The 243,793-nt window shown below is 48.6% G+C and overlaps 4 protein-coding genes, 1 long non-coding RNA gene and 1 other non-coding gene across 18 annotated transcripts; 4 read left to right on the forward strand and 2 right to left on the reverse strand.

Moving 5' to 3' along the window:
* Positions 1-9,779: 9,779 nt before the first annotated feature.
* SHISA4 (shisa family member 4) lies at positions 9,780-56,773 on the reverse strand. The gene is made up of 5 exons (XM_048826681.2): positions 55,881-56,773; positions 30,421-30,592; positions 25,522-25,655; positions 16,657-16,836; positions 9,780-14,125 (listed from the first exon to the last, which is right to left on the reverse strand). The coding sequence occupies exons 1-5, from the start codon at positions 55,951-55,953 to the stop codon at positions 14,079-14,081; spliced, it is 606 nt and encodes a 201-aa protein (XP_048682638.1). The 5' UTR covers positions 55,954-56,773; the 3' UTR covers positions 9,780-14,078.
* A 9,377-nt stretch (positions 56,774-66,150) lies between these two features.
* KLHL12 (kelch like family member 12) lies at positions 66,151-211,337 on the forward strand. Of its 11 annotated transcripts, none has more exons than XR_007353453.2 (14): positions 66,365-66,485; positions 69,421-70,210; positions 78,332-78,485; positions 79,056-79,273; positions 111,044-111,193; positions 112,372-112,486; positions 118,240-118,346; positions 140,358-140,553; positions 141,364-141,522; positions 142,898-142,996; positions 155,622-155,808; positions 156,365-157,249; positions 208,351-208,440; positions 208,812-211,337. XR_007353453.2 is itself a non-coding variant. In XM_075121898.1 (12 exons), exons 2-12 carry the CDS (start codon positions 69,578-69,580, stop codon positions 186,128-186,130), a joined length of 2,106 nt encoding a protein of 701 aa, XP_074977999.1. In that variant the 5' UTR covers positions 66,365-66,485; positions 69,421-69,577; the 3' UTR covers positions 186,131-186,229. The 11 variants fall into 11 exon arrangements, 6 of the variants coding, with proteins under 6 accessions (XP_048682595.1, XP_074977999.1, XP_048682592.2 ...); XR_012665674.1 differs by having other exon boundaries at positions 208,815-211,337; XR_007353452.2 differs by lacking the exons at positions 155,622-155,808; positions 156,365-157,249 and adding exons at positions 174,220-174,395; positions 177,756-178,008.
* LOC142069772 (U4 spliceosomal RNA) lies at positions 131,919-132,066 on the forward strand. The gene has a single exon (XR_012665729.1). It is a non-coding gene; the product is annotated as a U4 spliceosomal RNA (small nuclear RNA).
* Positions 173,972-188,823, reverse strand: LOC142069730 (uncharacterized). Its single transcript, XR_012665676.1, has 3 exons — positions 188,403-188,823; positions 180,376-180,525; positions 173,972-176,186 (listed from the first exon to the last, which is right to left on the reverse strand). It is a non-coding gene; the product is annotated as an uncharacterized LOC142069730 (long non-coding RNA).
* Positions 187,738-189,877, forward strand: RABIF (RAB interacting factor). Its single transcript, XM_048826686.2, has 2 exons — positions 187,738-187,898; positions 188,823-189,877. The coding sequence occupies exons 1-2, from the start codon at positions 187,758-187,760 to the stop codon at positions 189,066-189,068; spliced, it is 387 nt and encodes a 128-aa protein (XP_048682643.1). The 5' UTR covers positions 187,738-187,757; the 3' UTR covers positions 189,069-189,877.
* Positions 211,338-217,113: 5,776 nt separating the features above from the next.
* Positions 217,114-233,483, forward strand: LOC125625068 (tubulin alpha-1C chain). 3 transcript variants are annotated; one of them, XM_048826656.2, is made up of 5 exons: positions 217,114-217,182; positions 222,847-223,069; positions 229,236-229,384; positions 232,079-232,759; positions 233,038-233,483. In XM_048826656.2, exons 1-5 carry the CDS (start codon positions 217,147-217,149, stop codon positions 233,329-233,331), a joined length of 1,383 nt encoding a protein of 460 aa, XP_048682613.1. In that variant the 5' UTR covers positions 217,114-217,146; the 3' UTR covers positions 233,332-233,483. The 3 variants fall into 3 exon arrangements, with proteins under 3 accessions (XP_048682613.1, XP_048682614.1, XP_048682611.1); XM_048826657.1 differs by lacking the exon at positions 217,114-217,182 and adding an exon at positions 217,189-217,279; XM_048826654.2 differs by lacking the exon at positions 217,114-217,182 and adding an exon at positions 217,507-217,724.
* The last annotated feature ends 10,310 nt before the right edge of the window (positions 233,484-243,793 follow it).

Consider the following 243,793-nt stretch of genomic DNA (forward strand, 5'->3'; position numbering starts at 1 on the left):
TGCCTGTCGCACTGGCAGCTGGGGCGGGGGGTCACCCAAACTCTGCAATTCCTGCATTTGCAACACTGGGTTTGTGGGAATGAAACTCCTGTTGCGGGTGGCCAGTGAGCACTCTGGCTGCTGCACCATGCGCCTGGGGCGGCACCGTTCTCTGCATGTCAGGGCTAGGGCTAGGGCTGGAGTACTGGCCAGGGACCAGTCCCCTCCCACGTGCAATAGGGCAGCCTGCCCCGTTAGTGCTCACCGGCCATTCCCATTTCTACAGCGAGTCATAAGAGGACAAAGACTGAGGCAAGGGCCTTGTCATTGGAACAAATTGTATCTTGATCCTGTGTTCAGCCCTGTGTGTGAGCAAGAATCCACCCCTGTGTCTGCAACCCTTGCCCCTTGTTCACCTGCTGGGAGCGGAGAATCCCGGGCACCACTGCCCTCTCGGGGCACAAAGCCCCTCTCTTTGATGCCACCCCTTCTTCCCATCCTTTAGCACCGCCAGGGAGCCTGTAACGTACGGCCGTGCTGCCATCAGGTGGACACACGGAGCAGCAAGTAGTGGAGAGAGCACAAAGCCCTAGCGTGTGGGACACTTGCCCTGCTCTGATGCCCTGGGACCAAGCTTCTGCTCCACTGCCCCTGCGGTGTCTTTGGGTGCAAAGGAGAGCAGAGGCCCCAGCCTCCCCCTGCCTCCTCCCCTGGGAGACTCCAAGGCTGGGCTGCCCAACACAGTGGACAGAGCATGGCTGCAATGAACATAAAGGGGCTTCTTGTGCAAGGTCACAGACAGGCCCCAGGACTCACTCTAGCTCGCAGCCTGATACTACAGCCCCAGCTGCCTACCATCACCAGGCAGGTTCCCTTGACATTCTGGCCTGGACCCTGCTGTCATGGAAGAGACTGCAGGCTACCCAAGAAAAGTAAGGCACGCACAGGCCTGCCTGACACAATCCATAGGCCTGGCCAAGCCTCTTCCTCCTGCTCTCCCCTTTCCTTGTGCCTGCAGAAACTGCCCTGCTGGGGGCTTGCAGATACTGAACCTGCTGCACAAGCTCCAAGCATCCCAGAAGCCACTGCTACTCTGAAACCCCACTAACTCAGTGGCCTAATTCCTAGATTCCAAGGCTAGAAGGGAACACTGTGATCATCTAGTCTGACCTCCCGCATAGCACAGACCAGCAAACTTGATAGACTCAAGGAGCTCAATCTGTTTAGCTTAACAACGAGGGTAAGGGGTGACTTGATTACAGTTGCGAAATACATAGTTATTTACGAATGGGCTCTTTGATCTAGCAGAGGAAGGTCTAACACAATCCAATGTCTGGAAGTTTAAGCTAGACAAATTCAGTGTGGAAATAGGTCTACATTTGTAACAACATAATTAACCAGTGCAACAATTTGCTGCAGGGGTGTGGTGGCTTCTCCATCACTGACAATGTTTAAATCAAAAAGGGATGTTTTTCTAACAGCTCTTCTCTAGGAATTGTTTGGGGCTGTTCTCTGGCCTGTGTTACAGGGATGGGCAGACTAGATCACAATGATCCCTTCCGGTCTTGGAATCCATGAATCTAAACTTCCCTAAAATTGTGGCTCTTGGTGATTTACAGCTTGGATGGCACAGCTGAAAGGCTCTAGAAACCCTCAAATCTGCATTGCACATAGGGTGACCAGACAGCAAGTGTGAAAAATCGGGACAGGGGGTGGGGGGTAATAGAAGCCTATATAAGAAAAAGACCCAAAAATCGGGACTGTCCCTATAAAATCAGGATATCTGGTCACCCTAATTGCACAAGGCATGGTAAGCCTCCCCCTCCTTATCTGGGGGTTCAGTCTGCACAGCAACATTACTCCTCACCTGCTGAGGCTGCCAGCAAGGGGGCCTGTGCCAACTGGGACTGATTTTGCACCAGACCTGTGAGCTCCAATAGCTTTTTGCTGCGGCCAGCTGTTCCCCGAACACTGAACTGAGGCTCACCTAACAGCAGCCTGTGAGCAGCCATCCACAGGGAACACCTGGTCACAGCAGGAGTGAAGCCATGGGAGCTCCTTCATAGCCCATCAAGTTAACTCCTAAGCTTCTCTCAAGTCCAGTGAATAGACTGTCTGCTCTTCTGACAGAACAAGAAGTTGCAGTGGGGGAAGTCTAAGTTGGATATTAGGAAAAACTATTTCACTAGGAGGGTGGTGAAGCACTGGAATGGGTTACCTAGGGAGGTGGTGGAATCTCCTTTCTTTGAGGTTTTTAAGGTCAGGTTTGACAAAGGGATGATTTAGTTGGGGATTGGTCCTGCTTTGAGCAGGGGGTTGGACTAGATGACCTCCTGAGGTTCCTTCCAACCCTGATATTCTATGATTCTATGATTCTCTCACAGTAAGGCAAGTTTTCTGACCTTAAATCACTCTTGTAGCTCTACTCTGAACTCGCTCCAATTTGTCAACATCCCTTTAGAAATGTGGACATAGTATCCAGTCCTGCTCTCACCAATGTCAAATTCCATTCCCTGCTCCTACTCCACATTCCTCTGCTTATCCAGCCAAGACTCATGTGACCCCTCTTAGCCACAGCGTGGGCCTGAGAGCTCATGGTCAGTTGGGCCCAGGATCCCAAGGTCTTTCCAGAATCACTGCATTCCAGCATACCGTTTCCCATCCTGTTTCTAGATTTACGGCCTTGCATTTGGCTGTATGAAATCACATGTTGTTCAAATGAGCCCAGCTGACCACGTGATCCACCTCGCTCTGTAGAACTGATCTGCCCCCATCGCTATTCACCTCTCCATTAATTTGTGTCTTCTGCAAAATTTATCTGCAATGATTTCGTATATTCTTTCAGATCATAGATACAAATATTGACTAGCATTGGGCTGAGACCCAAACCCTGTCGGACCTCACTAACTGCTGATTCCCCATTAACAATCACTGGACTGTGAGATTTCTCAGTAGCCACTTTTTTAATCTATTAACTATGGGCCATATTGATTTTGAATACTGCTGATTGTGGTGTGGTACTAAGACATACTCCTTACAGAGCTATAAGTATAGGCCATCCAATTACCTTAGCCACCAGACTAACTTGTCAAACAATGATATCAAATTCATTTGACAAGACCTATTTTCTATGGAACTATATGGCTCCAATATTTCTATCCTTCATCTCTTTATTGATGGAGTCCCATATCAATTATTTTACCCAGGATCAATCTCAGACTAATAGGTTCCTAATAACACAGGTCATTTTGTTCACCCTTTTTAAGGTCTAGAAAACATGCCTCACAGTGAGACTCCAGGAGTTCACTCTATTTAACTTAGCCAAGAGAAAGTGAAGAGGGCCCAGATCCACAAAGGTATTTGATTTCAATGGACGTTTGGAGCCTAAATACCTTTCTGTTTTTGGGCCCTAAACCCCAGATTTAGATGCCACTGTGATCTACAAACCCCCCACTCAGCTGCTATCTAACTCTACAGATACCTAAACTAACTCAGCACCTACATTTGCAGGGTAAATGTTCCGTGGGCACCTATGTTTTTGCCTGTGGGCATGTGCACTGCTACCTCAGGGCATGTTTACACTACAAACTTAAATTGACCTATGTAATTACTGGTTTCAGAGTGGTAGTCTGTATCAGCAAAGACAGCGAGGAGTCCTTGTGGCACGTTAGAGACTAACATTTGTATTTGGAGTCCTTGTGGCACGTTAGAGACTAACATTTGTATTTGGGCATATGCTTTCGTGGGCTAAAACCCACTTCATCAGATGCATGGAGTGGAACATACAGTAGGGAGGTATAAATACACAACATATGAAAAGATGGGAGTTGCCTTACCCCGTGGGGGTCAGTGCTAACGAGCCAATTCAATTTAAGTTGGAAGTAGGCAATTCTCAACAGTTGACAAGAAGGAGTGGAAATCACTTTTGTAGTGTTAATGAGGCCAGTGTAAACAAGGTGGCCCATTTCAAACAGTTGACAAGAAGATGTGAGTATTTAGCAAGGGGAAGTTAGTTTTTGTAAAAACAATGAGGAGTACTTGTGGCACCTTAGAGTCTAACAAATGGATTTAGTTTCTGTAGTGACCCATCCACTCCCAGTCTCGAGAACTGCAGAACTGGAATTAATTTTCAAACTGGACACCATCAAATTAGGCCTGAATAGACACTGGGAGTGGATGGGTCACTACAGAAACTAAATCCATTTGTTAGACTCTAAGGTGCCACAAGTACTCCTCATTGTTTTTACAAAAACTAACTTCCCCTTGCTAAATACTCACACCTTCTTGTCAACTGTTTGAAATGGGCCACCTTGTTTACACTGGCCTCATTAACACTACAAAAGTGATTTCCACTCCTTCTTGTCAACTGTTGAGAATTGCCTACTTCCAACTTAAATTGAATTGGCTCTTTAGCACTGACTCCCCCCCACTTGGTAAGGTAACTCCCATCTTTTCATATGCTGTGTATTTATACCTCCCTACTGTATTTTCCACTCCATGCATCTGATGAAGTGAGTTTTAGCCCACAAAAGCTTATGCCCAAATAAATTTGTTAGTCTCTAAAGTGCCAGAAGGACTCCTCGCTGTTTTTTTGTAATTACGGCAGTGGCTGATGTCCACACTACCCTCCTTCTGTCAGTGGTGCGCATGCTCACCAGAAGTGCTTCCACTGACTGAAGAGGAGCAGTGTGGGGGGGCTGAGAGCCAAAACTCTCAGCTCCACACAACTCCCCACCAGGGGTTCATCGGGAGCAGGGGGCAGCCACCTGGGCTTCTCACCTATTCACTGGGAGCAGGGAGCTGCCATCCAGGTTTCTCGGCTCCCTGAGCAAGGAGCCAGGGCACTAGACAGCAGCCCGGCTGGGAGCTCAGGGGCAGCCAGCTCCCAGCAGAGAGCACAGGCAGCAGCCTGGCTGGGATGGGGGGGAGCTGAGAGGGGGGCGAGCTGGGCTGTAGCTGGAGCCCACCACTGGCCTGAGCTTTCTTGTCAATTTCACAGCTCCAGCATAGAGTCATGAAATTGGCAGACAGCAAACAGCTGATGTAAGGCATTGTGTACATGGACACTGTGTCACCCTGACTACAGCAACATAAGCTATACACCTCTCGTAGAAGTGGTGCTATTATGTCAGTGTAGTAAGGCACTTAAATTGGCGGGAGCAAGGCTGTAGTGTGTACGCTGCCATAATCAGGTTGACATGAAGCTGCCTTATGTCAACCTAACTGTAGTGTAGACCAGGCCTAAGGCTAAGCATTTGGATGTCTGTCTCCCGTCTAAGGCCCGGTGCTATCCATGACCCACAGGAAGACAGGTGCTTCTCCACCTAACTCTTCTGTGGGGCCTGATCAGGGAGGCGTGCTCAGAGACCACCTAATGGATTGGGCCCCATTCAAAAGCTGGCAGCAAGAGGTGATGCTGATCACTGTTAGTCCAGTGATCAGAGCACTCATCTGGGATGTGGGAAACCCAAGGTCAGTTGCCTCCCTCCCCCCACCTAAGGGGAAGAAAGGATTTGAACAGGGGTTCCCACACCTCTCAGATGACTGCTGCAGCCATTGGTCTCAAAGTTCTAAGATGGCCGCCTCCTCTTCCGGCGTGCATCTTCGCGAGCAGGCTGGCTAACCTAGTGAGGAGGGCTTTAAACTAGATTCACCGGGGGAAGGAGAACAAAGCCCTGAGGTAAGTGGGGAAGCGGGATACCGGGAGGAAGCATGAGCAGGAGCATGTGAGAGGGGAGGGCTCCTGCCTCATACTGAGAATGAGGGGAGATCAGCGGGTTATCTCAAGTGCCTATATACAAATGCACAAAGCCTGGGAAACAAGCAGGGAGAACTGGAGGTCCTGGCAAAGTCAGGGAATTATGATGTGATTGGAACAACAGAGACTTGGTGGGATAACTCGCATGACTGGAGTACAGTCATGGATGGGTATAAACTGTTCAGGAAGGACAGGGAGGCCAGAAAAGGTGGGTGAGTTGCACTGTATGTAAGGGAGCAGTATGACTGCTCAGAGCTCAAGTATGAAACTGCAGAAAAACCTGAGAGTCTCTGGATTAAGTTTAGAAGCGTGAGCAACAAGGGTGATGTCATGGTGGGAGTCTGCTATAGACCACCGGACCAGGGGGATGAGGTGGACGAGGCTTTCTTCCGGCAAGTCGCAGAAGCTACTAGATCACACACCCTGGTTCTCATGGGTGACTTCAGTCATCCTGATATCTGCTGGGAGAGCAATATAGCGGTGCACAGACAATCCAGGAAGTTTTTGGAAAGGACAGGGGACAATTTCCTGGCGCAAGTGCTGGAGGAACCAACTAGGGGCAGAGCTCTTCTTGACCTGCTGCTCACAAACCGGGAAGAATTAGTAGGGGAAGCAAAAGTGGATGGGAACCTGGGAGGCAGTGACCATGAGATGGTCGGGTTCAGGATCCTGACACAAGGAAGAAAGGAAAGCAGCAGAATACGGACCCTGGACTTCAGAAAAGCAGATTTTGACTCCCTCCGGGAACTGATGGGCAGGATCCCCTGGGAGAATAACATGAGGGGGAAAGGAGTCCAGGAGAGCTGGCTGTATTTTAAAGAATCCTTATTGTGGTTACAGGGACAAACCATCCCGATGAGTCGAAAGAATAGTAAATATGGCAGGCGACCAGCTTGGCTTAACAGTGAAATCCTTGCTGATCTTAAACACAAAAAAGAGGCTTACAAAAAGTGGAAGATTGGACAAATGACCAGGGATGAGTATATAAATATTGCTCAGGCATGTAGGAATGAAATCAGGAAGGCTAAATCACACCTGGAGTTGCAGCTAGCGAGGGATGTTAAGAGTAACAAGAAGGGTTTCTTCAGGTATGTTGGCAACAAGAAGAAAGCCAAGGAAAGTGTGGGTCCCTTACTGAATGAGGGAGGCAACCTAGTGACAGAGGATGTGGAAAAAGCTAATGTACTCAATGCTTTTTTTGTCTCTGTCTTCACGAACAAGGTCAGCTCCCAGATTACTGCACTGGGCAGCACATCATGGGGAGGAGGTGACCTGCCCTCTGTGAAGAAAGAAGTGGTTCGGGACTATTTAGAAAAACTGGACGTGCACAAGTCCATGGGGCCGGATGCGTTGCATCCGAGAGTGCTAAAGGAATTGGCGGATGTGATTGCAGAGCCATTGGCCATTATCTTTGAAAACTCATGGCGATCGGGGGAAGTCCCGGAAGACTGGAAAAAGGCTAATGTAGTGCCAATCTTTAAAAAAGGAAGAAAGAGGATCCTGTGAACTACAGGCCGGTCAGCCTCACCTCAGTCCCCGGAAAAATCATGGAGCATGTCCTCAAGGAATCAATTCTGAAGCACTTAGACGAGAGGAAAGTGATCAGGAACAGTCAGCATGGATTCACCAGGGGAAAGTCATGCCTGACTAACCTAATTGCCTTCTATGATGAGATAACTGCTTCTGTGGATGAAGGGAAAGCAGTGGGCATGTTATTCCTCGACTTTAGCAAAGCTTTTGACACGGTCTCCCACAGTATTCTTGCCAGCAAGTTAAAGAAGTATGGGCTGGATGAATGGACTATAAGGTGGATAGAAAGTTGGCTAGATTGTCGGGCTCAATGGGTAGTGATCAATGGATCCATTTCTAGTTGGCAGCCGGTATCTAGCGGAGTGTCCAAAGGGTCGGTCCTAGGGCCAGTTTTGTTCAATATCTTCATTAATGACTGGAGGATGGTGTGGATTGCACCCTCAGCAAGTTTGCGGATGACACTAAACTGGGAGGAGTGGTAGATATGCTGGAGGGTAGGGATAGGATACAGAGGGACCTAGACAAATTGGAGGATTGGGCCAAAAGAAATCTGATGAGGTTCAACAAGGACAAGTGCAGAGTCCTGCACTTAGGACGGAAGAATCCAATGCACCGCTACAGACGAGGGACCGAATGGCTAGGCAGCAGTTCTGCAGAGAAGGACCTAGGGGTGACAGTGGACAAGAAGCTGGATATGAGTCAACAGTGTGCCCTTGTTGCCAAGAAGGCCAATGGCATTTTGGGGTGTATATGTAGGGGCATTGCCAGCAGATCGAGGGATGTGATCGTTCCCCTCTATTCGACATTGGTGAGGCCTCATCTGGTGTACTGTGTCCAGTTTTGGGCCCCACACTACAAGAAGGATGTGGAGAAATTGAAGAGAGTCCAGCAAAGGGCAACAAAAACGATTAGGGGTCTGGAACACATGACTTATGAGGAGAGGCTGAGGGAACTGGGATTGTTTAGTCTACGGAAGAGAAGAATGAGGGGGGATTTGATAGCTGCTTTTAACTACCTGAAAAGTGGATCCAAAGAGGATGGATCTAGACTATTCTCAGTGATAGCAGATGACAGGACAAAGAGTAAAGGTCTCAAGTTGCAGTGGGGGAGATTTAGGTTGGATATTAGGAAAAGCTTTTTTACTAGGAGGGTGTTGAAACACTGGAATGCGTTACCTAGGGAGGTGGTGGAATCCCCTTCCTTAGAAGTTTTTAAGGTCAGGCTTGACAAAGCCCTGGCTGGGATGATTTAGTTCGGATTGGTCCTGCTCTGGGCAGGGGGTTGGACCTCCAGAGGTCCCTTCCAACTCTGATATTCTATGATTCTATGTGAGGCAGGCACTTGGCACATTCCCATGATAAACGCCTGGCTTCAGCAGAGGGTTCCTGGCAGGAGCACTGGAAGCTCCCTAGAAGTGGGGGGCCACTGGCAGCTGGACCGTGGCCCTGCACCCATGGTCCACTCATGCTCTGCCCTGAGGCCCCGCTCCCGCTTGGCCTCCGCCTTTTCCCGCACATACTCTGGCTCTCCCCGCCAAGACTCCCCCCACACTCTGCCTCTTCCTGCCATCATTCCGCCTCTTCCCCCCGAAGGCCCTGCCCACCACTCGCTCTTCTCCGCCCCGTCCCCCCAGTTGCTTGCCCTGGCCCCCCCGTTCTGGCATCCTTGGTTCCTGGCCGAGAATCACTGGCACAGCTACATGCCTCCCTGCAGCCTGGACTCAGGTGCCAAACTCCCAGAAGGGGCAGTGCTTAGCACACCCCTTATCCTCAGATCGCCTGGGGGCTAGCGTAGGCGGCCAGTGTGCTGGCTTGTGTGCATGGCATTCTAAGGGTATGTCTACACTACAGTTAGACACTCGTGACTGGCCCCTGCCAGCTGCCTCAGGCAAAGGGGCTCTTTCATTGTGATGTAGGCATTCAGGCTTGGGCTGGGGCCCGGGTTCCAGGACCCTGAGAGGTGGGGGTCCCAGAACATCTGCTCTGCAATTACACAGCCCCTTAGCTCAGCCCGGCAAGCCTGAGGTAGCTGGTAGGGGCCAGCCATGGATGTCTAACTGCAGTGTAGATATACCCTAAGGCACCTAGCTCTCCCCATTGATTGCATAGGGAGCCTAGACACCTACCTATGGCTTTGTTGATCCCAGTCCAACGTGGGCCATAGAATTCTGATGATAGAGGGCTCTTTAATATAGAGGGCAAAAGCAGTACAAGCTTAAGTGGCTGGAAGCTGAAGTTAGACAAATTCAAAGGGCTTAAGGGTCACGGTGGAAACCAGCAGACTATGAGCACCCAGACCCGCCAGAGCAATGCTGTGGCTAAAAGGAATCACATGACTTGGGGCTTTCGTCCATGGGCATACCGAGCAGGAGTGGGAAGGTGTGTCTCAGTACCGTGATGGGGAGACCTTACTGCATTCACCCTTCAAAAAGGATGTTGACAAATTGGAAAGGGATCAGCAAAGAGCTCCAAAGACAATTCCAGGTCTGGAAAACATGCATCACAATTAGAGCTCGATCTATTTAGTTTATTGAAGAGAAGTTTAAGAGGTGACTTGATTGCTTTCTGTAAGTGCCAGCATGGGGAGATTTCTGACACTGGAGCGCTGGTCAACCCAGCACACAAAGCCCCAAGAGCCAGTGGCTGGAAGGTGAAGCTGGAAAGGCGGCACACGTATTAACAGTGAGAGCAATTAGTCTTTGGAACAACTCACCTAGTGCTGTAGTGGATTCTCCTCACCTGGGTGTGGGTGTCTTTCTAACACAGGGATTCTCAAACTGGGGGTTGGGACCCCTCCGGGGGTTGCAAGGTTATTACATGGGGGGTTGTGAGCTGTCAGCCTCTACCCCAAACCCCGCTTTGCCTCCAGCATTTATAATGGTGCTAAATATATTTTAAAAGTATATTTAATTTATAAGGGGGGTCGCACTCGGAGGCTTGTACGTGAAAGGGGTCACCAGCAGAAAAGTTGGAGAAGCACTGGTCTAACAGAACTGCTCTAGCTCAGTGACTCCCTAACTGGGATGTGAACTCCATGTGGCATCCATTCACTTCACAACAATCTTTAAGAATCAGTGCAGTTGAGGAACCGCTGCTAGCTCTTCCACAAGACAGAGTCTCACTGCAGGAGTTCCTGGGTGAAATTCGGTGGTCCACATTATGCAGGAGGTCAGAAAACATGCCATCACTGCTGGCCTACATTTCATCCAACTGTAGGGGGTCAGCTTGTGGCGATGCATGTTGAGCAAGTCGGTCCTGTCCCAGCAGGGGGCAGCGATGCAGATGTGAGCCCATTCCCCAGAGGGTAGTTGCCCAGACACACGCACCCAGCCAGCTCGATGCTGCTGCCTCTGGCGCCTGGGAGTGTGTGAGACATGGGGGGCACATGGCAGACAGGTATCAGCCCCACACACATCTGCCAAATTCAGCACAAAGTGGTTTTTTTGCTTTCACAGAAGTGGCTACTAGGTTATGTCAGTAGCCCCTGGAGCCCTGGAGAGTGCCAGGTGCTGCACAGACACATGGTTCACAGTTCCTGGAGGATCGGTCCATCGATGGCTATGAGCCAGGCTGGGCAGGGATGGTGTCTCTAGCCTCAGTTTGCCAGAAGCTGGGAATGGGCGATGGGATGGCTCACTTGATGATTGCCTGTTCTGTTCATTTCCTCTGGGGCACCTGGCATTGGCCACTGTTGGAAGACAGGATACTGGACTAGATGGACCTTTGGTCTGACCCAGTATGGCCTTTCTTATGTTCTTATAGTGAGAGGCAGGGCCTGCCCCAAAGAGCTTACAATCTCAACAGACAAGACAAACGGGGATGGGGAAACAGAGGCATAGAGATTTGCTCAAGGTCATACAACAAGGCAATGGCAGAGCTGGAAATAGAACCCTAGTGTGCTGTGGTGTCCTGTCCACACCATGTTGTCTCCCATCAGTGGGGTCCTGCTGTGCCCCCAAGGTAACTGTGTTAACAAGACAATGGGCTCCCTGAGACGACTAACCTCAAATGTTTGAATCAACCCCATTGCTACGGGAGGAGGAAAGAGGGCTTTCCTGCCCAGCTTGGAGGCCCAGAGACAGCAGGACAGGAGCTTGGCTGACTCTGCCAGAACCTGATGGCACTCCCACACACTCACACCACAGGGGAGCCAAGGAGAGGTGACTCCCTGATGTACCATGCCTAGCCCCGCTGAGGTGACGCCCTGGGCTGGGGTGCACAGGGAGGCAGGTGTAGGAGCATTCTGCCTGCTTGGGATGCTCACACTGGGATTTGCCTCCTGAGCAGCTGAGGGAAGAGACACCGACTGTGTCCCCCTGGGGGCTTGTTGTCAGGGACTATGTAAAGGAAACTCACACTTCCAGCTAAGCTGTGGTCACACCCCATAGTGCAGCCTCTTCCCCTCAGCCAGAGGGCCCTGAAGGCCAAGGGTCTGTCCCTGCTCCTTGCTCAGTGCCTGGGATGTTTGATGGCACCCAAAGCCAGGCTGAATATGGTCCCTGCCCCGGCCAGGCCTCACTCTGCACCCTTTAAGTCCCAGAACACAGAAGGCGTTTACCTACGCACAGGTTTAATCAGGATTTTCGTGCACACACTTGTCATTCCAGCTATGACAGCGCAGCAGGAGGGGGTGCAGGCCTGGAGCTGGGGGCCACCACACATAGGGTGATGAGGCAGCTCACCTCGTGCCTCCAAGCCTTACTCCTGCTTCTTGGGGAAAAGCAAAATCAGGGGTCAGGGAGGGGAAATCCCCAGGGCAGCACCGCACAATTGGCTAGGGGGCTTTCCTCTGACGCACCAAGTATCAGCTGTTGACAGAGGTGAGCCAGCAGCCTAGATAGGCTGGGTCTGAGGTGGCAGGGCACAGGCCAGAGGGGCCAGCAGGTCTGACTTAGCAGAGCAGGAGCTAATGCAGGACAGGCCGGACCAGTGATCAAATCCTGCGCACCTAGCTTCCCAGTGACCTAGCCATGGCCCCAGGCTGCCCAACTGTCCTAGGGCCCCTCATGTCTCCCCCAGGGAAAGGGCAGTAAAAAGCCTCAAATACTGTACTGAAGTGAACTGGGAGGACCAATGACCCCCAATGACCCTGGCCAGCTGGGCAGGGACCCCAGAGTCAGTGCCCTAGGACTACAGACAAGGTGAGAACTGATCTCTGTTACCCATTTCCAGGGACCCCAATGCGCCTGGGGAAGGGTCAGTCACAGGTTTAGCCACTTGTAGAGGAGCAGGGAAAGCAGGAGAGGAAGAGACAGGCTGGGAAGCCAACCCGGCCTCCTGGGGAGGAGGCGGAGAGTTTCCCTCTGCCCTGCTGTGTGCATGGGGGTGGGGGGCATCTCTAGTCTGAGGGTCAGGAAGGGCACCGCTGATCAGCGGTGGGGAGATGGTGTTTCTCCGGGGAAATTCCCACTTCAGCTCTGGGGGACTCCTGTGAAGCTTGAGTGTAAGCTCCCCAGCCACCTGGACTCACTGAGCTCCTAACCTTGCCACTGCTCCCTGTGGGAAGCATGCTGCTAGGGGTGGCCCCCTTGGCCAATGAACAGAGGATGCGATAGCATGGGGGCTGCAGCTCACCTGTGAGAGCAATAGTTGCACTTGCTTTGTGGGGCTGAGCTGCGTGATTCTGGCCAGAGGCCGGATGGAAACAGGAGCCTCCTGCCATCCAGGGGCCATGAGAGGAGCCCTACTGGGCTTGGCAACTTGTCCTGGATACCCAAGTGCAGTGCGGGGCCATCCGCTGTTAGTGTGCTATGCCCAGCCCTATGCAGGCTGCAATGGCAGCTCCTAATGTGAGGTTTCTCCTTGGGGAGGGAGCCCACTGGGAGCAAAGAGCTGTACCAGGCACCATTGAGCAACAGGACTGTGGGTGCCTGCCAAGTGGCACCCTGCCCTGCCCCTGTGCCTGCGGCTCACACCTGTCCTGCTGCAGCTGCAAATGGACAGGGCCCTCATGCTAGATTTGGAGAAATTGCGCCATGCCACAGGAGGTGCTGCCCAGGAGCCCCCCAGACCTTGGTTCCATGGCAATCATTTGCAGGCTAACCTGCTCCTTGGGAAGGGCTGGCCTCTGCCAGGCGGACAAAGGGCCCATGGTCACACTAGGATCACAGCAACAGTGCTCTGCTCCCCCTCACAATTGGGCTATTGAGATCCTGGTGCCTGTGAGCGCCGAGCTCAGGTGGAGCCTTCGCAAAGGCGGCTTCAGCAGAGGGAACTCGCCCCACAAAGGAGCCAGTGTCTGGCTGCACAAGAGCTTCCTTTGTGCTCATGCCGTGTATTCTGGTCCCTCAGAACGCAGCCTCCCTCACTAAGGCGAGACAGAGCTGTGACCCTCAGAAATGGCCCAGGGACTGCAGGGGGACCCCACTTGGCACATCCTGGGGTACCCCACTTGGAACATCCTGGGGTAGCCCACTTGGCATGCCCAGGGGACTGCAGGGGGACTCACTTGGCATGCCCTGGTGACTGTGGGGATACCCCATTTAGTACACCCTGGAAAGACCCACTTATCATGCCCAGGGGATTGCAGGGGGACCCCATTTAGCACACCCTGGGGGGACCCATTTGGCATGCCCAGGAGACCACAGGGGGACCCTAATCGGCATACTCCCTCAGTGAAGCAGGCAGGAGAGGGCAGGGATGTGCTGCACTGCTTTCCTGAGGGAGAAGATGGCAATGGCTAGTCTGAGACTAGGCACGGGGTGTCCTAGGTTCACAGGAGTCACAATGCAGCAGATAAGCCCACAGCAGGGGCTCATAAGCTCACAGTCCAGGGCACAAGGCGCTGACTCTGCAGTCTCTCTGGGGTCTCCTCAGGCTCCAGGGTAGGTGGGCTGTGGGGGGAGATAGGGTAGAGGTGCTGTGGAGGAAAGAGATGCAGAGTGTCATTCAGCAGAACCAAGTGCAGCAAGTGCCGGGGTGAGAAGGCTCCCACATGCCCCAGCCCCGGGGGTTTGGGGATAATGTGAGTGGGGAGGCTGCAGCACACCCAGCCAATACACTGCTGCTGCTAAGGCCAGCTGAGGGCAAGCTCCGGCATTCTGGGGCTTAAGGCAGGGGCTCTAGCCCAGCTCCCCTCGGTATGCAAGGGCCATCAATTCTGGGTCTGTTGCAGGGATTCATGAGCGATTGGCATCCCATGCCCATTGAACACACAGGCTGTCACTGTTCTACAAGCCAGCCCACAGTGCACTCTCCCTCTGCCAAAATCTGAAGAACCGGTTCCTTCACTCGCTCCGGGTCTTCGGCGGCACTGAGGGACCTGTCGCCAAAGTGCCGCCGAAGACCCGGAGCGCCGCTGGGTGAGTAAAAAGGGATTCTCAGCCAGGGGAGCCTCCCCAGCCGGGAGCTCAGGCAGGCTGGACAGGACGGTCCTGCAGGCCAGATGTGGCCTGTGGGCCAGAGTTTGCCCAGCCCTTTAACAACCGGTTCTGAACCAGCTTCAAAATTTAACAACCGGTTCGCGTGAACCAGTGCGAACCAGCTCCAGCTCACCACTGGATGGACCTGGTGCCATCAGATACCCACAGACAAGCCCCCTGGGGCTGCTGCCTCCACACAAGGGCAAGCAGATGAGCTCTGAAGAGTGGGCTCCAGCTCAGCCCTGGGTGAGTAGAGCTCACAGGCTGAGGGGTGAATTCAGGCCCCAGGGAGCAGGAATGGGGAAGAGCATGCAAGTGACAGCACTGCCAGAGAGCCCCTGGTGAGAGCATGGGCACATGGGGCAAGGCTTGCCACAGCACGCAAGCGCCATGGGGAATGACACAGAGCCCCCCCTCCGCACGTGGAGAAAGACGCAGACCCATCCTCCCACATCGGGAACCACACAGACTCCCTCCCCTGCCCTCCCAAAATGGGGAACAATGGAGACCCCCCCCCCCCGTTGCGATAACTGGGCCTACACATTTACCCTAATTGTAAACTCAGCTGTAAAACATGAGTGAAGGCTCATAAACTGTCCCAAGAACTGATAACAACATATGCAGATGGGAAAAGGTACAGAGGCGAGACCGAAGACAGAATTAATCCAAACAAAAGGGGCTTCCAATATAAAAAGGACTGTGTTAAGAACATGCCTGGTAAACACGAGAAGGGTGGGACTGGAAATCAATTAACCACAATCGGTATGTTGGACACCAGGCCGAATTCATAAATAAAATACTGAGGGGCTGTGCTATTCCACCCATCACCCCTTTTGGGGTCCTCAAAAAGGGATTTTCAGGGGAAGCTGCCTTCTGCAACACTTGTGGACTGAAAAACAGGAGATGGGGAAGGGTCACAGCTGCCACCCCCACCATCTCCAGGGACCCCGGATCTTCTTCTGCCTAACCTTGAGAGATGTCCTGACCAGACCAGGCCAGAGAGGGGGGCCCAGATGAAGCCAGTACTGGCTCAGGCTCAAGGAGCTCAGGCTGAGGGGTTGTAACTGCAGTACAGACGTTCGGGCTCAGGCTGGAACCCAGACTCTAGGACCCTGTGAGATGGGAGGGTCCCAGGGCTCGGGCTGCAGCCTAAGCCTGAATGTCTATGCCACAATTAAACAGCCCCTTAACCGCGAGCCCAGTCAGCTGCACAGGCCAGCCATAGGTGTGTAATTGCAGTGTTTGTGTAGAGGTAGCCAGAGTGGCTGATCAGACCATGTGCTGGGCCTGGGTTTTCCAGCACTGTCGTAGCAAATGAGAGTCAACCCCAGAGACAGAAGCTGCGTTTCCTCTCCTGGCTGTTCTGTTCTTTCCCCACTTCTCTGTGTTTGTCTTGGTTCATCCGCTAGGGACGCGGGATCAGACTAACAGCCGCAGCAGCGACTGCTCCAGCCCAGTAACTTCTCTTTGATCCAAACAGAGGGTTACTACCCACTCTGATACCATCTAAAAGACTGTCAGAGTCAGACAAGGGGTTTTTTCCTTTCAAGACTCTCCAGCTAAAGGGACAGGGAATGAGAGAGGTTGTTACAACACAACCCTTTCACTGGTTTCCCTTCTGTTCTGTCTCTTTACTAAAGGGTTAAGAAATGTGTTATGGTGGGACTGAGCAGGCCGAGGTCTCTACCTACCAAGCCCTGGGCCTCGGTAAGCACTGGGTAAAGTTGGATGGTGACAGGATCATGTTAACGCCTTTGACACTTTGGGGCCCTTTATTCCATCTCAATGTATACAAACACCCCCTTCCCTCCCAACCCAGAGAACAATGAACCCCCACTCCCTATGGAACCTGTTGGGTGCTGAGCCCTTCTGAGAATGTGATTGTGAATACTGGATCTCAGGGCAGAGGATAAAGATTGTCCCCTAAGCAACTGGTGTTGGAGGAGACCCCAGGGCTCCTAGTTTCGGAGGGACACAGCTCCGTAAAGAAGAGAGCTTCAAGCAGTGTTCTGGTTCCTGCTGCTCTTACCTGTTGGGTTGTACAGTGGGAGGCCTGCTGGGTACATCGGATACTGTGCAGCTGGGGCAGTAGGCGGATACATGGCCATGGGGGCATAGCCTGGCTGGGGGGGTGCAGCTCCAGCTTTGGGATCCACAGGGTAGGTGCATGGCGGCTGAGCTGGGTAGCTGGACAATGGGATCTCCTGGCCTGTGCAACAAAGACAAGGTTTGTGCTTCAAGCCCCAGAGTTGCAGCTCCACTCTGCAGTGAATACCCCCTCCCCATCCCCTTTTGAGACACCTCCAGCAGGCTTTCTCCAAGCCAGACCCCAAAGCACCTCAGAGCCTCCGAAAAACCCAGCCCTCTGACCAACTTCCAGACTCCCCCACAGAGAGATCCCACCAGGCCACCCCAGACACTACCATTGCAAGAGACTCTGCATCAAACAGCTCCCTGAGACACTCAAGCTCCCTTGCAAACACCAAAGACTCACGCTTCACCACCAGATCGGCCAGGCATCCAGAGAAGGAGGTGACTGCTCCAAACCCCCTGTGGGACTTTCAAAAGTACGTGTTCTCCCCTGAGCAGTGGGGCCCTCTCCTTGTGACATCCCAAGCTCTGCTGGGCTGGACACCCACATCCTGAGTGAACCTCTCTGCTGAGAGCCCCAGGAACCTGCTTCTGATGCTACAGGGACCATGTACACCCCCCAAAACTCACTATCTGCAAAGAGCAAAGATAGTTCGTCCTTCCAGCCCAACATTGTACAGTGACCACAGTGCAGGGAGTAGTGCTAGGCTGGCAGCCCCAGAGATAGAGTCACAGAACAAGTACAGAAGGAGCACAGTAGGCGCCCCCACTCCCTGCGAATGTCCCTCCATCGAGTTGTGGGGGTAGGAGAGGGACTCGCAGTCTCTAGGGCCCACTCATGGGCAGAGGGTATTTACTCCTGAGGGAATTCTGTGCCACTGCACATGCACAGAATTTATGTCCCCTGCAGATTCCTTTGCTTCCCTGTAGAAAAATGACTTTCTGATGGGGAAGCAGAGGGAAGCCACAAAAGCGGTCATGCAACCCTCCCCAGCAGTATGTTTTGGGTGCCCAGGGCAGCCAGCAGAGAAGTAAATCACAGTAGGGCAGGAGGCAGGACTGGGGAAGACCTGGCTGGTGGCTCCTTCCCTGCGCCAGGCTCAGCTGCTAGTCCCGGCTAGGATGGGACTTCCTCTTCCCCTGCATGGCATCTGGGGCTGGGTCAGACCCACCCCCAGATTTCTTCCCTGGCTGCAGGAAACTCTGTAAACTCCACACACACCCCACCCACTTCCTGCACCCATCACTCCTGAGCTGCACGAGGAGGGATCCCTATACAGGGAGCTGCACCCGCATCTGCCCAACCCCTGTGCATCTAGCCCCCCTCATGTCCACACCCTCCCACCAAGCCTCACCCCCAGACACTCGGAATCCCCCCGATGAGCCCCACTCCCCCTGCACCTGAACCACCCCAATGAGCCACCCTCACCCGGATCCCCACCCCACCAAGCCCCAACCAGCTGCACCTGGATCCCCATCTACTTCCCCAGCATCTGGACCCCTCACTGAGCTCCCTACACCCAGAACCACGTGCCAAGCTCTATCCCCTCGATTTCCAGACCTCCCCGCTGAACTCCAACCACCTTCACCCCCCTGCAGAGTCCCATTACCATTACATCCAGAACCACCACCCCCAACAAGCCCCTGTGTATCCAAATCCCCTCTGCAGCCGGATCCCCAACACAGAATTCTTTCACCCCACACCTGGATCCCCCCACACTAAGCCCCTCCATACTTGGATTATGCCTTGCTGAGCCTGCCTGCCCACACGGAGGAGCAGGGCCCTGGGGTGTTTCTGGGCCAGGCCCGGCCCTTGCACTGTGTCAGGGTTGGGTGCAGCCTCACTGCTGAGTTCAGCACAGAGCTGCACAGTGATCTTCCACCTCTGTGCGGCCAGTGGCCTGTGCTCCCCAATGCCATGCTGGAGCCTCTACATTTATTTGACAAATAAAATTTGCAGAATTTTAAAATATTGTGTGAAGAATTTTTTTTTGGCACAGAATGCCCTCAGGAGTAGGTTTTGAAGGGCGGGGAAGGCTAAGCCTCCCCAGACAGTCTTGCATGGCCCTGCCCACGCTCTGCCCCAAGGCCCCTTCCTGCTTCCCAGTGCTGTGTTGTGGGGGGCTCTGCTGCAGGGGGGCATTCCGGGGCTGCGGAGGGGCCATGCCACCCGCCCTCCTGCCCAGTGCTCCGGGGCTGGAGGAGGAGCGCCCTGCCACCTACCCAGCATGCTGGGGGTGGGGGGCCGCACCGCCCGCCCAACCACCTGGCACTCCAGGTCTGTGGGCAGCCCGGGACTGTGGGAGGGAGCTGGCAACCGTGAGGGTGGTAGGGGGGCTCTGTCCTCCAGCAGGAAGGGTGGGCCCTTGGGCAGAAGGGGTAGGGTGGGCTGGACTGGGGGCTAGCCTCCCTGAGCCTGGGGTTCACCTGCCGCCCATGGGCCCATTCATCCCTTGGTCTCTGCTGAGATGTAATTCGCAAAATCATGAGGAATATGGCTGAGAACTTTAAAACTGGATGGTAAGAGACTGCGAATCTGGTGATATTCTCAACAAAAAAAAGGCCTCAACCAGGCCTGGAGCTGTTTCCATTGCTTCACACATACTCAGCAGACACTCTAGATGTCAGAGTGACAATCCTGGAATCTTATTATATAGATGAGTGGAGAATGGGACCAGGACTGTGATGCTCGAAAGCCAGGTGCCAGCTCATGCCAGGCCCCTAGCATTGACAAATGCATAGCTAGAAACCAGTCTGGCTCCCCTGTCTGTTAGTATTTGTAAAGTAAGAATTAGGGTTATGAAAATGTGTTTAGTGTTTAGACTTTATGGAATGCTTGTAAATTGCTGCCGGCATTAATCTCACTTATAATACCTGTGTCCCATGTTTAAGGTTAAGATTCTGTCACGGGTATAAGTCAGGGACAGGTCGCAGGCAATAAACAGTTCATGGAAGCCTGCAACCTGTTCCTGACTTTTACTAAAAATACCCTGGGGCGTGGTGGTGAACAAACAGAGCACTGTTGGGGCTTGAATCTGCTCCAGCCACTGATCGCTGCTGCTCCATTCCCAGGGGGGCTGACCCAACCCCAGCTGCTGCACCAGCAGGCCAGAGGCTGGCTGCTGGCCAGCTGTTTGGCAGCCTTGGGGTTGACTGCTGGTCAGCTATCCCGGCAGCCCCCCCGGCCCTTATGCTCTGGTGGACCCCCAGCTAGCCACTGGCCAGTGGTTCCGGGGGCTACTGACCCAGCCTGATCGCTGCTCCAGCAGTCCCGGGCTGACTGCAGCCACCATTCCGGCAGTGATTGCTCCATGTCCATGGGGCTGGCTGCCGGTCAGCTGTTTGCCAGCCCCCCACAGCCATTGTTCTGGTGGCCCCAGAGCTGGATGTAGTGGTCATTGCTCTGGCAGCCCCAGGGCTGACTGCCAGTCTGCTGCTCCAGTGCCATGCCACCCCGTGCCCCACCTCACACCCCGCCCCCCCGCTCCAGCAGCCCCGGGGCTGGCCACTGGCCAGCTGTTCTGCGGGCCTCTGCTCCAGTCCTGCCCCAAAAGAAGTCCTGGAGGTCCCAGAAAGTCACAGAATATGTGACCTCCATGACAAAATCGTGTCCTTACCCATATTACAAGGTAATATTTAAGTGTTTGCTCTGAACCTATAAAAGTACCAGACAGGAGAGAAGCATTATCAAGTGTGAAATACTAGTTTATCACAGGAGGTGTTATCTCCTGCCTAACAAAAGAACATAGGAACATAAGAATGGCCATACTGGTTCAGACCAAAGATCAATCTAGCCCAGTATCCTGTCTTCTGACAGTGGCCAATGCCAGAGGGAATGAACAGAACAGGTAATCAAAGAATCATAGAATCATAGAATCATAGAATATAAGGGTTGGAAGGGACCCCAGAAGGTCATCTAGTCCAATCCCCTGCTCGAAGCAGGACCAAATCCCAGTTAAATCATCCCAGCCAGGGCTTTGTCAAGCCTGACCTTAAAAACCTCTAAGGAAGGAGATTCTACCACCTCCCTAGGTAACGCATTCCAGTGTTTCACCACCCTCTTAGTGAAAAAGTTTTTCCTAATATCCAATCTAAACCTCCCCCACTGCAACTTGAGACCATTACTCCTCGTTCTGTCATCTGCTACCATTGAGAACAGTCTAGAGCCATCCTCTTTGGAAGATCATCAAGTGATCTTTGGAAGATCATCAAGTGATCCAGCCCCTGTTGCCCATTTCCAGCTTCTGGCAATCAGAGGCTAGGGACACCATCGCTGCCCATCCTGGCTAATAGCCATTGATGGACCTTTCCTCTATGAATTTATCTAGTTCTTTTTTGAACCCTGTTATAGTCTTGGCCTTCACAACATCCTCTGGCAAAGAGTTCCAAAGGTTGACTGTGCCTTGTGTGAAGAAATACTTCCTTTTCTTTGTTTTAAATCTGCTGCCTATTAATTTCATTTGGTGACCCCTCGTTCTTGTGTTATGAGAAGGAGTAAAATGAAAAGGAGTACTTGTGGCACCTTAGAGACTAACCAATTTATTTGAGCATAAGCTTTCGTGAGCTACAGCTCACTTGTAGCTCATGAAAGCTTATGCTCAGATAAATTGGTTAGTCTCTAAGGTGCCACAAGTATTCCTTTTCTTTTTGCGAATACAGACTAACATGGCTGTTACTCTGAAACCTGAGGAGGAGTAAATAACATTTCCTTATTTACTTTCTCCACACCAGTCATGATTTTATAGACCTCAATCATATCTCCCCTTAGTCGTCTCTTTTCCAAACTGAAAAGTCACTTTCTTATCAATCTCTCCTCATACGGAAGCCATTCCACACCCCTGATAATTTTTGTTATCCTTTTCTGAACCTTTTCCAATTCCTTTTCAGAGATGGGGTGACCACATCTGCACGCAGTATTCAAGATGTGGGCGTACCATGGATTTATATAGAGGCAACATGACATTTTCAGTCTTATTCTCTATCCCTTTCTTAATGATTCCCAACATTCTGTTCGCTTTTTTGACTGCCGCTGCAGATTGGGTGCATGTTTTCAGAGAACTCTCCACGACGCCAAGATCTCTTTCTTGAATTATAACAGCTAATTTAGACCCCATCATTTTATATATATAGCTGGGAATTTAGACACCAGACGAATTGTTGTGGAACATCAGAGAACAAAATACTTTGTTGTTTGCTCCCCCGATACCAGTAAAGAGGAGCCATGCACGAGGACTAGTTCATCAGCTTGAGCTCTGGGGGAAGGGAATAAAAATTCCGGACAGGAAGAAACTGGATCTCTTTGCTCCTTGGACTTTGTGAGGGCAAGATTTCTAAGCACAAGCAAGGGATCCCCAGCTGCTTAGCCTGGGTTAGCCCTAGAGGACATATAGGGCTTGCATATTACGGCAGCCTCTGTTACCTTTTGGAACCTAAGACTGTAACTCATTTGTGTGTGTATGTTTACCTGCTTTAAACTTGTAAATAACTCATTTCTTTTTCTTAGTTATTAACTCTTTTTAGAAAAGCTGGACGTGCACAAGTCCATGGGGCCGGACGAGTTGCATCCGAGAGTGCTGAAGGAACTGGCGGCTGTGATTGCAGAGCCATTGGCCATTATCTTTGAAAACTCGTGGCGAACCGGGGAAGTCCCGGATGACTGGAAAAAGGCTAATGTAGTGCCAATCTTTAAAAAAGGGAAGAAGGAGGATCCTGGGAACTACAGGCCAGTCAGCCTCACTTCAGTCCCTGGAAAAATCATGGAGCAGGTCCTCAAAGAATCAATCCTGAAGCACTTGCATGAGAGGAAAGTGATCAGGAACAGCCAGCATGGATTCACCAAGGGAAGGTCATGCCTGACTAATCTAATCGCCTTCTATGATGAGATTACTGGTTCTGTGGATGAAGGAAAAGCAGTGGATGTATTGTTTCTTGACTTTAGCAAAGCTTTTGACACGGTCTCCCACAGTATTCTTGTCAGCAAGTTAAGGAAGTATGGGCTGGATGAATGCACTATAAGGTGGGTAGAAAGCTGGCTAGATTGTCGGGCTCAACGGGTAGTGATCAATGGCTCCATGTCTAGTTGGCAGCCGGTATCAAGTGGTGTGCCCCAAGGGTCGGTCCTCGGGCCGGTTTTGTTCAATATCTTCATAAATGATCTGGAGGATGGTGTGGATTGCACTCTCAGCAAATTTGCGGATGATACTAAACTGGGAGGAGTGGTAGATACGCTGGAGGGGAGGGATAGGATACAGAAGGACCTAGACAAATTGGAGGATTGGGCCAAAAGAAATCTGATGAGGTTCAATAAGGATAAGTGCAGGGTCCTGCACTTAGGACGGAAGAACCCAATGCACAGCTACAGACTAGGGACCGAATGGCTAGGCAGCAGTTCTGCGGAAAAGGACCTAGGGGTGACAGTGGACGAGAAGCTGGATATGAGTCAGCAGTGTGCCCTTGTTGCCAAGAAGGCCAATGGCATTTTGGGATGTATAAGTAGGGGCATAGCGAGCAGATCGAGGGACGTGATCGTTCCCCTCTATTCGACATTGGTGAGGCCTCATCTGGAGTACTGTGTCCAGTTTTGGGCCCCACACTTCAAGAAGGATGTGGATAAATTGGAGAGAGTCCAGCGAAGGGCAACAAAAATTATTAGGGGTCTGGAACATATGAGTTATGAGGAGAGGCTGAGGGAGCTGGGATTGTTTAGCCTGCAGAAGAGAAGAATGAGGGGGGATTTGATAGCTGTTTTCAACTACCTGAAAGGGGGTTCCAAAGAGGATGGCTCTAGACTGTTCTCAATGGTATCAGATGACAGAACGAGGAGTAATGGTCTCAAGTTACAGTGGGGGAGGTTTAGATTGGATATTAGGAAAAACTTTTTCACTATGAGGGTGGTGAAACACTGGAATGCGTTACCTAGGGAGGTGGTAGAATCTCCTTCCTTAGAGGTTTTTAAGGTCAGGCTTGACAAAGCCCTGGCTGGGATGATTTAACTGGGAATTGGTCCTGCTTTGAGCAGGGGGTTGGACTAGATGACCTTCTGGGGTCCCTTCCAACCCTTATATTCTATGATTCTATGATTCTATGATTCTTTAGTTAATGTATTATAGTATTGGCTACGAGTGTTGTCTTTGGTGTAAGATCTGAAGTGCAAGTGACCTGCGGTAAATCCTCTGGGACTGGGAGTAACCTGAATATTACTGTGATTTTGAGTGTAAGGGACCATCAACCACAAAGGCAAGTTTCTCTGGGTGGCAAGATCATAGAATCATAGGGATAGAAGGGACCATAAGGTTCATCTACTGTAACCCCCAGAGATGGATAGGAGTACCCAAGGGGACTGTCTGTGGTTCCATGTTGAGGCTGTTGTAGTGTCTGAGGAGTTCACACTTGATTGGTTGGTGAAATATAAATATAGAACTCAAAACCAATTTGGGGTGTGTGTCCTGTTTCTTGACAGTCTGCCCTGAGGGTGGTACTCATGCTCCTGAGCTACTGCAGACAGCTTAACAGGGACCAGGAGCTGAAGTTGGGGAAAAGACAGGATGGGTTAGGGACAGGTTGAAAGAGACAGGGCAGAAGGGGTGAAATATGTGTGTGTATGGCGGGGGGGAGGAACAGGTAGAAGGGCAACAAAAATGATTAGGGGTCTAGAACACATGACTTATGAGGAGAGGCTGAGGGAACTGGGATTGTTTAGTCTGCAGAAGAGAAGAATGAGGGGGGATTTGATAGCTGCTTTCAACTACCTGAAAGGGGGTTCCAGAGAGGATGGTTCTAGGCTATTCTCAGTGGTAGAAGAGGACAGGACAAGGAGTAATGGTCTCACGTTGCAGTGGGGGAGGTTTAGGTTGGATATTAGGAAAAACTTTTTCACTAGGAGGGTGGTGAAACACTGGAATGCGTTACCTAGGGAGGTGGTAGAATCTCCTTCCTTAGAAGTTTTTAAGGTCAGGCTTGACAAAGCCCTGGCTGGGATGATTTAATTGGGGATTGGTCCTGCTTTGAGCAGGGGGTTGGACTAGATGACCTCCTGAGGTCCCTTCCAACCCTGATATTCTATGATTCTATGTCTGTGACCACTAGAGAATACTCTCCTGCAGAGCTTGGAATAGAACCCACAAATCCTGGGTCTCACCATTCCTCTGCTGTCAGCAAATATCTGTGAAACCCATTAGCAAAATGTCTCTCTAGTGCTGATCCATATAGAGGATGACAACCTACTGCTGTGATCAATTACTTCCTTAGCTCAAGTGATAGAGATCTGTGCAGTGGATCAAAAGGTTCCAAACCTGACGATGACCCATGTGGGTGTCAATATGAGGCACATTATGCAATTTGTGATTTTTCAGTTTGCTATTTTAAAAACCTAGAAAATTACACACAAAAAACTATGGTAAGGTTGCAAAGTCAAAAACACAGAAGTTAGGAAATACCAGAAATAAGGTTGCCTGTGCAAGCTTAATTCAGCCCCCGCCCCTTGTGCATATGCATGATGATACATGGCCATGTTGTATTTTTCCCCATGCCGCATTCAGTGCACAGGATGGACAGGGCTCAGTTAATGAGCAGCTAGTCAATATTTTCCTCCCCTCCCTCCTGGGGACACACACTACAGTCACCCTAATCGCATCCCTCCCCTCTCTGCCCAGCCTAGAGCCAAAGAGAACGAAACCAACCAACCTTTACCGAGTACTTGCTGTGCCTGAGCCCCCTCTGGGGCCCCTCTGCCCCTCCTCCTGGGCCCACCCTGCTCTCCCCAGGCCGTGGCAGCACAGAGGGTAGCTGTGCTGCCAGCCCCTACCTTGGAGGGGTGTCCGCACGTGCTGCCGTCTCCGGTACAGGTAGCAGCAGAAGCACAGGAAGCAGCAGAGGACGGTGGCAACGATGGCCACAAAGAGGACGACAGCTGAGGCAATGCCAGCGACGGTCTTTGGGCTGTGGGGCACAAGCAGACGTGGTTACAGGGCAGTCTCAAGTACTGTCCCGAGTGCCCAATGCGGCCTTTCCCTAGGTCAAGTGGATCCTTCACAGACTCAGGCTGGCTACATGCTACACAAAGAGAGACGTGCAGGTCACAGGCAGTGCCTGATCCCTGCGCATTGCAAGGAATGAACCCTGGGACCCTGCCCTCCCTCCCCAGGGCTGTGGAGATGACAGGATTAATGGGTGGGCTTGGGGTTTGTGCATGGCTGGGACTTGGAACCCCTTCCCCAACCCTGGGAATGCCCCACGTGACATTCTGGGCAGTGCTTTGATCGAGTAGAGGCTGTGGAGTTATGTGTATGTCATAACCATACAGCTAAGGGTAGCATAAAAATCCCTCCTTTACCTGTAAAGGGTTAAGAAGCTCAGATAACCTGGTTGGCACCTGACCAAAAGGACCAATAAGGGGAGAAGATACCGTCACATCTGTGGGGGAAGGTTTTTGTTTTGTGTTTCTGTGTGTTCTCCCCAGGTCAGTGAGGAACCAGGGCAGGGACAATACATCTCCTAAAGCCATATCTGAGCTAAACATCTAAGATTACCAATTGTAAGTAATAGGAAGGAAATGCATTAGATTATCTTTTGTTTTAGCTTCTGAATTTTCCCTGTGCTAAGAAGGAGGTTTATCCCTGTTTTTTGTAACTTTGAAGTTTTGCCTAGAGGGGAATCCTCTCTGTTTTAAATCTTATTACCCTGTAAAATTACCTTTCATCCTGATTTTACAGAGGTGTTTCTTTTACTTTTTTTTTCTTTATAATAAAGTTCTGTGTTTTAAGAATCTGATTTAAGAATCCAACCAAGGGTCTGGTCTGTGCTCACCTTGTTTACCTATTTGGTTGGTAGATTATTCTCAAGCCTCCCCAGGAAAGGGGGTGAAAGGGCTTGAGGGGATATTTTAGGGAAACAGGAACTCCAAGTGGCCCTTTTCCTGAATCTTTGTCTAACTCATTTGGTGGTGGCAGCAGTACTCATCCAAGGACAGGGAAGGATTTGTGCCTTGGGGAGGTTTTTAACCTAAGCTGGTAGAAATAAGCTTAGGGGGTCTTTCATGTGGGTCCCCACATCTGTACCCCGGAGTTCACAGTGGGGAGGGAGGGAACCCTGACAGGCTGCCTGTGCCATGAGTCATTGGAGACCTAGATCATAGCAGCAGTCAAAATCCTCCCAAGAGATTACAATGGAGAAGAGAAAGGCAGGCTTTGTAGAGCTCCCCTAATCTCTCTGCCCTGCACCTCAGCCATGCTACAGCCACAGCTCCGTGGGAACAGTGGTCTTCATTCCACTCAGGGCTCCACTGCAGGGATGAGAGACACGCTGCCCCTGGAGTTTGGAACCCACATGGGAATGAGCCGGGCACTGGAGCACACTGCATGCCACACACCGCCAGCCCCTTCACGCACGGCCATGCACCACTGCCTCCTCCCACATTCGTGGCCATGCACGACCATCCCCCACCCATGTACATGGCCACACACCACTGCCCCCACTCACATACACAGCCCTGCTCCCCCCACCCGCATGTACACGGCCATGCACCACCGCATGCCCCATATACAGGGCCATGCACTGCCGCCCCCCACACATACATAGCTCCCCGCCCCCCAGCATAAATGGCCAGGCACTGCTGCCCCCTCCACATACCTGTGGCCATGCACCGCCAGTGGCCCCCCCGTGCAGAGCCCTGCCCCTAAATGGGCACGTGCTGCTGCCCCCTCCCCCTGCACTACAGCCACTGACCAAGACGCCTCCCCAAACAGAGCCCTACCCTCTATATGGCCATACACAGCTACCAGCCCCCGTACATAGCCACACACACACCTGCACTGGCTACACACACATACCAAGCAGACTGCAGGGGATCTTCAGTGCTGGGTGCTATCAGGTGCCAAGTCCCCTCCCTTTCCCTCCAGCTCCTACCCTCCTACCTCAGCCCCTCCTTCAGCTCCTTCCCACCCTCCATCTCCAACGTGAATCCTTCAGTCATCCCTCCCCATTCGCTCTGCCTTTATTATGTGGCCCTCTCCCCTCGCACAAATCCTCCCCTTGAGTCTCCCACCCCAACCCCCCAAAATGGGCAGCCTCCTCCCACTGCTCTCACTTCTCCCTCTAGCCTGTCCACTGTGGCAACTCACACACGCTTGCTTGCCTTAGGGACCTTCTGGGCTTGTCACCATGGCTGGATAGCCAGCCAGTGAGGGCTGCAAACCATGCCCTCTTCCAGCTGTGGCTGGTGAGCAACCTGAGCCCCAGCCTGAGCCCCAGGGCTGTGGCTATCCCCCCACTCTTGGCCACCAGGCCGCAGGGCAATGCACCCAGCAGGAGTGATGAAGACACAGCAGCCAAGCTACTTGACAGCACAGGTGTGCACAGCACAACACACCTGTGCTCCGCTCTGCACAGGCTCCTGGCTAAACACTGGGGCCAAACACAAGGCTCACTCCTTATCTCCAAAGCCCTGCACTGAACTGGCCCAAGAGCCCCCTCCCACTGCCAGAACCTACCCACTCACCACAGCACGCGTCATGGGAGCAACCGAAATGCCAAGCTCATAAGAGCAGGGTTGGGGTGGGGGGCTTGGCTACAGGTCTGGCTGCTGGGAGAGATCAGAACAAGCACCAATCTCAGCCACTTCTTCCCACAATCAAACCCAAGGAGCCTGGCACTTGTGGGGGGCTGGGGAGGAAGCCTGTGGGGGGATTTAGCTGTTGTGAGCACAGTGCTAAGGAGGAGACAGTACTGAGCCAGACACAAGCCCTGTGGCCTCTTCTCCAGCCTCACCCTCCAGCTGGTCGACTCAACACTACTGATCACACCAACCTTCTCACCCCCATCAGCTTATCGTGTGCGCTTGTGCCCTCACCCCATGCCTACAGCCATCTCTCCCCCTTACTCTGTCTCACTCTGGGTAGAGCCCAAAGCATCAGGGATGGGCAGGTGACGCTCCAGTTGTGCCCTGGCCACAAGCCACAAACGTTCAGTAATCATACCCATTAGAGACCCGCTGCAATAGCAGCTCATGTTACAAACTCACCACTAGATATTCATCTCTCTCTTGCACATGGAGGAACTCAAGGCAACGGCACTCCGCAGAGGCCCTGACTCAGCACTGCACTGAGACCCATCTATCCCAGCTTCAGCAGCACAGCAAACCAGGCACAGGGGAATTCCCCTGGCATGGGGGGAAGCCCTGTAGAAGGCAAGGCCTGTGTAATGGCTCTGCACCTCCCCTCACAGCTCTAAGGGACCATGGCCAGAGCATTGCTGTGCTCTGCTTCCTCATGTCAGGCACCAGGGCAGGGACAGAGACCACCCTGCACTCTGGCAGGAAGAGGCCATCCACCAGAGTCGGAGGAAGGAACAGCTACCTTTGGCAGCACTGGCTACCCTGATCAGTAAGCGTGGTCCTGCCTCCATAAGGCCCTGGGGTGAACTGTTATGCCAGGAAGTGGCTCAGATCCCTCCCTTCTCTATCCACTCACAGGGTCATTATGGGCAACAGTTCTCCCATTCCCAGGGCCCTCACCTTTGCAGTGTCCTGGGGCTCAATCTTCCCCCACATTACTCAGCATCTGTGTGGAGCCACAGAGAGAGCTGGGGACACAGGATGGTCTGAAGGGCAGCAGTCCCGGACATGGCCAGACCCACCCGTCCACATCAGAGACAGCCAGCTGGGCGCCCGGCTGAGTCCAGCACTGTCTGAGGAGCAGACGCCAGCCCATGCAGAGCTGATGCTCGTGGAACGCACTTTGAACAACTCACCTCCTCTGACTCCCGGCTATTGAAGGCATCTGCCTGCAGGTTGTTACATCAGTCAGCGGCCTGGGCTCCTTCTGGGCTCCTCAAAGCCACTGGGTGCCCGAAGAGTCACAGCAGCAAATGCACCCACCTGCACCCCACTCCCCACATCCTTTTGGCAAAGCTGGCCAAGGTGATGCCCAGGCCTGATTATCACAACTTGCTGCACCTGGGAATGAAAACGCAGGGCCTGGAAAAGCTCCAAAACGCAGCAAACCCAGCGGTTCAGCAGCACAGACCACCATAAGCACGGTGCCCTGGTTCCACTCTCTGTGCGGCCTCCCCACCCAACACAAAGCCCAGGGCAAGGTCTTTGTCCCAAGAGACAAAGCCGCATAGTACCAGCCCTCACCACTTAAGAGACACTTCCCCAGTGCAACCACCACCTCACGACAGCTACGCCCCTGGAGCCGTAACACCATCAACAAACTGTGGGGATTCATCAGTGCAGGAGACAGAGCGACCATGGCAGCCTGACCCAGCCTGTGCAGCTACTTCCCAGAACGACCCACCCAGAGCTACCTGCAGCGCTTGTCCTTCTCTCAGAGCTCCTCACACACACACGCACCAACACCCGGCCAGGCACCTGCTCCTACTCGGAGGAAGGGAGATAAAGAGACCTTGCTGCTGTTTGCTATTTCTAACCTGTGGGAGGGAGGCGTCCACATCCTGGGCGGGGGCCAGCAGCCAAGCAGCTAGACAGAGAGTTGGTCACAGTGAGAGGAGAGATGTCAAAAGCCACAATACCCGAACTCTAGGCGGGGATGGGCATGTGTCTTCAGCTCCTGGCATTGAAGGCAGGATTCTCAGGCTCAGATCGCCTGTCCTATCAACACTCCCTCCCTGTGCTAGGACACAGTCGTTCCCAGGGGGACCAGCGTGCCCAAGCAGGAGCTCTGGCCAGGCTCCGTGCCCCTCTCACCTGAAAGCAAGGCAGTGCTTCTGCTGCGACTCTGTGATGAGCTTCAGGGGCTCGGTGCAGCAGTAGCGCTGGTAACAGTGGCCGCAGCAAAAGGTGAAGAAGTTGCAGTCAAAGCCAGGGTGCCACGAACCGTTCTTGTCCCGGTACCACAAGCAGTCTTCATCCGCCAAGCCTGTGGAGAGAGAAGCCAGATATCAGACCCCCCCGGCCCTTCCAAGCCCCCAGCTGGGGAGGGTCCCCACCTCTCCAACCCAGGAATTAGAATGCAGGCAGGGTCTGGGGAGCTCTACACCAGGTCCAGTGTTCCTGCTGCCCCTTTCCCAGTTCAGTGATGGCTGCAAAGAGGTGTCCAGAGCAACACTGGCTGCTGCAGCAGACTGCCATGGCCGCTGCTCCGGTTCTTCTGTGTTCCCAACTGGGGAAGCGTTCAGCCATGCTTTCCAAGGACAAGTCCCTCAAGCTGGACCTGTGCATGCAGAGTCCCTGCCCACTCATGGGCAGCCATGAGATGTGGATGGCATGCAGTCCTTCTGCACCGTCTGCTGCCAACCAAAGATGTAAAGGATCAAAACAAGAAATAGACCAGATTTGTTTTGTATTCGTTTGCTTCCCCCCCTCCCCTGTCTAGGGGACTCATTCCTCTAGGTCACACTGTAGTCACTCACAGAGAAGGTGCAGCGAGGTAAATCTAGCCATGTATCAATCAGAGGCCAGACTAACCTCCTTGTTCCAATAAGAACAATAACTTAGGTGCACCATTTCTTATTGGAACCCTCCGTGAAGTCGTGCCTGAAATACTCCTTGATGTAAAGCCACCCCCTTTGTTGATTTTAGCTCCCTGTAGCCAACCCTGTAAGCTGTGTCGTCAGTCGCCCCTCCCTCCGTCAGAGCAACGGCAGACAATCGTTCCGTGCCTTTTTCTGTGCGGACGCCATACCAAGGCAAACATGGAGGCCGCTCAGCTCACTTTGGCAATTAGGAGCACATTCAACACCACACGCATTATCCAGCAGTATATGCAGCACCAGAACCTGGCAAAGCGATACCGCGCGAGGAGGCGACGTCAGCACGGTCACGTGAGTGATCAGGACATGGACACAGATTTCTCTGAAAGCATGGGCCCTGCCAATGCATGCATCATGGTGCTAATGGGGCAGGTCCATGCTGTGGAACGCCGATTCTGGGCTCGGGAAACAAGCACAGACTGGTGGGACCGCATAGTGTTGCAGGTCTGGGACGATTCCCAGTGGCTGCGAAACTTTCACATGCGTAAGGGCACTTTCATGGAACTTTGTGACTTGCTTTCCCCTGCCCTAAGGCGCATGAATACCAAGATGAGAGAAGCCCTCACAGTTGAGAAGCGAGTGGCAATAGCCCTGTGGAAGCTTGCAACGCCAGACAGCTACTGGTCAGTTAGGAATCAATTTGGAGTGGGCAAATGTACTGTTGGGGCTGCTGTGATGCAAGTAGCCCACGCAATCAAAGATCTGCTGATATCAAGGGTAGTGACCCTGGGAAATGTGCAGGTCATAGTGGATGGCTTTGCTGCAATGGGATTCCCTAACTGTGGTGGCGCCATAGACGGAACCCATATCCCTATCTTGGCACCGGAGCACCAAGCCGCCGAGTACATAAACCGCAAGGGGTACTTTTCAATAGTGCTGCAAGCTCTGGTGGATCACAAGGGACGTTTCACCAACATCAACGTGGGATGGCCGGGAAAGGTACATGATGCTCGCATCTTCAGGAACTCTGGTCTGTTTCAAAAGCTGCAGGAAGGGACTTTCTTCCCAGACCAGAAAATAACTGTTGGGGATGTTGAAATGCCTATAGTTCTCCTTGGGGACCCAGCCTACCCCTTAATGCCATGGCTCATGAAGCCGTACACAGGCAGCCTGGACAGTAGTCAGGAGCTGTTCAACTACAGGCTGAGCAAGTGCAGAATGGTGGTAGAATGTGCATTTGGACGTTTAAAGGCGCGCTGGCGCAGTTTACTGACTCGCTTAGACCTCAGCGAAACCAATATTCCCATTGTTATTACTGCTTGCTGTGTGCTCCACAATATCTGTGAGAGTAAGGGGGAGACGTTTATGGCGGGGTGGGAGGTTGAGGCAAATCGCCTGGCTGCTGGTTACGTGCAGCCAGACACCAGGGCGGTTAGAAGAGCACAGGAGGGCGCGGTACGCATCAGAGAAGCTTTGAAAACCAGTTTCATGACTGTCCAGGCTATGGTGTGAAAGTTCTGTTTGTTTCTCCTTGATGAAACCCCCCGCCCCTTGGTTCACTCTGCTTCCCTGTAAGCTAACCACACTCCCCTCCTCCCTTCGATCACCACTTGCAGAGGCAATAAAGTCATTGTTGCTTCACATTCATGCATTCTTTATTCATTCATCACACAAATAGGGGGATGACTACCAAGGTAGCCCAGGAGGGGTGGTGGAGGAGGGAAGGAAAATGCCACACAGCACTTTAAAAGTTTACAACTTTAAAATTTATTGAATGCCAGCCTTCTTTTTTGGGGGCATCCTCTGTGGCGGAGTGGCTGGTTGGCCGGTGGCCTCCCCACCGCGTTCTTGACCATCTGGGTGTGGAGGCTATGGAACTAGGGGAGGAGGGCGGTTGGTTACACAGGGACTGCAGTGGCAGTCTGTGCTCCAGCTGCCTTTGCTGCAGCTCAACCATACACTGGAGCATACTGGTTTGGTCCTCCAGCAGCCTCAGCATTGAATCCTGCCTCCTCTCATCACGCTGCCGCCACATTTGAGCTTCAGCCCTCTCTTCAGCCCGCCAACTCTCCTCCCAGTCATTTTGTGCTTTCCTGCACTCTGACATTATTTGCCTCCACGCATTCGTCTGTGCTCTGTCAGTGCGGGAGGACAGCATGAGCTCGGAGAACATTTCAGCTCAAGTGCGTTTTTTTTTCTTTCTAATCTTCACTAGCCTCTGGGAAGGAGAAGATCCTGTGATCATTGAAACACATGCAGCTGGTGGAGAAAAAAAAAGGGACAGCGGTATTTAAAAAGGCACATTTTATAAAACAGTGGCTACACTCTTTCAGGGTATACCTTGCTGTTAACATTACATACATAGCACATGTGCTTTCGTTTCAAGGTCGCATTTTGCCTCCCCCCACCGCGTGGCTACCCCCTCAACCCTCCCACCTCCCTGTGGCTAACAGCGGGGAACATTTCTGTTTAGCCACAGGCAAACAGCCCAGCAGGAACAGGCTCCTCTGAGTGTCCCCTGAAGAAAAGCACTCTATTTCAACCAGGTGACCATGAATTATATCTCACTCTCCTGAGGATAACACAGAGAGATAAAGAACGGATGTTGTTTGAACGCCAGCAAACATACACTGCAATGCTTTGTTGTACAATGATTCCCGAGTACGTGTTACTGGCCTGGAGTGGTAAAGTGTCCTACCATGAAGGATGCAATAAGGCTGCCCTCCCCAGAAACCTTTTGCAAAGGCTTTGGGAGTACATCCAGGAGAGCCGCGAATGCCAGGGCAAAGTAATCCTTTCACATGCTTGCTTTTAAACCATAGTATTTTAAAAGGTACACTCACCGGAGGTCCCTTCTCCGCCTGCCGGGTCCAGGAAGCAGCCTTGGGTGGGTTCAGGGGGTACTGGCTCCAGGTCCAGGGTGAGAAACAGTTCCTGGCTGTTGGGAAAACCGGTTTCTCCGCTTGCTTGCAGTGAGCTATCTACAACCTCATCATCATCATCATCTTCTTCGTCCCCAAAACCTGCTTCCGTGTTGCCTCCATCTCCATTGAAGGAGTCAAATAACACGGCTGGGGTAGTGGTGGCTGAACCCCCTAAAATGGCATGCAGCTCATCATAGAAGCGGCATGTTTGGGGCTCTGACCCGGAGCAGCCGTTCGCCTCTCTGGTTTTCTGGTAGGCTTGCCTCAGCTCCTTCAGTTTCATGCGGCACTGCTTCGGGTCCCTATTATGGCTTCTGTCCTTCATGCCCTGGGAGATTTTGACAAAGGTTTTGGCATTTCGAAAACTGGAACGGAGTTCTGATAGCATGGATTCCTCTCTCCAAACAGCGATCAGATCCCGTACCTCCCGTTCGGTCCATGCGGGAGCTCTTTTGCGATTCTGGGACTCCATCATGGTCACCTCTGCTGATGAGCTCTGCATGGTCACCTGCAGCTTGCCACGCTGGTCAAACAGGAAATGAGATTCCAAAGTTCATGGTTCTTTTCCTGTCTACCTGGCCAGTGCATCTGAGTTGAGAGTCCTGTCCAGAGCAGTCACAATGGAGCACTCTGGGATAGCTCCCGGAGGCCAATACCGTCGAATTGTGTCCACAGTACCCCAAATTCGAGCCGGCAAGGCCGATTTAAGCGCTAATCCACTTGTCAGAGGTGGAGTAAGGAAATCGATTTTAAGAGCCCTTTAAGTCGAAATAAAGGGCTTCATCGTGTGGACGGGTGCAGGTTTACATTGATTTAACACTGCTAAATTTGACCTAAAGTCCTAGTGTAGACCAGGGCTTAGAGGCGCCATGGGGTGGTGTTTAGTTTTCCCAGATTACTGGGTGAGGACTGGAGTTGATTCTGATTTGTAATGTTAAGACAACCCCTAGATATTGAACCCAGCCCTTGAGAAAAGAAGACTAATGGGGTGGGGGCATTAATATGCTAAGGGCTGTTCTAAAGAGGATGGTGTTCAGTTGTTCTCCATGATCACTGGAGATAGGACAAGAAGTAATGGGCTTAACCTGCAGCCAGGGAGATTTAGGTTAGGTATTAGAAAAAAAATTCTATCTGTACAGATAGCATAAGAACATAAGAACGGCATTACTGGGTCAGACCAAAGGTCCATCAAGCCCAGTATCCTGTCCTCTGACAGTGGCCAATGGCAGGTCCCCCAAAGGGAATGAAGAGACAGGTTATCATCAAGTGATCCATGCCCTGTCACCCAATCCCAGCTTCTGGCAAACAGAGGCTAGGGACACCATCCCTGCCCATCCTGGCTAGTAGCCATTGATGGACCTATCCTCCATGAATCTATCTAGCTCCTTTTTGAACCCCCTTATAGTACTGGCCTTCACAACACCCTCTGGCAAGGAGTTCCAGAGGTTGACAGTGTGTTGCGTGAAAAAATACTTTCTTGTGTTTGTTTTAAACCTGCTACCTATTAATTTCATTTGGTGGCCCCTTGTTCTTGTATTATGAGAAGGAGTAAATAACACTTCCTTATTTACTTTCTTTATACCGCTCATAATTTTATAGATCTCTATCATATCCCCCCTTAGTCGCCTCTTTTCCAAGCTGAAAAGTCCCAGTTTTATTAATCTCTCCTCATACAGAAGCCGTTCTATACCCCTAATCATTTTTGTTGCCCTTTTCTGAACCTTTTCCAATTCTGATATATATTTTCTGAGATGGGGTGAACACATTTGCACGCAGTGGGCATAGCAGCACTGGAACAGGCTCCCGTGACCTCCCTTGGGATCCCCTCATGGGAGGTTTTTAAGAACAGGTTATACACACACCTGTTGGGGTGGTCTAGGTTTACTTGGTCCTGCCCCAGCGCAGGGGACAGGACTTGACTTCTCAAGGTCCAATGTCCCTTACAGTCCTACATTTCTATGACTCTATGGGGGCTGGGGGTTATGGCTCTGGGTGCCACACACTGGGTGTGGAGTAGGGGTGGGGCTGTGACTGCACTTCAAGCCCTTGAATGAGTTACTGAATGAGCCCTTTTCTGGCCAGAGGCAGCAAGATACTCAGTGCAGCTCCTGTTAAAAAGCCCACGCAACATTGCCAACCCGGGGGATTTTATCCCAACCCTAAAGTCTTACAATCTCCCAAGTGTGCTTCTAGCCCCCTAGTTGCAGGGGCCTGAAGATGGCAACCCTAAATGCTCAGGAACCAAAGGTAAAGAACCCCAGCATCTAGGATGCTCTGAAATCTGATGATTTGGGGGCTTGCCTGCTGACAACTGAACACTTGGGGCTGGCGATTCTGCGGCCCTTGGCCTTCCCAGAGCTCCTGGAGGTGCCCTTTAGCCTGCATTGTGCTGAGGCTGCAGCGTGTCCAGTGACACTTGCAGAGCCAGAAGCAGCTCCTCTTTCAGGAACACCACCGCTGCTGCTGAGCCTGCTCTATTTATGGCCTGCAGCTGGCACAGCTGACCAGTGCTTTCTGAAGCCATCTGGGAGCAGAGGTTGTAAATAGTCCCTGGGAAATGGAGCCAGGAAGGTTGCTGCTATGCTAGACAGGTGCTGGGCTTTATAGCATGAGGCTACGTCCCAGCCCAGTGCTGTGCTGCAGGAAGCCACATGGATGACTTCCCTCCCTGACGCCTCTTTGCCCTGCCATGGCCATGAGCCTTGCTGAGAGCAAGAGTCTGGGAAGGGAGCTTGGAGGAGAATCTCCGAACGAGCTGGCAGCAGCGGCAGATTACCACACAGGCCAATGGGACCCATGCCCAAGGGCCCTGACCAATTTGGCGGCCCCAGCACAATTGCTGGAAATCCCGCCCTCCCCCCTGCTCCTTCTCTCCCCTCAGCCTCCTGGGGCCCCGCTGCCCCGCTTCTCCTCTCCCCTCCTGGTCAGGCCAGAAGCCAGAGCCCGGCTGCAGTAGGGTGAGTATATTTGCCACACATGGAGCTGGCTGAGCTGCTCATCCAAACCCTTTCCCCAGACCCCCTGCCCCCCACGCACAGACCTAGTCCGAGCCCCTCTTCCTGATTCCCCCCACACGGATGTGGCCCGAGCCCCTCTCCCCCCCCGCCCGGTCCCAAGCCACTCTCCTCCATCCCCTTGGTTCTGAGCCCCTCTCCCCCTCCCAGGGCTGGCCTTCAAGAAAACAGCTCTCCTAGCCCCTGTGGGCAGGGCACCCCCCCACATTGTCCCTGGCCCCTGTGGGCTCCCCAGACTCCCCATCCCCCCTGCACCCCGCCCCCTTCTGTGCCCCTAATCCCTGCACTGTTTCCCCTTTGCCCCTAACCCCTGCACCACCCTCCTGCACCCACGTGGGGAAACTGACCTGTATGCATGGAGCAGCTGGCATTGCTGCTTGCTCCCCCCTCAAATGCTGCTCCTCCTCATGCACCCCTGGGAGATGTGAGTGACGGGGGAGCGAGGAGCAACATCAGGGCTCCCTTCATCCAGGTCACTTGCCCCACCTGGGCTGCGTAAGGGGAGAGAAGAGAGCAGCAGGCCCTGATGCTCGCCTCCCAGCACAGCCCAGGTGGGGGAAAGTGACCTGAATGAACGGAATTGGTGTTGCTCTTCACTCCCCCCCAGCCCCCTAGGGCGGCACAAGGGAACGTTGGGGGTGAACAGTATGTGCGTGTCACCACTCACTCCCCCCATATTCCTCCTCTGGGAGGAAGCCCAGAGAAATCTGGGCACCACCCGATGTGGCACTCTCCTGCCAGCTGGGAGCAGTTTCTGACTCTACGCCAGCCATGCACACCTCCGCACTGCCACATGGCACCTGCTTGATTATGGCACCCCGGGAGGTCGCCGGGGTGGCCCACCCTTAAGGCCGGTCCTGCCCCCACGCCCACCCTGCATGGACCTGGCTCGAGTCCCTCTCCTGAGCCCCTGCCCTGCACAGACCTGGCCCGAACCCTCCCCCCACTGCTCACCCCCCTGAACCCCACCACTCACGCCCCTAGCCCAACCACTTACCCCCCAACCCCTTTTTCACAAAACTGGACATTTGTCCCATTTGCTCTTGCCAACTGATGATCAGCTGGTAAGAGCACACAGCACAAATGCCCAGTTTTGCCAAAAAAGTTGGGACATCTGTGGCAGGGTTAAAAAGGGGACTGTCCCAGGCAAAATGGGATGTATGGTCACCCTAGGCTGCAGTAAGAGCTACCCAGGTAGCCCGGGCAGCTGTGGGGAACCCCAGACCCTCCGCCTGCCCTGGGTGAGGTGCTGGGATGCCAGTGTCCCTGTCCCCCAGGGTGCGCCACCCAGGGCAGGTGGAGGGTCCAAGGCTCCCCACAGTGGTTCAGACTCCCTGGGCAGCTCTTACCGCCAACCAGCTTTTGGCCAGGCCAGGAGGCAGAGCCATGGGGGAAGGTGAGGAGCAGGTGGCAGGGCCCCATGGCAGGGAGTGTGGGGGGGTGGGCACAAATGTTCTTTGTGCCATCTGCCTCTGGCTGGCAGGAAGTCAGACTATATCGGGGTGGACAAACTTTTGGGCCCGAATGCTACTTTGGGGTTGCCAAACTGTATGGAGGGCCGGGTAGGGAAGGCTGTGCCTCCCCAAACAGACTGCCCCCCATCTGCCCCCTCCCACTTCCTGTCCCCTAACTGCCCCCCTCAGAACCCCCGACCCATCCAACCCCCCCTGCTCCTTGTCCCCTGGCCGCCCCCTCTCGGGACACCCCCACCCCAACCACCTCCTCAGGACCCCACTCCCTATCCAACCCCCCTGCTCCCTGTCCCCTGACAGCCACCCCCCAGAACCTCTGCCCCATCCAACCACCCCCTGTTCCCTGTCCCCTGACTGCCCCCCCGGGACCCTCTGCCCCTTATCCAACCCCCCACCCCACCCCGCTACTGGCCAGAGCCAGCCACGCTGCCCGGCAGGAGCTCACAGCCGTGCCACCCAGAGCATTGCGCCGGAGGCGCAGTGAACTGAGGCTGCGGGTGAGGGAGGACAGCAGGGGAGGGACCGGGGGCTAGCCTCCAGGGCCAGGAGCTCCAGGGCCAGGAGCTCAGGAGGGTCCTGCGGGCCGAATATGGCCTGCGGGCCGTAGTTTGCCCACCTCTGGACTATATGATCATAATGGTCCCTTGTGGGCTTAACTTCTATGACAGCCAGCTCAGCAACCACAGGAGCTGGACAGGCTATTCAACTGAGAACCAACTGCAAACCAACCTGGGCAGGAGGCAGAGCAGAACACCACTGAACAGGTGTGCACTGTACTGCCTTGGGTTGAGATTGGTTGATCCACCCTCATGCTGCAACAGAGACAAACCCAGCGGTGTTTCTGAGGCAGCTAGACCTTGGAATCTGAAGGAGCACCACAGGGCGATAGAACACCAAGCAGTCACATGCTGCCTAACACAATGGACAGTGAAGCCCATTCTGAATAGTCACTGGAGGGCCTACTAGCTTTCCGGAGCACTGCAATAGGAGGCTGCAGAACAGTGTGGGGAAGACAGTAGAATCCTCACAAGGACCGTGCTGCTGTACACACAGATGCCTCCTGCATTTCAGCATGTCATCATCCCCCTGCAGAAAACCTTATTCCTGTGCAGCTGGGGGTTACCATAAAGGCTCGGAAGTTCTCAGCTAAGGAGCCTACACCCAGCTTTATAGACTAAGTGTAACACTGACCAACCCTGGTCATCAGCAGGGGGGACTGAACCTGGGACCTCTGGAGCTTAGTGCATGAGCTTCTACTGCATCAGATAAAAGCCATATGGCTGTTAGCTAAGGCTGTAGAACAGGCATATTAATCTCTCTCTAAATGGTCTCGGTGCCACTAGATGGGACAGAACACCACACCCAGGAGGTGTGTGGGTTACATAAGCACAATATATCTAATATGTATTCAGCCAGGAAAAAGCACCTACATTTGAACACAATAAGCAGTGGAATTTGTTTGAGGTTTTTCTCAGAACTTTCCAAACAACTACCCTCACATGTGGCTCACACAGCACATTGTGGAGAGGAGAGCTAGCCCGAGACAATACAGCCCCAGAAGCACTTGCGTGGGAGACTATAAACCATTGCATACAGAATGTTGGAACTGAAATATCTGCTCAGTCATAATGATAAGAATAACTGCACTCTAGCAAGCGAACAACAAATAATTGCAAAGCCTGACGAGCTGCAAAGGAGCCAGCACTGACTGATTGTCCTTGTTTTGGTACACAACTCAGGGCAGCAAGTTATTGAACCAGAGCATCTAAAACAGCAACATCTGAAAAGTAGCAGGGGCTACCCAGAAGGCTAAAGGAGAGTCTGATTTTCCTGTCTACTGATGACCTACAATGGAAAGATAAGATTGTTTGTGCCCATTCTTTTTTGTTGTTTTGCTTCATTCTGCAACAGAAAGATAACCTAGAAGGAAGACATTTCCGTTTTCACTTTTTTCTGCTTGGAATTTTATTATTAATTTTAGGTTACAGATATCATTGGTATCAAGTCTGGACTTCTCTGGTTATGCTGAAGATTTATGGGAGGTGTCAGAATCATGGGTGTGAGCTTTCTCAGCAAGGCCAGAGAGGCTGAATCTTAACAGCCATTTTTTAGTCATGGCTTTCTTGGGCATTGACACTAAATAGGAGTTTTAAGCAGGCTGACCACCTCACTGTCACAGAGATGTCACTTTCTCAGTGCAGTGATGTAATAATCTGACCGGCTCTCTTTTCACACAAGAGACTGCCCACGTACCAGACTAGAATTTCAGAAGTAAAAAAACAACGAAAAGTACATAAACTCTTTGGTGAAGAATCTTTCCAGGCTTTCTTCAGATTTGTGAAGAAGCAAACAAGAGCCCAGGGCCTAGCTTTTCCCCTGTCCAGGTCATTTTAAGGGCTGTGTAATAAAGGGCTGAGTGTTGATAAGAGACTGATAAGAGATAAGGTTATTCCTGCGAATAGAGTAGTTACTATTAGAGACTGCTGCAAACAAAAAATGCCACTCATCTGTGCTGGATACCCCCAGCTGTCAATCCCTGCCAGCCCCTGTCACCATCAGTCAGGAGGCTCTGGGATGCAGGTAAGGTTCCTGCTCCCTTCCAGGAGCCAAAGGGTTGCGGGAAGTTACAGTTTATTAGACAATGTGGCACTAGAGGCAGATGTGGAAGTTGGAGTCCCAAGCAGCACCGACAGGCAGCACCTGGTAAGGATCCCAGCCTCTGAGGGTAGGTGGGCTTCCCCTCCAGACATGCCAAATCACGTGGCATGGTTCTTGTGCATTTGGAAGAGTCATCACACCTACCCACGTAACTTGTAAATAAACTTGGAAGGCTTAGATGTTTATTGGTAAATGTCAATTTCACCATACAAACACAAACCTATGAACAAATATTTCTACGATAATAAAATAAATGTACAGAAAGTCAGAGTATGTGAAAATGCAACCTGAGATCTTAGCCCTGGTCTACACTAGGACTTTAGGTCGAATTTAGCAGCATTAAATCGATGTAAACCTACACCCCGTCCACACGATGAAGCCCTTTATTTCGACTTAAAGGGCTCTTAAAATCGATTTCCTTACTCCACCCCTGATAAGTGGATTAGCGCTTAAATCGGCCTTGCCAGCTCGAATTTGGGGTACTGTGGACACAATTCGACGGTATTGGCCTCCGGGAGCTATCCCAAAGTGCTCCATTGTGACTGCTCTGGACAGCACTCTCAACTCAGATGCACTGGCCAGGTAGACAGGAAAAGAACCATGAACTTTTGAATCTCATTTCCTGTTTGGCCAGCGTGGCAAGCTGCAGGTGACCATGCAGAGCTCATCAGCAGAGGTGACCATGATGGAGTCCCAGAATCGCAAAAGAGCTCCCGCATGGACCGAACGGGAGGTACGGGATCTGATCGCTGTTTGGGGAGAGGAATCCGTGCTATCAGAACTCCGTTCCAGTTTTCGAAATGCCAAAACCTTTGTCAAAATCTCCCAGGGCATGAAGGACAGAAGCCATAACAGGGACCCGAAGCAGTGCCACGTGAAACTTAAGGAGCGGAGGCAAGCCTACCAGAAAACCAGAGAGGCAAACGGCCGCTCCGGGTCAGAGCCCCAAACATGCCGCTTCTATGATGAGCTGCATGCCATTTTAGGGGGTTCAGCCACCACTACCCCAGCCGTGTTGTTTGACTCCTTCAATGGAGATGGAGGCAACACGGAAGCAGGTTTTGGGGACGAAGAAGATGATGATGATGAGGAGGAGGAGGAGGAGGTTGTAGATAGCTCACTGCAAGCAAGCGGAGAAACCGGTTTTCCCGACAGCCAGGAACTGTTTCTCACCCTGGACCTGGAGCCAGTACCCCCCGAACCCACCCAAGGCTGCCTCCTGGACTCAGCAGGCGGAGAAGGGACCTCCGGTGAGTGTACCTTTTAAAATACTATACATGGTTTAAAAGCAAGCATGTGAAAGGATTACTTTGCCCTGGCATTCGCGGCTCTCCTGGATGTACTCCCAAAGCCTTTGCAAAAGGTTTCTGGGGAGGGCAGCCTTATTGCATCCTTCATGGTAGGACACTTTACCACTCCAGGCCAGTAACACGTACTCGGGAATCATTGTACAACAAAGCATTGCAGTGTATGTCTGCTGGCGTTCAAACAACATCCGTTCTTTATCTCTCTGTGTTATCCTCAGGAGAGTGAGATATAATTCATGGTCACCTGGTTGAAATAGAGTGCTTTTCTTCAGGGGACACTCAGAGGAGCCTGTTCCTGCTGGGCTGTTTGCCTGTGGCTAAACAGAAATGTTCCCCGCTGTTAGCCACAGGGAGGGGGGAAGGTCGAGGGGGTAGCCACGCGGTGGGGGGAGGCAAAATGCGACCTTGTAATGAAAGCACATGTGCTATGTATGTAATGTTAACAGCAAGGTATACCCTGAAAGAGTGTAGCCACTGTTTTATAAAATGTGCCTTTTTAAATACCGCTGTCCCTTTTTTTTTCTCCACCAGCTGCATGTGTTTCAATGATCACAGGATCTTCTCCTTCCCAGAGGCTAGTGAAGATTAGAAAGAAAAAAAAACGCACTTGAGCTGAAATGTTCTCCGAGCTCATGCTGTCCTCCCGCACTGACAGAGCACAGACGAATGCGTGGAGGCAAATAATGTCAGAGTGCAGGAAAGCACAAAATGACCAGGAGGAGAGGTGGCGGGCTGAAGAGAGTAAGTGGCGGGCTGAAGAGAGGGCTGAAGCTCAAATGTGGCGGCAGCGTGATGAGAGGAGGCAGGATTCAATGCTGAGGCTGCTGGAGGACCAAACCAGTATGCTCCAGTGTATGGTTGAGCTGCAGCAAAGGCAGCTGGAGCACAGACTGCCACTGCAGCCCCTCTGTAACCAACCGCCCTCCTCCCCTAGTTCCATAGCCTCCACACCCAGATGGCCAAGAACGCGGTGGGGAGGCCACCGGCCAACCAGCCACTCCGCCACAGAGGATGCCCCCAAAAAAGAAGGCTGGCATTCAATAAATTTTAAAGTTGTAAACTTTTAAAGTGCTGTGTGGCATTTTCCTTCCCTCCTCCACCATCCCTCCTGGGCTACCTTGGTAGTCATCCCCCTATTTGTGTGATGAATGAATAAAGAATGCATGAATGTGAAGCAACAATGACTTTATTGCCTCTGCAAGTGGTGATCGAAGGGAGGAGGGGAGTGTGGTTAGCTTACAGGGAAGTAGAGTGAACCAAGGGGCGGGGGGTTTCATCAAGGAGAAACAAACAGAACTTTCACACCATAGCCTGGACAGTCATGAAACTGGTTTTCAAAGCTTCTCTGATGTGTACCACGCCCTCCTGTGCTCTTCTAACTGCCCTGGTGTCTGGCTGCGCGTAACCAGCAGCCAGGCGATTTGCCTCAACCTCCCACCCCACCATAAACGTCTCCCCCTTACTCTCACAGATATTGTGGAGCACACAGCAAGCAGTAATAACAGTGGGAATATTGGTTTCGCTGAGGTCTAAGCGAGTCAGTAAACTGCGCCAGCGCGCCTTTAAACGTCCAAATGCACATTCTGCACTTGCTCAGCCTGTAGTTGAACAGCTCCTGACTACTGTCCAGGCTGCCTGTGTACGGCTTCATGAGCCATGGCATTAAGGGGTAGGCTGGGTCCCCAAGGAGAACTATAGGCATTTCAACATCCCCAACAGTTATTTTCTGGTCTGGGAAGAAAGTCCCTTCCTGCAGCTTTTGAAACAGACCAGAGTTCCTGAAGATGCGACCGTCATGTACCTTTCCCGGCCATCCCACGTTGATGTTGGTGAAACGTCCCTCGTGATCCACCAGAGCTTGCAGCACTATTGAAAAGTACCCCTTTGCGGTTTATGTACTCGGCGGCTTGGTGCTCCGGTGCCAAGATAGGGATATGGGTTCCGTCTATGGCCCCACCACAGTTAGGGAATCCCATTGCAGCAAAGCCATCCACTATGACCTGCACATTTCCCAGGGTCACTACCCTTGATATCAGCAGATCTTTGATTGCGTGGGCTACTTGCATCACAGCAGCCCCAACAGTAGATTTGCCCACTCCAAATTGATTACCAACTGACCAGTAGCTGTCTGGCGTTGCAAGCTTCCACAGGGCTATTGCCACTCGCTTCTCAACTGTGAGGGCTGCTCTCATCTTGGTATTCATGCGCCTTCAGGGCAGGGGAAAGCAAGTCACAAAGTTCCATGAAAGTGCCCTTACGCATGTGAAAGTTTCGCAGCCACTGGGAATCGTCCCAGACCTGCAACACTATGCGGTCCCACCAGTCTGTGCTTGTTTCCCGAGCCCAGAATCGGCGTTCCACAGCATGACCTGCCCCATTAGCACCATGATGCATGCATTGGCAGGGCCCATGCTTTCAGAGAAATCTGTGTCCATGTCCTGATCACTCACGTGACCGTGCTGACGTCGCCTCCTCGCACGGTATCGCTGTGCCAGGTTCTGGTGCTGCATATACTGCTGGATAATGCGTGTGGTGTTGAATGTGCTCCTAATTGCCAAAGTGAGCTGAGCGGCCTCCATGCTTGCCTTGGTATGGCGTCCGCACAGAAAAAAGGCACGGAACGATTGTCTGCCATTGCTCTGACGGAGGGAGGGGCGACTGACGACACAGGCTTACAGGGTTGGCTACAGGGAGCTAAAATCAACAAAGGGGTTGGCTTTACATCAAGGAGTATTTCAGGCACGACTTCACGGAGGGTTCCAATAAGAAATGGTGCACCTAAGTTATTGTTCTTATTGGAACAGGAGGTTAGCCTGGCCTCTGATTGATACATGGCTAGATTTACCTCGCTGCACCTTCTCTGTGAGTGACTGCAGTGTGACCTAGAGGAATGAGTCCCCTAGACAGGGGAGGGGGAGCAAATGAGTACAAAACAAATCTGGTCTATTTCTTGTTTTGATCCTCCATCTATCTTACATCTTTGGCTGGCAGCAGACGGTGCAGAAGGACTGCATGCCATCCACATCTCATGGCTGCTCGGCAGAAGATGGTACAGTACGACTGCTAGCCATCCTCATCTCTTGCCTGCCCGGCAGAAGATGGTACAGTACGACTGCTAGCAATCCGTATCGCCTGCCTGCTCACCATAAGACGGTTCAATAGGACTGACTGCAGGACTAAAGAGAATGACCTGGTCAAGTCACTCCAAATTTAGTCCCTGCACCCATGTCTGCCCAGGCGCTCCCAGCCGACGTGGCCAGGAGCACCTCGGACACGACGAGGACGGCTATCAGTCGTACTGCACCGTCTGCTGCCAGAAGGCAATGGGTTGCTGCTACTGTGTAGCAATGCCGTACCGCGTCTGCCAGCACCCAGGAGACATACGGAAACGGTTACCTGAGCGGGCTCCATGCTTGCCGTGGTATGGCGTCTGCACAGGTAACTCAGGAAAAAAGGCGCGAAACGATTGTCTGCCCTTGCTTTCACGGAGGGAGGGAGGGAGGGAGGGAAGGGGGGCCTGACAATATGTACCCAGAACTACCCACGACAATGTTTTAGCCCCATCAGGCATTAGGATCTCAACCCAGAATTCCAATGGGCAGCAGAGACTGCGGGAACTGTGGGATAGCTATCCACAGTGCAACGCTCCAGAAGTCGACTTTAGCCTCGGTACTGTGGAAGCACTCCGCCGAGTTAATGCACTTAATGCACTTAGAGCATTTTCTGTGGGGACACACACACTCGAATATATAAAACCAATTTCTAAAAAAATGACTTCTATAAATTTGACCTTATTCCGTAGTGTAGACATACCCTTAGTAGTCAAAATCCAGTGATTTAGACTGTGAATTAAGATTGTTACAAATGGACTAATGAATGAATCGTAAAAACAGGTATAATTTGTTGGTTTAAGGATATACTTTGTATATTTTGACATATAATGTTGACAATTTGTGTTTTAATAGTTATAAAACTTTAACTTTTTTCAATATCAACATCTATCATCATTAAACATCGGCTGTCATTAATTATCTGACCTATAATTTCCCCCAACTGTGCAAATTTAAATCTATGCAGAAAAAAAATGCTTAAAACAGATATTATCCATCAAAATTATTTAAAAAATCAAATTCTGCCAAGCCTACTTTAAAACATCATTGTTTTGGTAAGAGTGCTCAGAGGTGCCCTGTAGCGTACAGAAAAGTGCACAGAGTTGCAAGCAGGCAGACCATGAATCCTAGCCCTAGGTCTCCCACTGACTGGTGGTAACATTCCTGTGCACTTCACAATCCTTTTTACTAGGGTCTTGTACACCTACTTAGGGCAAGTCACCCTTTCCCCCAAACAAGCATCATTCCTGAAGGTGTTACACTTGCACTGATGGGGACAGGGAGTGGATTGAACTACAGAGCCTTGGCTGAGAAGTTGCTAGCATGAATCCAGCCCAATTCAGTAGAGATGATTAGGGGGGTATCAGTTCCAGGTCCTACTTCACAACCACCCCATCTTACTCTGCACTAAGGGCTTGTCCACACTTGACAAATGTGTTTGTTGGAGACCATGATAGCTAACACATTTTCAATCCTACTGCAGACAGGGCAAACAGTCATTTTAAGGTATTAGCTAGTTTGAAACTACAAGGGGCCAAGCCTACGCTTGGATTTCGAAACATGCCAGTTATCACCTTTTGAAAACACGCTTTTTCCTCATGACAACAAGCCCTTATTGGCAAACTCACTCAAGGCCAAGAACTCATGGTTCATAAAGACTGAACTGCCTGCCCCTCGCAGAAGAAGCCCCCGCAGAGCAGAGCTGAGCCTGCTGGCAGGGCGGTGTGTATTCATTTAAATGTATGTGTAATTGTGTAATAATAGAGTTATTGCTCTGGTTTTGGTGTCCTTGATGATGTTTTTTAAAATACACTAAAATAAACAGACCCGTCTTTCCTTCCCAGATAAGTTCAGACACACAGTGGCAACAGAAATGTGACTGCAGTGAATTGACCCCCAGAATCCCACCCCAATCCTACCCAGTCCCCATTTTTTCACGAGCCTGAAGATAATGTGGGCTTTCCAGAGCACCACAAAGGCTGACAAACTTGGGCTGTGAAGATGGGCTTCTGGGGGAAGAAGGGAGCAAGTCACAAAGGCCCAGGGCCCATTGCCCCCTCTTTCTTACACTGAAGAGCCTTCATACCAGGCTAGGGTTGCCAGGTGTCCGGTTTTCACCTGCTGAGCGGGCCGTCAAAAGTCCAGTCGGCAGCACAGCGGGGCTAAGGCAGGCTCCCTGCCTGATGTGGCTCTGCGCAGCTCCCGGAACCAACGGCATGTCTTCCCTCCAGCTCCTAGGCATAGGGTCAGTCAGGGGGTGCCACATGCTGCCCCTGCCCCAAGCACCAGCTCTGCAGCTCCTGCAGACGGGGCACCACACAGAGCCGCCTGGCTGCATCTCCGCATAGTAGCCATAGGGGCGACATGCCGCTGCTTCTGGGAGCCGCCTGAGGTAATGCCACCCGGAACCTGCACCGCTGACCACCCCCACCCCCACGCCCCAACCCTGATCCCTCTCCTGCACTCCAAATCCCTCGGTCCCAGCCCAGAGCACCCTCGTGCACCCCAAACCCCTCATCCCCAGCCCCATCCCAGAGCCCATACCCCCAGCCAGAGCCCGCCCCTCTGCATCCTGCCCCGATCCCCCTCCCACCCTCTGAACCCCTCAGTTGCAGCCCAGAGCACCCTCCTGCATCCCAAATCCCTCATCCCCGGACTCACCCCAGAGCCCGTGCCCCCAGCCAGAGCCCTAACCCCCTCCCACATACCAACTCACTGCCTCAGCCTGGAGCCCCCTCCCACAACCTGAACTCATTTCTGGCCCCACCCCAGAGCCCACACCCTCAGCCAGAGCCCACACCCCCTCCTGTACCCCAATCCGCTGAGCCAGCTCTAAAACTGAGCGAGTGAGCGAGAGATTCCACCACCTCCCTAGGTAACCCATTCCAGTGCTTCACCACCCTCTTAGTGAAATAGTTTTTCCTAATATCCAATCTAGACCTCCCCCACTGCAACTTGAGACCATTACTCCTTGTTCTGTCATCTGCCACCACTGAGAACAGCCTAGCTCCATCCTCTTTGGAACCCCCCCTTCAGGTAGTTGAAGGCTGCTATCAAATCCCCCCTCACCCTTCTCTTCTGCAGACTAAACAAGCCCAGTTCCCTCAGCCTCTCGTAAGTCATGTGCCCCAGCCCCCTGTTCATTTTCGTTGCCCTCCGCTGGACTCTCTCCTATTTGTCCACATCCTTTCTGTAGTGGGGGGGCCTCAAAACCAGATGCAATACTCCAGGTGTGGCCTCACCAGTGCCAAATAGAGGGGAATAATCACTTCCCTCGATCTGCTGGCAATGCTCCTACTAATGCAGCCCAATATGCCGTTGGCCTTCTTGGCAACAAGGGCCCACTGCTGACTCAGATCCAGCTTCTCGTCCACTGTAATCCCCAGGTCCTTTTCCGCAGAACTGCCGCTTAGCCAGTCGGTCCTTTTGATTATCAAAATCATGCCATAACTAAGGTTTTCAATTGCAAAAGGGAAGAATTTGATAAATTAAGGGAACTAGTTAGTGAAATCAACTGGATTGAAGAGCTCAGGGACCTCAATGTGGAGGAGACTTACTTATTTCTCTCTCTCCTGAACAACACAACACTTGTCTTCCAGCTATTAGTGCTAGTCCGCTGTGTTTCTGTTTTCCCTCTAACGTCCTGCACCAAGAGTCGTAGTTCCTCCATTTTGTTGCTGAGGCTCCTTTTGCATGAGCACAAAAACATCTCCGTTGTCTTCTCTCTGACCTCACTCAATTTCTTAGCCGGATTTGGCGTAGTCCTTTTGCTGTCCGTATGTCTATCTTCTGGAGTTCCTTTATCCATTACTATATTCTCACTGACCTGATTTTCCTACTCCTGTATATTAAAACCATGTGTGGAGACTAAACAACTCTTTCCTGACTTCTAGCAATGGAACCAATGGAAGAGGAAGAGACTCACTTTCTCTACCTTTGACTTAAAGAAATTCCATCTGGAATTTGCATCCCAAGCAAGGGCATAAAATTTGTAGGGAAGGGCTTCAGATCTAACTGAATGAATAAACACAACAAAAATGATTAGGGGTCTGGAACACATGACTTATGAGGAGAGGCTGAGGGAGCTGGGATTGTTTAGCCTGCAGAAGAGAAGAATGAGGGGGGATTTGATAGCTGCTTTCAACTACCTGAAAGGGGGTTCCAAAGAGGATGGCTCTAGACTGTTCTCAATGGTAGCAGATGACAGAACGAGGAGTAATGGTCTCAAGCTGCAGTGGGGGAGGTTTAGATTGGATATTAGGAAAAACTTTTTCACTAAGAGGGTGGTGAAACACTGGAATGCGTTACCTAGGGAGGTGGTAGAATCTCCTTCCTTAGAGGTTTTTAAGGTCAGGCTTGACAAAGCCCTGGCTGGGATGATTTAACTGGGAATTGGTCCTGCTTCGAGCAGGGGGTTGGACTAGATGACCTTCTGGGGTCCCTTCCAACCCTTATATTCTATGATTCTATGATTCTAACACTTCAGAAAGGACATCAGGAGTAAGCAGAGGGCCTACAAAGAATGGAAAAAGGGATTGATCAGCAAAGAAAGCTCTGTTTTGGATGTCAGAGAGTGTAGGGACAAGGAGAGTTGCTGGAAGTGAAGCTGAATTAGAAGGAAAATAAAATAAATAGTAAAAGGTTCTTTAACTATATAAAATAAATAAAATAGGAAAAGAAGTGGGGCCGCTATGCAGCGAGGATGGGGTAGAAAGTAAGGATAATAGAGGTACAAAATTAAATGAATAATTTTCCTCAGTTGTCAACAGTAATGGTGATGTAGAACATGAGTAGAGCCCTGTGCGGTTTCACAGCTGACATTCATGGATATAACGCGGATTACGCGGACGTGCAGGGCTCTAGTGACAACGAGCGAGACCAGCAGGGCCATGCCCAGCAACCAGGCCAGGAACTGCGGCGGCGAAAGCAGCAGCATGTTGGGCCGACGCTCACAGGAGCCCAGCCTGGGCAGGTCCTCCGACGTGGCTGTACTGCCCCAAGCCTGCCCACTGGGGGGGCACCAGCTCCCCAGCAGCTGTCCCTGCTCACACTCGTGTGTGCAAGCAGCTTGCACACTCTTGGACAGGAGCATGTATCTGCGCAGGGCTCTAAACATAGGGGCAAAGGCAGGATGGCTGATGGGAATGAGTATATAGAAATGGAAACTACCAAGTCCATGGTGGAAGGAAAACATAGAGTTTAATGCAGGGGTTCTCAAACTGGGGGTTGGGACCCCTCAGGGGGTCACGAGGTATTTACATGGGGGGTTGCAAGCTGTCAGCCTCCACCCCAAACCCTGCTTCGCCTCCAGCATTCATAATGGTGTTAAATACATTAAAAAGTGTTTCTAATTTATAAGAGGAGGAGCACTCAGAGGCTTTCTGTGTGAAAGGGGTCATCAGTACAAAAGTTTGAGAACCACCAGTTTCATGCATTCAAGTTGGGGGGGATCTCCAGACCAGAATACAGAAAGAACTGACACATGAAAGTGCAAGTCCAGTGGCAAGGATTTGTAATAAATGATTAAATCAGGGGTAGTACCATATGAATGCAGAATAGCAAATGTTGTACACCTATATTTAAGAAAGAGGAGAAAAAAGTAATCCAGAAAACTACAGGCCCATTAGTCTGACCTAAATAGCATGCAAGGCTTCAGAACAAATTCTGAAGGAAAAAAACATTAGACACGGAAGTAATGGAAAATGGAATAAAATACAACATGGGTTTACGAAAGGTAGATCATGCCAGACTAACTTGCTGTCTTTCTTTGATATGATACCTGATTTCTTAGCCAAGGGAAATGCAGTGAATCTGATCTATCGAGACTTCAGTAAAACATTTGATATAGTACAATATGGGAAATTATTAATTAAGATGGAGAATATGGGGCTTAGTACAAGCATTGTAAGGTGGGTAAGGAACTGGCTAAAGGGAAGAACTATCAAGGTACAGCAAAATTACTAATGGAGGTCCTCAGGGAGTTAGGACAGATCTTATTGGTCCTGCTTTGAGCAGGGGGTTGGGCTAGATGGCCTCCTGAGGTCCCTTCCAACCCCGATATTCTATGATTCTATTATTATTTAATCGTTTAATTAATGACCTTGGCACAAAAAGAGGACGTGAGCTAATGAAATTTGCTGGTGACACAAAGTTGGGACGCATCATCAGTACAGAGGAGGATCAAAATATTGTACAGGAAGAATTGGATGAATTAAAGGACTGGAGCAATAGAAATGGGATGAAATTCAATAGTACAAAGTGCAAGGTTATGCACCTAGGGACTAATAACAAGAATTTCTGCTGTAAGCTGTGGCCTCATTATTTGGATATGACAGAGGAGGAGAGAGACCTGGGTGTATTAGTTGATCCCAGGATGACTATGAGCCATAAATGTGATGCGGCCATGAAAAAGGCAAATGCTATCCTAGGATGTATCAGCAAAAAGAAAAGGAGAACTTGTGGCACCTTAGAGACCAACCAATTTATTTGAGCATAAGCTTTCGTGAGCTACAGCTCACTTCATCGGATGTAGCTCACGAAAGCTTATGCTCAAATAAATTGGTTAGTCTCTAAGGTGCCACAAGTTCTCCTTTTCTTTTTGCAAATATAGACTAACACGGCTGCTACTCTGAAACCTAGGATGTATCAGGTGAGGCATTTCCAGTAGACACAGAGAAGTATTAATGGCATTGTAGAAAGCCCTGGTAAGACCTCATTTGGAATACTAAGTGCAATTCTGATCACCCATGTTCAAGGAAGATGAATTTAAAGTGGAACAGGTGCAGAGAAGAGCTACGAGGACGATCAGGAGAATGGAAGGCCTATTTTATGAGAGAAGACTGGATGAGCTTGGCTTGTTTAGTCTAGCAGAGGGTTCTCAAACTGGGGGTCGGGACCCCTCAGGGGGTTGCAGTTTGAAAACCACTGCTCTAGTGGAATCGAGACTACTTAGAGATGAATGAGTCGGCTTTTAGCTCATGCAGTAGAGGCTCATGCATTTAGGTTCAGAGGTCCCAGGTTCAATCCCACCCGCAGGTTGTCCTCATTAGGAAAGAGAGACAGATCACCATGGAGGGACTAAAGCTTGTACCAGGCTAAAGGTTTACTCTCTCTGATGGAGGGAATAAGGAGCAAGAATGACAGGCTTACTGAGGGCAGTTCCTGGTTTGCAATAGCACATACAGGTACAAAGAATACTGTAGGAATCAGATTATTCCAAGTTTCTGAACATGGAATACACAATGCTCTGGGCTCAACCATACAATCAGGGGCATGGGCCCCCGGATCAGTGGGAGCACAGAACTCCTCCGGGGCCAGGGCAGGGAGAGCAAGCTGCCCTAGGCCACAGTGAGAGATGACAGCTCCTACAGCCCTGGGGCTGGGGTGGGGGGGAGATCCAGCTAGGGTGACCAGACAGCAAGTATGAAAAATCGGGATGGGGGTGGGCGGTAATAGGCACAGGCACCAACTTTTGTCAGCACCAGTGGGTGCTCGCGTGCCCCCACCCCAACTCCATCCCTCCCTGCCCTATTGGATCCCTCCCCAAATCCCAGCCCCAGCCCCACCTCCTTCCCCAAGCGCGCTGCGTTCCCCCTCCTGCCCCTTCCCTCCCATGCTTGCCGCACAAAACAGCTGTTTTGCAGCACAAGCGCTGGGAGGGAGGGGGGAGAAGCAGGACCTGCACGCTTAGAGGAGGAGGCGGAGCGGAGCAAAGGCGGAGGTGAGCTAGGGCGGGGGGGGAGCTGCTGGTGGGTGCAGAGCACCCAGCAATTTTTCCTCATGGGTGCTCAAGCCCCGGAGCACCCTTGGAGTCGGCGCCTATGGTAACAGGAGCCTATATAAGAAAAAGACCCAAAAATCAGGACTGTCCCTATAAAATCGGGACATCTGGTCACCCTAGATCCAGCTCCTCCAGCTGCCGGGGGAGAATGAGCTCCACTGGCTGCTGGGGGAGGGCAGGAGAGCCAGCTCCACCAGTCCCACTGCTGCGGTGGGGAGAACCAGGTCCTCTGGGGACATGATGGGAAGAGCCAGCTCCTCCGGCTGCGGGGAGGGAAGAGCCAGCTCCTCCAGCTGTGCGGGACACAGAAAGTCCCCCTCCAAAAGGGCCAAATTTTTATTCCTGTGCACACCCCTGTATGTAACTGTTTTCTTACTGTAAGTCATACCGGCTGTTTACAGAAGTCGAGGCAGAATCCAGCGCTAAACTGAAGATTTATTTTATACTGAAATTGGGGTACAAGACCTTCCCTATATGGGAGGATTAGTCATTGCTCCCACCTCCCCTCCTGTGATTAATGGGACAGTCTGTTCCCTGTGCTGTGCCTCAGTGGGCAGCATGGCTGGGCTGGGTCCACAACACCCAGACTGGGGTGGCTGGTGTCTACAGGATCTCTGAATCCACAGATAAATACACAGCCTCATGGTGATGCTAGGGACAGTTCCCCTTAGGAAGCACCACTTCTGGCACCTTTGGGAGCTCCACACCCAGTCCCATGCTCCCTGTTATCTCAGCACCCCACACATGCTCCCCCCCGCACCCATCCCCATATTCCCGTTATCGCAGCACCCAACACACTCCCCCCTGCACCAGGCCCACATTCCCCCCCACACACCCCCAGCCCCACGTTACCTCAGCACCACCCTCGCTCCCCACACACCCAGCCCCATGTTCCCCCGTTACCTGAGCACCCCACACATGCTTCCCCCCACACCCAGCCCCATGCTCCCCCGTTACCACAGCACCCCCCACACCACAGGGTGATTACAGTTTTTTGAGGCCCTGGGCCAGAGCAAGTGGGGGCCCTCCCCACCCCTTCCACCTGCAGTCCCCCCCCCCGCACTCCTGCCAGGGAAATGGAGTCGAGGCATTCCCCGTCCCACCCAGCGCTCCTGCCAGGGAGCTGGTTCAGGGCGTGGGGGCACCCATTTTGCCAGGGCCCCCCAATTGGCCAGGGCCCCTGGGCATAGACCCTGTTAGCCCACTGGCTAATCCACCACTGCTACTCACTCCTCCCCACACCCAGCCCCATGATCCCCCGTTACCTCAGCGCTCCCCACCCCCGCACCCAATTTACCTCAGCACCCCCCAGAGGCTCCCCCTGCACTCAGCCCCACACCCACCTCTGTTACTGCAGCATCCCCCACATGCTCTCTCCCCTGAACCCTGCTTCATGCCCCCCCGTTACCTCAGCACTCCCCACGCTCCCCCCATACCAAGCCCCATGATCCCCCGCTACCTCAGCGCCCCCCACGCTCCCCCCATACCCAGCCCCATGATCTCCCGCTACCTCAGCGCCCCCCACGCTCCCCCCATACCCAGCCCCATGATCCCCCGCTACCTCAGCGCCCCCCACGCTCCCCCCATACCCAGCCCCATGATCTCCCGCTACCTCAGCGCCCCCCACGCTCCCCCCATACCCAGCCCCATGAACCCCCGCTACCTCAGCGCCCCCCACGCTGCCCCCATACCCAGCCCCATGATCCCCCGCTACCTCAGCGCCCCCCACGCTCCTCCCATACCAAGCCCCATGATCCCCCTCTACCTCAGCGCCCCCCACGCTCCCCCCATACCCAGCCCCATGATCCCCCTCTACCTCAGCGCCCCCCACGCTGCCCCCATACGCAGCCCCATGATCCCCCGCTACCTCAGCGCCCCCCACGCTCCCCCCATACCCAGCCCCATGATCCCCCGCTACCTCAGCGCCCCCCACGCTCCCCCCATACTCAGCCCCATGATCCCCCGCTACCTCAGCGCCCCCCACGCTCCCCCCATACCCAGCCCCATGATCTCCCGCTACCTCAGCGCCCCCCACGCTCCCCCCATACCCAGCCCCATGATCCCCCGCTACCTCAGCGCCCCCCACGCTCCCCCCATACCCAGCCCCATGATCCCCCGCTACCTCAGCGCCCCCCACGCTGCCCCCATACCCAGCCCCATGATCCCCCGCTACCTCAGCCCCCCCCACGCTCCCCCCATACCCAGCCCCATGATCCCCCGCTACCTCAGCGCCCCCCACGCTCCCCCCATACTCAGCCCCATGATCCCCCGCTACCTCAGCGCCCCCCACGCTCCCCCCATACCCAGCCCCATGATCCCCCGCTACCTCAGCGCCCCCCACACTCAGCCCCATGATCCCCCGCTACCTCAGCGCCCCCCACGCTCCCTGCACACAGCCCAGAACTCTCCCTCCTGCTGTCTCCCGCACCCCACGCTCTGAGTTCGCCCCACGCCCAGCCCAGGCTCTTACCCAGAGAGGCGGTCAGGCTGAGGAGCACCATGGCCAGCAGGGGCCCGGCGGTTCGGGGGACCCCACTCCCCATCCTCCTGCCGCCCCGCTGGAAGCCCCAGGAGGCCGGTGGTGCCCAGGGCCTCGGCGGCCAGGCGGAGCGATCCGCCCCGGGCCCGGCAGCTCCCTCCTCCCGGGGCTGCTTAACCCAGCCCCTGCTGCAGGGCTGCGGGAGCCGGGTCCAGTCCGGAGTCAGACCCCGAACAAAGCGAGCTGTCGCTGTCAGTGCGTGTGTGCCCGTGCCCAGTGTGTCTCCCCTATTGTGTGCTTGCGTGCCGAGCGTGTCCCCCCCGGTGTGTGTGCCCCTAATGTGTGTGTGCCCAGTGTGTCTCCCCCCCGTGTGTGTGCGTGCCTAGCGTGTGTCCCCCCAGTGTGTGTGTACCCCTAATGTGTGTGTGTGTGTGCCCAGTGTGTCTCCCACAGTGTGTGTGTGTGTCCCGTGTGTCTCCCCCCATGTGTGTGTGCATGCCTAGCGTGTGTCCCCGCAGTGTGTGTGTGTGTGCCCCTAATGTGTGTGTGTGTGTGAGCCCCTAGTGTGTGCATGCATGCCTAGCGTGTGTCCCCCCAATGTATGTGTGTGTGTGCCCCTAATGTGTGTGTGTGTCCAGTGTGTCTCCCCCAGTGTGTGCGTGTGAGCCCCTAATGTGCGCGTGCATGCCTAGCGTGTGTCCCCCCAGTGTGTGTGTGCGCGCATCCCTGTGTGTTTGTGCGCCCAGTGTATCTCCCCCAGTGTGTCTCTGTGTGTGCCCAGTGTGTCTCCCCTAGTGTGTGTGAGCCCCTAGTGTGTGCATGCGTGCCTAGCGTGTGTCTCCCCCAGTGTGTGTGTGTGAGCCCCTAGTGTGTGTGTGTATGTGCCCAGTGTGTCTCCCCCAGTGTGTGTGAGCCCCTAGTGTGTGCATGCGTGCCTAGCGTGTGTCTCCCCCAGTGTGTGTGTGTGAGCCCCTAGTGTGTGTGTGTGTGTGCCCAGTGTGTCTCCCCTAGTGTGTGTGTGCCTAGTGTGTGTCCCCCAGTGTCTGTGTGTGTGCCCAGTGTGTCTCCCCAGTGTGTGTGTGTGAGCCCCTAGTGTGTGTGTGTGTGCCTAGCGAGTGTCCCCCCAGTGTGTTTGTGTGAGCCCCTAGTGTGTGTGTGAGTGTGTGTGTGTGTCCAGTGTCTCCCCAGTGTGTGTGAGCCCCAGTGTGTGTGCCCAGTGTGTCTCCCCAGTGTGTCTCCCTCAGTGTGTGTGTGAGCCCCTAATGTGTGTGTGTGCCCAGTGTGTCTCTCCCAGTGTGTGTGTGAGCCCCTAGTATGTGCGCGTGCTCAGTGTGTGTCTCCCCCAGTGTGTGTGTGAGCCCCCAGTATGTCTCTCCCAGTGTGTGTGTCCCCCCAGTCTGTGTGTGATCCCCTAGGGTATGTCCGTGTGTCCAGTGTGTCTCCCCAGTATGTGTGCATGTCCCCAGTATGTCTCCCCTAGTGTGTGTGCCCAGTGTGTCTCCCTTAGTGTGTGTATCCCCCCACTGTCTGTGTGTGTTAGCCCAGTGGGTGAGTGCACCCCCACTGTGTGTGTGTGTGTGTGTGTGCCCAGTGTGTCTCCCCCAGTGTATGTGTGTGTGCCTAATGTGTGCGTGTCTGCCTCCAGTGTGTGTAGCCTGTAGCGGTGCATGGGATTCTTCCATCCTAAATGCAGGACTCTGCACTTGTCCTTGTTGAACATCATCAGATTTCTTTTGGCCCAATCCTTCAATTTGTCTAGGTCACTCTGGACCCCTATCCCTACACTCCAGAATATCTACCTGTGACGGGTTGGATCACAGAAACCCCCTTGGGGCTGCCAACTGATGTGCCAAGACTACTTCTGCCCCTACCTTCCCTGCCAGCTTGGGACTCCAGAACCCTGCCTGGTTGTGCCAGACACGCTTGCTGGCTACAAACACAGACCCAGGTCTGAACCACGTCCCACAAACTGCAGGCTTAACGGAAAGCTGGTTAAGAAGTGTTCCTGTCTCTCTCACTCATATGCCCAGCTCCCAATGGGGTCCAAGCCCTAAATAAATCTGTTTTACCCTGTATAAAGCTTATACAGGGTAAACTCATAAATTGTTCGCCCTCTATAACACTGAAAGAGAGATATGCACAGCTGTTTGCCCCCCCCCGCCCCCTGAGGCATTAATACATACTCTGGGTTAATTAATAAGGAAAAATTTTATTTTATTAAATACAGAAAGTAGGATTTAAGTGGTTCCAGGTGATAACAGACAACAAAGTGAATTACCAGTTATGTCATATATACATTCATGAGCATATTCCCATAAAGCATTATGGGATGCAATGTCACACTACCTCTCCCCCCACCTTACTGTCATCCATTAACTTGCTGAGGGTGCAATTCATCCCATCATCCAGGTCATTAATGAGATGTTGAACAAAACCAGCCCCAGGATAGACCCCTGTGGCACTCCGCTTGATACCGGCTGCCAACTAGACATTGAGCCGTTGATCACTGCCCGTTGAACCTGATGATCTAGCCAGCTTTCTATCCGCCTGATAGTCCATTCATCCAGCCCATACTTTTTTAACTTGCTGGCAAGAATACTGTGGGAGACTGTATCATAAGCTTTTCTGAAGTCAAGGTATATCTCATCCACTGCTTTCCCCATATCCACAGAGCCAGTTATCTCATCACAGAAGGCAATCAGGTTGGTCAGGCATGACTTGCCCTTGGTGAATCCATGTTGACTGTTCCTGATCGCCTTCATCTCCTCCAAGTGCTTCAAAATGGATTCCTTGAGGACCTGCTCCATGATTTTCCCAGGGACTGAGGCAAGGCTGGATTCTCCTTCTTACCTGAGTTCCCCGGATTCTCCTTCTTCCCTCTTCTAAGATGGGCACTATATTTGTCTTTTTCCAAACTTATGGGACCTCCCCTAATTGCCAACAGTTTTCAAAGATAATGGCCAATGGCTCTGCAATCACATCAGCCAACTCCCTCAGCACCCTCAGATGGATTAGATCCAGACTCATGGACGTGTGCATGTCCAGCTTTTCTAAATAGTCCTAAACCTGTTCTTTCACCACTGAGGGCCGCTCACTTCCTCCCCATACTGTGCAGCCCAGCCGTCTGTGAAGACCGAGGCAAAAAAAGCGTTGAGTACCTCAGCTTTTTCCACATCATCTGTTACTAGGTTGCCTCCCCCATTCATTAAGGGCCCCACACTTTCCCTGACCTTCTTGTTGCTAACATACCTATAGAAACCCTTCTTGGTACCCTTCACATCCCTTGCTAGCTGCAACTCCAAGTGTGATTTGGCCTTCCTGATTACACCCCTGCATACTCGAGCAATATTTTTATACTTCTCCTGAGTCATCTGTCCAAATTTCCACTTCTTGTAAGCTTCCTTTTTGAGATTAAGCTCACTGAAGATTTCTCTGTTTAGCCAAGCTGGTTGCCTGCCATATTTGCTATTCTTTCTGCACATCGGGATGGTTTGTTCCTGCACCCTCAATAAGACTTTAAAATACAGCCAACTCTCCTGGACTCCTTTCCCCCTCATATTAGTGCCCCAGGGAACCCTGCCTATCAGTTCCATGAGGGAGTCAAAGTCTGCTTTTCTGAAGTCCGGGGTCTGTATTCTGCTGCTCTCCTTTCTTCCTTATGTCAGGATCCTGAACTTGACCATCTCATGGCCACTGCTGCCCAGGTTGCCACCCACTTCTACTTCCCCACCAATTCTTCCCTGTTAACACATGCACAGATGCTGCTGCTGCAGGAAGGGTGGGGGTGGGGAGAATGGGAATGGTAGCAGAGTAACACCTGCAGAACCCACTGTTGGGGAGGGATGGTAGCAGAGTGACATTCATACAGAGCCTTCTGCTGTGCAGGTAGTAGACGGGGCCCACACAGGGCCACTTACAGAGGAGAGGCATCAGCGGCTGGGATATTCCTTTTCCTCTGCCCCTCCAGCTGCCTGAAAGAATGTGCACCAGACCCCCAGGGTCTCCTGCTCCCCCTGGTTTGCTGTAGTGCCAGGAACAATCAGTTGCACACATACAAAATGGGAAATGGCTGCTTAGCAAGGAGTGCTGTGGAAAAAGATCTGGGGGTCATAGTGGATTACAAACTAAATATGAGTCAACAGTGTAATGCTGTTACAAAATGAGCAAATATCATTCTGGGCTGTATTAGCAGGAGTATTGTAAGCAAGACACGAGAAGTAATTCTTCCGCTCTACTCCACGCTGATTAGGCCTCATCTGGAGTATTGTGTCCAGTTCCGGCCACCACATTTCAGGAAAGATGTGGGCAAATTGGAGAAAGTCCAGAGAAGAGCAACAAAAATGATTAAAGGTTTAGAAAACATGACTTGTGAGGGAAGATTGAAAAAATTGGGTTTGTTTAGTCTGGAAAAGAGAAGACTTAGAGGGGACATGAGAACAGTTTTCAAGTATATAAAAGGTTGTTACAAGGAGGAGGGGGAAAATTGTTCTTCTTAACCTGAGGATAGGACAAGGAGCAATGGGCTTAAATTGCAGCAAGGGCGGTTTAGGCTGGACATTAGGAAAAACTTCCTAACTGTCAGGGTGGTTAAGCACTGGAATAAATTGCCTAGGGAGGCTGTGGAATCTCTATTATTGGGGATTTTTAAGAGCAGGTTGGACAAACACCTGTCAGGGATGGGTTAGATAATACTTAGCCCTGCCTTGAGTGCGGGGACTGGACTAGATGACCTCTCGACATCCCTTCCAGTTCTATGATTCTATGAATATGTGGCTGACACACCGTTCTCCCTTCCTTCACTGCATACGACCACACCACTACCACCAACATGAGCCAGTGTTTGGATGAGATCAGCTCATGGATGTAGGGTTGCCAGGTGTCCAGTTTTTGACCGGAACATCCAGTCAAAAAGGGAAACCGGCAGAGTCCAGTCAGCTACACTAAAAGTCCAGTTACATGCAGTAACTGGCCGCCACTACCGGCGCCGGCCAGGGAGGGGACCCTGTCTGTCCCCACCCCGCTGTGCCCTGATTCCCCCACCTCTCGCTCCAGGGACAGACCCCCGCCCCTCACCGTGCCTCGATTTCCCGACCTCTCGCCCCGGGGACAGACCCCCACCCCTCGCCGTGCCTCGATTTCCCCACCTCTCGCACGGGGGACGGACCCCCGCTCCTCGCCGTGCCCCGATTCCCCTGCCTCGCGCCCCAGGGATGGACCCCCGCCCCTCACTGTGCCCCGATTTCCCCACCCCACCCCTCGCTTCGGGGACTGACCCCTGCTGTGCCCTGCTGTGCCCCAGCAGGTGGGCAGGCTCCGCATCAACTCCTCCCAGCCTGGCTCTGCAGGGGACAGGTGAGTCCCATGGGACAATGGGATTGAGAAACCTGCCTCATGTGACACTGGACCTGCCCCATGAGGCATTGCAAACCCTTTGCAAAGCACCCTGCAATAGTCTCCCGCAGTGCAATGCTCTCTGTCTTGATGCAAGAGCTACTAGTGTGGACAGGCTCTGCCGAGACAAGGAGCATTGTGTGGACATGCAACAGAGGTTTAATTGAAGCCGTTGCTGTATGTCTGCATAACTTTTGTCAACAAAACTCTGTAGTGTAGAGGCCTATATTATGGCAAACTCCTCACAGGTGCCTATGCTGGGTGCTGTGAAAGGGAGCAGTGTTGGGCTGTTTATACAGACCCAGCACTGTTCCTGCACAGTGGGGATTCCTCCAGGGGACACTGCAGCCCCTGTACATCGCTGGAGAAGAGAAGAAGAGCTGCAGCTAGGGCTGGACTCTGGCCCAGAAAGCTGAAGGACTGTGGACAGTAACACTGTGAATTGATGGATAAGACTGGAGATCTATGTTTTCTTCCTGGTTCTGTGGGCAAGCCACTTTACCCCTCTGAGCTTCAGTTACCTCTTTGTAAAATGAGGGATTATAGTTCCCTGCCTCATAAGGGTGCTGTGATGCCTCCCTAAATAAGGTTTGGGAAGTGCACAGTACTGCTAGACCAGTCAGTGGTGGTGATGCAATGGTGAGAAGTGCCATGGAAATGTCAAGAAGTCAGAGGTGAGTTCCGGTTCAGCCCCCCAACTCCTGTTATACTTATAAGCAGAACACGGGATCTTTATGGGGGAGAAGGCAGCACGCCACATTTATTGAGAATACAACAGTTAGCATATGCTTTTCAATCATACAGACACACACCATGCACACAGTCCTGCCAGTCGATGTTTATAGTTACCAGTCCAGAGTCTGGATCAATCTAGTGGCCAGCCAGATTGGTCACAGAGGGGAGCAGGGCTCTGTCGGTCGCAATGCGATGCTCCTGGAGTGTGGCAAGATGAACCCAAAGTTCCATGGCCAAGCACCCTCTTCTTATAGTCTTTTTTCTCTGTTGAAGTCTATGGATTTTGCTGTGTCAGTTTGTGACCGGTTACTTCTTAATTGGTGTATCTTTTGATGTAAACATTCCAATACACCTCCCAGAGGGTCATCCTGTCCTGGTTCCAATTTAATCAATTGTCCTGTCTTTAGGGGTGCCAGCCTTCACCTCAGGGTCGTCAATCTGCCCTTCCTTCATTATGAATGCACGTTGATGGTTCTCTGGTGTCGTTAAGTCTCTTCACTCCTTCTTCCTTGACCATCTGGCTATAACAACGGCCTTTACACCTTATCTTTTCCTGACACATACATTCCTCATTCACACAAACAGTCTTTCATGAGACCTTTGAGAATACAAACAGTGTCAGTTTATTTTGAGCAAAAGACATTGTAAATTAAGCCTTCCTCTAATCTCCTTAACTAGACACAATACAAGATCCTGTCTCTTACTTACTAAATCTTAAAACAAAGAAATGTATATTTAACTTGAATGCCTAATTTGTAATACATATAGGAAACCATAGTAGACATTATAACTTATCCTAAAACAAAAGGGTAAAGCATAATCAGTCGTAAGGATTGTTCTGGTCTGTCCCTGCCTTAACATCAGTACAAGCACTGGCAGTCTGTCAGATGCATTTCTACCAGTGTCCCAGAGGGTCATTCCTTTCTGCTATTCAAAAAGGGTGGCTGGCAGGATGAAATCAAATCATACATTAATTCTCATAGTACAATTATAAAATCCTGCTCCTACACTCCCAGCCCAGGGCCCCATCTCCCATGCAAATGAGCCATGCTTTCTTGAAGGAACAATAGGTCAGGACTCTCTCTACAGTTACAGAACTTTTCACCACGCGGAATAACTCTGCAGGTTACAGTACAACAGTGTTTGCACCATGTGGAGTACAGTGCAGTTTGTAGTGTAATGGGGAGGTTGCACCATGCTAACACTGTATCTTAAAGTTTAGCAGGGGTTGCACAATGTGGAGTAACACCGCAACTTAGGTATAATGGGATTTGCACCATGCAGGGTAACACAGCAACTTACAGTGTAATGGGGTTTGCATCACACAGGGTACCATTGCAGCCTACAGGAGCGGCGAGTTGTATGGGCCCGTGGTGCCTGGGCTTCAGCAATATTCAGGGCCCGGGGGCCCGGCTCCACCAACATTTGGGGCCAGGTCTCTCCCCCGGTCCCACCTGCCGCCCCCACGCATCTCCTCCAAGTGTCCCCTGGCCCCCACTTGCTGCCCTCATGCACCTTCCCCGGGTCCCAGAGCATTCCTGCCTCTCTCCTGCAGCTCCATGCTGACTCAGCTCTTCTGGCTCCCTGCATCAACTGTGCCCCCCCTCACTGGTGGCAGGGCAGGCTGCCCTTACCCTGCCCTTCCGCCTCAGACCCTTCCCTTTCCCGGCAGGATCCTCCACCAGCACAGGGGGCCCCCTCACCCGCAGTCACCGCTCCTGCCCTACGGTGGGCAAGGGGCAGCCCTATCCCTCACCCCCATGGAGGCTACAGTGAGGGGCAGCAGCAGGGGAGGAGAGGCATATGTGATGGCAGTCCCCCCCGGCACCCACCACAGGGGAGGCAAGAGGGCTTCCTGGACCTGAGAGGGGCCCTAGAGGCAAGTGTAGTGACAGTCGTGTGAGGTGAGTGTGCTGCCGGGGAGAGAAAGGGGGGTCCCTCCCCCAGAGCTCACTGCTGCCAGCGGGGAGAGGGCTGGGGGAAGTCCTCCTCTCTGGCCTCAGCCCTGGGGGCAGCCTGCCTGCACCTCAAACTCCTCAGCCCCGCCCCACTCCAGAGCCCGCACCCCCAGCCAGAGCCCTCACCCCCCCGGCACCCCAACCCTCTGCCCTAGTCCTGAGCCTCTCCCACACCCCAAACTCCTCATCCCTGGCCCCAGCCACAGCCCTCATCCCCCCGCACCCTAACCCTCTGCCCCAGCCCTGAGCCCCCTCCTGCATCATGAACCCCCCAGCCCTCACTGCAACCCTCTGCCCCAGCCCTGAACCCCCTCCCACACCCCAACCTCTCATCCCTGCACTCCCTCCCAGAGCTTGCACCCTCTCCCATCCCCAAACTTCCTCTGAGAGCCTGCACTCCTCACCCCCTCCTACATCCCCAGCCCAGAGCCTGCACCCCCACCTCCTGCCCCAGCTTGGAGCCTGCACCCAGCACGCAAACTCCATCACTAAGCCTGCACTGCAGACCCCCTTCCCCACCCAAACTCCCTCCCAGAGCCCAGCCTCTCACCCCTTTTGCACCCAAACTCCTTCCCAGAGCCTGCACCCCAGACCTCCCCCCACCCAAACTCCCTCCCAGAGCCTGCACCCCTATCCCCAGCCCAGGGCCTGCACCCCAGACCTCCCCCCCACCCAAACTCCCTCCCAGAGCCTTAGGCAGGTGGGGGTCAGAGTTTGGGGGGGGCTTCTGGGCACCACCAAAATTTCTACAAACCTGCCACCCCTAACAGCTTACAGTTTAATAGTGTTTGGAACACATTTTGAGGGGGAGAGTAACATTGCATCTTACACTCTAAACGCATTTGCACCAGGCACAGGTAACACTGGTGCTTCCAATGTAACAGGGTTTGCACCACATGAGAGAGGGGTAACAGAGGACAGAAGAATCCCAGGCACCGCTACAGGCTGGGGACCGACTGGCTAAGCAACAGTTCTGCAGAAAAGGACCTGGGGATTACAGTGGATGAGAAGCTGGATATGAGTCTGCAGTGTACCCTTGTTGCCAAGAAGGCCAATGGCATATTGGGCTGCATTCGTTGGAGCATTGCCAGCAGATTATTCCCCTCTATTCGGCACTGGTGAGGCCACACCAGGAGTACTGAGTCCAGTTTTGGTCCCCCCACTGCAGAAGGGATGTGGACAAATTGGAGAGAGTCCAGCGGAGGGCAATGAAAATGATCAGGGGGCTGGGACACATGGCTTACAAGGAGAGGCTGAGGGAACTGGGCTTATTTAGTCTGCAGAAGGGAAGACTGAGGGGGGATTTGATAGCAGCCTTCAGCTACCTGAAAGGGGGTTCCAAAGAGGATGGAGCTCGGCTGTTCTCAGTGGTGGCAGATGACAGAATGAGGAGTAATGGTCTCAAGTTGCAGTGGGGGAGGTCTAGGTTGGATACTAGGAAACACTGTTTCACTAGGAGGGTGGTGAAGCACTGGAATGCGTTACCTAGGGAGGTGGTGGAATCTCCTTCCTTAGAGGTTTTTAAGGTCAGGCTTGAGAAAGCCCTGGCTGGGATGATTTAGTTGGGGATTGGTCCTGCTTTGAGCAGGGGGTTGGACTAGATGACCTTCTGGGGTCCCTTCCCACCCTGATATTCTACGATTCTTTGATTCAGTTGACAGCGTTTGCAGCACATGGCGGGAAACACTTCAGCTTACACTGTACGACTGGCCGGGGCCGGGGCCGGGGCGGGATGGGACGAAACGGCCCGCACGGTGCGAGGGCCCACGGCGGTTTACGGCGGGACGGGACAAGCGCGTTGCACAGGATGACGCTGCACCTGCGGCGTAACCGCACCACGCCGCGGTCAGCGCAGCACACGGCCCGCGAGGCTTCGCCTCCCACGGGGCACCGCGGCAGCTGACTGCGTCGCGGGGCCCAACGCCCCCGTTTCCCGCTGCCCACGGGCTCCCTCCCGCGGACGGCCAGTGTGCAGGGCGGGGGCACGTACCGCAGCCCCGCGGCGCTGGCAAGGCTCCCGCTCCGCGCCCGAGCGACCCCCGCACCGGAAACCCCGCGCGGCGGCAGCCTGCCGCGCGGCCAGAGCGCAGGGCTCCGTTGCTGGGTGACGAAGGGCGGGGTCTACGCGGGGTGACGTCACCGGCGTGCGCCGGCGCCCAGAGCTGGCGGTTGGCGCGGCGGAGGCGGCCGGGCCCTGCCGCGCAGCCTCGGGTGCGCCGCTGCCCCCCCGTTCCGTCTAGCGGGAGCGGGCCCGCTCCGGCCTCCGCGCACGGCTCCCCTCAGCCGAGCCCGGCCCAGGGCCGCCGGGACCCGCCCGGCCCGCGCCGCCATGGCCCCCAAGGACGTCATGACCAACTGCCACGCCAAGTCCATCCTGAACGCCATGAACGCGCTGCGGCGGAGCGGCACGCTGTGCGACGTGACCCTGCGCGTGCAGCGCCAGGCCTTCGCCGCGCACCGCATCGTGCTGGCGGCCTGCAGCGACTACTTCTGCGCCATGTTCACGAGCGAGGTAGGGCGCGCGCCGCCCCGCTCCCGGCCTGGCTGCGCGGGGCCGGCGCTGAGCGCGTCCCCCGCGCGGCGCCAGGGAGCGCGCAGGCGCCCGTCCCGCCTGCAGCCGGGGCGGCTCTTGCCCCAAGAGCCAACAGCCTGGGGACCGCGCAGAGCGGGTTGGCTCAGGGTCATACAGCAGGTCCCCGGCAGAACCACGAGCAGCAGACCATAGCGCTGAGCTCCAGGCCCGGCTCCCCTATTTGATAATGATTCACACTAACTGCACATTCTTCCTTTGCACAGTGCTGAAAGGAGATCACGTTTGGCTGCTGTTTGGCTCAGATTGTTGAAAAGCAGGAGCTGTCTGTGGCTTTGGTTCAAGCTTAATGCTGTAGCAAACGGAAAAAACATGGAGGGGGCAGTGAGGGATTGTGGAACTGGGTTTGTAAAAGATACGTTTGTGTTGTCTCTTACCAGAGAAGATAATTTCCTTTTTCTAGTAGCCTTTGAGTTGGTATGGAGAGAGCGGGCTGAAGCAAACTGAGATTCTGTCTCCCTACAATGCCAGTAGCCCTTTCTGGGGATACCATTTTCCCCAGATCTTCGCAAAAGATGTGAATAGATGCATGCCTTTACCTTATGTTTCCTTATTTTTGCAATTTTTAATTTTGCATTATTGTCCTTCAGCAACCTTGGCTGCCTTTTATCAAGTGTCTGTGTAGGTGAATATGTGATTTAAAAAAAATTGTGAACTTATTGCTGGTAAATGTGCAGGATTCACTTTGCTGGAGATTGAAGCTTTTTATCCACCAACAGTCACAACATGGGCATCAAGCAATGCAAACTTCCCTGTCCACCGCCCCTAACTCCCTGTCAGTCCAATTTAGCCCTTATCAGAGGGACCACATCTAGCAGTAGCACAGTCAGTCCTTGGGACCTTTGCTGAGGTTGCCAATAAGGGCCAATGGCAGCAGTGATTAGTGTGCATTAGGAACTAGGCTGAGACCATTTCTCCTTGACCCCCACAACACACCTTTCAAGATCCATGTGTCCTATACGTGCCTATCACAACATGTGGTGTACCTCACCCAGCATACTAAGGGTATGTCTACACTGCAATTAAAAACCCGTGGCTGGCCTGTGCCAGCTGATTTGAGCTCATGGGCCTTGGGCTAAGGGGCTGTTTAATTGCAGTGTAAATGTTTAGGCTGGAGCCCAGCCCCTAGGACCTTGTGAGGTGGGAGGGTCCCAGAGCTTGGGCTGAAACCCATGCTGGACCATCTACACTGCAGTTAAACAGCACCTTAGCCTGAGGCCCATGAGCCAAAGTCAGCTGGTACGGGTCAGCTGCAAGTGTCTAATTACAGTGTAGACATATCCTAAATACCCCAAAAACTATGTGGGTGAAACAAAACAAACTCTCAAATGAACTCTCACAGGGCAGGTCTGTACTTAAAATGCTGCATCAGTGCAGCTGCACCGCTGTAGTAGTTAAGTGAAGACCTTTCTATGCTAACAGGAGAGCTGCTCCCAGCAGTGTAGTTAATCCACTTCTGTTAGGCGGTAGCTATGTTGATGGGAGAAGCTCTCCTGCTGACATAGCGCTGTCTACATAAGGGGTTAAGTCAGTATAACTACGTTGCTCAGGGGTGTGGATTTTTTGTAGTTATACCAATATAAGTCTGTAGTGTAGACCTGGCCACAGAAATACGAAAATACAAAAACACCATATTACTCGTGTGTGGACACTCATAAAATGATCATTCCATACCTGACCTCTCAGAAGAAACCTGCACAACATCTTCAAAAGATGAGCCTGGGAGCTTACATTCATAATTTTGCTAGATACTAAAAATCATGAACTCAATAAAGGCATTGTTGTAATGAGCTATAAATCCAGTCTGTAATCCACTAACCCACTTTTGTCCTACCACTGCAAGGTGTTAACTGTTCACTTCACCTTGAATGGTCTCTTGCAACATGTTAACTCCTTTCCTTAACAATGTGTTCCATCTTGTATTAAGCTGTGGCATTCTGAGTACCTTTTCCAGACCCGAAAAAGAGTGCTGTGTAAGGGTATGTCTACACTATGAAGTTAGGTCGAATTTATAGAAGTTGATTTTTTAGAAGTCGATTTTATACAGTTGATTGTGTGAGTCCCCACTTAAGACCATTAAGTCGTCGGAGTGTGTCCACAGTACCGGGGCTAGCGTCGACTTCCAGAGTGTTGCACTATGGGTAGCTATCCCGCAGTTCCCGCAGTCTCCACCGCCCATTGGAATTCTGGGTTGAGATCCCAATGCCTGATGGGGCAAAAACATTGTCACGGGTGGTTCTGGGTACATGTCATCAGCCCCCTCCCCTTCCCCGGTGAAAGCAATGGCAGACAATCATTTTGTGCCTTTTTTCCTCGGTTACCTGTGCAGACGCCATACCACAGCAAGCATGGAGCCCGCTCAGCTCACTAAAACCGTACGTGTCCTGGGTGCTGGCAGACACGGTACTGCTACACAGCAGCAGCTCATTGCCTTGTGGCAGCAGACGGTGCAGTACGACTGGTAGCCGTCGTCATCTCCTGGGTGCTCGTGGCTGACCTCGGTGAGGTCGGTCGGGGGCGCCTGGGCAGACATGGGTACTCCTGGCAGACCTCGGACATAAATGGGAGTGACTCCAGGTCATTCCCTTCTTGACTTTCGTCTCATGGAGATTCAGCCTGCCTAGAAATGATGACAGCTACAGTCGTACTGCACCGTCTGCTGGCGAGCACCCAGGAGACAATGACGGCTAGCAGTCGTACTGCACCGTCTGCTGCCAGCCTACCCCTTGCTCCCCCCTCCCTTCCTCAGTCAAAGCAACGGTGACAATAGTTTCACGCCTTTTTCCGTTCGGGTACCATATTGCTGTCAGCATCATCATCCACCCGCTGCTTCTGCTGCCACTCTGTTCTCCTGCAGATGCCATACCACGGCAAGCATGGAGCCCGCTCAGATCACCGCGGCAGTTATGAGAGTTGTAAACAACACGTGCGTTATTCAGCAGTATATGCAGAACCAGCACCTGCAAAAGCAGGCGAGGAGGTGACGGCAGCACGGTGAGGAGAGTGATGAGAACATGGACACAGACTTCTCTCAAAGTATGGGCCTCGGCAATGTGGACATCATGGTGGTAAGGGGGCAAGTTCATGCCGTGGAACGCCGATTCTGGGCCCTGGAAACAAGCACAGACTGGTGGGACCGCATAGTGTTGCAGGTCTGGGACGATTCCCAGTGGCTGCGAAACTTTCACATGCGTAAAGGCACTTGCATGGAACTTTGTGACTTGCTTTCCCCTGCCCTGAAGCACAAGAGTACCAAGATGAGAGCAGCCCTCACAGTCGAGAAGCGAGTGGCAATAGCCCTCTGGAAGCTTGCAACGCCAGACAGCTACTGGTCAGTCGGGAATCAGTTTGGAGTGGGCAGATCTACTGCGGGGGCTGCTGTGATCCAAGTAGCCAACGTAATCACTGAGCTGCTGCTACCAAGGGTAGTGACTCTGGGAAATGTGCAGGTCATAGTGGATGCCTTTGCTGCAATGGAATTGCCGAAATGTGATGGGGCGACAGACGGAACCCATATCCCTATCTTAGTACTGGACCACCAAGGCAGCGAGTATGTGAACCGCAAGGGGTACTTTTCAATTGTGCTGCAAGCACTGGTGGATCACAAGGGACGTTTCACCAACATCAACGTGGGATGGCCGGGAAAGGTACATGACGCTCTCATCTTTAAGAATTCTGGTCTGTTTCAACAGCTGCAGCAAGGGACTTTCTTCCCAGACCAGAAAATAACCTTTGGGGATGTTGAAATGCCTATAGTTCTCCTTGGGGACTCAGCCTACCCCTTAATGCCATGGCTCATGAAGCCAGACACAGGCAGCCTGGTCAGTAGTCAGGAGCTGTTCAACTATAGGCTGAGCAAGTGCAGAATGGTGGTAGAATGTGCATTTGGAAGTTAAAAGTGCGCTGGCGCAATTTACTGACGTGGTTAGACCTCAGTGAAACCAATATTCCCATTGTTATTACTGCTTTTTGTGCGCTCCGCAATATCTGTGAGAGTAAGGGGGAGATGTTTATGGCGGGGTGAGAGGTTGAGGCAAATCGCCACTGATTACGCGCAGCCAGACACCAGGGCAGTTAGAAGAGTACAGGAGGGCACGGTGCGTATCAGAGAAGCTTTGAAAACCAGTTTCATGACTGTCCAGTCTACGGTGTGACAGTTCTATTTGTTTCTCCTTGATGAAAACCCGCCCCCTTGGTTCACTCTACTTCCCTGTAAGCCAACCGCCCTCTCCTCCTGCCTTCGATCACCGCTTGCGGAGGCAATAAAGTCATTGTTGTTTCAAATTCATGCATTCTTTATTAATTCATCACACAAATAGGGGGATAACTGCCAAGGTAGCCCGGGAGGGGTGGTGGAGCAGGGAAGCACCAGGTGGGGTGGGTGAGGAGGGAAGGACAAGGCCGCACAGCACTTTAAAAGTTTAAAACTTATTGAATGCCAGCTTTCTGTTGCTTGGGCAATCCTCTGGAATAGAGTGCTGGGTGCCTGGAGGGCCCCCCCACCGCGTTCTTGGGCGTCTGGGTGGGGAGGCTATGGAACTTGGGGAGGAGGGTGGTTGGTTACACAGGGGCTGTAGCAACTGTCTGTGCTCCTGCCTTTCCTGTAGCTCAGCCGTACTTCAGAGCATATCAGTTTGATCCTCCAGTAGCCTCGGCATTGACTCCTGCCTTCTGTCAGCAAGCTGACGCCACCTATCATCTTCAGCCCGCCACCTGTCCTCACATTCATATTGTGCTTTCCTGGACTCTGACATTGCTTGCCTCCACGCATTCTGCTGGGCTCTTTCAGTGTGGGAGGACAGCATGAGCTCAGAGAACGTTTCATCGCGAGTGCGTTTTTTTTCGCCTTCTAATCTTCGCTAGCCTTGGGGACGGAGATGATACTGCGAGCGTTGAAACATTTGCAGCTGCGGGAGGGGGAAAAAGGGAGAGTAGTAGTTAAAAAGACACATCTTAGAGAGCATTGGGTAGACTCTTTCATGGTGAACCTTGCTGTTAACATTACATAGCACATGTGCATTTGGTACAAGGTCGCACTTTGCCTCTTATCTTGAGGGTCTGCCTGTTTGGTGTGAGACATAACACGTTCTCGGCTGGGCAACGGAATTCGGCTTGCAGGCAGCCATGGTAAGGCAAAGGGTTTCGGCTTCTTCAACCTTCATAACGTGGGAATGGTTTCAAAGAGCAGAGCCCTCCTTTCCCATACCAAGCAGCCGTTGGGTTGGCCCTTTAAAATGGGTTGGCAGTTTAAAAGAAGGGGCTGCAGTTTTCAGGTTAACGTGCAGCACAAACCGAATTAACTCCCCCCCCTGCTCCCCCCACCCACACCCAATTCTCTGGGATGATCACTTCACCCCCTCCCCCCACCACGTGGTTAACAGCGTGGATGATTTCTTTTCAGTCACAGGCACACGGACTTATAAAGCAAGGTCAGTTCCTCACACTGAATGTCTTAAGGGTCTTCCTTCAACAGGGCATCAAGACAGAAAGAAGCATGGTGGTGCAGTGGTTTATAATTTCTCTTATGGAAGGTCAATGTTAAGATAAATGTTTTTGTGGTATTGAAAGTGCCAAAATGAAGCAGAGTTTGGTTGTCCTTGAATAAAAATCCCACCTGATATCCACATAGACAGGCGGTATAGTTCATGCAGGTTGTAGGTGCTGTTCTTGACATCTGGGCATTGAATTACTACCACTGTGTTATGAAATGGTAGCTGTTGCTACCTTCTCATGATTAAAGTTGCTACCAAGTATTTCAGACCCCAGCTTTCCCCAACTGCCCTACTTCCCAGTCCACAAGCAGAGGCTTCAAAATTGGTAGATTTGGTTTGGGGCAAGGAAGAAGTTTGTATGGAAAATGAGTGTGGGGAGCAGACTAGGAAGTCTTTGCACCTTGGGTCACTTTCCTGGCATCCCTAGTCCCCCTTCAGATCCTATCTCATTGCTTTGCTTCCCGTACCTATACCATTCTCTGCAGACCTGCTAAGATCATAGAATCATAGAATATCAGGGTTGGAAGGCACCTCAGGAGGTCATCTAGTCCAACACCATGCTCAAAGCAGGACCAATCCCCAATTAAATCATCCCAGCCAGGGCTTTGTCAAGCCTGACCTTAAAAACTTCTAAGGAAGGAGATTCCACCACCTCCCTAGGTAATGCATTCCAGTCTTTCACCACCCTCCTAGTGAAAAAGTTTTTTCCTAATATCCAACCTAAATCTCCCCCACTGCAACTTGAGACCATTACTCCTTGTTCTGTCATCTGCTGCCACTGAGAACAGTCTAGATCAATCCTCTTTGGAACCCCCTTTCAGGTAGTTGAAAGCAGCTATCAAATCCCCCCTCATTCTTCTCTTCCGTAGACTAAACATCCCCAGTTCCCTCAGCCTCTCCTCATAACTCATGTGTTCCAGTCCCCTAATAATTTTTGTTGCCCTCCGCTGGACTCTTTCCAATTTTTCCACATCCTTCTTGTAGTGTGGGGCCCAAAACTGGACACAGTACTCCAGATGAGGCCTCACTGATGTCGAATAGAGGGGAACGATCACGTCCCTTGATCTGCTGGCAGTGCCCCTACGTATACATGCCAAAATGCCATTGGCCTTCTTGGCAACAAGGGAACACTGTTGATTCATATCCAGCTTCTCGTCCACTGTAACCCCTCGGTCCTTTTCTGCAGAACTGCTGCCTAGCCATTCGGTCCCTAGTCTGTAGCGGTGCATTGGATTCTTCTGTCCTAGGTGCAGGACTCTGCACTTGTCCTTGTTGAACCTCATCAGATTTCTTTTGGCCCAATCCTCCAATTTGTCTAGGTCCCTCTGTATCCTATCCCTACCCTCCAGCGTATCTACCTCTCTTCCCAGTTTAGTGTCATCTGCAATCCTGCTGAGGGTGCAATGCACACCATCCTCCAGATCATTTATGAAGATATTGAACAAAACTGGCCCGAGGACTGACCCTTGGGGCACTCCACTTGATACCGGCTGCCAACTACACATGGAGCCATTGATCACTACCCGTTGAGCCCGACAATCTAGCCAGCTTTCTATCCACCTTATAGTCCATTCATCCAGTCCATACTTCTTTAACTTGCTGGCAAGAATACTGTGGGAGACAGTGTCAAAAGCTTTGCTAAAGTCAAGGAACAACACGTCCACTGCTATCCCTTCATCCACAGAACCAGTTATCTCATCATAGAAGGCGATTAGATTAGTCAGGCATGACCTTCCCTTGGTGAATCCATGCTGGCTGTTCCTGATCACTTTCCTCTCATGCAAGTGCTTCAGGATTGATTCCTTGAGGACCTGCTCCATGATTTTTCCAGGGACTGAGGTGAGGCTGACTGGCCTGTAGTTCCCAGGATCCTCCTTCTTCCCTTTTTTAAAGATTGGCACTACATTAGCCTTTTTCCAGTCGTCCGGGACTTCCCCCGATCGCCATGAGATTTCAAAGATAATGGCCAATGGCTCTGCAATCACATCCTCCAACTCCTTTAGCACTCTCGGATGCAACGCATCCGGCCCCATGGACTTGTGCACGTCCAGCTTTTCTAAATAGTCCCTAACCACTTCTTTCTCCACAGAGGGCAGGTCACCTCCTCCCCATGCTGTGCTGCCCAGTGCAGTAGTCTGGGAGCTGACCTTGTTCACGAAGACAGAGGCAAAAAAAGCACTGAGTACATTAGCTTTTTCCACATCCTCTGTCGCTAGGTTGCCTCCCTCATTCAGTAAGGGGCCCACACTTTCCTTGACTTTCTTCTAGTTGGTAACATACCTGAAGAAACCCTTCTTGTTACTCTTAACATCTCTTGCTAGCTGCAACTCCAGGTGTAATTTGGCCTTCCTTATTTCACTCCTGCGTGCCCGAGCTATATTTTTATACTCATCCCTGGTCATTTGTCCAATCTTCCACTTCTTGTAAGCTTCTTTTTTGTATTTAAGATCAGCAAGGATTTCACTGTTAAGCCAAGCTGGTCGCCTGCCATATTTACTATTCTTTCTACACATCGGGATGGTTTGTCCCTGTAACCTCATTAAGGATTCTTTAAAATACAGCCAGCTTATTTTACTTGTTTACTTCCTGCTTATTTCAGGATGTTTACAGAAGTTGGAGAGGTATAGGAAAAGTATAGTGCTTGGGGACAGTGAGGTCACAAGATGGGAGCGTCACTCCTTCCTCCTTTTCACGAGCGTGGTCGACAACTCTGTCTAGTTCACTGTGGAGGGGGTGTGAGGATTGATTCTTCAGATTATCATGTTTGGCTTTCTTTCTTCCACTCTTCTCAGTTTCCCATCCTCATCCTTGGTGACTTCGGTCTCCAAATTGATACCCCTCTGCCCCACACCTGACTACTTGTCCTCCTGTCTTTATGATTTTAAACCACGATGTAGCTTGCTCACTTACCAAAATGGCCACTCACCTGATTTTGCTTTCACTAAAAGCTGTTCCTTCTTGATTTCCCTGTATCCAAAGGCTTCTTCAGACAGAAAATCTGTCCTGGTAAAGAAGGGATGTGAAAGCAGCAGTTTTATCAAATGGAAAAAGAGAAAGTTGATAGTAGTGATTTGATAGTAAATTAGCAGTTATACAGTGCAGACCATTGATAAGGCAGAAAGTAAAAGCATGAATGAAAAAAATGTGCAGTAAGATGTTAGTTGGCTAATTTATAATCCATTTGACAGATCTCAAAAAGTAACTAATTGCATCCGATGAAGTGAGCTGTAGCTCACGAAAGCTTATGCTCAAATAAGTTGGTTAGTCTCTAAGGTGCCACAGGTACTCCTTTTCTTTTTGCGAATACAGACTAACACGGCTGTTACTCTGAAACCTAAATGGAGACTCATCTGAAAACATTTTTAATAGTAAGTGTAACTAACTTTTCTAGGGACATGCTGGATTCTTCATCTCTTGGAGTCTTTAAATCAGGAATGGATGTTTGTTTCTAAAAGACATGCTGTAACTCACAAGAAGTTATGGGCTTAAAGTCCTGCACTTAGGAAGGAAGAATCCCATGCACCGCTACAGGCTGGGGACTGACTGGCTAAGCAACAGTTCTGCAGAGAAGGACCTGGGGATTACAGTGGATGAGAAATCAGCAGTGTGCCCTTGTTGCCAAGACAGCCAGCGGCATATTGGGCTGCATTAGTAGGAGCATTGCCAGCAGATCGAGGGAAGTGATTATTCCCCTCTATTAGGCACTGGTGAGGCTACACCTGGAGTATTGTGTTCAGTTTTGTCTCCCTACTACAGAAGGGATGTGGACAAATTGGAGAGAGTCCAGCGGAGGGCAATGAAAATTATTAGGGGGCTGGGGCACATGACTTACGAGAAGAGGCTGAGAGAACTGGGGTTATTTAGTCTGCAGAAGAGAAGAGCGAGGGGGGATTTGATAGCAGCCTTCAACTACCTGACTGGGGGGACCAAAAAGGGTGGAGCTAGGCTGTTCTCAGTGGTGGCAGATGACGGAACAAGAAGCAATGGTCTCAAGTTGCAGTAGGGGAGGTCTAGGTTGGGTATTAGGAAAAACTTTTTCACCAGGAGGGTGGTGAAACACTGGAATGCGTTACCTAGGGGAGGTGGTGGACTCTTCATCCTTAGAGGTTTTTAAGGCCTGGCTTGACAAAGCCCTGGCTGGGATGATTTAGTTGGGGCTGGTCTGCTTTGAGCAGGGGATTGGACTAGATGACTTCCTGAGGTCTCTTCCAACCCTAATATTCTATGATGTGGGAATCAGTGGGTAAAGTTCTCTGGCCTGGCCTCTGCAGGAGGTCAGACTAAATGATTTTAGTGGTGCCACCTGGCCTTAAGTTTTATGAATCCTCTTTCTCAGACTGCCAGTCAGTCTCACTGTATATGATCCACTCACCTTCTACATCCCACTTCTCTATAATCCTCAGGCTGTTGACTTCTTACACTCTTCTTACCCTCTTTCTTTTGCACCCTCATTCTGCTTTCTCCATCACCTTTGACTCCTGTTCCCCTCTCTTCTACTGTAAAGTGCATCCCAGTAGCCCACAGCACTGGCTCAGTCTGTTTACTCCACTCCTGCGTTGCCTGCACCTTCACAGGAAGTCCCAGGACTGCACTGATTTCCTCCACTACTGGATTATTTTCTTCTCCTTCAACTCTGGCAGTTCCGTGGCCAAGCAACAACCCTTCCTTACTGAACCCTTATCCATAAATGTTTAATTTCATCTTTGTCAAGAGAAGCTCGGGTGCTTCTCTCTGAATCATGCACGTCTAGTACTGACACTGCCCCCTTTAGCCATATACAGGCTTCAGGAAAAAAATCTACTTCACAAGTCACATCCTGAAGACCTCATTAAGGGCCTGTGCATGCTGACAGGAGGTCCTCAACAGCTTGCAGGAGCAGACTTTGTGGTTCTGTATGCTAGCCATTTATCCAAGAGTCAATAGAAACAGAGTCATCAGGTTTACAATAGAGACATGAAACCAATTATAAACTGAACTGGGGGAGGGATAGCTCAGTGGTTTGAGCATTGGCCTGCTAAACCCAGGGTTGTGAGTTCAATCCTTGAGGGGGCCATTTAGGGATTGGGGCAAAAATTGGGGATTGGTCCTGCTTTGAGCAGGGGGTTGGACTAGATGACCTCCTGAGGTCCCTTCCAACCCTGATATTCTATGAAGCACAATCTCAGTATTTCACCTGCACACACGAGTACTGTGGCTTCTCGGAATTTAATATGTCCACAGTTGATGGATCCTTTAAAGCCCTTAGAAAAAATATTTGATCCAAAATAACACCTCTTACAAAATAACAAAAGGAAGATGGAAGGTTGGCATTGCTAATTGGGCCAGAGTTAAGGTTGACTGGGTACCTTAACTGTGCATTTCTCTATTTTCATATGTTTTTCATGCAAGTTTAACCTTGGCTCTGAAATTCCTGGCTTTTTAGTAGAACTATGAAGTTCTTGTAAGGATTTTTATCCTTAAATTACTGATCTGTCCCTTCAATCTTAACTCTAGCTTAATGGAACTTTTTGTGTGGTGTGTTTATAAAGACAGGCATGAGATGGTTGCTCCACACAACCCATAATGTGTCAGGCAGCCAGTCCAAGGGGAAGAGTTGGGGGGAACTCTCCTTCACTCCTCGCTTCTGCATGTCAGATGACACAGGCGCTGACTTTTATTTTTCGCAGTGGGTGCTCTACCCCAGGCCCCACTCCTGGTTGGCCTATTCCCCAAGGCACTGCCCTTGCTCCACCTCTTCCTGCCCAGCCCCCTCCCCTAAGACCTCCTGCCTGCCCGCTGCTCCCTCCTCTCTGCCCCCTCCCCCAGATGCTCACCAAATAACTGATCAGGCGGCCAGCACCAGGGCAAAACCACTGTGGATAGTGGGTGCTGAGCACTGCCTTATTTTTTTCCCTGGGTGCTTGAGCCCTGGAGCACCCATGGAGTCTGCGCCTATGCCAGGTGATGTTAGTGAGTCTGCTGTTCATCTTAGGTTAAATACCACCCATTAAGCTTCTGTTGTGTCAAATCTCATCTGGCTTCTTCCAAAATACAGTTTCCCTGAGGCATCCTTCTACACAAAAGAAACACTTATGCTATCTTCTCTACACACGTGTGTATGCACACACACACACATGCTGAATTCTCCAAGGAAATTCCTTCATCTCTATCTTTTCCCTTTTTACATACACTGAAAAGGCAGAGTACTCTGCAGGGACAACTTCTAAGAGCCATCACTGGGTTTTTGGTCTGACCTCTGGAAAATAAACCATTATCTCCCTTGCTTTTAATTTGTAGCTTTCAGAAAAAGATAAACCATATGTGGATATCCAAGGGTTGACAGCCTCTACTATGGAAATCCTGCTGGACTTTGTGTATACAGAAACGGTTCATGTGACGGTAGAAAATGTCCAGGAATTGCTCCCAGCAGCATGTCTGCTTCAGCTGAAAGGTAATTGCAAACCAATTAACCATGCAGATTGTACAGTTGATGCTGTTAAGGGTTCTGGAATGTCTGACTTGTAAGTAAAGGAAAGATTGCAGAAGGCAGAATAGGGTGCTGGGCTGTTTCCAGACCCAAGTCTTTTTGTGTTGAAATTGCATAATAGCCGTTTGTCAAATGTGCTGCTGTATGTACTCTGTTCTCACTGATAAGAAAGTTTAACCCTCGTGGAGAAATGGTGATAAAACAAATAATTGTCCCAAGGCATCTCTCACTCTAAGGTCCTATAGATCCCCGAGCTCTGTAAGGCTTCCTTTTGAGTCTCTCCTATATTTGTCAAGTTATTTTTAGTATGTATAAATAGTCAGTGGTCTAAACATACCGTCTGTTGCTTTATTTTTTCCTGGCCCCTGAAGAAATGTTTGCCTATATGTCTCTTTGTGTGTGTGCATACCTCTAAGCAAGGTTTTGGGGTTGACATTTCAATATAGACTAGAACTTGGTTTTCTAAATTACTTTCCAAAGCAGGGATTGGATAGCAGAAGTGCATGAGCTCACTCACTCATCTCATTTCTATAGGTGTGAAGCAGGCTTGTTGTGAGTTCTTGGAAAGCCAGCTGGATCCATCAAACTGTTTGGGCATCCGAGATTTTGCTGAGACACACAACTGCGTTGATCTAATGCAGGCAGCAGAGGTCTTCAGCCAGAAACACTTCCCAGAGGTGGTTCAGCATGAAGAGTTCATCCTCTTAAATCAGGAAGAGGTGGAAAAGCTCATCAAATGTGATGAAATTCAGGTAAAGGTAGCAGGATTTGTTGTGCAAATCAGTGAGAGCAAAATACTGCTTGAAAACAAAGCAAATAACGGTATGTCTAGCCCTCTTCCATTTCCCCCACATTGGTTAGTTCATAAAACTCTTGGAATGGCTATCTCAGGCAGACTTTGAATGCTCTACTGAAATCTGCTTCTTACTGAATCAGCTGCATATTCTGAAACTGACAGGTAGAGTGTAACCTCCCCTCTGCAGCAAGGTAGCTGTCATTTGAACATGGAGAATGAAACATTGGTTACTGTGTTCGTTACTAACTGTTATGAAAAGACCAGTACTACAAACCAAAACCAAATTAGTTACGATCAAGGAGAAAGGCCAAGACACAACAGACATGGGGGATATTTCTCTCTGGTGTAGAACAGAAATTGTGAACTCTGGCCTGGGCTTAACAGTGGGTGATCAGCTGGGTTAACAGTTGTAGTTACAAAAATAGTTACAATGGAATATATTTATTAGGCATCAGGTTATGCTTAGGCCAGTGTTGATTGTTGTTAGGATAGTGCTTGTGGATTCTGCTTTCATCTCCGGTGCGTTCTGTACAGGCAGGAAATATCTCACTCTGGAAGAGTGAGATACCTTCCTTGCCTGTCAAATAGCTTACTGTAGTTAAAATCATCAAGTGACCTGTGCCCTACACTACAGGGGAAGGTGAAAAAATCCCAGGGTTACTGTCAATTTGACCTGGGGGGGAAATTCCTTTTCCACCCCAAATATGGTGATCAGGTAAACCCTGAGCATGTGGGTGAGACCCACCAACCAACTACCTGGGAAAGAATTCTTTGTAATAACTCTGAGCCTTCCCCATCTAGGGTCCATCTCTGGAGATATTTGTTAATAACAGTCGCAGATGATCCATATGCCACTGTAGGCTACCTCATCGTACCATCCTCTACATAAATTTATCAAGCTCAGTCTTGAAAGAGGTTAGGTTTTTGCCCTCACTACTTTTCTTGGAAGGCTTCACTCCTCTGATGGTTAGAAACCTTTGTCTAGTTTCAAGCCTAAACTTGTTGTTGGGCAGTGTATATCCCTTTGTTCTTGTGCCATCAATGGCCCTTAAACACCAGGGAGAGAGAGGAGTTGTTATCCTTCTGATAGCAATTATATCTTCCCCTCTGCCTTCGTTTTGTTAGGCTAAACCAGCCAACCTTCTTAAGTCTCCTCTCATAAAGTAGGTTTTCCTTTCCTCTGATCATCCTAGTAGCCCTTTCCTGCACCTGTTCCAGTTTGAATTCATCTTTCTTATACATAGGAGACTAGAATTGCTCACAGTTTTCCAGATGAGGTGTCATCAGTGCCTTGTATAATGGCAATGACACTTCCCTGTCTCTTCTAGGAATACCTCACCTGATGCATCCTAGGATTGTATTAGCCTTTTTCATGGCTGTATCACATTAGTGATTCATAGTCATCCTGTGATCAACCAGTCCATCCAGGTCTTTTTCCTGTTCTGTCGCTTGCAACTGATAAGTCCCCAGCTTGTAGCAAAAACTTCTGTTGTTAATCCCTAAATGCATGATCTTGCACTCTCCACTATTAAATTTCATCCCATTTCTATTACTTAGCTTTCAAGGTTCTCCAAATTTTGTATGATATTCCGGTCCTTCTCCACATTGGCAATATCTCCAATTTTGTGTCATCTGCAAAGTTTATTAGTACACTCCCACTTTCTGTCAAGGTCATTAATGAAAATGTTAAATAAGATTGGTCCCAAGACTGATCCTTGAGGCGTTCCACTTGTACACACACACACACACTCTCTCTCTCTCTCTCTCCTCCCCCCCCCCCGATAGTTCACTTTTCAGTATAACCTGGTGTAGTTTCCCCTTTAACCACCTTTCGATTCTTGTATTAATCCTCACCTTTTCCAATTTAACTAATAATTACCCACATGGAACTGTATCATATGCTTTACGGAAATCCAGTTAGATTAGATCTACTGCTTTTTCTTTGTCTAGATTAAAAGTCTTATCTCAAAGAAAGAGATCAGATTGGGTCTAGCACAATCTACCTTTTGTAAAACCGTGTTGTATTTTATACAAATTACCATTTATCTCTGTCTTTAATTATGCTCTCTTTCAGAATTTGTTCTAAAATCTTGCATACAACTGAGGTCAAACTACTGGGCTTGTAGTTTCCCAGATCATGTTTTCCTTCCCTTTCTTAAATATGAGCACAATAGTTGCAATTCTCTAGTCATAAGGTACGAATCCTGAGTTTATGGATTTGTTAAAAAATCCTTGCTACTGGGCTTTCAATTTCATGTGCCAGTTCCTTTAATATTCTTGGATGGAGATTATCCCAGCCTCACGATTTGGTCCCATTAAGCTGTCTGAGTTTGGCTTCTGCCTCATGTGGTAATTTCTACTTCCATTTCCTTGTGCCCACTAGCCACCTGGCAGCTCCCCCCAAGATCCCCATTAGCTTTATTCGCAGAAAGAAAAGGAGTACTTGTGGCACCTTAGAGACTCACCAATTTATTTGAGCATGAGCTTTCGTGAGCTACAGCTCACTTCATCAGATGAAATCTGATTCTGACATCTGATGAAGTGAGCTGTAGCTCACGAAAGCTCATGCTCAAATAAATTGGTGAGTCTCTAAGGTGCCACAAGTACTCCTTTTCTTTTTGCGAATACAGACTAACACGGCTGTTACTCTGAAACCTGTCATTAGCTTTATTGAAAACTGAGGCAAAGTATTCATTTAGGTGTTGGGCCATACCTAAATAATCTTTAATCTTCATGCCGGATTCCCCCTTCTTTTGTTGTCTTCTTTTTATATATATGGTTAAAGAACCATTTATAATGGTTTTTAATTTCCTTTGCAAGATTCAGCTCTGCTTGGCTTTTGGCAGTTCCCACTTTATCCCTAAACCTCCAGACCTCCAAGAGGTAGCTTTCCTTGCTAATCCATCCCTTATTCCATGCCTTGTAGGCTTTCTGATTTATCTTAATAACCTGTTTGAGATGCTTGAGCTGCAACCCTTCCCTATGAGGTTCCCACCCACCCTCCCTTGCTTGGGATGCAAGTTCCAGGTGGTTTCTGCAACTTTGACTTAAAGTAGTTCCAAGCCTCCTTCACATTTGCTGTTGCATACGTCAGCTCTGGTCAGAGAGGAGAGCTTACAGAAATTGTGGCTCCAAAAGCAGTGGAGCCTTTCATGTTAAGAGCATTTTCTGCAAATAAATTAATAGCATTTACTACCCAGTATTTTTGGTTGACCTAGAGAGCTCTCTGTGGTTCTTGTGCATAGCATCTTTTTCTCCATTTCCTGAAGAAGCTATCAGACATTCCAAAAACAATTGGTGTTGGTGCCCAGTGTCTGATTTCAGAAATACATTTAGGTCTTTAATTTCTATCCGTCATTCTTTGTATGCTGCTGAGTAGCATACAAATACATGCACCATCCCCATGAATGTGGGATTCTTCCACCTAGGTGAGCAGTAAACCACAGGAGTGTATAGGCACAAGTTTGAAATATAGACAGTATAGAGCCAATCATAGAATATCAGGGTTGGAAGGGACCCCAGAAGGTCATCTAGTCCAACCCCCTGCTTGAAGCAGGACCAATTCCCAGTTAAATCATCCCAGCCAGGGCTTTGTCAAGCCTGACCTTAAAAACCTCTAAGGAAGGAGATTCTACCACCTCCCTAGGTAATGCATTCCAGTGTTTCACCACCCTCTTAGTGAAAAAGTTTTTCCTAATATCCAATCTAAACCTCCCCCACTGCAACTTGAGACCATTACTCCTCGTTCTGTCATCTGCTACCATTGAGAACAGTCTAGAGCCATCCTCTTTGGAACCCCCTTTCAGGTAGTTGAAAGCAGCTATCAAATCCCCCCTCATTCTTCTCTTCTGCAGGCTAAACAATCCCAGCTCCCTCAGCTTCTCCTCATAAGTCATGTGTTCTAGACCCCTAATCATTTTTGTTGCCCTTCGCTGGACTCTCTCCAATTTATCCACATCCTTCTTGTAGTGTGGGGCCCAAAACTGGACACAGTACTCCAGATGAGGCCTCACCAATGTCGAATAGAGGGGAACGATCACGTCCCTCGATCTGCTCGCTGTGCCCCTACCTATACATCCCAAAATGCCATTGGCCTTCTTGGCAACAAGGGCACACTGCTGACTCATATCCAGCTTCTCGTCCACTGTCACCCCTAGGTCCTTTTCCGCAGAACTGCTGCCTAGCCATTCGGTCCCTAGTCTGTAGCGGTGCATTGGATTCTTCCATCCTAAGTGCAGGACCCTGCACTTATCCTTATTGAACCTCATCAGATTTCTTTTGGCCCAATCCTCCAATTTGTCTAGGTCCTTCTGTATCCTATCCCTCCCCTCCAGCGTATCTACCACTCCTCCCAGTTTAGTATCATCCGCAAATTTGCTGAGAGTGCAATCCACACCATCCTCCAGATCATTTATGAAGATATTGAACAAAACCGGCCCCAGGACCGACCCTTGGGGCACTCCACTTGATACCGGCTGCCAACTAGACATGGAGCCATTGATCACTACCCGTTGAGCGCGACAATCTAGCCAGCTTTCTACCCACCTTACAGTGCATTCATCCAGCCCATACTTCCTTAACTTGCTGACAAGAGTACTGTGGAAGACCGTGTCAAAAGCTTTGCTAAAGTCAAGAAACAATACATCCACTGCTTTCCCTTCATCCACAGAACCAGTAATCTCATCGTAAAAGGCGATTAGATTAGTCAGGCATGACCTTCCCTTGGTGAATCCATGCTGGCTGTTCCTGATCACTTTCCTCTCATGCAAGTGCTTCAGGATTGATTCTTTGAGGACCTGCTCCATGATTTTTCCAGGGACTGAGGTGAGGCTGACTGGCCTGTAGTTCCCAGGATCCTCCTTCTTCCCTTTTTTAAAGATTGGCACTACATTAGCCTTTTTCCAGTCATCCAGGACTTCCCCGGTTCGCCACGAGTTTTCAAAGATAATGGCCAATGGCTCTGCAATCACAGCCGCCAATTCCTTTAGCACTCTCGGATGCAACTCGTCCGGCCCCATGGACTTGTGCACGTCCAGCTTTTCTAAATAGTCCCTAACCACCTCTATCTCCACAGAGGGCTGGCCATCTCTTCCCCATTTTGTGATGCCCAGCGCAGCAGTCTGGGAACTGACCTTGTTAGTGAAAACAGAGGCAAAAAAAGCATTGAGTACATTAGTTTTTTCCACATCCTCTGTCACTAGGTTGCCTCCCTCATTCAGTAAGGGGCCCACACTTTCCTTGGCTTTCTTCTTGTTGCCAACATACCTGAAGAAACCCTTCTTGTTACTCTTAACATCTCTGGCTAGCTGCAGCTCCAGGTGCGATTTGGCCCTCCTGATATCATTCCTACATGCCCGAGCAATATTTTTATACTCTTCCCTGGTCATGTGTCCAACCTTCCACTTCTTGTAAGCTTCTTTTTTATGTTTAAGATCCGCTAGGATTTCACCATTAAGCCAAGCTGGTCGCCTGCCATATTTACTATTCTTTTGACTCATTGGGATGGTTTGTCCCTGTAACCTCAACAGGGATTCCTTGAAATACAGCCAGCTCTCCTGGACTCCTTTCCCCTTCAAGTTAGTCCCCCAGGGGATCCTGGCCATCCGTTCCCTGAGGTAGTCGAAGTCTGCTTTCCTGAAGTCCAGGGTCCGTATCCTGCTGCTTACCTTTCTTCCCTGCGTCAGGATCCTGAACTCAACCAACTCATGGTCACTGCCTCCCAGATTCCCATCCACTTTTGCTTCCCCCACTAATTCTACCCGGTTTGTGAGCAGCAGGTCAAGAAAAGCGCCCCCCCTAGTTGGCTCCTCTAGCGCTTGCGCCAGGAAATTGTCCCCTGCGCTTTCCAAAAACTTCCTGGATTGTCTATGCACTGCTGTATTGCTCTCCCAGCAGATATCAGGAAAATTAAAGTCACCCATGAGAATCAGGGCATGCGATCTAGTAGCTTCCGTGAGCTGCCGGAAGAAAGCCTCATCTACCTCATTCCCCTGGTCCAGTGGTCTATAGCAGACTCCCACCACTACATCACTCTTGTTGCACACACTTCTAAACTTAATCCAGAGACACTCAGGTTTTTCTACAGTTTCGTACCGGAGCTCTGAGCAGTCATACTGCTCCCTCACATACAGTGCTACTCCCCCACCTTTTCTGCCCTGCCTGTCCTTCCAATACTTATAACCTTAAATACAAAAATGATACATGCATACAGATAGCATAATCATAACCAGCAAACCATAACTGTGTCTTAGACACCTTATTTGACCCCCTTTATACAAGATTTGGTGCCACTACAGGACCTTGATTGCAACAATGATCTGTACAGTCCCAGTTCATGTCAATAACGTTACAGTTGGTGAAGATTATAAAATTACATCTCTAAAAAATCCTTGCATAGATTTTTAGATGCACAATCATCTTTAGCTTTAAATGCTTGGATCTTCAGATATAGTTTTTAAAATACATCTTTCAAAAGACCACCCTTATCTTAAATACACATTTTAATTACTATAGTAAAAGAAAAGTTGCTTCTAAAGTCTTCCTGTCCTTTGTCCATCCCTTTCTCCCTTTACACACCGCCCCCGCTCCCATTGAAGAGAACCCTTAAGGGGACAACACCCCTTTCCTTCCAGATAGTTGGACAAAGAATTTACCTTTCTTCACTTCTGACTATCTGATGAACTATCTGTGAACCCTCTAGAAAAATCAGTACATAGTAAGATATAAAATCCATTGTTATGCCTAAAATCTTTGGAAACCTATTTTTTAAAGTTGGTGAAATTTCATAAACATGTCTATTGTTATGGAGATCACACAAAGTAAATTAGTGTTCCCTTTTTCTAAAAGCTATGAACATTGTTGTGAACACACTAAACCTCTGTGACTGATTAATTTAAATAATGTCTTTGATTCAGTGAGTTAATTATGTAGTAATCTGGAATTATTGCTTCATGAAGGCTTAAGAGTACATTTAAAATATAAAATCACCTTGGAAATACTGATTAAGAAAATGTTACACAGAGAAGAGCTGCGTCATGTATTCCGTAATATTTAATGTTGTATTCAGCAAGACAGCTGACTTGCCCTTACTACAAAGTTTTTTGCAAATAAATCTCTGACAGATTTCAGGGTATATCAAAAAACCTGTGACTGACATTTTTTATTCCCAAATTTAGTGCTTTTAATTAGGTACCTTCTGCATGTCCAGTCTTCACCATCTGGGATGCACTGGAAAACATGCCCCATTTTCTTTAGAAAGAAATTGCTGAAGAGTAGTTGTTTTTTTTTCTTTTTTTCTTCTCAAATGTCATTTGCTTCATTTGGGTTCAGGGATTTGGCTGAAAGGGGGTGGGCAGGGAGGGGGAGGGAAGAGAGGAGGGAGACAGTGTGGGAGAGGGCGGGGCCTGGGCAGAGTGGGGGCGGGGTCTGGGGCACAGCAGGAGTGACGTATGGGCGGGACCACAGGCTGAAGAGGTGGGCTGGGGAGCTAGCCTCCCCAAGTGGCAGCTTCACCCACCCGTCCATGACAGCAGGTAAGAGTGGGTCAGCTCCCGCACACCCAGTGTGCACTGCAGTCTCCTTAGACAGGGGGCCATGTTCACAGAGCCGAATGCGCTGGTGCTGCGCATTCTGCATGATGGAGAGGGTACAGGGCTCTCTGCAGGGAACTGTGACTCTCCGCCACTGTGTGGCGGGCCGGGCGGCTTGGTATCCTTGCTGCCTCGTCCTCTTCCCTCCCCTCGGCTGCAAACCCAGGCTGCTGTTGGGCATAGGGGCACCAGTTTAATAATACTGCGGAGGCCTCATAAATCCTAAGGACAGCCCTGATGTCCGCAGCACTGTCTTGGAACTTCTGTCTTCTCCACACCTACATGTTGTGGGGCTGGGTGGTTCCACAAAGGTCTCAGTGAAGGAGGAGTCTCTTCTACACAGCTCTTGCCCAAAGGGTGCTTTGGGTGGAGGAATAACCCTGACTGGGTCCCTTTTTCCCTAGGGTATGCCTGTCTGTAGAAATGCAAAAACAGTTCAGCTGGAGAGAGAGAGATGCGGATGGCAGGGGGTGCTGCTGAAATGGTCATTAATTAGGTCTACTGTGATTCCCATGCTAAGGTTCACAAAGCTGGATGGGGAGCTGTCGCGGGGCGACAACTCACCGGTGCGGTGCCTCCTGTCGGTCGTCCTGGGAATTAGTTCTTCCGGCCAGGATCGCCCTCTGCAGGCCGGTGTCTCACCTGCCGCTGGCCCCCATGTCCCTCCCGGACCCTAGTGCCTTCCTCGTCAGGGTTCTGCCCCAGCAGTAACCCACAATCCGAGTCTCCCCATCCAGGGGATTCCCCCAACCCTCTACCCCCACCTTGCCTCAGTGGCCACTGCCAGTCACAATCTAGCCCCCGCTCCCTGGGGCAGACTGCAGTCTATGAACCACTCATCATCGGCAAGGGGGTTTGGACCAGCTGCCTCTGTCTATCTCTGGGCTGCCCCTCTGCAGCCCCAGTACCATTTCATAGGCCTTTAACTAGGCCTGCAGCCAGGGGCTTTGCTGGGCTGGAGCTCCCTCTGCCCTTCCCTAGCACTTGGCCACCCTAGGTACCCTTCTTAGTTTCCCAGGCAGCCAGGTCCTTCTCTCTCTAGGAAGCTAGAGAGGGTGTCTGTCCTCACTTCTGGCCCACAGCCCTCTTATAAGGGCCAGCTGGACCCTGATTAAGCTGGCCACAGCTGTGGCTGCTTTCCCAATCAGCCTGCTTTTCCCATTCACAGCCCTCTCCTGGGCTGCTTTAACCCCTTCAGGGCAGGAGCGGAGTAGTCACCCTGCTACAAGAGCCCTAACTGGTTAGGAAGGACCAAGTTAGTGCTGATTACTGGTTAGATGGTGAAGGTGAGTCAGTGACAGAGATGATGAAACAACTTGAGAAACTAAATGGTACTATGTCACCAGGTCAAGATGGTGCTGAAAGAGGCTTAATTAAAAGCAGCCACCCTCCAGCTGACTTGCTGTTAACACTAACTGAATTGTGATCGTCTGATCTTGTGTATAACACAGGCTGTAAAACTTCCACTCCAAAAAATTCTTAAAAAGAAAAGGAGTACTTGTGGCACCTTAGAGACTAACCAATTTATTTGAGCATGAGCTTTCGTGAGCTACAGCTCACTTCATCGGATGCATACCGTGGAAACTGCAGCAGACTTTATATACACACAGAGATCATGAAACGATACCTCCTCCCACCCCACTGTCCTGCTGGTAATAGCTTATCTAAAGTGATCATCAAGTTGGGCCATTTCCAGCACAAATCCAGGCTTTCTCACCCACCCACCCTTTTCCCGGGGACACACACACACACACACAAACTCACTCTCCTGCTGGCAATAGCTCATCCAAACTGACCACTCTCCAAGTTTAAATCCAAGTTTAACCAGAACGTCTGGGGGGGGGGGGGGGGGTGGTAGGAAAAAACAAGGGGAAATAGGCTACCTTGCATAATGACTTAGCCACTCCCAGTCTCTATTTAAGCCTAAATTAATAGTATCCACTTTGCAAATGAATTCCAATTCAGCAGTTTCTCGCTGGAGTCTGGATTTGAAGTTTTTTTGTTTTAAGATAGCGACCTTCATGTCTGTGATTGCGTGACCAGAGAGATTGAAGTGTTCTCCGACTGGTTTATGAATGTTATAATTCTTGACATCTGATTTGTGCCCATTTATTCTTTCACGTAGAGACTGTCCAGTTTGACCAATGTACATGGCAGAGGGGCATTGCTGGCACATGATGGCATATATCACATTGGTGGATGTGCAGGTGAACGAGCCTCTGATAGTGTGGCTGATGTTATTAGGCCCTGTGATGGTGTCCCCTGAATAGATATGTGGGCACAGTTGGCAACGGGCTTTGTTACAAGGATAAGTTCCTGGGTTAGTGGTTCTGTTGTGTGGTATGTGGTTGTTGGTGAGTATTTGCTTCAGGTTGCGGGGCTGTCTGTAGGCAAGGACTGGCCTGTCTCCCAAGATTTGTGAGAGTGTTTGGTCATCCTTTAGGATAGGTTGTAGATCCTTAATAATGCGTTGGAGGGGTTTTAGTTGGGGGCTGAAGGTGATGGCTAGTGGCGTTCTGTTATTTTCTTTGTTAGGCCTGTCCTGTAGCAGGAGACTTCTGGGAACTCTTCTGGCTCTATCAATCTGTTTCTTCACTTCCGCAGGTGGGTATTGTAGTTGTAAGAAAGCTTGACAGAGATCTTGTAGGTGTTTGTCTCTGTCTGAGGGGTTGGAGCAAATGCGGTTGTATCGCAGAGCTTGGCTGTAGACGATGGATCGTGTGGTGTGGTCAGGGTGAAAGCTGGAGGCATGTAGGTAAGCATAGTGGTCAGTAGGTTTCCGGTATAGGGTGTTGTTTATGTGACCATTGTTTATTAGCACTGTAGTGTCCAGGAAGTGGATCTCTTGTGTGGACTGGACCAGGCTGAGGTTGATGGTGGGATGGAAGTTGTTGAAATCATGGTGGAATTCCTCAAGGGCTTCTTTTCCATGGGTCCAGATGATGAAGATGTCATCAATATAGCGCAAGTAGAGTGGGGGCTTTAGGGGACGAGAGCTGAGGAAGCGTTGTTCTAAATCAGCCATAAAAATGTTGGCATACTGTGGGGCCATGCGGGTACCCATAGCAGTGCCGCTGATCTGAAGGTATACATTGTCCCCAAATGTAAAATAGTTATGGGTAAGGACAAAGTCACAAAGTTCAGCCACCAGGTTAGCCGTGACATTATCTTAGTATCTTTTAGAAAAACATCCATCCTTAATTTAAAAATAGCCAGTGATGGAGAATCCACCATGATCATTGGTAAATTGTTCTGATGATTAATTATGCTGACTGTTGAAAAATATATGACTTATTTCTTGTCTGAATTTGTCTAACTTTAATTTCTAGCCATTGGATTGTGTTATATCTTTCTCTGCTAGATTGAAGAGCCCATTATTAAATATTTGTTCCCCATGTAGGTACTTACAGGCTGCGATCAAGTCACCCCTTAACCTTCTTTTTGTTAAGCTAAATAGATTGAGTTCCTTGAGTCTATTTCTGTAAAGCATGTTTTCTAATCCGTTAATCATTCTTGTGGTTCTTATCTGAACCCCTCTCAGTTTATCAGTATCCTCCTTTCTGTGGGCACCAGAACTGGACACAGTATTTCAGCAGCAATCACATCGGTGCCAAGGACAGAGGTAAAATAATCATTCTTCTCCTACTTGAGATTCCCCGGTTTATGCATCCAAGGATTGTATTAGCCCAGGGGTCTCAAACTCAGTTTACCTTAGGGCCAGTGCCAGTCCTCAAATGCTCCCAGTGGGCTAATAACGTAACTGAAGATGGCGTTCACGCCTCCTCCCAGCCTGTTTCCCACCCTTTTCCCTCGCTCCCTTGGCCTCATGCCGACCTGGCTGACTCTGCCCGGTGACTAGTGACGCTGCTTCCATGGCTGACCTTGCCCAGCAACTAGTGATGGTATGTCTGTCCCTCTCCCCCAGCCAATGGGAGCCGGGGCGGTGGGGGCAGCGCCTGCAGCAGACAGCTGGCAGCATGGCTGCATTATTCTCTCCTCTGTGGCTCCGCCAGCAACAGCAGGGATAGGGAACCGCTTGCAGGGAGCCGAGTTGAATGACACCTTGCCAAGTGCAACCTCTGGGAGGGTCCCAGGAGCAGCAGGATGGAGCAATGTTGAGGGGACGGGCATGTAAATCTCTCCTGCTGCTCCCCTCCTGCATCACTCTCCCGGCCGGCAGCCATGAGGGCTGCATGAAAAAACTTTTTTAAAGTTTCCATGGCCCTCAGTGGGGAGGTTCTCGGGCCACAGATGGCCTGCGGGCCTGGACTTTGAGACCTCTGTATTAGCCCCTTTGGCCTTAGAATTACACTAGGAGCATATGTTCTTCGAGTGATTGCTCACGTGCATTCCAGTAGGTGTGTGTGTGCGCCGCCTGCACGATCGTTGGAAGGTTTTTCCCCTAGCGCTACCCGTCGGGTCGGCTGTGGAGACCCCTGAAGTGGCACCTTACGGCAGTGTATATAGGTCCCTGCCGACCCGCCGCCGGCTCAGTTCCTTCTTACCGCCAGTGACAGTTGTTGGAGCAGCTCAGTCTCTTGCATTTGCAAGTGCCTACATAGTGGTTCCCTTTTCTTAGTTGTTAGTTCATTATATAGTAGTTAGTTGGACTTACTTTTGGGGGGCTTCCGACCCACTCTAGTTTCCCCAGGCACCAGGGCATGCCTTGGTCACAGGAGTTTAAGGTGTGCGAGAGGTGGCGAAACCTATGCCTACAGGCGATCCACATGCTGTCTGTCTCAAGTGCCTAGGACAAGGCCATCAGACAAATAAATGCCCAATTTGCAGGAGTTTCAAACCCAGGGCTAAGAGAGAGCTGGACTATTGTTTGAAGTGCCTCCTGAAGGAGTCGGCCCTCTGTCCACAGCTGGCACCAGAAGCGGCACCGGCATCATCAGTGCACAGCGCCCCGGCCTCGGTGTGGGATGTCCTGGCACTGAGGAAGGGTTCCTCGAAGGAGCTCCAGCAACGCTCCCCAACTTGTAAAGCCAGTGCCATGCGGCACTGCTCGCAGTCCCTGGTGCTGCATAAGAAAAAGAAGGCGGACAGGGGCCGTTCCCCCCATCAAGAAGCCGCGAGGGGACTCCAGCGGGGCACCCACGGTCTGGGCCTCAAGACCTGGCACCATTGACTCCGGCCCCAACAGGAGGCCTGTTGAGTCCGGTGCTGGTGGAATTCCTGACTTGGGAGCATTGGGAGGACGAACTCGACCTTCCATTCACGCTGGACACCTATGAGGCAGCACAGGACCATATTGCCATGACAGTGCAGTCCCTGGCCCTACAGGTGCAGCCTCAGGCACTGACTGAAATATCTATCCTGGCACTGCATGTAGCTGCGGCACCGCCCCGGTTCATCATCATGGTAAGCCTGTGATGTTATGGCGCCGCTCATCATCTCCCCGATACCGTTCCCCAGCTCCGTTCCCCCCATGGTCAGGCACAGACTACTCGTCCGAGTCAGACGCCGAGTCTTCTGTCTCTAGACGCAGCCACTGCTGCTCCCGGTCCTGGCACCGGTCCCAGCACTGCAGACGGGTGGAACCATGAGCACTGGTGGTTGCCTGGCCACCCCAATGGCAGGGCCTAGTCCAATGGCCCTTTTTGACCCCTTGGGCCTACCGTCAGGCTCAGGGTCAGGGCTCCAGGCTGACATCGGTGGCATCTGAACCACGTGGTGCCCCCTCCCCCTGCCGCAAGCAACGTCGCTGGCTTGCCACACCCCCAGGGCTCCTGAGGACCCTGCACGAGACAGGGACTCTGGGCTGTCACGCTCAGGCTCAGTTCTCAAACCAGAACCATCAGTGACACTAGAGCCACCTCCAGTCACGGGAGGCTCCGAAGTACCTGACTCAGCCTCCAGAGAGCCGGAAGGGCAGGAGACCCTGTCCCATGGGCCGCCTCCTTGCTAGACGAGGCAGTGGCAGGCACCACCACTTCCCTACCGCGATGGATACCAAGGGACCCCAGGACCTCCTTAGAAGGTTGGCCCTAAATCTCAATCTCCAGGCAGAGGAGGTCATGGAGGACTCTGACCCGATGGTGGACATCCTTGCCCCTGAAGGTCCTTCTAGGGTGGCCTTGCCCCTCATAAGAACGATCCAAAACACCAGGTGCTCTGGCAGACCCAGGCCTCTATACTACCCACCACTGAAGGGGTGGAAAGATGCTATTTTGTGCTGCAGAACGGGTATGGTCACTTTTTTTTCACCCACCCCCAATTGGGGACTCTGGTGGTCGATGCTGCAAACCACAAAGAGAGGCAAGGACAGCTGGGTCCCGCACCTAAGTCACAGGATGCTAAGAAGCTGGACCTTTTCAGCCGGAAGGTCTACTCGTCCAGGGGGCTCCAGCTTTGAGTGGCCAACCAGCAAGCAGTACTCAGCCGCTATGCTTTCAACTCTTGGAGCTCTTTGGCACAGGTATACAGGCCAGGCAGGGACCCTTTGGGTGCAATAGTTATCCTCCACCCTCGCATTCTCGGGTCTCTCCGCTGGTGGCTGCAACCACAAGTGGTCTGTGCAGGAGTACCCTTTGCCAAACCCCAACCTTGCTATCCCTGGTCACAGACGCCTCGGCGCTCGTTTAGGGAGTGCACCTGGGCAATATCAGAACTCAAGGCCTATGGTCCCACACAGAATTATCACTGCATATCAACGTAAGGGAGCTGAGGGCGGTTCGTCTGGCATGTCAGGCATTCCAGGCCCACCTGCAGGGTGCATGTGTGTCAGTGCTGACGGACAACACTGCAGCAATGTTCTATATAAACAAACAGGGTGGTGCTCGCTCCTCTCCCCTGTGCCAGGAAGCCCTTGAGCTGTAGGATTTTTGTGTTGCCCACTCGATACTCCTAGAGGCATCCTACCTTCCAGGAGCGCAAAACGAACTAGCCGATCACCCCAGACGTTCATTTCACGGTCACGAATGGTCCCTCAGGCTGCACTTCTCACGCTTGATTTTCCAGAGGTGGGGTTCTCCCCACATCGACCTGTTCGCGACGTGGAGCAACAGGAAGTGCCAGCGGTTCTGTTTTCCTGAACCACAGCTCAGGCTCCATCGTGGACGCCTTTCATGGACGAGTCACCTGCTGTACGCATTCCCGCCCTTCCCTCTCATACACAAAGTCCTCCTCAAGACTCGCCAAGATGGGGCTTCCTTGATCCTCGTAGCGCCAGCGTGGCCCCACCAGCACTGTTTCACCATGTTGATGAACCTCTCAGTGGACAGGCCAGTGGTGCTTCCTGTATGCCTGACCCTAATCACACAGGACCACAGCCATCTGCAACACCCCAATCTGGAGTCCCTCCACTTCATGGTGTGGAAACGCCATGGCTGAACTCTCTTGAGCTTTATTATTCAGACCCAGGTCCTGCTGGGAAGTAGGAAGCCCTCCACTCGTGCCACGTACCTGGCAAAGAAGAAGCGTTTTTCCATCTGGTCTCGACAAAGGGGAAGCGAACCACACCACAGCTAGCGTCAGTTCCCCTTGTTTTGGACTACCTGTTATACCTTAAGCAGCAGGGGTTGGCAATATCCTCTCTCAGGGTACACCTTGCTGCCATTTCGGCTTTTCACTCGGGAGCAGTAATCCCATGGTGTGCAGGTTTCTCAAGGGCTTAGACAGACTTTATCCCCAGATACGACGGCCCATTCCCCAGTTGGACCTTAACCTAGTCCTGTCCGCACTCATGGAGACCCCTTTCGAGCCCATGGCAACCTGCCCTCTGTCCTACTTCTCCTGGAAGGTGGACTTTCTGGTGGCCATAACCTTGGCCAGAAGGGTATCTGAGCTCAGAGCGCTGACTTCCGAACCTCCCATACGGTATTTTATAAAGACAGGGTGCAGCTCTGCCCCCACCCTGCGTTTCTGCCAAAGATAGTCTTCCAGTTTCATGTGAACCAAGACCTATTTTTACTTAGGTTCTTCCCTAAGACCCATGCCAGTAACAGAGAGTACATGTTCCATTCCCTGGATGTTAGGCGTCCCCTAGCATTCTACATTGAGCGCACAACGCCATTTCGTAAGTCACTGCAGCTCTTTATTGCAGTCGCAGAAAGGTTGAGGGGGCTCCCGATCTCATCCCAGCGCATTTCATCACGGATCACGTCCTGTATCAGGACTTGCTATGACCTGGCAAAACTTCCAGCCCCTTCGCTTATGGTGCACTCCACGAGAGTGCAGGCGTCATCTGCAGCATTCCTGGCTCAGATCCCTATCCAGGGCATATGCATGGCAGCAACATGGTCTTCCATCCACATCTTCACGTCACACTACACCATTACCCAGCAGGCGAGGGAGTAGCCTTTGGCAGGGCAGTCCTGCACTCAAGTCGAGGCATAATGCATCCACTGCTTTCCCCTCATCCAGAGCCAGTTATCTCATCATAGAAGGCAATTAGGTTAGTCAGGCATGACTTGCCCTTGGTGAATCCATGCTGACTGTTCCTGATCACTTTCCTCTCCTCTAAGTGCTTCAAAATGATTCCTTGAGGACCTGCTCCATGATTTTTCCTGGGGCTGGAGTATTGTGTCCAGCTGTGGTCCCACCACTACAGAAGGAATGTGAACAAATTGGAGAGAGTCCAGCAGAGGGCAATGGAAATTATTAGGGGGCGGGGGCATATGACTTATGAGGAGAGGCTGAGGGAACTGGGCTTATTTAATCTGCAGAAGTGAAGAGTGAGGGGGGATTTGATCGCAGCCTTCAACTACCTGAAGGCGGGTTCCAAAGGGAATGGAGCTAGGCTGTTTTCAGTGGTGGCAGATGACAGAACAAGAAGCAATGGTCTCAAGTTGCAGTAGGGGAGGTCTCGGCTGGATATTAAGAAACACTATTTCACCAGGAGGGTGGTGAAGCACTGGAATGGGTTACCTAGGGAGGTGGTAGAACCTCCATCCTTAGAGGTTTTTAAGCCCAAGCTTGACAAAGCCCTGGCTGGGATGATTTAGTTGGTGTTGGTCCTGCTTCAAGCAGGGGATTGGACTAGGTGACCTCCTAAGGTCTCTTCTAACTCTAATATTTTATTCTGTGATTCTATCTATAATATGTAGGGGAAAACGCTGTATGATCATGTGGGACTTCAGTTTGAGTGACATCTGCTGGAGGTCTCATGATGTTAATACTGAAACATCTTTGGTATTTCTAAACATTATAGATGGCAATATCCTAACTCTCAAAGTGTTGCAGCAAACATGGGGTAATTCTTTGTTAGAGCTTGTCTTGATAGATAAGAGGAACTGATCACAGAACTAAAAATTAATGGATACCTTAAGTACAAGTGATCCTAAGTTCATCACATTTATAAAGTGGAAGCAGAATAAAGTTCAAACCAGTTATATATACTTGGTGTTTTAATAGGGCCAAGTTCATAAAGTTGAAAATAATTATAAGATTGATCAGCTGGGAGGAAGAATTTAATCAGAAAAATATAAATGATGATTGGGAATCATTTAAGAACACATTACAAGATACCCCAAAAAATACAATCCTGTAACTGAGGAAGAAGGCCACGCTGGTGAAAAAACTGACCTGGTTTAGAGAGGAAGTAAAGGTAGCTTTTAAAAAAATAAATATATAACAAATGGAAGAAAGGGGAAGTTGATAGTAATGAATATAAATCAGAAGTTGGGAATTGTAGAAAATTTATAAGGGATATAAGGAGATGTCTATTGCTAGCAGAATTAAGGACAATAGGGAATTTATTAAATATATTAGGAACAAAAACAATCCTGACTAATATTTCCATTACTAGATGGAAATGGTAAAATAATCAGTAATAATGCAGAAAAGTAGCAGTGTTCAATAAATATTTCTGTACTGTATATGGGGAAAAACCTGATATAATCTTATCATATGCTGCTGCTTAACACTCTTTTCATTCCATTAGTATCTCAGGAGGATGTGAAAGGGGGTTCCAAAGAGGATGGCTCTAGACTGTTCTCAGTGGTAGCAGATGACAGAACAAGGAGTAATGGTCTCAAGTTGCAGTGGGGGAGGTTTAGGTTGGATATTAGGAAAAACTTTTTCACTAGGAGGGTTGTGAAACACTGGAATGCGTTACCTAGGGAGGTGGTGGAATCTCCTTCCTTAGGTATTTTTAAGGTCAGGCTTGAGAAAGCCCTGGCTGGGATGATTTAGTTGGGGATTGGTCCTGCTTTGAGCAGGGGGTTGGACTAGATGACCTTCAGGGGTCCCTTCCAACCCTGATATTCTATGATTCTGTGTGAAACAGAAGCTACTAAAGTTAGACATTTTGAAATGTAGGTCCAGATAGCTTGCATCCAAGAGTTTTAAGAGAGCTGGCTGAGAATCTTGCTGGATCATTCATGTTGATTTTCAATAAGTCTTGGACAACTGGGAAAGTTCCAGAAGACTGAAAGACAGCTAATGTTGTGCCAGTTGTTATAAAAGGTAAACGGATGACCTTGATAATTATAGGCCTGTCAGTCTGACTCGATCCTGGGCAAGATAATGGAGTGGCTGATATGGGACTTAAGGGAGGGTAATGTAATTAGTGCACATCAACATGGGTTTTATGGAAAATAGATCCTGTCAAACTGACTTGATACCTTTTTTATAATGAGATTACAAGTTTGGTTAATAAAGGTAATTGTGTTGCCATAATAGACTTTTGTAAGGTGTTTGACTTGGTACCACACACAATATTGATTAAAAAACTGGAATGATATAAAAGAACATAACACACATTAAATGGATTAAAAATTGTCTGATAGGGAATATTCATGAAGCAGGTGTTGCCAGTGTGGATCAGCAGGGATCAAAAGTGTGGATCAGGGGGAAGCAAAAGTGGATGGGAATCTGGGAGGCAGTGACCATGAGTTGGTTGAGTTCAGGATCCTGACGCAGGGAAGAAAGGTAAGCAGCAGGATACGGACCCTGGACTTCAGGAAAGCAGACTTCGACTCCCTCAGGGAATGGATGGCCAGGATCCCCTGGGGGACTAACTTGAAGGGGAAAGGAGTCCAGGAGAGCTGGCTGTATTTCAAGGAATCCCTGTTGAGGTTACAGGGACAAACCATCCCAATGAGTCAAAAGAATAGTAAATATGGCAGGCGACCAGCTTGGCTTAATGGTGAAATCCTAGCGGATCTTAAACATAAAAAAGAAGCTTACAAGAAGTGGAAGGTTGGACATATGACCAGGGAAGAGTATAAAAATATTGCTCGGGCATGTAGGAATGATATCAGGAGGGCCAAATCGCACCTGGAGCTGCAGCTAGCCAGAGATGTTAAGAGTAACAAGAAGGGTTTCTTCAGGTATGTTGGCAACAAGAAGAAAGCCAAGGAAAGTGTGGGCCCCTTACTGAATGAGGGAGGCAACCTAGTGACAGAGGATGTGGAAAAAGCTAATGTACTCAATGCTTTTTTTGCCTCTGTCTTCACTAACAAGGTCAGCTCCCAGACTGCTGTGCTGGGCATCACAAAATGGGGAAGAGATGGCCAGCCCTCTGTGGAGATAGAGGTGGTTAGGGACTATTTAGAAAAGCTGGACGTGCACAAGTCCATGGGGCCGGACGAGTTGCATCCGAGAGTGTTGAAGGAATTGGCGGCAGTGATTGCAGAGCCATTGGCCATTATCTTTGAAAACTCGTGGCGAACGGGGGAAGTCCCAGATGACTGGAAAAAGGCTAATGTAGTGCCAATCTTTAAAAAAGGGAAGAAGGAGGATCCTGGGAACTACAGGCCAGTCAGCCTCACCTCAGTCCCTGGAAAAATCATGGAGCAGGTCCTCAAAGAATCAATCCTGAAGCACTTGCATGAGAGGAAAGTGATCAGGAACAGCCAGCATGGATTCACCAAGGGAAGGTCATGCCTGACTAATCTAATCGCCTTTTACGATGAGATTACTGGTTCTGTGGATGAAGGGAAAGCAGTGGATGTATTGTTTCTTGACTTTAGCAAAGCTTTTGACACGGTCTTCCACAGTACTCTTGTCAGCAAGTTAAGGAAGTATGGGCTGGATGAATGCACTGTAAGGTGGGTAGAAAGCTGGCTAGATTGTCGCGCTCAACAGGTAGTGATCAATGGCTCCATGTGTAGTTGGCAGCCGGTATCAAGTGGAGTGCCCCAAGGGTCGGTCCTGGGGCCGGTTTTGTTCAATATCTTCATAAATGATCTGGAGGATGGTGTGGATTGCACTCTCAGCAAATTTGCGGATGATACTAAACTGGGAGGAGTGGTAGATACGCTGGAGGGGAGGGATAGGATACAGAAGGACCTAGACAAATTGGAGGATTGGGCCAAAAGAAATCTGATGAGGTTCAATAAGGATAAGTGCAGGGTCCTGCACTTAGGACGGAAGAACCCAATGCACCGCTACAGACTAGGGACCGAATGGCTAGGCAGCAGTTCTGCGGAAAAGGACCTAGGGGTGACAGTGGACGAGAAGCTGGATATGAGTCAGCAGTGTGCCCTTGTTGCCAAGAAGGCCAATGGCATTTTGGGATGTATAGGTAGGGGCATAGCGAGCAGATTGAGGGACGTGATCGTTCCCCTCTATTCGACATTGGTGAGGCCTCATCTGGAGTACTGTGTCCAGTTTTGGGCCCCACACTACAAGAAGGATGTGGATAAATTGGAGAGAGTCCAGCGAAGGGCAACAAAAATGATTAGGGGTCTAGAACACATGACTTATGAGGAGAGGCTGAGGGAGCTGGGATTGTTTAGCCTGCAGAAGAGAAGAATGAGGGGGGATTTGATAGCTGCTTTCAACTACCTGAAAGGGGGTTCCAAAGAGGATGGCTCTAGACTGTTCTCAATGGTAGCAGATGACAGAACGAGGAGTAATGGTCTCAAGTTGCAGTGGGGGAGGTTTAGATTGGATATTAGGAAAAACTTTTTCACTAAGAGGGTTGTGAAACACTGGAATGCGTTACCTAGGGAGGTGGTAGAATCTCCTTCCTTAGAGGTTTTTAAGGTCAGGCTTGAGAAAGCCCTGGCTGGGATGATTTAACTGGGAATTGGTCCTGCTTCGAGCAGGGGGTTGGACTAGATGACCTTCTGGGGTCCCTTCCAACCCTGATATTCTATGATTCTATGATCAGTTCTTGGCCCTACACTATTTAACATTTTTATCAGTGACCTGGAAGAAAACACAAAATCATCATTCATAATGTTTACAGATGACCCAAAAATAGGGGGAGTGGTAATAATGAAGGGGACAGGTTAGTGATTCAGAGCAGTTGGTATCACTTGGTAGATTGGGCGCAAGTGTAATATATATATATATGCGTGTGTGTGTGTTTTAATACAGTTAAATGTAAATGTGAACATCTAGAACACAGGATGTAGGCCATACTTACAGGATGGGGGGCTCTATCCCGGGAAGCAGTGACTGAAAAAGATTTTGGGGATAATGATGCATAATGATGTGAATATGAGCTCCCAGCATGATGCTGTGATCAAAAGAGCTAATGCAATCTTGTGATACATGAACAAGAGAATCTTGAGTAGGAGTAGAGAAGTTGTTTTACTTCTGTGTTTGACACTGATGCAGCTGCTGCTGGAATACCATGTCCAATTCTGGTGTCCATAATTCAAGACAGCTGTGGATAAGTTGGAGAGGGTTTAGAGAAGAGCCATGAGAATGACTAAAGGATTAGAAAATATGCCTTATAGTGAAAGACTGGAAGAGCTCAATATGTTTGGATTAATAAAGAGAAGGTTAAGGGGTGACTTGGTTACAGTCTGTAAGTATTTAAATGACCCCCGGCACAAAGCAGGACCAATCCCCAACTAAATCATCCCAGCCAGTGCTTTGTCAAGCCTGACCTTAAAAACCTCAAAGGAAGGAAATTCCACCACCTCCCTAGGTAACCCATTCCAGTGCTTCACTACTCTCCTAATTGCAAAAGTTTTTCCTAATATGCAACCTAAACCTCCCCCACTGCAACTTGAGACCATTACTCCTTGTTCTGTTGTCAGGTACCACTTCCAATGGCTGGAAGTTGAACCTAGACAAAGACAGAGCATTTTTAAATCTTGTAAATTTTTAACAGTAAGACTAATTAACTATTAGAAAAATTTGCCAAGGGTCATGGAGGATCCTCTATCATTCTGACATTTTTTAAATCAAGATTAGATGTTTTTCTAAAATATATGCTCTAGGATTTGTTTCTATGGCCTATGTTATACAGGAGGTCAGACTAGACCATTGGTTTTCAACCTGTGGTCCGTGAACCTCTAGGGGGTCTGCAGACTATGTCTGAGATTTCCAAAGGGATCCACCCTTCCATTTAAAAATTTTTAGGGGTCCACAAATGAAAATAGGTTGAAAACCACTGGACTAGATGATCACAGTGGTCCCTTCTGGCTCTGGAATCTATGAATCTGTTTTTTTCATGTCATTGATAAAAATGTTAAATAACATAGAGGAAAGAACCAATCCCTGACGAGCCCTATTCAGAACTCACCCGCTCAATGAATATTTCTTGTTTACGATTACATATTGGGACCTATAAGTTAGATAGCTTTTAACCAATTTAACATGTGGCATGATGATTTTATAATTTTCTAGTCTTTTTATCAAAATGTCATGCACTATCAAGTCAAACTCATTAGAGTTCTAAGAATATTCATTTACATCAACACTGTTAGCTTTTTCCATCAAACTTGTAATCTCATCAAAAAAAGATATCTAGTTAATTTGACAGGATCTATTTTCCATAAGCCCATATTGATTTGTATTAATTATATTACCACCCTTTAATTCTTTATTAATCAAGTCCTGTATCAGCTGCTCCATTATTTTGCTTGGGATCGATGTCAGGCTGACACATCTATAATTACCCAGGTCATCCTGTTTATCCTTTTTAACAACTAGCACAACATTACCTTTCTTTCAGTCTTTTTGAACTTTCCTGTCCTCTGAGTTTGATTGAAAATCATCGTTAATGGTCCAGCAAGCTCCTCAGCCAACTCTTTTAAAAACTCTTCAATGGAAGTAATCCAGACCTGCTGATCTTAAAATATCTAAATTTAGTAGCTGCTGTTGGACATCCTCCTGAGGTTCTTTCCATTCCACTAGTGTGTTATAGGATATAACTACATCAGTGTTTTTTCCCTAATATAGAACAGAAGAATTTTGTGAACACTTCTGTCTTTTCTGCACTATTATTGATACTTCTACCATTTCCATCTTATAATGGACCAATACCATTGTTAGGATTCTTTTTGATCCTACTGTATTTAAAACACTCCTCCTTATTGTCCTTAATTCTGCTGACCATTTCTCCTTTTGTCCCTTTCTTCTCTTATCAATTTTCTATACTTGTTAGCATCTGATTTATATTCATTACTATTAACTTCCCCTTCCTTCCATTTGTTTATATATTTATTTTGTATACCTGCTTTCACTTCCCCTCTAAATCAGTATTTTTAACTAGTGCAGCCCGTCTTCCTCAATTGTGGGATTGTGGCTTTTGGGAATCTAGAAAAGTGTTGTTAATTCCCAAATATCATTCCCATTTTTCTGATTCTTCCTCCCAGCTGGTTTGGCTAATAATTGTTTCCAGCTTTGTAAAATTGATTCCTTTTAAAGCATCAAGTATGTGTATCACTGGTCTGTAGTTTAATCTGCTTCCACATTATAAATGTAATCAACTTATGATCCCTTGTTCCTAAGCTACTGTATATATTTAGTTCTGTGATCAGTTCCTCTTTATCAAGACAAGGTGATAAAGGGGGGAGGGATAGCTCAGTGGTTTGAGCATTGGCCTGCTAAACCCAGGGTTGTAAGTTCAATCCTTGAGGGGGCCATTTAGGGAACTGGGGCAAAAATTGGGGATTGGTCCTGCTTTGAGCAGGGGTTTGGACTAGATGACCTCCTGAGGTCCCTTCCAACCGTGTTATTCTATGATTCTATGATAAGCTCTAATATAGAATTCCCCCATGTTGGATGCAACACTTTTTGAATTAGGAAATTCTCATCTATTATGTTTAGAAATTCCAAGGATGTTTCAATACTGACAGTATGAGACCTCCAGCAGATGTCACTGAAATTCAAGTCCCATGTGATCACATATTTTTTTTTCCCCTATACTTTATAGGTAGGTGCAAAAGGAGACAATCAACCTGTTCTGTAATGTGATTTGTGGGTCTGTAGCAGACACAACTAATAACCCATATTGTGCTTTATCTGTTAGGACATTGATCAGGGTGGGTTTGATTGAAATCACTAGTCAGGAAGACTCGATTTAATCATGGATTTCTACATAAAAGTTCGTTCTTGTTGGTGTTATAACCTTAATACATATTCTTCACAACTGAGAGGTAGATGTAGGTTTCATTTTTAGAAGGTACACACTATACATTTTTAAGCAGTGATTTATTTTGAAAACTTTTCAGATTAGTTTTACAGCTATATCAGAAAATGAATGATTGTTTGGTTATTTCATTTACCAAAGGTAATGGAAGCAGATATTTATGAAGTCTTTGGGAGGTGAACTATCTCCAATTCAACAGGTTAATCCATAATATTTGGAGGATTTTTCTTGCCATGCTGTATTAGGAGGAGAACATCACCAGATAGACATTTAAATTGTTTTAACTAAAACAACAATATTATGTATTTTGGATTTTTTTCTTCAACAGCAAACATATAATATTTTAACAAAACAAGCATATGAATTTTTGAATTTAGTTAAACATTCAAGTTTTTAAAATCAGGTTTGTTTTTTGTTAAAATTGTTTTAAACTAAAATAGTTAAATGAAATATTAAAAAAACAAATTAAAATTGACTGTCAGCCAGGTCAACATGAGAAACTTAAAATATTGGCTTCTGCAGCTAACTGTTGTCTTCGCCTTCATTTTCTTGTTTGTTCATAATCTGGAAAAGAAAAACAAGCTTTCCTGTTTTTTCAGGTCCCAAACGATTTCTCAATTTGGAATGAGTTAGTCCAAAGGAAGAAAATATTCTTTCTACACCGGCAGAAGAAGCTACTGCTGTTTAAAAGTGAGATTATCACTTCAACAGTCTCTGAATCCAAGTACTTAAGTGACTTCCACCAGTTCACTGGTGTGACTTTCTTTAAAATATCATCAGCAAATATATATTTCTTGAATGGTTCATATTCCCAAACTGGGTCTCATTTACGGCCTGCTGCCATTATAGGTTTTCCCTTCCAGTGAGATAATGGTATGGTAGATCTCAAATCAATGAAGGCTATACTCAGAAAGACCTCAAGACTTCTGGAATATGCTGCTCAAACACTTTCACTTTTGTTTCTACTGCCTGTCCCTCCCTTCTCGCATTTATCTCCAGACTTCTCCTTGTTCAGATCTATTCCGCCCCCAACATTGAACATTTTGAAACTTTGCACTTTTAGAGAGAGGTAAGGGATTGTCTCGTTGTACACAAATTTGCAGAGGAACAATAGGCTTGAGGTCTGTTATTTCTCACCTCTATTTATTTATTTACTTATTTACTTAGGTAAAAACATTTTTGCTGTTAACAAGCATGTTATCTCTGGAGGCACAAATCCACAGTTTGAGAACTGTAAAATTAAGCATCTCTGATGGTATCTTCTAGACTGAGCATTGAGTCCCATTGGATAGATAGAAAAATTAACCTAAATAATCTGTACAGAAGCCCCTGGAGTCCCATAAAATTGGGTCCCTAATTCATGATGTATTGGAACTCATTTATAAAACTTTTCTTAAACATTACATGAATATGTTTTCTCATACTACAGAATTAGAATTTATAATCCCTATTCCATGATAAAACTCTCCTTAGATAGGTTTTTTCCTCAAAAAGCATATTATCAAAAAAATCTGATCAGATACAAAAAAATTTTTTTTTAAATCATCGATTTTTATCCACCCTGACATTGATCCATAAGCATCCAAGATCATTTTCTTCTGAGTTATCAGTGACTCTGAAACAGGTAATTCCTTTTTTGACATAGAGTGCTACTCCCCCTCCGCTTTTGCCCACTCAAGCCTTTTCTAGGTATGTTATACCATTGATTTTAACATTCCAATCATGGGAATCATCCCAGCAGGTTTCAGTAATACCAAATAGATTGTTCATTTATAAGCATAAATTCAATTCTAGTTCCTGTTGTTTGTTACGCAGGCTTCTAGCCCTGGTGTATGGGCAAGACAAGAATTTCTTGTCTTCATGTCCTTTGGTTCCTTTATTAATTTTGTTCTCAACATCTTGATTTTTGTGTTAAATGAGTGCTTATATTTTTGCCTTTTTTGCCCTCTCCTTTTGTTACTCGTTTAATTTCCTGTTGACTACTCTAGCCAGCCTGTCCTAGAGGAGATTGTCCTGAGGTGGAGGCCATACAGCTCCACATAGAAAGTGTACCAATGTTTCCATCGCTGCTCACTTACTCCGCAGTTCACTTCTAGAATCTTAGGCCTTCTAGCTTCCTTCTCTCATGCGACAGGAAGGCTCTAAAAGATTGCTTAGACGTTATTCTTCAGTATGTTTCTGAGTTCGCTGAACTCATCTTTGATCTGCGAGGTATTCCTTGATACAGTGTCATTATTGCCAATATGAACCATCACCAATAGTTAGTTGCATATTCACTTCAGAAGTCTATCTTATCTTAGCATGACGTCTCATGTATTGATTCTGGGAATACAGCACCGTGTTGTCTGCCTGCCTGCCCCTTGTAGAATGTTCGTTCTATTCTTGTGCGTATTGAATCCCCAACAAGCGGCGTCTGTCTTCCTTGGACACTTTGAGAACTCTTTGGGCAAATTTGATTTGCTCAGCATTTGGGTCAAGCCTCCATCCACATGTGTCCCATACATCTTGCCGTTCCCTTGGACCAGCTTGATCTTGAGAGAGAGGTCTTCCAAAGTTTCTGGGTTGAGGACCTGGTATCAATCGGAAACTGATGGCTGTGTGGAGTTCCTCCTGGTCCTCTTCTTTGTGGAGGCCACACCCTACTCACCCTCCTCTCTCTCACTGTGACGTCTTGCCTCTTGTGGTTATGAATAAGGCTCCATGTCTGTCTTGGAAGTCACGGATTCTGTGACTTTCTGTGACCTCCATGACTTCTGCAGCGGCCAGGAGCAGCAGTTTGGGTGTGTAGGAGGGAGCTCAGGGTTGGGGCAAGGGGTTGGGGTGCAGGGCAGCACTTACCTCTGGGAGGAGGCTCCCCGGCTCCCACCGGCATGACCCTGCAGCTCCTATGCAGAGGGGCCAGGGGGCTCAGAGTGCTGCAGGGTGCCGCCCCTGTACCTCCCATTGGCTGCAGTTTCTGGCCAATGGGAGCTGCGGAGCCGGCGCTTATGGCAGGAGCCCCCTCGGCCACCCCACCCCCTAGAAGCTGCAGGCTGCTGGGTGGAGCCGAGAGCCTGCCAGCCCCGCCAACCTCTTCTTCCTCCCCCCGGCCTCCCAAGCACCAGCAGGAGTCCTGGGCTGCGTGCCGCCCCCTCCCCCAGCAGAAGTCCCAGGCTGCGCACCTTGGGGCTGGGGCAGAGGGTAGGGTTGTGGGGTGGCGCTTACTTCAGAGGGGGCTCCCCGGTTCGCACTGGCATGTCTCCCTCGCTCTGTCATGCAAAGTCTTAACACAATCTTCCATTCTCTTGTATCAACAGATCAGTGCACCAACTAATCTATCACATAGTCAATCCATTGCAAAGTTATTCTGCTTTGACACAGCTGAGATCACTGTTAACACTTTGTATTCAGCTTGGACAACAGAAAGAAACGCAGAAAGGAAAGCTAGCATATTTAGTGACAAGTAGTTGTATTTTTAAAATTCTTTCATTTTCAGTGATCTGTGGTGCAATCTTGGTAATGTAGGTTATTACTGTTTGGAGTCTGAGCCTGCAAACACCTATGCATGTGCTTACCTTCACTTGCATGAGCAGTCCCAGTGGCATCTCTGCAGCTGCTCGTGTGAGTAAAGCTAAGTACATATGAAAACGTTTGCAGAGTTGGAGCCTTAAAAAAATATTTGTGCCCACACTGTCCTGGGTGCCTTCCAAACACATAGGAAGATGGTCTCTGCCAAGAATCTACAGTCTGAAAAGACCAAGAGATATGAAGGGAAGGGGATAGAGAGTTTAGCTTACAAACACTGCAATCATGACTTGTTAGTTACCTGTTTGTTCTCTTGTTGGTTAAGAAATGTGTGTGTCTGCAGCATCTGATTCTTACATTATCAGTATCTTTAAAATGTACTTCTACATACAAGAGATGAAGTTTCAGATATGTGCCAAAGCTCTGCAGTGGGTCACTGAATGGAGCCACTGAAAGGTTGGCCAAACTAGTGACCTCTTAGTTCTGTTTCCTGCTGTATTGATCTGTTTGTGAGGAGTGCAGGTACTTGGGAGTGTTGGCCGCTTTGAGAATTGATCATTGGACTAGACAGCTATTTATTTGTAAGACACACATCCAGATCTGCTGCATCAAGATGGTAGAAGTATGAATTTCTCTTTAAGCCTGAGATGTTACTCAATTTCTTTTGGACTGTGAGTTTCTGAGGGAGGGACCTCTTCATTCTGTGTCTCATACAGTGCCAAATACATTGTCAGCGCTTAAAAAATTATCTCTAACCAGGTGGCTGCCCTGATTTTAAGCTGCATTTTATATTTTCATGGAGCCTATAAAGTGGAAGTGAATCCAGTATATGTAAAAACTAATCAAAGGTTTATATGTCAGGAAGATTTTGCCATTTGAAGTGCCAGGATTCAGTTCTGAATTAATTAATATTCAACTGTATTCTGATTATAATGTATTTTGTAAAATAAAGTAAATGTAAACAGTAATTTTTTAAGTAAGATACATTCCCTGGCCCGAAACATGTACAGTGTAAATGAGACAAACACAAATCAAGAAACATCACAACAGTCCAGGAGAACTGTTTAATTTGCTTTCTTCAAAGTAGAAGGGGCACCATGGAATTTGAAAGGCCCTGAAAATGTATACTGCTTTTAAAATGTCCTTTGATAATTAAAAAATCAATAAACATGATGAGCTTTTCAAAATTAGGGTGTGTGTCCTATCACATCTGCCCTTTGACTGGGCAGCACACCTCTATTCAAGGCTGCTGGGCTGGTTGGGATTGTTTTTTCATATGCATCACAAGTTAATATCTAGATTGTTCAGCCATCTAACTGCTGTATCATTGAGCATAGTGTGGTCTTGCAGTTCACCTTCCAATCTTCTAGTTGTGCACTCCTCCATCAAGTTTTGACTATATGCATTGGTGCCCTGCAGTCATTCTTGTAAAGATTGGGCTAAACCAAATTTCTGTATTGTAGCAGCCATTCTGGCCATTCCAGGAACAGTCCAAGATTGGCATCCCAGGTTGCAAACAAATGGGTGTAAATTTGGGCTTCTGAAGTTCACCAGCATGCCTGGATTGGGATCGTTGATGCTCATGTGCTAATCCTGCTGTCCCTCTGTTTTCCTGTTTGCCATTTTTCTATTTCAAGGGGAGAGGGGGGAATGGATACGATGAGCTCTGAGTGTTTCTGGCAGCTGGAGGTGTGTTGAGGAGAACAGGAGACAGCAACCCATGTGTGGATGGCAGTTTTACTCAGCTCAGGAGCTGAGGTTTTAATGCTGTACCAGCCGTTATTTTGGAGATGGATTTTTTTTTTTTTTTATCATGGTGTGTCAGGTTGGAACACACAAACCCCCTTAGGACTGCTAACTGATGTGCCAAGAGTACTTATGCCCCTGCTTTCCCTGCCAGCTTGGGACTCCAACACCCCTGTCTTGCTGAGCCATACACGTCAGTCTGCTCCAACACAGACCCAGGGTCTGAGCCATGTGCCCCAAAGCTGCAGACTTAACTGAAAGCAACTTAAGAAGTATTCCTGTCTTTAACACTCAGATGCCCAACTCCCAATGGGTTCAAACCCCAAATAAATCCGTTTTTTACCTTGTATAAAGCTTATACAGGGTAAACTCCTAAATTGTTCGCCCTCTATGACACTGATAGAGAGAGATGCACAGCTGTTTGCCCCCCCAGGTATTAATACATACTCTGGGTTAATAAGTAAAAAGTGATTTTATTAAATACAGAAAGTAGGATTTAAGTGGTTCCAAGTAGTAACAGACAGAACAAAGTGAATTAGCAAGCAAAATAAAATAAAACACGCAAGTCTAAGTCTAGTACACTGAATACATATAAGATCTCACCCTCAGATGTTTCAATAAGTTTCTTTCACAGACTGGATGCCTTCCTAGTCTGGGCACAATCTTTTCCCCTGGTAAAGCCCTTGTTCCAGCTCAGGTGGTAGCTAGGGGATTTCTCATGATGGCCGCCCCATTTGTTCTGTTCCATTCACTTATATATCTTTTGCATAAGGTGGGAATCCTTTGTCCCTCTGGGTTCCCACCCCTCTTCTCAATGGAAAAGCACCAGGTTAAAGATGGATTCCAGTTCAGGTGACATGATCACATGTCACTGTAAGACTTCATTACCCTCTTGCCAGCACACAGTATACAGAAAGACTTACAAGTAAACAGATCCATCTACAGTCAGTTTTCCTGGTTAATGGGAGCCATCAAGATTCCAAACCACCATTAATGGCCCACACTTTGCATAACTACAATAGGACCTCAGAGTTATAATTCATATTTCTAGTTTCAGATACAAGAGTCATACATTTATACAAATAGGATGACCACACTCAGTAGATTATAAGCTTTGTAATGATACCTTACAAGAGACCTTTTGCATGAAGCATATTCCAGTTACATTATATTCACACTCATTAGCATATTTTTATAAAATCCTAGAGAGTGCAATGTCACACATGGGGACACTATAAAAGTGGCAATATCACTTGTTTTCACAGAGTTAAAGATCCTGTAACATTCAGATATGCCTCTGCCATTATTTCAGTGAGTATGCTATAAACATTACACTGGGGAGGAAATGAAGCTGGTGGTGTTCAAATTCCTGGGGTTTACAGCAGCTTCTCCTGTCTCTAAAGTGGGATTTTAGCTGCAGACTTGTTAGGTATAGGGATCTGCTGTTCAGGTATTAACAGAGAAGGGCATGATCACTTCTGCTTGCTTATGTGTTTCAAGGATGCTCTCAGAGTATCAATTAATGCATTTGGTATGTTTAGATTTTGTGCTGTGTTCTTGATCAAGCCCACTAAGTATAGTACTGAAAGGAAGAAAATTAACTTCAGATATAGTTTAAACGGAAGTGACCGATCGTGGCTGTATGCTTTATGTTTCAGAGTGAGTTTCTGTATGTAGAATTGCCCCCTTATCTCTGGGGCTCTGCTCTCTGAGCTCTCCTGGTAAGAGCTTTGCCTCATCTTTAAACCTACCCCATCCTCCAAGGGTTTGCTGATATGCTCACTTGGTTTGGCTGGGGTATCATCTTGTGGCTGAAACCTGTGAGGTTTTACCAGACCCCTACATCTACCTAACCTCTGAACTGCCCTTACTTCTGAAGCAAAACCCATTTGAGATGCAGAATCTAAAGCATAGGAAGTGGAGCTGGCTTTCCTGTACGACTGGAATGAAATCACTAGTCATGCTGGCAGTAAGGTGGGTACTCATGTTCCATTGCTGATTCTTGCCCAACCCTAGTGATTTGCTGAAACCTTAATTACTTATGAGCCTTCTCCTCAGTGGTTGCACTTTTAGTGTGCCCTGGAATTACCTACGGTCAAACAATGTGTATTTTCAGAGCCTAGCCAAAGTGCTCAGAGCTCTCTGCAACAGATTTCAGCTTTCCAGAGTCGATAAATATCTCTGGGAGGAGGTGGGTATTTGAAGGTTGGTTTCTTCAAGTGTGGAGAAATGGACCAAGAAAGCCGGAGCCTCTGGTGTTAGAGGTTAGCGTTTGGGCATTTGAATAGGGGCTGCAGAGGGTTAATGGGAGCACAATGAGTAAATTCTAATGGCTATGGAAAGTTCCAGAAAGCTATTGGGAGAGGTGGTGATGATATAAAAGAGAACAATTGGGTGGCACTTTAAATAGGAAAAATCAAAGAGAATTTCTTGGTGATCATTTGTAAATATCATTCTTAGAAACTCTCATGATAAACCGTTGCTTAAGAATTCAGCCTTTTTGCTATCTGAGAAGCAGAGTCAACAAGCTGGAAAGTTATTGCTTATCCCAAATCCAGTCACTGGAACAACGCTCTGAAGTCTGATCAGTGCTTTTTCTTTTTAGGTGGATTCTGAAGAACCTGTTTTTGAGGCAGTTATAAATTGGGTGAAACACTCAAAAAAGGAACGGGAGGACTCCTTGCCAGAGCTGCTGCAGTACGTGCGCATGCCGCTTCTTACCCCCCGCTACATCACAGATGTCATAGACACTGAGGTATAAACAGCACTGTGATCCTGTCATATAGAGAGGTTGAGTCCATATCATTATTCCTTTACATCCCATAGTTCAGTCCCCAAAATATCTCAATAGAACACATTGGGGACGCTTTCCACACTGTTTCCTTTCACTGATGGCCTATAATTAAGGCTACATTTTAGTCACAGGTATTTTTAGTAAAATTCATGGATCGGTCACATGACCCGTCCATGACTTTTACTATATATCCCTAACTAAAACTTGGGGCAGGGAGCTGTGGGGGCGCGGTCTGGGGGTGCTGTGGGCTCTGGGGGGGAGCGGGTGGGTGGCATGTTGCCCAGGACCTATGCAGGGTGGGGAGGGTTGGCGGGGCTGGCGGGCTCCTGGCTCCGACTAGCATGTCCCTGCAGCTCCTAGGGGGAGGGGCAGCCAGGGGGGCTCTGCATGCTGCTCCCGCCACAAGCGCTGGCTCCGCAGTTCCCATTAGCCGGGAACCCCAAGGTGCCATGCCTGTGGGCATGGGCAGCGTGCAGAGCCCCCTGGCCCCTCTGCCTAGGAGCTGTAGGGACATGCCGGTGGCAGCAGGGGAGCCCCCCTGCCCGAGGTAAGCGCTGCCCTGCATTCCAAGCCCCAGCCCTGAGCCCCGTCCCACACACCCAAACTGCTGCTGCTGGCCCAGGGGCTTCCCGTCTTGGGCAGCCCCTGAGCCAGCACTGGACGCTGTAGAAGTCTCGAAGGTCACAGAAAGTCATAGCGTTATCCTTATCCAGCTGGAGATGCCTATTTGTGTTACCCTCACCGAGCAGGGCAGAATTTCCTGCAACAGACTACATTAGAATGGTTTCACTGGTGTAATGAAATTGATCTAAAACTAATTTTATTACCCTGATGCCAATCCCCAGCACAGACGTAGTTGAACTGGTTTAAATATTGCTTAAATTGGTTTATCTTAGTTTGGTAATTTACTCAGTCTTGTTTGTTCTTCCACAGTTAGGGAGCCCTGCAGTATCTGGCACTGTGCAGGTTTTTGGCCTTTTTTCATCTGTAGCACTTGCAGCCTTTCTCTGTTGCCAGTAGGTCATCATGCAAGTCAGAGTTTTAATGTCATTTAAATCCAGTGGAACTGGTTCTAATATGATTTGTTTTAAATTCCCTAGAAACAATCAAACATACAACATATGCATGTTTTTCCCCAGCCTTTTATACGGTGCAGTTTGCAGTGCAGAGACCTTGTAGATGAAGCTAAGAAATTCCACCTAAGGCCTGAGCTCCGGAGTCAGATGCAGGGACCCAGGACCAGAGCACGTCTAGGTGAGCAACAAAGGAAAGGACACTCAAGAGATTCTCTGGGACATTGCCAGGTATTGTATTTAGATGCTGTCTAGTGCCTTCTGACTGATGATCTCAGTGCTTCACAGATACTAACTCTCACAACCCTTTGGGAAACAAGTAATATTCCCATTGTACAGAGAGGGAAACTGAGAGAGAGAATGGAAGTGATTTGACTCAGAACAAACAGTAAATTTGTGGCAGAGCTGGGAATAGAGACCAGATCGCCTTAACTTCCGGTCCTGTGCTTTAGTGACAAGTTGTTGTCCCGCAGAGTTGTCCATGCTTCTAGACTGTATCCCAACGTGGTGGGATAGTTTCTTTCTACCCCTTTACCAGGATCATTAAAAACACCAGGGAGGTAGGAAGTGGAGAGATACCTCAGTGTTAAAGAGCAAAAATAAGCCCTTTGCCTCTCTTTGACACGTGCTTTAGCAAGCCCCATTCTTGCTTGAAGGTATGATCTGCCTTTCTGACAGGTCTGTGTAGTTGAGCTCAGTTGATTGCAATGTAGTTAGAGGTCAGTTGCTCTTGGCCTGCAGAAGCAGCATGCCAGTCCTTTTGCAGGGGAAAAATGCCTTTCATCTCTCTTGACAACTCCCACGAAGGAACTATTATAATCTAGTCTGACCTCCTGCATAACACACAGGCCATAGAATTTCACCCAGTTAACCCTGTATTCAGCCCAGTAACTTCTAGATGAGCCAGAACAGATCTTTTAGACTCATCATCATCTTGAGTCTATAAGATCATCAGATCTTTCAGTAAAAGACATTCTGATCTTGGTTTAAAGACTTCAAGTACTGGAGAATCCACCACATCCCTAGGTAAATTGCTCCACTGGTTAATTATCTGCATGGGCACGTGTATGCTTGATTGCTTGTGTCGATGCTGCGTGTACTGACCAGGAGTGCTTGTACTGATGCAAAGTGACTGCACCACAGGAAGTTATCCCAGTGTGCCACATACCACTGTCCAGTATGTGACAGACTGGGATAACTTTTGGGAAATTTTTGCAGTATGTTGTGGAATAGAAATGACTCAGCCAGGGACTTATGTTCTCAGCATGCAACCGTCTCCATCCCATAATGCCATCCATATCCATAATTAAAAAAAAAAAAGTCACAAACACATGCAACACTTTTCGGTGTCACCATCTCTGACAGGAGCATGGTGCCCACAGAGCTCTGCACTATTCTCATGAACATTGCAAATACAGGACAGTTGATTCTCCTGTATTTGCAGACCCACGAGAAGTATCATAACAACCGGGGATATAGCTGAGGGACATAGCGAAAAAGAATTCCTGGTTGTTGGTGGCATTCACAGAGCAGCTGAAGACGGTGGAGTGCTGCTTCTGGGCCTGAGAAACAAGCACTGACTGGTGGGTTAGCATGGTTGAGGAGGATAAAAGTCTCAGGGAAGGAGAACATCCAACTGGAGCAGAAAGAAATGATCCCATAGTTGGGACCCTCCTTCTGGATGATGTCATGGTATCCTCTTCCACCGAGGACCTCTCCATGGGAGGGAACTCCAGTTATTAAGAAGAGACAGGTAATGGTTATGTGGGATTCAGTCATTAGAAACATAGATAGCTGGGTTTGTGATGACCGGAAGAACCACATGGTGACTTGCATGCCTGGTGTGAAGGTTGTGGATCTCTTGACACATCTAGATAGACTTATGTGTAGTGCTGGGGGGAGCCGGTGGTCGTATTACATGTAGGTACCAATGACATAGAGAAGGATAGGAGAGAGGTCCTGGAGGCCAAATTTAGGCTGCTAGGTAAGAGAGTGAAGTCCAGGACCTCCAAGATAGTATTCTCTGAAATGCTTCCAGTTCCATGCACAGACAGAACTGCAGGGTCTCAATGCATGGATGAGATGATGGTATATGGAGGAGGGGTTTAGATGTATTAGGAACTGGGGCACCATTGGGAAAGGGGAGCCTATACAGGAAGGATAGGCTCCACCTAAACCAAAATGGAACCAGATTGCTAAAATTAAAATTAGACTTAAAAAGATCATAATTAAAAAGCAGTTTTTAAACTAAGGGCTGGGGGAAAGCGGACAGGTGCGGAAGAGCGCATGGTTCGGACAGAGACATCCCTTAGGGGAGGATCTATTACTGGAGATTCGCTACGTCCTAGTAAGGAGAAGAGGATGGAAGATGATAAAATGCGGGTGGGATCTGATGAGAAACAGTCATAAGGTTCCCATTCAATTACATCATGTAAGGCAGACAGCTAAAAAGTGACAATTTTTTTTAAGTGCTTATATACAAATGCTAGAAGTCTAAATAATAATAAGGGTGAACTAGAGTGCCTCATATTAAATGAGGATATTGATACAATAGGCATCAGAGAAACTTGGTGGAATGAGGATAATCAGTGGGACACAGGAATACCAGGATACAAATATATCAGAAGGACAGAAAATGTGTCCTTGTGTTCTGATGTGCAGAAAGAATAGCAAATATGGCGGGCAACCAGCTTGACTTAACAGACAAATCTTCAGGGAGCTTAAACACAGAAAGGAAGCTTACAAAAACTGGAAACTTGGACAGATGACTAGGGAGGAGTATAAAAATATTACTCGAGCATACAGGGGTGTAATCAGGAAGGCCAAAGCACAATTGGAATTGCAGCTAGCAAGGGATATGAAGGGTAACAAGAAGGGTTTCTACAGGTATGTTAGCAACAAGAAGGTGGCCAGGGAAAGTGTGGGACCCTCACTGAATGGGAGAGGCAACCTAGTGACAGATGCTGTGGAAAAAGCTGAAGTACTCAATGCTTTATTTTTGCCTCGGTCTTCACAGACAAGGTCAGCTCCCAGATTGCTGCACTGGGCAGCACAGTATGGGGAGGAGGTGAGCAGCCCTCAGAAGTGAAAGAACAGGTGAAGGACTATTTAGAAAAGCTGGACATGCACAAGTCCATGGGTACAGATCTAATGTATCCGAGGATGCTGAGGGAGTTGGCTGATGTGATTGCAGAGCCATTGGCCATTATCTTTGAAAACTTGTGGCAATTGGAGAGGTCCTGGACAATTGGAAAAAGGCAAATGTAGTGCAAATCTTTTAAAAAGGGAAGAAGGAGATTCTGGGGAACTTCAATCCCCGGAAACATCATGGAGCAGGTCCTCGAGGAATCCATTTTGAAGCACTTGGAGGAGAGAAAGGTGATCAGGAACAGTTAACATGGATTCACCAAGGGCAAGTCATGCCTGACTAACCTGATTGCCTTCTATGATGAGATAACTGGCTCTGCGGATATGGACGTGATATACCTTGACTTTAGCAAAGTTTTTGATATGGTCTCCCACAGTATTCTTGCCAGCAAGTTAAAAAAGTATGGCTTGGATGAATGGACTATAAGGTGGATAGAAAGCTGGCTAGATCATCGGGCTCAATGGATAGTGATCAATGGCGCGATGTCTAGTTGGCAGCTGGTATCAAGCGGAGTGCTCCAGGGGTCAGGTTTGTTCAATATCTTCATTAATGATCTGGATGATGGGATGGATTGCACCCTCAGAAAGTTTGCAGATGACACTAAGATGGGGGGAGAAGTAGAAGTAGATACGTTGGAGGGAAGGATAGGGTCCAGAGTGACCTAGACAAATTGGAGGATTGGGCCAAAAGAAATCTGATGAGGTTCAACAAGGACAAGTGCAGAGTCCTGCACTTAGGACGGAAGAATCCCATGCACTGCTACAGGCTGGGGACTGACTGGCTAAGCTGCAGTTCTGCAGAAAAGGACCTGGGGATTACAGTGGACGAGAAGCTGGATATGAGTCAACACTGTGCCCTTGTTGCCAAGAAGGCTAATGGCATATTGGGCTGCATTAGTAGGAGCATTGCTAGGAGATGGAGGGAAGGGATTATTCCGATCTATTCGGCACTGGTGAGGCCACATCTGGAGTATCGTGTCCAGTTTTGGGCCCTCCACTACAGAAAGGATGTGGACAAATTGGAGAGAATGCAGTGGAGGGCAACGAAAATTATTAGGGGGCTGGGGCACATGACTTGTGAGGAGAGGCTGAGGGGACTGGGCTTATTTAGTCTGTGGAAGAGAAGAATGAGGGGGGATTTGATAGCAGCCTTCAACTACTTGAAGGGGGTTCCAAAGAGGATGGAGCGAGGCTGTTTTCAGTGGTGGCAGATGACAGAACAACAAGCAATGGTCTCAAGTTTCAGTGGGGGAGTTCTAGGTTGGATATTAGGAAACACTATTTCACTAGGAGGGTGGTGAAGCACTGGAATGGTTACCTAGGGAGGTGGTGGAATCTCCATCCTTAGAGGTTTTTAAGGCCTGGCTTGACAAAGCCATGGCTGGGATGATTTAGTTGGGGTTGGTCCTGCTTTGAGAAGGGCTTTGGACTAGATGACTTCCTGAGGTCTCTTCCAACTCTAATGTTCTATGATTCTATGACTCTGTGATTCTATGACGTGATCGTGCCGCTCTATTCGACATTGGTGAGGCCTCATCTGGAGTACTGTGTCCAGTTTTGGGCCCCACACGACAAGAAGGATGTGGAAAAATTGGAGAGAGTCCAGCGGAGGGCAACAAAAACGAAAATCAGACAGAAACGAGATAGAGCTCTGTGGAGCTTTGGGATATAATACATAGTTCAAAATCATTTGCTTGTTTACATAGTTTTAAGGTGACTGCAAAGGAAAGAAATAGTTTGATTTTTTTTTTCCTTCTCTTTGATGTAGAAGGAAGGATTAGGCAGAATATTTAGGATTTTTTCTTTTCAGGGCTTGGCTATTCCTGTTTTACTTGGCAGTATTATGGAAAACTGGGGAAGTAGTAGGATGATGATCTTATGAGTAGCAAGGAGGTGAAACTGGGCAACTGAGTGGGGGAACATATTTTGAAACGATTACACTGTTCTTTGATGTATTTATTTACTTAAACTCCTGACAAACATTGGAGAGAAAATAAGCTTCCTTGTTAAAGATCCAGCACTGCTCCCCTTTAAGTAGGGGCTTAACAGGCTCCCATTCCAGTAGTCTGGGCCTCCAAGAGACCTCCAGAAAAAATGGAAGAGGAAACGTGATATTCTTGATATTTCTAAGCTAAACAGAACAGGCAGGAAAAATCCTTTCAGGCCTTCCTTATGCATGATAAAGAAGCAAAAAGGGCACTGAATTCTTTTCTTTCCTTTATAGGAGAAATATTCAACACAATTAACTTCATGGTCACTTGAAAATTACTTTATTTGGATTTTAATATTTTCAGAAAATAGTTCTTCCCCCAAATCATCCCTTCTACCTTTAATTATGAATATTTTGTAGCTGACTTGCTTCCTTCCTTCAGGATAGGTCTCCCACTGTGCTTCAGTGGGGTAGCTAGATAGGTACAGCAGCAACTGTGGTTGCATGAGGAGGGTATAGGGCATTCACAGTGAAATGGTGAATGAGGGAGGGTGCTCTCTCTGGCCTGCATCTGAGGGGTAGCTTAGATGATGAGAAAGGAGAACAATTCTTGTGAGAATAAGCTAGGAGGAGCATGCACCGTCCACCAGCCGCTTTGAGGTGTGGGGAAGGCTGAATATTGTCTGTCTGGAGCGGGGAGGGAGACAGAGCAGTGACAGCAATATTCAGTTAAAGAGGCAGCTGTGCCCCATCATTCCTGGCACAGACCATCCCTCCAGGATGGATCCAAAAGCTTCTTTAAAGGTGACCCTTTGGTGGCAGAGGAATTAACTTGACTCTGGTCTTTTTTTCTACAGGGGCTAACGAGGTTCTGCTAGTGATTGGAGGCTTTGGCAGTCAGCAGTCACCTATTGACGTGGTGGAAAAATATGACCCAAAGACTCAGGAGTGGAGTTTCTTGCCAGTAAGGAATCATCTGCTTTACTACATTTTTCACCATGAGTGGGTCCTGCAAATGTAATGGATCAAAATACTGATAGGTCTAAACATTCTGATAAGGGATAATTGCTTAGTGTTCCCCTTACGGACTGTCCATTCTCTTCCGCTTAGAATTGGAGCTTTATGTTCAGAGGGACTGCTGAGATTTAGATGTTGCCAGAAATGTTAATGATTTAGCATGCTTCCTCTGCTTGACTGAGATGTGCACCGGTGCCCCAACTCAGTACTAAGGGCTCTTTTAGGTGAGATACTAAATTTAGATCCCAAGCTCTTATGGCGGTTAAAAATTCCCCTGAAACTTTTTGCAAGGGTTTGTATGAGTTTCTGTGTTCTGGCCAGATTCCAGCTTGGATGACTGTAATCTACCTCCTTAAATTACGACTGAAGTTAGATTCAGTATTCTCCATTTCCTCTCCTAAGCTGTTGTGTAGTGTTGCTATTAGCTGTTAAACAGCTGCCAAGTTCTATCCAGAGGACGCTGTATTTCAGTGGTGAAATGATGCTATTGTATAAACAGTGTATAATAAATGAGTGAAGTTGGTAGAGCACAGTAAGATCTGTGGAGAAAAGATGCCACTAATTGATGGTCGTTAGTCTTAATATTGATAACATAGACATATCAGGTTTTTTGGAAAGATTAATTAAAATATTATCTCAGGAAATATACGTTGAGAAAAATGTCTTACTTCATAGATCAATAGATATCAAAGCCAGAAGGAACCACTGCTGTAGATCTGCCCCAAAATAATTCCTAGAGCAGATCTTTTAGGAAAACATCCAATCTTGATTTTAAAATGGTCAGTGATGGAGAATCCACCATAATACTCAGTAAGTTGTTCCAATGGTTAATTACTCTTGCAGTCAAACATTTACACCTTGTTTTCAGTCTAAATTTTCTCTAGTTTCAACTTTCAGCCATTGGATTGTGTTTTACCTTTCTCTACTAGATTGAAGAGCCCGTTCTTCTTCGAGATGAGTGTCCCTGTGGGTGCGCCTTCGCTCAGAGATTTTTACAGCAGTACTCGCATAGGCCATGCATGCACGGTGCCTGCCTCACGCACCTGCCATGTCTCAATAGCATGCGTGCGCGGCCGGTCTCCTCAATTCCTTCTCTACCATCCCCAGCCTGAGACGGAGCTCAGCAGTCACTGAAAAACTTCTTTGCTTTTAGCTAGTCTAGTTAGTTTTACACATTTTTACCATGTATTTAGTTAGATAAGTTTTATTTTTCCTTTCCCAGTCCCTCAAAAAAAAAACTAACCAAAAAAAAATCCAGTTTTTTCTTCCTTCCTGTTTTTCTTGTCAGTTAGTTCATAATATGACTGGCTCACAAGGTTTTACGTGCTGCACTGCATGCAGAGACGCCATCCCTATTTCAGATGGCCACTCTCAATGTGTTGGCTGCTTGGGGGAGTCCAACGTCCCCCGGAAATGTATCCACTGTAGTAAATTAAAAGCTAGGGCACGAAAAGACAGAGACCTCAGGCTCAAGCTAATATTAATGGAGAAGTCCCTCGGACCTGCCTCCGACCCGGGTGCAGTTTCCTCATCGAGACAAAGCCCTCCTAGGTCAGCAAAAGATTAAAAAAACAGCAAAAAACTGACCACGTGCCTCGCCTCACAAAGACTTACCGCTTCCCAAACGATCTTCGAGCGGGTCTGTCTCCTCAGTGCCAACCACTCCACGGCTCAGCACATATGAAGCGCCGGGCACCTCTGGCACCGCACGTACCCCGGCTGCTTCTGAGGCACACCAAGGCTTCAGGCTTAAAGTTGCCTCTTCTCATGCAGCACCGTGAAAGACCCAGTGCTGCCTCAACTGAGCCTGCTTGTGTCACAGCCTAGTGTGGTTGCTACTGTGGCACTGGCACCTCACGTCCCTACGCCTGCCTCTATGGCACAGTGGCATTCGGCACCACCCAACCCCAAGACACCGCAATTGCAGCTAACAGAATGCACTGGCTGCAAACACTGCAGCACCGCAGTTGGTTCATTCAGGGGTTTTACTGGTGTTACCGACCCTACAATCCCCCCTGCTTGATACTGATCCTTCACCAGACCTCTCAACACGGCCCCGACAGCTATCTCCTATTCCCTCTCACTTCTCTAGTTATGAGGATGCCGATGTTCAGGGAGGTTTTTCACCATACCATTCCTCCCAACTCCAGACCCCAGTCAGCAGGGGACACAGGAGATTCAAGGTCTTCATACTCCAAGGACCTACCACCCTGGTATGCACACCCATGGATGGGACCACCCGTGCCATTCCCCAGACAGTGGCGTTACTGGGGCCCCTGGGGATCATACAGGAAACACCATGGTGACCGACACAGCCCCAGAAGAGGTGACACCACATCTCCTCTTGAACATGTGCATACATCTGTGACTGAACTACGGGAACAGCCTGCAGTGCTGCATGCAGAAGAAGAGGCTTCTGACACCTTTCCAAACAGCATTAACCTGTCATCCCCACCTCCAACAACAGCGGATGATTTTTCTTATTCTCAGGATCTCTTCGAAAGAGTGGCTAATGAATTTAAGATTACCCTGGAGGAAGTACCCAAAAATCAGCGTGAGCTGCCCAACATCCTGCAACCTTCCAGTGCATCTAAGATTGCCCTCCTATTAATGGAGCCATTATGGACCCTGCCAAGAATATCTAGCAAACACCAGCCACTATAACCCCTACCTGCAAGTGAGCAGACCGGAAATACTATGTCCCTTCCAAGGGCTCGGAGTTCCTTTTCATACACTGAGCACCCAATTTGCTGGTAGTTGAAGCAGCTAACCAAAGGAACAAACAGCATCTCCTGTTCACCCCTTTTGACAAAGACAGTAAAAGGTTGGACCTACTCAGTCAGAAAGTGTGTGTCATGCACACTACAATTCAGGGTGGCTAATTACATGGCCCTATTGGCCAAATGTTACCACAGAAACGACAGGAAACTCATGGACTTTATTACCGATATTCTTGAGGACAAGAGACAACAATTCAAACCTGTAGTTCTGAGGGGCTCTGCGACAGCAGTCGTGATGCGTTGAGCCTCATGGTTTACATCTTCTTTCCCACATGAGATTCAGAATACCTGTGGAAGATCTCCCCTTCGATGGAGACAAATTATTTGCCACAAAGACCAACAAAGTGTTGCATACCATGAAGGATTCCAGAGCGACATTCAGGTCCCTAGGCATCCATACACCATCGACTAGAACAGGGACGGGCAAACTTTTTGGCCTGAGGGCCACATCGGGTTTCTGAAATTGTGTGGAGGGCCAGTTAGGGGAGGCTGTGCCTCCCCAAACAGCCAGGCATGGCCCGGCCACATTGATTCCTACCCAACAACTGGAGTTCATAGGTGCACACCTCGATTCATTAACGGAACTCACATCTCTCCCACTCGACAGATTCAACACCATAAGAAATCTGATCGCCAAGTTGCGGAACAGCCCTCAGGTCACTGCCTGTGACTGCCTGCAACTTCTGGGCCATATGGCCTCTTGTACTTCTGTGGTCAGAGAAACACGCCTCTACATGCGGTGCTTCCACGGCTGGATGACCACTGTCTACAGGCCAAACGTACACGGTCTAAACAGACTTCTGTCTATCCCTACCAAAGTCAAGGACTCACTCATATGATGGACCCTTCCACACAATCTCTGATCCGGAGTCTCATTCCTACAGGACTCCCCCTTCATTATAATTACTATAGACACACCCCTCACTGGCTGGGGAGCACACATAGGGTATCATACCACTGAGGGACTTTGGTCCCCTACCGAAGCTTCTTTACACATAAACCTTCCAGAACTCCGAGCAGTGTGCAACGCTTGCCTCCAATTCCTCCCCCTTCATCAAAAACCAAAACATCAGGATCATGACTGACAACATCGCCTGCATGTTTTTTATAGAGAGACAAGAGGGAGCTCGATCCCACTCTCTTTGCACCGAAGCTGTGAAGCTCAATATCCAACTCAATATCCAGATTTCAGCTTCTTACCTATCCGGTTCTTTAAACACTACCATGGATGAGCTCAGCAGAGCATTTCCCCTAGAACACTTATGAGAGATAAACAAGATCATCTTACACAACATATTCAAAATATGGGGCTACCCGAAACTGGACGTTTTTGCAACTGCAAAACCAAGTATCTGGAATCCCGCTCCAGAGCAGGCCTAGGGAAACACTCCTTAGGGGACGCGTTCATGATCCAATGGAGTGGCAAATTACTGTATGCATTCCCCTCGATGCCACTTCTACACAGTGTGGCTCAAAATACAGACAGACTGTGCCAGGGTCATACTAATAGCCGCTAAGTGGCCCAGGCAGGCGTGGTACACTTTTCTTACCAGGATGTCCATTTGTCCGCTGATTCTGCTGCCCCTTCTTCCAAACCTATTATCACAGCAAAGCAGTCGACTACACCACCCCTGCCTACACCTCAAAGCATAGCTCCTCACTGGTTCTTCAATGAGGAATGTGATGGGGCAAGGCCAGATGGCTATAGAAAAGTAGTGGGAGATAGATATATTAGCTCCAGGCTAAACAAATCCCTGGTACGAGGATAAGTTAAATGGCAGGTGCTCCAGGTCAATTAAGACACCTGGGGCCAATTAAGAACTTTCCAGAAGGCAGGGAGAATGCTCGGTTGATTGGGACACCTGAAGCCAATCAGGGGCTGGCTGAAACTAGTTAAAAGCCTCCCAGTCAGTCAGGTGGGTGTGCATGTCAGGAGCTGTGGGAGGAAGTTGCGCTGTTGGAGAGGCTGAGCAGTACACACCATATCAGGCACAAGGAAGGAGGCCCTGAGGTAAGAGTAAAGGGGAGCTTGAGGAAGTGAGGGCTGCTGTGGGGGAAGTAGCCCAGGGAATAGTACATCATGTTTCTAAAAGGTCAGCTACCATAGTTGATACTATTAGGGTCCCTGGGCTGGAGCCTGGAGTAGAGGGCGGGCCCAGGCCCGGGCTCCCCCCTTTACCCTCACCCCCCCAATTAATCAGTGAGACTGGGAGACAACAGAGACTGTGCAAGGGAGGATAGCTTCTCCTCACCTCCCTCACCGACTTATGATGAAAATGGCTCAGTAGACTGTGACCCTTGTCTCTAGACACCACAAGACTGAGGAAACTACTATCTTTGCTCATCCCATCACAAAGCGGTTCCTCAAGGGCCTCCAGTCCCTATACCCAGACATTTAAGCTACCCACTCCACCTTGAGACCATCTCTTAGTCCTAACATGCGTGATGCAGCAACCATTTGAACCGCTAGCAACGTGTTCTCTCCTGCACCTATCCGTGAAAACTGCGTTTTTAGTGGCAATTACCTCCGACAGACATGCAGGAGAAATCAGAGCACTCCTGGTGGATCCACCGTACACTATATTTTTTTAAGGACAAAGTCACCCTTCAACTGCACCCCAGATTTCTTCCCAAGGTGCACTCAGCTTTTCACATCAGTGAACCTATCAACTTACTTACCTTTTTCCCTAAGCCACATACAAACACTTTTGAGTTAACAGTGCACACACTGGATGTGCGCAAAGCTTTGTCCTTTTACTTGGACAGGACTAAACCCTTTAGGAATTCCCCAAAACGCTTTGTTTCAATTGCGGAACACTCTAGAGGTACAGCCGTCTCTAATCAGAGACTTTCCAATTGGATAGTGGGTTGCATTCGCCTTTGTTATCAATTGAACAACATGACTCCTCCAACTTCTATTAGAGCACACTCCACGAGATCCCTGTCAACGTCTGTGGCTTTCCTACGTAACATTCGCTTTGCAGATATTTGCAAGGCTGCCACTTGAGCTTCTGAACACATCTTTGCAAAACACTATGGTCTTATTCAAGGACCCCTAACTGATTCTCGTATGGGCTGAGCTGTGCTATGTACAGCTTTTCTTACCTGTTCCAAAGTCCCTACCACCTCAAGAGACAATGCTTTTCAGTCACCTGGAGTGGAGCACCCACAGTGGAGAAGAAGAAGAAGTTAATCACCTGTACAGTAACTGAAGTTATTTGAGATGGGTGTCCCTGTGGGTGCTCCACTACCCACCCTACTCCCCTCTACTTCGGAGTTGGAGCGGTTTCCATAATAGAGAAGGAACTAAGGAGCCCGACCACGCATGTGTGCTATTGAGACACGACAGGCGCACGAGGCAGGCACTGCATGTATGCGGCCCGTGTGAGTACTGCTGTAAAAATCTCCCAGCAAAGGTGCAGGGGCGCACCAACAGCTGGAGTTGAGCACCCACAGGGACACTCATCTCAAAAAACGTCAGTTACTGCACAAGTGAGTAACCTCCTCTTATTAAATATTCCCCATGTAGGTACTTATAGACTATAATCCAGTCACCCCTTAACCTTCTGTTTGTTAAACTTAATAGGTAGAGGTCTTCGAGTCTCTCATTATAAGGAATGTTTTCTAATCCTTTGATCATTTTTGTGGCTCTTTTCTGAACCCTCTTCAATTTATCCACATCTTTGTTGACTTGTGGACACCAGAACTGTACACTGTACTCCAGCAGCAATCACACTAGTGTCAAATATAGAGGTAAAATAACCTCTCCTACTCAAGATGCCCGTTTATGCATCCAAGGATTGCATTAGCTCTTTTGGCCACAGCGTCACAGTGGGAGCTCATGTTCAACTGATAATCCACCACCCCCCCGAAATGTTTTTCGGAGTCACTGCTTCCCAGTATAGAGTCCTCCGTCATGTAAGTATGGCCTACATTCTTTGTTCCTAGATGGATACGTTTGCATTTAGCCGTATTAAAACACACATTGTTTGCTTGCACCAAGCTTACCAACCAATCCAGATCACTCTGAATCAATGACTAGTCCTCTTCATTGCCACTCTCCCAGTTCATGTGTCATCTGCAAACTTTATTAGTGAAGGTTTTGTTTCTTCTTCAAGTACTTGCTCATCTCCATTTCATGCTAGGTGTGTGCACGCCACATGCACAGTTGCCGGAGATTGTTCCCTTAGTGGTATCCATTGGGCTGGCTCTAGCACCCTCCAGAGTCGTGTGCGTATATGCTGATATAAGGGGCACTGCCGGCCCCACACACTCTCAGTTCCTCAGCCCATGACGGTTGCTGGAGTGATCCTTTCTTGCCCTGACAAGGTTACTTCCCAGTGATTTCAGACTCTTTCTTCATACATAGTGCATTTAGTTTTTCCAAGTTGTGATAGCGTATATAGTTCCTATTGTCAAAGGACTTTTTGCCCCAGGGGCCGGGTGTGCCTCGGTCCCCAGGCTTCAAGCCATGTGCTTCTTGTGGCAAACCTATGCCTGTGTGTGACCTACAGTCGAGTGACTTAAAGTGCTTGGGGGAAACTCATGTAAAGGACAAATGCAAAATTTGTTGGGACTTCAGACCCTGCACTAAAAAGGACCGGAACATAAGACTAAAATCTATCCTCATGGAAACTGCCCTCAGACCTGTCTCAGAGCTGAGCCACTCCGATTCGGCTCCAAGTACTTTGGCATTGGTGCGAAGCACTCCCCCAACACCATTCTCCATTGCTGGTGCCAAGGAAGAAGCACAAAAAGCAGCACATCGAGAGAGGGCGCTCGCTGGTGCAGAAGAGAGACAAGTGGGGAGAGCGAGTGAGACCCATGCCAGGCCGCTCTTCTACCCCGGTCCCACGTCAGCACCATTGACTCTGCCAAAGGTGTTGAGTCTGGTGCCAGGACCTTCCTCTGATACCAGGGAGCCACCGCGGTACCAATGGACTGACGGTGCCATCGACCCTGGAGGCTTTTCAGGAGGCTAGGGACCTTTCTCTCTCTTCCAGTCCCTCCAACCCCACTGGGGCACGTACCAGCTCTAGCGTCTGAAAGCAGGAGGGAACAGGGTGTGTCATGTGTCTTCTTGGCACCATCCAGGGGGAAGCCCCACACTCCCTGGCACGCCGCTGGTCCCTAGAATACCAGCACCATATGGAAGTGGATACCCTTCCACCATGGTTGCCGAGAGGAATCCTCTTCGGAGTCTATGGGGAACCCTGTGTATCACCAGAAGCCCACCATCGATACCCAGCCTATTCCCCATTGAGCTTCACTGCTGATCCCCTAGCGGGCACCTAGGCGGTGGATCACTGGCCAATGCCATGGTCCTATTGGAACCCCTAGGGGTTTCCCCCAGTACCAAGGCATGTCTCCCACTGTTCCTACTTGGTGGCCTCCAGGAGACGGGATACTGCTCCTTTCTGCTCGGCACCAGACCCCAACTCCGGTACTGACCCTGATTCTGAAGTCCAGGAAATGCCACAAGTGGACATAATGGAGGAGGAGGAAGGAGTGCTTTCTTCTCATCCTCCCCAAATGAAGCTGTCATGGGTCCCAGTAGCCTACTTCCCCAGGACAATTTTAAGGCCCATCAGGACCCACTGAAGCAGGTCACTTGAAGCCTGGGCTTGAAGATCAAGGAGCTCAAAGAGACATCACACAGCTTTATTGATATCCTGGCTGAAGCAGTTCTATCCAAAATTGCCCTACCCATCAGTGAGGCAGTGATAGGACCAGTCAAGGCCCTGTGGCAAACTTCTTCTCTGGCCCCCACCTCAAAGAGGGCAGAGAAAAAGTATTATGTGCCAGCAAGCAGGTTCGATTACCTGTACTCACATCCTTCCCCTGGGTCCCTGGTGGTGTCTGCAGCTAACAAACGGGATAGGCAGGGCCAGTCGAGAGCTACCTGAAACAAAAAGACGCTAAGAAACTGGACCTTTTCAGAAGAAAGGTTTATTCCATGGGTAGCCACCAACTGTGTATTGCCAATCAGCAAGGTTTGCTGGGGAGATATGATTTTAATCTATGGCACTCCCTGAATAAATTCAAAGACTCCCTGCCTCAAGATTCAAGACAGGAGTTTGCAGCGCTCCTAGAAGAGGGTTAGAACATGGCCAGGACCTCTCTCTAGGCGGCTCTGGATGCTGCTGACTCGCTGGCCCAAACAATGGCCTCCACAGTCACCGTGAGGCACTGTTCTTGGGTCCAGTTCTCCGGCCTTCTCCACAAGGTCCAACAATCAACCCAGGACTTCCCATTTGAAGGCTTCTCCCTTTTCTTGTGGCAGAAGGACACGAGACATCATTGACACGAGGGCCACCCTACGATCCTTAGGCCTGTATGCTCCATTTGCTTCCAGAAAACACTTAATGCCCCAGCAGCCTCCTCAGTTCTCCAGACCTCCAAGACAGGAGCTCTACAAAAGAAAAAGCAGAGGTTATAAATGGTGCCAACCACTCCCATCCACCTCAGCCTCCCAGTCGGGGACTCAGATACTCTGGCAGGCCTTTTGAAGATGTTCCTGAGGGCGCTGCACTAGTTGTCATTTCAGATCTGCCACCCTCTTTTATTTTTGGACCATCTGTTGCTCTTCAGCCTGGCTTGGACATCCATAACATTAGACCGATGGGTCCCAAGTACAGTGACAGTCAGATATACCCTTCAGTTTTTATCCACCCTTCCCACCCACCCACCATCTCCATCCCTCTTCAGGGACTCTTCTGATGAGCAGCTCCTTATCCAGGAGGTCCAATCCCTTCTACATATGGGGGCTGTGGAGGAAGTTCCTCAAGACTTGAGAGGGCAGAGGTTTTACTCCCAATGTTTCTTAATCTCAAAGGCACAAGGGTGGCTCCAGCCTATCCTGAATCCTGCATCGTCTCAACAGATATCTCAAGAAACTGAGGTTCTGCATGGTCTCCCTGGCCTCCTTCATTCCCTCCCTGGACTCAAGAGATTGGTATGCATGGTCCTCGACTTAAAGGACGCATACTTTCACATTTCTATCTTCTGTGCCCACAGAAGATTTCTCAGGTTTGTAGTGGATCATCGCAACTACCAATTCATCACCCTTTCCTTCAGCCTGTCAGCAGCCCCAAGGGTTTTTACAAAGTGTATGAGGGTTCTAGCAGCCTTCCTCAGGCAGAAAGGTATTCACGTGTATCTGTACCCCAACAACTAGCTGATCAAAGGTCAATCGCAGGTTCAAGTGCAAGATAATATCAGCACAAACTGAAACCCCTTTAGTTCTCTGGGCCTGCTGATAAACAAGCAGAAGTCAACTCTTGTCTGGGTTCAGAGAATAGAATGTATTGGGGCTGTGCTCAACTTGACCCAAGCCAGAGCCTTTCTGCTGGAGGCCCACTTCAAAACCATGGCAGATCTGATATCCAAGGTCATGGCCCACCAAATCTCGACAGCTTAAGTGTGCCTCAAGCTGTTGTTACATGGCGGCTTACACTTACGTGGTTCAATATATAAGACTGTGCCTGAGGCCCCTACAGATATGGCTAGCATCAGTATACTCCCCTAGCAGATACCACTTGGAATCAGTACTTATGAGCCCTAGCCTGGTCCTCACCTCCCAGGTCTGGTGTAAGAAACCAAGGTTGGTAATGATGGGGGTGCCCTTTATGGTCCCACAGCCATCGGTGTCTTTAGTCTTGGATGCATCAGACTTGGGGGGAACCCACCTCAACAACCTCAGGGCCAGAGCTATCTACTTGACCAAGTGGAAACGTTCCACTTGTTGGGCCTCCGAACAGGATCCCTTTCCATCTCGATTTTCTCTTCAGTCTATCTTGGACTATTTGCTCCACCTAACGCAGCAGGATCTGGGTCTCTCGTTTATTAAAGTTCATTTGGTGGCCATCTTAACATTCCATCCCCCCAGTGAATGACAGATCAATGTTCTCGCACAAAATGATGGTCCCGTTTCTCAAGGGGTTAGAAAGACTCTATCCTCAGACTGGCGAATCGACCCCCTCCCCCATGGGACTTAAACCTTGTCCTGTCGAGGCTTGTGGCCCCCCTTTGAGCTGTTAGCATCATGCTACCTACTACTTCTCTTCTGGAAGGTTGCCTTCCTGGAGACAGTCACCTCGGCCAGAAGGTTGTCTGAGATTAAGGCCCTTATGTCCAAACCAACTTGCACAGTATTTTTTGAAGACAAGGTCTAACTGTGCCCAGGATGATGCCAGTTTTGGGAGAGCAATGTTGCATTCGGCAAATCCATGAACTCTGAGTCCACCTCCTGGGGTACTGCTTGTGAGTCACATAGCATGGAAGATATATGAGCAAACACTCGAAGAAAAAAGAGTTACTAACCTTCCATAACTGTTGTTCTTTGAGATGTGTTGCTTATGCCATTCCATGACCCACACTTCTATCCCTATGTGGGAGTTACATGCAAGAAGAAACTAAGAGGGTGCGGGGCTGGCGGCACCCTTTATACCTGGTCATATGTATGTGACTCCAGAAGATGCTAGAGCTGGCCCATCGGATACCACGAAGGAAAAAATCTCTGGCAACAGCACACATGGCGTATGCACACCTAGCGTGGAATGTTTTTGGAGTAGCAGCCGTGTTAGTCTGTATCCGCAAAAAGAAAAGGAGGACTTGTGGCACCTTAGAGACTAACAAATTTATTTGAGCGTAAGCTTTCGTGAGCTACAGCTCACTTCATCGGATGCATTCAGTGGAAAATACAGGGGGAAGATTTATATACATGGAGAACATGAAACAATGGGTGTTACTGTACACACTGTAACGAGAGTGATCAGGTAAGGTGAGCTATTACCAGCAGGAGAGCTGGGGGAAAACACCTTTTGTAGTGATAATCAAGGTGGGCCATTTCCAGCAGTGGACAAGAACGTGTGAGGAACAGTGGTGGGGGGGGGGAGGAATAAACATGGGGAAATAGTTTTACTTTGTGTAATGACCCATCCACTCCCAGTCTTTATTCAAGCCTAAGTTAACTGTATCCAGTTTGCAAATGAATTCCAATTCAGCAATCTCTCGTTGGAGTCTGTTTTTGAAGTTTTTTTTGTTGAAGAATTGCCCCTTTTGGGTCTATAATCAAATGACCAAAGAGATTGAAGTGTTCTCCGACTGGTTTTTGAAGGTTCTAATTCTTGACATCTGATTTGTGTCCATTTATTCTTTTACGTAGAGACTGTCCAGTTTGGCCAATGTACATGGTAGAGGGCATTGCTGGCACATGATGGCATATATCACATTGGTAGATGTGCAGGTGAATGAGCCTCTGATAGTGTGGCTGATGTGATTAGGCCCTATGATGGTGTCCCCTGAATAGATATGTGGACACAGTTGGCAACGGGTTTTGTTGCAAGGATAGCTTCCTGGGTTAGTGGTTTTGTTGTGTGGTGTGTGGTTGCTGGTGAGTATTTGCTTCAGGTTGGGGGGCTGTCTGTAAGCAAGGACTGGCCTCTCTCCCAAGATCTGTGAGGGTGATGGGTCGTCCTTCAGGATAGGTTGTAGATCCTTGATGATGCGTTGGAGAGGTTGTAGTTGGGGGCTGAAGGTGATGGCTAGTGGCATTCTGTTATTTTCTTTGTTGGGCCTATCCTGTAGTAGATAACTTCTGAGTACTCTTCTGGCTCTGTCAATCTGTTTCTTCACTTCAGCAGGTGGGTATTGTAGTTGTAAGGATGCTTGATAGAGATCTTGTAGTTGTTTGCCTCTGTCTGAGGGGTTGGAGCAAATACGGTTGTATCATAGAGCTTGGCTGTAGACAATGGATCGTGTAGTGTGGTCTGGATGAAAGCTGGAGGCATGTAGGTAAGCATAGTGGTCAGTAGGTTTCCGGTATAGGGTGGTGTTTATGTGACCATCGCTTATTAGCACCATAGTGTCCAGGAAGTGGATATCTTGTGTGGACTGGTCCAGGCTGAGGTTGATGGTGGGATGGAAATTGTTGAAATCATGGTGGAATTTCTCAAGGGCTTCTTTTCCATGGGTCCAGATGATGATGATGATGTCATCAATGTAGCGCAAGTAGAGTAGGGGCATTAGGTGACGAGAGCTGAGGAAGCGTTGTTCTAAGTCATCCATAAAAATGTTGGCTTACTGTGGGGCCATGCGGGTACCCATAGCAGTGCCGCTGATTTGAAGGTATACATTGTCCCCAAATGTGAAATAGTTGTGGGTGAGGACAAAGTCACAAAATTCAGCCACCAGGTTTGCCGTGACATCATCGGGGATACTGTTCCTGACGGCTTGTAGTCCACCTTTGTGTGGAATGTTGGTGTAGAGGGCTTCTACATCCATAGTGGCTAGGATGGTGTTTTCAGGAAGATCACCGATGGATTGTAGGTTCCTCAGGAAGTCAGTGGTGTCTCGAAGATAGCTGGTAGCGTTCGGCCTGAGGAGGGAGTTTACATAGCCAGACAATCCTGCTGTCAGGGTGCCAATGCCTGAGATGATGGGGCGTCCAGGATTTCCAGGTTTATGGATCTTGGGTAGCAGATAGAATACCCCTGGTCGAGGTTCTAGGGGTGTGTCTGTGCATGGAATGGACATGAGCAACACATCTCAAAGAACAATATTTATAGAAGGTTAGTTACCATTTTTTTTCTTCCATGTCATTGATAAAAATGTTAAATAGCATAGATCCAAGAAAGGATCCTGGTAGGATCCCCACAGGAAACACAACAGCTTGATGATGAATTCCCCATTTAGTTACACTTTGAAACCTATCAGTTAGCCATCTTTTAATCCATTTAATCTGTGCCATGTTACTGTATCATAGCCAATGAGGTTAATCCGAGGCGTGATCATTACTAGTTGAAAATCTTTCTAGAATTTTAATCAAAATGTCATGTGGTACCAGATCAAACGCCTTACAGAAATCTCTGTATATTATTACATCAGCACTATTAACTTTTATGAGATTACAGGTTTGGTTGATTTTTAGAAAAAAAAAGATACCAAGTTAGTTTGACAGGATCTATGTTGTATAAACCCATATTCTTCTTATTCTTTCGCATAGTGATAGTCACACATTGCTTTCAGTGTTCCACTATGTAGACCCATACTGATTGACATTAATTACATTTTCCTCCTTTAATTATTTATGAATCAAGTTGCGTATCAGTTGCTCCATTGTCTTACTCGGGATCGATGACAGACTCACAGACCTATAATAACCCAGGTCATCCCCTTTACCCTTTTCATATACTGCTACAACATTAGCTTCTTTCCAGTCTTTGGGAACTTCCCCAGCATGAAAATTAACATTAATGGTCCAGCAAGCTCCTCAGCCAGCTCTTCTGAAACTCTTCAGTGGAAATGATCTGGACATGCTGATTTTAAAATATCTAACTTTAGTATCTGCTTTTTAACATCCACCTGAGATACTACTGGAATGGAAAGAGTGTTACCATAGAATCATAGATTGGGGTGGAAGAGACCTCAGGAGGCCATCTAGTCCAACTCCCTGCTCAAATCCAACTAAATCATCCCAGGCAGGGCTTTGTCAAGCCAGGCCTTAAAAACCTCTAAGGATGGAGATTCCACCACCTCCCTAGGTAACCATTCCAGTGCTTCACCACCCTCCTAGTGAAATAGTTTTTTCTAATATCCAACCTAGATTTCCCCCACTACAACTTGAGACCATTGCTCCTTGTTCTGTCATTTGCCACCACTGACAACAGCCTAGCTCCATCCTGTTTGGAACCACGCTTCAGATAATTGAAGGCTGCTATCAAATCCCCCCTCATTCATCTCTTCTGCAGACTAAACAATCCCAGTTCCCTCAGCCTCTCCTCATAAGTCTTGTGCTCCAGCCCCCTGATCATTTTTGTTGCCCTCCACTGGACTCTTTCCAATTTTTCCACATCCTTCTTGTAGTGTGGGGCCCAAAACTGGACATAGTACTCCAGATGAGGCCTCACCAATGTTGACTGTAGGGGAATGATCACGTCCCTTGATCTGCTGGCTATGCCCCTACTTATACAGCTCAAAATGCTGTTGGCCTTCTTGGCAACAAGGGAACACTGTTGATTCATATCCAGCTTCTCGTCCACTGTAACCCCTAGGTCCTTTTCCACAGAACTGCTGCCTAGTCGCTCGGTCCCTAGTCTGTAGCAGTGCATGGGATTCTTCTGTCCTAAGTGGAGGACTCTGCACTTGTGCTTGTTGAACCTCATCAGATTTCTTCTGGCCCAATCCTCCAATTTGTCTAGGTCACTCTGGACCCTATCGCTACCCTCCAGCGTATCTACCTCTCCCCCCATCTTAGTGTCATCTGCGAACGTGCTGAGGGTGCAATCCATCCCATCATCCAGATCATTGATGAAGATGTTCGGATGATTTAGTTGGGGTGCTCCTGCTTTGAGCTGGGGGTTGGACTAGATACCTCCTGAGGTCCCTTCCAACCCTGATAGTCTGTGATTCCATGTTGAACAAACCTGACCCCTGGGGCACTCCACTTGATACTGGCTGCCAACTAGACATCGAGCCGTTGATCGCTATCCATTGAGCCCAACGATCTAGCCAGCTTTCTGTCCACCTTATAGTCCATCCATCCAGCCCATACTTCTTTAACTTGCTGGCAAGAATGCTGTGGGAGACTGTATCAAAAGCTTTGCTGAAGTCAGGATATATCACTTCCACCGCTTTCCCCATATCCACAGAGCCAGTTATCTCATCATAGAAGGCAATCAGGTTGATCAGGCAAGACTTTCCTTTGGTGAATCCATGTTGACTGTTCCTGATCACCACCTTCTCCTCCACGCACTTCAAAATGGATTCCTTGAGGACCTGCTCCATGATTTTGCCAGGGACTGAGGTGTGGCTTACCAGTCTGTAGTTCCCCAGATTCTCCTTCTTCCCTTTTAAAAAGATGGGCACTACATTTGCCTTTTTCCAGTTGTCCAGGACCTCCCCCGATCACCATGAATTTTCAAAGATAATGGCCAATGGCGCTGCAATCACATCAGCCAACTTCCTCAGCACCCTTGGATGCGTTGCATCCGCCCTTATGGACTTGTGTGTGTCCAGCTTTTCTAAATAGTCCTTAACCTGTTCTTTTACCACCAAGGACCGCTTACCTCCTTCCCATACTGTGCTGCCCAGTGCAGCAGTCTGGGAGCTGACCTTGTCTGTGAAGACCAAGGCAAAAAAAGCATTGAGTACTTCAGGTTTTTCCACATCATTTGTCACTAGGTTGCCTCCCCCTTTCAGTAAGGGTCCCACACTTTCCCTGACCTTCTTGTTGCTAACATACTTGTAGAAACCCTTCTTATAGCTAGCAAGAGATGTGAAGAATAACAACTCCAATTATGCTTTGGCCTTCCTGATTACATCCCTGCATGCTCGAGCAATATTTTTATACTCCTCCTCAGTCATCTGTCCAAGTTTCCACTTCTTGTAAGCTTCCTTTTTGTGTTTAAGGTCCCCATAGATTAATCTGTTAAGCCAAGCTGGTCACCCGCCGTATTCTTTCTATGCATCGGATCGTAGGCGCCGACTTCTGCTCTTGCCGGTGGGTGCTCGACCCCCCTCTGCCCCCAGCCCCACCCCCACAACACCCCTTCCACGAGGCTCTGCCCCCTTCCTGCCCCAATTCCAACTCCTTTCCCAAATCCCTGCCCCGGTCCCACCTCCTCCACTGAGCGCGCCATGCTCCTGCTCCTCCCCCTCCCTCCCAGTACGTCACCAGACGGCTGTTTGGTGGTGGTCAGACAGGAAGCACTGGGAGGTAGGCAGAGGAGCGGGGACGCGGTGCGCTGTGGGCGGGGGGGGGGGGGGAAGCTTGGCTTCCAGTGGGTACAGAGCACCCACTAATTTTTCCCCTAGGTGCTCCAGCCCCAGAGCACCCACGGGGTCTGCGCCTATGCATCAGGGTCGTTTGTTCATGCACCCTCAAAAAGGCTTCTTTAAAATACAGCTAGCTCTCCTGGACTCCTTTCCCCCTCATGTTCACCTCCCAGGGGATCCTGCCCATCAGTTCCCTGCGGGAGTCAGTCTGCTTTTCTGAAGTCCAGGGTCTGTATTCTGCTGCTTTCCTTTCTTCCTTTTGTCATATATGACTATATCATCTGTAAAAAGAACAGGAGTACTTGTGGCACCTTAGAGACTAACCAATTTATTAGAGCGTAAGCTTTCTGAAATATATCATCTGTGTTTTTCCCTAAGATAGAACACAAATATTTTGTGAACACTTATGTCTTTTCTGCATTATTATTGATAATTCTACCATTTCCATCTAGTAATGGACAAATATTGTTAGATTTCTTTTTGTTCCTAATATTCTTAAAAACTTGTCCTCCTTAACTCTGCTGGCCATAGTTTTCTCCTTGTGTCCCTTTGCTTCCCTTATCAGTTTTCCATGTTTCCTTACTTCTGATTTATATTCATTACTATCAACTCCCCCTTTCTTCCATTTGTTCCATATATTATTTATATATATTTATTTATAAGTGCCTTCACTTCCCCAATAAGTTTTTCTTTTTTTTTTAGGACTGTCGATTAATCGCAGTTAACTCACACGACTAACTCAAAAAATTAATCGTGATTAAAAAGTTAATCAGGATTAATCGCACTGTTAAACAATAGGATACCAATTGAAATATGTTACATATTTTCAGTGTTTTTCTCCATTTTCAACTATATTGATTTCTATTACAGCACAGAATACAAAGTGTACAGTGCTCACTTTATATTATTTTTATTACAAATATTTGCATTGTAAAAAATGTTAAACAAAAGAAATAGTACTTTTCAATTAATCTCATACAAGTACTGTAGTACAATCTCTTTATCATGAAAGTGTAACTTACAAATGTAGATTTTTATTTATTTATTACATAACTGCACTCAAAAATAAAACAATGTAAAACTTTAGAGACTACAAGTCCACTCGGTCCTACTTCTTGTTCAGCCAGTCGCTAAGACAAACAAGTTTGTTTACATTTACGGGAGATACTGCTACCTACTTCTTATTTATTATGTCACCAGAAAGTGAGAACAGGCATTTGCATGGCACTTTTGTAGCTGGCGTTGCAAGGTATTTCCGTGCCAGATATGCTAAACATTAGTATGTCCCTTCATGCTTCGGCCACCATTCTAGAGGACATGCTTCCATGCAGATGATGCTTGTTTTAAAAAAAATAATAATAATAATTAAAGTTGTGACTGAACTTCTTGGGGGAGAATTGTATGTCCCCTGCTCTGTTTTACCCGCATTCTGCCATATATTTCATGTTATAGCAGGCTCGGATGATGACCCAGCACATGTTCATTTTAAGAAAACTTTCACAGCAGATTTGACAAAACACAAAGAAGGTACCAATGTGAGATCTGTAAAATTAGCAACAGCACTCGACCCAAGGTTTAAATAGCTGAAGTGCCATCCAAAATCTGAGGGGGATGAGGTGTAGGGCATGCTTTCAGAAGTCTTAAAAGAGCAACACTCCAGTGCGGAAACTACAGAACCACCAGAAAAGAAAATCAACCTGCTGGTGGCATTTGACTCCTGATGATGAAAATGAACATGCATCGGTCCGCTCTGCTCTCGATCATTATCGAGCAGAGCCCATCTTCAGCATGGACACGTCCTCTGGAATGTTGATTGAAGCATGAGGGGACATATGAATCTTTAGCACATCTGGCACGTAAATATTGTGTGACGCCGGCTACAACACTTTCAGGTGACAGTGTAAACAAGAAGTGGGCAGTTATCTCCTGTAAATTGTAACCAAACTCGTTTTGTCTGAGCGATTGGCTGAAGTAGGACTGAGTGGACTTGTAAACTCTATAAAGTTTTACATTGTTTTATTTTTGAATGCAGTTATTTTTTGTCCATAATTCTACATTTGTAAGTTCAACTTTCATGATAAAGAGATTGCACTACAGTACTTGTATTAGGTGAATTGAAAAAATACTATTTCTTTTGTTTTTTACAGTGCAAATATTTGAAATAAAAACAATAATATAAAATAAGCACTGAACACTTGTATTCTGTGGTGTAATTGAAATCAATATATTTGAAAATGTAGAAAACATCCAAAAATATTTAAATAAATGATATTCTATTTTTAACAGTGCGATTAATCACGCAATTCATTTTTTTAATTGTGTGATTCATTTTTTGTAATCATGCAACAGCCCTACTTTTTTTTCCCTTTCTTTTTTTTTCCTAATATGGCATTTTTCCTTGATTGAGGGATTGTGGCTTTTTGGGCATCTAGTAAAGTGTTCTTTCCAGCTATACCCTAGAGCAACAAAGATATTGGGAGGGGAGGGATAGCTCAGTGGTTTGAGCATTGGCCTGCTAAACCCAGGGTTGTGAGTTCAATCCTTGAGGGGGTCATTTGGGATCTGGGGCAAAAATTGGGGATTGGTCCTGCTTTGAGCAGGGGGTTGGACTAGATGACCTTCTGAGATCCCTTCCAACCCTGGTATTCTATGATTCTATATGGAAACATGGTTTAGTTAGTATGTGATGCACAACTTCTGAAACTTCCTTATGAGTTGACTAGCTAAAGAAACCTGTGAGAGAGTTAGAATGTAAATATAATTTACTTTATTGAAGTACACTAAGAACTCAGAACATAAATACTGTAGAGCACTCTTCCTTTTGGTGGAAACACGTGTGTTTTGCCTCTGCAGAGCTTAAGTTGAGTCTAGATTTCCATTTTAAGCCCCGTATCCAACCTCTCTCTAACGACTGATTGGAGCAACTGATTTGGTTGTAAATTTCAATGTTTACTATAGGGTAGGCAAAGTTGTTGTTTTTTTTAGTTCCGGGAAAAGTGCAGATTTTTGTGTGTTGCTTAATCAAAATGGGCTCTGTTCTAATGTGACGTCCCCCTTCTCCTCCTCCTTCCCCACCCCCCCCCAAAAGTGAATCTTCCTTATTTTTGTCTTCCTTGTTCTCGATTGTGGAAAATGTAAAGAACTCCTAACGTGATGCACAGCTGCAGTTCCTTATGTACTTGAGAGTAGGGCTTTTTTAAATCACAGGAAAGGATTATATAGGAGTCTTAATATTTTAGCCATAGAGATTAGTAAAGGATTACAGTAGAAAAGCCAGTTTCATTATCCAGGGAAGTGCCATTCCTGCTTGCTACTATTTTCTGTGAGCTAGAGGACTACAGATGTTCTCCAAGATCAGAAAAGGAGAAGGGAGTGTGGGGAGAGGGAGGAAGAGAAAAGGTAAGGGGGAGAAAGTAGGGACTGAAGAGGGAAATTCCAGGGCAGGAGAAGAGTGGTGGAAGTATGCTGTCTCTCCTGCAACATTAAATCAAAACCCTGTGTGTGATGTGATTACAGGGCTGTATAAATGGCTGCATCATTGCCAATTTGTTAAGTTGCTTCATAAGCTCTGCACCCAAAAAATATATATATTTAAACCTGCAAAGGACTTTATCAAATTGGGCTTCTGACCTTTTTGCTCCTTTTAAGATGGATAAAAAAAGGAATGGAAGGGCTTTTGTTTGTTTCTGGCTTTAAAATTTTTTTATTTTTTTTTACCTCAGAAGTATCTATCAGGAGTGTCAACTCTGATCTGCCCTGGTTTTGCTGAGTGTCTCAGAGCATGTGCACTATCTGCTTTCCCACCTTAATTGCAGGTATGAGGTTGGGGAATTTTTAACAAATACATCCTTTCTCCAAAATATTAATATGTTGTTGAAGTTAAATAGCTGTTTGGGGTTTTTTTAAATTTTTATGGGATTAAAAATCCTTTCTCTCAATTACTATACCTCTTGGTTTCTTGTGATGTCATCATATCACTAAGTCTGCAGTCACCATAGAGTGTGTCTACACAGCCACTAGACACCTGTGGCTCGGGTGTCTGGGCTCAGGACCCTGTGGGGTGGGAGGGTCCCAGATCTAGGGCTCGAGCCCAAGCCTGGACATCGACACAGCAATGAAACAGCCTGAGCTCCGGGAGTCCGAGTGAGCTGGCGCAGGCCAGCCACAGGGTTTTCTTTGGTGTGTAGACACACCCTCAGAGCCTAGACAGAACCTGAATTTCTAATATAGGAAAAGAAACAAGGGAAAAAAACTTACAAAAAACCATTCACATTCTTCTTTTATCCATTGTAAAGAATTCTTTTTAAAAAAGGCTCTAGCCCTATTCTTTCCTTTGCAGGTCACCATTAAGTCTCATATGGTCCAGGAAAAAAAATCAAACTATGAATGGGATGTGAGCCATGCAATGATGTTTTGGAGGTGCCAGGACTCAGGAGACCTGAATTCTGTCCCCAGCCCTGCTACTGGGACTCTCTGGACTTTGGCCACCTCTCTGTGCCTCAGTTTGATTATCTGAAATGGGCATAGTGATACCTTCTTCTTTTTTAAAGCACTCTGTGATCTGATGATGATAAAGCTCTGTTTGAAGACTAATTATTACTATTATTTCATTAACTGAGTGTGCAGAGACACTGAAACTATACCTCAATGAGAGTGTGGCGTGCCCCATTCATCGCAGTGGGGCCTTAAAACTGTGAAACTTATTGATGATCATTTAAATGTGAACAGTAACTATTTCACCTCTGATATTTTAACAGAGACACCTTGCTAACATACATGTTTGTTGTTGCTGAATGTAATGGGAGATAGTGGAGAGAGGACATTAGAGGAGCTAGTGGCTCCTGAGATGGAGAATGAGGAACACTACTCCCCAAATGTAAAGCCACCCCCACCCCTGGTGGGGGGAGGTGGGAGAAGGGAGGGAGAAGCTGCATTTCCTTCCCAGAAGAGCCTGGATGCCATGAATTCCCAAATCCCATTCTGCTCCGGGGGTGAACTCTCTCTCCCCCCCCCCCCCCCCCGGATGTTCCTTATACGTCTGCCAAACTTTCCAGCTTTCCCTCTTGACAGTTACTACAGTGCTGACAAGTGGTGGGAATGCAGACATCTCCGGAACATTTTGGGGGCAACAGAAAGTAAACTGAATTTAATTGCAAAATAAATAGTGCAAAGGATATTGGACTGGGAGGAGGGCGCGCTGAGGGAGAGACCATAGGGAAGGGGATCCATACACACAGATTCTACATATAATTTTCACCCAGTATGCCATATAGAATTGAGGACTTTGGCTATATAAACGGGTCCCTTTCAGTGTAACAGCAAAAAGGGATGGAATAATTTAGAGATAGTTCTCAATGTATTGGTGTCATTTTCTGTCTTTGACACTTCTTCAAATGTGTTAGAGTATCACCCGTAAGAGGCGCTATGTTGCCACGGTGTCCCTGCATGATCGGATTTATGTGATCGGGGGATACGACGGCCGCTCCCGTCTCAGCTCTGTGGAGTGCTTGGATTATACGTCGGATGAGGATGGCATCTGGTACTCAGTGGCTCCAATGAATGTTCGTCGAGGCCTGGCAGGGGCCACTACCCTAGGAGGTACACACTGATCAGCACTTGTCACAGAGGCCAGACAGGTCCATTGCCAGCATGAAATACAGTGTGTCAGCACCTTCCGAGGGCAGGTGGCTGATAAGGGGAGAGGAGTAACTGATTGGAGATTGTATCTCTCAGCATTTAGAGTTTGAGAAAGAAAATCACTTGCCCATTAACCATAAGAGCAGCTCTTCCTCTTCTTCATCCTAAGAGTGTGTGTTTCTAGTTCCAGAGAGTGGGAATCTTCCATTTTATACCCTGAAGTTCAGAATTCATCTCCCAGGCAGTTGTTAGAAACATGCTGCTCCCAGTGATCAACTTCTGTGTGTCCCAGCTGGAAGTCACTGCTGAGACCTGTTCTAACAGATCAGCCCCGTTCCCCGTCTCTTGGCTGGGAGCGCCTTCAGGGGCCTGTATTGGTTCATTTGTTGCAGTTTAACATGTTTTAAAACAGTCGATGAAATGTCATTTGCAGTGAAAAATTTCAATATAACAAATAGGTATTTTTCAATAGACCGGTATGGGGGAGTATAGCTAAGGAAGGCCTTTGGGCTGGGATTTATGCAGCAGGTTTCAAGCATAGTGTGTTGCATCTTTTAAATATTCATTCTAAGGAAGTGCTGATGTAACATCAGTGAATGGCAGTGTCCAAGTGACCCTAGGCCTCTTCTATGCACAGGGACACACACACATGGTGTGCATGAAATAATATAAAGGGTGGGAAGTGCGGGAGAGGGAAGGGCTTGTGTGTGTATTCATGTCTCGTGTGTGTATTCATGTCTCTCTGAATCTGCTCCCTGTATTATGTTGCAGATATGATCTACGTTTCTGGTGGTTTTGATGGAAGTCGGCGTCACACCAGTATGGAGAGATATGACCCAAATATTGATCAGTGGAGTATGCTGGGAGACATGCAAACAGCTCGGGAAGGAGCAGGACTGGTTGTAGCTAATGGTGTTATCTACTGCCTTGGTAGGTGACCTTAGGATCCATCAGCATTCTGCAAGTATTAGTGTCCCACCCAGAATTCAGGGCCGACACCATCTATAATGGGCTCCTGGGATGTGCAGAATGCAGCTTAAAAGAGAATCCCAGTTGTTGTATACTTCACTCTCCTGAGGTAGTGGGTAGCTCAGTCAGCATACAGACTTCTTGCATAGTCACTGCCGAGGATTTATTTTGATGGTTTGTACTGGAGCCATGCCACGTGCCAGCTGAGATATGAGGAAGTTGGGGGGCTGTGTGCTGGCTAGAATGTGCAAGCCGCGGGATAACTAGTACCTGGGAGTAGCTTTGTCTGTTGGTGCCATTGGAACATGGAAAGGCTGGAGTGGTCTGTTCTGAGCTGCTTGTGTTCCAGCTCCTCTCTGAGGCTGGAAGGCCCCACCTGCCCACACTGAATGTTGTGAGTCCCAGATGGAGAATGATCTTAAACTCTTAAATGAGCTCATTCTTTGGATGCTTCTCCAGGGCCCTTGGTCAAGGCAGTGCCATGGTTTTGTTTTCTGACCACCCTCGTCATGGTCCTATTCTAGGGGAGTCTCATGTCTCACACTACATTTTCACTTACCGCTCCATCCTAGGTTCCACAACCTTCCCTTGCTCCCTTCTTCTCATTGACCTCTGGGCTGGTAGCACAGTGTTCTTCCCCTGCTGAGGCAGTGTGACATGGCCACTCTGTGTACAATTTCCTGAAAAAGTTGCAATGGCTGCCTTTGCCTTCCACCTCAGGTCATCCCCAGCTCCTGCTGTCTGTGGCCTCCAGAACTTCAGTCCCTGCCTGCTGCAGGCTAGATCAGGGATCTTATTTCCTGCAGCCCACCAAGCTCCCCCTCCCCCCAGCACACCGCGTCCCTGCTCCTCTGCCTACCTCCAGGCGCTTTCTAGGAGGGAAGGGGGAGGAGCGGAGAGCCACATGCTCAGGGGAGGAGGCGGGGATTTGGGGAAGGAGTTGGAATAGGAGCAGGGAGGGAGCAGAGTTGGGGTGGGGACTTTGGGGAAGGGATTGGAATGGGGGCAGGGAAGGGGTGGGAAGAGGCGGGGCAGGGGCGGGGCCTCATGGAAGGGATGGAGTGGGGGCAGCTGGGGCGCGGGGTGTCAGTGTTGCGGGGCCAATGTACTAGTCCTCATGTGGCCCTCCTGGTGATTGGAGTTTGAGATCCCTGGACTAGATTCTGTGTTTACTTTTGTTCAGCCTTGCCACGCGCTGTGAGTAGTGTTGCTCAAGCTGCCAAGGAGTCACTAAGCCAGAGCCATCTGAGATGGAGCAGACACAGGCATTGCAATGTTCTCTTTGCAGAAACAGTGATCAGGGTTGAACCCGCTGTTGATTCCCATGTTGTTTCAGGTGGCTATGATGGGCTGAACATCTTGAACTCTGTAGAGAGGTATGACCCTCACTCTGGACACTGGACAAATGTCACCCCAATGGCCACCAAGCGCTCAGGTGAGAACTCTGATATGAAGGGTGCACTGCTAGATTGAATAGAGCAATGATTTCTGGCCTGCCTTCATATCCTGGAGGCCATCATACATCTGCTGGCCTGTGGGACTTAGCATTGTTATAGATCAGCAGTCGGCAACCTTTCAGAAGTGGTGTGCCGAGTCTTCATTTATTCACTTTAAATTAAAGTTTCATGTGTCAGTAATACATTTTAACATTTTTTAGAAGGTCTCTCTCTGTAAGTCTATACATTATATAACTAAACTATTGTCGTATGTAAAGTAAACAAGGTTTTCAAAATGTTTAAGAAGCTTCATTTAAAATTAAATTAAAAATGCTGATCTTACGCCGCCAGCCCCCTGCCAGCCTGGGGTTCCATTCATCTAGGCTGGTAGCAGGCTGAGCGGGGCCTGCGGCCGGGACCCCGGCTGGCAAGGGGCCAGAACCCCAGACCGGCAGCTGGCTGAGCTGGGCCAGCGGCCGGGACACCAGACTGGCAGTGGGCTGAGCGGCTCAGCCTGCCGCCATTCAGCCCGCTGCCGGTCTGGAGTTCCAGCCGCCGGCTCCTGCCAGCAAGGGTCCCCGCTGCCGGCCCCGCTCAGCTCACTGCCGGTCTGAGATCCCAGCCCTGCCCACATAGAGTGGGTACCTATCTTCTCCCTGGTTCTAGCCTATTCTCTTCCTCTCTCTCTGCACTGAGCTGAGGGTGGGAGTGCACTGAGCACAGGGCTGGGGGTGAAGGAGCAGGCTGGGGGTTGGGGTGCAGGATCTGGCCAGGAGCTAGAATGAGGGAGGGGGCTCAGGGTTGGGGCAGGAGGTTTGGGTGTGGAGTGCTTACCTGGGCAGCTCCCATTTGGTGCAAGGGGTGCAGGTGCTCCAGGTTGGTGCTCAGGGTGGGGGTGGGAATGTGGGGGGTGCAAGAGTTGGGGTGTGGGGGGTGCTGGAGTCAGGGCTGGGGTCGTGGGGGGGGTGCAGGGGTCAGGGTAGAGGGCTGGGTGTGTGGGGGGGTGTGCAGGGGTCAGGGCTGAGGGCTGGGAGTGTGTGTGGGGAGGTGTAGGGGTCAGGGCAGAGGACTGGGAGTGTGTGTGGGGAGGTGTAGGGGTCAGGGCAGGGGACTGGGAGTGTGGGCTATGGTCATGGGCATGCTCCCAGCCCCCTGCCCAGAATGGCTCACAGCAGGGGGCTGGAGGGGATATGCCCTGATTCCACCCCCTTTCCCCAAGGCCCCATTTCCACCTCTTCTTTGCCTTCTCCCCGGAGCAGTGAGCTGGGCTGTGCTTCTCCCTCTCCTTCACAAGGGCCGTCAGCTGATTGGCGGCAGGGAGGGAGGGGAGGAGGGGCAGGAACCCAGCATGCTGGGGGAAGAGGCGGGAGAGGGAGGAGCTTGCCTGCCCTCCGGCAGGGCCAAACTTCTTCACCCTGCCCCAATTGGGGAGGGAGCGGGCCAGGGCAGGCAGGATTTTTAATGGCACGCTGCTGCCTGCCGGGGTCCCTGCCTGGGTTCGGCAGCTGACTGAGCGGGGCCAGCGGCTGGGACCCGGCAGGCAGCAGCATGCCATTAAAAATCGGCTCACGTGCCATCTTTGGCACACATGCCATAGGTTGCCGACCCCTGTTATAGGTGCACAGCAGTCCTAGCAGCAGTCTTTACGCAGCCTTGGGTGACTGTTGACTTAGCTCCACAAAGAGGCTTCTTTTGCTCTTTCCACTGTAGCCCTGGAGCCAACGGGACAGTGTTGTTCCCAAACGATGGGTCAGGATATGCCCTAGCCAGCAGTGCTCCTCTGTCTCTATTAGGCACTCAGCACCCTAACATCAGAATGCCTCCTGTGAATTAAAAAGATCAGCAGTGCACTTTCTTCCTTTCTGGTCACCAAAAGGGAATCTAAGGGGTCCGATGGGTTTTATATTTGGTTTGCCTTTCACTTTTTTTTAAAGTGACCACAAAGGTGCTAGTGTGGGAGAACCTGAGTGAAAATAGGGAGATCGCATTCAGCTTTGGATGCAATGAGGTTAGTAGTTGTTCTGATTTCATCTTGTAGTAAGTTTCCAGTTTTTCTCCATCTGCTATGAAGGTTCTGTCTTCCATAGTCACTAACCCTCCTCAGTGGCTGACCATTTTATTGTCCAGTTCAGTGTAGCCATTGGAGGGTGTCATGGTCACAGAGAGACAGATACTTGGGCCAGTTCCATGCAGAGAATCAGGACAGTGACCTTGCAGTCTCTATTCAATGAGGAGCCAGTGCAGGAAGCAGTGTGTCATAGAGATGTATTCCTAGTGGCCTGTGTTGTTGAACAGCTGGGCTGCTGAGTTTAATGTGGGCCCTAGCTACAGTAGTTCTATGGTAGCGCACTCTAGAGTTCAGGATGTATTCCTGCATCCATTCAACTTCCCTTCTCATTTTTTGAAAACAGTTCATTTGGCACTGAAATCATTCCTCCTCTTGGTACTTACACTCTATGAATATGCGTAGATTATTACCATGTGATTCTGTTCTCCCTACTTAGTCACAGTAGACAGTTCTAGCTCTTCTAATCATTCCTAGTATATTTATCCCTCCAGCCCCCAATCATGTTGCTGCTTTTCTTTGAACTCCCTCCAGTTTGTCGTCATACCCAAAAAGAGCATTATAAAATATTTTCTATAAAATCTAGGAAACGAAATAGCCAGAACCTTTGGTCAAGTGACACATAAGTTTGTGAAGTGAAAAATTAAGAACTGATGTACCAGTAGGTACTACTTTAACAAAATAACCCTTACAAAGCAAGAAGATCTCAAGCTAATGTTCCATAAACAGTCCTGCCCCCAGCTTTACTGCCCAGTTCATGCATACAGACTGTTAAACAGAAACCTTCGCTGTGAGGAGCCTCAAAACAACCAGAACTCTGCCTCTAATAAAATAAATAAACGTCATCCATTCAGTGCATAGATTCTCTCAAAATTACACCTAAACATTTTAACACATTACTTTTATTCGTGCAAAGTTTATAAAAAGCCTGTCTTTTCATTTGGCCGTATACAGTCTACAAAATCAAACTAGCTATTCAAGACCATTTGCATGCCTTAGGTTTTTTAATAGCATCCTTCATAGTAGAAATCATTCCCTAGTGAGGGAAATAATTCTATGTTCCCATATTTAGAAAATGATCATTAGAGACAAAGCTACTGGATGAACATACATTAAAATTTATTCTTACACCAAATCATAAAATGTGTCCATTACGCAGGAGCTATTCATGTCTCAGTGAATGAGCCAAATTGCTCAGACAGCACAAACAATATACATATATGATCAGTTATCCAAACAGAGCATGTTAAAAGGGCATGTGATGTCCAGGTTCAGCTGTCATTAAAGTGAAAGGAAAAACAACCATTGATTTCAGTGGAATTTGGATCTGACTATAAAATGTTAATGAACACAAAGCTTGGGGCAGAGTAAAAGTTTGGGTGCTGGTCACATTTTTGTTTTCAGACTGGGTGTTACGGTTGGTATCAGAATTGTTTGGATAATTTTAACTTACAATTTCCACATGTTTTAACATGTTAAAGTATTTACAGATGTGCTTAATGATATATCTTCTTTTGAACTGCTCTTAGCAACATTAAATGTAACTTACTGGAGTCTATTGTTAATTATTGTATTATTGGGTAACTAATATATAAAGTGAAATCTTGTACAAGAGATCACTGTTTGTTAGGCAGCTTTCTGTTTTGAGACCACCCCAAAATACCCTTAATGTATCAAGTAGGGCTGTCCATTAATTGCAGTTAACTCACACAATTAACTTAAAAAAATTAATCACAGTTTTAATTGCATTGTTAAACAATAGAATACCAATTGAAATGTATGAAATATTTTGGATGTTTTTTCTACATTTTCATATATATATTGTATTCTGTGTTGTCATTGAAATCAAAGCGTATATTATTCTTGATTACAAATATTTGCACTGTAAAAGATAAACAAAAGAAATAGTATTTTTCAATTCACCTCATACAAGTACTGTATTGCAATTTCTGTGTGGTGAAAGTGCAACTTACAAATGTAGATTTTTTTGTTGTTACATAACTGCAGTCAAAAACAAAACCATGTAAACTTCAGCGCCTACAAGTCCAGTCAGTCCTACTTCTTGTTCAACCAATCGCTAAGACAAACAAGTTTGTTTACATTTACAGGAGATAATGCTGCCCTCTTCTTATTTACAATGTCAGTAGAAAGTGAGAACAGGCATTTGCATGGCACTTTTGTAGCTGGCATTGCAAGGTATTTATGTGCCAGGTATACTAAACATTCGTATGTCCCTTCATGCTTCGGCCACCGTTCCAGAGGACATGCTTCCATGCTGATGATGCTCGTTAAAAAAATAATGCGTTCATTAAAGTTGTGGCTGAACTCCTTGGGGGAAAATTGTATGTCCTCTGCTCTGTTTTACCCGCATTCCGCCATATATTTCTTGTTATAGCAGGCTCTGATGATGACCCAGTACATGTTGTTCATTTTAAGAACACTTTCACTGCAGATTTGACAAAACGCAAAGAAGGTACCAATGTGAGATTTCAAAAGATAGCTACATCACTCCACCCAAGGTTTAAGAATCTGAAGTGCCTTCCAAAATCTGAGAGGTTGAGGCGTGTGGAGCATGCTTTTAGAAGTCTTAAAAGATCAGCACTCCAATGCGGAAACTACAGAACCCCAAAAAAGAAAATTAATCTTCTGCTTGTGGCATCCGACTCAGATAATGAAAATGAACATGCCTCGGTCCGCAGTGCTTTGGATTGTTATTGAGCAGAACCCGTCATCAGCATGTACGCATGTCCCCTGGAATGGTGATTGAAGCATGAAGGGACATATGAATCTTCAGCACATCTGGCACATAAATATCTTGCAGTGCTGGCTACAATAGTGCAATGAGAACGCCTGTTCTCATTTTCAGGTGATGTAAACAAGAAGCGGGCAGCCTTATCTCCCGTAAATGTAAACAAACTTGTTTGTCTGAGCGATTGGCTGAATGAGAAGTAGGACTGAGTGGACTTGCAGGCGCTAAAGCTTTACATTGTTTTATTTTTGAATGCAGTTATTTTTTATACATAATTGTACATTTGTAAGTTCAGCTTTCATGATAGAGATTGCACTTCAGTACTTGTATTAGGTGAATTGAAAAATACTATTTCTTTTCTTTTTTTACAGTGCAAGTACTTGTAATAAATAAATATAAAGTGAGCACTGTACACTTTGTATTCTGTGTTGTAATTGAAATCAATATATTTAAAAATGTAGAAAACATCAAAAAAATTAAATAAATGGTATTCTATTATTGAACAATACGATTTTTTTTTTAATTTTGTGACAGCCCTAGTATCAAGTATAATTTGCTAAACTATGGGATAGCTTGGAAGGGAATACTGATTCTTCTTCAAGTGCTTGCTTATGTCGATTCCGTTTTAGGTGTGGATGCGTCTATGTACACAGTTGTCATAGATTTCTGCTTTAGTGGTATCCGTAGGGCCAGCTGTGGCGCCCCCTGGAGTGGCGCTCCCATGCGGCGGTATATCAAGCACCGCCAGCCCTGTGCCCTCTCGGTTCCTTCTTAGCGCCCATGACAGCTGGTTGAGCACCTTGTCTTGCTTTGCAAGAACAGGAGCGGTTTATCCATTGACTTGCTAGTTGTGGTTGTACAGAGTTTCATAGTTCTTTAGCTAATAGTGTGTGTTAGTCAAGAGATTCCCCCGTTGGGACTTTACCCCGAGCCCCGCTCCCCCAGCTTTAAGACATCTGCATCATGCTGCAGGCCGATGCCACTCAGCGATTCGCACAATAGCTATCTTAAGCGTCTGGAAGAGAGACATCGCAAGGACAGGTGCTGCATCTGTAAGAACTTTCGCCTGCGGCCTCAGAAAGAGCAGGATATCTGCTTGAGGGCGTTATTGATGGAGGCTGCTCTTCATCCGGTGTTGGAACTCTCCACCGCAGCACCTAAGCCCAGCCCTTTGGCCTCAGTGCGCAGCGCACCGCCAGCACCACACTGAAGAAGCAGCTGAGGAAACGGAGCCCTTCAGCACTGAAGGACAGAGGAGCATCAGGCAAAGGACCGCTGTCAGGCCATGCACCTGCTATGGGAAGTCACAGAGATACCGCAGAGGTTGGACCCACCAGTCCCACCAAGGACCCACCCCAGGCAGCTGCAAGAGTTCTCAGTTTGTGATGGGGCCCACAGTGCCCCAAGTGGTCTCAGCGGCCAAGGAGCAAGGCCAGCTGACTCCGCAGGTGCCATGCCAGGTGACCGATTACGGCTCTGCTTGTGGCACCGAAGGGGAAGGCCATCAGGGTGCTGCAGCATAGACTGGCGGAACACCCCGGATCGCAGATGCAAGTCCCCCTCGCTGCGACCTCAGGACCTGGCACCGTACCCTAGCTCGCCAGCCAGACGGCTGAGATCTCCGTTGAGATCCCCTCTTATAAGGCAGGGGACTCTGGACTCATGGCGCTGCTCCCTGTACCAGCAGTACCGACGACTGTCCAGCCATAGATCACCTAACGCCGCATACCCTCCCCCAGAAGGTCTCCTTGTTGTCGGTCCCCATCCTGGAGGGCTCACTCAGGGTCTGGATGTTGGTCACGCTCACCCCAGTACCACTCCTCCAGCAGGTGGCACAATTCTCTGTCGCACCACCGTTCGCCTACCAGGGTCTGTAGGCAGACTCAGGCCTCAACAGCTTCGTCATGGTCACCGGAGGGGCAGTGGTTGGATCGGACCGTGACTTCTCAGCCCGTCACCAAGGCAGGGTGACTCCCTTCCAATGCAGGAGACTGAGGTGGCACCGGCTGTGGTGCCAACGCAGCAGGGGCCGTGTCCCCCACGCCCTCCGCAGTGGCAGTCCTGGAATCCATGGGGGGTGCCGGTGATGCCGGTCCAGGACTCCCATCCCTCCATTGCCACATTGGACAAACCGGCCAAGGTGCAGCTGGTGCCACAATCGGAGCACCGCGACAGAGGTGGAACCCACACCCTGTACTCTGGCGCCAAGGGAGCCCTCCCCCAATAAAGAAGGGGGTGACACTATCCCTCAGGCCACTCAGTCATCATCGTTGTCCCTGTACAAGGCAGTGATCAGACCTTCCCATACCGGCAGTCCCCCGGACAATTTTAAGAAGCACTAGGCCCTCCTTAAACAGGTGACAAAGAATCTGGGCTTGCAAATCGAAGAGGTTGCTGAAGTGTCATCTCGGCCACCACACCAGCAAAAATTGCATTGCCCGTCCACCCGGGGTGCTCAAAATTAGCCAAAGTGGTGTGGCAAATGCCCTCATCTATTTTGCCACATCCTAAAAAGTGGAAAAGAAATACTGTGTCCCTGCTAAGGGCTTTGAGTATCTGTATACTATTGTATACCATTAGTTGTGTCTGCGGTGAATGAAAGGAACAGACAGGGCCACCCCAGCAGAACCCCAAAAATAAAGAGGCCAAGAGACTCAACTTATTTGGGAGAAAAGTTTATTCGACAGCCAGCTTACAGTTTAGGGTCTCTAACCATCAGGCCCTGCTGGGATGTTCTAACTTTAACCTGTGGAAAGAAAAGGAGTACTTGTGGCACCTTAGAGACTAACAAATTTATTTGAGCATAAGCTCACGAAAGCTTATGCTCAAATAAATTTGTTAGTCTCTAAGTTGCCACAAGTACTCCTTTTCTTTTTGTGGATACAGACTAACACAGCTGCTACTCTAAAACCTTTAACTTGTGGGACTCCCTTAAGAAGTTCACAGGAGCCCTCCCACAGGATCGTGCCCAAGAGTTAGCCGCATTGTTGAGCCTGACTGACTCTAGGCTCCCGAGCCATCCTCCGTTCTCTGGGTCTGCACACCCCTCAGCAGCCCAGGAAGCCATTCTGCCCTCTGCCTCCTCCTCAGACGCAGTCTAGGCCCCCAGCTCCCAGGTCTGGCTCCTACAGGAGAAAGAACAAGTACAAAGCACCTAAGAGACGCTACCCATCCTCTTCCCATCCGGCTGCTCAACCTGACTCTCCCAGAAGTCAGGGAGGCCAGAAGCAGTCATTTTGAGGGTGCGCTCAAGGATGCACTGGATCCAAACCCTCCCTTTCCTCAACTGCCTCCGCCCTTTCCGGTCAGCCTGGTCCTGTGTCACCTTGGACCACTGGGTGCTAGATACATTTTTTTCTGGCTATACCCTGCTGTTTACAGCGGACCACCCCTCCCACTTCTCCCCTGTCCCTCTTCAGGGACCCTTCTCACGAGCAGCTCCTCATTCAGGAGGTCAAAGACCTCCTTTGCTTGGGGGCATTGGAAAAGGCCTGGTCTGTTCCAACTGTCGCGACCTGGGGTTTATAATAAACTAAACAAAGTAAACCTTAACCCCGGTATAACACATAGAGTTCATCGGAGCGGTCCTTGACTCCACTCGGGCCAGGGCTTTCCTCCCCAAGACTCAGTTCCAGGCCATGTTGGATCTTATCGCAGGCTTGCAGGCCCACCCACTCACCACCACCCACACGTGCCTGAGGCTGCTGGGCCACATGGCAGTATGTACTTACATGGTCTGGCTCTCACAACTCCGCCTCAGACCTGGTCAGCATGGCTGGTGTTGGTCTACGTCCCCAACAGCATGAACCGGGTGGTCAGGATTCCAGACAGCGTCCTGGCGTCCCTCGTCTGGTGGCAGGATCCCGCATCAGTGTTGGAAGGTGTTCCCTTTTGCGGCCCCATCCTCATCGGTGACCCTTGTCTCCGATGCCTCGGACCTGGGCTGGGGAGCCCACCTCAGTGATCTCAACACTCAAAGCCATTGGTCCAGTCAAGATCGTTCCCTTCATATCAATGTTGGGGAACTCAGGGCGGTCTGACTGGCCTGCCAGGCCTTTCTACCTCATATACAAGATAGGGTGGTACAGGTCCTGATGGACAACATGGCTACAGTCTTCTATATCAACAGGCAGGGCGGAGCTAGGTCGTCTGCCCTTTGCCAGGAAGCCCTCTGGCTCTGCAACTTCTGTCTACAGTACAATATCGCCTCAGCAGGACGTTCTTGCCACGAGGGGTCTTTTCATCCAGAGTTGGTCAGCTCCATCTTCCACAGGTGGGGAACTCCCCAGATGGACTAGTTTGCTTCCAGACAAAACAGGAAGTACCACATCTTCTGCTCAATTGGGGGCATGGACAGAGGAGCCCTGTCTGACGTCTTTCTGCTCTCATGGTCGGGGGCTTTGAAGTACACCTCCAGTAACGTTGCTTCCCAGGATCCTCATGAAGATCAAACAGGACAGGGCAAGGATCATCCTCACGGCATTGGTGTGGCCGCACCAACGCTGGTTGAGCACCCTCCTGGACCTCTCGGTTGCAACCCTTTTCCAGCTACTGCTCAGGTCAGACCTGTTGTCCCAGACCATGTCAGTCTTCCACACTACATCTGGCGGCACTACATCTGACAGCCTGGCTGCTGCGTGGTTAAACGCGCAGGAGCAGCCGTGCTCGGTGGAGGTTCAGCACGTTCTGTTGGGAAGCAGGAAGCCCTCCACCAGAGCGACCTACATGGCCAAGTGGAGATGGTTCCCCTGTTGGATTGCGGACAAAGCTGTTTTGTCCTGAGCGGGCTTCACTGCCGCTTATTCTGGACTGCCTTGTGCATCTCAAGCTCCAGGACTTGTCCCTCTCATCGATCAAGGTCCATCTAGCAGCCATCTCGGCCTTCCACCCACCTTTCCAGGGTAGGTCTGTTTTTGCTCAGGATATCGTGGCCAGATTCCTTAAAGGCCTGGAGCGCCTCTACTCACAAGTCAGAGACCCTGTCCCTCCGTGAGTCTTGAATCTGGTGCTGTCTCAGCTCACGGGTCCTCCCTTTGAGCCCTTGGTTTCCTGTTCTCTCCTCCTTTCCTGGAATGTCATGTTCCTGGTTGCAGTGATGTCAGCCCGCTGGGTATCCGAGATTCAGGCGCTCACCTCGGAGCCGCAGTACACGGTCTTCTACAAGAGCAATGTCCAGCTAAGGCCACGCCCGGCTTTTCTTCCTAAAGTAGTCTCTCAGTTTCATTGAAACAAGGACATTTACTCATGTGGCTTTGGAAAGAAGACTGGTAAGTCAGAAGGGGAGCGCAGGCTACATGCCCTGGACATTAGGAGGGCTCTGGCCTTCTATGTGGATAGGACTAAGTCATTCCATAAGTCGATGCAGTTGTTCATCGCAGGGGCTGACAGGATGAAAGGTTGCCCGGTATCCACTCAGAATTTCTTCTTGGATCACTGCCTGCATTCGCTTCTGCTATGACCAAGCGAAGGTGCCAGCCCCGGCGATGGTCACCGCCCACTCTACCAGGACACAGGCTTCTTCAGCAGCCGTTCTGGCCCATGTGCCTATCCAGGGCATCTGTAGAGCAGCCACATGGTCATCTGTCCACCCTTTTTCGTCCCACTATGCACTGACCCAGCAGGCCTGACTTCATTAGGGCAGTACTGCAAGATGCTAAGCTGTGAACTCTGAGTCCACCTCCATTGATACTGCTTGTGAGTCACCTACAATGGAATCAACATGAGCAAGCACTCAAAGAAGAAAAAACAGTTACCTTCCTTTCATAACTGTTGTTCTTCGAGATGTGTTGATCATGTCCATTCCATTTCCTCCCCTCCCTCCAACCCCTCTGTTGGAGTTGCCGGCAAGAAGGAACTGAGAGGGCACGGGGCTGGCAGCACCTAATATACCGCCGCATGGGAGTGCCACTCCAGGGGGCACCACAGCCGGCCCTATGGATATCGCTAAGGCAGAAATCTCCGACAACTGTGCATGCGGGCGTGCACACACCTAAAATGGACATGGGCAACACATCTCGAAGAACAACAGTTAAGAAAGGTAGCTGACCATTTTTTACTCTCCCACACAATGGTTTGGCACAATTGAACTTTCAACAATAAGAGTAAAGCTCATCTCTGGAGGAGACAGAACTCTTGTCTGGGGTAGCCTGAGACTATGGAACAAACTCCCCCAGGAACTAAGGACTATCAAAAACCTCACCACTTTCTGCACAGTTCTTTCCCCTTGCTTCCTCTACTATAAACACAGAGCAACAGGTATACCTATATTTAAAAACAATAGATGCTACCAACCCAAGATACCCCCTTTCATGTGCTTCTCTATCTGGGGAGAAAATGAGAGAACAAACAATATGTGACAGATCTATAGTCACATGGCTTAATGCATTACTGGAAGGCTCTCGGATACTATGGTGGTGAGTACAGAATAGAACCCCAGGGTAGCTGGATGTTTCTGTGAAGATGATCAGCAGTAAAACAGTTAATAGTGTTGACTGTAACAAGGTGGCAATATTTACAACCCTGACTAGAGATACAGATTCAGACCGGAAATAAGATATACATTTTTACAAGGTAATTAACCATTGGAACAACTGACCAAGGGTCATGGTAGATTCTCCATCACTGACAATTTTTAAATCAAGAAGTGATGTTTTTAACTGATCTTCTGTAGGAATTCTTTTGGGGAAGTTCTCTGGCCTGTGTTCTACAGAAGGTCAGACTAGATGATCACAGTGGTCCCTTCTGGCCTTGGAATCTGTGAATCTATCGAGGGCTCGGCTGTTAATCTACACTGTTAGCAAGATTTAGAACCCTGCATAAAGCTGCTGAGCACATTCTGGTGGCTCAGTGTGGTAGGTGCTTCACAGCTGCACCAGATCTGAAAGGTCGTGTGGCTAGGAACAGTCAGGCTGGGAAAGAGATTAGGGTGAGGTTTATTTTCTGTTGTTTGAGTTACCAGAAAACCACGCCCCAGGGAAAAGGTAGCTTTGCCCTCATACGGTAAGTATGGTCATTTTGGAGCAAGGTGGGACCAGCACCTGCTCACACTGACATTTTAATTCCGCTGTGCTTCAGTGCCACCGCATCACTGACAGCAGCCTTCATGTCCTTAGAGCCAAATATTGCCTGGCTGTGTGTGTGGAAGGTCTAAGAGGGATGGGGTAAAGGAATTCCACCTCCAGCTTGGTGCAGAGCAGTTCCATTCTCCCCACTTCAGCCAATTTGGCTGAGTAGCAGCTAGAGATGAATGCATTCACTGTGCAGGGATTAGGCCTATGTGTGCATATTAATGGATCCGCTCATTTGTACTGCCACCAAACTGCTCCTCTGTACTTAGTCCCCCAGCATGGCCTCCCACACACACTCAGTAGAACCATGGCAGTTCCATTGGGTTTAAACCTTTCTGCACCCTTGAGTTGGGTGAGTGTGTTTAGAGCTATTGCTTCAGCTCTGTCTGCAGCCTGAGCCCAGTGCCCTGCCCCCTCCCCATGCATATTGCCCAAACTGTCCACTAAAAGCAGGGAAATCCAGTTGTTTTTCAGTTGGATGGATGAATGAAAACCACAAAGTTTACCAAACTTTCACCAAAGTGTCTCCTTTGGGGTAAGAATGATCAGGAAACACTTCAGCCCTAACAAGCTATTTTGCAGAAAGTTGAAGCAAGTAAGAAATGTCCTTTCCGTCCCTGTAATTGCAGCAGCATCCCTGCCATAGAGCTGCGATTATGGGTAGTGCACTCCATCCAGCCTAGCTGCAGTGATAATCATGTGCTGGTTTCTGTTGCTCAGCATAACTCCCCTTCCCCTTCCAGGAGCAGGAGTAGCATTGTTGAACGATCACATTTACGTTGTTGGTGGGTTTGATGGGACAGCACATCTCTCCTCTGTGGAAGCCTATAACGTTCGCACTGATTCCTGGACTACTGTGACGAGTATGACAACGCCTCGTTGCTACGTGGGTGCCACCGTGCTGAGGGGACGGCTGTATGCAATAGCTGGGTAAGAAGGGTGGGCCTTGCTGCTCTTTGAGGGGCTGTCTACACTGGGAACTTGCTTGGTGGTAGGAAAGGAGTCCTCTGATATGCTGCTAAACAAGACTTAATCCTTAGTGCAGACAAGGACAGCCATGTTTAAAACGTATTGGCAGGGAGTGTCCAACCCAGGCTGTTGTGGGGGGGGGGATGGCTTGTTGTCACTAAGCAAACTAATAGCCAGCATACAAGTGAGTTTAGTGTAATGGCTGCAGATCCTGCAGTAGAGCTTCAAAACAGGGGCTCTCCATGCATTTCCCTTTTGGCTCCCAAAGAATGAAAGGCCATGGTGTCGCCATAGTGAATTACACAAGCAGTGCCACCTGCTGCAACACTGCTGAGCAGCGTTCTGGAACTGCTGCGCTGATCTTATTTCAGCCCTCCTTCCTTGTGCACACAGCTATAGCAGCATTTTGGGTCTTCGAATGCCCAGGGTAACTCCTCAAGCTCCCATCCAGGGCTCCGTACTCCCCTCTCTCCCTCTCAGAAATTATTGCTCACCTGTATCCCTCTGTCATTTGCAGGTATGATGGCAACTCGCTGCTGAGCAGCATTGAGTGCTATGATCCCATCATTGACAGCTGGGAAGTGGTGACCTCACTGGGGACACAGCGTTGTGATGCTGGTGTTTGTGTCCTTCGAGAGAAGTGACTTTGGAGAAGCCCAGGTGAGAGAGACTCCTTGAGAAGGACAGGCTGAAAGAGGAGAATCTCACGTGGTTTGCAGGAACTTGTTCCTGACAGCTGGGGATGCAGGGACTGCAGGCACCAGTGCAGCATTCTTTCTGCGCTGCTTTGAAATACGTTGCATGGACAAACACATCACCCCAGCAGCTACTGGAAATCAAGAGCTCTATGTGAAGCTAGAAAAAGGTACTTGGGTGGATCAGGAGAAATTGCATCCTCTGCCAACCGCTAACTTTATCAACACAGCAGATATGCTTGGACTTCTGGCTTTGGCTGGTCAGACAGCCTAATGAATGCTTAGGAAGATATGTACTTACAGCTGATCTGACAGTCACCTCTGCACCTGCAGTCCTTGCAGGGTCACTGGCAGCTCTGAGCTACCTGCGTGTTTGAGGGTGGAATCCAAACTGTTCTTGATGTGCCAGCTTCAGATTCTCATACAAACGAAATGTTTAAAGCTCAGTGTTCCATGTACCAAGTGCACTTCCGTACAGATGATGACCAGTGTGCACTACGCTGGAGCTACATCTGCATGGTATACATTGACCCGTGTACAAAGGACAGAAATCACACACTAATGCTTTCAACTGCTGAGACCCAGGTGCGGCAGAGGAGGAGAAGGGTCTGGCACTCCAGGTAATAGTGGAGGAGGAAGAAACGGAGATTGGGGTGTTGGGAAGACTGCAGTATCCCAGTCTGCCTACTGGAAACAGATTGGAAGAGGTGAGGAGAATAATGTGTTTAACACGGTCGTATTTTCTTCAAGAAGCTTGATGGACTTGTCATGGGAGAGAGAGCTTTTTCTGGCAGCAGAAACCTCACTCTGCTGCTCACCACAACCCTGTGAGTGTTTGTCATCTTGCAGAACAGTAGAACCAGCAGGTCCCTTGGTGACTGAGAAATGGGAGGGTGGACAGGACTTGGGATCAATTTAGAATGTACACATACTACTGAATAAGAACCATTCCCTGCCTCGAGACACAAGGCAGCTAGAACTTGCATGTCAAACCCCTTTCATGCCTTTACTCTCAGCTGTTTACTTCCTTGGCTCCTAACACCTCATCTTCTCACGCCCGTAATCCTGTGTGCAAAACATACAGTCCAAGCTCCACAGCTGAAGCTGCAGGTTCATCCATTGGCTTGGTAGACTGCCCTCCCCTTCAGCCCGTCTTACATCTCTGGTGCTCTCTGCTCTCAAGGATCAGAAGCCTCAGTCGCTCCTGCCAAGCCTCCCACAATGTCTGCGTTTTGGCTGGTGCTGCTCTTTTTGTGTGCTGTTGATTCTGTGCTTTGGGGATGGGGTGGGATCAGGGACACAGTAGAAGGAGTTAATGATGCACTTTCAGCCAACACTCTGAATTTCTCCATTTGTTCCTATCATGTTTTGTGTTTCATTTCCTATGTATTTTTTTAGTGAAAGTATCAAAAATAAAGTATCCGTAGGAGTTTGTCCTATGCCCTCTAGTCATGGATTTAAGGGCTATGTTGGGAATACACCTGTGTAGTTGCCTTAAAAGACCCTCATTAGACCAGTTAGTCATCCATGTTGAAGTTCTCTTTTGCTGTGACTTTTTGACCTGCAGTACACAGGCCAGGGTGGGTGGTTCTTAATAGATGTGTCCTGTCCATTGTGGTCAGCGTTACAAACATCTTTTGGGGATAGGAGGTCTAGAAGAATGTGCTGCTGCCAAATCGATTTGAGGCCAATTTAGGAGGATTCAGGAAAGGATTGGACATTTATGTGGTTCGTGGAACATCCAGTCTAGATGGAGATTGCGAAATGTGTTACTTTTGAGTTAGTGGGGTGAGGCACAGCTTGTTGTGTGTTGTATTTCCTGTAGAGCCTGAAAATAGCTCGTATTTGCTTTCTTGCCAATGGTGTAATTGAAAAATACTCTCCATATTTCCCTCCCCACCCTCACCAAATCCTTCAGTGATCCTGGTCCTGGGTTGAGAGTGCTCTTGCAATCCCCAAGCTTGTCACTTAGTCCCCTTGCAAGCATTCTCTCCTCATGTTTTCTGGATTTTAAACATGCAGGTTTCCTATAGTGCTGACCCTCTCTGCAGCAAGGGGAAGGCAGGGGCACTGGCTGGACCACTCTCTAGCCCTCTTCCTAAGACACGAGTGAGGAACTGCCTTGCTGATGAACTGTGAGCTCCCATGTCGGGATAAGATCCAAACAGGAGCCCTATCCAGTACTCACTAGGAAGCACTAACTATTTCCATGACTGCATGCAGGACCCCAGGGCAGTAAATAGGAAATGACCTAACCCAAACCTCCTGTGAGTTATTGGCATAAGGAGAGAGACTCCTGAGAGTTCCCAGGCTATAAGCATAGCAAAGGGGTGTGGTGGTCTACGCTCGAAGCAGGCAGCAGCTCCTCTGACCTTTCTTGGGTCAGCTTCCATGCAGAGACCTTTTTGTGCTGTTTTCTAACATCAGGCCCCAGGCTTCCACCTCCAGTTTCCGTATTGTCCGTCCACCCTCCAGTGATGGTGGTCCAGCGAATGAGATAACAGGCCTAAACCAGGTTATAGCAGTGCTTGGCCCTGTCCACAGGACCATGGAGACCTTTCTAGGAAGAGCTGTTTTGTAAAGGTGGTATTTGCTGGAGGGGGATGGCATTGCTAATTATATCACAAAAAAAAGAAATCCTAACAATAGTCTAGGTTGATTAGTGATAGAGATGGTAAAATTGTATATATTGATTCAGAAAAGGCAAAAGTGCTCAATAAATATTTCTTCTGTGTTTCGAAAGAAGCTAGATGATGTATTCACATCTTACAGTGATAATGAAATACTCTGTTCCAACAGCAACTAGGGAGGATGTTAAACAGCAGCTGTTAAAGTTAAGTAGTCTTAAATCAGCAAACTGGATAACTTGTACCCAAGAGTTTTAAGAGAATTGGCTGAGGAGTTCTCTTAACCATTGATGTGGAATTTTTAAAATCTTGCACTGTTCCAGAAGTTTGAGGACTGCTTTAAAAAAAGGGGGGGGAGGGGGCAATGTAGTATCAGGCTTTAAAAAGGGTAAATGGGACAACCCAGGTAACTCTAATATGATTAGCCTAACATCGATCCCTTGTAAAATAATGGAAAGGCTGAGGTTGGATGCAGTCAGTAAACAATTAAAGAATGGCAGCATTCAGTATGGTTTTGTGCAAAATAGATCTTGCCAAGCAAACTTGATACTGTTTTTTGATGAAATTACAAATATGGTTGATAAAGATAAGTGTGAGATATTTAGACTCATGTTTTTGACTGGCTACTGTATGGAATTCTGATTTTAAAATAGCACTGTACAAAATCAAAGCAGCACATACTAAATGGATTAAAAACTAGCTGAACATGGTGGGTGAGGTGATATCTTTTGTTGAACATCTGTTGGTGAGAGGGACAAGCTTTTGAGCTTACACAATGCTCTTCTTGGTGAAGAAGGTCTCTGTGTACAACAGAAGTTAGTCCAATAAAAGATATCCCCTCCCCCATCTTGTCTCTCCAATATCCTGGGCCCACCACAGTTACACCAACACTGCATAAAAACTGTCTAGCTGACAAACTGGCTACGTTATAGTTCTGAAAAAATAATCATCCAATGGGCTGTCTATTACCACCCATCTCCTCGCTACCCCATTAGGGGAAACACCATCCATCTCCAGATTAGTGGTGAGGCCTGCTGGCTTGACAGCACGGAGAAGAATGAGGGCTTTGTTCAGCAGTGCTGTCAAATAGGTGATGCCTTCACCAGCACTAAATCCAGGCCATTTTTGTAAAGGTGAAATTATGGTTATATGCAAATTATTTTCACATATGCAAATTAGTGTATTACATTTTCATGAGATGTTCCACATGAAGATGAACAAAACTTGGCAGTGATACCACTGTAGAGGCTAATCTCTGGTATGTCTAGACCAGGATAAAAGGTGTTTTTCTGAATCACGTTAGCTAATAACTTCTAACAAACATGTTTTACGCTCCAGTGTAGACAGGATAAGTTTTACTACATACATGCTAAATAGTGTATATTGGAGCCTGGGGGAGCCAAACGTCAATTTGCCCAGTGTAGTGCATGCTGAAATCCACACTGCCCTGTTTCCACCAGAGTGTAGGGTGGGTGTTAGGAGACATCAGCTAAGGCATGCGATCATCACACCTTTAAATCCTAGTCAGGACAAAGCTAATATGGGAAGGGATGTGTCAAATCACATTAACCCAATCAGACGAGTTAATTTGATTTTTAAAAGCCACCTTTGTGCTGTATTTTGTGCTAGCATCTTTATCACAGACCGCCAGGCCAAACCTCAAACTTTTGACTCCTGCAACAGACCTTTGTGAAGTATCTAGACTAGCATTTACAGTCCTATTAGTTAACTTGCATTAATTGGTAGTTAACTGAGTTGCAACAGGGCCACAAACTCTAGCCTAGACAAACCCCAGGGGCCAGGTTTTCAGAACTCAGCATGTTGGGTGATAGCTGAGGTCACAGTAGGAGGTGAGCACTTTCGCTAAACTGGCCCAGAGCTCAGCTTCCATTTGACAGTCAGGCCCTAGTTTCAGGTGCTGAGCTCTGGAAAATCAGAACTTTCACGCCCTGGCCTTTTTCCCCTTGACTAATGAAACCGCAGCCAGGTCAGACATTGATTCAACTACTGCCTTAGCAAGAGTAGAATAGTGGCTAAATACTTTTATTTCAACATGTTGGGTATTGCACATTTGTGAAATCAAAGGCACAGTTTTCTTCAGAGAATGGCATGAAAATGCTGCTGAACTGCTCGGGCTGGCCTCTGCAGTGCACTGGCTTTCAAAGCCATTCTGCAGTCTGGCTGAATCCAGTTGTCTGTTCTGCTGCACCTCTTCTGGGTAGGTGTGCGTGTGTTGTTCTGTCCCAGCATTCCACGCAGGGGAGGGAAATAGAAACTGGCAATATAACAATGCCTTGGTCCTCCTTAACCAAACCTTCCATTGTCTCTGTGCCCAGCACAACTCCAGGATGAAGGGAGGGGTGCAGTACTATGGTCTTCCTGAGGGATTCTTCAAGGCAGGGCTCGAAGGAGACAGAGTTAAGGACATATGGGAAGTGTCACCTTAACTCTGCATTCCTGGGTTTTGTAAGTGTCCCCCCTCCTCGGCTATCAGTGACAGGTGATATCAGTGGAAGTATGTGAGCAGCCCTTAACTCAGCATCTCCTGGATTGCTAATGTTCCAATGTGGGGTTGCAGAGTCCCCCTTTCTGGATAGGTGTGAGGAGCAAAAAGCCCTGTTGCGTGTGAGGAGTCAGAACTGCCTCTTAAGGATATCTTGTGTAAGAAACGGAGGGTTTTGTCTATGCTACAAAGTTAAGTCAACGTCAGGTAGGTCTGTATGCTGCGGTGCTCCTGCACCAACATAGTAAAATCACCTTGGCGAGAGGCATGATGCCTCGGGTGATGTAGGTAGAGCGACGCAGCGTCAATGTAGATGCTGCATTGCTTCCATTGCCCTAAGTGGCCTCCAGGAAGTGTCCCACACGGTCCATTATGACTACTAGGGTCACGTTTTGAAGATTGCTGCCCTGCAGCCAGGTGCCCAGGCTTTTAAAGCCCCAGGAAGTTTTGAACTTGCTCTTCCTGTTGCTGGGCGTGGAGGACAAGCCTGCTCCGGCGTGGAGAACGCAGGAGGCGGTGGATCCCCTGGGTCTGGGGGCAGAGGAGGCCCAGGTCTGCTCCAGCTGCAGAAACTTGTTTGGGGCAAGGAGGAGAAGGGCTATAACAGGGGGACAGCCGTGCTGTGTAAAAAGCCAAAAAGCTGCAGCAAGCATAGCAGAAGACAAGGGAGACAAATAGTCGCTCTGGTGCAGATCGGCAGGCATGGTGCTTCTACAAGGAGGGAGCTGGGGTCAGAGAGCTGATATGCAGGTGAGGGAGCAGTCCGGGTGAGGGCTGTGGGGAAATATGGGGGCTGGAATCAGGGTTGTGGTATATGGGTGGGAGCTGCCAGGGTGGTAGTATAAGGGTGAGGAGCTTTGGGGGGAGCAGTCAGGGTGGGGGGTCAGGGTGCTTAACCTCAGACTATAGGAAAAGCTGTCATGGTTTTAAGGAAGAAACAAAGATACCACTGGCATTCACTTTTTCGTATAGACGTAAACTGTGCCGGATTAAATTACTGATGAAGAGTGGGAAATTAGTACAATTTTTGTACGCCTGTAGATTATTCATGAAAGAAAAGGGGTTTACTTCTCTTGAGGAAGATATTTGTGTTTTAATTCTGGCTGAAACCTTCTCCAATCATACAAAACTTAATTAGAAAAGAAACAGCATTTCAGGACCACCCTATACTCCCCCTTTCCCCCCCACATGCACCCACCCCCCCACCCCATGTATCTTCCAGGGCTGCAGCAGCACCCAAGGCACTCCAGCCCTCAGGAGATTAAACACAACAGCTGTACGTACACCGAGCTGTGAAAGCCTTGTGGGTCACCCTGTTCCCTCCCCTTTAAAGATACTTTCCCCTGCATGTATGAAGTTTCCCTCCACATTACATAGATAGGTTTGTAGGGGTGTGGAATAAAAATCTACTTATGGAAACTGATGTTATCTTCATTATGCTCCATCACATGCTGCTAACATTCACCAATAATAGCAATAGGTGTATGTGAATTGTTCTAGTCGAACACGCACAGCAATCACTTGTGCTTGTATATAATGTCATTTGTTTTTATAAAATTGTTTCTTTAAGTCATACAGTGAGTGTGTCCTGAATCAGGTGTTACAGATAAAAGCTGATGGGGGGGGGGAAGTTATGGTGGGATGCTCAACACAACCTAGTGCTGTTCTAGTCATTTGTCTCCCATTTTGCTGGCTTGTGTGGCCTGCAGCCAGGTGGGAAAGCTGAGAGGTCAGTGCAGAATAGCTAGTGTGAGAAGAGCTGCTACTTTGTCATGCTGCTCCCTTGAGCGCAGTCCACCAGGCCTTGGTCTGGTGAACAACACGTATTTCTTACTTGCCCATGTGTGGGTCCTCATGAGTGGGGGAGGGGTTCCCAGCATGGGAGGAGCAGTTTGGGACTCCTAATGGGGTCTGGAAGCTCGATTCTCAGCAAGGGAAGGAAACAAGTTTAGAATTAACAGCTCAAGGGAATTCTGTTCTCTGGCGCAGTTTTGCCCCCCTGCTAATGAGGGCATGAGTTCCTGGGTTCTCAATCCTTGTCAGGCTTGCCATTAACAATGGCAGCACCCAGTAATGGCTGTTCTTGGGGTCTGAAGAAACCCACTCAGCCCTCAAGCACACAGTAAAACAAAGAACAGATGCAACACAGTTGTGTAGAACCCAGCATGTGATGCGCAGAGAGCCTGTCTCTGCCTACAGGAACCTCCCACTGCCCTGAGAGCAGCTCCACAGCATGTCATTGGCCTCAGCCTCTCAGCAAGCAGGCAAGGCCCAGGCCGGCTCCCCACAATGAAGCTCAGTGCCTCATGGGAGAGGTGGGGGATTGGCTAACTTTGGGGGTGCCGTCACTGTTCAAACCTTCAGTGACTTCACCCTGTGACCACGGCCTAGCACTCTGGTCGCTTCCTAGAGCAGCAGGTCTTCCCTGCCCCTTGCTGTGTGGCCCTGCTGATGATTGAGGGCCATTTCTGCCTCTGTTTTGTCACTTCAGATGCTGGATCAGAGCACTTATGCCACAGACCCGCTCCTAGCTCCATCACCAGAGCAGATGCTGCAGGAAGCTAAAGCCGGGGAGGCAGGGAGCTAGCCCAGGGATGAACACAGTCTCTCAGGAGCAGATACTCATGCTCGGGTGCAGCAGCAAGCGCTAGTCATGATATCCCAGTAAGATGAGGGCCCGCTGTTTTGGAATGACAGTGTAATTACTGTGAAACCTGAGCCACTGTCCTGTGCGCTGGAGTTGGGAGTGTTACTGGAGTGCTCGGTATCTGTGGGTAGGTCAACAGCTAATGGGTAAAGTAGAACATGGAGCTTAATTCTTGGGCTTTGTAGGATAAATATAACTTATTTTGCATTCAAACCAGCTTCCTCTAGACAGCATTTTACACCAGCTCTTAACAAGGAGGTTGAGTGGAGCTGTTCATTGCACCAGTTCAGCAGCACCTGCGCTAAAGACACTGATCTAGCCACAGATTGTAAAATTCTTATAGCAACACCTGTTTGCCAAGCAGAGATTGAGGCATGAATTTCCTAGCCAGAGTAGACCCAACCCAAGAGATTGAAGGATCCTGCACAGAGGACATCTGTTCTCCTCAACAGCCGCCATATGGTAGCTAAACAAACAAAGTCCACTGCCAATTTTTAAATATCAGCTTATGCAGAAATTTTTATTTCATGTGAGAATGTCTGGCCTAATGCTGTTCTTGTATGCAGCCAACGCTGCTCTCCCCAAGGAGGGACCAGGAAATGGTCTGAACCAACTTGTCTCTTTCCTTATCTCACAGAGTTGCCTGAACAGCTGATATTTTGATGCATGTGCTGTGATTTCACACTGCACTAAAATGTTCTGTCGCAAAGCTACGTGTGCCCCAGTTTCAGGAGATCTGACTCTCACATGAAACCCACACAGCATGGGGAGAAGTTGGCTCTAGTCCAGGCCTTTGGCAGGCAATTAAATGTGTGATGGCTTTACAGAAATATAGTTGATCTTATTTGCTGCAGAGTGACTAAGGGGGGATATGGTAGAGGTCTATAAAATCATGACTGATGTGGAGAAAGTGACCAGGGAACAGTTATTTACTCCTCATAACACAAAACCCATGGTTCACTCAGTGAAATTAATAAGCAGCAGGTTTAACACAAACAAAAGTAAGTATTTCTTCACACAATGCACAGTCATCCTGAGAAAACTCCTTGCCAGGGGATGTTGTGTAGGCCAAAAACTATAATGGTGGTTCAAAAAAGAACTAGTTCTTCTTTGAGTGATGATCCCTATATGGATTCCAAACATGGGTGGGCCGTGTCCATTGATGCGCACGTGCACTGTGTGCCCCCCCTTGTGTTTACAGCCAAGGTTATAATAGGCCGCGCAGGTCAACACCACTCCAGTTCCCTCTTACAGCCACATGGCTGGAGTTGGAATCCCTGTTCCTTCACACTCTTAGCTTTGCTAAGGGAGTGATTTACTGTCCATTTTTCTTGTAGATAGTTGTTCTTAGTATTATATAGTTCTTAGTTACTCGCAGATAGTTTAGTCTAGTTTTTTCCCTCGTTTGGGGAAACTCCCCCATCCCCAGGGCCTATGCCCTAGATTCCAGGCTTCAAGAACTGGGACGCTTCCCACGCTCGTTTTCTGTGAGCGACGAGCACCAGCATTGCCTGCACTGCCTTGGCAAGACCCGCATCACGGCCCGCTGCACCATTTGTACGTCCCACCCCAAATGCAGGAGGCTCGAGAGCTTCACCTCCGGAAGCTCTTAATGGAGGAGGCCATGTGCCCACAGGTGCCTTCAGATTCAGGATCAATAGAACCAGCAGTGCACCACCCATCACTGGTGGTGAACACGCCTCCGAGCACCTCCCAGGCACCAGATCTGAGGGTACCAAGACGGCTGGACAAGCCCCACAATGAGGGAAAGAACTATGGACAGGGGCGGGGCATAAGAGCAGATCCTTGTCCAGTACTACTCAGAAACACAGCATTTCCTCCCCGAGCCGGTTGGGTGAGAAGTCGCGGGTGGATCTAGCCAGCCCTCTGCCCAGGCTTCCCAGAGTAGAGGGTAAGGTACAGCAGAAGTGAGATCCAGTGGTACTGCCGACTACCCCGATAACCAAGGTGGCGCCCATCCCACTGGCTCCGCTGACACCAACTGGACCCTCCGCATTGTCCCAAACACCTTGCACTCCTGGGCACCTGGAACCGCTGCTGCTGACAGAGGAGCTGCTCTTCCCGACCCCGTGGTCTCTGCACCTCCACTCGCCACCATCCGCCTTTCTCCAGTGAGCAAACTGTTTCTGGTGCCGCCAGCACGAGATGTCCCTTTGCCCACTATGGCCTCTGGCACTGTCGGCGCCGCCCTTCCCAGAGCCACCCTTGGAGTCTGAGGGCTTCTCAGAGACGGAGCCTTCGTTTTCCCCCGCCCCATCTTGGAGCCCGGACTCACGCTGCAGACTGACATACCCCCCCCCAGCTTACGATCCTGCCATGGCGGCCTGGGATCATTACCTGTGGGACCCACAAATGCCCAGAGACACCCTTTCTTTTGGCCCTATTGGCCTCCCTGGGATCTGTGCCAAGGCCACTGGGCACAGGCCTCTTATCAACCATCCCGTCCGCCCTCCCGCACCCTCTATGAGCAGGAGGAAGAAAAGATGGAACAGGTACTGCTGGTTCCCCTGGTCCGCACTGCTGCCTCCTCATCTCCGGACAAGGCGCGTATTCCTGCCTCGCGCTCTCGGCTGGATGACCACTGCCAGTAACCAGAACGGCCACAGCAGCTGGCGGCGGATCTGGGGGAAGTCCAGGACACACAGCATCAGCTCCGGGACATCCTCCAACCCCAGGGACCCTCTCAGACGGCTCTTCCCATAAACGAGGCCACTTCACAATTGGCACAGCTGGTGTGGCACCTAAGTTCCTTCTCAGCTGCGCAGCCATGTGGCAGCCTATTAAGCGCTGCGCAGGTGCTCAGGGCTGCAGTGGGGAGAGATGCCGCTCCCCCAGCCATGGACCTACTGCGGCTGGGAGAGAGGCCCCAACCCAGACCAGCCCCAGACCTGCCATGGCTGGGGGAGGGGCGCCTATCCCGTGGCCCAGCCCCAGACTCCAACCTTCTGCCCCAGCCCTGAGCCTCATCCCCGACCCCACCCCAGAGCCCGCACCCCCAGCCGGAGCCCTCACCCCTCCCCACCCAAACCTCTGTCCCAGCCCTGATCCCTGTCCCAGCCCTCCAAACCCCTCAGCCCCACCCCGCCACATGAATTTTGTTATGTGCACCAATATGGAGGTGATGAGTGACACGTCACCTCCATATTAGTGCACATAAAATTCATTCCGTGCATGCGTGGGAAAATTAGAGAGAACAGTGTGGCACCACTGCTTAAATTGTAATGAAAGAGGAGTTGGGGCTCCGGCAATCAGATGCCAGGGTTCAAGCAGGTTTTTTATATTCCTAAGTGGTGCAGCAAGCCCAGAGGTGCCAGGGCTCTGACCTGCCGGGCCCAGAGGTGCCAAAACAATTAAGCACTATGTGTCACGCTCCTGTGCCCCCACTCCCAAGAGGGCAGCGTGACACTCTGTACTTCAAAGTAGCAACCTGGAACCCCCATGGTGATATTACTACGATCTGTTTTGTACAAAGTGAGGTATCATTTTGTAAGGCTTGATCTATTGAACAATAATAACCTGTTGGATTGTATGTACTATCATTGTATATGAAGTTATGAAATATTGCAATATGTGTTACTGATATATGTTGTGAGGTTGGGGAGACCCACAACCAATCTTTCAGTTACAACAAAGGAGTAGCCATCAGTAGCCAGACAGTGTTACTGGCTCATCAACACCCATCAAGAAAGTAATTCACTATCCCAAAGATTCCTTAGAGAAGGCACGTGTGCAATGGAGACTGCTTGACCAGTGTGAACTGCCTGATCCCCATGGCACAGGAAAGATCTTTCCAGCAAGCTGAAAGAAAGTATAAAAGATGGGAAGTGACATCATCACTTGGCCTCCTTCTGTTCTTTCTCCCCTCCTCCCCAAACACCTGGAAAATCTGAGACTGGAAGGGTGTCCCAGCCTGTACTGAGTACTGAGGAACTGTAACTTGCTTGGACCATCTGTCAGGGTAAGAAAGGCTGTATGATTCAACTCTTGCTTAGACTAAAAGTTTAGGATTTAGAATGCATTTACTTTTCCTTTTCTTAAGGTAACTATCCCTGACCTTTATGCCTCCCACTTATACTCACAATCAAGGTCTGTGGTTAATAAACCTGTTCGATATTTTACCTAAAGCAGCATGTTTCAGTGCAAGTGCCTGGGGGAATCTCAGCTCCAGTTAACAGGGGTGTTGCACGTCTACTACCCTGTTGTCAGATTGGCGAACTAGGTAATGAGCTTATCCTGGCCAGGCTTCTGAGCATGCAAGACAGGACAGTACTGGGGAGCTGGGGTAATTGGTTGGAGCCTCCCTATTGTTGGTTCATGAGTGTCTGGGAGATCATTCGAATGTCCCTGCCTGTGTAAGTGGCTGTGTAAGTGCAGGGCCTGTCAGAGGTTTGTAGCTTGACAACAGCATCTCAGTGTGAGGGACAGCCCAGGCTGGTGAGTTTGAAGGGCTCAGCTCTCCCACAGTCCAGGTTTCACTCTGGGGACCCTGTCACAGGCAGAGGAAATACAGACTTTCTCTTTACCCACCCATCTCCCAACCCTCTGGTGGTCCACGCAATGGCAGAGTGGGCCCGCCATCACCCACAGAAATCCACTCCCCTGGACAGAGCGGCAAAGAAGGTGGACAGGCAGGAAAGCCTTCTCCTCAGTCGGGCTCCAATTTCATATAGTCAACTATCAATCCCTGCTGGCAAAACATGACTTTCACAATTACACCAAACTGGCTGAGTTCAAAGGCCAGCTGCCATCAGACAGATAGCAGCAGTTCCAAGTGCTGTTGGATGAGGAAAGACTGGTGGCCAAGGTGGGACTCCAGGCTGCTATGGATGCGGCCAACACTGCCTCTCATTCTCTAACAACTGGGGTCGTATTCCTCAGGGATTCCTGGCTGCAGTCATCCAGTTTCCCCAAGGAGGTCCATACCACCACTGATGACCTCCCCTTCGACACACAAAAACTGTTCAAGGAGAAAAACAGATGAATCATAGAATATCAGGGTTGGAAGGGACCCCAGAAGGTCATCTAGTCCAACCCCCTGCTCGAAGCAGGACCAATTCCCAGTTAAATCATCCCAGCCAGGGCTTTGTCAAGCCTGACCTTAAAAACCTCTAAGGAAGGAGATTCTACCACCTCCCTAGGTAACGCATTCCAGTGTTTCACCACCCTCATAGTGAAAAAGTTTTTCCTAATATCCAATCTAAACCTCCCCCACTGCAACTTGAGAGCATTACTCCTCGTTCTGTCATCTGCTACCATTGAGAACAGTCTAGAGCCATCCTCTTTGGAACCCCCTTTCAGGTAGTTGAAAGCAGCTATCAAATCCCCCCTCATTCTTCTCTTCTGCAGGCTAAACAATCCCAGCTCCCTCAGCCTCTCCTCATAAGTCATGTGTTCCAGACCCCTAATCATTTTTTTTGCCCTTCGCTGGACTCTCTCCAATTTATCCACATCCTTCTTGTAGTGTGGGGCCCAAAACTGGACACAGTACTCCAGATGAGGCCTCACCAATGTCGAATAGAGGGGAACGATCACGTCCCTCAATCTGCTCGCTATGCCCCTACTTATACATCCCAAAATGCCATTGGCCTTCTTGGCAACAAGGGCACACTGCTGACTCATATCCAGCTTCTCGTCCACTGTCACCCCTAGGTCCTTTTCTGCAGAACTGCTGCCTAGCCATTCGGTCCCTAGTCTGTAGCTGTGCATTGGGTTCTTCCGTCCTAAGTGCAGGACCCTGCACTTATCCTTATTGAACCTCATCAGATTTCTTTTGGCCCAATCCTCCAATTTGTCTAGGTCCTTCTGTATCCTATCCCTCCCCTCCAGCGTATCTACCACTCCTCCCAGTTTAGTATCATCCGCAAATTTGCTGAGAGTGCAATCCACACCATCCTCCAGATCATTTATGAAGATATTGAACAAAACCGGCCCCAGGACCGACCCTTGGGGCACTCCACTTGATACCGGCTGCCAACTAGACATGGAGCCATTGATCACTACCCGTTGAGCCCGACAATCTAGCCAGCTTTCTACCCACCTTATAGTGCATTCATCCAGCCCATACTTCCTTAACTTGCTGACAAGAATACTGTGGGAGACCGTGTCAAAAGCTTTGCTAAAGTCAAGAAACAATACATCCACTGCTTTCCCTTCATCCACAGAACCAGTAATCTCATCATAAAAGGCGATTAGATTAGTCAGGCATGACCTTCCCTTGGTGAATCCATGCTGGCTGTTCCTGATCACTTTCCTCTCATGCAAGTGCTTCAGGATTGATTCTTTGCTCCATGATTTTTCCAGGGACTGAGGTGAGGCTGACTGGCCTGTAGTTCCCAGGATCCTCCTTCTTCCCTTTTTTAAAGATTGGCACTACATTAGCCTTTTTCCAGTCATCCGGGACTTCCCCCGTTCGCCACGAGTTTTCAAAGATAATGGCCAATGGCTCTGCAATCACAGCTGCCAATTCCTTCAGCACTCTCGGATGTAACTCGTCCGGCCCCATGGACTTGTGCACGTCCAGCTTTTCTAAATAGTCCCTAACCACCTCTATCTCCACAGAGGGCTGGCCATCTCTTCCCCATTTTGTGATGCCCAGCGCAGCAGTCTGGGAGCTGACCTTGTTAGTGAAGACAGAGGCAAAAAAAGCATTGAGTACATTAGCTTTTTCCACATCCTCTGTCACTAGGTTGCCTCCCTCATTCAGTAAGGGGCCCACACTTTCCTTGGCTTTCTTCTTGTTGCCAACATACCTGAAGAAACCCTTCTTGTTACTCTTGACATCTCTGGCTAGCTGCAGCTCCAGGTGCGATTTGGCCCTCCTGATATCATTCCTACATGCCCGAGCAATATTTTTATACTCTTCCCTGGTCATATGTCCAACCTTCCACTTCTTGTAAGCTTCTTTTTTATGTTTAAGATCCGCTAGGATTTCACCATTAAGCCAAGCTGGTCGCCTGCCATATTTACTATTCTTTCGACTCATTGGGATGGTTTGTCCCTGTAACCTCAACAGGGATTCCTTGAAATACAGCCAGCTCTCCTGGACTCCTTTCCCCTTCAAGTTAGTCCCCCAGGGGATCCTGGCCATCCGTTCCCTGAGGGAGTCGAAGTCTGCTTTCCTGAAGTCCAGGGTCCGTATCCTGCTGCTTACCTTTCTTCCCTGCGTCAGGATCCTGAACTCAACCAACTCATGGTCACTGCCTCCCAGATTCCCATCCACTTTTGCTTCCCCCACTAATTCTACCTGGTTTGTGAGCAGCAGGTCAAGAAAAGCTCCCCCCCTAGTTGGCTCCTCTAGCACTTGCGCCAGGAAATTGTCCCCTATGCTTTCCAAAAACTTCCTGGATTGTCTATGCACCGCTGTATTGCTCTCCCAGCAGATATCAGGAAAATTAAAGTCACCCATGAGAATCAGGGCATGCGATCTAGTAGCTTCCGTGAGCTGCCGGAAGAAAGCCTCATCTACCTCATCCCCCTGGTCTGGTGGTCTATAGCAGACTCCCACCACTACATCACTCTTGTTGCACACATTTCTAAACTTAATCCAGAGACACTCAGGTTTTTCTGCAGTTTCGTACCGGAGCTCTGAGCAGTCATACTGCTCCCTTACATACAGTGCTACTCCCCCACCTTTTCTGCCCTGCCTGTCCTTCCTGAACAGTTTATAACCATCCATGACAGTACTCCAGTCATGTAAGTTATCCTACCAAGTCTCTGTTATTCCGATCACGTCATAGTTCCTTGACATCACCAGGACCTCCAGTTCTCCCTGCTTGTTTCCAAGGCTTTGTGCATTTGTATATAAGCACTTGAGATAACCTGTTGATCGCCCCTCATTCCCAGTATGAGGCAGGAGCCCTCCCCTCACAGACATTCCTGCCTGTGCTTCCTCCCGGTATCCCGCTTTCCCACTTACCTCAGGGCTTTGGTCTCCTTCCCCCGGTGAACCTAGTTTAAAGCCCTCCTCACTAGGTTAGCCAGCCTGCTCGCAAAGATGCTCTTCCCTCTCTTCGTAAGATGGAGCCCGTCTCTGCCCAGCACTCCTCCTTCATGGAACACCATCCTATGGTCAAAGAATCCAAAGCCTTCTCTCCGACACCACCTGTGTAGCCATTCGTTGACTTCCACGATTCGACGGTCCCTACCTAGGCCTTTTCCTTCCACGGGGAGGATGGACAAGAACACCACTCTCTGAAAGACTCTCAAGCCACACTCAGGTCCCTTGGCATCTACACCCCAGCCCCAAGATGTAGAGAGCAGAACCAATCATTCCATCCCTGACCCCACACCTCCTACCTGGCATACTACCAATGCCATCAGGAGCTGTCACACAGATGACACCGGTCGCAGGGGCCTCCACCACAGTCACCTCAAGCCTTTCCCAGCAGTAGTCTTTGGGGGCTGTCTTGCCCTGTTCATCCACAATTGGGGCAAGATCACAATGGACAGTTGGGTACTGGAGATCATCCATCATGGATACTCCATAAAATTCCTCGTTTCTGCCTCATTGCCCAACTTGGATTTCTCACAGGGACCCATCCCACCAATGCATCCTCCAACAAGAGGCTGACGCTCTTCTCCTGAAGGATGCCATAGACCTGTCCCACTTCACTTTAGGGGGCAGAGGGTTTACTTCCCATATTTCCTCATTCTGAAGAAGGGCGGAGGGTGACATCCCATTCTGGACCTGTTGGTGCTCAACATCTTTATCCAGGGGCGACAGATATAATAGGCCAGGGAAGGCTCTGCCTTCTCTGGCTGGAGCTGCTGCCGTGGGATGGAGGGCTGGGACTCCTCAAGCCAGCCCAGCGTTGCTGGGGTTGCTCTGGCCAGCCAGGCTGGGGCTTGGGTGGGTTGGCCGGCTGGGGCCGTCCCAGGATTGGGGCTATCTTGGGGTGGGGGTTCAGGCCAACCTGGGGCTTTTCTAGCCGTTGGAGGGATGGTCAAGGGGGTTCAGGGCTCCTGACGCAGAGGACAGGGCCTTGTGCAGAAGGGGTGGTGCTATGGGGCTAGCCTCCCTGAAGGGGCATGCCACCTGCTCACCATGCCTTTATCAGGAAATCCAAATTCTATATGGTGACATTCGCTTTCATTAGCCCCTCCATCTCCCAGGAAATCTGGTGCCTGGCACTCGACAAGAAGGATGCATACATCCACATCAACATTCATCCAGCTCACCGGAAATTTCTCGTATTCAGGGTGGGACGCCACCGTTACATAAGAATGGCCATACTGGCTCAGACCAAAGATCCATCTAGCCCAGTATCCTGTTGTGACAGGTTGGATCACAGAAATCCCCTTGGGGCTGCCCACTGATGTGCCAGGACTACTACTTTTCCTGCTCTGGCAACTTGGGACTTCAGTGCCCTGCCTGGTTCAGACCCGCTAGCCTGCTGCAAACCCAGACCCAAGTCTGAACCACGTCCCCTAACAGCTGTAGGCTTAATTGAAAGCAGTTTAAGAAATGTTCCTGTCTTTAACACTCAGATGCCCAAATCCCAGTGGGGTCCAAAACCCAAATAAATCCGTTTTACTCATAAATTTTTCGCCATCTATAACACTGATAGAGAGATATGCACAGCTATTTGCCCCCCCACCCCCCCCCGGATATTAATACATACTCTGGGTTAAGTAATATGTAAAAAGTGATTTTATTAAATACAGAAAGTAGGATTTAAGGGGTTCCAAGTAATAGCAGACAGAACAAAGTGAATTACCAAACAAAATAAAATAAAACACACAAGTCTGTGCCTAATACAATAAGAAAACTGAACACAGATAAAACCTCACCCTCGGAGGTGTTCCTTTTACAGACCAGTCTCTTCTAGTCTGGGTCCAGCAACCACTCACACCTCCTGTGGTTACTGTCCTTTGTTCCAGTTTCTTTTAGGTATCCTTTGGGGTGGAGAAGCTATCTCTTGAGCCAGCTGAAGACAAAATGGAGGAGTCTCTCACAGACTTGCTCTTGTGGGTGGAGACGTCCTCCTCTCTCCTATGCAAAGTCCAGCCCCAAGATGGTGTTTTGGAGTCACACGGGCAAGTCACATGTCCATAACGTAAGTGATCTCTCTCTTGCCATCCATTTCCACCCTCTGACAAATAGAGGCTAGGGACACCATTCCTTACCCATCCTGAGTAATAGCCATTTATGGACTTAATCTCCATGAATTTATCCAGTTCTCTTTTAAACCCTGTTATAGTCCTAGCCTTCACAACCTCCTCAGGCAAGGAGTTCCACAGGTTGACTGTGCGCTGTGTGAAGAAGAACTTCCTTTTATTTGTTTTAAACCTGCTGCCCATTAATTTCATTTGGTGGCCCCTAGTTCTTATATTATGGGAACAGGTAAATAACTTTTCCTTATTCACTTTCTCCACACCACTCATGATTTTATAGACCTCTATCATATCCCCACCCTTAGTCTCCTCTTTTCCAAGCTGAAAAATCCTAGATTCTTTAATCTCTCCTCATATGGGATCCCTTCCAAACCCCTAATCATTTTAGTTGCCCTTCTCTGAACCTTTTCTAATATCGGTATATCTTTTTTGAGATGAGTGGACCACATCTGTACGCAGTATTCAAGGTGTGGGCATACCGTGTATTTATATAAGGGCAATAAAATATTCTCCATCTTCTTGTCTATCCCTTTTTTAATTATTCCTAACATCCCATTTGCTTTTTTGACTGCTGCTGCATATTGCTTGGACGTCTTCAGAGAACTATCCACGATGACTCCAAGATCTTTCTCCTGATCAGTTGTAGCTAAATTAGCCCCCATCATATTGTATGAATAGTTGGGGTTATTTTTTCCAATGTGCATTACTTTACATTTATCCACATTAAATTTCATTTGCCATTTTGTTGCCCAATCACGTAGTTTTGTGAGATCTTTTTGAAGTTCTTCACAGTCTGCTTTAGTCTTAACTATCTTGAGCAGTTTAGTATCATCTGCAAACTTTGCCACCTCCCTGTTTACCCCTGTCTCCAGATCATTTATGAATAAGTTGAATAGGATTGGTCCTAAGATTGACCTTAGGGAACACCGCTAGTTACCCCTCTCCATTCTGAAAATTTACCATTTATTCCTACCCTTTGTTCCTTGTCTTTTAACCAGTTCTCAGTCCATGAAAGGATCTTCCTTCTTATCCCATGCCAACTTAATTTACCTAAGAGCCTTTGGTGAGGGACTTTGTCAAAGGCTTTCTGGAAATCTAAGTACACTATGTCCACATGTTTGTTGACCTCCTCAAAGAACTCTAATAGATCAGTAAGACACGATCTCCCTTTACAGAAACCATGTTGACTTTTGCGGAACAATATATGTTCTTCTATGTGTCCGACAATTTTATTCTTTACTATTGTTTCAACTTCCCGGTCTGTAATTGCCAGGATCATCTCTAAAGCCCCTCTTAAATATTGGCGTTACATTAGCATGACTCCGTTTTTACAGGCAGCAGCCATTGCCCACATGCTATCTTGAATGTCTCCAGGAAGACTTCTTATGTGGATTGAAGCCATCCAAGATCCAATGTTCATTAAGTGATTCTTGATTGGGCACTTAATTTGCACATTCCTTTCTCAAGAAGCTGACCAAATGCTTTACTAACGCTACTTAAAAGTCAAGCAAGTACACAGCCAATATTCATAACTTTGAATACAAAAATGATACATGCATACAAATAGGATGAATAGATTCAGTAGATCATAATCTTTACAGAGGTGTGTTACATGGCATATGTAGCATGAAATATATTCCAGTTATGTCATATATACATTCGTAAGCATATTTCCATAAAGCCTTATGGGTGCAACGTCACACCTGTCTTCCAACAGTGACCAACGGCAGGTGCTTCAGAGGAAATGAACAGAACAGGTAATCATCAAGTGATCCATCCCTTGTCTCCCATTCCCAGCTTCTGGCAAACAGAGGCTAGGGACACCATCCCTGCCTAATAGCCATTGATGGACCTATCCTCCATTAACTTATCTACCTCTTTTTTGAACCCTGTTATAGTCTTGGCCTTCAGAACACCCTCTGGCAAGGTTGACTGTGTGTTGTGTGAAGAAATACTTCCTTTTCTTTGTTTTAAACCTGCTGCCTATTAATTTCATTTGGTGAACCCTAGTTCTTGTGTTGTGAAAAAGAATAAACACTTCCTTATTTACCTTATCCAAACCAGTCATGATTTTTTAGATCTCCATCATATCCCCTTTACTCGTCTCTTTTCCAAGCTTAAACGTCCCAATCTTATTAATCTTGCCTCATACAGAAGCCGTTCCATACCCCGAATCATTATTGTTGCCCTTTTCTGAACCGTTTCCAACTCCATTATATCTTTTTTGAGAAGGGGCGACCACATCTGCACACAGTATTCAAGATGTGGGCGTACCATGGATTTATTTAGAGGCAATATGCTATTTTCTGTCTTATCTATCCCTTTCTTAATGATTCCCAACATTCTGTTTGCTTTTTTGATGGTCGCTGCACATTGAGTGGATGTTTTCAGAGAACTATCCACAATGACTCCAAAATCTCTTTCTTGAGTGGTAACAGCTAATTTAGACCCCATCATTTTATATGTATAGTTGGGATGTTGTTTTCCAATGTGCATTGCTTTGCATTTATCAACGCTGAATTTCATCTGCCATTTTGTTGCCCAGTCACTCAGTTTTGAGCGATCCTTTTGTAGCCTGCCTGTGACTTAACTATCTTGAGTAGTTTCGTGTCCTCCACAAATTTTGCCACCTCACTGTTAACCCCTTTTTCCAGATCATTTATGAATATGTTGAATAGGACTGGTCCCAGAACAGACCCCCTGGGGGACACCACTATTTACCTCTCTCCATTCTGAAAACTGACAATTTATTCCTAACTGTGGTGGGACAGAGCCCCACTCCCGGAGAAAAAGGGCTGAACAAGGCCTGAGAGGCTGTGCGGATCAGCAGCCAATCAGTGAAGCCTGGGGAGAGCCAATCTGGGCGGGGGAAGGGGCAGCCAATCAGCACCAGGCTAGGTCCTATATAAAGGCTGCCCAGCTAGGGAGAAGGCAGTCACTCCCCAGCCAGCAAGGGACAAGGACTGGTTCCTGAGGCAAGGAGCAGCACCTTGGACAGAGCAGTGCTGGGCAGGCTTAGGGGAGCAGATAGGGGCTCCAGCCCACTACCTGCCAGGCTGCATAGGGCCAAAGGGGAAGTGGCCCAGGGAAACTGAGCGGGCAAGAGGGGAAGGAAGAAGGGCAGAGAGAGGCTGCCCCTAGAAGGTCCCTGGGTCAGGGTCCAGAGTAGCGGGCAGGTGGGCCTGGGCCCCCCCACCCCTTTGCACTGCACCTGGCCATTGAGGAAAGAGGCTGAGACAGACCGCAACTGGCCCCTGAGATAAGGGGCTAGACTACAGGGTTGTGGTTTGCCACCGAGGCAGGTGCAGACAGAAGGACTGCTGTTAACAAAACCCCCCCGGCCCGGAAGAGGGTGAGATTGAAGCGGTGGGTAGTGCTGGAGGGCAGTGTTCTGAAGCAGTCGAGGACTGTCCGGAAGAGGACACTGGTTGAGCAGGGAGCAACCTGGGCCCAAGGGCAACAGAGCAAATGATGAGCCCAACGCCACGCGTCGAGGGCGCTCCGCAGCGGTCAAGAGCTAATTCCCAGAGTGACCGGCAGGAGATGCCAGCAGTGGTAAGTCAAACCCCGTCACACTAACCTTTGTTTCCTATCTTTTAACCAGTTACTTTGCTTAAGAGCCTTTGGTGGGAACCTTGTCGAAGGCTTTCTGAAAATCTAAGTACGCTGTATCCACTGGATTCACCCTTGTCCACATGCTTGTTGACCCCCCTCAAAGAATTCTAGTAGATTGGTGAGGCATGATTTCCCTTGTTGATTCTTCCCCAACAAATTATGTTCATCTACGTGTTGGACAATTCTGTTCTTTACTATAGTTTCAACCAGTTTGCTTGGTACTGAAGTCAGGCTTAGTAGCCTGTTATTGCCAGGATCACCACTGGAGTGCTTTTTTAAAAATTGGTGTCACATTAGCTATCCTCCAGTCATTTACAGTCACAGTCCAGTCACATTAGCTATCCTCCAGGGCTCAACGGGTAGTTATCAATGGTTCCATGTCTAGTTGGCAGCCGGTATCAAGTGGAGTGCCCCAAGGGTCGGTCCTGGGGCCGGTTTTGTTCAATATCTTCATAAATGATCTGGAGGATGGTGTGGATTGCACTCTCAGCAAATTTGCGGATGATACTAAACTGGGAGGAGTGGTAGATACGCTGGAGGGGAGGGATAGGATACAGAAGGACCTAGACAAATTGGAGGATTGGGCCAAAAGAAATCTGATGAGGTTCAATAAGGATAAGTGCAGGGTCCTGCACTTAGGACGGAAGAACCCAATGCACAGCTACAGACTAGGGACCGAATGGCTAGGCAGCAGTTCTGCGGAAAAGGACCTAGGGGTGACAGTGGACGAGAAGCTGGATATGAGTCAGCAGTGTGCCCTTGTTGCCAAGAAGGCCAATGGCATTTTGGGATGTATAAGTAGGGGCATAGCGAGCAGATCGAGGGACGTGATCGTTCCCCTCTATTCGACATTGGTGAGGCCTCATCTGGAGTACTGTGTCCAGTTTTGGGCCCCACACTTCAAGAAGGATGTGGATAAATTGGAGAGAGTCCAGCGAAGGGCAACAAAAATGATTAGGGGTCTGGAACACATGACTTATGAGGAGAGGCTGAGGGAGCTGGGATTGTTTAGCCTGCAGAAGAGAAGAATGAGGGGGGATTTGATAGCTGCTTTCAACTACCTGAAAGGGGGTTCCAAAGAGGATGGCTCTAGACTGTTCTCAATGGTAGCAGATGACAGAACGAGGAGTAATGGTCTCAAGTTGCAGTGGGGGAGGTTTAGGTTGGATATTAGGAAAAACTTTTTCACTAAGAGGGTGGTGAAACACTGGAATGCGTTACCTAGGGAGGTGGTAGAATCTCCTTCCTTAGAGGTTTTTAAGGTCAGGCTTGACAAAGCCCTGGCTGGGATGATTTAACTGGGAATTGGTCCTGCTTCGAGCAGGGGGTTGGACTAGATGACCTTCTGGGGTCCCTTCCAACCCTTATATTCTATGATTTGGTACAGAAGCTGATTTAAATGATAGGTTACAAACCAGTTAGTGGTTCTGTAATTTCACATTTGAGTTACTTCAGAACTCTTGGATGAATACCATCTTGTCCTGGTGACTCATTACTGTATAATTTATCAATTTGTCCCAAAACCTCCTCTAATGACACCTCAATCTGGGACAGTTCCTCAGATTTGTCACCAAAAAAGAATGGCTCAGCTTTGGGAATCTCCCTCACATCCTCAACTGTGAAGTCTGATGCAAAGAATTAATTAATTTCTCCCCAATGGCCTTATCGTTAAGGCTTTAAGTTTGTCACGGAGGTCACGAAAGTCACAGATTCTGGGACTTCTGTAGTGGCAGGTGCAGTTGCAGCCCTGAGCCCCCTCCCACCTCCAGCAGCAGCGGGAGTTTGGGTGTGGCTCAGGGCTGGGGCAGGGGATTGGAATGCGGGAGGGAGTGAGGGCTCTGAATGGCACTTACCTCGGGGGGGCACTCCCCAGAAGCAGTCACCATGTCCGGTTCCTAGGCAGAGGCTCGGCCAGGTGGCTCCGTGCACTGCCTCCACCCACAGGTGCTGCCCCCGCAGCTCCCATTGGCCACAGTTCCTGGCCAATGGAAGCTGCGGAGCAGGCACTCGGGCCAGGGGCAGTGTGCAGAGCCACCCTGGCTGCGCCTCTGCCTAGGGGCTGCAGGGACATGCTGGTCACTTCCAGGAGCCACGTGGAACTGGGTAGGGAGCCTGCCAGCCCCGCCTCTGTGAAAGACTCTGCTCTGGCAGCTCTGAGTGCTGTGGATTCAACTTCTGCCTGTCTTGCTGAGGCTCAATGAGAGAGATGGGAGGCCTGTCTTCTGGAGTGCTCCCCCCTCAATCTCTGCTAAGAGCCCACCCAGGTTGTGGCATAAAGCAAAAGATGTTTCATTTCTTTTTACTTACCCTCTGGCTGGGAGCTCAGAAACCAGAGGACCAACCCCACATGTATTACTGTGGCTGTTAAAGAGGCACTCAGTTCTCTTGGAGCATGATCTTCTCCCATGTCCCAGATGACTTGCATGTTGGTGAAGGGCTGGGAGTCGTTTGGCAGCACTGCAAACACCACAAGAGAAATCATCATTATTAACCATCCAAAACGTCACATTTATACAATAGCCAACTTCATCCGTGTATCTCTAAACTCTTTCCAGCCTGGGTAGTAGCATGAGTTGAGGCATTGGATGGCCGGAGACGGTGTAATGTTGGAGAGAGGGCTGCAGTCAGCAGCAGAGATGATATCTGAGGCTGGACAAACTGCTGAGCACTATTTATAGAGGGACAAATGTGCTTTTGGCAAAGAGTGTGACATGTATGTTTGTCACTATTCTGAAAAGCCGTGTCTTCAGAGTTCCTTATCAAAATATTTGAGAAGGCAGCAGGTGGAGCCTCACTTTGGAGAGGCTAGCCCCTGGCTCCACCCCTTCCGCCTGCCCCACCCCTCGCCAAAGCCTGAGACCCCCTACCTCCCCCCGTGGCCAGAGGAGCCCCAGAGCAGCCGGAGCTCTCCCCCCAACCCATTCAGAGGAGCCCCGGGCTGGCCGGAGCCCTCACAGCCACGCCTCCCCTCCTCAGACCCCAAGCTTTTGATATGTCCCGTGCAGGTTCCAGGCCAGCTGAGGAGGTAGTATGTGTTACTCAGCTTCCCAGGTTCATCAGTATTCTCTCGGGAGTCCAGGGAGATTACTGAGAACCCAGGAAGCTGAATAGCACATACCATCTCCTCAGCCGCCCTAGAACCTGCATGGAGCATAATAAAAAGCAAATATTTCCCCTGCCAAACTGCAACAGGGGCCCTGCAGCAGCAGCTGCACTAGGGGAGGCTGTGCCTCCCCTGACCTACTATACACTACTATACTGACCTACTATATACCTATACTAGGGAAGAAGGAGGATCCTGGGAACTACAGGCCAGTCAGCCTCACCTCAGTCCCTGGAAAAATCATGGAGCAGGTCCTCAAAGAATCAATCCTGAAGCACTTGCATGAGAGGAAAGTGATCAGGAACAACCAGCATGGATTCACCAAGGGAAGGTCATGCCTGACTAATCTAATCGCCTTTTATGATGAGATTACTGGTTCTGTGGATGAAGGGAAAGCAGTGGATGTATTGTTTCTTGACTTTAGCAAAGCTTTTGACACGGTCTCCCACAGTATTCTTGTCAGCAAGTTAAGGAAGTATGGGCTGGATGAATGCACTGTAAGGTGGGTAGAAAGCTGGCTAGATTGTCGGGCTCAACGGGTAGTGATCAATGGCTCCATGTCTAGTTGGCAGCCGGTATCAAGTGGAGTGCCCCAAGGGTCGGTCCTGGGGCCGGTTTTGTTCAATATCTTCATAAATGACCTGGAGGATGGTGTGGATTGCACTCTCAGCAAATTTGCGGATGATACTAAACTGGGAGGAGTGGTAGATACGCTGGAGGGGAGGGATAGGATACAGAAGGACCTAGACAAATTGGAGGATTGGGCCAAAAGAAATCTGATGAGGTTCAATAAGGATAAGTGCAGGGTCCTGCACTTAGGACGGAAGAACCCAATGCACCGCTACAGACTAGGGACCGAATGGCTAGGCAGCAGTTCTGCGGAAAAGGACCTAGGGGTGACAGTGAACGAGAAGCTGGATATGAGTCAGCAGTGTGCCCTTGTTGCCAAGAAGGCCAATGGCATTTTGGGATGTATAAGTAGGGGCATAGCGAGCAGATCGAGGGACGTGATCGTTCCCCTCTATTCGACATTGGTGAGGCCTCATCTGGAGTACTGTGTCCAGTTTTGGGCCCCACACTACAAGAAGGATGTGGATAAATTGGAGAGAGTCCAGCGAAGGGCAACAAAAATGATTAGGGGTCTGGAACACATGACTTATGAGGAGAGGCTGAGGGAGCTGGGATTGTTTAGCCTGCAGAAGAGAAGAATGAGGGGGGATTTGATAGCTGCTTTCAACTACCTGAAAGGGGGTTCCAAAGAGGATGGCTCTAGACTGTTCTCAATGGTAGCAGATGACAGAACGAGGAGTAATGCTCTCAAGTTGCAGTGGGGGAAGTTTAGATTGGATATTAGGAAAAACTTTTTCACTAAGAGGGTGGTGAAACACTGGAATGCGTTACCTAGGGAGGTGGTAGAATCTCCTTCCTTAGAGGTTTTTAAGGTCAGGCTTGACAAAGCCCTGGCTGGGATGATTTAACTGGGATTTGGTCCTGCTTCGAGCAGGGGGTTGGACTAGATGACCTTCTGGGGTCCCTTCCAACCCTGATATTCTATGATTCTACCCGCTGCCCATGGAAGACAGGGTCAAATTCAAATAAAGCAAACCATCCCCCAAGGAAAACATGGTGCTCATGATCCCATCCTGTTGCTTTCTTCAGAAGTTCAATGGCTCTTTCTAAGAAAGCCATTAAGTAGCATTGTTTTTTATTTTTTTTAAATAAACAGTGAAGTGCACCAATTAGCTAGAACTTCCTTTAACAACAGTGCCTCCCCTTACAAAGCCAGACAGAAGCAGTCCCTCATCTGCTGCCTCCCAGTCATCACAAGTACAGTGTCCAAATAGACAGTGCTCTTGCAGGTAGGTGCAAGGCACATTACAGATGTGTAGTTTGGCTCGTATCTGTTTTCCTTGTCTGGGGCATAGGATGCTGTGTGAACTGCCACAGAACCACAACGTTACTTATTATTGTAAAAGTGGGCACAATGGCAACACAGAAAATGTTGCTTTCACGTTTTTTTCCTCTCCACTTTGGAATTATTTTCCTTATATATGGTCTCAGTCTGAAATCCCCTTGGATATGGCAAGATGTTTTTCATCAGTTCCTCCAAAAGAGGGATCCTGCACGATAATGTACCATTACCAACTTATAGCTCCTTTACTTATTTATTTTTGAGGTGGGGAGAAGGGAAGTGAAAAATCATGAAAAGTCTCAGATTCATAGACTTTAAGACCAGAAGGGACCATCATGATCATCTAGTCTGACCTCCTGCACATTGCAGGCCTTTGGCTGAGTTACTGAAGTCCTGAAATCTTGATTTAAAGATTTCAAGTTACAGAGACTCCATGGTTTGAACTAGAGTAAACAAGCAGGTGACCCATGCCCCACACTACAGAGGAAGGTGAACCCTCCCCCCCCCACCCCCCAAATATGGTTATCAGTTAGACCCTGAGCATGTGTGCAAGACCCATCACCTGGACACTTGGGAAAGAATTCTCTATAGTAACTTAGAGCCCTCCCTATCTAGTGTCCCATCTCTGGCCACTGGAGATATTTGCTACTAGCGGTTGCAGATGGGCCTATGCCATTGTAGGCAACCTCATCATACCATACTCTCGATAAACTTGTCAAGCTCAGTCTTCAAACAAATTAGTATTTTTGCCTCCACTACTTCTCTTGGAAAACTGTTCCAGAACTTCACCCCTAATAGTTAGAAACCTTATAATTTCAAGCCTAAACTTGTTGATGACCAGTTTATATCCTTTTGTTCTTGTGCCAGCATTGACCCTTATCTTTGCTCTCTATAAATACATCAGAGAGACAAACACCAGGGAGGGAGAAGAGTTATCTCCCTTCAGCCTTCATTTTGTTAGGCTAAACAAGCCAAGCTCCTTAGGTTCTCCATTCCTCTGATCATCCTAGTAGCCCTTCTCTGCACCTGCTCCAGTTTGAATTCATCTTTCTTAAACGTGGGAGATCAGAATTGCACACAGTATTCTGGATGAGGCCTTGTACAATAACAACAATTATCCATCTCTACTGGAAATACCTTGCCTGATGCATCCTAGGATTGCATTAGCCTTTTTCATGGCCACATCACATTAGCATCTCATAGTCATCCTCTCTCTCCTCCTCTGCTGCTTCCAACTGATAAGTCCCCAGCTTACAGCAAAAACTCTTGTTGCTAGTCCCCTAGTGCATGATCTTGCACTTTGCACTATTAAATTTCCTCCCATTTCTATAACTCCATTTTTTCAAGGTCAGCCAAATCTCCTTGTAGGATATTCTGGTCCTCTATATTGGTTATACCTCCAACTTTGTGTCATCAGCACATTTTATTAGCTCTATGTAGCTCAAAAGCTTGCCTCTTTCAGAAACAGAAGTTGGTCAAACAAGAGATGTTACTTCACCCACCTTGTCTCATTAATGAAAATGTTACATAAGATTGGTGCCACGCCCAATTCTTCAGGAACTCCACTAATAACCTCCCTCCAGGCTGACAGTTCACCTTTCAGCATGACCCATTGTAGTCTCCCCTTTAACCAGTTCCTTACCCACCTTTTGATTCTCATACTGATCCCCCTCTTTTCCAATTTAACTTCCCATGTGGAACTGTATCAAATGCTTTAGAGAAATGCAGGAAGATTAAATCTACTGTACTTTTTCCCCCTTGCCATTCACAACATTTTGTGCTGTACCACCACTTTAAGAGGCCTGGGAGGGTTATAGCAGTATTATGCATCCACATGGCCCTTACACCAGTTTATCCCAGGCTGAAATAGAGTAAACGTGATTAAAAAGCAGTTTAATTGTTTTGATTGAAGTGGTGAGATAAAGCAACAGAAGGCAATCATACTCTGGGGGAATTCTGTGCCACTGTGCATGTGCAGAATTCATGTCCCCAGCAGATTTCTTTGCTTCCCCACAGAAAAATGAATTCTGACAGGGAAGCAAAGGGAAGCTGCAAGAGCGGTCTTGTGCCCCTCCCTAGAAGTGCGGGTGCATCATTTCCGTTGCCTGGAGCATCCAGCAGAGAGGTAAATCACTGCAGGGCTGGGGACACCCCAGCCGGTTGCTCCTCCCCTGCACTGGGCTCAGCTGCTAATCCCAGGTGGTCTGGAGGAGGATGAGACTTCCTCTTCCCCTGCAAGGAATGGCCAGGGCTGAGGTTGAGTCAGACCCACCCCCCAGAAACCTGCCCCGGCTGCAGGAAGCTCTGTACGCCTCCCCCTGCTTCCTGCACACAGGGCAAAGGGGTGACTGTACAGGGAGGTGCTGCCCCTTCCACCCAGCCCCTGTGCATCTGGACCCCCACCCTGCTGAGCCTCATTTCCCCCCCCCAATCTGGACCCCTGCCAAGCCCCTCCTCTTTCCCCCCCAAGCATCCAGACCCTCCACTCTTGCCCCCTCACCCCACACCTGGATCACCCTGATGAGCCTCCTGCACCTGGACTGCCACCCTACTAAGCCCTAACCAGCTGAACCTAGACCCCCACTCCACCAAGCCTCACTTCTTCAGCACCCAGACTGCCCCCTGCTGAGCCCCAGCACCCCAATAAGCCCCATCTCCCCCTGCCCAGACCCCCTCAGATGAGTCCCAACCTCCTTCACCTGAACCCTCCTGCAGAGTCCCATTGCCACTGCACCCAGAACCCCCCGTGAGCCCCTGTACATCCAGATCCCCGCTGCATCTGGGCCCTCCAAAGAACTGCTGCACCCTATATCCCCCCACAGAGCCCTCTCACCCCACACGAAAATCCCCCCCACACTTAGATCCTGCCAGGCTGAGTCTGCCTGCCCATGCCTGGTTTGGGGCCAGGGTGGATGTGTGTGTGAGACTCTGTCCTTCTTGCTTTTTAGCTTGGCGCAGCTGGTGCGGAGGAGCAGGTCGCCAGGTGTTTCCCTTGTGCTGTGTCAGGGTCAGGTGCTGAATCCCTGTCCTGGGGGGGACGGGGGTGATTGCCCATCTCTGTGCAGCCAGGGGCATGTGCTCTACACTCCCATGTGGAAGCCTCCACATTTATTATTGACAAATAAAATATGCAGAATTTTGCAGAATTTCAGAATACTGTATGCAGCATTTTTTTTTTTTTTGTACAGAATTCCCTCAGGAGGATAATCAGTGCATGCACCCAAAGCTGTGCCTGCCAGCCCAAAGATAGGCCTAGCCCTGTGCCTTCACTTCTGGGACTTGTCTGGAAAAGAAACTTCTGGGAACTGAGTCCAGCACTCTCAATTCCCACTGCTGGGCTCCAGTCACTAGTCAGTGCTGCCCAGCCAAATCACCTCACAAAACTCTTGATTAAGCTGTGTCTCAACTAGATTTTAGTAAATACAAAACAAGTACAAACCTTCAGACAAAAGGAAAGACCCAGAGCATCCCCTTCCACACAGCCCCACGGCTGAGCCCACGTGCCCCAGGCATCACCAAGAACAAGACAGAACGGGTGCCCTGCTCTGCCCTGAGAGAGGCTGGATATGGATATGGATAGGCAGCTCTCAACCTAACTAAATCCCAACAGACCCACCCACTGCTGGCCCTGGCCCTGGCCCTGCCCTGGAACCACCCATCACATGTCACCTACCTTTACCCCATAGCTGCATGCCCGTGACCCTATGCCATAGCTCAGCCGCCCTCTTTGACCTCATTCCACTTCTAGAGCTAGGGTGACCATATGTCCCGTTGTGGCCGGGACAGTCCCTTTTTTAAACCTTGTCCCAGCCGACCCGACTGTTTTGGCAAAGGTGGGCAATTGTCCTGTTTGCCAACTTGATCACTGGGCAAGAGCGAACAGGACAAATGCCCACTTTGGTCAAAGAAGTGGGGTGGGGGGGTGAGCAGCGATGCCATCCCCCACGGGGGCAAGGCAGAGGGCAGGCCGGGGTGGGGTGAGCAGCGATGCCATCCCCCACGGGGGCAAGGCAGAGGGCAGGCCGGGGTGGGGTGAGCAGCGATGCCATCCCCCACGGGGGCAAGGCAGAGGGCAGGCCGGGGTGGGGGGTGAGCAGCGATGCCATCCCCCACGGGGGCAAGGCAGAGGGCAGGCCGGGGTGGGGGGTGAGCAGCGATGCCATCCCCCACGGGGGCAAGGCAGAGGGCAGGCCGGGGTGGGGTGAGCAGCGACACCAGCCCCATGCAGGGGTGCGGGAGGGCTCGAGCCAGCCCCACCCAGGGGTGAGGAGGGCTTGGGGGAGGGGCCTCGGGCCAGCTCCGTGGGGGGCAGGAGGGAAGCCGGGGGGGGGGCTTGGGAGAGCCCCCGGGGGGGGGCGGGGGGCAGAGGGACTGGGGCCAATCACGGTGGGGGGGGCTGGGGCTAGCCGAGGGGCGGGGACCTGGGGGGTAGCCAGGTGGGGGGGCTCGGGCCAGCTCCGTGGGGGGCGGGAGGGAAGCCGGGGGGGGGGGGGCTCCACGCTGTGTCTCGTTTTCCCTTTGGGAAATCTGGTCACCCGACGTATGGCCCCCCCCGTCTGGCTTTGACGTCACCACTCAGCCCTGCTCCGGGACCACCCCCCCCGCGTGGAACCTTCGCCCCGCCCCGGGCCCCTGCTGCGCGCGCCGAGGCGGCACTAATGCGCCTGCGCGGCCATGGCGGCGCCCTGCGCGGAGATGGAGCCGGGCGCGGGGGAGCTGGTTTGCGCGCGGGGCCGCAACCGCAAGGCCGTGCTGTGCCAGCGCTGCGGCTCGCGCGTGCTGCTGCCCGGCGCCGCCACCTTCGCGCGCAGAGAGGTGCGCCCCCCCCCCCCGGCCCGGCCCGGCCCGGCCCGGCCCGCAGCGCCCCCCCCCCCCCCCGGCCCCGGCCCGGCCCGCAGCGCCGCTCCCCCCCCGGCCCCGGCCCGGCCCGCAGCGCCGCCCCCGGCCCGGCCCGGCCCGGCCCGGCCCGCAGCGCCGCCCCCCCCCCCGGCCCCGGCCCAGCCCGCAGCGCCGCCCCCCCCCCCCCCCGCCCCGCAGCGCCGCCCCCCCCCCCCGGCCCCGGCCCGCCCCGCAGCGCCGCCCCCCCCCCCCCGGCCCCGGCCCGCCCCGCAGCGCCGCCCCCCCCCCCCCGGCCCCGGCCCGCCCCGCAGCGCCGCCCCCCCCCCCCCCGGCCCCGGCCCGCCCCGCCCCGCAGCGCCGCCCCCCCCCGGCCCGGCCCGGCCCAGCCCGCAGCGCCGCCCCCCGCCTGCAGCTTTCTCCCTTCCGGGGCGGGCACCACCCTTCCCGTCTGCCGGCCGTGCCCGGGCAGCCCCCGATCACCTGGTATCCGCAGCGATTCCTGATCAGCCCCTGGCTCTAGTCCTCAGCCCCACCGGTGACATTTGCAGACGCCCCCTTCGTGCTTCATTGTCCTTCTTCAGGCACGTCGTCGTCCTTCAGACCCCGCTCACAACGCGCCTGACTGGGGAGGCTGTTGGTGTCCCCAGACCACTGCGGAGCATCGTGACCAGGCTTGGCTCCTGGTTTCCTTCTGCTGCCCCCAGCCCTGTGCGGGCTTTTTTCTTATATTTATCTCCGTGTGTCTCTGCGGCATGTCTCTTAATCTGTGCCTACTTGTGAGGCAGGGCTAGCTCTTGTCCTTCGCGTCTGCTCTGCAGCTCTGGCTGCATTGGAGCTGAGCCTGTACAGGTGATCGCTGGTGTTTGTAAATGGCTAATGCCATGTTTTGTTCCTTGACAGCTTTTCCTTCCTTCCATGAAAAAGAAGACAGCCCTGCTTGCCAGCAGCTCTCCGGATGGGGACGTGCTCCAGGATCACTGGCTTGTTGATGACATGTTTTCCTTTGAGAATATTGGGTTCACCAAGGACGTTGGCAATGTAAAGTTCCTCATATGCGCAGACTGTGAGATTGGGCCAATTGGCTGGCACTGCCTAGATGATAAGAAGAGCTTCTACATAGCCTTGGACCGTGTTTCTCATGAGTAGCATCCTGAGTGGAGCTCGGACTCTCTGTGAGGCTATCCCAGCTGGCAGCCAGGATTCCTAAGTACAACCATTCCACGGCTCTTAACATGTACCAACATGAAGCCAGAGGCACCGGATTCATCTTAACAGCTTATTTAAAGCAATAGGCAATTATTGTTACATTCAGTGCATTTCAGCTTCATCTGGTCCTTCCTCCCATTGTAACATGGGGATGGCAATTCCACAGTCTTCCCATTTCTGATTTTTAGTCCTAACTCATGGGCAGTCTCATCTTGGTTCCTGAAGTGTAAAATGTGAGCATAACTCCTGTCACCGGATGTTTTTCCCACAGAAACTCATGGTTTGTTTTTTAATTTAAATTTTGACTGGAATATGGAACATTGCGATTTCAGTGAACAAGCTTTCTTCAAAAGGGAGGAACAAACTCGGAACTGCACCTTTGAGAGGACAGCTAGGTAGACAGAACTTTGCCCATTTTCTCAGGCATTTTATCCAGTTTTAGTGGTTTCTCACTATATTTTGGACTACAGGGTTTGCCCTTCATGCCACATGTAAAAGTTTACAGCCAGGGCAGCTTTCTCCCTCCTTTTAAAAGATTACTTTCCCACTTGCATTTACAGTTTGAATTGTTCATGGCCTGGCAATGAAAGATGGCCTAGGCTGGCACTGCTATGGAGGTTTCATTTTTCAGGAAATATGAGGGTATTTCCTATGTAAGATAAAATCTATAGTCAAATTGCAAAAAGTAAATGTACTTGAACTGCTATAATCAATATTCATGTTCAATTAAATTTATTCCATGTTTCTCAGTGTGATGTTTGTATTGTCTTTTGTCTATAGAGACTAAAGAGGGAGGACAGTAAAGTATACATTTTTGCAAGTTTGTATTGCTTGCTGTAGACTGACTGGTCACACTGCAAGTACATTTGATTAAGACTCAGCTGAGAAGTTTATTAAGGTCTTTCCAGAAATGTGATTGTGAAACTTGCTTAAAATTAGAACATGCTGCCTTAATACAAAAGTCAAGTTCTTAACATACTGTACAGTAGGGGTTCTCAAACTGGGGGTTGGGACCCCTCAGGGGGTCATGAGGTTATTACATGGGGGGTCTCGAGCTGTCAGCTTTCACCCCAAACCCTGCTTTGCATCCAGCATTTATATTAAATATAATATGTAAATATTATAAATAATATAATAATAATATAATAAATATGTGTTAAATATATTAAAAAGTGTTTTAAATTTATAAGGGGAGTCACACTCAGAGGCTTGTTATGTGAAAGGACTCACTAGTACAAAAGTTGGAGAACCACTGAAAAAAATTGGAAACAGTGTCAGCAAATATGGTCCTTGGTTATAGACCAGATAATTACAAAATGGCAGGTTTCAGAGTAACAGCCGTGTTAGTCTGTATTCGCAAAAAGAAAAGGAGGACTTGTGGCACCTTAGAGACTAACCAATTTATTTGAGCATGAGCTTTCGTGAGCTACAGCTCACTTCATCAGATGCATACCGTGGAAACTGCAGCAGACTTTATATATACACAGAGAATCTGAAACAATACCTCCTCCCACCCCACTGTCCTGCTGGTAATAGCTTATCTAAAGTGATCATCAGGTTGGGCCATTTCCAGCACAAATCCAGGTTCTCACCCTCCACCCCCCCACACAAATTCACTCTCCTGCTGGTGATAGCCCATCCAAAGTGACAATTCTTTACACAATGTGCATGATAATCAAGTTGGGCTATTTCCTGCACAAATCCAGGTTTTCTCACATCCCCCCCCCACCCCCATACACACACAAACTCACTCTCCTGCTGGTAATAGCTCATCCAAACTGACCACTCTCCAAGTTTAAATCCAAGTTAAACCAGAACATCTGGGGGGGGGGTTTGGAAAAAACAAGAGGAAATAGGCTACCTTGCAGGACAGTGGGGTGGGAGGAGGTATTGTTTCATATTCTCTGTGTATATATAAAGTCTGCTGCAGTTTTCACGGTATGCATCCGATGAAGTGAGCTGTAGCTCACGAAAGCTCATGCTCAAATAGTCTCTAAGGTGCTATAATTACAAAAGTTAGCTCTTGGTGAGAGGGACTTGAAATGCGTTTGTTTTAGCTAAAAATGCATCATGAAGAATTGTCTTTTTAAAACTTCATTAGCTTGATGCATGTGAAAGCATTGGACTCTGTGAGTTAAAAGAAAAAGAAAACAGCATGACGTATCTGAATAATAAAGAAATGGCTGCTGACAAACCAGCTGCTTTGTCCTGGGTTTTGGGATTGTAGGGTAAGATTTCAGAGAGAGAACACTGCTACATGGACTTCTGCTTGTATTTCTGTGGTAAACTTCATGAACTTTCTAAATCAAAGGAAAACCAAATCATTCTGAAAGTGCTAGCTGACTCAATGACTGAGTAGGATTAAGGAGGTGCAACTATAGCGTTTCCAGGTTGCTGTGTCATTCAGGTTAAACTAGGAAGGGTGTGTGCTATTTGAAGTCATTAACTGAACTGTGGGCTTGGTGCTCCAAATTTAGCTTGAGGTTTGCAGAGCAGCAATGGGGTTTTTAGACTCATCCTTTTAACTTTGAGAAAATATCCGCTTACATGCTCTAGGACAAATTCAGCCTCATTACACGTTTGGGTGATAAAGATAAATGTATACATCTGATATATTTAGATGTTTGTGATGCATTTGACTTGGTACTACAGTGCATGCTGATTTTAAAAATTAGCAATATTTAATATTATTAAAGAATACATTAAATTAATTAAGAAGTGACTAACTCGCAGATCTCCAGAAGTAGTCAGCAAGGAATCCTCAACTGTGGGGTTCTACAGGATTCGGTACTTGGCCTGCTGCTATTCAATATTTTTATCAGTGAGGTAATGAAATAAATACAAAATCATTGCTGATAAAACTTGAATAACACAAAGATTGGTATAGTGGTAAATGGGGATAAGGCAGTCATACAGAGAGTCATGTTGCATTTTATCCTATTTTCCACGATGTCTTTCAGTCTTTCCTTCAAAAGTTGTTCTAAAGTCTTGTACTAGGGGTCACGCAAATGAGTCTGTAGTTTCCTGGATTACTTCCCACTGCTTCAGTATGGGCCCTATGTTTGCTTTTCTTCAGTCACACAGTACTATCCCACAATTAGATAAATTTATTACATAAGAACCGCCACACTGGATCAGACCAATGGGCCATGTAACCTGTCTTCTGACAGCGCCTGGTGCCAGCAGTTTCAGAGCAAATGAACAGAACAGGGCAACTGTCAAGTGAGCCATTTCCTGTCTTCCAGGGATTACAAATACCTGCTACTGGATTTCATAGAATCCTAGAATATCAGGGTTGGAAGGGACCTCAGGAGGTCATCTAGTCCAACCCCCTGCTCAAAGCAGGACCAATCCCCAACTAAATCATCCCAGCCAGGGCTTTCTCAAGCCTGACCTTAAAGATATCTAAGGAAGGAGATTCCACCACCTCCCTAGGTAACACATTCCACTGTTTCACCACCCTCCTAGTGAAAAAGTTTTTCCTAATATCCAACCTAAAGCTCCCTCACTGCAACTTGAGACTATTACTCCTTGTTCTGTCATCTGCTACCACTGAGAACAGTCTAGATCAATCCTCTTTGGAACCCCCTTTCAGGTAGTTGAAAGCAGCTATCCAATCCCCCCTCATTCTTCTCTTCCGCAGTCTAAACATCCCCAGTTCCCTCAGCCTCTCCTCATAAGTCAGGTGTTCCAGTCCCCTAATCATTTTTGTTGCCCTCTGCTGGACGTTTTCCAATTTTTCCACATCCTTCTTGTAGTGTGGGGCCCAAAACTGGACACAGTACTCCAGATGAGACCTCACCAATGTCGAATAGAGGGGAACAATCACGTCCCTCGATCTGCTGGCAATGCCCCTAAGTATACATCCCAAAATGCCATTGGCCTTCTTGGCAACAAGGGCACACTGTTGACTCATATCCAGCTTCTCGTCCACTGTAACCCCTCGGTCCTTTTCTGCAGAACTGCTGCCGAGCCATTCGGTCCCTAGTCTCTAGCGGTGCATGGGGTTCTTCCGTCCTAAGTGCAGGACTCTGCACTTGTCCTTGTTGAACCTCATCAGATTTCTTTTGGCCCAATCCTCTAATTTGTCTAGGGCCCTCTGTATCCTATCCCTACCCTCCAGCGTATCTACCTCTCCTCCCAGTTTAGTGTCATCTGCAGACTTGCTGAGGGTGCAATCCACACCATCCTCCAGATCATTTATGAAGATATTGAACAAAACCGGCCCCAGGACCGACCCCTGGAGCACTCCACTTGATACCGGCTGCCAACTAGACATGGAGCCATTGATCACTACCCGTTGAGCCCGACAATCTAGCCAGCTTTCTATCCACCTTATCGTCCATTCATCCAGCCCATACTTCTTTAACTTGCTGGCAAGAATACTGTGGGAGACCGTGTCAAAAGCTTTGCTAAAGTCAAGGAACAACACGTCCACTGCTTTCCCTTCATCCACAGAGCCAGTTATCTCATCATAGAAGGCAATTAGATTAGTCAGGCATGACTTGCCCTTGGTGAATCCATGCTGACTGTTCCTGATCACTTTCCTCTCCTCTAAGTGCTTCAGAATTGATTCCTTGAGGACCTGCTCCATGATTTTTCCAGGGACTGAGGTGAGGCTGATTGGCCTGTAGTTCCCAGGATCCTCCTTCTTCCCTTTTTTAAAGATGGGCACTACATTAGCCTTTTCCCAGTCATCTGGGACCTTCCCCGATGGACATGAGTTTTGAAAGATAATGGCCAATGGCTCTGCAATCACATCTGCCAACTCCTTTAGCACTCTGGGATGCAAAGCATCCGGCCCCATGGACTTGTGCTCGTCCAGCTTTTCTAAATAGTCCCGAACCACTTCTTTCTCCACAGAGGGCTGGTCACCACCTCCCCATGATGTGCTGCCCAGTGCAGTAGTCTGGGAGCTGACCTTGTTCGTGAAGTCAGAGGCAAAAAAAGCATTGAGTACATTAGCTTTTTCCACATCGGGATGGTTTGTCCCTGTAACCTCAATAAGGATTCTTTAAAATACAGCCAGCTCTCCTGGACTCCTTTCCCCCCTCATGTTATTCTCCCAGGGGATGTTGCCCATCAGTTCCCTGAGGGAGTCAAAGTCTGCTTTTCTGAAGTCCAGGGTCTGTATTCTGCTGCTCTCCTTTCTTCCTTGTGTCAGGATCCTGAACTCAACCATTTCATGGTCACTGCCTCCCAGGTTTCCATCCACTTTTGCTTCCCCTACTAATTCTTCCCGGTTTGTGAGCAGCAGGTCAAGAAGAGCTCTGCACCCAGTTGGTTCCTCCAGCACTTGCACCAGGAAATTGTCCCCTACATTTTCCAAAAACTTCCTGGATTGCCTGTGCACCGCTGTATTGCTCTCCCAGCAGATATTATAGAATCATACAATATCAGGGTTGGAAGGGACCTCAGGAGGTCATCTAGTCCAACACCCTACTCAAAGCAGGACCAACCCCCAATTAAATCATCCCAGCCAGGGCTTTGTCAAGCCTGACCTTAAAAACTTCTAAGGAAGGAGATTCTACCACCTCCCTAGGTAACGCATTCCAGTGTTTCACCACCCTCCTAGTGAAAAAGTTTTTCCTAATATCCAACCTAAACCTCCCCCACTGCAACTTGAGACCATTACTCCTTGTCCTGTCCTCTTCTACCACTGGGAATAGTCTAGAACCATCCTCTTTAGAACCACCTCTCAGGTAGTTGAAAGCAGCTATCAAATCCCCCCTCATTCTTCTCTTCTGCAGACTAAACAATCCCAGTTCCCTGAGCCTCTCCTCATAAGTCATGTGTTCCAGACCCCTAATCATTTTTGTTGCCCTTCGCTGGACTCTCTCCAATTTATCCACATCCTTCTTGTAGTGTGGGGCCCAAAACTGGACACAGTACTCCAGATGAGGCCTCAACAATGTTGAATAGAGGGGAACGATCACGTCCCTCGATCTGCTGGCAATGCCCCTGCTTATACATCCCAAAATGCCATTGGTCTTCTTGGCAACAAGGGCACACTGTTGACTCATATCCAGCTTCTCATCCACTGTCACCCCTAGGTCCTTTTCTGCAGAACTACTGCCTAGCCATTCGGTTCCTAGTCTGTAGTGGTGCATTGGGTTCTTCCGTCCTAAGTGCAGGACCCTGCACTTATCCTTGTTGAACCTCATCAGATTTCTTTTGGCCCAATCCTCCAATTTGTCTAGGTCCCTCTGTATCCTATCCCTACCTGCCACCATAACTACCACTCTTCCTAGTTTAGCATCATCCGCAAATTTGCTGAGAGTGCAATCCACACCATCCTCCAGATCATTTATGAAGATACTGAACAAAACCGGCCCCAGGACCGATCCTTGGGGCACTCCACTTGATACCGGCTGCCAACTAGACATGGAGCCATTGATCACTACCCATTGAGCCCTACAATCTAGCCAACTTTCTACCCATTTTAGAGTGCATTCATCCAGCCCATACTTCTTTAACTTGCTGACAAGAATACTGTGGGAGACCATGTCAAAAGCTTTGCTAAAGTCAAGAAACAATACATCCACTGCTTTCCCTTCATCCACAGAACCAGTAATCTCATCATAGAAGGTGATTAGATTAGTCAGGCATGACCTTCCCTTGGTGAATCCATGCTGACTGTTCCTGATCACTTTCCTCTCGTGTAAGTGCTTCAGGATAGATTCCTTGAGGACCTGCTCCATGATTTTTCCGGGGACTGAGGTGCTGAGGTGAGGCTGACTGGTCTGTAGTTCCCAGGATCCTCCTTCTTCCTTTTTTTAAATATTGGCACTACATTAGCCTTTTTCCAGTCATCCGGGACTTCCCCCGTTCGCCACGAGTTTTCAAAGATAATGGCCAATGGCTCTGCAATCACAGCCGCCAATTCCTTTAGCACTCTCGGATGCAACGGATCCGGCCCCATGGACTTGTGCATGTCCAGCTTTTCTAAAGAGTCCCTAACCACCTCTTTCTCCACAGAGGGCTAACCACCTACTCCCCAGGATGTGCTGCCCAGTGCAGTAGTCTGGGAGCTGACCTTGTTTGTGAAGACAGAGGCAAAGAAAGCATTCAGTACATTAGCTTTTTCCACATCCTCTGTCACTAGGTTGCCTCCCTCATTCAGTAAGGGGCCCACACTTTCCTTGGCTTCTTCTTGTTGCCAACATACCTGAAGAAACCCTTCTTGTTACTCTTAACATCTCTTGCTAGCTGCAGTTCCAGGTGTGATTTGGCCTTCCTGATTTCATTCCTACATGCCCGAGCAATATTTTTATACTCTTCCCTGGTCATTTGTCCAATCTTCCACTTCTTGTAAGTTTCTTTTTTATGTTTAAGATCCGCAAGGATTTCACCGTTAAGCCAAGCTGGTCGCCTGCCATATTTACTATTCTTTCGACACATCGGGATGGTTTGTCCCTGTAACCTCAACAGGGATTCCTTGAAATACAGCCAGCTCTCCTGGACTCCTTTCCCCTTCATGTTAGTCCCCCAGGGGATCCTACCTATCAGTTCCCTGAGGGAGTCGAAGTCTGCTTTCCTGAAGTCCAGGGTCCGTATTCTGCTGCTTACCTTTCTTCCCTGTGTCAGGATCCTGAACTCGACCAACTCATGGTCACTGCCTCCCAGATTCCCATCCACTTTTGCTTCCCCTACTAATTTTTCCCGGTTTGTGAGCAGTAGGTCAAGAAGAGCTCTGCACCTAGTTGGTTCCACCAGCACTTGCACCAGGAAATTGTCCCCTACGCTTTCCAAAAACTTCCTGGATAGTCTGTGCACCGCTGTATTGCTCTCCCAGCAGATATCAGGAAGATTAAAGTCGCCCATGAGAACCAGGGCGTGCGATCTAGTAGCTTCTGCGAGTTGCTGGAAGAAAGCCTCGTCCACCTCATCCCCCTGGTCCGGTGGTCTATAGCAGACTCCCACCACTACATCAATCTTGTTGCTCACCCTTCTAAACTTAATCCAGAGACACTCAGGTTTTTCTGCAGTTTCATACCGGAGCTCTGAGCAGTCATACTGCTCCCTTACATACAGTGCAACTCCCCCACCTTTTCTGCCTTGCCTGTCCTTCCTGAACAGTTTATAACCATCCATGACAGTACTCCAGTCATGTGAGTTATCCCACCAAGTCTCTGTTATTCCAATCACATCATAATTCCTTGACATCACCAGGACCTTGAGTTCTCCCTGCTTGTTTCCAAGGCTTTGTGCATTTGTATATAGGCACTTGAGATAACCTGCTGATCGCCCCTCATATCAGGGTGATTGAAGTCTCCCATGAGAACCAGGGCCTGCGATCTAGTAACTTCTGCGAGTTGTTGGAAGAAAGCCTCGTCCACCTCATCCCCCTGGTCCGGTGGTCTATAGAAGACTCCCACCACTACATCACCCTTGGTGCTCACACTTCTAAACTTAATCCAGAGACTCTCAGGTTTTTCTGCAGTTTCATACTTGAGCTCTGAGCAGTCATACTGCTCCCTTACATACAGTGCAACTCCCCCACCTTTTCTGCCCTTCCTGTCCTTCCTGAACAGCTTATATCCATCCATGACAGTACTCCAGTCATGTGAGTTATCCCACCAAGTCTCTGTTATTCCAATCACATCATAATTCCTTGACTGTGCCAGGACTTCCAGTTCTCCCTGCTTGTTTCCCAGGCTTCACACATTTGTATTTAGGCACTTGAAGTAACCTGCTGATCGCCCCTCTTTCTCAGTATGAGGCAGGAGCCCTCCCCTCTCACACGCTCCTGCTCGTGCCTCCTCCCGGTATCCCACTTCCCCACTTACTTCAGGGCTTTGGTCTCCTTCCCCCGGTAAACCTAGTTTAAAGCCCTCCTCACTAGGTTAGCCAGCCTGCTTGCGAAGATGCTTTTCCCTCTCTTCGTTAGGTGGAGCCCGTCTCTGCCTAGCACTCCTCCTTCTTGGAACACCATCCCATGGTCAAAGAATCCAAAGCCTTCTCTCCGACACCACCTGCGTAGCCATTCATAGAATCATAGAATATCAGGGTTGGAAGGGACCCCTGAAGGTCATCTAGTCCAACCCCCTGCTCGAAGCAGGACCAATTCCCAGTTAAATCATCCCAGCCAGGGCTTTGTCAAGCCTGACCTTAAAAACCTCTAAGGAAGGAGATTCCACCACCTCCCTAGGTAACGCATTCCAGTGTTTCACCACCCTCTTAGTGAAAAAGTTTTTCCTAATATCCAATCTAAACTTCCCCCACTGCAACTTGAGAGCATTGCTCCTCGTTCTGTCATCTGCTACCATTGAGAACAGTCTAGAGCCATCCTCTTTGGAACCCCCTTTCAGGTAGTTGAAAGCAGCTATCAAATCCCCCCTCATTCTTCTCTTCTGCAGGCTAAACAATCCCAGCTCCCTCAGCCTCTCCTCATAAGTCATGTGTTCTAGACCCCTAATCATTTTTGTTGCCCTTTGCTGGACTCTCTCCAATTTATCCACATCCTTCTTGTAGTGTGGGGCCCAAAACTGGACACAGTACTCCAGATGAGGCCTCACCAATGTCGAATAGAGGGGAAGGATCACGTCCCTCAATCTGCTCGCAATGCCCCTACTTATACATCCCAAAATGCCATTGGCCTTCTTGGCAACAAGGGCACACTGCTGACTCATATCCAGCTTCTCATCCACTGTCACCGCTAGGTCCTTTTCCGCATTCGTTGACTTCCACGATTTGACGGTCTCTACCCAGGCCTTTTCCTTCCACGGGGAGGATGGACGAGAACACCACTTGCACCTCAAACTCCTTTATCCTTCTTCCCAGAGCCACGTAGTCCACAGTGATCCGCTCAAGGTCATTCTTGGCAGTATGATTGGTGCCCACGTGAAGAAGCAGGAAGGGGTAGCGATCTGAGGGCTTGATGAGTCTCGGCAGTCTCTCCGTCACATCGCGAATCTTAGCTCCTGGCAAGCAGCAGACTTCTCGGTTTTCCCGGTCGGGGTGGCAGATAGATGACTCAGTCCCCCTGTGGAGAGAGTCCCCGACCACCACCACCCGCCTCCTTCTCTTGGGAGCGGTGGTCGTGGAACTCCCAACCCTAGGACAGTGGATCTCATGCCTTCCAATCGATGGAGTCTCCTTCTGCTCCCTTCCCCCAGACGTAACATCTGGTCCACTCTCCGCATTAGTACCTGTGGAGAGAACATGAAAACGGTTACTTACCTGTATCTGCCCTTCTGGTACATGGATGTTCCCCTTTTTTCTTCTGGAGGTCACATGCTGCCAAATTTCTTCACCGTCCCCCTGTCCCCGCTGCGCAGCCTGCTCTGAATCTTCAGAACCTTGTGCCCGTAGAAGCCTATCCTGACATCCGTCCAGGAAATCTTCAGTTTCTCTTATACAATGCAGGGTCGATACCTGTTGCTCCGGACCTTGAACCTTCTCTTCCAGTATGGAGACCAGCTTGCACTTTGTACAGACAAAGTCGCATCTGTCCTGTGAAAGAAAGACAAACATAACACAGCCAGTGCAGGTCACAACAGCTGAACAAGCCCCATCTATATTACCTTCCTTCTACGAGCTTCCTCAGGAGTTGTAGTAATTACTCAGAGAATCCGGCAAGATGTAGGCCTCAGTGAGCTCTCCCCAGGCGAACTCCCAGGCAAACTCCTTTTGTTAGCTACTCTGCTGTTCGCTGCTCAGCTGGTTCGCAACTGACTGGCTTTTTATGCAGTCAGGCCCACTTAAGGCTCACCAACACAGCGTCCCTTGTCAAGGCAGGCCAAGAGAGGTCAGAGGGGGCCTTGCTGTTCTCATCCAGACCCCACCAACTGTTACAGCTATACATGCAAAATACCAAGATCTGTCCAATGTCTTTGACAAGGGGAAGGCCACTATCTTGCTGCTTCATCAGCCCTACAACTGCCCTATAGATCAGATAGGTCAGAGCAGAAATATCATTTGGATGTATTTATTCCCTTTCAGAACCAGAACTTCAGACTCTTATAGACTACCTACAAGACAGCCAGGGCAAAGGGTTCAGCTGCCCCTCCAAGGCCCCAGACGGAGCTCCGATTTTCTTCATCACCAAGAAAGACAGTTCCCTACATTTGTGGTTTGACTAGCAAGCTCTAAATGAGATAACCATCTGAAACCATTACCCCTTGCCTCTTATCAACAAACTTTTTAAAAGGTTTTGCTCTGAAGATGGTCACTAAACTAGACCTGCACAGGGCCTTGTTTGGATTAGGCGGAAGATGAGTAAAAGAATGCATTGCACATCTGTTATGGCTATTTTGAATATACTGTGATGGTGTTTGGGCTATGTAATACCCCCGCTATGTTCCAACATTCTGTAAATAACATTTTCAGGGATACATTGGACCATTTTGTTGTCATTTACTTAGACGACATCCTAGTCATCTCTGAGAACTGGACCCAGCATGCATGCCACGTTCTAGAAAGATTATATCAGAATTTATATGCCAAATTAGAAAAATGTGAATTTGACTGGAACACAGTTTCTGGGTTACACAGTCTCCCCAGAGAGACTAACCATGGACCTGCGTAAGGTCTCTGTCATCACAGTGGGCCACTCTGAGGGATGTCCAGGGGCTTATCAATGTTTCCCAGTGCTTTAGCTAAGAGTTCTTCCACCTGGTAACCTCTCAAATAGTCCTCCTCGAAAAGCGAGGTCAGTTTGTCTGGTCCATGGACAGTGAACACACATTCAATCAGCTAAAAAAAAGCTTTCCTTTCTTCTCCCATCTTTGTCCATCCAAAACCCACCCTTATATTTACCGTGGAACCCAATGCCTCTGATTTTGCCCTTGGTGTGGTACTAGTGCAACAAAACCCTCCCAACAACTAAACCCACCTGTGCACCTTCTTCTCCCATCAGCTGAACCCAGGAGAAAGGAACTACAGCATATGCGACAAGGAGCTATTAGTCATTGTGAGGAAGTGGGACTGTTCTTAATGTTTCCTCTGAATATTGTGGGGGTGCCTCAGTTTCCCCTATGCAGTTCTTAAGTGTCTAGATGGTGGAGTAAGGGTGTATGATCATTGCAGAGCCCTAGATAGCAGGTGTGTGCAGGGGTCTGGACACAGAGAATGGCCGACACCCTGTTTCCTGGCAACTGATGGCGTTGGCCCTTCCCCCCTGCAAGGTGAGAGCTAAAGGGTTGGAGAACAAAGGAATCAGGTGACCTCCTGGCCCCGGGAAAGGGACAAAGCCCAGAGGAGGAGGGGCTGGAGGGAGTTTCAGTTTGGGGCTGGCTGGGACATGGAGTGAAGTGCAGATGTGGTTGTCTGGCTCACTGGCCCCCAAAATGGACCCAGCTGAGGGGTCCTGTTCTCTGCACCTACAAGCTCTGTGTTAGACCATGTTCCTGTCGTCTAGTAAACCTCTGTTTTACTGGCTGGCTGAGAGTCACGTCTGACTGCGGAGTTGGGGTGCAGGACCCTCTGACTTCCCCAGGAGCCCCGCCTGAGCGGACTCGCTTTTGGGAAGCGCACGGAAGGCCAGAGGATGCTGAATGCTCCGAGGTCAGACCCAGGAAGGTGGAAGTTGTGGGAGCTTTGTGTCCTGAAGACAGGCTGCTTACAGAAAGGAGACTTCCCCAGAGTCCTGACTGGCTTCATGGGGAGCAGTTCCAGAGCATCGCCCAAGAAAGGAACTACAGCATATACGACAAGGAGCTATTAGTCATCCAGGCCACTTCTGAAGAATTGCACCATCTCTTAGAAGGGGCCAGATTCCTAGTCCAGGTCCTCACAGACCACAAAATCTTGAAGTATCTCTGCACAGCCCGACATCTCAATCAGCTCCAAATCTGACGGTCCCTATTCTTTTCTTGCTTCAATTTTGTTGTCACCTACTGCCCTGGAATGCAAAACGTGAAAGCCGATGCACTCTCCCATAAAGATGAATACCACATTTCGGGTCCTGAGCCACTGTCTATCATCCTAAGGCCATCAAATTTCTTCCACGGAATGGTGAGTAACCTCTTGCTATACTCCATATGGGCCCAACTGCTTCAAGACCCTTACACTAATTGTCTCCAGAGAACCCTAGAAATCTCTAACACCCAGACAGGCAACATGTTCCAACTAAGGAACAGGATGCTTTACCAGCAAGGATACCTTTACATTCTGGAAGGGCCCTCCAGGCTCTTTATCCTGAAATTCTGACATGACTCACTGCTCACTGGTCATTTCAAACAGTTCTAGACATATAATCTTATTTCTCACCACCTTTGGTGGCCTAGTCTTTGTTCCGACATCCAGTGATATGTGGCCTCTTGCAACCTTTGTTCTCAGATGAAGACCCCATGCTTGAAACATGGGCTACCATCTCTCTACAAAAGCAGCAAAGAGTCCTGTGGCACCTTATAGACTAACAAATGTATTGGAGCACAAGCTTTCGTGGGTGAATACCCACTTCGTCAGATGTATGTAGTGGAAATTCCCAGAGGCAGGTATAAATATGCAAGCAAGAATCAGGTTAGGGATGACGAGGTGTAGCCAGACAGCCCCCCCCCTCCCCCCCGACCAGCATTGCTGGAAACACAGGAGGAAGCCGGAACAGGGCACTTAACATATATTCCAGCACAGCCTTTGAAGCTGTGAAAAGCACAGGTGTGCTGCTACAATGTGCCTCTGGGAGCAGATACAACGATTAAGCTCACAGCAGGCAGAGGCCCTGTGACAGACATGGCTCTTAGCCCCTACTAAATAGCGTGATGCACACACACCAACATCCTAGGTGGGAAAATATTTACCCTGATAAAAAAAATGTCCAGTAGTCGAAACTTACTGTTTCTCTCCCTTGCAAGTGTAAACTACTCTTGCGAGAGCTGGCGTCGCCCAGACAGACCAGCCCCAATTTGGCATAAGAAAGGAGAAAGAGAATAAAGGAGTACAGAGGTATAAGTAGGGGACCTACAGCACCATGATTTTTGAGTGCTTTTCACTATCTATCTGCTGGTCAGATAAGTGACAGCCTCCCAAGGCTTCTGCAGCTAAGAGGGTCCCTAAGCCTTGTCCCTTATTCGTCTTTCCGCGGAATTGAGTGACCGATCCTGGCTTGGCACCGCTGGAATCGAGAGACGCAAGGAGGGTAAGAAGCACCCACACCTGATCTCCTATCTTTAGTGTACACATATTTTGAAATAGAGCTCTATACTTTGTTTTCTTTCTTTGGGATTGTGGCTTCAGTTTTGTAACTTGTTTGTGTGTGTAACATCTCTACATTTAAATAAGTAGGCACTAGCAATTTTGTAACCACATGATTAGAATCTAGCTTAATAAATTATGGTAACCTTTTGTGCATAAGCCTGACTTGTTTCTCTGGTTTACTGTAAAGCAGCCAACACAATTAAAGAACCTCAGCCGTTTTGGCTATAAAGCCTGGCCATTAGGTGAGAGTACTAAGAGCCTAGCGTTGAGTTGTGCCGCCTCCACGGGGCAAACTCTTGGGGCGCCTGTCAGTCAATCCTGGCTGCCCGCTGCGAAGGAGCTCTGAGCTCTAGCAGTTAAAGTCACGGGTGTGGAGAGGCTCTTAGTGCTGCCATTGGGGCACCTGTCAGTCAGTATTGACTGCCCGCTGCGAAGGAGCTCTGAGCTCTAGCAGGTAAAGTCACGGGTGGTTAGGACCTTGGGGCATCCGTCAGCCTAGCCCAGGCTGCCCGCCGCGAAGGGACAGTGCGTCCTAGCGGTTAAAGTCACGGATGGTATAAACGGGCATAGCTGGCACCTCACCAAACATCCTTGGCCGTCGGCTAACAGGAGGTTAGTTCAATCAGGGAGGATGAGGTCCTCTTCTAGCAGCTGAGGTGTGAACACCAAGGGAGGAGAAACTGCTTTTGTAGTTGGCCCGTCACAGTCTTTGTTTCATCCTGAGCTGATGGTGTCCAATTTGCAAATGAACTGAAGCTCAGCCATTTCTCTTTGAAGCCTGGTCCTGAAGTTTTTTTGCTGCAGGATGGCTACCTTTAAATCTGCTACTGTGTGTCCAGGGAGATTGAAGTGTTCTCCTACAGGTTTTTGTATATTGCCATTCGTAATATCTGATTTGTGACCATTTATCCTTTTATGTAGAGACTGTCCAGTTTGGCCGAGGTACATGGCAGAGGGGCATTGCTGCCACATGATGGCATAGATTACATTACGTGCAGGTGAATGAACTGGTGTTGGTGTGGCTGATCTGGTTAGGTCCTGTGATGGTGTCGCTGGTGTAGATATGTGGGCAGAGTTGGCATCGAGGTTTGTTGCGTGGATTGGTTCCTGAGTTAGAGTTACTGTGGTGCAGTGTGTCGTTGCTGGTGAGAATATGCTTCAGGTTGGCGGGTTTTCTATGGGCGAGGACTGGCCTGCCTCCCAAGGCCTGTGAAAGTGAGGAATTGTTGTCTACAAAAGCAGTTTCTCCTCCCTTGGTGTTCACACCTCAGCTGCTAGAAGAGGGCCTCATCCTCCCTGACTGAACTAACCTCGTTATCCCTAGCCTGATTCTTGCTTGCATATTTATACCTGCCTCTGGGAATTTCCACTACATGCATCGGACGAAGTGGGCATTCACCCATGAAAGCTTATGCTCCAATACGTCTGTTAGTCCATAAGGTGCCACACGACTCTTTGCCGCTTTTACAGATCCAGACTAACCCAGCTACCCCTCTGATACTTGACATCTCTCTACAGTTCATTGTGAAGCTTCCCTGATCTCAAGGCTGCTCAGTCATTCTGATAGCTGGCGACTTTCTCACAAAGAGGCCCATTTTATCCCTTGCCATTCCATACCTACTGCCCAGGAAACAGCCAGTCTCTTTCAAGAGCATATATTTTCGTCCGCCTGGTCTGCCTACTGGCGTTGTCTGAGACTGCAGGCCACAATTTACCTCCCGGTTTTGGCAAGCCTTTCTTGAGCTTCTTGACATAGAGTCCCTCACCTCATCCTCCTACTACCCACAGACCAACAGACAAACTGAGAGTCATCCATGTCCTGAAGCAATACCTCTGTTGCTTTATCAATCATCGCCAGCATGACTGGTGCCCCTTGTAGTAGAGAGAGAGCCTGAAACATGGGCCTGGTGCATGGTCTGACGTCTGAACCAATGTCAGCAGAAGTTATACTATGAGCAACAGTCAGGCCCTATCAAAATCAGATGCTCCCCTGCAAGCCAGTCTCCGGTACACGAACTTGTATTGCTAAAACACCCTGGATGATGTAAACACATTCCAGCAGGCCAGCACAAGAACATCCCAACCCAGCACATGATAAAATGGTTTGACAGAAGTGATGAATAGGGATATTTTGTCTGAAACATCAGAAGGAAAGTACAAGGGGAGGTAACAAACATGTCATGAAACGCGTTCGGTAATACGTAAGTTGTTTATCCCAGATCGTTTGTCTCAGTCTATAAATGTTGGGATCCCACGCCTTAACCCTTCGTCCAGCCGAGGGGGCAGTGGAAAGTCCAGCCGCTGACTGAGCTGGTCCATTGTCCCGGATATACATATGTTGGTGTACCTGTAACTATTGAGCATTCGCACTGTGCTTCATCGGCAATAAAACTGTCCGGGTGCCTTCACTACTAAACCAAGTCTTGTGGTCTTACTGGGCAGTTTGATTGGAGCCTGCTGTATGGGCTATTTGGCCAGAGCCAGTGCAGCATGCAGAGAAAACACACGCATGCAGCCAAACATATGATGATACCCCCTAATCACAACTGCAGAGTCACGCAGAACAACGCTACTCATGCCTCACTGCAGCAAAATCCTTTCTTCCCCAATTATGGGTTTCATCCCTGTTTCCACCCAGACTTCCCTGTGGATTCTCCAGTACCTGCAGCATCAGATAGAATTGCACACTTACTATAGGTACAACATGAACTCCAAAGGCTCCTGTGTGATGGAATACACCCCAGTGTTTACACAGTGCACACTATTGTAATAATCTTTGTACAAGATATACCTTGTAAGGTATCATTTGAAAACTCATAATTTGCTGTTCAGTATTGTCCTAGTAAAATATGCATGGCAACATTGTCTGTGAAGTTATAAGATTCCCCTATATGATGTTTGTGACACTACACCCCATATTTTTCATAATGATATTATTATGCTATGATTATAGCATAATTATAGTGTACTTTATGCAAAATAAGTCATGTGGGGTGTCATTGGAAAACTTACAATTTGCTGAATATGATTATCCTATTTGTATGCATGTATCATTTTGGTATCATAGAATCATAGAATATCAGGGTTGGAAGGAACCTCAGGAGGTCATCTAGTCCAACCCCCTGCTCAAAGCAGGACCAATCCCCAACTAAATCATCCCAGCCAGGGCTTTCTCAAGCCTGACCTTAAAAGCCTCTAAGGAAGGAGATTCCACCACCTCCCTAGGTAACGCATTCCAGTGCTTCACCACCCTCCTAGTGAAAAAGTTTTTCCTAATATCCAACCTAAATTTCCCCCACTGCAACTTGAGACCATTGCTCCTTGTTCTGTCATCTGGTACTACTGAGAACAGTCTAGATCCATCCTCTTTGGAATCCCCTTTCACATAGTTAAAGCAGCTATCAAATCTCCCCTCATTCTTCTCTTCCACAGACTAAACAATCCCAGTTTCCTCGGCCTCTCCTCATAAGTCATGTGTTCCAGTCCCCTAATCATTTTTGTTGCCCTCTGCTGGATGCTTTCCAATTTTTCCATATCCTTCTTGTAGTGTGGGGGCCCAAAACTAGACACAGGACTCCAGATGAGGCCTCACCAATGTCGAATAGAGGGGAACGATCACGTCCCTCGATCTGCTGGCAATGCCCCTACTTATACAGCCCAAAATGCAGGGGTGAAAATAAGTCGAGTGACTTACCGGTACACTGGGGCCACCCTGGAAGGGGTGGGGCCTAGGGTGAAAGGGACAGGGCTGAGGGGGTCAGAGGCCCCCTGACTGCTGGGAGACCCAGGCCCTTTAAATTGCTCCCTCGGGAAGCCAGGCTGCCACAGTACGGTGGACCAGCTCTTGCCGGTACACCGTACCAGGGCTGACTGGCTTACTTTCACCTCTGCCAAAATGCCATTGGCCTTCTTGGTAACGAGGGCACACTGTTGACTCATATCCAGCTTCTCATCCACTGTAACCCCTAGGTCCTTTTCTGCAGAACTGCTGCCGAGCCATTCGGTCCTTAGTCTCTAGCGGTGCATGGGATTCTTCCGTCCTAAGTGCAAGACTCTGCACTTGTCCTTGTTGAACCTCATCAGATTTCTTTTGGCCCAATCCTCCAATTTGTCTAGGTCCCTCTGTATCCTATCCCTACCTGCCACCGTATCTACCACTCTTCCTAGTTTAGTATCATCCGCAAATTTGCTGAGAGTGCAATCCACACCATCCTCCAGATCATTTATGAAGATATTGAACAAAACCAGCCCCAGGACCGACCCCTGGGGCACTCCACTTGATACCGGCTGCCAACTAGACATGGAGCCATTGATCACTAACATGGAGCCATTGATCACTGAAGTATCTGAAATTATAAATACTGATTATGTATCTGTACTTCAAATGTAGTTACACCTGGGTAACACCCACTAGACAAGATGCTTTCAGTCTAGATAGGTGGTGGGGAAGGGCCTATCCAGGATAATGGGCCATTAGAAAAACCAATAGGCCTTAGGAGAAGCTTATCCCCCACCTTGTGAGCCTTCCTGAGAACACTACAGACAGCCTGTAAGTAATAGCTGCTATGACTCTACAAGGACATGGGACCAGGCCACATGATGCTGAACTCCATCTTGGGATATCACTATTTTTCCAAAAACTGGTCTGGGAACCAAGCTTTGAAACAAAGGGTTCCCGCCATATGCAAAAGCTATATAAGGCAAGGAGTGACATCATCAAGGTTCTTCACTGACTCCCCACCCAAAGAGACTCTTGGAAACACCTGAGAAATGAAGACTGATCTGGGGGAAGTGCTGGACCCAGGCTGAAGGGATTTCTAGCCTGTGAATGAAGACTTGAGAAAACCAAGCTGTAAAGCTAATGCAGCTTATGCCTTAAGAATCTGCAGCTTGCTTGTTTCATTTCTCAGGATGAGAATCTGCTAACTCATATCCAAACTATTTAGTATATTAAGCTTAGTTTGTGTTTTTTGTTTATTTGCTAAGTAATGTGCTTTGATCTGTTTGCTATCCCTTATAATCACTTAAAAACTATCTTTTGTAGTTAATACAAAAAACTTGTTTTTGTTTTAATCTAAACCAGTGAGCTTTGACTGGAGTGCTTGGGGGAAATCTCAACTTCGTTACCAGAAGTGTACATTGTTCTCTTCACACTGAGGGAGAGGCGGAACAGGTATTAAATTCATATTCTGGCCAGATTTGACCAGGACAGGACAGTACTGCTGTGGGGTCCTAGGCTGGGAAACTGGTGGTTAGAGAGCCTGCATGTAACTGCAGCTGGGTGTATCCCTACTGGTCCCTATGAATGATGGTGAAAGTGCAGGCTGGAGGGCTTTGCAGCTTGTCACAGCAGTACAGTGTGAGAGGGATTCCAGGCTGTTGGGTCAGGGGGCTCAGTGGTACCCCAGTTCCAGGTGGCACCCCGGGGGAACCCATCACAATGTTATTAACACTTATTCCAAACCCCACAGTTCTGCCGAGGCAGAAGTCCGGTCTGTCCTAAAGAAAGGAAGGAATATTTACTTGCTTTAATTTGCATTTAAGCAGGAAACAAGGTCATCAAGCAGGGAGGGAAAACAAAGGAAGTTCCAACAGGTGAAAAACAACAACAGGGATATCCTTCCACATAGATATTCTGTCTTCTGGATCTCAGCTGGAAATGTTTTTCAAGAAGAGGATTGAAACTATAAAAAGGAGGGACAACGCTCTCCTCCCACCCTCCCCCAGGACCACTCTCTCCCTACCCATTGCATTTTCTGCACCCAGAAGACAAAAGGAAACAGCTATTGGACATTGCAGGAAGGGTCCTGACCTGAAAAGTTTAGTCAGTAACCTTGCTGGAAGCATGTGGTGAGAGAGTTTGCTAAGCTAGTTTCTTAAGTAGATACTAGTATACGTTTTATCTTTATTTTTCTTGTAACCATTTCTGATTTTTATGCCTCATTACTTATACTCGCTTAATCTATTCCTTTGTAGTTAATAAACTTGTTTTACTGTTTGATCTAATCCAGTGTGTTTAAATTGAAGTATCTGGGTAACTATTCAAGGTAATAAACTGGCATATTATTCCCTCAAAGGAATAAAAGTTTCAGTTTATTTGTACTGTCCAGGTGATGCCTGACCTCAGAATTGTAAAGGAGGCAGCTATACAAAAACAAACCTTTCCTATGGTATTTTTAACTCTTGTCTGAAGAAGGGATGAAAATTCATGGCAGGTGGGTGCTGGGGGAGTTCTAAAGTTTTTTAGGGGTGCAGGGGTTTAATTAGCAATTCAGATCTTATCTACTTTGGAGCTCCCTGGGTGTCCATAGGACTAGTAAGATCACAAGAGACTGAAATCACAAGACACTGGAAATAGCAAGAGCAAGGGTTATTAGATTTCATGGAGTCTAAGGCCAGATCATATAGTCTGACCTCCTGTATATCACAGGCCATTACATTTCACCCAGTTACCCCTGTACTGAGCCCAGTGTCTTGGGTTAGACTAAAGCATTTCAATCTTCAGGAGATTAAACTATTGTGATCACAGGTAGAGACCAGGAGAAACCAAGGTGCCACGGATGCTGAAGTTGCCTGCAATGGCAGGGAATTAATTAGGGGAATATACCCAGATGATCCCAGCAGGTGATTCATGCCCCACACTCCAGAAGAAGGTGAAAAATCCCCTAGGTCCCTGCCAGTCTGACCTGGAGTAAAATTCCTTCAAAACGCCAAATCTGGCAACCAGTGTGACCCTGAGCATGAGAGCAAGACACACTGACCTATCATCTAAGAAAGGATTCTCTGTACCTCTTCAGAGCAGTGGTCCACTCCACTTGGTGTCCCATCTCCAGCAGTGGCTAATTGCTATTGCTTAAGAGGAAGGTGGGGAAAATGATCCAGAATACATTTAATCAATTGTGCATTATGGGGAAAAAAATCTTTCCTGATCTTTGCAAGTGACTTGTTGAAGCCCTGAAGCATGAAACTTGACTCTAGTCTGTGTTTTAATCATAGAATATTAGAGTTAGAAGGGACCTCCAGAGGTCATCTAGTCCAACCCCCTGCTCAAAGCAGGACCAATCCCCAATTTTTGCCCCAGATCCCTAAATGGCCCCCTCAAGGATTGAACTCACAACCCTGGGTTTAGGAGGCCAAAGCTCAAACCACTGAGCTATCCCTCCCCGCACGTGTTGCATGTGTTATGAGCACACTGAGGACAGTGCAGGCAAACCTCTTTTCCCCAAACCCTTGAAGGAAGGGAACGAATAGGGGAATCCATAGTTACAGATTCCAGAATGGATCACCACAACCACTCTGTGACATTCTGTATCTTGGAGGAGTGCCCTGTAAGCCCCATATTCCTCATTTATGTATGATTGTGATCTTACCTTACAAGGCATGCTTTAAATGCATTAGGAGAAAGGTTATGATCTGCTGAAAGTCATTTCTCTATCCATATATGTGTATCATTAATGCATATGAAGTTATGAGAATTGGATTGTATGGTTGTCACTAAAACATACTGTAAATTGGGGATTTAGCCAGATATTAGCTCCCCAGAGGCAACAGCAAGAAACATAACCAATGCCTGGGCGGGGTGTCAAACAACTTATCAACAGCCATTGTCCACCAAGGGAGCTACAATTCAATGACTCACCTGCATAAGGCCACACCAGGGGAATTGCTCAACCTTGCCTGGAGACTCAGCAATGCCCCCCAGACATGCCTGGACTTGTGTTCTACAAGCACATGGACTGAGGATATAAAACAGAACAGAGCAGGCCCATGCGGGGCCTTTCTCCTTCACCCATCTACACTGCAAGCAACAAGGACACTCTGAAGACTCCAACTGAGTGGACTGGCCCAAGTTTCAAGAGTGAAATCTGTATATTAAGGACTGCTATATCCAGTGGGGTGAGAAAAACTGCTTAATCTAGATGTTGCCCAGTCTAACAGGGTTGAGAGTTTAGACTGAGTGTTTATATTTTGTTTTATTTTGGTAACTAACTCTGACTTTTTGCCTATCACTTAATATCACCTAAAATCTATCTTTTGTAGTCAATAAATTTGTTTAACTGTTTATCTTTACCAGTGAGTTTGACTGAAGTGTTTGGTAAATCTGCTCAGGTTTTGCAAAGACTGGTGTATATCCACTTTCCATTGATGAGGTGGTGAACCAATTAATAAATTTTCACTGCTCGTGCAAGGAGCTGTGGGGATTTGGCTGATGCCTTTCCCTGTGTGATTCATGAGTGGCTCTGGGAGCATTCATGCAATCTAGCTGGATGTGAGGCTCCACATGTGGTTGTGCTGAGTGATCACGGTACCTGGAGAGGTTTGTTGCTGGTCACTAGTAAGGCATGGTGAGAGACAGCCCAGGCTGGAGAGAGTTAAGGGAGCACAGTCCCAGGCTGCACCCTAGGGATCCTGTCACACATCCATCCCAACTCCATGTACGCAGGCTGTAGAATTTCTCCCAGAAATTGGTTTAAAGCCTGTCTTTTGTAAAGATATCTGAATTTGGCTTGAAGACTCCAAAGCAGGGGTTCTCAAACTGGGGGTCAGGACCCCTCAGGGGTCACAAGGTTATTACATGGGGGGTCATGAACTGGCAGGCTCTACCCCAAACCTTGCTTTGCCTCCAGCATTTATAATGGTGTTAAATATATAACAAAAGTATTTTTAATTTATAAAGGGGGGGGGGGGAGAATCACACTCTGGCTTGCTATGTGAAAGGAGGCACCAGTACAAATTTTGAGAACCACTGTGCCAAGGGATGGTGAGTCCACCCCCCTCAAAAGGCTTCAGAGCCCAGCTCTAGCCCAAGCTGCAACTTCAAAACACTGTTGATACAGTTATTTGTAGAGTGCTAACACAAACCCCACTAACTTAAGTCTGTCAACCACGGGCTAGGAGGTTCACTCCCAATCACTCAAAATGCTGTCTAGAAATCTCCTTATTCTCCACACTCCGGATCATTTTTGTGGCCCTCTTTTGAAGTCTCTCCAGTATTTCCATGTCTTTATTGAAATACAGACACTAGAACTGGACCCAGTATTCCAGTAAAAAGGAGTACTTGTGGCACCTTAGAGACTCACAAATTTATTTGAGCATAAGCTTTCGTGAGCTACAGCTCACTTCATCGGCTGCATCCAGTAGTGATACAAATGCTGTGTATCAAGGCAAGAGCATTTCTGTACTTTTCATAGAATCATAGAATATCAGGGTTGGAAGGGACCCCAGAAGGTCATCTAATCCAACCCCCTGCCCGAAGCAGGACCAATTCCCAGTTAAATCATCCCAGCCAGGGCTTTGTCAAGCCTGACCTTAAAAACCTCTAAGGAAGGAGATTCTACCACCTCCCTAGGTAACGCATTCCAGTGTTTCACCACCCTCTTAGTGAAAAAGTTTTTCCTAATATCCAATCTAAACCTCCCCCACTGCAACTTGAGACCATTACTCCTCGTTCTGTCATCTGCTACCATTGAGAACAGTCTAGAGCCATCCTCTTTGGAACCCCCTTTCAGGTAGTTGAAAGCAGCTATCAAATCCCCCCTCATTCTTCTCTTCTGCAGGCTAAACAATCCCAGCTCCCTCAGCCTCTCCTCATAAGTCATGTGTTCCAGACCCCTAATCATTTTTGTTGCCCTTCGCTGGACTCTCTCCAATTTATCCACATCCTTCTTGTAGTGTGGGGCCCAAAACTGGACACAGTACTCCAGATGAGGCCTCACCAATGTCGAATAGAGGGGAACGATCACGTCCCTCAATCTGCTCGCTATGCCCCTATTTATACATCCCAAAATGCCATTGGCCTTCTTGGCAACAAGGGCACACTGCTGACTCATATCCAGCTTCTCGTCCACTGTCACCCCTAGGTCCTTTTCCACAGAACTGCTGCCTAGCCATTCGGTCCCTAGTCTGTAGCGGTGCATTGGGTTCTTCCGTCCTAAGTGCAGGACCCTGCACTTATCCTTATTGAACCTCATCAGATTTCTTTTGGCCCAATCCTCCAATTTGTCTAGGTCCTTCTGTATCCTATCCCTCCCCTCCAGCGTATCTACCACTCCTCCCAGTTTAGTATCATCCGCAAATTTGCTGAGAGTGCAATCCACACCATCCTCCAGATCATTTATGAAGATATTGAACAAACCCGGCCCCAGGACCGACCCTTGGGGCACTCCACTTGATACCGGCTGCCAACTAGACATGGAGCCATTGATCACTACCCGTTGAGCCCGACAATCTAGCCAGCTTTCTACCCACCTTATAGTGCATTCATCCAGCCCATACTTCCTTAACTTGCTGACAAGAGTACTGTGGGAGACCGTGTCAAAAGCTTTGCTAAAGTCAAGAAACAATACATCCACCGCTTTCCCTTCATCCACAGAACCAGTAATCTCATCATAAAAGGCGATTAGATTAGTCAGGCATGACCTTCCCTTGGTGAATCCATGCTGGCTGTTCCTGATCACTTTCCTCTCATGCAAGTGCTTCAGGATTGATTCTTTGAGGACCTGCTCCATGATTTTTCCAGGAACTGAGGTGAGGCTGACTGGCCTGTAGTTCCCAGGATCCTCCTTCTTCCCTTTTTTAAAGATTGGCACTACATTAGCCTTTTTCCAGTCATCCAGGACTTCCCCGGTTTGCCACGAGTTTTCAAAGATAATGGCCAATGGCTCTGCAATCACAGCTGCCAATTCCTTCAGCACTCTCGGATGCAACTCGTCCGGCCCCATGGACTTGTGCACGTCCAGCTTTTCTAAATAGTCCCTAACCACCTCTATCTCCACAGAGGGCTGGCCATCTCTTCCCCATTTTGTGATGCCCAGCGCAGCAGTCTGGGAGCTGACCTTGTTAGTGAAAACAGAGGCAAAAAAAGCATTGAGTACATTAGCTTTTTCCACATCCTCTGTCACTAGGTTGCCTCCCTCATTCAGTAAGGGGCCCACACTTTCCTTGGCTTTCTTCTTGTTGCCAACATACCTGAAGAAACCCTTCTTGTTACTCTTAACATCTCTTGCTAGCTGCAGCTCCAGGTGCGATTTGGCCCTCCTGATATCATTCCTACATGCCCGAGCAATATTTTTATACTCTTCCCTGGTCATATGTCCAACCTTCCACTTCTTGTAAGCTTCTTTTTTATATTTAAGATCCGCTAGGATTTCACCATTAAGCCAAGCTGGTCGCCTGCCATATTTACTATTCTTTCGACTCATTGGGATGGTTTGTCCCTGTAACCTCAACAGGGATTCCTTGAAATACAGCCAGCTCTCCTGGACTCCTTTCCCCTTCAAGTTAGTCCCCCAGGGGATCCTGGCCATCCGTTCCCTGAGGTAGTCGAAGTCTGCTTTCCTGAAGTCCAGGGTCCGTATCCTGCTGCTTACCTTTCTTCCCTGCGTCAGGATCCTGAACTCAACCAACTCATGGTCACTGCCTCCCAGATTCCCATCCACTTTTGCTTCCCCCACTAATTCTACCTGGTTTGTGAGCAGCAGGTCAAGAAAAGCGCCCCCCCTAGTTGGCTCCTCTAGCACTTGCGCCAGGAAATTGTCCCCTATGCTTTCCAAAAACTTCCTGGATTGTCTATGCACCGCTGTATTGCTCTCCCAGCAGATATCAGGAAAATTAAAGTCACCCATGAGAATCAGGGCATGCGATCTAGTAGCTTCCGTGAGCTGCCGGAAGAAAGCCTCATCTACCTCATCCCCCTGGTCCGGTGGTCTATAGCAGACTCCCACCACTACATCACTCTTGTTGCACACACTTCTAAACTTAATCCAGAGACACTCAGGTTTTTCTGCAGTTTCATACCGGAGCTCTGAGCAGTCATACTGCTCCCTCACATACAGTGCTACTCCCCCACCTTTTCTGCCCTGCCTGTCCTTCCTGAACAGTTTATAACCATCCATGACAGTACTCCAGTTTTGCTTCATATTCTCCTTTTGATACATCCAAGGATTACATTAGCCCTTTTAGTGACAGCATTGTAGTGACAGCTTATGCTGAGGCAATTATCTACAAAGGATCTTACAGTCAACCCAGGTGATTGCTTTCCAAGACAGTTTCCCATCCTGCATAGGTATACCTCTGTGTAGATATAACCTTCATTCTTAGTTCACAGAAATATTGCCTTACATTGGGCTGCATTAAAACACATTTTGTTCCATTATGACCTTTCAACCAGGTGATTCTAATCACTCTGTAACAGCAGCCTGCTCTCCTCATTATTTGCTACCTCACCAGTCTTTGTGTCATCTGCAAACTTAAGAAGCACAGATTTAAAATCTAGCTAGTTGATAAAATTATTGACTAGCATTGGGCCAAAAAGAAAAGGAGAACTTGTGGCACCTTATAGACTAACCAATTTATTTGAGCATAAGCTTTCGTGAGCTACAGCTCACTTCATCGGATGCATACTGTGGAAAACCCAGAAGATGTTTTTATACACACAAACCACAAAAAAAAAATGGGTGTTTATCACTACAAAAGGTTTTCTCTCCCCCCACCCCACTCTCCTGCTGGTAACAGTTTATGTAAACTGACCACTCTCCTTACAATGAGAAAAGGAGGACTTGTGGCACCTTAGCGACTAACCAATTTATTTGAGCATGAGCTGCATCCGATGCAGTGAGCTGTAGCTCACGAAAGCTCATGCTCAAATACATTGGTTAGTCTCTAAGGTGCCACAAGTCCTCCTTTTCTTTTTGCAAATACAGACTAACACGGCTGTTACTCTGAAACCTCTCCTTACAATGTGTATGATAATCAAGGTGGGCCATTTCCAGCACAAATCCAGGGTTTAACAAGAACGTCTGAGGAACGGGCGGGGGGAGGAAGAAAGGCAAAACTCTTTCCCACTGAAAAATTCGCTGACATCGTTACATTCCTGCAAAATGTTTCAATTTCAACAAAGGCTCTGCCATCGTAATTTTTCAACCAGCTTTACAGAGAGAGTCCTGCAGACCCAGCGACATCGGCAGGCACCGGACGCAGAGATCCGTGGATCACTTCTGTGGATCGCGGCTCGGATGCAGATACAAACCTTGTGTCTGGGCGGGGCTCTATGCATTTAAACAATACTAGTAAAGGGATTGTTACTGAAAATAAGATGTCCTGATGCTTCGAGCAGCGGGTGGGACTAGATGACCTCCTGAGGTCCCTTCCAACCCTGATAGGCTATGATTCACGACAGAATCCCGAGCACATCGACCCGCTTCGCCCCGTCGGACCCACTCTCCCGGAGGGCTCCGACTCAAGGCGGAACAAAAGCCAGGCCGGTCTCCCTCGCCCACCAACCCCGACTGGGGAGGTTCCCTCACCCGCCGCCTCCCGCTCCGGTTCCCTGCGGGCAGGTCGCAGCTGGCGCCGGAGCGGGGGGCTTCTAGCGGCGGCTATTTCGCCCGCGGAAGGAGAGTTTCGCTCGCCGCAGCGCGGCAGGGAACGATGCGCCGCCCCGCCCCGCCCCGCCGGCCGCTTCCTTCAGCTCCGGCCTGCGCGCTCAGCCGAGGGCGCGCGGCCGGGCGCGGGCCGAGTCTCCCCCGTGGGGCGCGCACTCGGCGGCCGGCGCAGCGCCCGGCGCGTCAGCAGAGCCAGCAGCGGGGCCGCGGCCCAGCTGGAGGCGCCGCGGGAGCGCGCGCAGGCGGCCTGGGCGGGGAAGGCTCCGGGCAGGTTGAGGCGGCCGCGCAGCGCCGGGCCCCGCCCCCTCGCGCCGTCCCGAGCGCACTGCGGGGGCTCTGTGAGCGGCGCCGCCCCCGGCCCCTTGGCGGGAGCCGAGCTCGGGCCCGCCTGGCGCGAGCGGCGCAGCGGCTGGCTCCCCGGGCTCCAGTTCCGGCTCGCTGGCCAATGGCGGCCAGTCGCGCTCCGGGAAGGAGAGGCGTGGCGCCGGCGCGGGCCAATGGGAGACGACGGGGGCCGGGGCTCCCTATATAAGGTGGGCCCCGGGCAGGCCGCCGCTGCTTTTGCGGTGCTGCTCAGACCCGTCGCGCGTCTGCCGCTACCGGAGGCCCCGCCCGTCAGCCGGAGACATGGTCAGGGGAGGGCGCGGCAGGTTCCCAGCGCCGCTGGGGCCGGGTCCTGGGCTGGGCAGGGGTCCCCTGAGCTGCGGGTCCGGGGGCGCCGGAGCCCCCGTGCGCGGAGCGGGCACGGGTCTGCTTCTCGCGGGCGCGCCGGGGCGGGGTCCGGTGCAAGGCCGCGGCGGGGATTGAGCGCTTGGGGGTGGCGGCGGGGCCCGGCAGCCTGGGGCCTTGAGTCCAGGGCGACTGCAGGGAGTGTATGTGGGGAAGCTGATTTCTCTTGGTAGCGCAGCTCCCGGCCAGCATCCTGCAGACGGAGCTTTCAGTGGTGGCTGCACATGCTGACCCCTTCTCCTGTGCGAACTAACAAGGTTTCAAAGAAGCCGTGGTTCAAAATGGTGGTTGCTTTCCAAAGAACATGGCTGCCCTTCCCGATCCCCGCTGCCGCATCTCGCTACAGGCAAGATGGTGAAGTGCTCTCTAAAAAAGCAAGGTTCAGAGCAGCAGCGGTGTTAGTCTGTATCCGCGAAAAGAACAGGAGGCCTTATGGCACCTTAGAGACTAACACTTACTTGAGCATAAGCTTTTGGGAGCTACCGCTCACTTAACAAACCAAGAATTAATTTGCCCAGATGTAATTGGGCTAGAGAGAATTTCAAGTGATGATTACTCAACTGCATTTCCTGGATGCATGCCACTGAGACGCTGGGTGACTTCTAAGGCTAGATCTTAACTCTTACATAGAAATCTCTTCATGCGGAGTTGGTTCCAGCACTTTCCTGTAAGATTTCTTCAGGGAGTTCTCTGACCACAGCACATGCTCAAAATACACCTTTACAAAAGTGTTTTGCTTAGGATTCAGTGCTCTAAAGGGCTTGACAAAGTATAAGATGGCAATTTGTATGCTAGCTTTTTAACATTATGGATGTGTATTAGGGCTCATGTGTCTTACGGGAACCCGTAAAACTCCAAACGGGTTGGTTGTTTTTCCCGATAGGCATGCTTATGCGGTTAGAAATCTAGTCTCAAATTAGTTATAAAATGAATCTGTCTGAGTTAGACTTAAAAATAACTTGTACCTGAATTCTTAGTCTTGTTACTGCAGTTTTAGACAAATGCTTAAATTGTCTAGCGCATGCTGCTTTTCTTCCAAATATGAGATCACTGAAGCTACTTCTCGTGAAGTGAGCTGTAGCTCATGAAAGGTTATGCTCAAATAAATTTGTTAATCTCTAAGGTGCCACAAGTACTCCTTTTCTCTTCTCTTGAAAATGAATATCACACTTCAGCAGATGCTTGACGTTTGTTCCTTTACATGGATTGCATAATAACAGGCAGTGAAATCAATGGACAGCAGTGTCCTAGCTACAGGAATCTGTTTTTTCCCCACTTGGTCTAAGTATGCTTTTCTACAGACCAACTTGCGTACAGCTAGTACATTCAGGCATTGGTATGGTAGACAAGGCCTAGGAAGAAGAAAGCTTTTCCAGTTTATTAAACTACTCTGCTATAAAATGCATGTGCCTAGTTGGAGTGCCTGGAAAGTTGTGCTGCAACTTCAAGGATGAGAGTGAGGCAAATTTGGCCAAGAAGTTTGAGCTACAGGTGCCCCCAGAAAGGTAGCACTGCATAGACTCAGAGCAAATTGAGGAGATTCTATACAAATCTTACAGCCCTAGACCACCTGGCACTGATCTAGGTTGGAGCTTTCAGAGGTGCTCAGTGCCCACGTGGGTACCTAACTGTGAGCTCGCCTGAAAATGTGGCCTCTTAATGTTGGGCTGAGCACTTCTAGCCATGAGCGTCACAAATGGGAGCTGTTGGAAACTTGACCTGAACTCTTTTGAAAATCCAGACCAAAAGGTCCAGCTCCACAAATACACAAATGAAAAATTATTAGCTGGCTTATTTGGTTCTGTGGAGTGAGCAGTTTTTGGCCAAACAGTGCCTTGCAGGGACTTGGACTGGAAGATAACTCTGCCATATATGCTATTTCTGACTTGTGACTTTTATCGTGGGTCTTGCAATACTTGGTGTTTGTCTTAAATCTCCAGTTCCTGATTATGTGAGGCTCTTAGATTTTTTTAATGAAAGCTAGCCTGCATGGCGAGAATCTTGAGAATGTGACCTGTGAAGGCTCAAACCAGAAGGCAAATAAACAGAAACAAAAACTTTGTTACACAGTTCTAAAAATCATGAGTTTTGCAGGGCTGATGTGTGATTTGGTTCTGTGTGTGGGTGTTTTTTGTTGTGTTGTTTTTGCTTGAAGGAATCCCAGCTGAGAGCAGGCTCCTAGTGGAAGGCCTAGTGAGTGAATGAGTGCCCACAAAGTACCCTTTGGCCTGTTGGCAGAGCTGCTGGTCTTGAAGCCAGACTCATGAGTTCAGGTCTCTTGATCTGCTGATGCCTGTTAATATTTCTGTGCACTTTGCTGGTCTTGTTAGTTTGCAGCTAAAATAAGAGGTTGCACAAGGTCAGAACAGGCAGAGCTGGAATTCAGACTTAAGCCCATGTGTCTTAAAGACTTGGTCTACCCTACAGAGTTAGGTCTATGTACAGCAGCCTATCTCAACTTGTCTGTCTACGCCAGGGGTCTCAAACACGCGGCCTGCGGGGTTATTTTCTGCGGCCCGCCAGCTCCCTGCAGTGCCCCCCAGCGTTTACCTAGAGCGGCTCTGCCCCGGCCAGGAAGGAGTTGGAATGGGGGCTGGGAAGGGGTAGGAAGAGGTGGGGCGGGGCAGGGCCTCATGGAATGGGTGGAGTGGGGGTGGGGCAGGGACAGCAGGGGAGGGGTCAGTGATGTGGCCCTCGGGCCAGTGTACTAGTCCTCATGTGGCCTTCGTGGTCATTTGAGTTTGAGACCCCTGGTCTAGACTACAGCGTTGCCCTGCCAATGTAAGTTGCCCACTACACCCAATCTAATAATCTCTGCAAAGAGGTGTAGTGCTTAGGTCAGTGTAGTTAGGCCTTACCATTTGATGGGAGCACAGACGTCTTCAGCAGCTTTCCTGGTGCACATCCCTATCCAGGACATCTGTAGAGCTGCAGCGTGGTCCTCTCATCACATGTTTACTGCTCATTATGCCATCACTCAGCAGGCCAGAGATAATGCTGGGTTTGGCAGAGCTGTGTTGCAGTCTACATGTCCATGAACTCCTACCCACCTCCAGGGGTACTGCTTTGGAGTCGCCTAATATGGAATGGACGTGAGCAAGCACTTGAAGACAGTTACCTTTTCCATCACTGGTGTTCTTCAAGATGTGTTGCTCATGTCCATTCCACAGCCCACCCTCCTTCCCCACTGTTGGCGTTTCTGGCCAGAAGGAAGGGGGGCAGCAACGCCCCTGGTACCACGCCATCCGAGCGCCACTCCAGAGGGCACCAGAGCCAGTCCCCTATGGATACTGCTGAGGGAAAAACTTCCAGCACTGTGCATGTGGCAAGCACACACACCTAATATGGAATGGAGATGAGCAGCACATCTCGAACAGCAGTTACCACAAAGGTAACTGTCTTATCCAGGGGGAGGGGACGCTCCCAACATCAGCCCCTGCCTTCTTCCCTGCCTGGGCTCAGCACAGGGCTCAGCACAGCAGTCTTTTCCTCCCTCCCCCAGCAGTAGCCTGCCCTGCATGCCTGTGGCTGTGTTCCTAGTGCCAGGGAGAGCAGGATTCCATGTTAATGTTTCTGTGGTTCCCACTGAGTTCTCCCACAGCCTCCTCTGCCCACAGGCCAAGATGATCTACCCCTCCCCGTAGTCCAGGCAGGAGTGCATTTGCTGCCCTCGTGCTCAGCTGGGCAGTAGCTATGTCAGTTCTGCACCCTGAGGAATTTCCACAATTCCTTGAGCTTTGTGTAGCTGGATGCATGGCAATGGAGTTCAAAGCAGTGAGCAGATCTGTCACAGTGGGCATTGTGGGATACTTCTTGGAGGCTAGTTATGGCAGTGTAACGAACACAGTATCTACACTGATGCTTTGCTTTGTTTGCCACAAAAAGTTCAATCCCTCTCAACAAGGTGGCTTTATTTTGCCGTCAAAACGGAAGAGTTGTCACCAAAAGTAGCATTATAGGGTGTACACCTCCACTGTTTTGTTGACAGAAGCTGCTTTTGCCAACTAAACTGTGTAGTGTAGACAAGGCTTAAGTATGGACTTGGCAGCATAAATCCAGGCACCTATGTTTGAATGTTAGCCTTTGTTTTTAGCCCTCAGCTGGAAGGCACTTTAGTAGACTACAGAAATGAACAGAGTTGGGACACTAAGACTCTAGTGTTTCAATTGCAGCTTTGTTATGACTTGTGTAGTTGAGATCAGGTTGATGAACCTCGGCCTCAACTCACCCCTCTATTAAATATAAATCCCTGCCTACTTTTCAGGGGTGTGGCAAGGACTGGTTTGTACAAGCAGGCCTGTTGAACGTGGACAGTCAAGCCACACCTTTACATATTAAAAAGGGCACTGAGAAGTTGTGTGTGGGGTTATTGTTTTTTTGTAATTTGGGGCAGAGTCCATATTCTGTGAGTTTAAAGGTGGAGTTGTCACTTTGATACTGGCTTCTGACCGGCTGTGCTAAGCTGGGAACCGTGTGAGTGTTGAGTAGTTGAGTTGGCTGGTGGGGGTGCAGCAGAACTTTGCTCAGACAGTGTTAGGCGATCTCTCAGCCCTGACTAGTTTGGGAAAAGAAAATAATCCTACTTACACTAAGATAGACATGCAAAGCAGTGCATGCATCTATAGCTTTGTGTAAGAACCTAAAGTTCCATATTTTTATGAATTCAACACTGGGGGGATCATTTTACAAACCATTACTTTCCTTGCAGGATGAACAACTTAAACTTGTTCAGAGTGTACCATAAATGAAACGTGCCACAAGTACTCCTGTTCTTTTTGCGGATACAGACTAACACTGCTGCTACTCTGAAACCTGTCTAAATGAAGTGGTGAAGGGGTGGCAGTTAGGATCAGTTTTATGTACTGTTAAGACTAATGGGATAGGGAAGGCTTGTTTTCTGGCCTTGTATATGCTAATTTAAAAGGGGAAAAATGAAATAGCCTCAGTTTTCTTTAAAATATTGTGCTCCCTCTGGTGGTGTGCTGCAGCAGATAACTAAATTAACTACTGGAACTGGGGTGGCACAGATAATGATGACATACAGGCTGGTGCTGGCCGATTGAGTGGGATTTGAACCTTTAATTACATTCAAAATGGAAAAAATCAATATTTCTCAAATAGAGAGAGGACAGAATTTGCTGGAGAAGTGGGGGAAGGAGGTGAAATTTTGCATTCAGGTCTCTGAGAGGACATGAGCAATGAAGAGATGAATGAGCCTATAAGATGTTACTTGACAATGTCCAAATGGTTTTTCTAGGTGAAAATAGATGACTGAAGGAAGGTTTTGTGTTACAGTTCGAATCTGTTCAAATTGTCACTAATCCTAATACAATGAGGCCAATGTTACGGGTGCAGTTTTAATAATTCTGCAGTATGGTAGTTCCAAACTGTTTGTGCTGGATATTTTGCTTGTTAAGAAAGCCACTGTTCCTGCCAAGAAACCTTAATTTTCTTTTTTCTCTGTACAGCGTGAGTGCATCTCGGTCCACGTTGGCCAAGCTGGTGTGCAGATTGGCAATGCATGCTGGGAACTCTACTGCTTGGAGCATGGCATTCAGCCCAATGGCACCATGCCGAGTGACAAAACAATTGGTGGTGGTGATGATTCATTTAACACCTTCTTCAGCGAGACTGGTGCAGGAAAGCATGTCCCCCGTGCTGTGTTTGTGGATCTGGAACCTGCAGTGATAGGTAAATACAGTCAGCAGTGTTGTATTGCTTTGTAAGACACATGCCATGGGAACTGGCATAACTGACAGGCTGGAATGTTGGTCTGAGGTTCCTATTTTCTGTTTCTGTTATGCCTTAAACATTCTAAATGCTTTAAATTCTCTCTGTACAAAGCTTACCCCAAGTATGTAATCATTACTCTTCTTCCAAGCAATGCATAAGATTTTCTGCTTTTTCATTACCTCTAGACAAGGCACCTCAATTAAAAAGAAGTACTTCAAAGTTGGAAGAATTTCCAAGACATTAAACACTTTGCTGACATATTGTTTCATGGGTAAAGCATCTACAGGCACCAGCAGCCTTTTCGGATTTACTGGGTACTATACATCCTGAGAGTTCTCTAAGCACCTTGCTATTGTGCATTAAAAATATTCTGTGTGCTCTGTGGCTTTGCATTTTGTTTTCCTTCAACAGTAACCGCACTCGTGGAAACCAACATGACTGAGTTGACGACTTGTAATACTTGCTAGTGTCTCTCTTCTGCAATTCTTTCTCAATCCCCTTTCCTCCCCCCATCAGCATCCTCCTCTTAGCTTGGCTAGCATCTTCCAGCTACTGTTTCCTCTTGACTTTTTCCAACCTCTTTATAAAATTACTTATGCACTTTGTGACTGCCCACCGCCCCTTTTGCTGTCGTCCTCGGTTTCTCACTTTGACTCTTCAGTCCATGGTTCTTGTGCATGCCTTGCAGTGCTAATGCAAAAAGGTCTGGCAAAGACTGTGCTTTAAACCAGTGCAGATATCTCCTAGCAAGTCCATTTCATTTGGTGATTCTGTTTTTGTTTTTGTTTTTTGTTTTTTCGAAAAAAGTTTTCCCTTAAATATCAGCTTGCTAGGTTACAAATGATGTTGGGTAAATTGTCTTACAGATCTGCACCAATAAGTAAGGTAACTGTCCCTTCAAATCTCTCATGCTGTCATAAGCTTTTTTAAAAATAAAAAAATCATAGTCATAGAATCATAGAATATCAGGGTTGGAAGGAAGTCATCTAGTCCAACCCCCTGCTCAAAGCAGGACCAATCTGATTTAACTTTTTGGGTTAAAAGCAGAATATATGCAAAAACAGCAGGCAACTTCATCTGGAGTTAATTATAAAACCCAATATTACTTTCTCCCTGTCTGGCTTTAATTAAACTCTGTGATATCTCATTACCATACATTCTAGAATTGCTAAAGCCAAATGGGATAGCAAGTGCTGTGCTGAACATTCCTGCTGCCAAACCACAAAGTGCAGGGTGAGTTTTACGTCCATACAGATTTTTTTTCCAGATGGTGGAAGATCTTGGCTTCCAAAAAAGCTTCTCTGTCCTTGGCTAGTGAGATGGTAGGATGTTCTCAGGTAGGCACACACAGGACCTTGTGACATCTAGGACTGAATAGCAACTAGGACAATCCAGTTCTTTGAGTGTTAAGCTGTATAAATATTCCACAGTTGGTGATTGCTCATTCAGTGTGCTCACATTGGAGAATTTTCTAGTCAGGAGTGTCTTTTGGGGCAGTCCAAGTGCTCTTCCTCTCATGTGCTCGCAAGGGTATAAAGGGTTGAACAACTCTGCTACACCCAGTTTCTTCTCTGCAGCCTGTGGTACCTGAAGAGATCTGCACCAACAGTATTTAACCTCCACTTAGGCATTGTAGTTACGGTGAGGTCTGTGGGGGGAAAAGGAGGTCTTCCCACCCCAAGGGTGCCAACAGTACCCCCGGACTTTAACTGCTCATCGTGCAAGGTAGTTATCCCTGTGAATATCTTCTTGGTTGCACCAACCTGCTTTGACACTGACCAGGCAGCAGATTTGACTCTGTGCCTGAGGACAGCATTCAATTCATTCTAGGATCATTGCCTTCCCTTCCTTTTGGCAACCATCAGGGTTATTTCCATCAACCTTGGTCCATCGTCACCTCAGAGTGTTGGGTATTGGAGGTGGTCCAAAGAAGCTATGCTGTTCAGTTCCTATCCTCTCCCTGTCCCTCCTTAGGGACCCCTCCCTTAGACAGAAATGCAGTCCCTTTTTTGCAGTGGGCTCTATAGAGGAGGTACTTCCTCAGTAGAGAGGAGAGAAGTTCTGTTCAAGGTACTACTTCATCCCCCAAGAAGACAAGGAGCCTTCGCTGAATACCAGCCTCAAATGCCTGAACACTTATGTCAAGAAATGCAAGTTCAAGATGGTCTCCCTCACATCAGTCATCCCATCCCTATATCAGGAGAACTCTTGACCTCAGGGATATGTGTTTTCACATCATGTCTGGTGCTCAAGCACTTTCCAAGGTTTGTGTTGGACAGCAATCACTACCAATACCAAGTTTTGCCTTTTGGGCTCTCAGTGGTGCTCCACATATTTATGAAGTGCCTTGCAGTGGTGGCCTACCTTGGATGCACTGACATCCAGATGGTCTTGTGCTTAAGCAAGTGGCTGGTCATGGCCACTAAATCTCAGGTCTGAACCAACATCCTGTCCATTCTCCAGCTGTTTGCACATCTAGGCCTGCTGGGGAATGAGAAGAAATCCACATTAACACCTGTATGGCACATAAAATTCATTGGGACCATATCGCCTCTCCATGGAGTAACTGCCTAACTACCACTTGACAGGTTCTGGATGGTGCATGATCTCTAGTCCCACCTATGGTCCCAACTCCTGATGCACCTAAGATCCTGCCTTGAGCTGCTGGGTCTTATGGCAGCACCTACATTCTTTGCCCTGCCCACAAAACACTCTGCTTCCAGAGACTTTATGCATAGCAGTCCTAGGTCTACTGGCTGGATCTCCCTCAGGTAGTCCTCCAGTCTCTAGATTCACAAGATCCCCAGTTCACTTTCAAGGGCCTGGGGGAGATTGTAATCCCATGCAGTATCTTTGGGGACCATATTGTATTAAGCTAATGAATTGCTGTGGATCAGGGATTTTATGCAACTTTTGATGGAGGGTTACCATAGTACCTCCAGGAACCAAAAACAGTAGAGGTTACTAAGTTGAATCACTTAAGTTGTAAACACATCCAGAGAGGTATACCCACTGGTTCAAACTGGGTTGTCCAGACACCAACAGACAAAGAAAACACTTGATATAAAAAGCTTAAACTGACTTAGGGCTGACTTTCTGTTAGCAAATAGAGGCCCTTCTGCCCAAAGGGGAGCCCCAACTGTTACAGAAGGGTTGGAAGACTTTGACCAGCTAGGACCCCGTAAGATGGATGGGTACCTCCTGATCTGTTCACAATATGCTTAAATCTGTTTGTTTCCTCTGTAATGCTTTTACCTTAAGAATAAATGTCTTTGTTTAGAAAGAGTTGTATGGTAACTTGTAACTGTTGGCACTTGTAACACTGTTCATAGCCCATGGAGAGCTATTTAATATCTGTATCAATGACCTGAAAGGAAATATTAAAATCATCACTGACCAAGTTTGCAGATGACCCAAAAATTGAGGGAGTCATGAATAAAGAGGTCATCGATTCAGAGTGATCTAGATTACTTGGTAAAGTGGGTGCAAGCAAACTGGGTTTTTAATATGGCTAAATGTAAATGTATCCATCTATGAACAAAGAATGTGGCCCATCCTTGCAGGATGGGGGACTTTATCCTGGGAAAAACAGACTCTGAAAAAGAATTGGGGGGTCATTGTGGATAATCAGCTGAACACGAGCTCCCAGTGTGGCGCTGTGGCCGAAGGGGCTAATGTGTTCCTGGGGTGCATAAACATGGGAATCTTGAGCAAGAGTAGTTACATTACTTTATTTCTGCATTCGACAACTGCTAAGGATTGAAAATATGCCTATAGTGAGTCTCAAGGAACTCAACCTATTTAGCTGAGCAAAGTGAAGGTCAAGGGGTGACTTGATTAGTCTGTAAGTATCTAAATGGGGAACAAATATTTAATAATGCCTCTTCAATCCAGCAGAGAAAGTTCTAATGTTTCAATTTCCAGCCATTGGATCTAGACTAATTCAGTCTGGAAATAAGGCCTAAACTTTTAACAGTGAAAGTAATTAATGATTGGAACAATGTACAAAGGGTTGTGATGGCTTCTCCCTCATTGACAATCCTTAAATCAAGATTGGCAGTTTTTCTAGAAATCTACTCTTAAGAACTACTTTGCAGAAGTTTCCTGAACTTAGAATCTCAGCATCCTAGACTTCTTCCGAAGGTGTTGTCAGAATCCACATCAGTGAGGTCCTGTACCTACCTGTGTTCTTCTCCAAATCTCATGCTGGCAGAGAGGAGTATAGGCTGCACCCACTGAACATGCACAGAGCCATATTGTTCTACCTGGACAGGATGAAATCCTTCCAGAAGTCTCCCAGGTTGTTTCTGGCTTACACAGAAAGAATCAAAGGATGGGCTGTATTTACACAGGATATCAAAATGTGCAACAGCAGAAAAGGACCTGGCAAAGTACAAGTCCACTCCACCAGGGACCAGTCCACCTCTGTAGCCTCTCTAGCAAACTTGCCAGTCCAGGATATTTGAAAAGCAGTGACCTGGTTGTCTGTACGCATTTTAGCAAAGCACTACACATTGGTGCAAGCAGCCAGGGGTGATGGACGATCGTGTTAGTCTGTGTTCTTTAGGGGAAAAATAGTGGGCTATCACACAAGGAAGAGTTTACTTACCTGCACGGTATTGGGTGCTCTATGAGGTGTTTGGTCTGGACACCTATTCCATGGCCCATTCGCCATCCCTGCTACTTTGGAGTCCTGATGTCATTGGCTCTTGTGAAAGAACTGGTGTTGGGGTGATTCTGCCCATCATGCCCTTGTGAAGCACACCAGGAAGGAAGGGTGCATGCACCAATCCAAGTATACTCCTGACTAGAACAGTCTCTGGCACTTGTGCACTGGACATGTGCTCGCCAACTGCAGAACAGTCCACATCTCAAACATCAGTTACTGTATGGGTAAGTGTCCCCACTTCTAACTTCTCTTCCAAGTGACACGCAGATTGCTGTGAAGAATGATGACTAGTACAACAATCAACATGCTTTTTCATACTGCCAAAGGCAAGGTCTTACATCTAGTAAAAAAAGACGGAGGACTGCATCCTGGACAGAGACTATTGAGTAGAAGTAGAGGTGATGATATAGCATTGGTGAGACCACAACTGAAATTTTGTGTCTAGTTCTAGGATCCATATTTTAAAAATGATGTAGAAAAATTGGAAGGGGCCCAGAAGAGCTTTGAAAACATTGGGAGGAAGAGAGGGACAGAAAGTTGAAATGACTTGCTCCTGGTTGATAAGTAAACTGCACAGGGAGAAGATTGCCTTTGTTAGTTTGAAGAATAAGATTAAATGGCTAAGGTTAATCTAGGGAAAAAATAATTAGAATAAGATGCAGATTGATAGCCATTTGGTAACCAACCATTTGAAGGAATTATCTTAAGAAGTGGTAAATGATCATTTAGGGCCAGATTTTTCAAGGTAGTTTAGCACCTGGAGTGATCTTCAAAAGCGCCTGCGCATGCTTAATTCTCTTCTGGCTCCACTGTGCGTTCAGGTACTTTGGGGCGCTCTCTGCACCTGTAGGTGCCTAAATAACTTTAAAAATCATGGGTTTTTTAAAATTCCTTAAATAGAAATTGGAAGTTTTTTCCAAATATAGCCCAGGAACTTGTGGTTGAATTAAACATTTGATGTATATTTATGTAGTAGGAAAAGAGCTTTCTCCACTGCGGAATCCTAGGAAAAAGTCTGCCTGCATAACATAGGCCAGAATCAGCCTAGATGATCATTGTGTTACACCTTTTGACTTTAGAAATCTATGAATTTATAAAATCTGGAAAATTGCTGCTTTAAATCAAAGTATTTATGAAACACAAGTTGTTTGTATAGTTTAATATTTGCCTGTGCCAGAGTGGTATTAAGGCCAAAAAATTCAAACTTGCATGTATGTTATGCCTGCAATTCCTTGATACGTAAATAGGCAACTTGATTTTCTTAGATGTTAAACATCCACTGAACCTAGTAGGCATCCTGGGTATCTTCTAGCAATGCATCTCTAAAGCCAAGCCATTTTTGTTGAGCTGTCTCGAGGTGGATTTGGGTGCCTTATTTAAGCATGTGAGCTTGAAAACTTTTGTCTAAACCAAAACTAATTTACTATAAACTCATGCACAATACTCCCTTTCCAGATGAAGTACGGAATGGGACATACAAGCAGCTTTTCCACCCTGAACAACTGATTTCTGGCAAGGAGGATGCTGCTAATAATTATGCTCGAGGTCATTACACTGTTGGGAAAGAGATAATTGACCTTGTTCTGGAGCGTACCAGGAAGCTGGTAAGTTCCAGTTTTTCTGCGCTGAAGATTCTCTTTTAAAGAACTTTCTACATTGTGGTTTGTGAGGTTTGGAAATTAATCTAGTTAAGTGCTCTGAGATGTGTGGGGCTCAGAATTCAGCACTGTAGTCTGTTGGGTGATGTACAAATGGAAAAGCTATGAAGTCAAATTCTGCTGTTTTCTTCAGCCATGTGAAAATGGACTACTCTGATCAGAGGAAAATCTAAGACACCTTGTGACTCCTCTTGGACTACAATTGAACCAGCACCATCAACTTGCCTAAAAAAAAGTTTATATCAAACCAAAAAGTTTGTGTCAAGTTTCTGACAAACCCACAAAGGCCAGGGCTGAGGTCTATCCACATAGCAGTCTGGTTTGTATTGTTATTGATGGGAAGGGACCAGTCCTTAGCTGCAGCCACTGCAGGGTTTTAGCCTCCACTCCTGAATTCTTGCTTTTGTGGGCTGAAGTCTGATCTTCATGTTCAGTGTAAAAAGAAAAGGAGTACTTGTGGCACCTTAGAGACTAACAAATTTATTTGAGCATAAGCTTTCGTGATGCTTTCACGATACATTCTGTCATGTTCCTTACAGCTCACTTCATTGGATGCATTCAGTGGAAAATACAGTGGAGAGATTTATATACATAGAGAACATGAAACAATGGGTGGTGTTACGAATTACACCTGGTAGGACACGCACAGTTCGAATCTAGGCTGAGGCACAGAAACAAAGTCCACAACTGCAGAGTTCCCAAAAGACACTAAGTTTATTACGCTCGAGCGTGGTGCCCCCCTGCTAGCCAGGAGGGGACCCTGAATGCAAATTATACAAAGGTTATATACCTTTTAGCAAAGCATGTTGCCCTCGTGCATCGGAAACCTTAGCCAATAAACAAACCCTTGTCTTATCTACCACCTATCCCTGCTTGGTGCATTCCTCGTGCTATACCAGTATGTTAATTACACAGCATGGTCCTAAAGCTATGCATCAGTAACTTTTATTATCAGGATGGGAGGCCTCACATCAAGGCCAAGAGACAGGGAGTTAGAGACTGACAAAAACCAGATACTGGGAGTCAAGGCAGGCTGAAGACAAGGAGGAGGATTTTCACAGGGATTCAATATCTAAGGATTACTCCTCCTGGTGTATGATGTGCTGGCATTTAAACAATGGTGGGCCCCAAACCAAAATGGAGTCACATGTGCTAACTTTTCCTTAACAGTGTTACCATACACACACTTTCCTTCTAACTTCATACTTTTTTATGAACAAAAATACAAAGTGGGAGAGAAACTATGACCATGCTGTGAGGTCTGAGGCCCCCTCAGTCTACGCACCATGTGGTGAACTAGCTGAGGTGAAGTCCAAGTTTATTTTCTAGCTTCTTTTAGGGGTAGAATCATAGAATATCAGGGTTGGAAGGGACTTTAGGAGGTCATCTAGTCCAACCCCCTGCTCAAAGCAGGACCAATCCCCAATTTTTTCCCCAGATCCCTAAATAGCACCCTCAAGGATTGAACTCACAACCCTGGGTTTAGCAGGCCAATGCTCAAACCACTGAGCTAGGGTAGTTAGCATGTGCTTTGCATAGTCTGTTATGGATACAGAATGCTCTTGCCAGTGCATAGAATTTCCCTCTGGTTTGGTAATATGCCATGTGTGGTGAAAGTTTCTCTACAGTATCCCCAGCTGCTTTTTGAGCCCTTGGAGTCCTTGCTCTAAACATTCAATCTAAATTAGGGATGAAGTGCCAGGGAAGTCTTTGTAAACAGTCTTTTGTGTGCACTCTAACAGACTTAACTCAATACATTCTGTCATGTTCCTTTTTCTCTTGCAAACTGTCCATGCTTGTTAATTGGTCCTGGGAGTCATTGTTGACCCCTATGTGACCCTACACCCTTGAGAAGAACATGCAGTATTAATCTTTTAACAGCTCGGAAAGATCTGAACTAGAGCTTCCTTGAATAGTCCAATATGTTGCAATTCACTTCATTGGATTCAACAGCCTCATGACATTTTCTGGGAATATGCAGGGCTTAAATACACCACTTATCACACTGGAACTTAGGATAGTAGTAGGCAGTTCTAGATCTGTACAGAACATCAAACAAATTGTTTATAAATAGTAAAATATAAGTGGATTGGTTTTTGGCTGATTCTAGACACTGTTGCTGTGCAGGGTCAATGGCTATTTGCTTAACTGACACTAAGAAAAGGAGTACAAATAAATTGGTTACGTCTCTAAGGAGCCACAAGTACTCCTTTTCTTTTTGCGAATACAGACTAGCACGGCTGCTACTCAGAAACCTGACACTAAGAAGCTGACAAATCCAGCTGTGTATGTCACTGAGGTAAAAAGGGTGTAAATAGGTCTTGGGAAATATGGTGCCACTGAAGTGGGGTGAGGTAGATCTGTATGAAGAGTACTCTCAGTAAAGGGATGTCCACGAATACTATAAGCCAGTTTGTTTTTTGGCTTCTGGGGAGGAGGGTTGTCCTGACTAATACCCTCATGGATAGATCACTTTTTTCTTGGAGCTTGAGAAGGGTTTTCACACATCTTTGAATTCATAAGAGCTGAGCAGATGTGTGAGCTCCTTGGGAAGAAGGTTTTGTTTGCTGGGGTTGTTTTTTTTTTTTTGGATTCTAAATGTTCAGACCTGCCCACTTAAAAGGTTTTTCTTTCTTTCAGGCTGACCAGTGCACTGGTTTGCAGGGCTTCCTGATTTTCCACAGTTTTGGGGGAGGCACGGGCTCAGGCTTTACTTCACTGCTGATGGAGCGCCTCTCAGTCGACTATGGAAAAAAATCCAAGTTAGAATTTGCAATCTATCCTGCACCCCAGGTCTCCACAGCGGTTGTCGAGCCATACAACTCCATTTTGACTACCCATACCACTCTGGAGCATTCCGACTGTGCCTTTATGGTTGACAATGAGGCCATTTATGACATTTGCCGTAGGAACCTGGACATTGAACGCCCTACCTACACCAACCTTAATCGCCTTATTGGTCAGATAGTGTCTTCCATTACTGCCTCCCTCAGATTTGATGGTGCCTTAAATGTGGATCTGACAGAATTTCAGACTAATCTGGTGCCTTACCCCCGTATTCACTTCCCATTGGTAACCTACTCCCCGATTATTTCAGCAGAGAAAGCCTACCATGAGCAGCTCTCTGTGTCTGAGATCACCAATGCTTGCTTTGAGCCATCCAATCAGATGGTGAAGTGTGATCCTCGCCATGGCAAGTATATGGCCTGCTGCATGTTGTACCGTGGTGATGTTGTCCCCAAGGATGTCAATGCTGCTATTGCCGCTATCAAAACCAAGCGCACAATCCAATTTGTTGACTGGTGTCCTACTGGTTTTAAGGCAAGTCTCTTACAGCTGCTAAATAATTGCACAACAAAGGAGTGAAAAGCCATTGTATATCAATGGCTTATTAAAATGTATTCCTAAAGCTGTGGTGTAGGTATCTAGTGGGCTTTATAAATATCTTATGGGTGAGAGCTTGCATTTGTTTGTGTGCAGAGCTCTTTAGACAGTTATGAAGTAAAATTAATGTCCTGCTTTTACTATTGTGGTCAGTAACTAATCACAGCCATCACCAAACCTTACAGGAAAACTAAGTGTGTTCTACTCTTTTCCAGGTTGGAATAAATTATCAGCCGCCAACAGTTGTTCCTGGCGGTGACCTAGCCAAAGTTCAGCGTGCAGTCTGCATGCTCAGCAACACCACAGCCATTGCTGAAGCATGGGCCCGTCTGGACCACAAGTTTGACTTGATGTATGCCAAACGTGCCTTTGTTCACTGGTATGTGGGAGAAGGGATGGAGGAAGGAGAATTCTCAGAGGCTCGGGAAGACTTGGCTGCACTTGAGAAGGATTATGAAGAAGTGGGCACAGACTCAATTGATGGAGAGGATGAAGGCGAGGAATATTAAATTTCACAAGTGAAATGCTAAGTCTTTCCCATTTTACTGCTTTTACCTCAGTGTAAATGGGAAACCTCTCATGAATGTAAATCCATTGTGGGTTTTTTGTTTTTTTAAGTATTCCATACCAACCTGCTTAGAATAAACCTTTTTAATCAGGACCATTTGCTATCCTTTAACTTTGCAACAACTGACTCATTCCACCATATATAAATGAATAGCCAAAGTTCTACATATTAATATCTGTATCTGAGTGACAAGCACGTTTTTAATTATGAAAATGACAGTCCAAGTGCCTTATACAATTTACCAGAACAACTTCCAGAACTTCATTCCTTCTAATAAAGGAATGGAATAGCCTTCCAAGGGGAGCAGTGGAGGCAAAACACATATTTGACTTCAAGACTAAGCTTGATAAGTTTATGGAGGGGATGGTATGATGGGATAGCCTAATTTTGGCAATTAATTGATCTTTGACTATTAGCAGTAAATATGCCCAATGGCCTGTGATGGGACACTAGGATAGGGTGGGATCTGAGTTACTACAGAGAATTCTTTCCTGGGTGTCTGGCTGGTGAGTCTTGCCCACATGCTCTGGGTTTAGCTGATCGCCATATTTGGGGTTGGGAAGGATTTTTCCTCCAGGGCAGATTGGCAGAGGCCCTGGGGGGTTTTCACCTTCCTCTGCAGTGTGGGGCACAGGTCACTCGCTGCAGAATTCTCTGCACCTTGAAGTCTTTAAACCACGACTTGAGGACTTCAATAGCTCAGACATAGGTTTGGGGTTTGTTACAGGAGTGGGTGGGTGAGATTCTGTGGCCTGTGTTGTGCAGGAGGTCAGACTAGACTATCATAATGGTCCCTTCTGACCTTAAAGTCTATATCTGTGGTGCCAGTTCAGGTGCAAATGGTCCATATTTGCCTTTTGTACATTTCAATTAATAGGTTCTCTAAGACGAAACTTCACTCTGAAAAATCACGTAGATTGGCGCTTCGTAGCTTGCAGAATAGCCTCTTAATGAAACTGTATAGGTAAGGCCTGTCAGGGTTCCCTCCCCACTGTGAACTCTAGGGTACATGCATGAAAGGTCCCCTAAGCTTATTTTTACCAGCTTAGGTAAAACTTCCCCAAGGCACAAATCCTTCCTTGTCCTTGGATGGGTACTGCTGCCACCACCAAGTGAGTTAGACAAAAATTCAGGAAAAGGGCCACTTGGAGTTCCTGTTTCCCTAATATATCCCCCCAAGCCCCTTCACCCCCTTTCCTGGGGAGGCTTGAGAATAATATACCAATCAAATAGGTAAACCAGGTGAGCATAGACCAGACCCTTGGGTTTTTAGGACACTACACTACACTAAAAAGCCCAATCAGATTCTTAAAAACAGAACTTTAGAATAAAGAAAAGAAAAAGCACCTCTGTAAAATTAGTATGGAAGATAACTTTACAGGGTATTCAGATTCAAAACACGGGATTCCCCTCTAGGCAAAACTTTAAAGTTACAAAAAACAGGTATAAACGTCCCTCTTAGCACAGGGAAAATTCACAAGCTAAAAGAAAGCTAAGTATAGCAAGAGAATGCGTTAGTTTATAATTTGTAATCTTAAAGGCCTATTTCAGGTATGGTTTTAGGAGAGGTTTGGGTTTTTTCTGCCTGGTCCCCCTCTCTGTCCCAAGAGAACACAGAGAAAAACTTTCAGATCTGTGGGGGAAGGTATCTTCTCCCCTTATTGGTCCTTTTGGTCAGGTGCCAACCAGGTTATCTGAGCTTCTTAACCCTTTACAGGTAAAGGAAGGATTTTATGCTACCCTTAGCTGTATGTTTATGACAGGGCCTTACCAAATTCTCTGCCATGAAAAATGTGTTAGGGACTGGGAAATCTGGTCTTTTGTGTGACTTTTACCCTATGCTATATAGACTTCATGGGGGAGACTAGTGTTCCTGAAATGTGGGGGTCCTGCCTCAAAGGGAATTGCAGGGGGGAGTTCCCAAGTTTTTTTTGGGGGGGGGGGGTGAGGAGGGTTTGCAGTTATTACCATCCTTCCTTCTGTCTTCAGAGCTGGGCACCCAGCCAAAAACTGCCACTTTCTGGGTGCCCAGCTCTGAAAGCAGCAGCTCAAATTAAGGGTGGCAATACCACACCATGCCATCCTTATTTCTGTACTGCTGTGAGCTGCTGCTCTCCAGCCACCCTGCTCTGATGGTAGTACCTCAACTCCCCCCTAAATAACCTTACAAACTCTGCCCCCAACTCCTTTTTAGGTCTGGACTCCTAAAATTACAGCACTGAAATTTCAGATTTAAATACTTGAAATCATGAAATTTACAACTTTTAAAATCCTATGACCATGTAGCAGATGACAGAACAAGGAGTAATGATCTCAAGTTGTAGGGGGGGAGGTTTAGGTTGGATATTAGGAAAAACTTTCACTAGGAGGGTGGTGAAGCACTGGAATGGGTTACCTAGGGAGGTGATGGAATCTCCTTCCTTAGAGGTTTTTACAGTCAGGCTTGACAAAGCCCTGGCTGGGATGATTTAGTTGGGGATAGGTCCTGCTTTGAGCAGGGGGTTGGACTAGATGACCTCCTGAGGTCCCTTCCAACCCTGATATATTCTGTGAAGTTGAGTAAAATGGACCCTAAGTTGGTAGGGCCTTAAGTATGGTACAGCCATGCTTCCCTGCAGCTTACACTTCATTCTTCACAGATGGGCAATGAAATTTGAACATCGGGAACTAATTTAGATTAACAGATTTATCAGCACAAGTATTTAAATGTCACAACCCTGGTAAAACTACCCTCCCTAGATTTCCCCCTCTCCTCTTCTCTCTCTCCTCCTTCCCCCACCACACACACAGTGTTTTAGGTTCCCACATGTTGAACACATACTTTGTGCTTCCTTAGGTCTCAGTAGGATTCAGCCTTTGGCATGCTTCCTTGATCCAGACTCTGCTACCCCTCTATGAAAGTGAGTCGAGCGCCTTAAGGCCCCAGGGAGCAGTACTGACCCCTTTCTCTCACACCCCAACCTTGTGGGCACTCTGACTTGTTTAGTTCACCTCTTCAGGGACATGTGATAGTCCAAGCACATAACATACTTTGGAAGGGATCCACTCATTTGGCTTTTGGTAGTCCAAGAGATGTACAGATCTAGACAAAACAAAGCACCTGTATACATCTCCCTACCTCAGTTTCCTCACCACTCTTGAGCATTATTTGGGCTTCATTTTAAGTAATCCAAGATTGTCCCTTGCTCATGGCTTCTCCAGAATATGGAGTCTCCTCTCTTGAGTACTTTGCTTTCTGCTCCTGGTCTCTTCACCCTCTAAAATGGCTCCAATCCCCTTTGGCATATGATCTGATGCTTAGTTACCATTCCCTCCCCAGAAGTTCACTTCAAAAATGGACTTGGCTTGGGTGGTGTCCAAAGGGGCTTCTGTGAACTACAGGACCTTGACATTTCAGTCCAGTATGGAAATAAAATAACAAGGAAGACAAGCCCCATGTTCACAATGGCAGCTGCAGTCTGACATATACAGGCATGTGTACCCTGCAATTAAAAATATGGAGCTGGCCTGTGCTAGCTGTAAAGGCTTATGCTAAGGGGCTGATCAACTGAGGTGTAGGTGTCTGGACTTGGGTTGGAGCTTGAGGTCCTGGGCCCTGTAAGGTGGGAGCGTCCTAGAGCTTGGGCTGCAGCCTGAGTCTGAACGTCTGCACCATAATTAAACAGTTCCTAAGCCCACGTCAGTTGGTATGGGCCAGCTGTGGATGTCTAACCGCAGCGTAGACACTTGCACTACAGTGTTTAATTTGTGCCAGGGCTGAGCCTTGACCCCTCTGGGCTCAGTGGTTCATAGCCCTGACCCTTCTGGGCTCAGCGGTTCATAGCCCTGGCACCTCTGGGCTTGCCACATTAGTTATGAAAGTGAAAAAATTGCTTCAGCTCCAGTACCTCTTTCATTACAAATTAAGCACTGCCCTACTGTCAGCCTATTCCTAAGCTGGCTGTAGACTGATTCCTGAAATTGTCACATGGCAGGGACACTTGAGCCCTATTCCTGGATCTAGGCATAATGCTGCCTTCTACTGGTGTAATTTAGGATACATCTGCGCTGCAGGTGAAGATATGTTTGTAGTATGGGGAGGTCTGTATGTGCTAGCTTTAGCGAGTAAATAGTAGTGTAGACCTCGTAGCACAGACATCAGCATAGGCGAGCAGCTGTAGTACATAGCCAGGGTCCCCAGCATGCTTGAACTCGGGCACCTCGCTTGTGCTGCTACATCTAAAACACTGGCAGGGGAGAGGCCCAGCAAGGGGCTGCAGCTGCATAAGGAGCTTGCCATCTGTTTTGCTGGAGAACTGCCTATAGCTAGTATTGCCTCAGTGTTGGGTTGGGGAATTCGGGAAGGAGATATGGCCAGGATGGCTAAGGATGTGTTGAAACAGTGTCTCTTCCCTATGCTAGGCAGCTCCTCGCAGCAGGGTTCCTGTGGTGCTCAGATTGCAGTTAAGCGTTGTTCTCAGCTCTAAGGAGCAGGTTGGCAGGGGAAACACTCTGAATCTGTCCTGTACGTTGATTTCCATCCCCCTATGGTGTAGTGGTTCCTGTGGGTCTGGGAAGAGTGATTTTCCCCACAGCAAGAGTGAATCTACCTCTGGCCTACCTCAAATCCTTTCTTGTTACTTCCACTTGGGTACAGGTCCCTCTCCAGGTGGGGGTGCCTGACCAGACGTTCAGTTACTTTGGGCAGGGAACCCCACCACTCTTCTCATTGGATCCTTGAAACAAAATCACAATAACCCTAACTTCAGTTGCATCCTTTTCTGATTGGTGCCTGGGCCTGAACTACAACCAGTCACTTCCCTGGACAAGAGATCTATACAAAGCTCATTCCCCTGTGATCCAAGGAAGCCTCTGTGATGGGTTCCCCCCGGGGTGCCACCTGGGACTGGGGTACCACTGATCCACCAACCTGGGCTTCCTCTCACCCTGTACTGCTGGGACAAGCTGGAGAGCTCTCGAGCCTGCACTTTCACCAGCATAAATACAGGTAGAGGCACACCCAGCTGCAGTTACAAGCAGGCTCTCTGACCAGCCTTTGCATGGGAAGGCTACTTCCAGCTCCTCAGGCACAGAAACCCAGAATTTAACCATCTTGTGCTGCTCAGGAAACTGTACAGTGTAAGCTCATAAAATTTGCCCCCTCCCTCAAAGGGGAGAGGAATATGCAACAGCCTTTTCCCCCTAGTTATGATTCCCACATACTTCACTCCAACTCTCTGGTTTAGATTAAGCAAAAACAAGTTTATTAACTACAAAAGATAGATTTTAAGTGATTATTTTAAGAGTCCTGCACTTAGGACGGAAGAATCCCATGCACCACTACAGACGAGGGACCGAATGGCTCGGCAGCAGTTATACAGAAAAGGACCTAGGGGTTAACAGTGGACGAGAAGCTGGATATGAGTCAATCGTGTGCCCTTGTTGCCAAGAAGGCTAATGGCATTTGGGGCTGTATAAGTAGGAGCATAGCCAGCAGATCAAGGGCCATGATTGTTCCCCTCTATTTGACATTGGTGAGGCCTCATCTGGAGTACTGTGTCCAGTTGTGGGCCCCACACTACAAGAAGGATGTGAAGAAATTGGAAAGAGTCCAGCGGAGGGCAACAAAAATGATTAGGGGACTGGAACACGACTTATGAGGAGAGGCTGAGGGACCTGGGATTGTTTAGTCTGCAGAAGAGAAGAATGAGGGGGGATTTGATAGCTGCTTTCAACTACTTGAAAGGGGGTTCCAAAGAGGATGGCTCTAGACTGTTCTCAGTGGTAGCAGTGGTTGACAGAACAAGGAGTAATGGTCTCAACTTGTAGTGGGGAGGTTTAGGTTGGATATTAGGAAAAACTTTTTCACTGGGAGGGTGGTGAAACACTGGAATGCGTTACCTAGGGAGGTGGTGGAATCTCCTTCCTTAGAAGTTTTTAAGGTCAGACTTGAGAAAGCCCTGGCTGGGATGATTTAGTGGGGGATTGGTCCTGCTTTGAGCGGGGGGCTAGATGACCTCCTGAGGTCCCTCCCAACCCTGATATTCTATGATTCTATGATCTGCATTGATCCCTTCTGACCACAATCACATCCCATATATGTATGTCATGGCTACATTTACCAAATCAAACCCATTTTCATTTTACAAATAAAATTCACATGGGCCTAGGGTTCACCAGAGCCAGCTAATGTGTTAAATATAATGCACCCTCTCTACATCAAGGATTTTAAAATGCGTTCATTAAAATATTTGCTCACGTTTTAAAAATGCACCTTTGATATTCAAAGGATGCAAATGTGAAGGGATTTTTCAAATCATGCTAGCTAACTTTTTCTTAAAAAACACCCTTTCTTCTTCGAGTGCTTGCACATGTCCATTCTGATTTAGGTGTGCAAGCACTCCAAGCACAGCTGTTGGGAGATTTTTCCCCAAGTGGTATCCGTTGGCTTGGTGCTGGTTTAGTGGTTTCTACTGTTTTTACATTGTAAATAGTTAGATTTTCATAGTTTAGTAAGTTCAGTAGTTTTAAGTAGTTATAGTATAGGACTGGGACTCCTCTCTGTACTCAGTGAGGCGCTCCATCCCTCCCCTGGTACTGGGATATGCCTTGGGCATTGGGGCAACGGTGCTTTTCGTGCGGGAAGCCTATGCATACTAGTGACCCTCACTTGAGTTGTCTCAAGTGATTGGCAGAAGGTCATAGGAAAGAATATATAGACACATAGAAGAATACAGACACACAGAAGAACATAAATTGTTGCACAAAAGTCAACATGGTTTCTGAAAGGGAGATCATGTCTTACTAATCTATTAGAGTTCTCTGAGGGGGTCAACAAACATGTGGACAAGGGGGATCCAGTGGACATAAGGGGATCCTCATCAAAGGCTCTTACATAAATTAAGTTGTCGTGGGATAAGAAGGAAGATCCTTTCATGGATTAAGAACTGGTTAAAAGACAGGGAACAAAGGGTAGGAATAAATGGTAAATTTTCAGAATGGAGCGGGGTAACTAGTGGTGTTCCCCAAGGGACTGTCCTAGGACCAATCCTATTCAACTTATTCATAAATGATCTGGAGAAAGGGGTAAACAGTGAGGTGGCAAAGTTTGCAGATGATACTAAACTGGTCAAGATAGTTAAGACCAAAGCAGACTGTGAAGAACTTCAAAAAGATCTCACAAAACTAAGTGATTGGGCAACAAAGTGGCAAATGAAATTTAATTTGGATAAATATAAAGTAATGCACATTGGAAAAAATAACCCCAACTATACATACAATATGATGGGGACTAATTTAGCTACAACTAATCAGGAGAAAGATCTTGGAGTGACTGTGGATAGTTCTCTGAAGACATCCACGCAGTGTGCAGCGGTAGTCAAAAAAGCAAATGGGATGTTAGGAAACATTTAAAAAGGGATAGAAAATAAGACGGAGAATATCTTATTGCCCTTATGGAAATCCATGGTACGCCCACATCTTGAATAGTGCATACAGATGTGGTCCCCTCATCTCAAAAAGATATACTGGCATTAGAAAAGGTTCAGAAAAGGGCAACTAAAATGATTAGGGGTTTGGAACGGGTCCCATATGAGGAAAGATTAAAGAGGCTAGGACTTTTCAGCTTGGAAAACAGGAGACTAAGGGTGGGGATATGATAGAGGTCTATAAAATCACGAGTGGTGTGGAGAAAGTGAATAAGGAAAAGTTATTTACTTGTTCCAATAATATAAGAACTAGGGGCCACCAAATGAAATTAATGAGTAGCAGGTTTAAAACAAATAAAAGGAAGTTCTTCATTCAGCGCACAGTCAGCCTGTGGAACTCCTTGCCTGAGGAGGTTGTGAAGACGAGGACTATAATGGTTTAAAAGAGAACTGGATAAATTCATGGAGGTTAAGTCCATAAATGGCTATTAGCCAGGATGGGTAAGAAATGGTGTCCCTAGCCTCTGTTTGTCAGAGGGTGGAGATGGATGGCAGGAGAGAGATCAGTAGATCATTACCTGTTCAGTTCACTCCCTCTGGGGCACCTGGCATTGGCCACTGTCAGTAGACAGGATACTGGTCTGGATGGACCTTTGGTCTGAACCAGTATGGCCATTCTTATGTTCTGAATGCTGCAATATCTGTTGAGAATTTAAGCCCCGCACGCAGAAGGACAGAGCGGCAAGGCTAAAAGTCCTACTTATGGAGGCAGCGCTGAGACCTACCTTGGAGCCAAGATTGGACTTGGCACCAAGTACTTCGGCGTCAGTGCAAAGTGCTCTGCCGGTGGCTGAGAGCTCTCGGCACCAGTCCTCACCGGTACCAAAGAAGAAACACCAAGGCCACTGGGAGAAGACTCCCTCACTGGCACTGAAGGGAGACAAGCGAGCAGATAGGGATAGAGCAAGACCCGTGGCAGGCCACTTTCCCTCCCCAGCACCGTGGCAACCACTGACAGAGGCATTGTCGCTGGCGCTGCAGACCCCAGTGGCGCTCAGCTAACCAGCTGGTTGGCACCGGACGGACCAGCTTGCAGTGCCTTCAACCCCAGAAGCCTATGTGGCCACCACCAAGGATCTGATGAATTTATCAGTACCAAGTCTGGCTGAGAGACAGGACGCAGCACCAGCAGCGCCACCCAAAGGAACCGAGACATCAACCACTTTTAAGCCGGTTTCAAGCCCAACCTCCAGGGGGAAGCCCCCCTACATGGCCTCACCAGAGATTTCTCCACGACACCAAACTCCAGCATCGGGAGGATCCATCCCACCATGGTCACCGCAATCCTCCATCTCCACATTGCCATTTTCATCAAGTCTGGACTTGGGATCCAACTATTCAAGATGCCAGCACTGAAGGGAGGCTCCGCGTCAATCCGCACAGATGATTCTGCCACTGGGAGTGCTGGGAACAGGGATGACCCAAAGCGCCTGGCCCATGGGGCTGTGGGGTACAGCACCCCTACTATGGCCCTTTTGGAACCCATGGGGGCTTCCACCAGGGCAAAGGACCAACTTATAGTGCTCCTACTTGGTGCGCTCGGAGACTGTTGCGGCACCAGGGGTGCACAAGGAAACTCCAGAGCCGACCCCCAGTCCCTGTCCTGATGCCAGCACCAGTGCTGGTGCCCAAGCAGGGGTACTCCCTGGTACTGAGGCCGGTACTGGTACCTAAGTTTGTGTGCCTCGGGAAGTGGCTGGACTGGACGCTATGGCAGCGCACGCCTCTTCCTCATCCCCGAAGGATGAGCTCATGCTCAAGGGGTCCTCCCCACTGCAGAACGACTTAAGGGCCCACCAAGACTTGTTAAAGTGGGTGGCCTCTAACCTTGGGTTGCAGGCAGAGATAGTCAAGGAACAGGAAGATGGGTTCTTGGACATTCTGTTGGCTGCACCCCTGCGAAGGTGGCCCTGCTCTTATACAATGCCATTTGGGGACCTATTAAAGCCATTTGGTGACTCCTGCCTCCATTCCACCCACAGTAAAGAGAACAGAAAGAAAATACTTTGTGCCTGCAAAAGGCTGTGAGTTCCTGTTCTCTCACCCCCTCTGGGGTTCCTTGTTGTGGTGGCTGCCAACAAAAAGAACCACCAAGGCCAAATGGGGTCTACCCCCAAACCAAAAGAGCCCAGGAAAATAGACCCTCTGGGGAGGAAGGCCTATGCGATGGGGGGGTCTCCAGTTGAGCATAGCGAACCAGCAGGCTATGATCATAACATGTGGGAAGCAATGAACAGATTCAAAGACAGACTTCCCCAGGACAGCCCACAGGAGTACCCCACCCTCATGGATGAAGGCATGACAGTGGGCAGAGCTTCCTTGCTGGCAGCCCTTGATGCTGCGGACTTGGCGGCCAGATCTATGGCCACTTCTGTGACCATGCATAGGAGCTCATGGTTGCAGGCAGCTGGGTTCCCTCATTTGAGGGTCCTTCGCTCTTTTCAGAGCAAACAGATGCCAGGCTCCACAGGTTTAAAGACACCAGGGCAACACTGAAGTCCCTGGGCTTACAGTCACAGTCTCAGCGTGGAAGGCAATATAGGCCACAGCAGTATGGCTGTTTCTACTGCCACCAGAACTGATTTGACCACAGGAGACACAGGAACAAGGGCTCTGGGTGCAGGCCACTTCTGCCTTCCTCCTCCTCTGCTGGACATTCCCCATCGGCCCTGCACCACTCGGGTGCCCTGAAAACCCATTTTGATGGGTTTATCGAGGACAGTATACCAATTCCTCACAATCTGGATTCAGTTATTCCTTTTTTTTCCAACCATCTCTCCCATTTCTTCGAGGCCTGGAAACGGGTCACTTCCAACCACTGGGTTCTGGTTATACCCTCCAGTTTATTTCAACCCCACCCTCCCATCCACTTTCCTCATCCCTCTTCAGGGACCCTTCTCACAAGCTTCTACTAGAGCAAGAAGTTCAGTCCCTCCT

This window comes from Caretta caretta, chromosome 21 (assembly GCF_965140235.1).
Source record: "Caretta caretta isolate rCarCar2 chromosome 21, rCarCar1.hap1, whole genome shotgun sequence".
In the NCBI taxonomy this organism is placed as follows: Eukaryota; Metazoa; Chordata; order Testudines; family Cheloniidae; genus Caretta; species Caretta caretta.

Bases quoted from the DNA above. Each gene is read 5' to 3' on its own strand.
- KLHL12 (XM_048826635.2), top strand. From the start codon at position 69,578: ATGGACACAGACTTCTCTCAAAGTATGGGCCTCGGCAATGTGGACATC. The intron at 141,523-142,897 runs GTAGGTGACCTT...ATGTTGTTTCAG, and splicing joins TGGTGTTATCTACTGCCTTG to GTGGCTATGATGGGCTGAAC. The intron at 142,997-155,621 runs GTGAGAACTCTG...TTCCCCTTCCAG, and splicing joins AATGGCCACCAAGCGCTCAG to GAGCAGGAGTAGCATTGTTG.
- SHISA4 (XM_048826681.2), bottom strand. From the start codon at position 55,953: ATGGGGAGTGGGGTCCCCCGAACCGCCGGGCCCCTGCTGGCCATGGTG. The intron at 30,593-55,880 runs GTAAGAGCCTGG...CTCTCTCCACAG, and splicing joins CAGCCTGACCGCCTCTCTGG to GCTTGGCGGATGAAGACTGC. The intron at 16,837-25,521 runs GTAGGGGCTGGC...TTTGTTGCACAG, and splicing joins CGTGCGGACACCCCTCCAAG to GCCAGGAGATCCCATTGTCC.
- RABIF (XM_048826686.2), top strand. From the start codon at position 187,758: ATGGCGGCGCCCTGCGCGGAGATGGAGCCGGGCGCGGGGGAGCTGGTT. The intron at 187,899-188,822 runs GTGCGCCCCCCC...GTTCCTTGACAG, and splicing joins CCACCTTCGCGCGCAGAGAG to CTTTTCCTTCCTTCCATGAA.
- LOC125625068 (XM_048826654.2), top strand. From the start codon at position 217,683: ATGGCTGCCCTTCCCGATCCCCGCTGCCGCATCTCGCTACAG. The intron at 217,725-222,846 runs GCAAGATGGTGA...TTCTCTGTACAG, and splicing joins GCTGCCGCATCTCGCTACAG to CGTGAGTGCATCTCGGTCCA. The intron at 229,385-232,078 runs GTAAGTTCCAGT...TCTTTCTTTCAG, and splicing joins TGGAGCGTACCAGGAAGCTG to GCTGACCAGTGCACTGGTTT.